This window comes from Cibotium barometz, chromosome 45 (assembly GCF_041138505.1).
Source record: "Cibotium barometz isolate CiBa-2024 chromosome 45, ASM4113850v1, whole genome shotgun sequence".
Taxonomy (NCBI): Eukaryota; Viridiplantae; Streptophyta; class Polypodiopsida; order Cyatheales; family Cibotiaceae; genus Cibotium; species Cibotium barometz.
The window spans coordinates 28,457,345-28,745,702 of NC_141090.1; the positions used below are offsets into that span (position 1 = coordinate 28,457,345).

The 288,358-nt window shown below is 42.2% G+C and overlaps 5 protein-coding genes and 1 long non-coding RNA gene across 6 annotated transcripts; 4 read left to right on the plus strand and 2 right to left on the minus strand.

The window, feature by feature from the left end:
- Nucleotides 1–20,693: 20,693 nt before the first annotated feature.
- Nucleotides 20,694–39,593, plus strand: LOC147612608 (uncharacterized). The gene is made up of 2 exons (XR_015263472.1): nt 20,694–20,907; nt 39,447–39,593. It is a non-coding gene; the product is annotated as an uncharacterized LOC147612608 (long non-coding RNA).
- Nucleotides 39,594–39,681: 88 nt separating this feature from the next.
- On the plus strand, nt 39,682–160,639 carry LOC147612609 (uncharacterized). The gene is made up of 4 exons (XM_086783194.1): nt 39,682–39,797; nt 107,704–108,079; nt 127,336–127,422; nt 160,390–160,639. The coding sequence occupies exons 2-4, from the start codon at nt 107,720–107,722 to the stop codon at nt 160,561–160,563; spliced, it is 621 nt and encodes a 206-aa protein (XP_086639320.1). The 5' UTR covers nt 39,682–39,797; nt 107,704–107,719; the 3' UTR covers nt 160,564–160,639.
- LOC147612610 (uncharacterized) lies at nt 155,796–156,523 on the plus strand. Its single transcript, XM_086783195.1, has one exon. It carries the CDS (start codon nt 155,801–155,803, stop codon nt 156,401–156,403), a length of 603 nt encoding a protein of 200 aa, XP_086639321.1. The 5' UTR covers nt 155,796–155,800; the 3' UTR covers nt 156,404–156,523.
- On the plus strand, nt 156,519–160,367 carry LOC147612611 (uncharacterized; the record flags this gene model as incomplete). Its single annotated transcript, XM_086782869.1, has 1 exon — nt 156,519–160,367. A coding segment is annotated over one exon (426 nt), but the record flags the coding sequence as incomplete, so codon positions are not given.
- A 49,689-nt stretch (nt 160,640–210,328) lies between the features above and the next one.
- Nucleotides 210,329–212,057, minus strand: LOC147612612 (uncharacterized). The gene is made up of 2 exons (XM_086783197.1): nt 211,586–212,057; nt 210,329–210,662 (listed from the first exon to the last, which is right to left on the minus strand). The coding sequence occupies exons 1-2, from the start codon at nt 211,817–211,819 to the stop codon at nt 210,567–210,569; spliced, it is 330 nt and encodes a 109-aa protein (XP_086639323.1). The 5' UTR covers nt 211,820–212,057; the 3' UTR covers nt 210,329–210,566.
- A 44,749-nt stretch (nt 212,058–256,806) lies between these two features.
- On the minus strand, nt 256,807–261,118 carry LOC147612613 (uncharacterized). Its single transcript, XM_086783545.1, has 3 exons — nt 260,175–261,118; nt 258,116–258,541; nt 256,807–256,896 (listed from the first exon to the last, which is right to left on the minus strand). Exons 1-3 carry the CDS (start codon nt 260,598–260,600, stop codon nt 256,807–256,809), a joined length of 942 nt encoding a protein of 313 aa, XP_086639671.1. The 5' UTR covers nt 260,601–261,118.
- Nucleotides 261,119–288,358: the final 27,240 nt, after the last annotated feature.

Genomic DNA, 288,358 nt, shown 5'->3' on the forward strand with positions numbered 1-288,358 from the left:
GCACCTCACAGACCAATCAAGAATATAGAACCCACCCAACACCCCAAATTGAAAATCTTGATCATATGATATATGCGGAACATAAAAAAGCAAGCTTAGGAGAGCATGCTTAACATTGTTGAGTGTTATATAGGATCACCCGTAGTGATTACACCTCATAAATCCAATCCTAAAAAAGCAACCAAAATACAAGAACTTGAGGAGTAGCGCTTTCCCTTTCAAAAGGAAGACATACTCTCTATGGAAGAGTCATTAGTAGAGGCAAATCGCACGAATTATGCAGCTGCAAAAACATGCAAGGAATTCAATGAATCCCTTACAAAATTAAAGCAGTCTCTCAAAATCTCATTCAGAGGAATGCTCTTCTCTCATGGTGGTGAAGCCAGCATAGCATCAGCAATTTCACCTTCAAAGGCTAAACATGAGTTATACCAAGACATAAAGAGCCAAAAAGATGATGAGAGTAAATGGGAATATGAAATCGAAACTGGATCTGAAGCTAAAACACAAACTAAAACATCCATGGTTCCCCTTGAAGATTCTATCATGGTATGGTTAGATTTCCCTATAGGCAATGGTGTTAAGTGCAAATGTGCGTTGATTAGCCCTTGAGCTAGTCATAACATCCAGTGACAATAGACACTTGGGTGTCATTTTGGGACAACCTAAACTCATCTCCCTAAAGACCATGGTCTTGCACAAGAGGAGCCAAAGGACAAAACATTGAAGTTCCAAATTACTTTAGCTATGCTACTCAAACAATCGGTGGAGATGTGGAATTTAGATTCCATATTTTTGGTATAATTCAAATTATGAGTATTTATCAAAAGTGGAATTTTGAGCATTATTGATTTTATTGAGAAATATGGGTATAATTGATTTTTGTAAATCCCATGAATCTTTTACTCAAAAGAAGAATATTGAATATATTTCACTTAAGAAATTTAAGAAAGAATATGAAAATATCCATCGAGAAAAAGTACCTTTAACTAGGCCAAGCAATTGGCAGAAACTTAGAAAAGTCCCATCGATATCGAAAGTCGAAAACAGTAGTAAAAGTGGATGTGACAAGATGTGATGTAGAGCCAAATGAATGTGACGGGATGTAAATGGATGCAATGTGAGTAGATGAGATGTGAATGTGATAAGAGGAGATATAAACATGATGTGATAAGATGTAAATGTGATGTGATAAGATGTGAATGTGATATGATAAGATATGAATGTGATGTGATAAGATGTGAATGCGATGTGATAAGATGTGAGTGGATGTGATAAGATGTGGATGAGATGTGATGTGATGTAAATGGATGTGGCTGTGGATGTGATGAGATGTGGATGAGATGTGATGTGATGTAAATGGATGTGATATGATGTGATGTAAATGGATGTGGATGTGGATGTGGATGTGATGAGATGTGGATGTGGTGTAAGTGGATGTGGATGTGGATGTGGATGTGGATGTAGATGAGATGTGATGTGATGTAAATGGATGTGGATGTGGATGTGGATATGGATGTGGATGTGGATGTGGATGTGGTGAGATGTGGATAAGATGTGATGTGATATAAATGGATGTGGATGTGGATGTGATGAGATGTGAATAAGATGTGATGATATGTGAATGGGTGTGATGTGACGTAAATGGGTGAGAATGAGATGTGAAGTGATAGATGTGCATGTGAATGAATGGATGGATGTGGATAGATGTGAATGTGAATGAATGTGATGAGATGTGAATGGATGTGATGAGATATGGATAGATGTGGATGTGATGTGATATGGATGGAATGAATGTGATGTGATAAAGATAGATGTGGATGGAATGTATGTGATGTGATGTGGATGCAATGAATGTGATGGATGTGAATGGGTGTGATAGATGTGAATGGGTGTTATGGATGTGAATGGGTGTGATGAGATGTGAATGGGTGTGATGACATATGAATGGATATGATGAGATGTGAATGGATGTGATGATATCTGAATGGATATGAATGTGATGTGATGATATCTGAATGGATGCGATGAGATATGAATAGATGTGAATAAGATATGAATGGATATGAATGGATGCGATAAGATATGAATGGATGTGAATGTGATGTGATGATATCTGAATGGATGCGATGAGATGTGAATGGATGTGAATGTGATGTGATGATATCTAAATGGATGTGATGTCATGTGAATGGATAGATGAGATGTAAGGTGGATGAATGTGGATCTAGGTAGATGTGAATGGATGAGATGAGATGTGATGTGATGTGATGTGGATCTAGGTAGATGTAAATGGATGAGATGTGATGTGGATATGGGTAGATGTGAATGGATGAGATGTGATGAGGATGGATGTGACGTGATGTGATGTGATGTGATGTGATGAGGATAGATTTGGATAGATGTGATGAGATGTAATATGATGTGATTGGATGAGAATAAATGAAGATGATGGGAATACATATGACTGGATGTGGAATAAGCAATGTGAATTGATGTAGAAGAATATGGAATAACGAGAAATGATGTGGAACAATGTGGAAAGATGAGAGTTCGTTAGAAACAATATTTATGAAACCTGTTTTTAATTGACTGTTTTATGTCAAGAATGCTGGGAAGCATTTTGACCATCTTGTGAATGAGGTCGTGGTAGAGACCTAAGTGATAAAGTTGCAACAACTGATAGAGAGTCAACGGAGGACGTCTCGCATAGCAAGGTCGGCCGAGATCTTGACCAGCCTCCATTCAATTTAAATGGTGAGCTTCTGGTGTATGGTGGATGAGGGACCAAGGAAGCGGCCTATGAGTGAAGCGCTAGGTGACCTACGAAGGAGCCTAGAGGGTGCTGACTATACGGTGCTCGACGAGCTCTGGGTCGCCGAAGATACCCATGCCTGCGTCGAGGAAGAAAATGAAACAAGGAGTTAGAGTTGTTTTCTGAACTGGGACATGGATTTTGTTGATTGGCCTTGCTGGTCTTCAACGGATAAATCCATGGCTCTTTTATACGGATGAATCCATGGCTCTTTTATATGGATCTGTTAGTTGATCTTGTTGATCTTCAACAATGGAGAGTCCATTGTTGATCTTCAACAATGGAGAGTCCATATGGATCTTTCTTATGTGATTATATTTCCAGGTACTATGAGCTAGAAACTATCAAAAAGGCCCCTGAGTGAATAGGTGGTGAGTGTTCTGTCTACCAATGATGCCATAGGTACACTTGGGAAGAAATGAATGTGATACTTGATTATATTTCCGGGTACTATGAGCTAGGAACTATCGAAAAGGCCCCTGCGTGAGTAGGTGGTGAGCGTTTTGGTGCTAATGATGCCATAGGTACACCGATGAAGGAATGATTGGAAATTAAAATTCAAGCTAGATATTTTGGAGGATTATGATCAGTGATACTATGGTTTCAATAAAAGATTGTTTTAAAGACAACTGAATCTGTGAAAAAGGTAATTTTATATTGGGTGTGTAAGTGGTGTGACTATCTTGAACTTTGCTTGAAACGCCAGCTAGGGGCCTCGGAACTCTTTTCCTTGATACCCAGGGCAAAACATAACCAAATTCCTAAATGGATTCTAACCCATGGGTTGTTGGATGGGATTAGGCTGGACTAACGGATCCCTAAAGTGAGAGTCGATTCTGTTAAATTACGATAGTTGAAGTAAATCCAGGATTCTATGGAAAAGAATCAACGGCTATGCCTCTTGATGAGGAAAAAAGCGTTGGACTCTATGCTCCAAGTGCAAGTCTCTTCCTTGATCTGACCATGAGACTTACAGATTCGGTCAGATTAGTTTGGTTAGTGAAGACCTTGACTAGGTTAGAATAAAATATCCTAAAGGAATTGCCTATATCTATTGGGTGTGGGAAGTTTTTCCGGGTTAAAGGAATCGCCTATGTCTACTGTGCCTCTTGATGAGGAAAAAAGCGTTGGACTCTATGCTCCAAGTGCAAGTCTCTTCCTTGATCTAACCATGAGACTTACAGGTTTGGTCAGATTAGTTTGGTTAGTGAAGACCTTGACTAGGTTAGAATAAAATATCCTAAAGGAATTGCCTATGTTTACTGGGTGTGGGAAGTTTTTCCGGGTTTGGTTTGGAAGAACCGAGGGATTAGTCTCTTGTCCGAATATCTGTGGGCGAGGCCCCGAGTGAGAGGCTCTGCCCGGCGCGTAAGAAGTGCTACTTCCACTGCTAGCACCCCAGAATTTGATGCATGGAGGGGGCATGGATCTTTCAGCTGGTATCAGAGCGACTTGGCTAAAGTGGAACAATCGAAAAGCCAGAAATGTCAAAAATTTATGAAGTACCAGTAAAAGATTGTAATTGTGTGATGAAATTCATACAAATTATTCAGAATGAAGATCCATTAATTGGAAATTGGGTCTTTAGATGGAAGTACTGCAATTGTATGGAATCCCTGACTTGCTTGAGGCCTAGATATGGTGGTATTTACCTTATAACTCTAAGGACAGTGACTACCCATGTATACCATGGGTATAATTGCAACTCTTTACTAGCAATATATACGAGTAAATCTAAGACCGTGAAGTTATAAGTGAAAATGCTATCCAGACGATGAATTCGAATGCTGGTTGATATAATTTTTGAATTCTGGTTGAGAATTGATGAATTGATTTGGATTCTTATTTAAAGATGATGATTTCTGAATTCTGGTTGAAAGAAGATAAGTTGAGCAAAGCCACAATGAGGATGAATGGGGAGAACCCCAGTGATGATGTTAGTAACTGGAAGACAATTATAACCTTCAGTAAATCACTATGAGATTAGTGGATTGCTGACAAATTACTGTTGTTTGACCTTTGACCTAGTGGATCTAATTAAGGAATGACAAATTGAGAACTTACATAACTAAAATTTTCATGGGAAATATTCAGATAGAATTTTCGGTATAATGGACCATTATTGTGTTAAGGATATGAATGTTCTATATGTTCAGAATGAATTGTTCTCTGATAATGAGTTTTGTATGTTCTTATTGTAGAAGGAATCTTTATCCCAGGATTCTGTATGGGTTGACCAGACTATAAGAAGCTCCAAAATCAGTTGGATCTTAAGGTGAAAGAGTTTATCCTCCAGCTGGCCAGATGAGGACATCTCCCGTTTTTTAAGTGGGGTAGGATGTAAGATTCCTCCCTCTAGCTATTGAGGTGTAAAGGTGTAAGAACCTCCCCTTCTATTCTTGAAATTATTCCCCTCTCTGAAAGAGAAGAAAAATCTTGTTTTACCCTATTTTGGCCTAGAGAGAGATAATCCAAAATTGAGATATCTTTGGATAAAAAAGTCCTCCTAGTGTCTAAAATGGATTCCCCTGAAACAGAATTTCAAAATAAACTTTCCAAGGTGCATTAGGAAGTAATTGAAAATGTGTATAAGGGACCTCAGCCTAAGGGTCTACATTTTATGAATTTTTTGGATTATGGTCCAATTAGGGTTCCAATGTGCCAATCAGATTGATCCAAGTGTTGGAATGAGATAAATCTAAAAGAATAAAAGAAAATACCCAAAAATGAGTAAATGCTCACATAAGATGAAGAATTGTCTACAACAACTCTTGGAGTTGCTCTTCTCCTCTTGGTGGACCAATTGATTGGTCGGGGGGCTTCACTGTAATTAGAGATCACCAGTCTTTGCAATTCATTTGTGATCAACCAGACTTGAAAGGTAGAAAGGCCAAATGGGCTGAATTGATACACGACTTTGATTTCATGATTAAATACAGAAAAGGTAGCTTAAATTGCATTGCTGATGCGTTGAGTCAAATTGGTGAAGTTAATGAACTTAGCTTCATGGAAATTACTTCTAGCTTGAATGATTCACTAGAGGGAAAATGGAGTATAGATATTTTCTTTAGAAAATATTAGAATTTGGCAAAATCAGGGTCCACCAACTCTGGGGTAGATCAAAACCTAGTGTGAATGAAGGAAAAGCCAACCAATATTTTATTCAAAATGGTCTTTTATTCCAAAATGATAAGGTATGTGTGCCGGCGGATGTGTCAAAAATTAAACTGAGGATCCTATTTGAGTGCCATGATGCACCATCGATAGGACATCTGAGCATAAAGCGTACCTTGGCTTTGGTTAGAATGACTTTTTATTGGCCAAAAATGAAGGATTTTGTTCAAAATTATGTGGTCAAGTGTCATCAGTGTCAAATTAACAAGGCAAAGCACCTTAAATCTGTTCGGTTATTACATCCTTTGGATATTCTGTCTCAAAAGTGGAAAAGTATTTCCATGGATTTCATTATGGGACTTCCACGTACAAGCAAGGATCACGATGCCATTTAGGTGGTCGTGGATAGATTAATAACGATGGCTAGGTTTGTACCCACAAAGATAACAGTTAAAGCGTCGAAATTGGCTTACCAATTTTTCAAGCAATTGTTTAGACTGTATAGTCTACCTTCTGATATTGTGAGCGATCGGGACTCTACGTTCAGGGCTCATTTTTTTGCAAGAATTTTTCAAGAAATTGGAAACTACTTTGAGTATGAGTTTCTCTGATCACTTGCAGTCTGATGAGAAAACTACTTTGAGTATGAGTTCCTCTGATTACCTGCAGAGTCTGATGAGAAAACATAGCGTGTGAATCAGATTGTAGAGGATATGCTTTGTGCATATGTCTCTGGAAAACCATCGGATTGGGAAAAATATCTTCCAATGATGAAATTTACCTATAATAATTCTAAACATATACGGCTATTGGTTATAGTCCATTCATGCTTATGTATGGGTATCAACCTAGGGCACCTTTTGACGTCGGTCTTAAGGACATTGATCTTGATGCATCGAGGGATTTCTTGCATGATATGCAGGAAATGCTGACCTAAGCTCGGGATTCTATCAAGAGTGCTCAGGATTGAGCACGGTTTTATGCTGATAGGGGATGCTCACCTCGCTCTTTTGAGCTAGGAGCGTTAGTTTATTTTGAAGTTCCTAAAGATTCTCAGACTTTGTCAACAAGAAAGTGCTCTAAATTATCTCCTAGATATTGTATTTCATTCTGAGTTATACGTTGAATTGGCACGGTTGCGTATGAGCTAAAACTACCTCCACATGTCAGAGTTTGTCTAGTCTTTCATGTTAGTAGATTGAAAGAGAATCTAGGAGGTGAGGATAACACAATTACTCCTCAAGAACTCGTTGAAGTCGAAGATTTGTCTTATGTTCCACATGAGCCTAAAAAGGTACTTGAATTCAGGGGAAGGAAACTTTGTAGTCGCATTATCCCTAAGGTTAAAATTAAGTGTAAAGAGAGGGAAACTGAGGATTCGACTTGGGAGTTAGTTGAGAACGTTCAGTGCAGTTTTCCTTCTTTTCATTGCAGGAGTGCAATGTTTTAAGAGAGGGGAAGTATGTTATGTACACATTATATATGCATATATTAGGAGGCTAACCCACTTTAGGCATGTGAGCATGGGAGCATGGGAACATGCTCTAGTGGGGCAATGGTTAGGTCTAACCTTGGGTTGAGGTTAGGGTCAGGCAACGAAGGGTCACACATGGAAATGGACACCCTTAATGACAAAAACCAGTCCATTAAGAGAAATTAGTCGAATTCAAGGGTTTTTTTATGGTGTTGAGAAATTTTTTGAAGGATTAAGCTACTCCTAATGCTTGCCAACACTCTAATGCAAACAATTTCAACAAAAAACACATAAATTAAGCTAAAATTAATGATTTTAGTTATATGTTTAACACTAAAGAGAGCTAACATTCACTAAAAATTGCATTCTATTGCATTGTTTGATGCAATGGATACAAATTAAGCCTAATACAAACTATGTGCAAGCCCTAAGAACATTAAAAAATAAATTAAAAACAACAAAAACAATAAATTAAGCTAAAAATTAAGCAAAATAAAAGATTCTTTACAAAAACAAAAAAGAGAGCTATTCTACACCAAATCACACACAAATCACCATCAAATCCATATTTTTTTCATGGGAAACCATTAATCAAGACAATGGGCAATGGGTAATACGTAGATTAGAGAAAAAACGATGAAAAAAGCCATGGGATGACTCCTCGAAAGCAGCACCAAAAATGTTATGGCTCATCCTACCCCCCCTTTCCAACAAGAGATTACCTAGTGAACTGCAACTATCATGAGGATCTTTCTAATGGCCCAGCTCTTACCCCTTGAGGAATCCAATCTCTACAACTCCTTGAGAAGCAATTCCACCATGAGCATTGTCACACTATCACATTGCACTACGGGTACTCGTCCCTCCTCTCACCTCACTTCATTCACACACACTCACTAGCATGCATTAGGGAGAGAGATTAGCAAGAGGATTAGCAAGAGAAAGACTTAATTGCACAGTGGGAGAGTATGTTGTATTATGAGAGATATTCACTTATATACATGGCCATAAGTGTTCACACTCACTTAAACTATGGCTGACCGGGCACTTTAGGCTCATAAGAGGCCTAATTCTGTTACAATGACTACTCTCATAATATATCCATGAAGCGCATCACTTGGCACTTCATCCTACATGCTACAACATGCTCTTGAAGCGGGAATTGCTATAAATATTCTATCACACCATTACGTGCACTCATCCAAGTTGTAGCTTTGGACGCCATTGCTTCATATCTTGAATATATGATCTTTTGGTGTATCTACCTTGACTCCTTGATGTAAGATAATGGTGGTAGTTCTTGTTAACCCTAGGAATGGGTTAACACCCACCAAAGGTTTCGTCCTTGAAACCATGTAAGAAACAATGTATGGACTATAGAAAACCTTCTTGTCTTCAAGCATGAGTGTGGAAGCACATTCTTTGCAATCCAAAAGGCATCTCACACAAAAGAACTCCACATAGAGTTGTCCACTTATTTTATGTACATATGGACTGCCCTCTATGATACCCATAAGCCCATGGAGTCTTGTTGCACCTTGCTTTAACTGACGAGTGATGAAGTACACTGAGGGTCATGGCTGTTCATAACAATAAATTTACAGCAATGGAACCCTTCATATCATCATCCCAACTCATGCATACAGCTGTCCAAAGACACCATACAGTTGTACCCACTTTATCCCACTATGATGCATTACTTGTAGAAGCTCCGGATGGTCTTTCATCATGAAGCCTTCGGACTGCCAAGAAGTTTCTTCATTAGGCAAGCCTCTCCACTTCACAAGGTACTCAAAAATAGACCTATGAAGGTGTCTTTTCCTCATTCCTATCACCTTCTCCGCCACATATTGAATCATTTCCTCTTCATCCATAGGAGGCAACTCATCAATCACTTCCAATTGAGGTCCCACATACTTCTTTAAATGTGACACATGAAACACACTATGGATCCTTGTGATAGAAGGTAACAACAATTGGTAGGCAACCTCACCAATTCTTCTCAACACCTTGTAAGGTCCATAAAAGCGATGAGCAAGTTTTGTATTGGCATCTCCCTTCAATGAAGCATACCTTGACTTAGGGATTCTTAAGAATACATAATCCCCTTCCTTGAACTCCACATGCTTTCTTGATTCATCGGCATATTGCTTCATTTGGTTTTGTGCCTTAGCCATGTTATCCTTGCTTCTTTGCAATATTGCACACATCTTCTCAATATCCTCTTTGGCTTGAGGATTCACCTTTTTCTCATTAAATGCAATAGAAGATGCATGCACCTTATACCCATACATGGCTTCAAATGGAGACATGCCAATACTCATGTGATAGGTGTTGTTATGGCAAAGTTTAGCTAAGTGCAGCCATTTATCCCATGAAGCTTGGGTGTCATAACAATAGTGTCTCAAATAGATTTCAAGCCACTTGTTCACCCTCTCAGTTTGGCCATCCGTTTGCGGATGATAGGCCGTACTTGGAGTGAGTGTAGTCCCCATGGAATCCAAGAAACTCTTCCAAAAATGGCTTATGAACTTGACATCCCTATCACTCACCACTTGCTTAGGCATTCCATGCAACCTAAACACATGCTCCATAAATTGTTGAGCCACCATAGAAGCTATATATTGCACCTTTGTGGGTATGAAAGAAGCCACTTGTGTTAATCTATCCACTACCACATAGATGCTATTCCACCCTTGGGTATCCCGATAATGAAATCCATGGCTATGTGTGTCCACTTTCCTTTTGGAATAGACAATGGTTGCAACAATCCTCCCGGCATTGATTGGGATCCTTGTTTTATTGGCAAGGCAAACATTTTTGCACATAGTCATGCATATCCTTCAAAAGTCCTTTCCAAAAGAAACTCTTCTGTATCTTATCATAGGTCTTGAACACTCCCAAATGACCCGCCATTGGTGAAGAGTACATCTCTTGTAGGATTTTCAACTTGAAGGATGAGTGAGGGACCAAATAGACCTTTCCCTTGTACCAAAGCAACCTATTGCACACCTCAAAATTGTGGATACTCATCACATAACCCTTGCTATAATTTTTGAAACATTGGACCAGCCATGTCATCCACCAAATACTCCTCTTGTATCTCATGAATCCAATCACAATGCATCTCCGAAATGGCATGTATAGTGTAAGCCCACATCCTAGAAAGTGCATCCACCACAACATTGTCCTTTCCCACCATGTAAGAGATCTCAAAATCATAATTTTTCAAGGTAAGTTAATATTAGATAATTTGGAAAAAATCTCATATTTTGGGAATCAATCACTCTATTTAATTTTGTACGTATCTTAAACATGCCAACTCCAAATTTTTCGAAGATTGAAGATCTAGATTCTACTCTTCAAGATATTTCCAATGATATGTCACATGAGGGGGTTTTGATAAAATTTTGGACAAGTTCACCATGATCCCATTTTTCAAATGGGAATGGGATTTTTTCAAAATTATCTAATATAGTGTTAGGTAGCAAGCCATCTCTTTGCTTTGGCAAAAGGTTTTGTTGGGTGAGGAAAAATTGGCATACTCGATGATCGGTCCTTACTTTGAAATGTCCACCATACAAATAGTGATGCCACTTCTTTATGGTATGCAAAATGGCCAACATTTCTTTATCATAAACATGAAGCTCCCTCTCCTTCTCAGTGAGCTTTCTACTCTCATAAGCAATCACCCCATGCTCTTGATATAGCACGGCACCAATTCCTCTCCCACTTGCATTAGCCCATACAGTGAAAGGCTTGGAAAAATTAGGGCAAGCCAATATTAGAGATGAAATTAGTGCTTGCTTGAGCTCTTAGAAGCTCTTATTGGTCGGTACCCCAAAAAATGCTTCCTTCTTAAGCCTATCAGTAATTGGGGCTGCCATGTGAGCATAATGGCATATGAACCTCCTATAAAAGAATGATAATCCCAAAAATCCCCTTAGTTGAGTAGTGTTGTGGGTGTAGGCCACTCTTTCACACATTGTACCTTCGTGGATCCATCTTAATACCATCATTACTCACATGTGACCCAAGTATTCCACTTCTTGTGACATAAAGATGCACTTGCTTTGCTTAGCGAACAACTTGTGCTCTCTCAATACCTTCAACACTTGCTCCACATGTATCAAGTGCTCTTCTCTTGACTGTCATCAAAGAAGACCAAAACTGATTTGTACAGGAATGGCTTCAAAACTTTGTTTATGAGAGCCTGAAATGTGGTCGGGGCATTTGATAATCCAAAAGGCATAACCATGAATTGAAATAGACCCCGTTCAATCCGGAATGCCATCTTAAACTCATCACCATCTTTCATCCTTATTTGATGATACCCGGACTTGAGATCTATCTTGGAGAAATATTTTTCTCCTTTCAATTCATCAAGTAAATCATCAATCCTTCTTGGAATGGGATATCGATTCTTTAAAGTAATCTTGTTGAGATCCCTAGAATAGATTTAGATTCTGTAAGATCCATCCCTCTTCTTCACCAACAAAACAGGTGAGGCAAAAGGTGATTAGCTTGGTTGTATGAATCCCATTTCCAAAAGCTCTTCCACTTGCTTTGCCACCTCTTCCCGCTCAACTTTTGAAAGCTTATAAGGAGGCTTATTGACTAGTTTTGCATCCTTCTCAAGATCTATGGCATGGTCGACTTCTCTAGTAGGTGGCAAGCATTTAGGTGCTTCAAACACATCTTTGTACTCTTGCACAAGGCATTCTTCCCTTCATCATGTATTTGCAGCCCATTGTCCTCTTCTTGACAAGTGAGTTGTAGCATGTAAACAAGGCATAAACTCTTTAACTCTCTCTTCATTTGCTTCATAGACACTAAGGTTAAATCATGGTTGCAAATTCCATCCAAATATAGCTCTTTGCCTTCGTGCATAAACCACATTTTCATGTGCTTCAAATCCATTGAGAACCTGCCCAAAACGTACAACGAATCGCATCCAAGCACCACATCAATGGGCCTCATGTTAAACACAATCAAATAGGCATCATAGGCATAATCAAAAGACAAAGAAATCCCCAACTCTTACTCAGCTCATGTTGCCCATTTGCAACCTCCACTTTTAGAGGCTTCATCATCTCCATTGGCATAGTTTCAAAGAATTTATTGATTTAGAGTTCACAAAACTATGTGTACTCCCTAAATCAACAAATATGTGAATGGATATGCCCTCAATCTTCCCCACGAGCCTTAAAGTGTTGGAACCTTTGCGTCCTACTTTAGCTTCTTGTGAAATGGCACATAGCATGGCTGTGCTTTCTTTTGTTTCAACTTCTACCCAATCCTCTCCACCCCGATAAAATGAAAACTCTTGCGAAGGATCAAGAGTAGGCTCTTCTGTCACATCATTTACACAATCTTGAAATTTAGCCTCATCCATATAATCCAATGGTGCCTCTTCATCTTCAACCACCTCAAAGATCATGTTAGCCCTTACCTCCTTTGCCTTGAAAATCTTTTTATGCTCGGGACTCCATTTCTCATTGCAAAGGAAGCAAATCTCTTTCTTTCTCTTCTCATTCATCTCCGCTATGGACAATTGCTTAATCACTTTGCCTTGAAGGAAAGAGGATTTAGCATCACTTTTAAGAGAAGGTTTGGCCATAGAACCACTCCATTTCACATTCCTTGGCTATCTATACACACTAGGATATCGTTGTATGGGAGTAAAAGTCAGAGTGCACCTTGCACGAGGTATATAAGGTGTTGAAGAGGTAGAAGTTGGCCATTTTACTGCATTTGGGCTGAAAGTAGATGGCTTAGTTGACCTTGCATTCTATCTATTTGCAACACCCACCTTATACTTAGATTCAAAGACCTCCGCATAATACATGGCATCTTGCAAAGTTTGTCTTTAAGCCTTCACATCAGCTCTAAGTGATGATTGCAATCCATGTATGTATTTCACCATCTTGTTTTACTCATTCATTCCCCCAACAAACATGGAAAGCTTCCTAAATTGGTTACTATACTGCTTGACAGAACTTCCCTTTTTGAAAACGGAATCGTTCTCTAGGATAGCTTGTGGAACACTTGAGAAATTCAACACATAAATTCAACCATGAAAACACATGCTTTGCAGGTTTCAACAAAATCAAATAAATTGAACAAAAGCATAGCAAACATAATACTTAGCTCCAAGACAAACACGCTGGGTGCAATCTTCCCTCCCCTTGTGTGTGGACTTCCCCACACAAGAGTATTTTTATTAGCTTTTAACCAAAAATAGGCCATAGCCCCCAAAAATATACAAAGTGTGCTTTTAGAGAGCACGACACTCTTCCACAACAAAAATAGAGTGTCCCAAAAATTGGAGCTAGGGTAAAGCCTTTAGGCTTTAATAAATTCAACATTATAAATGTATTTTTTCCAATGTATCAAAATGGAAAAATCAACTACTAAGGTTACAAGCTACGCTTGTAAAAATAAATATGATGCACATAAGAAACATTCTCCTCGACATTATTCATCAATCCTCGTAATCTTCATCACCTGAAAATATAAGCCCAATTAATAATTAAATTAATCCCACAAATATTAAACAGGCACAAATATTAAACAGGCACAAACCATCACCAACTCATGACTACCAGGTGTAAGTACCCTAGGAATCACCCTACCATACAAACCTAACTGAAATAATCATAGACGGCCCCATGACATCCGAATTTGAATTTTTGGTTAAAGACCACAAACCCTTCTTTTGCCCACCGGTTAAAAGCCTGCAACTTTCTTGAGAGTTGTGTTGATGAAGACCTTTCCCACCTTTCCACAAATCTCCTAGCCCAAGCTCTGATACCACTAAAAACGGAATCGTTCTCTAGGATAGCTTGTGGAACACTTGAGAAATTCAACACATAAATTCAACCATGAAAACACATGCTTTGCAGGTTTCAACAAAAACAAATAAATTGAACAAAAGCATAGCAAATATAATACTTAGCTCCAAGACAAACACGCTGGGTGCAATCTTCCCCCCCCTTGTGTGTGGCCTTCCCCACACAATAGTATTTTTATGAGCTTTTAACCAAAAATAGGCCATAGCCCCCAAAAATATACAAAGTGTGATTTTAGAGAGCACGACACTCTTCCACAACAAAAATAGAGTATCCCAAAAATTGGGGCTAGGGTAAAGCCTTTAGGCTTTAATAAATTCAACATTATAAATGTATTTTTTCCAATGTATCAAAATGAAAAAATCAACTACTAAGGTTACAAGCTACACTTGTAAAAATAAATATGATGCGCATAAGAAACATTCTCCTCGATATTATTCATCAATCCTCGTAATCTTCATCACCTGAAAATATAAGCCAATTAACAATTAAATTAATCCCATAAATATTAAACAGGCACAAACCATCACCAACTCATGACTACCAGGCGTACCCCAAGAATCACCCTGCCATACAAACCTAGCTGAAATAATCATAGACGGTCCCAAGCATATGTCATATACCGCACGTATTAATATTTATAGTGGTGTCACCCACGATATTAACCTAGCCGGCATGACGCAAGAGTAACCTAGGCATCCCCAAATTACTCAAGTGGGGAAAATAATATTCTTAAAGAGGACTTAAAATATATTCTCATGACACTTTTGCTCCAAATCATACCATTGTCCCACCAATTGAGCTCGTTCCAATGGAGATGTGATGTGAAGTTTTGAAACATGGCCTCCTTCATCAATGCCTCCCAAGTGTCAAAATGCATACACACATGTTAAGTAAACCGCCACCATGAATGGGCATAATCTTCCAAATGTAACATGGCAAATTGTACTTTGTCTTCCTCTTCAACGAGGATACAATGCAAGGTGCGTCTCCATCTTGCTTATCCATTCCTCCAATTCTTCGATGGTTGTGTTCACCCCTTTGAACTTGGGAAGTGTAATCTTGTCCTTCGCATCTTTGACCCGTGGTGACTCCAATGTAGAATGTCCATGGGTAGTGTGTGGTATATCCCATCTCCAGCTCACATTGTACACACCTCTTAAAGATCCCTCCATGGGATGCAAAACTATGGGCTGATTTCCAAGCCTAGAACCTAAAACATGCCCACTTTGATGGTCTCTTGAAGGCATATTTGACTTTCCTTGCATACCACCAAGATTTCCATGTGGATTTGGTGCATGGTCAAACCTATCCACACCCCTTTGTACACCTAAAATCTGATCTTCAAGAGTTGTAAACCTTTCATCCATCTTGTCCACCATTTGATACATCAACTTGGCATTCTCATTACCTTGATGCACAATCTCACTACTAATGTAGAGCACCTCTTTTTGGGCATCTCTTTGTGTATCCTTGATTGCATCGATGAGAGCAATCCTTAACATATCCAAAGTGATGTTCCCCAATGAGATTTGATCATGTCCACTAGTGTGCACTGGTATTACTTCATTTACTATTTGCCCCCACTAATGTCATGTAGAGGTACCCTTTCTTGTTGCATTGCCCTTGAGTTTTCCCATGTTCAAAAATGGAACGCGGTGCCACATTTTGACCATGTTGATCCTCACCCAATGGAGTATCACCCACATGTACCATGTCATCACCATGTCATTGGCATTATCTTGAACTTGGTTCTCTTCCACAGCACTTGTGCTTGAGCTTTCGATGGCCTTCCACGGTTTCCCATGCTACTAAGTAGTTAGTATAGAAAAAGGCATCCAAATTGGGAGTTCTTTAGTTTGCCATGTTTGTCTTGATGAGAGGAACACTCCTATCACCCTGAATCACCACTTTGAGCACCCCTATACCTCTATGTTTTGACTTTTAGCTGAAAGTCAACTATGTGAGGTTGACCACCCAAACGGTAACGGAATTGGAAGCTCGTTGGCTCATTTGGAAGCTCTTAGGCAGTGCTCTTAAGCTATGTAAACACCTTGAATTTTTAGTCTACATTGTTTTTGACTGAATTAGGGTTTTCAATCTGACCAAACTAGCCCCTTTACACCCTAAAATGGTGTCCAAATCAACCACTTGATGGCTTGTTAGATTTGCCTTAAGGTGTCCTTTTAAGGCTTCCTAATCCCTTGAGAGATCTTCAGTGGTTTGGGACTCAATTACACTTTTGTATTCAATGTAGAGTGTAGGAAAATCACAAACATTTGGCCATAATCTCCCCACCACAATACGGACCAAATCTCAATCATAATCCACTAGCATTTGCCCAATGTCCAATCATGACATAATGTCCCAAGTAATCACTACCAAAAGCATACACTTGCCCATGTAACTCTTATGCTTTGATCATCACCAAGTGTCCAGGCATGCTCATTCAAGTAACATTTGGCTTCCATAGCCTCGGCGGCATGCTTGCAATGTAGTTGAGTTGTGTGTTAAAGAAGCACTTTATGCTATCCGATCTCCCAGCCAAGCCTTCCCACTCTAGTACCTAATCCGAATCTAGGCACAAGTTGGGGCCAAGTATTCACATCCAATGTACCTAATCCCCCCTCCTTGTCGCTTTTCCAAAAGCACTCACGAGACAGGGAGAGTTCATGCCATGCTCCCCTCGAGCTCCTCCCAATGCCTGAGGTACCCTCAATAATCATACTAGATAATAAAAATTAAAGTGAGAGTACAAGTGAGGTGTATGTGGATGTAACTTCAAAAGAGAAGGTAGGAGCACTTACAATGTGTTTAGCATGACTCATACTATTTTCATATTATCCATTACAATGAGCATGTACTCATGATTTCCTTCAATCATCCAAAGTAGCTCCGATACACCGAATCACATTAAAAGAACATCCAAATAGCATCCAACACCATGTGAATCACAAGGCATGTGATTTGCAAGGATTAGCTTCAAGTAAGGGTTCCCAAGATCAATACAATCATTGGCTCATATAGGCACATGCATGTGCTTGCTTTGGGCCAAGCTTTGGCACTAATATGAAGCCACAATTCACTGTTTTTTCATGGATGGCACTTTAGCCTTTTTCCTTTACTCCATAGCCATCATTCATGAGCAATACAATCATCCAAATGTCATTGAACACGATACAAAGTCCTCCAAAACCTCATGGGAATACCATCATTGAATGTAGCATGCACATGAGTGGAGCATTGGCAAATCAAAAGCTTCAATCAATGGTATTCAAAGAGTTTGAAGCAAAGTTTTCAAAGAGCTTGAAATGCAACCTTACAATGTTTTAATCAATGGCATTCAAAGGCATCAATGAAGCCCTTATATCACAAGATGTGTGAAGAAGACATAGGCTGATCATTGCCTTTGCTTGTCATGGTGAAGGTGTTGAAGATGTGAGTCGAAATTGCAACTTCACATAGCTGAATCAATGGAGAAAGCGCACAGTTTTTCACGGGCAGCCACGCACAACATTCACCAAAAAAGTTAACATTATTAAGCTTATTAAGTCTCATAAGCTTCTTATACATCTGATTAGGTTCCAAATCGTCCAAAAATTGTGCACAGCTCGTCCGACCAGTAGCGCATAGTTCCTTCACAGAACAGGCAGTAGCATACAGTTGTGAGATATGGCTCGAAACAAAATATCCTACCTCCCCAATCCTAAAGCCAAGCAATGGTAACACATCTCTCTAGTTTGGTCTCCAAAACTAAACAAAAATCAGAGAATGGTGACCAACAAATTTCTCCATCAAAATGAACATAGAAGGGTTCTTTGTGAAGGTCAAGATGATTCCTCAAAAAGCCCTAAGTCAATGCTACAGATCCATTACAAAATGATGAGCTATTTCCCTTCAAGATCAAGCAAGAAAAGAGAAGAGGAAGTAAAACATTTTGACTAACTCCCTAATCAAGATTAATAGATTTCCCCCAATTTTGATTAACTCCCTAATCAAGATTAATAGATTTCCCCCAATTTTGGTCCCAAGATTAAAATTTAGTGGTAGGTCCCTCATAATCTGGTCCTTTGCTATCCATGGCCCTAAAAGCTTAGGGAAAGAAGAATCAAAAGATTAATACCACTCAAGAAAGATCAATTCCCTTCAACAAGATCACACATGTTCCATTTCTTGATCAAGAAAATCAAGAAATTCAAGAAGATCAAGAATTCCTCAATTTTTCTTGAGACTAAGATGAAAATGGATCAAAGACAAAGCTCTGATACCATTGTAATGATGGGGAGAAAGAGAAAGAGAATGCACTTATAATGGAGTACCACATGCACTCAAGGGAGTACCACCATAGCCATGGAAGCTTGGAGCTCCAAGAAGTATGATTTGATTTTAGTAAAAATGATTAGATGTCCCTAATTACAATTTGTTGACTTATATACTTTCCCATCTTTTCACACTTATTAATGTTGGGCCCTCATACTTGCTCGGCCATATCCATGCCCATGGGCTTCCCTTATGTTCAAAATCAAGCCCCCTTAATTACAAGATTGGGAAGGTCACCTGCCCAAACACCAAGACAAAGCTTGCCCCCTACCTAATAGCACTCTTCAAAGCACAACTAGGAGCTGCAAAAGAGGAGGGAGAGACGGAAGGAGGAAGTAAGCAACAAAGAGGACGTAGGGCGCAGGGAGGAGACAAAGGCAAAACCCTAGTAGGAAGGGAGTTCGGGACAGTTAATGTCCGAAAAGAAGAAAATTTTTACGTTCGGGAAAAAGAAGAAAGGCAAGAAGGGAAAGACATGAGAAGAGAAAAGCAGCAAGAAGTTAAAGAAGGACTTCGCTATTATCGACAAGTCAATTCTTACTCAGAAGCTGGAAGAGCAGCAGTAGTAGCAGGAAACATCAGCCTCACAACAGTTGCATCCAGAACATGCATTGTAAGAGACCGCAAACACAGAACACTTGCACGTGGAACATGACCCAGGCCACAACGAAGTTTTAAGAGAAGGTAGGTGATGAGGCCACACTAAGGGCCCAGATTGAAGAACTAGAGGGCCTGGTGGAGGAGTTCAAGGATCAACAACAGCAAGACGGGTTCACAACAATAAAAGCCCTCAAGAAGGAAGTGGAATCCACAACCCCTACTATGGAGAACACAAGAGGAAGAGGAGGTAAAATGACGGTCAATGAGCTAAACGTTGCTCTAACGATAGCCCATGCCGATCTAAAGAACATGCATGATCACCTGGATGCCACAAGAAAAATGCATGCAAAAGAGCTGGAGGCATCTAGGGCAAAGCTCAGAGAAAAGACAAGAGCAGGTGGAGGCATTAAGGAAAGACTCTAACATGCGAAAGCTTTGGGGGAGATCGGTAACTTCAATGCTCAGAAATCAGGGCACTTGCAACAAAATTAACGCATAAAATTGAATGTAGATGTGCAGAAAAATATATATATATATATATAGAGAGAGAGAGAGAGAGAGGGAGGGAGAAGAGGGACACAGCATTGGGTCCCGAATACCCTCTATAGGGCCCCTACCACGAATGGTGTGTTTTTTTATTAGAATGATGCAAAACTGAAATAAAAGACTAAACCTGAACCTTCTTGGCTGAGGAGAATCCTCTGCCCTGCCCTTGACCTTCAATCCTTCACCCCTTCTATGTTAGCTTATCCTTGGCTGTCCTGGCCCTTTGATTAGCTTCAGTACTTGGTGAAATATGAGATGAATGGACTTAATATATGCCATTGGTATTTATACCCCTCCAGGGTGTTGGTCGGCTGTCTAAAACCGAGGCGGCTGACTGAAAATAGTCCAATGACTAGAATATTCAGTATTTAATGATGCAAAAAAGGTGCTTATCACATAATAGGGTGCTGGTCATCATGCGCTTGTGCTTCTAGCTGCTGGGCAACCTGTGTGGGTTGCCCCACACTTGGCCGACAGCCCTCTCAAGGCTGGATACCCTATGGGCTGCCTGTCCAGGGGCCCTAGGGCTAGCCTACAGCGCTTCCAACACATCACATGGCTGGTGGGCATAGTAAGGCCTTCTTGGCCCCTATGGGGGTGGTTCTACACCTCCCCCATGCTCACATATCTGTCCTTGGGGTAGCCCTATGGGCTGGCCCCGTTTCCATGAAGCATTGCCTTTGCCCTAGTTGTGGTTGTTAAAACACTGAGGTAGTACACCACATCGGAACAGACACAAGCTAAGTGTACCTAACCGTTTGGCGGCTACAATTCCCTTCGGTGCCCTTGCATCCTTGTTGTGGTAGGTGGACAAAATGGTGTCCATTTGCACAATGTTCATGAGTACATTTCGTAAAACAAATCAACCTCAAAATTTAAAGGGTTTTCTTAAGAATTTACAAAGATGCTTAAAATGCTGGATATTTTTTAAAATTGAGATTTTTAAATAAGCAAAATCGAGCCACCTCGCAATGGATTGTTTCCTCCCGAGAAGCATGATTCACTTGGCTAGGCCTCAGACATGCAACTATCATCACGGCGAGTTCGACCATGTGAGCAAAAGCACATACAGGAGGGCCGGCGCTCGCTGCTGCAGCACCAGCAGCTCCCCATCGCAGGCAGCCGTCTTCACAGCCACGCGACTCAACTTCGCATCATGGGTCCCGGCAGCAATTTCAATACAGGCGGTATGATAGGCATTTTCATTGCAAACTACATTTCATGAACCTGTTTAGGCTTTATTTTCTCCATTCTAAGCAATTGGGTGCCGCATGCTTGCAAAAAAAACGAGTCTTGAGTTTTCAATGTATGATGGGTGTCTTTGACACCCTTGCACAAGATTGTCAGCTACCTCAAATAGCTCATGTACATGTATGTTAAAGCAAAAGAGTCTGGAATGGCTGCTGGGATATGAGGACCAGCGGCGACCTATTTTCCCGTGGGAAATGGATAGATGATAGGTGGCCATTGCAAGACGTGTTGTGGTTCCCCATTTTATGGTGGGAGGTGGAGGATAGGCCGCCGTCATGTGTCTTGCTGACCAGCCGCAGATGTGCCAAGATCTGGCAAAGATTATTAAAGAAACCTGATTGTAAGGCTTGGATTTGCCTTCAAATGACATATGACCATGACGTTTGTGACATCAATACATACCTTGGTACTGGGAGGTTGATGGTAGTTTGTTACTTCAAAGGCGTCCACATAAATTTGTCCTTCTAGGATAATAACACAAAAGATAATGCTGTTGGGATAGCATGTGAGACCTTATGCAAGGTGAAACTTGGTCCTTATGCAAGGGGATACTAGGATCTCTTTTTCTCTCTCTAAGCCTATGCTCATGATTTTCTTTCTTCCTGTGAAAGTGATGTAAACCTGGTTGAGAGCTGAGGCCTCCTTGTGCTGTCTATACAAGCAAGAGAAGTATCCATGTGCCATCATCAGCGGCGGATTGGCCATGCCTTCACACAAATGTGATGGCATATAATTAAGCCCTATCAATGAAATCTTGTTGATATGTAGTTTATGTCTTGTGCACTTGCCGTACAATGGTGCCACGTGGGCATAATTGGACATTAAGTACAACCATAATTACCTTTTGGATGTGTGATGGGTGGGTTCGGTTTGATTCGGTTTGAAGTCGCTGGCGAGTCGAACTCCACCTGGTAGTAGCCACGCCCCAGAGGGTGAATGTTTGTGATCTTTGCAGGCTCACCTATGAGGCTCCCCTATAAGTGATATCTGAGGAGTTCGTGCGTAGGGCGGCTACCAACAATTTTGAAAACAAGGTGGAGGCCTCTAATACTGCAATAGTTGTGGCGAGGATTTGAAGGTCCGCGGGGGCAGCAATATGGCTAAGGAAGGAGGGTGGGGCAGGCGCAATAGAGGAGGTGGGGTAGGACGGTGGCAACACAGCAGTGAAGGGGGGGGTGTGGGGGGGAAGAAGGCTGAGGTGGGGGGGGGGGGATAAGACAGGGGCGCAGTCAGGCTCGGCAGGGGAGGGGGGCGAAACGGTGAAGGGGGGGAGGGGGCAGGTAGAGGAAGGTGGGTGCAGGGGGGCATACAGAGAAACGTGCTGCGGGGGGGGGGCGGGGGGCACAGGAGAAAACCAGGCGCGGGGGGGGGACTTAGAGCACACGAGAGCTACTTCTTTTCTTTGCTTGAGAAGCCTATTGTAATGTTATGTTTAGCTTGCTCCCCTTCTTTGAGCATTCGGAAGAAGCTTTTGTATTGGAGTTCCGCGAGACTCTCCCTAGCTGGTAGAATGGTGGTGGCGAACTAGGTCCTTGCCACCATGTGGTACATTACTTCTTGTTGGGCCTTCTCTCAAGCATGTATTGGTCAGGTACATCGGTTGATGTGGAATTTCTTATGGGCCGGAGTGTGATGGGAGGCTTGCCAGGGCCAAGGTGGCATGGAGAGTGATCATTCAGCCGCATTGTAGAGGGGGCCTAGGCATCATTGACCCTGCTATTCAGAGCCGCGCCCTGTTAGGCAAGCTGATTGTTAGAGGACGACTTCCCGGTGGTGAGCCTTGGAAAAACTTGCTCTTGGCCCGGATTTCAACCCGCACCCTGAGTCTAGGGGGCCCTTGGCCGTAGAGTACCAGATGGATCTTCACTGAGGTGTGGGCCCGCGGATTTAGCCCTACCTTTGAGGACAGATTTGCAGCGAGTTTACTCCGAGCTTGGGACCACCTCAGGCCGGTCCTCAGGCAGCTAGCTCCGATTGCCGCAAAGGAGCGTCCTAAATAGCCATTGATCTAGAACCCCTTGATCGGCCACATGTTGGGGAACGACCTCATGTATCATGGGACACATTGAGCGTAGCACCTGCCAGGTCCCTTGGAGATGGGCAAGCACACAAGAAGTTACCCCCAAAGGTTTAGGAGCGAGGTCTGGCAGGGATCCGGGGTAGAGACAAGCTTAACATCGACATTGACTCAGCTATTCCTTAGGAGTGGTTGACTCCTATCCCAGACCTGCCTCCTCCGTGTGGCTTGGCGTGTTTACCAGGCATGATATCGTTGTGGCAGTTCACGGAGTGGATGAGGGCAGTGGTTTGCTCACTTTGTCTATTGGATCCCATGGTAGTGATAGCCATTTTTTCGGCTATCCACATTACCATAAGGAGCTACCTCGGCCAAGGAAAATCACAAACTCTTTGTCATAAATACCTTTTCACTCTGTAAATAGGCGTCTGTGCGTTAGGGACTTTACCCATATCCTCTATATATCTTTTTATTATAAAAAAAAAAGTTTTTGCTAGCTACTCATCAAAAATAAATAAAATTATTACGGCCCATTTTGTGTAAATATTTCATTTCGTATAAGGGCCTAAATATGGGGGTCTCTATTTTCTCAAATATGTAAATACTTCATTAGGTGTGTGTATTACAAAACCTAAGTATATTTTATTTATTTATTATTATTATTATTTCTTCATAATACTTTTGGACCATCATTGTACATATGCTTCAACTTCACCATGCATAAGTAACTCCTATGCTCTCACATTTCTACCCACACCATGTAGAAAGCCTACTACCCAAATCACTTTTTCCCTTAGACTATTTTATCTTTTATTCTCTCATCTACCCTAAAATAATGAGGGTCTCCCTCCCTTTTGACTTTCATAGTTTAGTTATTTTGTATATATTTTTTACTATTAAATATTTTATATATTTTCATTAAATATTTTTTTATATTTCAATTATTTTTGTATATTTTATTCACAATTAGATCTCTTTGTTTATTTTATTTTCCTATCATAATAACCATATTGTCATGATATGTTGACTAGTTAAATACTAGCTTGTTTTTTCTTATTATGTAAGTCTTTTATAAAATGAAAAAATCTCCTCCATGCAAGTGTCCACATACACTTGAGTCTCTAAGGTCAGGGTATGATGTATTGGGGGGCTCACTCTTGGAGCTATCAAGAAATTCCACCAATGGGGACCCACACAAAGATTTTAAAAATTCAAAAAATACATGATTCTGCTGAATTTTTTGCGCCCGCCTCCACGCCGAATTTGGACTGGTCATCAAAAGACAAAAGTTAGCTCGGGAGCTCAGGAATATGCTCAATTTTTTTTGAGAATTTTTGGAGCTAATGGTGGTGAGATATGAATTTTTTAATGGATCCCAGTCTGCCCGCTTTTTGGCAAGGTACACCTAGTCTCTTCTCACGTCCCTTACACATTCATCACCTACACACTTACTCATTCCTTTCTCACTCCATCAAACCTGCAAACTATCATGTCCTCTCTCACCCTCTCCACCTTTTTCCTCTCCTTCCATCTCCATTTGCTCTCATATCTACTCTACACCCATACCTCATCTCCATTTCTCTCCCTATTACTCCCATATTACTAAATTATTTTCCCAATCTCAAATAATACATAAAAATTCAGCATGAATGTACCATATTAACCTCTGCAAATATGGGGTTTCCATCTATAAAAACCCCTATGTTCTTCACCTCAATCAACTTTTGTGGCGTCAAATGCAAGAAGGAGACCGGCGGTTAACTTAAAGATCTACACATGGGAGAATCCAAGCTTCTTTGAGCTTTCAACCACACAAAGGATCTTTCCAAATCTTTACTCCTCACACTCATTTTGTACATTGTATTACTAACCTTTTATAGTGATTACTAACTACTAACCACTAACATTTGTAAATAAGCACCCACTCTACTACTTTTGGAGTAGGCATTACTATAAGTTATTTGCTCAAACCTCTACATCACACTCTCCTCTCATCTTCAATAATTCTCTCACCTTGAGCCCACATCCATGTGACTCAAGGGATAAGAAGAGGCCCACTCTCATTTCAAAATAAAAAATCCATAATCTATGATTTTCTATAATAAGATTGATTAGGCTTAATCCTAATTGGGACTTCTCAAACCTATAAATAGAGCCCCCTCCATTCCTTGTAAAGAAGAGATTACACACATTGTACACCACTCCCAACTCTAGTGTGTAAGGAGATAGTGAACTTGTGAGCTCTCTCTATACATCAATACCTTTGATTGCATAGAGAAGCTTGAAGCTAGTCATGTCATTGTGAGGGCTTGAGTGATGCCACACTCCCTATCATAATTGTATCATGCCTTTGTGCATAAATAAGATTAGTAGTTTGGGTGCAATTGTGTACAAAATCTTGGACTCCTACATCTCCAAAGTTGATCTAGCAAAGCGGTCCGATGTTTGATTTAAGGTAAATTCGATCCTTGTATTTTGTGGTGTGATCTTATGCTTGGCAGCTTGAGGGCCTATTTTTGATTTGTTGCCTTTCATTCCATGGTAAGAGGGTTGTATGGTGAGAGGGCTCCCGTAATCTTAAGACCATGTGTATATCGACAACAAAATCAAGTCTATATTGTCTCTCTAAGCTTTCTCCAAGTTTGGTGTGCATATATGTGTGTTATGCTAGTCTCCTCCACACATAATACCATACGTTATGAGTGTTTGTTGAGGGTGTATGTGTCTTTTGATTGATGTATATGGTTAGCTTGGCTACAAGGAAAGATCTTTGGTGTCCTAGTTCACACACATAACTAGGTGGTGCCTCGTTCTTGTTGAGTGTGTGGTTTTGGGGTTCTTATGTTTGTGTTGCGTTGTGTCCCAAGCCCATTGAGCAACACGGGAGCCTTGAGGAGTGCTTATAGGCCGCTCTTCTTGTTGCCCGCCCCGAACTGCCTCAATTTTGGTGTCCCCACTGAGGATTGAGCAGTTTTTAAATGGGTATTTAAGGTACATCGATCTCTCTAACACATAAATTGCCTTGTTTGCTTGTTGGGTATCATATTTTAAGAAGGAAAGTGGTACTTTTGTGTGATCTTTCATGAACAATCCACCTCCTCCTAATCCTCTTGGGATTCAATTCAACCAGTTTCATTGGGTGCACTCCATTAGAGTGAATGTTTGCATTGATAGAAAGATTTTCTACTAACAACGCATGGTTCTTCTTTTTGGTCCAGAAAGACTAAGTGAGATTTTAGCATCACCTAATCCTGTCATACTTCCCATTGTAGATTACACCATTTCCTTTGATGTGCATATTTTCATCTTGTTTTAGCTTAGTTTATGAATGCAGGTGAAGGCACTAGTCAACAACAACCGATGATTTTGCAGAGACCCAATGCAACAAGACCACCTCCACGAGGAGTGGAAGGAATGCCACCCTTGCCGGACCCAAATGTACATGTGGTAGAGGTAACAAAGGCCAAGGAGGTAGACATTGAAGCAAATGGTGTCAAACGAGGGCGTGGAAAAGAGAAGGAAAAGGAGGGTGTGGCATCACAAAATGACCATGGACGAGGAAAGAAAGTGAAGGAAAACAAGGAAGTCAAGAGGAGACGACGTCGTATAAACCTCCAAGATTTTTCCCTTAGACATGGTATGGCTCCATATAACCTTTTGGAAGACATGAGAGGTAAGGGTCCTGATATCTCGTGGCCTCAATTTCTAGCCTTATGTCCACAAGTTAGGAGGGAATTAACAAAGGCCGTGAGCACTAGGAGAAAAACAAAAGAGAATGTGCCTGTTGTAAAAATTTCACAAGCCGAGATGGATGAGGACATTACACCTATATTAGATTGCTACATCAAGGGAAGGCTAGTTAAGAAGGGTCTAGTAGATGGGGGTGCACAAATTTGCATCATGACAGAGGACCTTATGCAAAAACTAGGCATGCATATTCATGAAACACCTGAAATTAAGGTGAAAATGGCAAACAATAGCAAAGCAAAGTGTCTTGGGATTTGTAAGAATGTTTCTGTGGAAGTTTTTGGCATTAAGAAGGTTGTTGATTTTTATGTTATGTCTACCAAGGGAAGTGGTTATCCATTTATCCTAGGTAGACCATGGCTAATGAGAATGCGAGCTTTGCAGGATTGGGAAAATGGAAAGTTAATTTGCATGAATGAAAATCGTAAGAAGATTATCTTTGACATGAAGGAGCAACGACAAGAGGAGATAAATGAAGAATCTTCTCAAGGCGAAATAGAGGAGGATTGGAGCGATGACGCCTCAGAGGAAGAAAGCAGCAGTAGCACTATGGACGAGGAGTCTTCCATTGAAGTCATGGGGGTAAGATTCAGAGCAAAAGACAAAGAGACACCCTGTCAAGGTTTGGAGGAGGTAGGCTCTCAAGAAGACCAAATTGTGCATGATGAAGAAATGTTTGATGCTATGCTCTCAAAAACGCTAACATCGGAGGAAGGAGAGGAGTTTAAATGTGTACTAAGAAAATTTCCCAGGTTTTTTGCTAAAGATTACACAGATGTGCGTGGCGTAGAGGCCATTCAACACAAGATCGAGCTAAAGCCAGAAGCCAAACCTAAGGCACAAAAGCTACGAAGACTAGGAGTCGTCAAGGAGCAAGCACTACTCAAAGAGGTGAGGAAGCTTCTAGCAGCGGGATTCATATATCCTGTAGAAAATTCAGAGTGGGTCTCTCCCGTCGTGGTCACTCCCAAGAAGAACGGCAAATGGAGGGTTTGTGTGGACTATCGTCCACTCAACGAGGCGACAAAAAGAGACCACTTTCCTCTCCCATTTCAAGATGAGATCCTAAATGAGGTAGCAGGTCATGAGAAGTATACAATATGTGATGGCTACTCGGGTAACTTTCAAATTGGGATTGCATTGGAGGATCAATTGAAAACAACCTTCATCACTCCTTGGGGTTGTTATGCTTTCAGAGTCATGCCGTTTGGTTTAACCAATGCTCCAGCGACATTTCAACGTTTCATGAACATGGTGTTTCAAGCATTCTTTGGGAAATCCATTAGAGTGTTCATAGATGATTTTTGCATCTATAGCTCTAAGTCATTGCATGTGCAAGGGGTGGAAGAAGGCTTGAAGAAACTCTACGACATGTGGGGCCAACTCAATCCCGACAAATGTCATATTGGTGAGGATGAAGTAATCTTGCTGGGTCATAAGGTTTCTTCCAAAGGCATTGAGGTGGATCCTATAAAGGCAAAGGCTCTTATCGACCTACCATCTCCAAAGAGTCTCAAGGAGGCCATCTCATTCATTCAAAAGGTGAAGTACATGTCACGCTTCATTCACTTAGCCTCAGAGTTACTTCACCCCTTGCAAAAATTGACTCAACAAGTAGAGTTTGCATGGTCTGATGAGCTTGAGGAGTACTTTTGTAACATTAAAGTCATTTTGTCAGAGCTACCAACACTCATGCCTCCTTGTTGGGAGTACACTTTCTTTGTTAGCTCTAGTGTTGGAAAGGAAACAGTGGGTGCAGTTTTGTTACAGCAAGATCTCCACAGTACTAGGATGCGGCCCATCTACTTTGTTAGTAGGGTCATGAATGTCATGGAGAAAGGCTACACGGAAGCAGAACTCATGATGCTTGCTCTCATCTTTGCGGTGAGAAAATTTAGATCCTACTTGTTACCAAAACCTTTTGTAATTCTCACTATACAGAAAATTTGTTTCCTTGGGTGTCTTCTCAAATGAATATCAGTGCTAGAATCACAAAGTGGGTTATGGAATTGCAAGAATTCCAATACTCTTTCAAGGTAGAAGATAGTGTGCGTGCACAATTGGTAGGGATTCTCACTTATAGAGTGCATGAAAAGGAGATTAAGGTGCTTGAAGTAAAGACCCTACCATTGCCACCACCCAAAACTATACCTAATGCATTCACCTTGTTCTTTGATGGAGCTTTTAGAAAAGCCACAGGTAAAGCAGGGGGAGGGTTGGTGCTGCTTGTTGGGTATGTTTGGCCAAGCTTACATGTGGATGTCCAACATTGGTGTAGGAGCTGTCATAACTGCCAAGTCAATGGTAATAAGAGGTTGCTACATGGTCCACGCCAATTAGTCATTGCAAGTGGTCCATTTGAAAAATGGGGCATTGATGCAATGGGTCCACTACCTAGAACTAAAAATGGAAAATTGTACATCTTAGTGGCCATAGACTACATGACTAGGTGGGTGGAGGCTCAAAGTGTGGCAAGGGTGAATGGAAAGACTGTAAGCAGATTTGTTTATACTCGTATATGTTGCAGATTTGGCACACCCTTGGAGATTGTTTCTGACAATGGTCCAGGTTTTAGAAAAGGTTTGCTCACCGAAGTTTGTGAAGAGCTTCATATTTCACATTGTCATAGCACACCCTACTATCCCCAATCAAATGGGTTAGTAGAGAAGGCTAATGGTGTTATTGCAGGAATCATAAGAAAGATGGTGGAGAACAAGACGAAGCTTTGGGATGAGTTCCTTGATGGAGCACTATGGGCATACCGGACTACCTACCGAGAAGCAACGGGGTTTACGCCCTTTCACTTGGTTTATGGTCAAGAAGCATTGCAGCCTATTGAGCTCAACATTCCAACAATGCGGCTACATGGAAAAGGTGGACTAGGAGATCAAGATGCATGGGTAGATCAACTTCTCACTTTAGTTGAGCTAGAGTGGAAAAGAGAAGCTGCATACGAGTGTTATAGAAGAAAAGCCATGCAAGCAGCAGAGAAGTTCAATGCAACTTTGAAAGACAAGGGCATCAAAGAAGGAGATCTTGTGCTAAGGTATGACAATCGACTTGATAATCGGTTTGATGCCAAGTTTGAAACTAGATGGCAGGGACCATACATTGTCAAGAAGGTTTTCAACTCTAGCTATTATCAGCTCATGGATTTGGATGGCAAAGAACATTCTAAGAAGGTTAATGGCTACAGACTCAAGCCATACTTGAGTCGCATTCTACCGACAGACTTACAGAAGCAACCACAAAAAGGAGATAAAACGGCATGTAAGTTATGTGGTTTGAGTGATGGATGTGGTGCAAAACACAAGGAACAGAAGAAAGATGGACAAGAGAACCACATTACACTACTTGCTTTAGAAGGCCTATATTATGATGGTACATGAATATACCATCATCTAGGGGGAGGGCTAAATGATAGCCATTTTTTCGGCTATCCACATTACCATAAGGAGCTACCTCGGCCAAGGAAAATCACAAACTCTTTGTCATAAATACCTTTTCACTCTGTAAATAGGCGTGTGTGCATTAGGGACTTTACCCATATCCTCTATATATTTTTTTATTATAAAAAAAAAGGTTTTGCTAGCTACTCATCAAAAATAAATAAAATTATTACGGCCCATTTTGTGTAAATATTTCATTTCGTATAAGGGCCTAAATATGGGGGTCTCTATTTTCTCAAATATGTAAATACTTCATTAGGTGTGTGTATTACAAAACCTAAGTATATTTTATTTATTTATTATTATTATTATTTCTTCATAATACTTTTGGACCATCATTGTACATATTCTTCAACTTCACCATGCATAAGTAACTCCTATGCTCTCACATTTCTACCCATACCATGTAGAAAGCCTACTACCCAAATCACTTTTTCCCTTAGACTATTTCATCTTTTATTCTCTCATCTACCCTAAAATAATGAGGGTCTCCCTCCCTTTTGACTTTCATAGTTTAGTTATTTTGTATATATTTTTTACTATTAAATATTTTATATTTTTTCATTAAATATTTTTTTATATTTCAATTATTTTTGTATATTTTATTCACAATTAGATCTCTTTGTTTATTTTATTTTCCTATCATAATAACCATATTGTCATGATATGTTGACTAGTTAAATACTAGCTTGTTTTTTCTTATTATGTAAGTCTTTTATAAAATGAAAAAAATCTCCTCCATGCAAGTGTCCACATACACTTGAGTCTCTAAGGTCAGGGTATGATGTATTGGGGGGCTCACTCTTGGAGCTATCAAGAAATTCCACCAATGGGGACCCACACAAAGATTTTAAAAATTCAGAAAATACATGATTCTGCTGAATTTTTTGCGCCCGCCTCCACGCCGAATTTGGACTGGTCATCAAAAGACAAAAGTTAGCTCGGGAGCTCAGGAATATGCTCAATTTTTTTTGAGAATTTTTGGAGCTAATGGTGGTGACATATGAATTTTTTATTGGACCCCAGTCTGCCCGCTTTTTGGCAAGGTACACCTAGTCTCTTCTCACGTCCCTTACACATTCATCACCTACACACTTACTCATTCCTTTCTCACTCCATCAAACCTGCAAACTATCATGTCCTCTCTCACCCTCTCCACCTTTTTCCTCTCCTTCTATCTCCATTTGCTCTCATATCTACTCTACACCCATACCTCATCTCCATTTCTCTCCCTATTACTCCCATATTACTAAATTATTTTCCCAATCTCAAATAATACATAAAAATTCAACATGAATGTACCATATTAACCTCTGCAAATATGGGGTTTCCATCTATAAAAACCCCCATGTTCTTCACCTCAATCAACTTTTGTGGCGTCAAATGCAAGAAGGAGACCGGCGGTTAACTTAAAGATCTACACATGGGAGAATCCAAGCTTCTTCGAGCTTTCAACCACACAAAGGATCTTTCCAAATCTTTACTCCTCACACTCATTTTGTACATTGTATTACTAACCTTTTATAGTGATTACTAACTACTAACCACTAACATTTGTAAATAAGCACCCACTCTACTACTTTTGGAGTAGGCATTACTACAAGTTATTTGCTCAAACCTCTACATCACACTCTCCTCTCATCTTCAATAATTCTCTCACCTTGAGCCCACATCCATGTAACTCAAGGGATAAGAAGAGGCTCACTCTCATTTCAAAATAAAAAATCCATAATCTATGATTTTCCATAATAAGATTGATTAGGCTTAATCCTAATTGGGGCTTCTCAAACCTATAAATAGAGCCCCCTCCATTCCTTGTAAAGAAGAGATTACACACATTGTACACCACTCCCAACTCTAGTGTGTAAGGAGATAGTGAACTTGTGAGCTCTCTCTATACATCAATACCTTTGATTGCATAGAGAAGCTTGAAGCTAGTCATGTCATTGTGAGGGCTTGAGTGATGCCACACTCCCTATCATAATTGTATCATGCCTTTGTGCATAAATAAGATTAGTAGTTTGGGTGCAATTGTGTACAAAATCTTGGACTCCTACATCTCCAAAGTTGATCTAGCAAAGCGGTCCGATGTTTGATTTAAGGTAAATTCGATCCTTGTATTTTGTGGTGTGATCTTATGCTTGGCAGCTTGAGGGCCTATTTTTGATTTGTTGCCTTTCATTCCATGGTAAGAGGGTTGTATGGTGAGAGGGCTCCCGTAATCTTAAGACCATGTGTATATCGACAACAAAATCAAGTCTATATTGTCTCTCTAAGCTTTCTCCAAGTTTGGTGTGCATATATGTGTGTTATGCTAGTCTCCTCCACACATAATACTATACGTTATGAGTGTTTGTTGAGGGTGTATGTGTCTTTTGATTGATGTATATGGTTAGCTTGGCTACAAGGAAAGATCTTTGGTGTCCTAGTTTACACACATAACTAGGTGGTGCCTCGTTCTTGTTGAGTGTGTGGTTTTGGGGTTCTTATGTTTGTGTTGCGTTGTAACTTGTGTCCCAAGACCATTGAGCAACACGGGAGCCTTGAGGAGTGCTTAGAGGCCGCTCTTCTTGTTGCCCGCCCCGAACTGCCTCAGTAGGTTAGAGAGATCTGAGCCCTCCTTAAAGGATTTCAGTGACTGCACCTTACAGAGGGTGAGGGTGATTGGATTTCATGCACGGGATTGGCACATAGACCCACCACTTGCCAAGGTGGCCAGGGAGAGATCCTGGCGACTATGGAATTGGGAGTGCCGACCCCTCACGCGCCTCCAATGGGACCTGGAAGAGTGGACTTGGCATGATCCCGCTGATCAGGAGACTCTGGGGATGCCTCCCTTTTTGCATATTCAGCGCAGCTAGGTTGCATGATCCAGATGCAAGAGATTGATGGCACCTCGGCTACTGTAGCACATTGGCAGTCATCACAGGGCCTCTCACAACGTTTCCTCTTCGATTTTTGGAGAAGGCTTTGGGACAATTTTTGGTCTAGAAAACTTGGCTGGCGGTTGGAGGTCGGCTAGCAGCTTGCCCGAGGTGCGGCCACTTTCAAGATAGGGCCTCGACCTAGATCATTACATGGGGCACTGTCGCTTGGGCGACAGAGGCTGAGGTGGTCAGGGCTTACAAGGAGGATGGTGGAGGGCTAGCTCTTCAGGTCTCTCACCCACGCATTTCGGCAGTACTAGTTACAGTCCCACCACTACAAGACAATGCTGCCATACACGCGTTTCATACACGCGATAAATTACGAACGCGTGTATGGTCACGCTTGTATTTGAATAGAATCGGGCGCGTGTATTTTAGCATTTAAGTTCGCGTGTATATTTGCATTTATCAACGCATGTATAAACGCGTTTATATACACGCAGTAATACACGCATAAATACACGATAATATTTACGGGATAATACTCGCTATTATACACGAATAAATACACGCCACTGTACACGGATTAATACACGCATGGCAGAGAAAAACTGAAAAAAAAACTGAATTCCTTAACAAAATTAAAAACTATTTTCCTTAAACCATCTCATAGTACATTAAGGTATACATCATTACACAATCCCACTACATGCATTTACAACAATGAAATATATTCAAAAATAAATCATGCATATGAGATGATAGAAATGTCATCAATTTAGAACATACAGTGACGGATTGGTTAGGGTTCGATCTCATCTTCAATAAGATCCATCCTTGTCAAACGATCAACATCAATATCCATTTGATCAATTGGTAAGGCTACGATTAAATTTATTCCACTATCGATATTCTGTACTCCATTGATAATGGTATCGATGTCCTGATCATCCTCATCAACATCACCATCATCCTCAATGGTAGGGTCATTCTCATGATCATGAGAAATGGCATGCTCATCCTCATTATCACGATCATCTCTTATTTCTTGATCATCGATCACAACATCTTCAATGGCATGTTCGACGTCATCTTCATTGCGGCTTGTTACATCCTCCATATGCTCCATATCAGTGAATGTATTATACATCACTTTGGAACGTGGTGCAATAGGGATGACGTACCACCATTTGATGTCATGCACCATTGGTAGATAGATAACCTACTCAAATACACACAGTACAGTAATTAATTAGCATATCAAAAGTCAAGGGGTACGCGAGCTTAGATATATATGTACATGAAACACATTAGTAAAAAAATGCATACCTGCTCACATTGTTGTGGCAATACGAGCCTATCTTTCTTTGTTTGCCAGAACTTTGTAGAGTCAATAGTTACATATCCACTTGCATGGCGTTTTATCGTTGCATCAGGCCCTTTTTCCACCACGTTCATTTGCCATTTGACATCCAAAACATACACAAAGAAGCGACGAAAGTCAAGCCTAAATATGTCTTGGATTATGCCACAATAATCATCCATTTTTCCATTAGCTCCCTCAAAGCTACTAATGACACCGCAATCTTGTGTATTTCTCTTTTCATCAATTCTTTGTGTTCGAAAATGCTTGCCTTCACACCATATAGCATTGAACATAGTGCACTGGACCAAAATAGAAGCAATATTAATATTGTGTAAGCAATGTGAATAAATATTAAAAGCAAATCACTTACAACTAATGCAAAACATTAGTTCTATGTACCTTTGACATGCATCCTCGTGCATACTCCCATTCTTCCGCCGTGATATGCAGCCCCTCGTCGCTCTCTGCTCTCTCCATTTCCTCATGCAACCAATCAACATGGATATCATTCGGAAGTGTTGCTAGATGCTTAGGGTACGCCTTCCGAGAGCCATGTTGCCTCCGAAAGAGAGCTCTTTCTGCTTGCCTTTTTGTCTTTGCATCCTCATATCTTGTAACCCATCTGCTCATCACATCACTATTAAGGATACAAGTGAAATTGAGATCATCAATCAATGTTCTGTCAATTACTTTACTCTGTCCTTTTCCTTGAGGCACAATAGAGGTCATCCTCAAGTCCTCTTCATTGCTCCATAGTCGTGGCAAAGAGCTGTCCACCTGACCAAGAAATTCTGAAATATATACAAGAGACTCTTGTATCAACCAACCCTCGGCCATGCTTCCTTCAGGCCTTGCACTTTGCCTCACAAAGTCTTTTAAGGTCTTCATGAAGCGCTCTAGGAAGAACATCCAGCATGCATGCACAGTACCACATAAAGCAATTTCGTCCACTAAATGCACAATGAGATGTAGTTGACTTGTGAGAATGGTTCGCGGAAAAGTCTCCTCTACCAAACAAACCACCTCCACTACCATAACACGCGCATCATCCAACGTGGCTGGATCAATTGCTTTGGAACTAACATATCTAAAAAATAAATAAATAGTACGTTATACCTCATGCACGTTCATTTTGCAAGGTATAATGAAGGGTGATCTGAGCATGGGTTTTACATACCTCACAAGCTCGCCCATCTTATAAATACATTTTTTCAAACTCTTATTTGCACAATGGTCGATGCTAGTAGGTAGTATGAACTGCGCACATAAGAGCACATTTATGGTTTATGGCATTACAAAATTTAATTTCAACGTACGTACAAGACTTGGAAAACACTTACTTGAATCATCTTGTGCCAATCGTGGGACTTCAACCCATATAGTTGCTCAACGCCTCTTTTCTTAGTGGTTGTAAAGGCTCCCTTCAATGATCTCATGCATCCAGTGGGAGTACGCAAAGTGGTGATGGCCTGCTTTACCTGCTTCTCCTCTTTCTTTGATATAATCCATGGTGCAGGCGGAAGACGAACGTGCCCACCCACCTCTCGTGGCCAAGCTTGACGCATACGTCCTGCGACCCGCAAGTCCTCACGTACGCTAACATTGTCTCGTTTACCAGTAATATGTTCCCAAATACCAGATCCCACATTCTTGAAGATGTGCATGGGATCAAGAAGATGGTTGATCTTAAGATGGGTCCAATATGGCAGCCGGAAAAAAATGGAGTACCTGCACAAGGGATTTCTCTATGTGACCTTTAATCCAATTAGAGACTACACAAAACAAGATTGAAAAAACATCACTATACCTGTTCATGCCATCTGGAGGAAGAATAGTTGTAGACTCCCAAATACGCTTCCAATCTTTTGCACGAAGTGTTTGTGGAGGAATGTTACTCTTACTAGCAACATATTTAGGATGATCTAAGGGGAGAAATCGATGATGATTATCAAATATAGTCTTACACAAACCATCAGCATACTCATGTACTAACGAAGGGCCACAAACAGGACATGCATGTTTACCCGATGTTTTCAAACCTGTTAAAATATAAATAAAAGTTAGAATAATAAAGTCAAACCGTCTAATTAATATATATAGCTAATAGCAATAGAGTAGGGAGGTAATTAGAATTCTTACCAGAACAATCGCTGTATCCTGGAAAGTCATGCATTGTCCACATCAACACTGCTTTTAAGTCGAAGTGTCGAGAGGAGGGAGGCCTACTAATGTCCACCACCGCAACACCTCTCCATAGTTCCTCCAACTCATCAATCAGTGGTTCAAGATAAACATCCATATGCTTGACTTTATGTTTCCCTGGAATTAGAAGGGATAACATAAGATGTCCCTTCTTGATCGCCATTGATGGTGGAAGGTTGTAATTCACCAACACAACTGGCCACACGCTGTATGCGGTGCTTTTGAAACCAAATGGATTCACTCCATCCATACCCAGGCCAAGTCTCAAGTTTCTGGGCTCTGTTTTAAAGCTGGGCCACTCATCTTCAATATGCTTCCAAGCAGGAGTGTCTGCGGGAATTCTCCACATGCCATCATCCGATCGATGTGAGGAATGCCATGACATGAGTTCTGCTATGGATTTGCACTTGAACATGTGTTTGATGCGAGAAATTATAGGAAAGTGTCGCAAGACTTCGTGGGGTGCAGGGCTATTGTCGTCCCTTTCCCACTCATCTCTGACAATAGATCCCGAAGCTCTAGCATCATCTCGTCGACGCTTTACGTGCTCTCGTCACGCGTAGGGTACCATGTTAGGGTGTGGTACTGCATCCTGCTTCAATTTATCAAATTATATGTTACAACTCTATTAATTTAATTTGGATACCATGAGTCATTTGAATACCATCAATTTACATCTACTCACCTCTAAACCTGTTTGATTCCATTCTCCATACATGGAGATGTGATTCAAGGTAATTCGACGTGCTCGTACAATGCATCCTTGACATCGATTGCACATACATTTGATCCGTTGTCCCAACCACACATCGCGATTACGATGACGCATTGTCTCATCTTCCCCAGAACTGCTTGAAGAGGTTGATGACATCCTGTGTACAAACCAGAAAACACAAACTCATTATATATTTTTAATGAAAGCACAATATCGCATGTATTCACGCGGCTATCTCCTAAAACTTGCGTGTATAAACGCGGCTACTTCCTAAAAAACGCGTGTATTCACGCGGCTAATTTCTGCAAAACGCGTGTATAAACGCAGCTAAAATCCTATACACGCGAATATACCTGCGTTCGTAAACGCGAACATAAACGCGGCGGCATATTTAAACTAAAAATAGCCCGCCTTCCCCAAATATAGATTTTGAACTTAGAAATCAACAGTGCATGCGTTTTTGCCTGTTTTCGCCTCTTCCAACAGCAAGGAGGGAGCAGAGAAAGGAGCACACACACGGGAGAAGGAGGGAGCAGAGAAGGAGCAGAGAGGACTCACTTTTTCAGAGGTGAGTCACTTTGTCCTGTGCCTTGTCTCTTTTGTCAGATTTGTTTACTTTGCTCTTTGCTCTTTGGGTTTGTCTTTTTGCACACGATTGGGTTGCTGCATCCTGACAGGGGCGACAATGGCTGGTCCTTTTATAAGGACATTCTGTCTTTGTCGGGGGGTCGGTCTTTTCGAGAAATTTTTTTCGCAGGTCGCGTGTACATACGTGTGTAGAAGCGCGTGTAACCTGTCTGCAGAGTTTTTTCACGCGCATATATACGCGTTTTTGGCCGGGTGTATACACGCGTTTTTTGACGGGTGTATACACGCGTTTCTGCAGACAGAAAACTGCGGCGTTTCAGATTTCATGGTTTGCAGGCAATTGACTTGTGTAATGACAATGTGTGAGTCAAGAGATAGCCCATGATGTACATGATGATATTTGTTGCAGGTTCTTTATGGATATTCCAGGTTCTTCATCCGATCCATTTGCGTACAGCAATTGGTTGATGGAGATGATGAATCACTTTGGGCGCCAACCTGGTCCGGTTGAGCTTACAGAGTATATGTATGCCCATCCCCCTCCTTCCCTGCCTGGTGTCTATACCCCTACCGCGAGTATCCAGGGCACTCCAGTGCCGTCTATTCCTCCGAGTCCGACGAGACGGCATGCAGCTTCTCCTCTTCCACGTCCACCGAGGAGACATACCTCGCCCAGACACACTCACGTACACCCTCACAGCCACCATCACGTGCTCCCTCAGAGCCACCGTCACGTCAGGGCTCACAGCCACCGTCACGTAGACAATCCCCCAGTCGTGACTCCACCCGCAGCAGTAGGAAGAGTGGGAGTGGAGGATGCGGCGGGTGCTTTGGTGGGGGAGGTGGGGGAGGTGGGGGAGGTAGTAGGGCACGGGGTGAGAGAGGAGATAGAGGGAGAAGAGTTAGAGGAGACAGTTCGGAAGAGGAGGAGATGAGAGAGATGGAGAGAGTGGTTTGCTATGATGTGACGGATAGGGGCGGGATAGTGATGGATGCGAGGGGGAGGGAGGTAATGAAGTACATGCGTGGGGTAGTATCAAACTCATATAGAAATTGTTTTATTAAATTTAAAGATCAAAATAGCCGATTAGTTGGGGAGGTGATAGAGGCTATACACAGTCGGTACCCCAATCCCCCACATGCTACATTCTCGGATGTATGGGGAAGGACGCGAATAAGGGAGATCTTAAGTAATAAAAGATCTCACCTTAAAAAACTCGCGTACGATGACCGGCTAAATGTAGCTGCGGGTGGCTATCCTGCCGAGAAACCTGCCACCACTGCGCACAAACACGAGTGGAAGGAGGCAAAGAAACGAGCAGAGGGTGGCGTGAAGAGCAGGCAGCATGTGGAGGCACGACGGATCCAGATGGAGACCGTTGGATCTTTGCATTTCGGATCTGGCGGCGTCGAGTCATGGGAGGCAGAGTTCGTAAGTATCCTGTCACTTTATTTGATTGTTTACTTAATTCATTGATTCTATGAATTGTTTTAATCTTACAAATTGTGTTGATTATGATACAGCGACGGGTTACGGGGAGGAAGCCCACAACCCACGATACTGTGTATGCTCGCCGGCATAGCAGACGTGACACGTGGGCCATCTTCAGAGCCGAGGGACGTATTACGGACGGGCAGTTTGAGTTGGCCATGAGACCATACGGTCGACAGGTACTTGAAAATTCGTAACGAATGGTTTTGGTTTATTGAATTGCATATATATATACTTATATACTATATATTACTTGAACAGGCACAAGCTGCTGATGATCCACCGGCCGCCGCTGCAGAGGGTGGACGTGAGCACTACTCCTCGGACATTCCGACCGATGCGAGCTCATCTGAGCATGGGGGGAGCACCGAGTCATCATCTGGGTCTGAGTAGTACTCAGACTTGTAGTATCACATTCCATATTTAGGATGTGATTGTATATATTTTTTTGTAAACTCAAGCCATGGGCTACTTCGAGATATGGACTCCCTTGTATACATGTATGAAATTTTGATAGTAATATTGAATTGATTGATCGATAGTATTACATTCATGTCTGTCTTGAATCGTGTAATGACAATGTATGCATTCATGTCGTTCTTGTCTTAATCTCCCTCGTGCATATGTTCTTCGTGGATGGTCTAATGGGATGGTCTAATGCACCAAAAACCCTAAACCAGAGAGTGCTATTGGGTGCTGGAATGCTGGAACAGTATTCAGGCACCAAATAGCACTCTCTGGATTTTTTTTTTTGCTCTCTGTTCGCGTGTATAAATGCGTCAAAACTGCTAAAACTTGCGTGTATCGACGCGGATACCCTGGAAATTACGCGTGTATTAACGCGTATAAACTGGCAATAACGCGTGTATGAGCGCATCTAAATTAAAGAAAGGCGTGTATACACGCAAGTACAAACGCGTCTGGGACATGGTAACTGAACAGGATGCGGCTATACACCCGTGTATAAGCGCGTCTAATATAATAAGAAGCGTGTATAGGGGCGTGTATTAATGCGTCTGTGTAAAAAAACGCGGCTATACACCCGTGTATACACGCGTCTGAGAGGTACTTTAGACGCGATTTTACACGCATGTCTCTGGCCGCGATTATACACGCGCTGATACACGGGCCCGCTACTTTTCTTCACAAGTCATTTTTAGCGGCTAAGAGCGCGGGTATGAGCCCAATCCCTTGTAGTGCACCTATAGACCACTGGCGACCAGGCTCATGCCAGAGATGGGAGATTTGCAGTAGCATTGTAGCCTGGCACGTACGGCATGCTAGATGCAGCGAAGCTATTGAGGGTACCCACACTCCACCTACAGAGTCTATCAGGAGCATTTGGCTCGACATCATACATACCCTTTGCGGTCAGTGGGGGAAGTTGCAGGGTGGTTCTGACCGCATGTGGAAGCGGCGAGAAGCTTTCTTGGGGCTTTGGCGGCCTGGCCCTTTTCTTACTGATAGAGGTGGTGACCCCATCTGGCATTACAGACCACCTGTGTGGTTGTCCCCCCCCCCTCTTGGTGGACTATGTCACTTTTGCCTGCAGGCTGCTAGCCTGCTTTATATATTATTTCTTGAGTTTTGAGGAGTTGCCATTATTGATGATGGAATCCGGATCTTGATTCTTGATGTTGCCAGTTTATTTATGCCAATTGGTCGGTTGGGTGCCCACTGTAACTGGTTTACCCAGATTCTTTAGTTTTAAATTGTAAACATGTTTTAATCTATAAATGATGCATGTTTAATAGGGAAGGCAACATATTTTTTACATATTATAAACTTATATATAAATTTTGGGGCCTGTATCCCCCCCTTTGTATGAAACGTTTTTGAAACGTCCGGGAATTGAAACAAATGTTTATGAAATGCGTTTTTTCATGAAACGCCTGGCAACTATGTTGCCAGCACCTGTGAGATGCCTAAGAGATCTATCTAATTTCTACCTTTCCATGACCTTTGATCTCCTTTACATAGGGATATGATGGAAAGTCATGTGCAGGTCGGTTTTGCCTTTTTGACCTAATAATTGTGACATAGCGGAAGCCTTCATGCGGTTAATCACAACTCTTAAGCACCTTGTAGGAACCTTAATGCAAAACGCATGAGAGGAGAGAGAAAGAAAGCTGTATTAACGTCTACTAGAGGCCGAACTTGACCTATGAGACAAATCAATGTACAATTGTCAATGTCTTTTGGATGTCCAAAAAAAAAAAGGACAAAATGAACATGAAATAAACTATGAAAGTATTGAGCTAGTGGGGGGGGTGTGATGGATGGAGCACTACTGCTAGAGGCTTAGTATGCAACCTATATGCGCAGGGTATACAAGAATGCAATGCAGATCTGTCTAGCTCCAACCAGTACCATAATGGGGGTGTAATATGTGATACATAGGCGATGGCGAGGCAAAAATACCTTGGAGCATGATCCCTGGGTGTGAGTGTAAGTGAGAGAGAGAGAGACTGATTTTTAGTATATGTATTATGTACATAGACAAAGGCCATAGGCCTTCCCAAAAGGGCTATTGACTACTTCTATTGTCTATACATGAGCCAACTCCAAGATGGAGAGATGAAATGATGCTACTTCTTGAAAGAATGGGTACTATGCTGTGATAGTAGATACCCACAAAGAAATGCTGCAAGAATTGTACAACATTGTAAGCATAAAGGAGAAAAGAAGATCACTGCTGAATATCACCAGAAAAGGTAGTACATCACGTGGAGCAGCACGAGGGAGGTCTCGTAGATGCTACCTATCACTGCAGAAGCTGAAAAGATAGATGAAAATGAGGCTAAGCCTAGCCACCTTTATATAGGTGGGAGAGGAGCTGGCCGGCCAGTAGCAAATCAGAGGACTTGCCGCAATGCATAAAAAAATCTGAAACGATGCCTAAAAATAGGCAAAAAAATAACAAAAAATATGTAGTGCCTAGATGCACATGCAGGGCTTCAAATGGAGCCAGATACAAACATGAACGTGTATGGGAAAGTCCATTTGGGGATGAAATAATTTCCAACACCTCCGCTTCAGCACCAGATGGGTGGACCAACTCCGGCACGTTGCAAAAAATCCTCCAAAGAGTCTGAAGAAACAACCTCCTCATAAAAGGCACAAAGCTCTCGAAGATATGGTACGTTTGAATACCGAGAACGTCTCCGGAAGAAGCCACGAGAAGATCGAGAAGATATCGAAGACGAAACACCAGGATCAATCTGGAGAGAGAAGCCCTCAGGAGATGGAACCATAGATGGCTTCGAAAAATGTGGCACCTCCTCTGCATTTGCAAGAGGTATTGGGACTGAAGTAGAATCCTCCTCTGATGAAGAAGAAGGAAATGAAACAACCACTAGAACAAACGGATCATCAGTGATAGCTGAATTTGCCAGGTTCGAAGTAGGAACATGTTCCAAGATAGTGGAAGATGCCTCCTTTGAAACATAAGAAGGAGAAGCAACTGCCAGGAGAGAAGCCGCCAAAGTAGGAAGCTCCAGAATATGTGAGGATATCTCAACAAAATCATTCACCTGCTGTGTAGAAGAATCACTATCCTCCTCTGAAAGAGAGGAGAGAAAATCTACAATAATAGCATCAGCATGGAACAACACAAGAGAAAGGAAGATACTCATCCAAAGGGATTAGAGGAACTGATAAGGTCTCTGTTAGAAACTCTTGTAAATAATTCTCTTTTGCAGATAGGGCACTGACTTTTGAATCAGAAGTCTCTTGTGTGACCACCAGGATGAACTCATCCTGCTCTTGTGAAGATGAAAGAACAAGGGGATCATAGACAGCAAGAAAAGCCATCTTAGCATGAGACTTCGTACTCTCCTCTGCTCGCCGGTGAAGTATCTGAGCCATCTGTCGTGGGTGAAGTGTCTGAGCCATTGGAGGAGGACTCTTGCTTGAATGACCAAGTCGGCCACAAAACTCACAAGGATCCTTCATCCTGGAACCCTTGACGATGTTAGAATTGTCAGAATCGTCGTCATCGAAAGATGACCTTGTGGTGACTTTTTGCTTGTTGTTGTTGCCACCACGTCCACCTTGTCAAAGGCGCACGCGCTGAAGCAATAAGAGAGAGCCGAGAGAGTAGACGTTGGCAGATGGAAAACGCAGGTAGGGAGCGAAAGAGAGAGAAAACGCAAGGAGATAGAGAGAGAGAGCTTTCGTATGACCAAAGCAGCACTGAATTATATATTACGTGTCTTTACAATAAGGGGCAAGGGTGCTTAAATAGCCACCCAATGAATTTGCCCGACCCAGTTCACATGTTAAATGAGTAAAAAAATAATACACAAATAACATAAGTAAAGCAGGATCACTTGGGCATTTCACTTGAGGTGCACAAAACTTTAACACCCTCTCTACAGCTCATAGTGAACATAAGTAGGAATACCAAGTCGATGAAGAAGCTACCATGGACACCCCAGCAGTGGCCAACCACTAGGTACACCTCGGATTTGCAACCACCAGCTTGTCACCACCAAAAATGCCATCCTGAGCACCAACTGCCTCAAAGAACATTGAACTGTAGACCACACTATGTCCAAGAATCCCCATTCATGAACAGTGAACACATCATGTTGTGAAGGGAGGCGGAGAGACACGGAACACCTCTATAGCAATGCCTTTCCACAGTTCGGAGTACACACCAACATCAAGAAAAAGGGGCACCAGTCAACTACTCACTGAGCTGACACAACATTTAACATCTCAAGCATGAGACTTGTCTCTACCCTCATTCAATTTTCCAAGCAACTGGGGGAAGCCTACATACATTTGCTCAAGACATGCAAGGGGAGATGGGCACATCAACATCTGCCACCCTTTACTCAATTGATACATATGCATATAGGGGTGCACCCTTATTATGAAATAGGCTCACAGCCATAAGCAAAATGATCACCACAGAGAAATGGTGAGAGAACCACTTGACATAAACAAGGTTACATTCCATCAAGTATGAGCTTTCTGCAAAACTTCAGTTTCCCAAGAAAAGACAACATCAATAAGGAACTTCAATTCTCCCAACCTGGCAAGCAGTGTGTGACTAGGAGGCACAATCACTTTATGGTCTTCAGTCTGTCTGTTGAAGAAGCATACCACCATACATACATATTCTCTCAAGCAAAACCAGAGAGCTGTCTTTCTCATACACATGAGCTTCCCACAAAAATCAGAGAGCTGGTTATCATATACATGGGTTTTCCAAAGCCACAAACTGGTGATTCCTCCTAGGTATATGAGTTATTTCACAAAAAAGGGAACAAAAAAAACTGGCCAGCCGTCACTTACATTGCATGGGCTGTCATCATGACAGAGAGCCGCACTCTTTAGGCGTGGCACCTTCTCTTCACTCATACAAGTAGCGTTGCAGCTTCTCCTCCCCTCCCAAACTGGAGTGCCGTGGGCTGTTCTGAGGGTACTTTTCTTCAAAGAAAACGAGCTCGTCTCCTGTCTCTCTCAAACACAGAGAGCAGCTTCTTACTCATAAGGAAAAAAAAACACACAGCTTTCACACCTTGAAGACGGCGCCTTCTCACACAAAGGCTGCGCTTCTCCCCTTACTCACATGGGCTGCAGCTCTCTGAGAACATTAGAACTACAGCTCCCCTTCACACACTGGAAACTACGAGCTCTCTCACACTCTCATAAACATGGATTGCGCAGCTCTCTGAGAGCATCATCACTACGCAGCTCTCCTTTACACACGTGCTGCAAACTACAGAAGGTTACGTTTCCTCCTCTCTACAAGCATGGGATGCACACGGGTACTGTGCAGCTCTTTGAGAGAATCAGAACACATGCTCTCCCACACAACAGCTGTGCAGACTCTCTGAGCTTTAGAGTAATGAACTCTCCCCACACCCACTCTGCGCTACAGCTACACTTCCTCTTTCCTACACAATGGGCTGCGCACATGTACTGCGCAGCTCTCCTAGGATCTTAGAAAAGCTGAGCTCTCCCTTTCACTCTTTGAAAACTCTGAGAGCCCTTCTACACACCAATAGAGAGTGCAGCGCAGCTCTCTGAAAACCTTAGAGCTGAGCTCTCCCTCACACACTATAAAAACTACAGCTGCGCTCTTCCACGCACATGGGCTGCGCTTAGAGCATTGGAGCTGCGGGTAACATCTCTATTCTCTTGAGCTTGCTCCCCTCCTCTTCTTATACACCAGCGTGCACTGCCCGTTCAACCAAAGAGCATTATATTATTCATAATACTCCAAGGTATGTCAGAGAGCTCGCCCCACCTCCACGCGGCGCCCTTTTGAATTTTGAGGCTAGTTGAGGAATTTTTGAAACAATCCAAGGCCACCTTCTATTTTTAGCAAGCCTTGTATTAAATTCCATGGTGACTCTTGCATTCAAGGAAGACTTTGCACCTTTTTAATAACATCTTGTGGACCACAAATACCTTGTTTCCCATGAAATGCCAAGGACCGGTACTGGAGCTGACCTCCTCTAACGGGTCCCTATCCAGTTTTTTTTAAAAAATAGTGCTTTGCGTGCTCACATTATTTGTCAACATCCTTGTTCACATATGATAGTGCTAAAACTTGCCTTGTGAAACTGATTCTCATCTCATACCCCTTCCATTTCTTATTTATCAAGGTAAACCAATAACTAACTGTACACATTGCATATTTTTGTTAGATCCGTTCACATGTGGCCTTATACCCCCTTTGGCCCTTGGAGATGGACACCCTTTATTTGTAAATGCCATGCATGAGTGTGTACATATGCCAAGAAAATATTACCAAAAAATGCCTAACATAGTTTGCCCATCCCCTAGCCTGCTAGATCATTCATGGTCAGTAGAAAACAGTGTCGTGAGACTCAATGTATCTGATATTGCCATGTTCTCAAAGACACTGTTTTTCACTTCTTCAATTCTTTCATCCTTGTCTACCATCAGCAGTCGTGCATGATATAACTTGAGACGCAAACCATTCACCCTTGATACATGTGGGGTCCCATCAAGGTCAGCCAATTGATATGTGCCATTAGCAAAGCAATTCATTACTCTGAAGGGCCCCTCCCATTTCACTTGGAACTTCTTTTGAAAGGTTTTATCCAGCTTACTATTATAGCGTAGCACCAAATCACCTTCCTCAATACCCTTCTTCTTAATCTTCTCATTTATCTTTGTCAATGCCCTACTTTGCATCTTCTCATAATGTTCCAAGGCACTCATCCTGTCCAGCTGAACCTCTTGTAACTGTAAAAGTCTCTCTTTAAATGTGTTGCTAGATGGCCCTAGCAGCTTTTCTAACATTTTAACTGCAGGCAATTCAACTTCCACAGGTAACAAAGCTTCTTTGCCATACACTAAGTGAAAAGGTGTAAAACCTGTGCTTGTCTTCACCGATGTACGATAAGCCCATAAAGCACTGAACAGCTCCAGATCCCAATTCTTGCCCTGATGTTCTGTTACCTTTGCAAGAATGTGTACAAGTTCACCATTGAATCTTTCATTCAAACCGTTGCACTGCGGGTAATAAGGAGTAGTAAAATTATGCTTAATCCGCATTTTGGCACACAAGTATTCTAGCAAGTCAGCTCTAAAACCAGGCCCTTGATCAGAAAGAAGCTCCAAGGGCACCCCAAATTTACAGCAGATGTCTTCATAAACAAACTTTGTAACATCTCTTGCAGTAATTTGCTTCACTGCTCTAGCTTCTGCCCACCTGGAAAGATAATCCACAGCTGTCAAAATATAACTCTTCCCCCTGCTGGTAATGGGTAAGGGTCCTACTGCATCAATTCCCCACTTCTCAAAAATGTCAAAGGCCAAGATTGTCTTGCGCAACTCTGGTTTTAAAACTCGTTTCCCAAATGCCTGGCACCTTTTGCATGAGCTACACCAGTGATGCACATCTTTTTGTATACTTGGCCATATGTAACCCTCCTGTAAGATTTTGTGCAATGTGATTTTAAATGCAAAGTGGCCACCGCATGCTCCTTCATGATTCTCCTCAAGCACTCTGTACAGCTCTTCCTTCCATGGTACACGCCTTAACACCAAGTCAACCCCTTGCATGTATAAGGTGTCACCAATGAGCTTGTATTTGCAAGCTCTGCGTACAAACCCATATTTCTTTGCCTTCTCAATGTCCTTGGGAATGACTCCTGTCAACAAAAACTCTTCTTCCAGTGTCAGACTTTCACGACCCCGATAAAGTGGCAGATCTGCTTTTAACACATATAGCTCGCCAATCATTCCCTGTACTGCTTCATGTGCTTCTGTATTAAGAGAACGCTCCACATGCCGAATGCCCCATGCTTCAAACTCCTTCAACAAGCTCTTGATTTTAAAACACTTGTTTCTCAATGCAGGGTTTTTGCTCTTCCATACTCCTAGTATTTGCTTTACCACCAGTAGAGAATCACCTCTTATGCATAGTCTCTTTACACCATGCTTAATGCAAATGTTTAGCCCTGCTTCCAATGTAGAATACTCTGCTTCATTGTTAGTATGAGCATCAACTTTGAATCCCTTTTTACAAATCAGCTTACCTTGCTGGTCATAAAGAGCTATACCACCAGAAGCTGCATCATGGCTCTTCCTGTATGAACCATCAAAGAACAAAACATGAGCATTGCTTACTTCTGCCACATTTTCTACCTTTCTAACACTTTCCTCTTTGACAAGCACAGGGTTTTCCTTATAAGTTAACAAGTCTGCCAAAGTAGCTCTGTTACTTTCTTCCACCAAGAAAGAGAACTCAAACTCCTGCAATTCAATCACCCACTTTTTCACTGCCTTAGACATGTTTACACCATTGATGAGCTGAGGCAAGAATGTGTAGCTAGTTAGGAATACAAATGGCTTTGTCAAAAGATATTGGCGAAACCGTCGGCAAGCAAACACCACACTTACCATCACCAACTCTATTTCTGACAGTCCCCTCTCTGCTACTGACTTTACCCTACTAGCACAATAGACGGGGTGCATATATTGGCTCCCCTTCCCTTTTTGCAGCAACATAGCACCAATAGCATCCTCTCCTACTGAAGGATTCACATAAAAAACCTGTTCCCAATTTGGAGCCTGCACCGCTGTCATCTCCCCTAAGACTTCTTTGACTCTCCGAAACTCCTCTTCACATTTGTCATCCCATTGCAAAGGATCGTGCTTTGCCACCTGTTGTAATGGATATAAAAGCTGTGAGGACAATGAAATGAATCTTGCCATGTATTTTACCTTCTGAATGAATGTTGCCAACTGTTTTGTAGACTCTGGAGAAGGAAGAAGCATGATTGCCTTGACCTTGTCTGGATCAGCCTCAATGCCATTTTCTGACACCATATGACCCAACAATTTAACCCTTGGTTTTGCAAAGAAACACTTCTTGGGATTGAGTTGGCCACCACAATCATTATATCGTTCCAGCACCATTTCCAGCTTTTCACAGTGATCCATTCGTGTGCTATAGACACAAAAATCATCAATGAAATCCTGTACACATTTTCCAATGAATGGCAGAAGCGCCCAATTTGCTCTCTTTTGATAGTGAGCTAGACCATTTGTTAGCCCAAATGGTAGCACTGTATAGCAAAAGCAGCCCCATGGTGTAATGAAAGTAGTCTTCTTCTGATCCTCTGGAGCAATCTTCAACTGGAAATAGCCTGAAAACCCATCACACACACTGTATCTTTCATGACCCGCCACTGAATCCAGGATTTGATCAATGAAAGGTAGTGGGTATAGATCCTTCTTTGTGTCTGCATTCAAAGGTTTGAAATCCACACAAACCCTCCATTTTCCGTCCTTTTTTGGAGTGACCACGACTGGGCTCACCCACTCTGTTGTCTCCACAGGGCATATAAAACCAGCCTTTAGTAGTTTGTCCACCTCTTCTCGCAAAGCCTTCATCTGTTCTGGACCCATTCTCCTTAATCTTTGACGTACTGGCTTGGCTCCTTCCTTTAGCTCTATGTGCAAATCTTCCCCTTTGAAGCCCCGAACTTCTTCATAAGATGTGATGAATAAGTCTGGATATGTTGACAACATCTTTAAATACTTCTCCTTCTCCACAACTGAGAGATCTGTGCTAATCATCCTGGCCATCAATTCGTGTTTCTCGTGCAGCTTCACCTGGGGTTGCATTAGCTCTTCAATCACCTCATATGGGCCTTTAGACTCATCTTCAATCCTCTTCATGGATGCGACTATGCTGGTCTGTTCAAAGATCCTGTCCACCATCAGAAATGCCACATTTACCTCTCCCTCACTACTAGTGGTGGTGCCACTGTCTTCATCTGACTCAGTGGAAGACTCCTCACTACTTGGACTCTCCCCTTCTTCATAATCTTCATCTAGTGGCTTCCTGCTACTCATGTCAAATAATCTTTTGCCCCCTGTCTCCCCATATAAGCTGATTGTACCGTGTCTCCAATCTTGAACGGCCCGCACTGCGCGTAGCCATGGTCTTCCAAGGATGATAGGATAAGCCCCTAATCCTGCTGGCATTACATGAAAAAATCTACTACCGTTTTGACTGCATAAGCTTCGATTTCCAAGCTCTTCACTACCCCTAGACACTTGATCTTTTGATGGTTTGCCAGTCGTATGCGGAATCCTGAAACTCCTTCTACTGTCAGGCCCATCTTTTCTACACATGTTTGAGTGATTACACAAATTTGTGCACCACCATCCACGTATCCCTGCCCAAGATTCTTCCTCTTGTGCCAAACATCCACTATGGGACAAATGTCTGAAGACTCATCAATGGCCAACACTCTTACTGACCCTCTGTTGGGTTCCTTCCCCAGCGGGCTGACTAGTTTCTTCCATTGGCGATTCAGCTTCGGTATCATTTCCACTAGTTGTCCAAAGGTCACGTCTGCCTTCCTACTGCTCAGGTCCTGTTTCAAGTCATAGCTATCCTGCCCTTCCCCTAGTGGAAAATCTGAGACGTGAAATTTTCGGCGAGCTCTCCTTTTCCTTTTAGCTTTCACATCTTCACCCTCATGACTCTTCCCTTTCTTCCTACTGGGACCTGCTTCATTTCTTCCTTCTTTATCCTCTGTAGTTCTCTTCCCAATAGGCATTACCAATGTATCTTCCAACATTGCTGCCTTCTCCAAGGTGACCACACTTAACACTTTTGTCTTTCCCTTGTCCTCCTTAGTCAGTCCACTAGGTCCTGCCTCACCCTTAATCTCAATGCCATAATCATTTGACCGGTTCGGCAACTGTGCAGGCAATGGATACATATCTCCACCCATTCTTGGTGGTTTATCACATTGTGGGCTGATGTGACCAAGCTCTCCACAGTTATAGCATGTGGGCAACTGCCTCCAACCCCTGCCGTTATTCTGTCCACCAAAACCATTCTTTGGTTGTCCTTCACCTCCTAGCTGATTTGCAAGTCTCACACGACCTCGATTATTTCCCACATTGCTTAACATATTTAGGCTAAGATTCTTCATCAAACCAACCACTTGCCTCAAGTCCTGCCTCAGTTCATCATCTTGTGCTGCAGTAGTGACCATTGCTTGCACAACTTGAGTAGTTACTGAAACCGCATCTGCCGGATGAACCTCCTCTGGAACCCGACTTTGCATGGAATCCATTTGCTTCATCTCTGACACCATAGGTAGTGAGCTTACTCCCAATTGAGTTAGTCTATTCAACTTCCACTCTTTGTTCCTTGCCACCTCCAATGCATCCTCGTATGTTCTTGGCTTCTTCAATTCTACCCTCCAACGCAGGTTTTCCTTGAGGCCAACCAAGAACCGATCCTTCTTCATCATATCTGGTGGGGGCACTTGTGGCTGCAAGGCTTGACACAAGCTCTCCCATAATATGGAAAACTTCTTGATGTAATCATCAATGGGCTCCGCTTTTCTTTGTCTCAATTCCTGTATTTCATGCCAAACTTTGTCTGGATCTTTCACCTTCACAAACTGTGCTGTTAAAGCTTGTCGGACATTATCCCATGTCAATGGCATAGGTGGATCAGCCCTCTGCAACTCCTCCTCATAACCCTTACACCAGCTCCGTGCATCACCCTTCAAACAGATTTGCAAAAGGCGTAACATTTGAGCGGGTATCTGGATATGGTTGCTTATGCATGCAACTTCCATGTTTTCTAAGAACTCTTCCACATTCTCGTCACTTTTTCCATGAAACTCTGGATACGGGAAAGCCATTGCTACCCAAAAAAAACCCTTTTGACACAGATGCAAAAACAAAACCCTCTACTAAATCAATTCTCAGAAAAAACTTCAAAACACTTCCGATTTAGAAGAGGATGAACACATCCACATCAAACGAATTTGCATAGTTAATCATTGGAATTACCACCGGCAAAGGAGACTCCAATATTTCCCTCAGTCTTTTTGGCCCAAACATATATGCCATACGCTGTTGAAAGAAAATTTTTCTGTCCACATGAACATTTATCTGAATTCTTTGGGTAAAATGGAAAGGAGTAAATTGAAGTCCGTTGTGATTATCCATTGAGAGTGGCCATCCAACTCCCAAGAGGCACGACTGGCTAATTTCCCGATTCTACCAGAATTTTTAGGCAACACATCAACTGTGAAACGGCACCAATCCCAAGAATTTCAGCATGTAAACCATATTTCAATTGGCTGTCAAACCAAGCTAATATAGCACAGATTTAGAAGGCATCTGTCACACCACTGTCCTGGTACAGCAGTCATTCACTGAGATTAATCACATGCACATGTTTTCAGTCTTGTAAACTGAAGGTTCTTGGAATGCTCCTCAGTGGGGGCACCAAAAACTGTGAAGGGAGGCGGAGAGACACGGAACACCTCTATAGCAATGCCTTTCCACAGTTCGGAGTACACACCAACATCAAGAAAAAGGGGCACAAGTCAACTACTCAGTGAGCTGACACAACATTTAACATCTCAAGCATGAGACTTGTCTCTACCCTCATTCAATTTTCCAAGCAACTGGGGGAAGCCTACATACATTTGCTCAAGACATGCAAGGGGAGATGGGCACATCAACATCTGCCACCCTTTACTCAATTGATACATATGCATATAGGGGTGCACCCTTATTATGAAATAGGCTCACAGCCATAAGCAAAATGATCACCACAGAGAAATGGTGAGAGAACCACTTGACATAAACAAGGTTACATTCCATCAAGTATGAGCTTTCTGCAAAACTTCAGTTTCCCAAGAAAAGACAACATCAATAAGGAACTTCAATTCTCCCAACCTGGCAAGCAGTGTGTGACTAGGAGGCACAATCACTTTATGGTCTTCAGTCTGTCTGTTGAAGAAGCATACCACCATACATACATATTCTCTCAAGCAAAACCAGAGAGCTGTCTTTCTCATACACATGAGCTTCCCACAAAAATCAGAGAGCTGGTTATCATATACATGGGTTTTCCAAAGCCACAAACTGGTGATTCCTCCTAGGTATATGAGTTATTTCACAAAAAAGGGAACAAAAAAAACTGGCCAGCCGTCACTTACATTGCATGGGCTGTCATCATGACAGAGAGCCGCACTCTTTAGGCGTGGCACCTTCTCTTCACTCATACAAGTAGCGTTGCAGCTTCTCCTCCCCTCCCAAACTGGAGTGCCGTGGGCTGTTCTGAGGGTACTTTTCTTCAAAGAAAACGAGCTCATCTCCTGTCTCTCTCAAACACAGAGAGCAGCTTCTTACTCATAAGGAAAAAAAAACACACAGCTTTCACACCTTGAAGACGGCGCCTTCTCACACAAAGGCTGCGCTTCTCCCCTTACTCACATGGGCTGCAGCTCTCTGAGAACATTAGAACTACAGCTCCCCTTCACACACTGGAAACTACGAGCTCTCTCACACTCTCATAAACATGGATTGCGCAGCTCTCTGAGAGCCTCATCACTACGCAGCTCTCCTTTACACACGTGCTGCAAACTACAGAAGGTTACGTTTCCTCCTCTCTACAAGCATGGGATGCACACGGGTACTGCGCAGCTCTTTGAGAGAATCAGAACACATGCTCTCCCACACAACAGCTGTGCAGACTCTCTGAGCTTTAGAGTAATGAACTCTCCCCACACCCACTCTGCGCTACAGCTACACTTCCTCTTTCCTACACAATGGGTTGCGCACATGTACTGCGCAGCTCTCCTAGGATCTTAGAAAAGCTGAGCTCTCCCTTTCACTCTTTGAAAACTCTGAGAGCCCTTCTACACACCAATAGAGAGTGCAGCGCAGCTCTCTGAAAACCTTAGAGCTGAGCTCTCCCTCACACACTATAAAAACTACAGCTGCGCTCTTCCACGCACATGGGCTGCACTTAGAGCATTGGAGCTGCGAGTAACATCTCTATTCTCTTGAGCTTGCTCCCCTCCTCTTCTTATACACCAGCGTGCGCTGCCCGTTCAACCAAAGAGCATTATATTATTCATAATACTCCAACGTTTGTCAGAGAGCTCACCCCACCTCCACGCGGCGCCCTTTTGAATTTTGAGGCTAGTTGAGGAATTTTTGAAACAATCCAAGGCCACCTTCTATTTTTAGCAAGCCTTGTATTAAATTCCATGGTGACTCTTGCATTCAAGGAAGACTTTGCACCTTTTTAATAACATCTTGTGGACCACAAATACCTTGTTTCCCATGAAATGCCAAGGACCGGTACTGTAGCTGACCTCCTCTAATGGGTCCCTATCCAGTTTTTTTAAAAAAATAGTGCTTTGCATGCTCACATTATTTGTCAACATCCTTGTTCACATATGATAGTGCTAAAACCTGCCTTGTGAAACTGATTCTCATCTCATACCCCTTCCATTTCTTATTTATCAAGGTAAACCAATAACTAACTGTACACATTGCATATTTTTGTTAGATCCGTTCACATGTGGCCTTATACCCCCTTTGGCCCTTGGAGATGGACACCCTTTATTTGTAAATGCCATGCATGAGTGTGTACATATGCCAAGAAAATATTACCAAAAAATGCCTAACAACGTCCAAAAACTCCACAAGATAATGAACTTTGGTCCATAATCCCGAAAACAACAATGAATGACTGCAGCATATCCATATTGTTTTATACGCCATGTTGGTTCCTTGCCAGATGCCTAGTGCTTTGAATTCTGACACACGAATCCAAACACCCAGAAATTGAACTCCGACACACGGGTCCAAGTCATCAAAACGGGAGCACAGACTGCCCCTCTCTGCCACTCACATGCCTCTCTCTGGCTGAAGCACATGGTAGCATCCATCCACCAAGCTAGAATGCTGGAGCATGTGCCAGTGTAGTCCTCGCCACACCGGCAGACGCCGTAGCATCTCTGGTAGAATCACTGTCACTGTCATCCTCGTCAGCTTTGCCTTTGCCTTTGTCATTCGTCGAGCCTTGAGCTTTAGCTTTGGATTTGCAATCCCGAGCCAAATGCCCTCGCTTTCCGCACTTATAACAACGGCTCCTAGACTTCTTATTGGATTCCGATGCAGCATGTGCCGTTTCTACATCCTTCGGAACTCAAATCTTGCCTTGGGAAATGAGCACTACTTCCTCCTCAATAAGAAAAGAGCTGAGATCATCAAATTCCAGCTTTTCCTTCGTGACTTGTAAGCGTAATGCCCTCGAGACCATCTCGTACTCCTCAGGCAACTTCGTAAGAACCAAGGCAGCTAACTAGTTAACGCACTATTCATAGCCGATAACTGATCATGGATAACCTTTGCCTTCATTAGAAATGACTGCATAGAGGTCCCGGCTTCAAACTTGATGGAAAACAACTGGCCGAGAAGGGTTACTGCTCGCATTGTTGAGTCTCGATCAAACATTCCTGCAAGCTTTGACCACATTTCCTTGGCAGTCTTTAAAGTCTGAATGGCAGGGGAAATTTCCTTGGTGAGAGATTCTGCAATCGCCGACATCGCCTTCGCATTGTGAGCATCCCAATCCACAAGAGATTTGAGAAACTCCTCCTCCTGAAGACGTGTGAACCGATTGCTATCCCTTCGGGGACGTTCCTCCGAGCCATCAACAATGTCCCATAAGCCTTTTCTGCTAATCAATAGCCTCATGATCAAGTTCCAATGCGCATAATTGTCGCCATTTAGTTTGTCGTCCTTGCTCGAACACGGGAGTCCCATCTCGAAAACTCCGTCCATCTCTTCTCAGTCGACCCGGTCTGCCCGCTCCAAAGTTTGCCAAGCACAGAGAGCAGTAGCGTTTTTATGAAACGCTGCCCAAGCCACGTGTGTCGCTTCTTCTCCTCCGCGCTCTCTGCCGCCTTGTAGTGGCCACCTTCAACACCTTGCGCTGCCTGCACCTTGCTGTAGTGCTTGACTTCTGCCTTGTTACAGCCGCCAAGACACTCGCATTGCTGCTTGCTCTGTCTGCAAGGAAACGCAGCTGCCAATACTTGGCTGCCCTGCTTTGCCACCGCAACAAAAAACCGCGTGCTGCTTTTGGTGTGCAAGCTTGTGCCACCCAGAAACGCAGCCTGGTGCTCACTTGCTGTCTGTAATAAAAATGGCTATCTGCTCACGGTTGCTCACAGCACCTTCTCTGCAGTACTGCCCACCTTCGTGCTTTGTGTCCGAGGGTTGAGAGCCTGCTGCTCTGATACCATGTCAAAGACGCACGCGCTGAAGCAATAAGAGAGAGCCGAGAGAGTAGACGTTGGCAGATGGAAAATGCAGGTAGGGAGCGAAAGAGAGAGAAAACGCAAGGAGATAGAGAGAGAGAGCTTTCGTATGACCAAAGCAGCAGTGAATTATATATTACGTGTCTTTACAATAAGGGGCAAGGGTGCTTAAATAGCCACCCAATGAATTTGCCCGACCCAGTTCACATGTCAAATGAGTAAAAAATAATACACAAATAACATAAGTAAAGCAGGATCACTTGGGCATTTCACTTGAGGTGCACAAAACTTTAACACACCTTTGGTCTTGCCCTTGTCCTGGGTAACAAATGCAGATTCCGGCTTCCCTTTGCCTGTCATCAAGCACTTATCATGTAAGTAGCTCAAGACCTCCTCAAAAGAGGGGAGAGGTTCACAAAATTATATGGTATCTTTGAAAGCATCAAAGGAAGAAGGAAGTTTTACCTAGTAACTTGTGGACGGGGTTATTGATAGCGCTCCCAAATTCTTCAAGTTGTCATTTAAGCCGAGAGAACTCCCCAATCTTCTCAGTGACATTGTCGGAATCAGTGATCGTCAACTTCTCAAGCTCTACTTCCAACTTGGCAATCTTTACGGAGGAAACATGACCATACCTCCTCTGAATCTCAAGCCATATCTGTTGTGCATTACTTTCAGAAGAGATGAACTGAGCGTTAATGTTGGGAGTCATGCAGTGTGTGATGATGAGGCGAACACGAGCATCCAACTGTCCTCGGAATGCTGGATCCACTAAAGAAGGTGTAGAGACAAAAGTCCATACACCAGCACTCTCCAGAAGAAGTTTGGTATAATAGGACCATGTATGACTGGTGGATGTCAGCTTCATAGAATCACTGAGTTGGGGAGGAGCATAGGATGGTAGAGAAGAAGGTAGATACAGTGGAAGAGGAGAACGAAGAGAAGTGGTGGGGTGGGTAAATTGTAGTGGATACAAGAGAGAAGAAGTAGTGGGTAAGGGCGCAAGAATCTGGGTAGAGGGAATAGGTATCTGTGTAGAGGACACCTGTGAATTGTGAGTAGGGGAAGAGAAGAGAATCCCCGAGAGGGGAGAATGGTGATCTCCAGAAGCCGTCACTTCCAAGAGAAAAAACAGAGCTCTGTAGGAAGAAAAACACAGCACTTGAGGGAGTCCCGCAGCTCCACAATAAAACACAGGTTACTGATGAAGGAACGCAGCAAGTGAACAGCTCGTATATGCTGTAAACAGTCAACAGCAGCATGGGAAAAGAAACGCAGGTCCCTATAGATGTTTCCCGCTCTGATACCATGAAAGAATGGGTACTATGCTGTGATACCCACAAAGAAATGCTGCAAGAACTTTACAACACTGTGTATGGAGAGCAAGCATAAAGGAGAAAAGAAGATCACTGGTGAATATCACCTGAAAAATCACGTGGAGCAGCATGAGGGAGGTCCCGTAGATGCTGCCTATCACTGTAGAAGCTGAAAAGATAGATGAAAATGAGGCTAAGCCTAGCCACCTTTATATAGGTGGGAGAGGAGCTGGTCGGCCAGTAGCAAATCAGAGGACTAGCTGAAAATGCATAAAAATCTGAAATGCTGCCTAAAAATAGGCAAAAAAATAACAAAAAATATGTAGTGCCTAGATGCATATGCAGGGCTTCAAATGGAGCCATATACAAGCATGAATGTGCATGGGAAAGTCCATCTGGGGATGAAATAATTTCCAACACTTCTATTAATATGATGTTTGGATGCTGGTTGGCCAGCTTCAGTTGTTGTCAGCTAGCTGATTTGTCCTCTATCATGACGTGTGACATAAAATGCCAAACTCTTTACCATAATTACCGATAAATGCTGCCGACTCTCACACAATGCTGTCGATTGATATTCTAATGCTGCCGACTTGATATATGTGTGTTGAACTACTGCCGACTTCATACATGATGATGAAGATGCCCTAAATGCATCTAATATTGCTGCCTAATGAGGGATATGATTAGGGATTAGACATGGCATTGCCTTGTGCACGTGACATCCCCTCCTGTTGAGCTTGATGACGGGAATCCAACTTTTTTTGTCTTTGCTTTGGATGAGTGTCATCATCCCTTGATTGCTTTGGGATTCCAACTCTGTCATACTTCTTTCGTGGCAACTTAACTGAATCTCTTGTTTAGCCTCTAATTCCACTCCATGACTGTGCATCTGTTTCAATGTTGTCCTCTTGCATGCATACCCTTGTCCCTGAACGCACTTACTCCTTGAACGCACTTACTTATGAATGATGACTGAGGTTGAGCTTGTGTTGTTCTCTAGAAGTATAGTTGTTAGGTACGAATGTATGAAAAAATGGTACCGGTACTTTTTATTTCAGAAAAATAAGTTCGAGAGAGGTATGGTCCACTTTAAAAAACACTTGAAAAATAGATATTTGTACACATTTAGCGATGCAAAGTCAAGAGAAGGTGGCAAGGTAGAAATCCCCCATTGCCCAAATTGCCATAAAAAATAGTAAAACAAAACAGGCAGAAAGAAAACGGGCATAATAAAAGTCACCAAAAAAAACGGCCATTAAAAAAAAGAATAGTTTTGCATTAGTTTCACTTGCATAGTTTCGTACTGAACTGTATTTTACATACCTCATGAGCGGGGCAAATTTGGCAGACAACTATGCCGGGAAGCCACTGAGGTACTCCTTTGAGGACCTAACTTCCATGGGCTAAATGCTGAGCATTCACCTAATGCATGCGTGACCTTCCTGATGCTTCTTAACTGTTTGCGTTTACCTTGTTTGGACTTGCACACCCCTTATGACAGTGCTCTTGAGAATTGCGACAATGCCCTTGTGGTGCAAGAATGACATTTGGTGAGCTAGGGATTCCAGAATAGTCCCACTGAGAGTACTCTTTATGTGCAGATAGACGGTTCAGTCATTGTCTTAGCCATCCCATATGTGGATGATGTGATCTTGACAGGGAACAATGAGCTGAAAATTTCAGCTTTCAAAGCTGAATTGAAGAAGGCATTTGAGATGTCAGATCTTGGTCGGTTACATTTCTATTTGGGCATCCATTTTATGCAGCAAGATGGTGGCATTGTTATGTCTCAATCAAAGTACGTTCGGAGGCTTTTGAAAAGGTTATGCATGGAGGATTGCAAGCCTATTGCCATACCAGTCGAGACAAGTATAAAGCAGGTGAGCCTCTTGATGCTACCATGTATAGCTAGGCTGTGGGATACCTTATATATTTGTGTTCGATACGGCCAGATATAGCTCATGGTGTTTCCTTGTTGAGAAAATTTTTGCATAGCCCAAGGGCTAAGCATTGGCAAGCTGTCAACAAGTGCATTTTCAGATAACTCTAGGGTACTTATGGATTGTTCTATGCTAGGGGGGGTGATTTTCAGGTTTGCGCGTACAAGAATTTAGATTGGGATGGTGACTTTGATACACGACAGTTGGCCAGTGGTTTTGGCTTTTTGTTTGGGAATTCTTCCATCTTATGGCTTAGCAAAAAGCAACCCATAGTGGTGACATCTTCATGCGAAGCTAAGTATAGAGCAGTCTTCACCGCCACAGTTGAGTGCATATGGTTGAGGAGGTTACTTGATGACCTTTATGCATTATTGGAAATTATTTCATCCCCAGATGGACTTTCCCATGCACATTCATGCTTGTATCTGGCTCCATATGAAGCCCTGCATATGCATCTACGCACTACATATTTTTTTGCCTATATATTTTTTTGCCTTTTTTTAGGCATCATTTCAGCATTTTTATGCATTGTTGGCGAGTCCTCTGATTTTCTATTGGCCGACCAGCTCCTCTCCCACCTATATAAAGGTGGCTAGGCTTAGCCTCATTCTTAGATCTTGTTTCAGCTTCTGTAGTGATAGGCAACACCTACGGGACCTCCCTCATGCTACTACATGTCATGTACAACCTTTTCTGGTGATATTCAGCAGCAATGATACCCACAAAGAATTGCTGCAAAAATTGAAACACTATGTATGGACAGCAAGCATAAAAAGAGAAAAGAAGATCTGGTAAATGACACATTTGGAGTTATCCTTGAAATATAGTGGTCGAGGGCTGAGTCTCTACCAACAAAAGTTTGTTTACCTCCACCTCGACCGAGGAATCCATCATCTGCTATCTCAACCTGTAAATAATGAAAAAAATTACTTTACAAAAATAAAATCTTAAAAAAATGTTATGAATATATTCTTATAAATACCTTTTTGTTTTCATCGTCAACAAGTCACCAACGATGGATGGCTCAGATACTTCACCAATGACAGAGGAGAGTACGAAGTCTCATGCCAAGATTTCTTTTCTTGCCGCCTATGATCCTCGTGTTCTTTCATCTTCACAGGAGCAGGATGAGTCCATCCTGGTGGTCACACATGAGACTTCTGATTTAGAAGTCAATGCCCTATCCGCAAAAGAGGATTATTTACAGGAGTTTCTGATAGAGACCTTATTAGTTCCTCTCATTCCTTTGGATGAGTATCTTCCTTCCCTTGTGTTGTTACATGCTGATGCTATTATTGCATATTTTCTCTCCTCTCTTTCAAAGGAGAATAGTGGTTCTTCTATAGAGCAGGTGGATGAGATATCCTCACATATTCAGGAGGCATCTTCCACTAGCTTGGAGCTTGTTCCTACTTCGACCTTGGCAAATTCAGCTATCACTGATGATCCTTTTGTTCCGGTGGTTGTTTCATTTCCTTCTTCTTCAAAGGAGGATTCTACTTCGGTCCCGATACTTGTTGTTGTTTTGCAGATGAAGAGGAGGTACCACATTTTTCGGAGTCATCTATGGTTCCATCTCTTGAGGGCATCTCTCTCCAGATTGATCCTGGTGTTTCGTCTTTGATATCTTCTCGATCTTCTTGTAGCTTCTTCTAGAGACCTTCTCGGTATTCAGATGTACCATATCTTTGTGAGATTTGTGCCTTTTATGAGGAGGGTGTTCCTTTAGACTCTTTGGAGGTTTTTTTTGCAGTGTGTCGGAGTTAGTCCACCCATTTGGCGCTGAAGAGGAGGTGTTGGAAATTATTTCATCCTCAGATGGACTTTCCCATGCACATTCATGCTTGTATTTGGCTCCATTTGAAGCCCCGCATATGTATCTAGGCACTACATATTTTTTTCCTATTTTTAGGCATCATTTCAGCATTTTTATGCATTGTTGGCCAGTACTTTGATTTTCTACTGGCCGACCAGCTCCTCTCCCACCTATATAAAGGTGGCTAGGTTTAGCCTCATTCTTAGATCTTGTTTCAGCTTTTATAGTGATAGGCAGCACCTACGGGACCTCCCTCGTGCCGCTCCACGTCATGTACAACTTTTTCTGGTGATATTTAGCAGTGATCTTCTTTTCTCTTTTTATGCTTGCTGTCCATACACAGTGTTTCAGTTTTTGCAACAGTTCTTTGTGGGTATCATTACATAATACCCATTCTTTCATGCATGCCATCAATAGGGTGCTACTCCCCTACTTACAAACAATTAGAGTGTTATGGCTATTGCGCAGAATCCAATTTTCCATGCACGGACTAAGCACATAGAGGTACATTATCATTATGTGTAGGGGAGACTACATGCAGGTGATATTAGCCTCATCTATTGTCCATCACAGGACAACCTGCTGGATCTCTTCACTAAGATGCTTCCTGATGAGAAGTTTGAAGCTTTTTGCAATGCTTTCGGCTTGATTTCTTTTGGGAATTGATCTAGTTTGTACATATAGATTTCCATTACAAGGGGGGTTTGTAGGAGAATGCACATTTGTAGTGGTATTGTATGTAGGAGTTAGGAGGTATTAGTATTGGGCACACTAGGCCTTATAGCATCTTAGTTTGAGTGGTTTTTAAACCTTACGAGTCACTTACACCTTTATAGGACACATGGCACCTTATGGTTGGACCCCTTTGGGCCTTTGATTTAGGGCTTTTACTTTAGTTAATAAGATTTTCTCTCACACATATTGAAATGTAAGTTTCCATCGTGTAACTCGCAGCGGCGGTGCCCGGGGGACTAGGGCCTTTGACACACTTGTTGATACCATCAATGCATATTAAAACATTTAAACATGGCCACAGCCTTAACACATATACATCATCACTTTGCATAAAATATAAAGCTGGACAAAACATCCACAAATGCTGAAAATGGATCTTGCACATGTGACACCACATAGAGGCCGGAATGGGCCGACCCCCCCCTTGGAGTATTTTATTACCCAAGGAGAATAATATCATGTACAAGCTTTGAGGGCCTTACTCTCCCCACGGGAGATGCCGGATTATCCATATACAAATGCCATAACACAGCCCAACACGAGGCAACCAAGCCGGAACATAGGCTGTAGAAATGTCGAGCCAACAATATAATCCATATACCTCCGTGTGGGTACTGATTCTTCCCCAAAAACCACGGGTCTTCATGCAATAGAAAGGGTACAGCAAGTACAACTCTCCATTCAGCCGGTACAGCAGGTACAATGGCTGGTACAGCTGGTACAGTGGCTGGTACAGTAGGTACAGTAAGTATAAATGCTGGTACAGTAGGTACAGTGGCTGGTACAGCAAGTATAGTGGCTGGTACAGTCGGTACGGTGGCTGGTACAGCAGGTACAGCAAGTACAGTGGCTGGTACAGCCAGTACAGTGGTTGGTACAGCAAGTGCATTGGCTGGTACAGCCGATACGGTGGCTGGTACAGCAGGTACAGCAAGTACAAATGCTGGTACAACACATACAATGGCTAGAAATCATAATAAATGATTGAATACCCTTGCCTTTAGTATTTCTTCGCGATGGAAGCCTCCAAAACAGTCCCCAACAGCCGGTATTCTTCATGGGCAGCCTTCAAGAGAGAGAGAAAGAGAGTAGCCATCATTAGAGAAACCTTCAACGGTGGTAGAGGCTAGTGTGCAGCAAGAGAGCCTTCATTAATGAAGAGAGGGGGCTCCAATTTATAGATTTGAGCCTCCCATGAGCTAAAATGGCAAGAGAAGGCTACAATGACAAGTGGAGAGCCACACAATAGCTGAAGTGACAAGTGTGAGGCCACTTGTCTCATTTTGATCCATTTTCTAACAAGTGTCAGGCCACTTGTCTCACTTTGATCCACTTTCTTGCCACATGTCCCAATCTAAGAGATGGATCCTTCCATAAACTTTATCTCTAAAAATATCCCAACTGGTAGACATTCTGTCATAGGCACTTTGCCAACTCTTGGTATGTGCTCAATTCCAAATGTAATGACGCGAACAGAATTTCCATCGGAGTCGGGCCAAAAATAGCAACTCTCCTAAATTTTAGGAGCGTGGTCCTTTGTATTCTAGGATAATCCCCCATTCCCAAAGCTTGTACTTTCCAAATATTTAAACATCCTGGAGTCCACCAGACCCCTTTCAGACTGGGAAGTGTCCAGGCTGGTGACACATCGCCAACTCTAAGCTCTCTCTATGCTTGTCAAGTTCTCTGCTCTATTTGTGGGTGTATTGTGTCCGCTTGCAGCAAGCTCTTCCCGGAAACAAGATCCTTCTATTACTTAACAAAAGATGGTTTTAAAAGGCGAAGTAAAAAATCGCCTCCAAGTATGGAATGAGGATCAAAGAACGAAAAAGGGGAAGGATGCAATTCTGCTCCGGCTGGCCTCTCTATGAGGAGAAGGCTTTCTCATACAATGGGTGGGGGGGATAACCACATAGGTGGTCTGTAGTGCCAAGTTGGTTCACCACCACTATGTGTGATAAAAGGACCAGGTTGCCAAAGCCTCAGGAAGGCTTCTCGACGCTTCGTCATACGGTCAGAACCACCCTGAAGTTTCCCCCACTGGCCGTGGAGGTAAGAATGATGTCGAGCCAGATGCTCCTGATGGACTCCGCTGATAGTGTGGGGGTGCCTTCGTTCACTCCAGCGAGCTCCCTAGCTGTGCCATGCAGCATTGTTGCTACAAATCTCCCATCTTTGGCTCGAACTAGGAGTCTAGTGACCAGTTGATGGGACTGGAACTGGCATTGCCGAGATGCGAAGGTGAGAGACCTGGAGGGCTAGTCCCCCACCTTCCTCCTCTTAAGCTAGGACTATCTCGGCCTCAGTGGCTCAAGCAACTGTGTCCCATGTAAAAGTATGAGAAGAGGTCTTGTCCATAGTGAAGATGCGAAGAATCCGCTCCCAAACCTGCTGAGCCTCTGGGCAATCCCATAGACAATGTTGTTGAAACTTCTGGGGATGCCTGTGCCTCTTGGTCCTTCTTCATCGACAGTAACTCCCCTTCCTCTGCTTCCGGCCGTGGAACCCCGATGATGATGAAATCAGCAAGGTCATATGACTCCAGCACAGACTCCATCATGACCTTCCAGATGCCGTAATTGTCCTCGTCCATCTGCTGACGGTCCACTGGAACGTGGGGAGAGTCGGGATCTTCACGTGCTTCTCAGCCATCTCTAGTAAATCTGCCATCACGGGGATTAAACTGAAAAGGGTGGGTGGGTGCGAAAAAAAAATCTCTAAAACCTGCAAGTGGCTGTCTAGGAACTTTAGCCCGCCTTCCTCTTGCAACTTCTCTTCCCGAACAGTCCAAAACAGTCCACCAATCAGCAATCTAACTATCCCCCTCTTGCTCAGAAAACTCCCAAGATCTATCACGAGCCTAGGGCTCTGATACCATGTTAGAATATGCAGCGGAAATGATAACGAAACTTGGGTTGACAAGAGCAAGTAGAGTGCAGAAAATAGACAGCACAAGAGACAGAGAAATAGGCGTGTAAACTCTTCTCTATATACAAGATCTTGCAAATAACTGAATGAGAAAGTGGTGGGGAGCATGGGGCCTATTTATATGCCCCATGCATGCAGTCGGCCAGCGCTAGTGGCTCTCCACGACTGCATGAAGCAGTCGGCCAGCAGTAAATACCTCCACGACTGCATAAAGCAAGTCGGCCAGTAGAAAAAACTCCACGCTTGCTGATTAGGCAGTCGGCCAGCCACACGACTGCTGAATGGACAGTCGGCCAGCCACCAGAGGCTCCTGCCAACATCTGGCATCCATCCACACCACCGAAAAAATGGGAAAAAATAGGAAAAAAATACGGGGAGTGAGGAAAAATGATAAAACACCTATACAGGGCAGGCACACCCACAACAGAGGCCCTGGTGTATAAAAATAGACAGGAGATGACTTCTAACACCCCCTCTCAGCTCCTGGCTGTGAAATCAACCCAAGGGAGCTGGAGTGCCGCCTGAGCGTAGCCTGAGGTAGAGACTTCGTGAAGAGGTCCGCCGCGTTGTCCTCCGTCGAACAATAAAGTAGCAAGATGTCACCAGCCAAGATCTTCTCACGTACAAAGTGATACTGTATCTCTATGTGATTGGTCCGGGCATGGAAGACCGGGTTCCGAGCAATAGCTATACAACTCTGGTTATCGCGTTGGATGACTGTGGGCTCCTTTTGTGGAAACCCAATCTCGCCTAGCAGCCTCCGCAGCCACACAACCTCACAAGCAGCACCACAAGCAGCCCGGTACTCTGCCTCTGTCGAAGAGAGGGCAATAGTTGGCTGCCTCTTGTTGCTCCAAGACACTGCTCCTGAGCCGAAGGTAAAACTGTATCCTGAAGTAGATCTCCTCGTGTGTGGATCTCCTCCCCAATCTGAGTCACTCCAACCTTGGAGCCTGACTCCATCCCCTCCTGTGTGAGATCCCTGTTCCCCACCGATCAACGGATTCGGGGTACTAGCAGCGGAAGTAGTACATCATGCGTGGGTAGGGGTCTCACACTCGGGGCCTCGCCCACGGATATCCGGACAAGAGACTAATCCGTCGGTTTGTCCAAAACCGAAACTGGAAAAACTTCCTTTACTCGGAAAGCATGGGCGATTCCACCAGGATAACTCTTTACTCTAACGTAGTCAAGATCATTACGGATCAACTGATCTGACTGCACCTTTAACGGTACTTGGTCAAATCAAGGTAGAAACTTGCACTTGGATCATTGGGATCAACGCTTTTTTCCCCATCAAGAGGCACAGCCGTTGATTCCTATCCATAGAACAATTTCTATCCGGGATTTACTTTATCTATCGTAAAAACAAAGTTGAGTCTCGATTTATGGATCCATCAGTCCAGCCTAACCCCATCCGATCCCATGGGTTAGCCAACCGCCCAACCACTGTAGTGATGGGATCCAACTTGGAATTTGGTTAGGTTTTGTCCCGGGTACCAAGGAAAAGAGTTCCAAGGCCCCCTAGCCGGAATTTCATGCAAACATAAAACTAGCCACACCACTTACACACCCAATATGAAAATTGCCTTTTTCTTAGCATCAGCTAACTTTAAAACAATCCTTTAATGAAACCATAGTACCACTGATCACAATCTCCCAATTTATCCAATTGATTCATAATTTCCCATAATTCCTTCATCAGAGTATCTATGGCATCATTGGCAACTAGAACGCTCACCACCTGTCCACACAGAGGCCGTTTCCATAGTTCCTAGCCCATAATACTCGGCAATATAATCACTTATCAAGATGGACTCTCGTTGAAGATCAGCAAGATCAACCAACAGATCCATATAAAAGAGCCATGGACTCATCCGTTGAGGACCAGCAAGGTCAGTCAACCAGATCCATGCCCGGTTTCACAAAACAACTCTTACTCCTTGTTCCAATATCTTCCTCGACGCACGAGTGGGTATCCTGGGCGACCCAGAGCCCGAGCACCGTATGGTCAGCACCCTCTAGGATCCTTCGCAGGTGACCTAGCGCTTCACTCATAGGCCGCTTCCTTGGTCCCTCATCCATCGTACCGGAAGCTCACCATTTTAATCGAACCGAGGCTGGTCAAGACCTCGGCCGACCTTGCTACGCGAGACGTCCTCCATTGACTCTCCGTCAGCAGTTGCAACTTTATCAGTTAGGTCTCCACGACCTTAATCACAAGACGGTCAAAATGCTTTCCCAGCATTCTTGACATAAAACAGCCATTTACAAACAGCATTTACAAACAATTTACAAATACAATTTCTATATTAACTCTCATTTTTCCACATTATCCCTCATACAATCCACATTACTTATTCCACATTTCATTTATATGTGTACTCATCCAATCATATCATTTTCCATCTCTTCACTTCAGATTCCTTCACATCACATATCATATATTCACATCCATATCCACATCCATACATCCACATCCAAACCACATTCACATCCATACATCCACATCTACATGCTTAACTCCATTTTCACATCCTCATTTATACTTCCACATCCCATATCCACATTCATACATACACATCCATATCCACATCCATATCTGCATTCATACATACACATCCATATCCACATCCACATGCATACATTCATTATCACGTCCTCATTCATACATCCACATCCACATACATACATACATACATCCACATCCACATCCACATTCCCATTCACATCTATACATCCATATCTACATGCACATTTCATCCATATATCCACATCTATATCCTCATTCACATCCATACATCCACATTCATGCATCCACATCTACATGCTTATCTCCATTTTCACATCCTCATTTATACATCCACATCGCATATCCACATTCATACATACGCATCCATATCCACATCCACATGCATACATATATCCACATCCACATTCCCATTCACATATATACATCGATATCTACATGCACATTCACATCCATACATCCACATCTATATCCTCATTCACATCCATACATCCACATTCATGCATCCATACATCCACATTCATACATCCACATCCACATCCACATTCACATCCATACATCCACATTCATACATCCACATCCACATCCATACATCCACATTCATACATCCACATCCACATCCACATGCATCTTATCATATCTTATCACTTCCCATATCTTTTATGCATACCTCTATGCATGAAATTCAATTATGCTAAAAGTAACACTTTTATAATAAAATATTCAACTTTTATGCATACCTCTATGCATGAAATCCAATATGATAAAAGTAACACTTTTGATATAAAAAAATTATCCTTTATGCATACTTCTATGCATGAAAATTAAAAATGATAAAAGTAACACTTTTGATATAAAAAATTTTCCTTTATGCATCCTTCTATGCATGAAAATTAAAAATGATAAAAATAACACTTTTAATATAAAAAAATATCCTTTATGCATACTTCTATGCATGAAAATAAAAAAATGATAAAAGTAACACTTTTGATATAAAATTTTTTTCCTTTATGCATACTTCTATGCATGAAAATTAAAAATGATAAAAGTAACACTTTTGATATAAAAATTTTTCCTTTATGCATACTTCTATGCATGAAAATTAAAAATGATAAAAGTAACACTTTTGATATAAAAAAATTATCCTTTATGCATGATATTAAAATTCAATTTCTCCATGATTATAATGAAATTCTTTCAATTAATCTAGGATGATAATTCCTAGAATATGGTAGGAAGTCCTCTTTTTATGCTTTGAATGAAATTATTTTATGCATAATTTTTATAAAAATTTTGCCATAGCTCCGCTGCTATGACTGATAAATCTCAATTTTTTTCTAAGGGATAAAGCTTATCATTAAGGAAATAATTAAAATGATCTCTAATTGGATCATTAATCTATAGTGGATTGAATCATCAATATGCATAAACTAAAAGCATAGAAAAAAGCCATTAAATTGGCCTCAAGCATAGCTTAATCTTGGGTTAAGGAAAAGCTTTATGAAAAGCTTCATGTGGATTGAGAATGGGTCATGAGTATGACCATTTCTTGAGTGAGAGAGAGAAATTACATAAAAACCATTAGAATTTAAACATAAATAAAAATTAACTTCAATAGCATTTATTAAATTATGTAACTCTTCACTACTATTCACCAATTTACTTTAATAGCATTTAAAAAATCATACCAATTAAGCTTCTCAAGCTTGAGAGGGGTTGAGAAGAGAGAAACATTGAGAAATTATAGAAAGATCAATATTCACTAATTACCTTACAAATTGCTTGATTCTTTGTTCACGGTAGAGGCCCCCAACCAATCAATTGGTTAAGTATGTTGATGGAGCCACTAATGGGGATTGAAGAAAGAGGGAAGATCCAAAAACTAGTGAATTATTAAATGAATTCACAGTTCTTGGCTTAGGTGGAGTAGAGTAACGATGCATAAACACTATCTATTTTTCAACAAGGGGGAGGCTTCTATTTATAGGAAAAATTGAGCTCCTAACCAAACAAACTGATTCTAGAATTTTCTAAATCAGTTTGGTCAATATTTGACCATTTTTAGGTCAGTTAAGCTAACTTTTTGGAACTAGACTTGAATGAGAAGAGAGGAGAGATGAAATATCTCAATTTTTATGAGTTTAAAACTCATTCAAGCATGTGAAATATGCACCTCCTTTAAAGAACTCCCCTTCCTTACATATGTGTCATAATGGAATCATTTTAATATTGCTCATAGTTTTTTTTTACTAATAAACCTTGTACATTTTCAACTCTTCATCTTATGTGAAATATGCACCTCCTTTAAAGAATTCCCCTTCCTTACATATGTGTCATAATGGAATCATTTTAATATTGCTCATAGTTTTTTACTAATAAATCTTGTACATTTTCAACTCTTCATCTTATGTGAAATATGCACCTCCTTTAAAGAATTCCCCTTCCTTACATATGTGTCATAATGGCATCATTTTAATATTGCTCATAGTTTTTTACTAATAAACCTTGTACATTTTCAACTCTTCATCTTATGTGAGCATTTACTCATTTTTGGATACCCAAAATATCTCATATTTTTAATATTGCTCATAGTTTTTTACTAATAAACCTTGTACATTTTCAACTCTTCACCTTATGTGAGCATTTACTCATTTTTGGGTATCTTCTTTTTTACAAATTTGGATTTATCTCTTCCCTACACATGGATTGATGCTATTGGCCCATAGGAACCTTAATTGGACCATAGTCTAAAGATTTCTGAAAATCTAGACCCTTAGACTAAGGTTCTTTATACCTATTTCCAATTAATTCCAATTGCACATTGGAAAATTCTTTTTGAATTTCTATTTCAGGGGAACTCATCTGAATTATAAGAGATATTTTTCTATCCAAAAATATTCAAAATCTGAATATTCTCTCTCTAGAATATTTTTCTCTCTCTAGGCTAAAACAGATAGAAACAAGGTCTTTATATTTCTGAAGAGGGTTGATTACAGGGGAAGATACTAGACATCAAAAAGGGGTTGGGGGAGGAATCTTACATTCTACCCCACTTAAAAAACGCGAGATGTCCTCATCTCGCAACTTGTGATAATTTTGCAAGATTCACGAATATGAGACTTAGAGAAAAATTTTAATCAAGATTAACCACCAAGAAACGTCTTAAAGAGAGCAAGATTCAAAATAAGAACAAGATTTAAACTTTATTCATTCTCGGAACTTATACAGTAAAGATAGAAGAACTCTTTACACTTCCATAAGCCCGTCCATCATATGATCACAAAAGCAGTCCTCACAAGCTGCACAAGTATAAGGTAACTCATCTATGGGAATGATTCTGTGGGTTATTGCTGCGCCTATCTCAGTGGTATGAGGTGTTCTAACAAAAGGACCTCTGAGAGGCAAGCCAAAAACGGGGTAAAGGCATATCTTCTCATGAGGAAGAAAACACGCCAGTAAGAAGACCCGCTCAGAAAACCCAGGATGCCTTGATCTCATGACGCAGTAGTATCGGGGACCCAAACCCAAAGCTTCAATAACCATGGCCAAGCGGACATTGTTACGAAAGTGTTGCTGACCCCAGGGTGTTACCCTAGTTATGTCTTGATAGGTCCGCCATTTGGTTTGCGCTACAGAAGTTCCCAAGTGAGGGAAAAGTGAGCGCTCATACTGCTCTATAAAATCCTTCTTCACAGATTCACTTGCGTCTTGAAGGTGAGGAATCATTATGGATAAAACTAGTTCTTGTTGCCAAGCCATGAAGGAGATTAAGAAAGAAAGGAGATCGATGGAAGTAAGATTACTGTGAGCGACAAGTAAAAGTTACGACTTATATAAAGGAAGGAGCTAGCGTAACTTAGAAGCCAACGGTAACTTGCCACTGAAGTTTTACCGTCTTTCCATGATTTGGGTTTGACACATTTTTCTATAGAAGGCATTAAGAATTTTGAGATGAAGAGATAAAAGAAGCTTGTAGGCTAAGTCACCTACTTTCATTGACAGATATAAGGCTCACAATATCTGGGGGATAACTTCATATACTCCCCAAGATATAAAGAACTTCTTTTGGGCCGTACTCGAATGAAGACCAAAACCTTGATATCCAAAACATCGATTCTCACTTCTGAACTCATTGTTCTGAATCCTTAAAATAGGTGGGACTCTTGAGAAGAATTCTAGAAAAATGGTCTTCCTTTGTTAAACAGAACTTTCTTTTATTTTAGAGAGGGAATAATTATAAGCTCAGAAAGGGAGATTCTTACTCCTGTATACCTCGAAGGTTGGGGAGGAATCTTACATTCTTCCCCACTTAAAAAAGTGCGAGATGTCCTCATCTCGCAAGGTAGAGGATAACTCTTTTTCTTAAGATCCAATTTTATTCTGGGGTTCCTTATATTCTGGTCAACCAACAGAATACTGGGATAAATATCCCTTAGAACTCATCAACAATTCATTCAGATCATATTATTCATATCTTTAACATGATAATGGTCCATTAGACCGAAAAATTTCCTTCTGAACATTCCTCCACGGGAATTTTAGTCAAGTAAGTTCTCAGTTTGTCATCCCTTAACTTGATCTATCGGTCAAGTATTAATAGTAGCAATCTGACAGCACAATCCACTAATCTCATAGTGATTTGCTGAAATCATTATCATCATTCCAGTTATGAATATCATCACAGGGACTCGTCCCATTCATCCTCATTGAGGTTTCGCTCAGCTTATTACATTTCAACCAAATTTCAGGGATCATCATTTTTCAGTCAGAATCCAAATCAATTCATCAATTCTCAAACAGAATTAAAAATCATATCAACCACATTCGAAATCATCCTCTGGATAGCATTAACGCTTATAATTTCAAGTCTTAGATTTACTCGTATATACTGTCAGTAAAGAGCTGCAGTATACTCTCGGTATATACGGGTAGTCACGGCCCTTGGAATTATAAGGTAAATACCATGATGTCTAGGCCTCAAACAAGTCAGGGATTCTATATAATTACGGTACCTCCATCTGAAGACCCAATAACCAATTACGAATTTCAGTTTGAATATCAAATTGTATGAATTATATCACACAATTACAACCTTTTTATGCTTCTTGATAAATTTTTGACATATTTGGCTTCTCAGTTGATCTTTATTAACCAATTGGCTCTGATACCAACTGTGAGATCCCTGTTCCCCACCGATCAACGGATTCGGGGTACTAGCAGCGGAAGTAGTACATCATGCGTGGGTAGGGGTCTCACACTCGGGGCCTCGCCCACGGATATCCGGACAAGAGACTAATCCGTCGGTTTGTCCAAAACCGAAACTGGAAAAACTTCCTTTACTCGGAAAGCATGGGCGATTCCACCAGGATAACTCTTTACTCTAACGTAGTCAAGATCATTACGGATCAACTGATCTGACTGCACCTTTAACGGTACTTGGTCAAATCAAGGTAGAAACTTGCACTTGGATCATTGGGATCAACGCTTTTTTCCCCATCAAGAGGCACAGCCGTTGATTCCTATCCATAGAACAATTTCTATCCGGGATTTACTTTATCTATCGTAAAAACAAAGTTGAGTCTCGATTTATGGATCCATCAGTCCAGCCTAACCCCATCCGATCCCATGGGTTAGCCAACCGCCCAACCACTGTAGTGATGGGATCCAACTTGGAATTTGGTTAGGTTTTGTCCCGGGTACCAAGGAAAAGAGTTCCAAGGCCCCCTAGCCGGAATTTCATGCAAACATAAAACTAGCCACACCACTTACACACCCAATATGAAAATTGCCTTTTTCTTAGCATCAGCTAACTTTAAAACAATCCTTTAATGAAACCATAGTACCACTGATCACAATCTCCCAATTTATCCAGTTGATTCATAATTTCCCATAATTCCTTCATCAGAGTATCTATGGCATCATTGGCAACTAGAACGCTCACCACCTGTCCACACAGAGGCCGTTTCCATAGTTCCTAGCCCATAATACTCGGCAATATAATCACTTATCAAGATGGACTCTCGTTGAAGATCAGCAAGATCAACCAACAGATCCATATAAAAGAGCCATGGACTCATCCGTTGAGGACCAGCAAGGTCAGTCAACCAGATCCATGCCCGGTTTCACAAAACAACTCTTACTCCTTGTTCCAATATCTTCCTCGACGCACGAGTGGGTATCCTGGGCGACCCAGAGCCCGAGCACCGTATGGTCAGCACCCTCTAGGATCCTTCGCAGGTGACCTAGCGCTTCACTCATAGGCCGCTTCCTTGGTCCCTCATCCATCGTACCGGAAGCTCACCATTTTAATCGAACCGAGGCTGGTCAAGACCTCGGCCGACCTTGCTACGCGAGACGTCCTCCATTGACTCTCCGTCAGCAGTTGCAACTTTATCAGTTAGGTCTCCACGACCTTAATCACAAGACGGTCAAAATGCTTTCCCAGCATTCTTGACATAAAACAGCCATTTACAAACAGCATTTACAAACAATTTACAAATACAATTTCTATATTAACTCTCATTTTTCCACATTATCCCTCATACAATCCACATTACTTATTCCACATTTCATTTATATGTGTACTCATCCAATCATATCATTTTCCATCTCTTCACTTCAGATTCCTTCACATCACATATCATATATTCACATCCATATCCACATCCATACATCCACATCCAAACCACATTCACATCCATACATCCACATCTACATGCTTAACTCCATTTTCACATCCTCATTTATACTTCCACATCCCATATCCACATTCATACATACACATCCATATCCACATCCATATCTGCATTCATACATACACATCCATATCCACATCCACATGCATACATTCATTATCACGTCCTCATTCATACATCCACATCCACATACATACATACATACATCCACATCCACATCCACATTCCCATTCACATCTATACATCCATATCTACATGCACATTTCATCCATATATCCACATCTATATCCTCATTCACATCCATACATCCACATTCATGCATCCACATCTACATGCTTATCTCCATTTTCACATCCTCATTTATACATCCACATCGCATATCCACATTCATACATACGCATCCATATCCACATCCACATGCATACATATATCCACATCCACATTCCCATTCACATATATACATCGATATCTACATGCACATTCACATCCATACATCCACATCTATATCCTCATTCACATCCATACATCCACATTCATGCATCCATACATCCACATTCATACATCCACATCCACATCCACATTCACATCCATACATCCACATTCATACATCCACATCCACATCCATACATCCACATTCATACATCCACATCCACATCCACATGCATCTTATCATATCTTATCACTTCCCATATCTTTTATGCATACCTCTATGCATGAAATTCAATTATGCTAAAAGTAACACTTTTATAATAAAATATTCAACTTTTATGCATACCTCTATGCATGAAATCCAATATGATAAAAGTAACACTTTTGATATAAAAAAATTATCCTTTATGCATACTTCTATGCATGAAAATTAAAAATGATAAAAGTAACACTTTTGATATAAAAAATTTTCCTTTATGCATCCTTCTATGCATGAAAATTAAAAATGATAAAAATAACACTTTTAATATAAAAAAATATCCTTTATGCATACTTCTATGCATGAAAATAAAAAAATGATAAAAGTAACACTTTTGATATAAAATTTTTTTCCTTTATGCATACTTCTATGCATGAAAATTAAAAATGATAAAAGTAACACTTTTGATATAAAAATTTTTCCTTTATGCATACTTCTATGCATGAAAATTAAAAATGATAAAAGTAACACTTTTGATATAAAAAAATTATCCTTTATGCATGATATTAAAATTCAATTTCTCCATGATTATAATGAAATTCTTTCAATTAATCTAGGATGATAATTCCTAGAATATGGTAGGAAGTCCTCTTTTTATGCTTTGAATGAAATTATTTTATGCATAATTTTTATAAAAATTTTGCCATAGCTCCGCTGCTATGACTGATAAATCTCAATTTTTTTCTAAGGGATAAAGCTTATCATTAAGGAAATAATTAAAATGATCTCTAATTGGATCATTAATCTATAGTGGATTGAATCATCAATATGCATAAACTAAAAGCATAGAAAAAAGCCATTAAATTGGCCTCAAGCATAGCTTAATCTTGGGTTAAGGAAAAGCTTTATGAAAAGCTTCATGTGGATTGAGAATGGGTCATGAGTATGACCATTTCTTGAGTGAGAGAGAGAAATTACATAAAAACCATTAGAATTTAAACATAAATAAAAATTAACTTCAATAGCATTTATTAAATTATGTAACTCTTCACTACTATTCACCAATTTACTTTAATAGCATTTAAAAAATCATACCAATTAAGCTTCTCAAGCTTGAGAGGGGTTGAGAAGAGAGAAACATTGAGAAATTATAGAAAGATCAATATTCACTAATTACCTTACAAATTGCTTGATTCTTTGTTCACGGTAGAGGCCCCCAACCAATCAATTGGTTAAGTATGTTGATGGAGCCACTAATGGGGATTGAAGAAAGAGGGAAGATCCAAAAACTAGTGAATTATTAAATGAATTCACAGTTCTTGGCTTAGGTGGAGTAGAGTAACGATGCATAAACACTATCTATTTTTCAACAAGGGGGAGGCTTCTATTTATAGGAAAAATTGAGCTCCTAACCAAACAAACTGATTCTAGAATTTTCTAAATCAGTTTGGTCAATATTTGACCATTTTTAGGTCAGTTAAGCTAACTTTTTGGAACTAGACTTGAATGAGAAGAGAGGAGAGATGAAATATCTCAATTTTTATGAGTTTAAAACTCATTCAAGCATGTGAAATATGCACCTCCTTTAAAGAACTCCCCTTCCTTACATATGTGTCATAATGGAATCATTTTAATATTGCTCATAGTTTTTTTTTACTAATAAACCTTGTACATTTTCAACTCTTCATCTTATGTGAAATATGCACCTCCTTTAAAGAATTCCCCTTCCTTACATATGTGTCATAATGGAATCATTTTAATATTGCTCATAGTTTTTTACTAATAAATCTTGTACATTTTCAACTCTTCATCTTATGTGAAATATGCACCTCCTTTAAAGAATTCCCCTTCCTTACATATGTGTCATAATGGCATCATTTTAATATTGCTCATAGTTTTTTACTAATAAACCTTGTACATTTTCAACTCTTCATCTTATGTGAGCATTTACTCATTTTTGGATACCCAAAATATCTCATATTTTTAATATTGCTCATAGTTTTTTACTAATAAACCTTGTACATTTTCAACTCTTCACCTTATGTGAGCATTTACTCATTTTTGGGAATCTTCTTTTTTACAAATTTGGATTTATCTCTTCCCTACACATGGATTGATGCTATTGGCCCATAGGAACCTTAATTGGACCATAGTCTAAAGATTTCTGAAAATCTAGACCCTTAGACTAAGGTTCTTTATACCTATTTCCAATTAATTCCAATTGCACATTGGAAAATTCTTTTTGAATTTCTATTTCAGGGGAACTCATCTGAATTATAAGAGATATTTTTCTATCCAAAAATATTCAAAATCTGAATATTCTCTCTCTAGAATATTTTTCTCTCTCTAGGCTAAAACAGATAGAAACAAGGTCTTTATATTTCTGAAGAGGGTTGATTACAGGGGAAGATACTAGACATCAAAAAGGGGTTGGGGGAGGAATCTTACATCCTGTGTAAAAGAGTCCTAGATCCTTCGTACTCTGCAGATACCGCAAGATCCGCAATCCTGCGTCCCAATGAGACTTCAATGGCGTCTGCATGAAAGAGCTCAACAGCCCCACGGAGAAGCTCAAGTCCAATCTGGTGTTCAGCAACCAGATCAATGAACCAACCAACTTCCGGTACTGCGAGGCATCAACTGGCTCACAAGGATCAATAAATAACGGTTAACTTTGTGTTCGGGTCCATCGGCGAAGTAATAGGCTTGCAGTTCTCCATCCCAAAGGCCTCAAGCAACTCATGAACATACCGCTGTGCTGAGAGCTCAGAGACGAAAAACCCCCTCTGGGTCTGCCAGATCTCCAATCCCAAAAAGAAGTGGAGTAAGCCTAAGTCGGTCATCTCAAACTCCTTTGACAAGGCAGCCTTCGTCACTCCAATGTGCTCCACATGACTGCCAGTGAGAATGAGATCATCCACATAAAGGATGATAATCGTGACCATGCTGCGCTCCCGAAAGAGATACAGGTTTGAATCTGCAACCGATCTCTGAAATCCAGTCCGAATAAAGAAGGAATCAATCTTCTGATTCCAAGCCCTGGGTGCCTGCTTAAGACCGTACAAGGCCTTCGTAACCTATAAACCATCCCTTCAGATCCTGGAACAATAAAGCCTAGAGGCTGCTCAACATACACCTCCTCCTGCAAGTCGCCATTAAGGAACGCAGATTTTACATCCATTTGATACACGGGCCACCTCTGAGAAGAAGCAAGGTCAAGAACGGTCCGAATCGTGGACATCCGTGCTGTCGGTGCAAAGGTATCCTCATAGTCGATGCCTAGCTGTTGAGCATAACCTTTAGCCACAAGTCTAGCTTTGTGTTTGTCCACCGACCCATCAGACGCATATTTGGTCTTAAAGACCCATTTGACACCAATGACTGACCGCTTCGACGGCCTCGGTACCAACTCCCAAGTGTTGTTCTTCTCGATGGCATCAAGTTCCACCTGCATGGCTTTCCTCCAAGTATCCTGTAAAAGGGCTTCCTTGACGGAAGTGGGCTCTTTGTCCCCGCATAATATGAGACATCAAAGCATAGTTCACCTGAAGAAGCTCCGTTGTATTGCTTTTATCTCGGACTCTATGTGATCTTCGAGGGCCGTCCTCTGTGGTCCACTCAGAGGGTAGCTCCGTGACACCTGACTCCCGAAGGGTGTCCAACAACCACCTAGGTACTCGAACAGATCGTGGAGCCTCCTGTGGTTGCAGGGGCTATACTCTAGCTGCGGGCTCAACCTCCGGTACTGACTGAGGTTGGTCAACTGGAATAATGGTCTGGGAATCATCATCAGACTCCTTTGGATCTCCAAGAAGTGGCGGCTCCTCGACAGTGGATACTGGAACATGCTCGTCAAAGACCACATCCCTGCTGACAACAATCTCGTTCTTGTCTGGATCATACAACCTGTATCCCTTGGAAAGAGAATTATACCCCACAAATACAAGCTTGCGGGACTTGGAGTCAAGCTTCCCCCTTTGCTTCTTCGAAATATGTACATACGCGTCACTCCCAAAAACACGGAAGTGTGAGACATCAGGTTTCCTGCCAAAGTATGCCTCAAATGGAGTCATATGGGGTACTGAAGTCGTCGGAGATCGGTTGAGGGTATGGACAGCCGTTGCCACAGCCTCTCCCCAAAGTGGACGAGGAAGATCACGATGCTCCAGCATGGTCCTCGCCATCTCCACCACAGTCCTGTTCTTGCGTTCGACAACTCCATTCTCCGAAGGCGATCCTGTATTGGCCAGTTCCCTTTTGATGCCATGATCTGCACAAAATCTGAGAAATACAGTCGAGGAGAATTCACCTCCTTTATTAGCCTTGAGAGTCTTGACCTGAATTTCTGACTCTTTCTCCACCATCACGTGCCAATCCTTGAACCGTGCAAAAGCTTGGTCCTTCTGGGAAAGAAAGTAGACCCACGTGAATCTGGTACAATCATCAACAAGTAGCATAAAGTAGAGAGATCCTCCCAAAGATGGTGTCTGATGAGGTCCACACAGATCAGTGTGAATCAACTCCAATGGTTTCGAAGCCTGCCTGGAAGCCTGCTTCGAAAAGGATTCCCTGTGCTGCTTACCACGTTGTTAGGTTTTTTTTGGGTAACATTTTCTTGGCATATGTACACACTCATGCATGGCATTTACAAATAAAGGATGTCCATCTCCAGGGGCCAAAGGGGGTATAAGGCCACATGTGAACGGATCTAACAAAATATGCAATGTGTACAGTTAGTTATTGGTTTACCTGGATAAATAATAAATGGAAGAAGTGAGAGATAAGAATCAGTTTCACAAGACAGGTTTTAGCACTATCATGTGTGGACAAGGATGTTGACAAATAATGTGAGCATGCAAAGCTCCATTTCTTTTAAAAAATGGATAGGGACCCGATAGAGGAGGTCAGCTACAGTACCGGTCCTTGGCATTTCATGGGAAACAAGGTATTTGTGGTCCACAAGATGTTATTAAAAAGGTGCAAGGTCTTCCTTGAATGCAAGAGTCACCATGGAATTAAATACAAGGCTTGCTAAAAATAGAAGGTGGCCTTGGATGGTTTCAAGAATTCCTCAACTAGCCTCAAAATTCAAAAAGGCGCCGCGTGAAGGTGGGGTGAGCTCTCTGACATACGTTGGAGTATTATGAATAATATGATATTCTTGGGTTGAATGGGCAGCACACGTTGGTGTATAAAGAGGAGGGGAGCGCAGCTGAAAGGCATAGAGAGATGTTACCCGCAGCTTCAATGCTCTAAGCGCAGCCCAAGAGCGTGGAAGAGCGCTGCTATAGTTTTTTATAGTGTGTGAGGGAGAGCTCAGCTCCAAGGTTTTCAGAGAGCTGCGCTGCACTCTCTATTAGTGTGTATAAGGCTCTCAGTGTTTTCAAAGAGTGAAAGGGAGAGCTCAGCTTTTCTAAGACCCTATGGAGAGCTGCGCAGTACATGTGCGCAGCTCATTGAGTAGGAAAGAGGTAGTGTAGCTGTAGCGCCAGAGTGGGTGTGGGGGAGAATCCATTACTCTAAAGCTCAGAGAGGTTGCATAGCAAGTGTGTAAGGGAGAGCATGTGTTCTGGTTTCTCTCGAAGAGCTGCTCAGCACCCGTGTGCATCCCATGCTTGTAGAGAGGAGGAAACGTAACCTTCTGCAGCCCACGAGTGTAAATGAGAGCTGCGTGGTTATGAGGCTCTCAAGGAGCTGCAAAAAATCCAGGATTATAAAAGTGTGAGTGAGCTTGTAGTTTCTAGTGTGTGAAGGGGAGCTGTAATTCTAATGTTCTTTGATGGCAGCCCATTTGAGTAAGGGGAGAAGACGTAGCCTTGTGTGAGAAGGCACCGTCTTCAAGGTGTGAAAGCCAGGTGTTTTTTTTTTCCTTATGAGTAAGAAGCTGCTCTCTGTGTTTGAGAGAGAAAGGAGACGAGCTCGTTTTCTTTGAAGAGAAGTACCCTCAGAACAGCTTACGGCACTCCAGTTTGGGAGGGGAGGAGAAGCTGCAACGCTACTTGTATGAATGAAGAGAAGGTGCCACGCCTTGAGAGTGCGGCTCTCGGTCATGATGACAGCCCATGCAATGTAAGTGACGGCTGTCCAGCTTTTTTGTTCTCTTTTTTGTGAAATAACTCCTATATATATGAGGAATCACCAGTTTGTGGCATTGGAAAACCCATGTATATGATAACCAAATCTCTGATTTTGTGGAAAGCTCATGTGTATGAGGAAAACAGCCCTCTGGTTTTGCTTGAGAGAATATGTATGTATGGTGGTATGCTTCTTCAACGGACAGACTGAAGACCATAAAGTGATTATGCCTCCTAGTCACACACTGCTAGCCAGGTTGGGAGAATTGAAGTTCCTTACTGATGTTGACTTTTCTTGGGGAACTGAAGTCTTGCATAAAGCTCATATTTGATGGAAAGTAACCTTGTTTATGTTAAGTGGTTCTCTCACCATTTCTCTGTGGTGATCATTTTACTTACAGCCGTGAGCCTATTTCATAATAAGGGTGCACCCCTATATGCATATGTATCAATTGAGTAAAGGGTGGCAGATGTGGAATGCCCATCTCCCCTTGCATGTCTTGATCAAATGTATGTAGGCTTCCCCCGGTTGCTTGAAAAATTGAATGAGGGTAGAAACAAAGTCTCATGCTTGAGAGGTTAAATGTTGTGTCAGCTCATTGAGAAGTTGACTGGTGCCCCTTTTTCTTGATGTTGGTGTGTACTCCGAACTGTGGAAAGGCATTGCTATAGAGGTGTTCCGTGTCTCTCTGCCTCCCTTCACAGTTTTTGGTGCCCCCACTGAGGATCGAACTCTGGACCTTCAGTTTACAAGACCGACAACATGTGCATGTGATTAATCTCAGTGAATGATTGCTATGCCAGGACAGTTGTGTGACAGATGCCTTCTAAAATTGTGCTATATTACCTTGATTTGACAGTCAACTGAAGTATGGTTTGCAGGCTGAAATTCTTGGTATTGGTGCTGTTTCACATTTGATTTGTTGCCTAAAAGTTCTGGTAGAATTGGGTAATTAGCCAGTCGTGCCTCTTGGGAGTTGGATGGCCACTCTCAATGGATAATCACAATGGACCTCAATTTACTCCCTTCCATTTTACCCAAAGAATTCAGATAAATGTTCATGTGGATAGAAAAATTTTCTTTCAACAGCGTATGGCATATATGTTTGGGCCAGAAAGACTGAGGGAAATATTGGAGTCTCCTTTGCCGGTGATAATTCCAATGATTAACTATGCAAATTCGTTTGATGTGCATGTGTTCATCCTCTTCTAAACCTGAAGTGTTTTGAAGTTTTCTTCTGAGGATTGAGTTAGTAGAAGGTTTTGTTTTCGCATCTGTGTCAAAAGGGTTTTTTTGGGTAACAATGGCTTTCCCTTATCCAGAGTTTCATGGAAAAAGTGATGAGAATGTGGAAGAGTTCTTAGAAAACATGGAAGTTGCATGTATAAGCAACCATATCCAGATACCCGCTCAAATGTTACGCCTTTTTCAAATCTGTTTGAAGGGTGATGCACGGAGCTGGTGTAAGGGTTATGAGGAGGAGTTGCAGAGGGCTGATCCACCTATGCCATTGACATGGGATAATGTCCGACAAGCTTTAACAGCACAGTTTGTGAAGGTGAAAGATCCAGACAAAGTTTGGCATGAAATACAGGAATTGAGACAAAGAAAAGCGGAGCCCATTGATGATTACATCAAGAAGTTTTCCATATTATGGGAGAGCTTGTGTCAAGCCTTGTAGCCACAGGTGCCCCCACCAGATATGATGAAGAAGGATCGGTTCTTGGTTGGCCTCAAGGAAAACCTGCGTTGGAGGGTAGAATTGAAGAAGCCAAGAACATACGAGGATGCATTGGAGGTGGCAAGGAACAAAGAGTGGAAATTGAATAGACTAACTCAATTGGGAGTAAGCTCACTGCCTATGGTGTCAGAGATGAAGCAAATGGATTCCATGCAAAGTCGGGTTCCAGAGGAGGTGCATCCGGCAGATGCGGTTTCAGTAACTACTCAAGTTGTGCCAGCAATGGTCACTACTGCAGCACAAGATGATGAGCTGAGGCAGGACTTGAGGCAAGTGGTTGATTTGATGAAGAATCTTAGCCTAAATATGTTAAGCAATGTGGGAAATAATCGAGGTCGTATGAGACTTGCAAATCAGCCAGGAGGTGAAGGACAACCAAAGAATGGTTTTGGTGGACAGAATAATGGCAGGGGTTGGAGGCAGTTGCCCACATGCTATAACTGTGGAGAGCTTGGTCACATCAGCCCACAGTGTGATAAACCAACAAGAATGGGTGGAGATATGTATCCATTGCCTGCACAGTTGCCGAACCGGTCAAATGATTATGGCATAGAGATTAAGGGTGAGGCAGGACCTAGTGGACTGACCAAGGAGGACAAGGGAAAGACAAAAGTGTTAAGTGTGGTCACCTTGGAGAAGGCAGCAATGTTGGAAGATACATTAGTAATGCCTATTGGGAAGAGAACCACAGAGGATAAAGAAGGAAGAAATGGAGCAGGTCCTAGTAGGAAGAAAGGGAAGAGTCATGAGGGTGAAGATGTGAAAGCTAAAAGGAAAAGGAGAGCCCGTCGAAAATTTCACGTCTCAGATTTTCCACTAGGGGAAGGGCAGGATAGCTATGACTTGAAGCAGGACCTGAGCAATAGGAAGGCAGACGTGACCTTTGGACAACTAGTGGAAATGATACCGAAGCTGAAGCGCCAATGGAAGAAACTAGTCAGTCCGCTGGGGAAGGAACCCAACAGAGGGTCAGTGAGAGTGTTGGCCATTGATGAGTCTTCAGATATTTGTCCCATAGTAGATGTTTGGCACAAGAGGAAGAATCTTGGGCAGGGATACGTGGATGGTGGTGCACAAATTTGTGTAATCACTCAAACATGTGTAGAAAAGATGGGCCTGACAGTAGAAGGAGTCTCAGGATTCCGCATACGACTGGCAAACCATCAAAAGATCAAGTGTTTAGGGGTAGTGAAGAGCTTGGAAATCGAAGCCTATGCAGTTAAAATGGTAGTGGATTTTCATGTAATGCCAGCAGGATTAGGGCTTATCCTATCATCCTTGGAAGACCATGACTACGCGCAGTGCGGGCCGTTCAAGATTGGAGACACAGTACAATCAGCTTATATGGGGAGACAGGGGGCAAAAGATTATTTGACATGAGTAGCAGGAAGCCACTAGATGAAGATTATGAAGAGGGGGAGAATTCAAGTAGTGAAGAGTCTTCCACTGTGTCAGATGGGGACAGTGGCACCACCACTAGTAGTGAGGGAGAGGTAAATGTAGCATTTCTGATGGTGGACAGGATCCTTGAACAGACCAGCATAGTCGCATCCATGAAAGGGATTGAAGATGAGTCCAAGGGCCCATATGAGGTGATTGAAGAGCTAATGCAACCCTAGGTGAAGCCACACGAGAAACACGAATTGATGGCCAGGATGATTAGCACAGATCTTTCAGTCATGGAGAAGGAGAAGTATTTAAAGATGTTGTCAACATATCCAGATTTATTTATCACATCGTATGAAGAAGTTCGGGGCTTCAAGGGGGAAGATTTGCACATAGAGCTAAAGGAAGGAGCCAAGCCAGTACGTCAAAGATTAAGGAGAATGGGTCCAGAACAGATGAAGGCTTTGCGAGAAGAGGTGGACAAACTACTAAAGGCTGGTTTTATATGCCCTGTGGAGACAACAGAGTGGGTGAGCCCAGTTGTGGTCACTAGAAAAAAGGACGGAAAATGGAGGGTTTGTGTGGATTTCAAACCTTTGAATGCAGCTACAAAGAAGGATCCATACCCACTACCTTTCATTGATCAAATCCTGGATTCAGTGGCGGGTCATGAAAGGTACAGTGTGTGTGATGGGTTTTCAGGCTATTTCCAGTTGAAGATTGCTCCAGAGGATCAGAAGGATGGTGTGTATGATCCCGATCCACCACATGACTCCATTGTAGAGGCTTGAGTTCCTCTCCCCATCGTCGCGGGATCCACGGCCACTCGTGGTGTCCTTCTTGTCGCTTCGACCGCTTCGTAGATGCTAAGCTTGTCAAGAAGTTCCCGTCTCTTCTCGGGCGTGACATTCGTGCAAAACCTCACCTCATGCCCACTCTTATGCAAGAGGTGGGCTCGCACTTTGTCGGCGCCACCCGTTCGCCGGTACGGGCAAAGCTTGCATACCCATGGCCGAGAACCGCCTCCATGAACGGATGGATGTGGTGTAGTTAACCTCCTCCCACCATGTCCATCCCGTTGTCCTTCTACGAGAAGCCCCGGCACGTGAGGAGGATGCCATGGTTGAAGATGGCTTGACTCTTGAGCCTTGAGGAATGAGAGAGAGAGAGAGAGAGAGAGAGAGAGCCTAGAGGCTTGGAAGTTGGAAGAGTCAAGACTCAAGAGGCTTGAGGGAGAGGTGAGAGAGAGAGAGAGAGAGAGAGTCTAGATTCTAGAATCTAGATAGTAGGGCGGTGGCCCGCGGGCCTTGTGTGAGAGCTTAGAGCTTGGAACTTGGAAGTTGGAAGAGAGAAGAAGCTTGTGCCTTGAAAGCTTGAGCCTTGAGAGTTGTGAACTTGTGTGTGCTTGTAGCCTTGTAGAGGCTTGTTCTTATATAGATAGGCAAGAGAGAGAGAGAGGAAAGCCTCAAGGGCAAGAGAGAGAGAGAGAGAGGGCCAAGCCTCAAAGAGCCAACAGCCATAAACGGCTAGAAACGGGCAAGCGTAACGGCCAAAAACGGCAGGCGCAACGGCGAGCAACGGCTCTCTGTTGTCCCCGCACAGTGCCGTCCCCGACCGTCGTCCCCGTCCCTGCGCCGTCCCCTGTAAGAAACGTGACGTGGGGGACGTCCGTCCCCATCCCTGGTCCGTCCCGAATCGCCGTCCCGGCATTCCAAGCTGCCGTCCCCTCCGTCCCTTGTGACTATGGTTGGGCGGCTACCCACAATCTTACATACCAAGGTGGAGGCCTCTAATGATGCGACTGTCGAAGCAAGGAGCAGGAGGTCCGCTTCTGAAAAAGAGGGGCAAGGGACGTGGCCTCGATCGGGGATGATGGAGCGGCTGCCATGCAGTCCACCTGGGGGTTCAAGACTAGAAGAGGCCAAAACTTGCCAACAGATAAAAAAACCCTGAGAGCGAAATACACCTAGATTGGAAAAAAGGAAGCACGGAGGGGAGGCGGAGAATAGGGCAAGGTAGGGGAGATGGACCTCGGGCTGAGGAGGTGAAGGAGGCAACGGGGGCTGAGGGGAGGGTAGGCGGGGGAAGAAAGCCCCGCGAAGAAGGAAGCGAAGGGGAGGGGGCGATTGAGAGGCTAGGGCGGGGGGAAGGATGAGGCTAGGGCTGTAGGCGGAAGAGAGGGAGGCTAGGGCTGCAGACAAAATAGTAGAGGGGAGGGGGAGGCTGAAACTTGTACAGGTTCACACTTCCACTATAGGGGGGATTTGTAGGCATATGCTCACTTATGGTAGTGCTATGTGTGAACAGGGCTTAACCAAGGGCACTTTTTCCCATGTGGTTTTTCCCCTTGGATATCAAGTGTGAAAGGACACTCTCATATAATATTTTGTACTTCTATATTATATGGATGTGGCACACATGCAAGGGTTGACTTGCATTTTGTGGCTACCACACTTTTGGCTCTCTCTCTCTCTCTCTCTCTCTCTCTCTCTCTCTCTCTCTCTCTCTCTCTCTCTCTCATTTCTGTGTGTGAGCTTCTCCATCCTGCACCTAACCCTAATGTGCAGGTTTGTGTGTGTGAGTGTGTGAGTCCAACACCATATATGTTCAGAAATCCCACTTTGTCCTTACCAATCCTGATGGTCACCCACTGAGCTCTCCCATTGACAATGGTGCCTAAGTTGACCATTGCAGGCAATAGCTGCTCAATGTCAGAAATCATACTCCACCCTGTGTTTGGGGGCCGCAAGCATGGGATTAGAAGCTTTGACTCCTGCCTTGAAGGACCTTCCCCGGCCTCTGATAGAAACCAGAGTGCGGTAGACTAGCAGTCACCCGTCCGCTTGTAGTCTAGATATGAAAACAGAATAGATTGGGGCTAGAGTGCCCAAATCTGAAAACAAAGCGACACCTGTTGGCCCCAAAGCTTGGCGCCCCTTGCGGTATTTCTTTATTCAATTTCAAAAGTATGAAAGGCTGAGTACAACAAAAAATCAGCCAAGAGATTACACCTGTATGTCCAATCTGTCAGCCCACAATCCCTCTTAGCACAGAGGATTCACGCACACAGATCTGTGTCTCAAAGCAACACACTGTGCCTCCCTTTGATCAGCCAAGACCACTAAGCAGGGCAGCCATGAGCATAAATCTGGCATATCTCAAGCACATGATTCAACATCTCAGCTCATACATACATGTACTGTCCAACCTCTGTCTCCACCCTTTTCAATCTGCCATACCCCTCCTCTCACAAGGGGCCAGATAGCTCAAATCTGCAACAGACATAAAGCAATAGAGAGAGATAGATGAACAAATGCGGAGCTTACCAAAATCAGCTCGTGGATCTGCACTGAGGAAGTAGCGGTACCAATCTGTACTTGCAGGCACTTGTTTCAACAACCCGGCTTCACACATGTGAGTGTACTTGTCTGTACCTTCCTCTTTGCATCCACCTCAGTGCTGTACTTGACTGTACAGTTCTGAAAATTTTGCACTGTACCAAGGAGAGCGCCGCCTGCAATTGTACGGCTCTATCTGTACCAGAAAGCACGCCGCCTGCAGCTGAAATGATGCGCCTACTGTACCCGACTGTACCTGAAGGTACAATTCTGTACTTGCTGTACGGCCACCTGTCAGCAGTCATACAAGTGACTGTACCTGCTGTACGGCCTCTGTCAGCAGTCGTACAGGTTCTGTACCTCCTCTGGCTGTCTGCGCCGCCTGTACCCACAGAAGACACTGCTGTAGAATACAGCAGCCGTACTGTACTTGCCGTCGTACAGTGCTGTACGGTCTGCACACGTGGACTGTACGACTGAATTCGCAGAGGAAAACAACAGCAGCACAGAATTCAGCACTCGACTTCTTCTCCTTTCTCTTCCACGCTTGAGAATACACGCTTCCCTTCCAAAAAGCAAGAGAGAGGCATACACTCCAAAAGTGGAGTTGCCCCCTCTCCATATTAATCCTAGGGCCCCAACTTTAATTGTTATTAAAGTTCCCTAGGGGCCACTAAGGCCTAGGGGCAACTTTCAATAAAACATTAAAATCTAATGTTCTAGTTCCCCCCTTCACACCTAGGGATGTCCACACATCATTAACTCTGTCCGGGCACCCCCCATGTGAATCATTCAATATTTTGACTCAGCAACCACCATGCCCACACTTGTGCTGTTCCATTTTCACAGGGCCATGACATAACCCCCTCTTGAAAAATGGCAAGCGTCCTCGATTGCATTCTGGTGATACAGCAAAATATCCAAAGTGAAATATACAATATGGCAAGATCAGCGTCCCAATCTCTCTAAGCCATGCACATGTATCAACATCATTCACTGCAAAATAATGGCATAGTAATAGTCCAAGTTGTATACCACTATGAACCATACATATCCAGTGTCCACAAAGTCCCATGTGACTAGTACACATATATCATAGAAGTCCCATAAACAGATGTACTGTCAGCCTCAGTACCTTCGGGTGAGATAAAAACTGCACCAAGCGACCTCTAGATGTCATCTGAGCCTGTCTATATCAAGGGAGTGGAGGTGCTACCCCCCACTTGAGCATCAGGTAATGCTCCAGACCCATGCTCTGCTGAACCTGAATGAGCCACAACAAGAGTTGGCTCTAACTCAAAGGCATCGAGATAAAGTTGCAAAACCTGAGGTGAATCTATTAAGTCACCTTCCTCCATCCACTTCGCATCCATCGGTGAATAGTTCTTGAACTTCACAAGATAGCGACGGGAAACTTTACCTCGTACCTTCCTTTCCTTATGTGCCAGTATCTGCTCTGGAATCAGAACCTCATCAAGTTCCTCAACTTCCAGCTGAGCCTCATCTGATACATCCTCAGGCACATCCCCACGGAAAGGTCTAAGGAGACTCACGTGAAAAGCATTGTGAATCCTCCAGTGATCTGGTAGCTTCAAGCGATAGGCTACCTCACCAATCTTTTCCAATACGTGAAAAGGCCCATAATAACGCATGCTCAATTTAGGGAATAAGCGCTCTTTACTCTTCATCTTCTTGAGTCTAGCCTTTTCAAAGCGCAAAAGAACCCAATCACCCAATGCAAACTGTAAATCACGTCTGTGACGGTCTGCGGCTTTCTTTTGCTTCTGCTGAGTTTTCTGGAGTGCCAACTTAACCCTCCGATAAGCTTCATCCAAACTTTCCACATACTGATCAACCTCAAAGATCTTATCCTTTGTATGCAAAATGGGTGGTACCTTCTTCCCTCCGTCCACAATCTCAAAAGGCGCCTTGCCTGTCGAGGTATGTACAGTGTTGTTATATGCAAACTCCACCAAAGGAAGATACTTTTCCCATTGTTGCTTGTGCTCTGACACATAACACTTAAGAAGATCCAACACTGTAGAGTTAGCCTCTTCTGATTGACCATCTGTTTGTGGATGAAATGACGATGAAAAGTTTAGAGTTGTACCCATGTTGTCAAACAACCCTCTCCAGAACAAACTCGTCATCCGTGGATCACGGTCACTAATGATAGATGTAGGCAAGCCATGATACTTGAAGATGTTTGCCATGAACAACTTCACCATATGATCCACTTTGATCGTCTTACGCACGGGAATGAAATGAGCCTGCTTACTGAACCTGCATATGATAGTCCAGATGCCATCATTTCCCGTTTGTGTCCGTGGAAGATCAAATATAAAATCCATGGCAATGCTCTCCCAAGGTCTATCTGGAATAGGTAAAGGTTGTAATAACCCTGGTGTCTTTTGACGGTCAAACTTTACCTTCTGACATACGATGCATTGCCTCACAAAGGCAGCAACATCTCTTCTCAAGATTGGCCAATAAAAGAAAGTCTCCACTGCTTTGACCATGGCGTCAATACCTCTATGGCCTGCATACGGTGGAGCATGACTTTCAATCATAACCTTGAGTCGCAATGGCCTGGTAACACACAGTCTGCCATGCATCAATAAAAACCCATCTTTGAGAGTATAATGCTCATAGTTGTCACGGTACGGTACGGTACCGTACGGGAATATTCGGTACGATATGAAATTTTGGGATACGGTACGATAAAATACGGTTTTTTTTTTAACACTTACAAGCTATGGAGCTTCAAGCTTGAATGTGAGGGAAGGTTGGGAGGGGAGGAGTCTACAGTGCTTGAGAAACTAGTACATGGATATGTGTCTCTCCCGGTTGGATCTCCCGATTGTCTCCAAAAAAGAACCTGGATGGGTAATGCAATACCAAAGGTCTCCCTGTGTAGCGTTTATGACTAAGGGACCGTCCTTGCACAAATACGAGGAGTGCATCTAGGGAGATAAGTTTAGGGACTCCTCTCTAGATCAAAATGGCCATGTCCAAATGTTCTCCCTTGTGCATAACTTGAGAATCTAATTGTCTAGCCTACCTATACCAGGGATCCCCAAGTGATGTAGCAAGATTCTCTCATCCTACCAATCAAGTGTACACTACCAGTCTACCTCGCCAGATTTTTTAGGTCTCTCCACAACCCCATATGGAAATTGAGTGGACACGAAAGTTGCGAAGTATTGCGAGCATTTGGGATCTTCGTAAAGCAGGGTTTCTATTTTTTTTAAGCATTTGGAAAATTTTTTTCAAGGGAAAAAAAAATTTTTGGGGGGGAAAAAAAAAAACCTAACTCGTACCGTACGATATCGTACGAATTCGTACGGTATCGTACCGTACGACTCGTACGTACAAATAGGTTCGTACGCGTACGAGAAACAACTATGATAATGCTCATGCCGCTGACCCTCAGACATCTGATCATACAACCTTTCAAAGTCCTCATCATGGGCATACTGCTCTTTCATTTCATCAAGCTCATGATGATAAGCAAGTGAAACTGCAGAGACCTGTGGCTTGCGTGACAAAGCATCTGCCACTACATTCTTTTTGCCTTCCACATGCACAATCTGGAAGTGAAACATTGACAAAAAGTTTGCCCAACGCATATGCTTCTCTGAAAGCTTAGTTTGCGTGAGGAAATAACGCAAGGTCTGATGATCTGTCTGTACAGTGAAATCAGCCCCAAGCAAGTAGTGTTTCCATGTAGAAAGAGCGTGAATTACAGCCAACATCTCTTTCTCATAAACCTGTAAATGCTTCTCAGCATCTTGCAATATTCTACTCTCATAGGCTATCACATGTCCCTCTTGCATGAGAATTGCACCAATGCTACTTCCACATGCATCACACTGGACAACAAAAGCCTTTCGGAGCTCCGGTAACACCAATACTGGATCCGAAGTAAGCTTTTCTTTGAGCTTTTTGAATGCTGTAATTTCCCGATCAGCCCATTTAAACGGAGTTGCCTTCTTTGTCAAGGCATGAAGAGGCGAAGCAATGTCAGCAAAGTACCGTATGTACCGCCTGTAATAGGAACATAATCCTAGAAAACTGCGTACATCATGCACGGTCCTCAAAGCTGGCCAATTAAGAATTGCTTCCACCTTTGCTGGATCCATACGGACTCCATGCTTAGACACAATATGTTCCAAGAAATGTATCTCTTGCAAGAAAAACTCACTTTTCTTGCCATTAACAACCAGCCTATGGTTCCTGAGTTCTGCAAACACAATGGCCAAATGCCTTCTATGCTCTTCCTCAGTTTGTGAATGCACAATTATATCATCAAAGAATGTGCCCACAAACTCTCTATGAGGCCTAAAAATCCTGTCCATCATTCTGTTAAATGTGGCAGGTGCATTTGTCAAACCAAAGGGCATAACCAAAAACTCATACAACCCAAATGTAGTTCGGAATGCTGTCTTATGCACATCCTCGGGTCTAATGCGTATCTGATGATACCCGCTTTTCAAGTCAATGCGACTAAAAACTGTGGAGCCCTGTAAGCGATCCAAAATGTCATCGATCCTCGGTATGGGGAATCGATTCTTGATGGTATTCTTGTTCAACGCCCTGTAATCAATACACATGCGCCAAGAACCATCCTTCTTTTGTACTAAGAGCACAGGTGAGCAAAAGGGTGATGAGCTAGGCTGTTTCAACTCTTTATTCAAAAGCTCCTGCCCATAATCTCTTCCTGTTGGGCTGCACTAACATGGTACGGCGGTCTATTCGGTGGAGTACTACCAGGAATCAGATCAATGGCATGATCTTCTGGCCTCTCAGGAGGAAGTTCTCCTGGCAATGACTCGGAAAAACAATCTTGAAACCCACATAAGAAATCAGTCCTGTCCTTATCTAACATAGACAAATTAGACTTAGACTCATCATCTTGTGCATCCTTTACATAAATCAAGTACGCGGAAAGATGCTTTTTCATTACTGATGAAATCGCCGAAGCGGATACAATAGGAACAGATTCCCCTTTGAGTTTTACATCCAATACATGTTCTTTCCCTCTATGAGTCAGAGTGATTTTCCTATTGTAAGTATCCACCACCGCATGTACTCTGTGGCACCATGGCATCCCCAACAAAACATCACAGCCATCCAAAGGCATGATGAAGAACTCTTCGCTGTCCACATAACCCTGCAAATGAAGCCGAAGCTTCCCAATGATAGAAGTAACGGGTTCTGCATACCCTAGACAAGCCATATTAACCTCATGTAACGGCCCCATCTCCTCTGCGCGAATCCCCAATCGGCCAGCCAAATTTGGGGAAATGAAGTTGGCTCTAGCACTTGTGTCAAAGAAGATCAAGGCATTCTGATCTCTCACTTTGCCCCATGTCGTGCACAACTCTGTTGCTTCACCACCTGGCTGTTCCCCCACAAGATCAAGAACTAAGCCTGCAGCAGAAGGTTGTGGTTTCTTTGACTTGGGCTCTCCTTTATTGTCAGAGTCCTTTTGGGACTTTCTTTTGGGACAATTAAATGACATATGTCCCTCTTCAGTACAGTAGAAACATTTATGAGCATCTCTCAAAGCCTGTCTTTCCTCAGAAGTCCTCTTGGGCATTGGCAACATCTTATACTTCGTCTCTGAAGATGCTTTAGCATCACGAGAAGCATGCCCAGATTTTTCAGCTTTCTTGCTCATGTTCTTACTACCTTTAAACCCAGATGAACCTCCAGTGAGTAACGCATTAGCTGTCATAGCATTTTCAATCATCTGTGACATGTTCGTTACTCTTGTCTTGATACAATAATCTCGTACCTCTTTGGGCAGCCCACAACAATGCTTCTCTACCTGCTCAGATAATGGCACTGCACGGTAAGAAGTCACTGGGAGTAAAGCTTCCCAAAACTTCTTATTGTAATCTTCCAAATTCTCACACTTTGAAGCATCCAATTTGTGCCATGCAGTCATAACATCCACCTCAAATGTAGATGTGAGCCATACGGAAGAGAAAACCTGTTTAAATTGTACCCAAGTGGTGGGTGCTATGCCCTGCAAAAGAAGAGTAGACCACCACTGCAAAGCATTGCCCCTGAGAAAAGTGGCAGCTTTCCTCACCTTAGAGGACTCTGTGTAATTCCCACCAGAAAAAGCAGCATCTGCTGTAAAAAGGTAAGTGCTTTCAATTTATCTTTGGCCCCACTGAATGTATCAAACTTCACTGCAGCTCCCCCTTCCTTGTAATCCTTCGCCTTTCCCATGGGCGTTAAATTATCACATGGAAGTGGCTTCGCAAGATTGCTGCCCCCAACATTCATGCCCATCATTGGGTCAACATTTCCCATTCCCACACCAGGCATACCATACATTCCAGCCATGTTTCCAAACATTCCATTATGCATACCTGGCTGCATACCACCAAACATATTGCCTTGCATTCCAGGTTGCATGCCCCCAAACATATTTCCTTGCATACCGGACTGCATACCACCATACATATTCCCCTGCATACCAGGCTGAAAATTAGCTCCAAAAGGCCCGTGCATACCCATGCCTCCCTGAGGGTAACCCCCAGTCATAGATTGGAATACCGAGCCACCACCAAAATAACCTGGATGCATGTTCTGCTGAGGGATTGATGGCTGTCCAAAGAAGGAACTCTGTGAGTTTGCTCCATAAGCATGCTGCATGTTCGGAAACTGACCAAGAGATGGTTCTTGTGGGATAGCACCACTATGACCCTGTGGAAGGTTCTTAGAACGAACCTTCTTCTTCTTTTTCTCGGGCTCTGTGCGGGATCTCATAAATTCAGCAAATCTCTCACTCTGAGTGAGCTGCATAAATACATCCATAACACTAGCCAAACGATCTTTGAACCGAGCATCATCATCCTCTTTACCAAGCACATCTTCTGGCTGTGTTACATCCTCATAAGGCTCATCATCTGCAGCCTGTTCTCCTGCATAAATATCCTCAGATACATCTTTCTCAGGAGAAGTCTCTTGCTCTTCCTCTTCATGATAGAAGTACTCATCCTCTGTATCAAACATGTTTGCTGAATTTTTCAGCGATGGCTTTCTTCGAGGCAACCACGAGCTCACCCCCTTCAGAAAGTTGATGATTGGTCCCGGCAACAACGGAACCTTGAAACTGGCCTCTGATAGAAACCAGAGTGCGGTAGACTAGCAGTCACCCGTCCACTTGTAGTCTAGATATGAAAACAGAATAGATTGGGGCTAGAGTGCCCAAATCTGAAAACAAAGCGACATCTGTTGGCCCCAAAGCTTGGTGCCCCTTGCGGTATTTCTTTATTCAATTTCAAAAGTATGAAAGGCTGAGTACAACAAAAAATCAGCCAAGAGATTACACCTGTATGTCCAATCTAACAGCCCACAATCCCTCTTAGCACAGAGGATTCACGCACACAGATCTGTGTCTCAAAGCAACACACTGTGCCTCCCTCTGATCAGCCAAGACCACTAAGCAGGGCAGCCATGAGCATACATCTGACATATCTCAAGCACATGATTCAACATCTCAGCTCATACATACATGTACTGTCCAACCTCTGTCTCCACCCTTTTCAATCTGCCATACCCCTCCTCTCACAAGGGGCCAGATAGCTCAAATCTGCAACAGACATAAAGCAATAGAGAGAGAGAGATGAACAAATGCGGAGCTTACCAAAATCAGCTCGTGGATCTGCACTTGAGGAAGTAGCGGTACCAATCTGTACTTGCAGGCACTTGTTTCAACAACCCGGCTTCACGCATGTGAGTGTACTTGTCTGTACCTTCCTCTTTGCATCCACCTCAGTGCTGTACTTGACTGTACAGTTCTGAAAATTTTGCACTGTACCAAGGAGAGCGTCGCCTGCAACTGTACGGCTCTATCTGTACCAGAAAGCACGTCGCCTGTAGCTGAAATGATGCGCCTGCTCCTGCTGTACCCGACTGTACCTGAAGGTACAGTTCTGTACCTGCTGTACGGCCTCTGTCAGCAGTCGTACAGGTTCTGTACCTCCTCTGGCTGTCTGCGCCGCCTGTACCCACAGAAGACACTGCTGCAGAATACAGCAGCCGTACTGTACTTGCCGTCGTACAGTGCTGTACGGTCTGCACACGTGGACTGTACGACTGAATTCGCAGAGGAAAACAGCAGCAGCACAGAATTCAGCACTCGACTTCTTCTCCTTTCTCTTCCACGCTTGAGAATACACGCTTCCCTTCCAAAAAGCAAGAGAGAGGCATACACTCCAAAAGTGGAGTTGCCCCCTCTCCATATTAATCCTAGGGCCCCAACTTTAATTGTTATTAAAGTTCCCTAGGGGCCACTAAGGCCTAGGGGCAACTTTCAATAAAACATTAAAATTCTAATGTTCTAGTTCCCCCCTTCACACCTAGGGATGTCCACACATCATTAACTCTGTCTGGGCACCCCCCATGTGTATCATTCAATATTTTGACTCAGCAACCACCATGCCCACACTTGTGCTGTTCCATTTTCACAGGGCCATGACAGAGGCGGAAGTGAGGGAGGCTAGGGCTGTAGGCAAACGGCAGAGAGGGGAGGAAAAGGGGGGGGGTCAAATAGAGCTGTAGGGGAGGGGAATGTGAGGGGGAGTTAGGCGCGCAGGGGGGAGAGCTCCAGCTTCTCTCAACTGTTTCCGTGCACAGCAAGCTCTTCATACCCATACAAGGTAACATTTCTTGTTCCTATAGTCCTTCCTGGGTTCAGCGGGCGTGCCAAGGCATACCCAACAAAACATCGGAGCTACCAAAAAGCTATCGAGGTCTACATACTCCTGTATATAAATACATAGTTTTCCAATTAAAAGTATCACGTTCACCCATATGCCCTAAAAGGTTGCATGCATTTGCATTCCCATGTCTTCTACATTGAGACCAATGGTGGTAGCCATACGTATGGAGATAAAAGTATCTGTTCATGCATCATAAAAAAGGAATAAGGTGGGCTGATCTTGCAATTGCCCCCATGCCTTACATATCATCATGCTATTGGGTAAGTGTCATGTATCAGGTGCCATATTTATGTTAGGCTTTGCCACATTAGCCGTCGCATTCCTGGAATTCTCTGGGCATTTTACATACATATTCTCTTTGCCACCACATTTAAAACATTTTCCCTTTCATTTCTAAGCCTCTAACCGCTGTTTGAACAGCCCAAAGTTAGGGTGATTTTTCTCGGGCTTTATGCAAAATGCTCTTTGCTACCACATTTAAAACAGTCTCTCCTTCATTTCTAAGCCTCTAACCGTTGTTTGGACAGCCCAAAGTTAGGAGGGTGATTTCCCCAGGGCTTAGTAGCAGAGTCATTCTCTGCACCTCGAACACATTTTTAGGTGGTTGTACATCCTTTTTCTGGTCATAACTGGCCCTTTGTTTGCCCTTACTATGACTTGAAAATGGCTTGTTTGTGGGCCATTTCATCTGTAGGTTCTTGGCTACCATGGGTCAACTTCTGCAAGGTGTGATTAGGATACACTTCTAGATCCTGTTGAATAATAGTATGCAGCCTTGACTCAAACTTTCTCTTGTTCTCATCCTCTGAGATCCGCATAAACCCAATACTTTGAAATGTATGAGGAAACCAACTCACCCTCATTCCAGGACATCCAATCCCATTCTTTACGTACATCTTTGCGAAGTTAGGCGGTAGAAACTGGGCATAAAACTGTGTTTTGAATTCAACCCATGTGTGGGCAACAATATCGTCCATGTGTGACAAATTTGTTACTAGAAATGTGTATTAGGTTCTAGGTGATAGTTTGGTGACAATGTCCTAGCAAAACATGTCACTTATGGACTACGGTTTTAGTTTTTTATCATGTAGATTAGATGCCACATGTCATCATGTGATTTCACCTTGGGCTAGTTAGGGTTTCATCATTATAGGCCCTAAGTTTGATGTAAAAAAAAAAAACTACTTGCAATAGAAGATACGCATGGAGTTGTGTTCCTCCTACACGTGTGCTTCTTTACCTCTGTGTACTTGCACATCTTGCCCTTGCAAGCTTCTCCATTCCAACATTGGGGATTAGAGCAGGCTAAGGTTGAGAGGAGTGTTTAGGGTTTCTCTAGCAAGTCTTTTTAGGGTATCTACGCATGGGTGATAATGTCTGAACCTGTTCTAGGGTTTGGACAGCTCGTTTTAGGGTTTCCACATCAGTATGGGCTGTTAGGGCTCCTCTTTGTTGCAGCTATATTTGGCTTGTAAGGGCCCATAGTCAGCCCATGCACAGCCCATGCACAGCCCGTCTTCTCTTTGAGATAAGCAACTTGCTTTGTTTCTATTGGTGGACCTACATGATGAGTTCTGTTGGTACTTTCTGTTCCTACTCTTGCTTGTGGGACCGCATATACATTGTATGTGACCAGTCTTGCTTCAACAAGGCAACTTGAGATTCTGTCTATGGATGAAGATGAGTCTATGACAAATCATCTCACTAAAGTCAAAGATTTAAGAGGACAACTGCGTGGGATTGATGAGGTCATAGATGATAGACAAATGGTGACAACTGTTGGGATTAGGGTTAGGGTTTTGCAGCAATTTTCAACGCACACACATAGTGAAGCAGTTGTGAGCAAGAGAGCGGAGGTGCAATACTCTTATGTAGATTAAGTGTACCACAATGCTTGTACAAAATGATAAGTGAGAGTGACAAAAGTCACTTCACACACACTCCCAAAAGTATCTGAGTGTATTCATATGCATGGGGGAAAAAACCTCCTAGTGAGGGGAAAAGTGTCCCGGATGGTACTAGAGTGTTCACACACCACCACCCATGACATAAATGTCTACAAACCTCCTTGGAGTGATGATGTGAACATGTACAGGGATATGTCAGATCAATCCCTGAAAGGAAATAAGCCCAAAGCTTTGCGAAAGGCTTCGAACTTTTCACACAAATTTGCCACATTGTCATGTGTAGAGATATGCACCAAGCTGATCTCTCCTGCATGGAGCCTCTCCATGACAGAATGGTAATGCACCTCAATGTGCTTCGTGCAAGCATGAAACATTGGGTTCCTTGCAAATTGGCAATTCGCTCTGAGAGTCAGTGTAGATAGGAGCGGAGGATTGCTGTCCAACACTAAGATTTGCCAAAGGCGTATGAGCCATACACACTCAATGGTAGCTGTAAATGCTGCTCTGTACTCAGCTTCACAGCTAGATGTGGCCAATATCAGCTGTTTCTTGCTGAGCCATGATATGCATGAACCAGTAAGAAAGAAACAAAATTAGTTAGTGGCATGCGGGTGTCAAAACAACTGCTGAGTCACTATTGCTGAAAGCATGGAGCTCTATAATCACCCCCTCCTGGCATAGTATAATCCAAGGAATGGAGTGTCTTACAAGTATCTGAACACTCTTTTCACATGCTGCCAATGTTTTGTACTGGGGTTGTGCATGAATTTACTCCTTAAAGAGACCACAAACTGAATATCTAGCTTGGTATTGCACAAGTAGATAAGACGTCCAACAACCTGTGCATTTAATGTGGCATCAAATGGATCACTTGCATCTTGAAGGGTAAACTTAGCACCTATCTCGATAGGTGTAGCAACAGGCTTACAATGTTCAAGACCAAATCTCATAAGCAATCTCTGTATGTATTTAGATTGCATAACAGAAATGGCACTTGCTTGATGTGGTATTGCTGGTATGCAGCTCTTGGAGAGGATTTGCACTTTTCTGGAGGTGCACGGCAAGAAATGAGTAGTCCTTCAAGATATGAAGGCTCTAGGAGAGGCTTAGTTGCATGCACTATGTGAAGTGGAAAGGCTCCAGACAGGGGGCAACACTGAGTTGCAAGGGTGGATGACCTTGTGAAGAGGATTTGTTGGGAGAGGCTCAGCTGCAAAGCATTTGCGGTGGTGGTGGCGGGTCAAAGGTGAGTGGAGTAGAGTGGCAAACGGGCGGGAGCAGAGTGGTGTAACATGCAGCGAAATTATGTGTAGATGAAGGATCCTGTCACACAAAGTCTCACACCGCCTTCTTTATCCTGAATTTCGCGAGTCTTTACTTTATCACTTCACAATTTAAGAGATGAGAGAGAGAGAGAGAGAGAAAGAAAGAAAGAAAGAAAGATATATTAACGTCTGCAAAAGGCCAAAATTGGCCTATGAGACAAACAAGTAGTACAATGATGTTCCTCCAGTCATCAAGAGGAAAATGTGGAGTGAGAATAAAATGTACAAGTATGACAACACGACCATAGGGGACTCAATGGTGGTGTACAAACGAGAGGGTGTGGATGGAGTACTAGGGCTACTAATGCATCTCTATATGCTAAAGGGGTGATACAAGTATGATATGTTATTTACTCCTAACTCCATCCAATCCCATAGTCTGGGTACAATATGTCATACATCCGATCTGAGGATGCCATGAATGCATGGAACATGCGTCTTGGATGAGAGCAAAAATGTGCCAGCTACTCTTGGACCTCCTGTTGGTGTCGAGACCGGATGGCCGCGATCTCTCTGTGTGGTGTAGCCGTGGTGTCTGGTAGTCGGCTAGTTTGGATCGTCGCCTAGCTCGAATCTCCTCCGCTCGCTGAGATGTCACTCCCAATGTGTGTGGCTGGGCTATTTTTCCCAATCTCTGGAAGAAGTCAGTCAACTGGGACTGTCTTCCTCCGCTATGATGTGCGGGTGTCTGAAGTAAGATCTCCCTGTGTCTCTGTAGTGCTAGTAGTAGTTTGCCTAGCTGTCTCTGGTCCGATCTCTCCCAGATTTGTCTAAGTGATGTGGTCCCTCTAAAAACCTTAGGATAGCATGCCCTGATCTCCTGCAAAGCACCACAGTGGCAAACAAAATGCTCCTCTGTCTTTACCCCCGTCTGGCATAATCTGCAAATGCGCTTTGCTCGAGGGATGCATGCTGCTCTCCCAGTCTCGATCTCTAGTTGGTGTGATGAGACCCTTAGTCGACCAATGGCTACTCTGGCTCCATGTGATAAGTGGACCTCCAAGTATCGTGGTCGCTGGATGAAGCCGTTTGTGGAGGTGCTCAAGAAGTGGTCTCTATAGTAGAGCATCTTCGTCGGGAGTGGCTGACTGGAAGATAGCCAAGTCTCCTGTATGTGGCCCTGCCAAATGTTATGTCTCATGACTCTGTTCCTCTCTGTCTGAGAGAGGCGTCTGTGTGGTGCAGCTAGGTCATACTGTAAGGGTGGTAATTTGTTAATATCAATCCTGTGTGATGATAATAGATATCCACTATACCACCTGGGAGTACTATGACGAGGTATGTCCCTCCTCAGCAAGCTGTCTGTATGCCTCAAAAGCAGCCCGAGATACCCGATTTGGTGGGAGCTCCCGCATCCTGTGTATAAAAGATATAGTCTGGAACATGGCCTCTACTAACATAGGTGGTACAGCAAACTCCGCTCGAAGGATATCATGTGGTACTGAAGGTTTGCTCTGCGGATCATCCGTAAGAGCATCAAAATCTGAGGGCGCTCTATCTGTGTCCATGAGGATGTAGCCAAACTTGGTGCCCATACTGCTGGTGCATACATCAATGTTGGAGTAACTAGTGTATCAAATAGCCACCCCTTAGTACGGGGCTCCTGGAAGTGTGCCTAGTGACCTTGGCGTTCCAAAACTGCTAGTGCTGCATACCCTCGTGTCACTCTGTCTCTGGCTGCCTGTGCCATAGAGAATCTCCCTGATGAGCTGGTAAATGTGACCCCAAGGTATACATATGAGCCCACCACCTCAAATAATCCGTCAATAATGCCGGATAGTCTTCGAAAAACTCTTTGTCGAGCCATACCGCTTCATGAGTTCCTCGGTCCTAAAACTTCGTGAGGAACTGTCGTAGTCTTCGGCCTGAGCCATGCTTGAAACGGTGCAGAAGGATTTGTTCTGGAACCATAACTTCTGCTTCATCCACAATGTCTGGTTTCGCTTCGTCTTTGACCTCTGAAGGGGGTGGACTTGCATATGGCTTTAACCAACTGACATGAAATACATCGTGCATAGTCCAACTCGGAGGTAGCCTTAACTGCATAGACACCTCATTAATCTTTTTCTTGATGGGAAAAGGTCCGAAGCTCCTGAAAGACAACTTTGGGCATCGCTTGCCCACTTGCTTCAATCTTTGCTTCATTATCCGAAGATAAACCCAATCCCCTTCCGAGAACTTCATATCCCTTCGGTCTTTATTGGCCTGTCGAGTGTAGGCCTCTTGCGCTTTAGCCAATCTGTCTTTTACTGACTCTAAGATCTCCTGGTAAGACTCCGTCACTCTGTTCGCCTCCGGTACTGAAGACGAAGTCCTGGTTAACAACGACTGGAAAGGTCTTCCAAACACTGCCTCATATGGAGTCCTGCCAATAGCCGAAGAATAAGAATAATTCAAAACAGCTTGAACTAAAGGCAAATACGATTCCCAGTTACCTTGCTGATCGTGGACATAACACTTCAGCATATCAAAGGCCAACTGGTTGTATATCTCTGTCTGGCCATCTGTTTGTGGGTGGAATGCACTGGAAAAATTCAACTTAGTACCAAAATTATCAAACAACGCCCTCCAAAAATGACTGGTAAACTTGGCATCTCGGTCTGACACTATGGTTCTAGGAATCCCGCCAATCGGGTACCAATGTCGAATGAATAGCTAGGCAACATCCTCGATGGTCACATTGGCCCTGCAAGGAAGAAGCATAACAAATTTGCTAAACCTATCAACAATAGTTAAGCACTGCGTATTACGCTTACTCGGACCGGGAGGCAGGTTTGTGACAAAGCCCATCGAAATGTCCTGGAAAGGACCCTCAGGAATTGGTAAGGGCTGTAACAACCCTATCTTCTTTCCACGAGGAGCTTTCACCTTTTGACAAATGTCACAGTGTTGTACATATGTAAACACATCACGCCTCATCTTTGGCCAATAGTATTGCCGTTCTAATTTCTCCAGAGTCAAATTCATGCCCCTATGACCACCTGTAATGGCGTCATGGGCATCATGGAGAAGAGCTGCCTTGAATGACTTCATGCCACATAGTCGGCCTTTGTAGAAAAGCCAACCATCGCGTATCAGAAAATGGCATGGTCCTGTGGCATCCAATGCCTGTTCCCACTGAGTACCGAATTCCTCGGAATCTGCGTACGTGTGCTTCATGTCCTCTATTCCTGTACCAACAAGGTCAAGTCTAGTGGTCTGAATCGTAGACACTTGTCCCTTCCTGCTCAAAGCATTGGCCACTGGATTGGCCTTTCGGAAGGTACTCAATCATACCACCGAACTGCTGGAATATCTGACTCCAGCGGTGTTGTCGATCACTCCACTGTGCACTTGGCATTGTCTGAATCCAGCGTAATGTCTGATGGTCAGTGCGAACCTCGAAGTCACGGCCATACAGGAAATGTTTCCAATGTTTCAAGGCCTGTATCACTGCTAGGAGTTCACGATCATAAACTGAGTAGTTCTTCTCGGCGGGCAGTAACTTACGAGACATGTCAGGTACTGGATGACCATTCTGTTGTAAAACACCTCCAATTGCGATGTTACTCGCATCGGTGATCACCTGAAATGGATCGATCATCGTCCCACGAGGCAAGTGCTAAACAAGGTGCTTCTGATAAAGCCACCTTGAGGTTCGGGAATGCCTCCAACGCTCGTGGAGTCATCCGAATCTTTTGCCTTCTTGTTTTCACCCCCTTTACCAAATCGGTGAGATCTGTCGAGAGGTCAGAAAACTTGTCAATGTGGGTGGAATATGCCTGGCATATACCCACAAATGATCTAATGTCATAGGCTGTCTGAGGTACTTCCCAGTTGACAATCTCAGCCACTTTAGCCGGATCAAGTCGAATGCCTTCAGCACTAGTTATATATCCCAAGTAATGCACCTGGAACAGATAAAATTCGGACTTCTTTTCATTGACGTAGAGCTCGTTGCTTTCTAGCAACTTAAGGACTTTCTCCACATCAACGTCATGCTGCTCAACCGTAGCTGAAAATACTAGTATGTCGTCCAAAAATATGAACACACACTTTTCAATCAAATCGCGGAAAACACGTAGCATCATGCGGTTAAATGTAGCTGGGGCGTTCGTCAAGCCAAATGGCATGACCACAAATTCATAGTAGTGGGCCCGTTCTGTACAGAAGGCTGTCTTGGAGATGTCCCCCTCCACAATCCGCACCTGGTGGCACCCACTCTTTAAATCAAGTTTCGAGAACACCTTTGCTCCATTTAGCCTCTCGAGAATATAGTCAATTCGAGGCATCGGGAATCTGATCTTGATAGTCAGCTTGTTGAGTGCACGATAATCGACACAAATGGGAATCTGATCTTGATAGTTAGCTTGTTGAGTGCACGATAATCGACACAAACGGGAAGACCCATCCTTTTTCTTGACAAATAAGATCGGTTCGGTGCTGCAAATGGCGACACGCTGGGGTGGATGAAGCCAGATTGCAACAATTCTTGGAGTTGGCGGTCCAACTCCGATTCCATTGCCTTGGAAAGGCGATACGGAAACTTGCTCAGGGGTTTCGAGCCTGGGAGGAGGTCAATCCTGTGATCCTCCGGTCTGGACGGGCGGAACTGGGGAGGGAGGCTGTCCCAAAGAAAAATCTTCTGGAACTTTTCATGGAGAACCGAGTACTTATTGGAAGCACTAGCCACCGTCTGGGCTGTCCAGATGTAAATCATCGCACAATGTGCGCCTTTCTTGACTGCTCGCTTAGCCTGCAAGTGGCTTATGAGCGGAAAGTTCAATGGTCACCGGGGCGTTTGACACATTCCGATTGATCTGGAACGTGTGCTTGTCCCACTTGACATCAGGAAGAAACTTGTGAAACCACTGAATACCAAATTATGTCTGCCGCTCCTACAAGAGGGGCAACCATAAAGTCACGCACAAACTCTATGCCCTGAATCACTAACTTAGCACCTAGAGCTTCATACTTGACGCTCGTTGTCATGCCTGTGCTAAAACCCTCAATCTGTTTGTCCACCGAAGTCAGCTCGAAACGGGCATGCCTAGCGGCCTGTTCCGTGACCACATCCTCCGTGCTGTCGCTGTCAAACAAGACAACGACTCTCTGGCCACCTATGTAGCCAAAGGACTTGAGCAATTCATTGCGCTCATACTCCTGGTCATGGGCGCCCTTCTGCTTATCTTCGAGCTCCCGGCTAATAATTGCTCCAACTGAAGCACCGGGGTTTGAAGAACTAGGGGTAGCCGCTGGGGTCTGTGTGGGAGCTGAGCTCACCACGGAAGTTGTGGAGGCAGCGGCGGCCTTTGGAGGCTTCTTCGGACAATCCCGAGAAGTATGTCCTTTTGTACGACAAAAGAAATGTCTACCCTCCTTCTTGTACTGAGAAAGCTCCTCAGCACTCAACTTGCCACCTGTCTTGCCTGCCTCTACTTTCTGGTCTGGAGTAAGCTTTGACGCATTGTTCGAGTTCTTGGAGCCAGAGGCTCCCAGGCTCTGTCCTGGTGGGGAAGACCCCATTTGGTTCTGGCTTTTGCCCCCCGAGGCGTTAGCCCTGGGAGAAGCCGGCTGGGAAGTCTTGGGCTTGCCACTTTTATGTTTTATTTCTGCACTCTGCGCAAGCGAGAGTGCGTCTTCAAAGGTGGCTGGCCTAAACATACGCACCCCATTGGATTTGCGTGTCCAGGCCATACAAAAACTGCCCTTTCTTGTCCGTATCAGATAAGCCTAATTGCAGACAAAAAGTCAAAATTTTATTGGCAAACTGAAGGACTGGTTGCGCGTTCTGACGCGCTCCCCTGAACTCGTCTTCGAGTCGCTCAAGGTAGTGGGGCGGTAGAAACCGTTGCTTAAGGTCGCGGACAAACTCTCTGTAGGGCTCCCACCACGGATGGTGTATTTGCTTTATTAGAATGATGTGAATCTAAAAGAAAATACAGCAATCTTGGACCTTTTCTTGGCTGGGAATACCCTGCCCTTGACCTGAATCCTTCACCCCTTTGCTTAGCACCCTCTTGGCTTTGTCTAGCCTCTTATGCTTGAGCTCTTGGTGGAGAATGAGATAAATGAATGGGATTGTGGCCTCCACTATTTATATTACTTCCCAACAGCAGTCGGCCAGTAGATAAACAGGCGGCCAGCACCAATGTCCCACGACTTGTGTAAATTCAGCAATAAATGTTGGAAAAATCACCTAAAATGCTGCGCATTACTCCCTAGATGGCTGGGCATCATGCGCCTGCTTCTTTGCCCACAATCCAAGGGCTGGGCAGCCTGTATGGGCTGCCCCATATATGCCCTACAGCCATATAAAGGCTGTAAACTCCTGGAAATTGCCTTATCTTTGCCCTAGGGCTGTCCTACAGCCCCTCCATGGCTGGTGGGTTCAGCCTGGGCCTTCCTGGCCCTCATGGGGGTGATGCCACACCATTCCCATGCCCACACTAAGATCTGGGGTAGCCCTATGGGCTGGCCCCTTGTTCTAAACACTAACTACTCAGTGATCTGGTACCATACCAGATACACAGAATCACTGACATCATTCTAGAGGGAGACTCACAGCGCGGATTGGCATTGTTTCATGTGCAGGACAGTGCACACCTGACTTTGGACTCATGTGTAGGACAATGCACACTTGACCTCGGACATCTGAGATGGATCCCTGGCTGACTCGTCCCGAACTGGGCTCACATGGGACCAGTTCACCATCCCAGGTCCTGCACCTTCTGCACATAAATGTCTACGTGGCATCCAAGTGCGGGATGCACGTGACAGTAGCGCCGCCCGGTGGCTGGGCTTATGTGGTGCACCTAGCACTAGCGCCACCTGAAAAAGCTGGCGGCGGATATTTGGGAGGTGGGGTGGGGTGCAGGCGGGTGATGGTTTCACAGGGATAGTAGGAAGAGCACTCTGCTATGAGACCATTTGTGGGTATCTTTAGGGTTAGCCAATAGAAAGTCTAAGCTATGGAGGCTCGAACTGACACATGATGTTGTGTGTAGTAATGAGAGAAGGGTAGAGTGATAAGAAAACAAATATGAAGCTCACAAGCAACAATGCTTTTATATGCAAAATGCCGCATCTTTCTCAACACACAAACCATGGGGCAATGACACATGGCTAAATGATGACATCACCGCTTACACACAAACACTTAGGTGGCTACAAGACGTGGTTCACATGTACTTAGTCACTTCCTACATAAGTGAGTGTTTGCATGCACAAACACACTTACACATATAAGGGTTGTTCACACCTATACACTAACACATTGGTGGACACACACATACGACTCCGACATACAAACAACACACACACACACACACACACACACACACACACACACACACAAAAACAACAACAACAACACAAAAAAGGAGAGATTCTACTATTAGTACAGTGAAAAAGCATTTGGAAAATCCAGATTACAGACTGAGAAGGAAGAGGAGAGGGGGCCTTGGGGGGGTGTGTTGGTCCTCTCATGGTTCATGTTCCTCCTGAGAAAGTTGAAGTGGCTTCTCCACCCTTTTTTTGTTCACTAAAGTTTTGTGCTTGGTATCAAGAATGTCACGCTCTATAGAGCTTGCAATTCTTGTGCTTTTTTCTCAAATTTAGCTTCTTTATGTGCTGCTTTGATCAGCTTCACCTTTGAGTTTAGTAACTTTCTTATGTGCTGCTTAGGTTTAAGTTTAGTAACTTCCTTCACTTCTACATAGAAGATGATACGGTCTCTTTCAAGGAAGTGATTGCACACCATTACTTTGTGGTTAGTATCTTGTACAGAGGGTTTTTCCAATTGTTCAATGTTTAGACTTATTGGTATGCATCTGCATTTTATATGCGAAGGGAGGTAAGAGTCTCCTCTATTTTGTTAATTCATTTTGTGAGGTTGCATTATCTAAGGCTGATCATAAAAGGTAAATGTGTGACGGTGAAAAAGGTGAGAGATTTCTGATGGAAGCAAATGATGAAAGCAAGGTGATGTCATGAGCCACATGGGTTCATTGAGGGATTCTAAGGGATGATTCAGAGAAGCGAGGAGGAAATTGTGCATCTGGATGCTCTTCTCTTTGAGCTATAAAATGATATACTTACGCTCACATTTGTGAGATCGAATGCAATACTAGTTTGATTATTTGTATCCAAACGCTTGCTCCAAGATAATTAAATTTGTGCTCTTCATGAATGGATTTAATCTTGTTTTATGATCCTACGTAGCTCCCATGTTTCTTACTTTCAAGTAGTTATGGTGGCCATCTTGCTTGGGTTTGAAGCCGTGCTAGTCAAGCAGACACAGGCTAGGCTCAAGTAACCAATCTTTGAGTCCCAAATGACAAAAAACATGCAGGAAGCTATGGAAAATTATCAACACATCAGGGTGTGTCAGTTTTTTTGTGTTATTTTAGGAAAATAGAGGTGATTGGACTATCTCTAAGATATCATGTGTGCATATCAGTATATCTTTAAAAAAATTTGTCGTGGTATTCTTATGTAGTTTTGAAAAGGAGCTTATACAGCGAAGTAACAAAGATGACTGTGGAAGCAGTTTTTTTTGCCAGCTTTTGTTAAGTCTCAGTCTGAAGAAACCCCATTGCAGCTTGCAGGACTTGGGAATGTTTTTGCTGTGGATGAGTTTTTTGTGCACCCGCTTCACGAACGATGGGCCTTACGAAGCAGAAGCTTTGACATATTTTTTGGAGGAAAAGCTGGAGGGTAGTAGTACAAATGAAAGAGAAACTGATACTACGAGACATGGTATTCAAGTCTTCTTTCAGACATGCAACAAAGAGGGTGTTGCTGGCTATGCAAATAATCGCTCCACGGAAGCTTTATCTATGGATTCATATGTAAGGGAAGCATTATCTGCTGAAACACTGTTTCTTGAGAGTGGCGATAGCAAGGGAGGTGCAAAAGTGCGAGTTGTTGCTGGGCAATATGAAAACGTGTCCAGTTCACTTCCATTTCAAGGCTTTGTAAGGTTTTTCCCGTATTAAGAGTTTTATTGTTTTTTGATTACTCAGCCGCTGTTTTAATAACTGCCTGCCTGCAGTGACTAAATATACATTCTAACTGATAGAGCTGAGCTGTATATGCTTGCTTGCATGGATGCCGCTGATCACTTGCTATTCAATGTCCTCCATCAACTCGAGTGGAGGAAGGAACTTGACGTTTATCATTTGGAAATGCCTGAAGGCATCAATGAAGATGGGGATAGAGATTGTAAAATCCTCATGTAGGCTGGGACCAATATGCATTTAGAGTACCAAACACATTCACACATACAAAGAGAACACAAGGAAAGCATTTATGGATCTTACCAACCCAACTATGGGACTGACTGCTCTGGATTGTAAGAGAATACGACTTGTGCATTCACATGAACTGTAGAATCGTCCAAGACAAAGAACTGAATGTAAGAGAGATCAAGAACAATACCGAATTACTGTGTGCAAACCAGATTACAAACTAATTGTGACACACCTATGAGTATGCAGGGCAGAACTAGACATCAGATAGCAGCTGACAGCAGCCTGGGTAGGGTCGGACGGCCTTGGTGACACATGGCACTGTCACGTGGTAATGATGATGTGGCGGTGGTGATGTGTCACCGATGATGTGGCATTGATGACATGGCAGTTGGGTACAGGTGGTCAACAAGAATACTACTGGCCGACTAGGAGCATTGGTGCATATATGTACGTGGTAGCCAAATTGTCATATTCATGTGCTGTCCTTAGTTTTGGACTTCACAAAGTGTTTCTTTGTAGGTGGAGTGCTAGCCGAGAGGTCATAGGGTTGTGATTTGACGTCTTCATTCGCAGCCACATCTTGTACTTGAATTTCAATTGTATTACTTCTTTCTTGTACATAATACAGAGTAGTAGTTTAGGACTCGTGTGTGCTGTATGTGTGATTCTGCCACACTCTTCTTTCTATCTCTGGAAAACCCTAGCATATAGGTGCAAGTGCTCTACAGTTGGTATTAGAGCCTAGGGAACTTGCAAATTTTCTCTCTTTTCTGGCTCCTGGGTTCTCTTCATTGCACCTAGGTGAATTGGGGTATACTGGGCTTCCTTGCCCCACCAAACCCTTACCTCATCATGTAGGGTTGAAATCCCTCACCCGGTCCTTGATCACTCATGAAATCACAACTCACTGATTTGCCTCTCCGCATGAAGGCATCCATGGACACGGAGGCGGCTAAAATGGAGGCTATATCTGCTTGTCTCGATAGGATAGAGACTACACCTCGAGCACCTAGTATTCTGGATTTGGAATCTACAAGGGCCCGTGCTATGGAACAAGGGTTGGACGAGTGGCAAAACTTTATGGAGGAGGATTTTTCACTCCTTTGGATGTAGGCGAGGATCTACTGGATGAGCTTCGCTCCCAGTCTGGTAGTCATCATTCTACACCTGCACGTAATCAACAAGAGAGATGCCATTGGCGTCACCAACGGTCCCCTTCACAGAGTCCCTCTCCATGGGATTCTCCGGATAGTTCTTGCTCGCCTTCATCGGCTCGACGTTGGGGGACTACCGGTTTGCCGAGTTCTTCTTCCATGCCTCGAGAGGAATGAGCTCAATTATTGAAGCTTCTGAAGGTCCCCAATCTCAACGTGGAGAAGTTGTCACCAATTGGACCTGTGAGATGGCTGTGATGTTGGTAGTGGTGCGTTTTTTTCAGCTCCATTTGACGCGTACGGCTTTAACGGGTGCCGCTCTCTTTTGGTGGGAAGCACCATCACTGCGAAACGTTTCACCTTGAAACGGGGTAGGAACCGCTGAAATGTTTCACCCCTCGACAAGTGCTTATTGAAACACTCGACTGAAACAGGTATACACACACGCACACACACCCAACATACATACATACACACATAAATATATACATACACATATAAATACACACACATACACACACACGCACATGGATTCATACATCCATACATACATATAAATATAAATATAAATATATGTATATACGTATGTGCATATGTACGCATGTATGTAATAGTCTCTGTGCGCGAGAGAAAGAGAGACTTGAAATTGAGAACATGAAATGGTGTTTCAAGGTTTTATGAAATGCGAAACGCGTTTAAGCGTTTCAAGGTTTCACTCGAGCTGAAACGTGTTTCATGGTAACCATGGCAGGAAGACCACCTTAGGCATTACTCTGTGACTTGTTGGGATGATTTCCGTAAGGCAGTCTTGAAGTAGTTTATTCCCGTAGATTATGAGCGTGAATTGAAGAAACAATGGGAGCGTTTTATGTAGAAACATGGTGAATCGATAACTGACTATCTTGCTTGTTTCCGAAAGCTTTTGTTGATGCTCCCAAGGACCGTTCGACAGTCGGAACATGTCGAGCAATTTGTGGATGGTTTGACACCGTCTTTGCACGCAGACGTTTGTGCACATTGGCCCCGTGATCTTTCAAATGTGGTTCGTCTTGCTACAACCCTCAAGACGTGGAAGAGTTCCAAGTTTGGGACTCAACAACAAGGGCAGCAGAAAGGCAAAGACAAGGGTAGCCAATCCAAGGTCAAGGATGGTAAGGACAATGTAATTGGGGGAGCCTCGGTGACTCGCCTCACCCCTGAAGAGCGTTGTGCGAAGATGGTTGCCGGAAAATGCTTCGATTGTGACTCCACCAAGCACATCGCAAAGGATGTCCCAAGACCTTGGAGGAGCAATCCGAGGAGGAGACTTATTCAAAACTGGAGTAGTCGGAGGAGGCGGCTTCTTCGGCACCAGAGGATGAGTGTGAAGGAGATGCATGTGTGCGCGTCTCAGTTTTTTTAATTTCACGGGTTGAGCACACATTTAGGGTGCTTCATTGCATCAGGCCACAAGTATAGATAGAGGAAGTTTTCAGCCCGGTCTCTAAGGGAGAGTCTTCACAGTTGCCGTTCTCCCTTAGTGGAGAATCTTTGGCTTCAGTGGTGGTCACTATTTGAAATCAAGGTCTTATCTGTGTGTGAACGCACTCTTATGAGTGTGGTAGTGTTTGTGTGTGAACCACCTCTTAGACGGGTTATAATAATATCTAGATATTTGTGTGCTGTGACATAAGCAGTGATGTTAGGAGGAGAACATTTGTAACCTATAAAGCTACTTGTACTTTATTGAAGAAATCAATCAATAGTCACATCATTGAGTTGTGTACTCTCTCTCTCTCTCTCTCTCTCTAAGGGCTTTGTTCTCTCTCTGTAACCCTCTCTCCTTCACTATTTGCTATTTACACACATGGTATTAGAACAGGTTTTTAAGGGTCCCGCTAAGGTGCCACCTTCTGCGTTTTTGCCTTTGGATAGCTAGCTCCTCTCCTCGATTGTGTGGCATTGCTAGCCATCCTTTTGACCTGACTTTTGTGAGTTTCTCAACCGCCTGGCTCATAGCCACAGTAGCAGTTTAATCAGCGCCACCTACAATCAGCACTGCCCAGACGTGATATGCATGAACTACCACGTCTGCGTGCACTGCCCACCCTGATCAGTGCTGCCCGCTACCTCGGCCAGGGCCACCCAGAAGTGTGCCCACTTTCTGCATCGGCCAGCACCCTCTGCATCTACTCACCATCAACACTGAAGTAAGTCAGTTCCACTGCTGTTCAATACTGTTTGCGGCCGCCTGTCTACGCTTCTCAAGCACATCGACCGCTTGTGCCTCCCAATAGTGCTGCCCGACTGCAACGACAGCTTCTCACAACTGCTGCCACATCACAGTCCAATCAGCATCTCCAACAGCTACCCGCCAGGAGCTGCCCAGCAATCAGCTGCACATCTGCATCAAAAAAAGGGGGAAAAAGAGGGAGAAGACACTGTTGTAGTATGCGAGGAGAGCATGCATCAAATCAACAAAATCAACCAGCAGACAAAAGGTATTCATCAGAGAAAACTTGGTGCTTTTCAAAATTTTTGCAAATCTTGCTTAATTAAAGCATTAATCCCAAATCCCCTATCATTTTTTGAAATTGAGAGCATATAGCAAGGATTAAAGTGTTGCTAGAGCCTCCTATAGCATCATTTCCAAAAGCCCTAATTTTTGGAAATCCTAATTTGAGAAAAACCTTGATTTCAGAAAACTCTAATTTTTGGGGCATTCTCTGTAAGGGACTAGAGACTGACATTGGATACATTCCTCTGTGAAGACCTTCCCAAATTCAAAGCATATTATGGCTCCCCGGTTGTTCATGCATAGGAGTGCTGAAAAGAACTCGCTCACAAAAAGGCAGATATCATTGAGGAGACAGAGCTTTCCACAGAGGAAGCAAACTTGTCTGAAGATGTTTGGGCTTTTTAAAGTCCAAAGTTTCTCTATAGGTGGAGTGCTAGCCAAGAGTGTACAGTAGGTCACAAGGCTATGATTTGATTCTTTATTCATAGCCTTGCGTGTTGCTCTTCCGAATCCATGGTGGGCAGCTCAATGAGTCTTGTGGAGCACAATAAGACCCTCCATACTAGGTGTCGTCAAGTGGTGGGCTGTTCTTACAGGTTTGTGCTGGGAGGATGATAAACCATCCACAAGAAGAAATTTCAGCACTGCCTATGTGAGCTGCTCCTACGGGTTCTTGCCCTGAGCATGGTAAATTAACCACAAGGCTTTTGTGGGATGCTCATATTGGTTCTAGCCCCGAGCAAAGTAAACCATCCACAAAAAAAAATTGCAGCATATCTTTCCCCCTCCCGTGCAGCTCGTTGTCTATCTCGCCTCGCCTTCATGTTTCCCCCTTGCCTTCTTGCCTCTAGCTCACACCCCCCCTCCTGCCTCTTGCCACCCCCCCGTCGCCCTCTTGTCTCCAGCCTCCAGCCCCGGCACCACCATGCACCCCCCCTCCTGCCTCTTGCACTCCTCTTGCCGCTTGCACACTCTCACCTGCCTTCCTTTGTCCCTGCTTGCCTCCTCTGGAGGCACCTGCTTGCCCTGTACTTTTCAGCTCACCCCCACCTGCCCTTCGCTTCCCTTTGCCGCCTTACCCGCTGCCCTCTCCGCCTTCACCCAAGCTTTTTCCTCTTCAGCCTCTCCTTCGACAGGTCTTTGTAACCTTGCGGGCAGTTTTCTTTAGTGTTGACGCCTTTTAGTCTTCAACCCAGTAGGAGGACTCCATGATAGCTGCTTTGTCGTCCCCAGCTGAGGCCGCCGACCCTTGCCATTTTTATTTTTATTATTTTTTCAACTGGCCTTTGGTTCAAGATCCTCCCATAGTTACCAATTTTCACTGCCCATAGACGGCTGCTAGGCGCTTATTTATCCATTCGCAGGCGATGCCACCGAGGAAGCACCAAGGGGGGTTTTGAACCTAGGACCTCTTGGTCCTAGGCAAACACCTTCACCACTTGAGCTATCACCTTATTGGCCGCCCCTTGCCATTTTCAGAAGTGGACCTCTAGCTTTTGTCTTCTATAGTATCCTCACTTGTGGGTTCTTTGGTATGTAAGATTGTTTGGAGCTGCTCAACGCACGGACAAATTTAGGATATACTCTATACAGCCCTTATTGGTGAGGCCCAAAAAATCACAGACATTGATTTTCTTGGGTAGGGCTACTTCGAGTGAAGTTTGATTCACTCGAGGCAAGTGATTGTGTGATGCTGCAAAGAGCTATCACAATACGCAACGCTCCGCCTCACATCCGACCGCCTCGCAGGTGAATCCGGCATCCTTGTCATAGTCTTCTTTTCACTACGAGTCCAATTTTGGAGAAAGTTTTTTTTCTATTAGTTATAATCAAATAGCTATAGACTACATGCACAAGCTCAAAACCCTCAAATGAGGTGGAGACAATATGGGGGAGGGTAGTCCCTTCCTGGCTGGCCTCTTTTGGAGAAAAATATCTCATGGGGGGGAAGCCAAACATGCATCCTAAAGTGCCATATGATCCCGCCATCGTGATCAGAAAGAAAGGTTCTGTGGTGTCATGTTTGTAAGAAAGCCTACTGGGGAGAGATGGCGTCCTCCGAATTGCCCAGCCAAAAAGGATTAAGAACTGGCGGCCCTTGTTAGAGCCATAAGCTCGGATCAGGCTTTTCTGTGTGGTTGTAGCCTCACCCTCCTGCGTAGCATCAAGCACCACGGATGGCATGGGATGCAGAGCAGGTAAGATCTGAACCGCATTGGTGGTAGCAGGCGGGTCCGGAGGAGCAGGGGATACTGCGGCAACTGTGGCAGAAGGCTCTTTGGAGGCTTGCTCCGTTTTCCTTTTTGGACAATCCTTCTTACCATGCCCAATGGTATGATAGAAAAAACATCGGTTTTCTGATTGATACTGTCTTTGCTCCTCTAGATGAAGATAGCCTCCATTGATGCTTGCTTTAGCCTTTTCCTCAGGGGTTTTCTTAGGCTTGGGTTCCTTACTCCCTGAACTATAGCTAGGAGTGTTGTCTGCCTTAGTGTCTCTAGAATACGAATTACCCTTTCCTGGTTGGGGTTTGGTACTAGACTGCGTTTGTTTGGACTTGCCTCCGTTCATCCTCATTTCTTCATTTTGAGCAAGAGTCAAAGCCCGGTCATATGTACTGGGTTCAAAGTTGCGAATTGTGAACCGGATGTTGGGATCTAATCCACGAATGAATTGATCCATCTTGGCGTGCTTGGATAACCCGAACTGTTGTGCTAAAGTTATGACTTTTCCAGAAAACTGAAGCACTGGTGACCCGTTCTGTTTGAGTCCATAAAACTCATCTGCCAGGCTGGTCAGATACTGGGGCGGGAGAAATTTGGTCTTTAGGTCATGAACAAATGTATCCCAGCTAAAAGCTGTGACACCTGTGGTCTAGTCTGTATGAAGACTAGACCAATGCTGCCACCAAGTGACTGCCTCACTCGTAAGGTGGGGAGTCACTACGTGGACTCTGTCTGGAGGATCTGTAATCCTAGCTAATGGAAAATGAGTAGTAAATTGATGAATGAATTGATTAACTGCTAAATGATCACACTTACCTTCATACTTACTAAAATTCGGTTGAACCTTCATACTTACTAAAATTCGGTTGACTTCGAATGACGGTAGTCAATGTCGCGGGCTGGTGGCTGGTGGCACCTAAGACTGGGAAAATTGAAGAGAGGTGTTGGTATCTAAGATGCATGGCCTCCTTTTCCCTTTGGTGCTCGAGTAACATACGTTCTCGATCGAGCTCTCGTTGGTGCTCCCGAGTGGCGAATTCAGCCTGACACCGGTCTTCTTCAATCCTGCGTTGGGCTTCCTCATAGTCATGTCGATTTGCTTTTTCTTATTGCTTTCTTGCTTCAGCTTCTGCTTTTTCTTCTCACCGCCGTCGAACCTTGTCTTTTCTTCTTTGTTGTTCCATTTGAAAGAAGAGGGAGATGTAGTCGGGGGTTGCTGGAGGCGGAGGAGGATGTGTTGCTGTTGCCTCCAAGAGTTAGAGATGCTCCATGAGAAGTTGGTTCTGAGCTTTGAGTAGAGCTATGGTGTCTGTAGTAGTCGGAAGAGCAAGGTCTTCTTCGGAGGAGACGTCTTCCGGCTGATGGATACTCTCCTTTGTAGACATGATGCTGAAGTCGGTGGTCGTGCCGGAACGCAATCTGACCATCCAAGGATGCCCTCACGCTAGGATACGGTGTGTGTGGACAAGCTGAATCTGATACCAATGTAACATGCAGCGGAAGTATTCGTAATTAAGGATCCTGTCACACAAACTCTCACACCGTCTTCTGCATCCCGAGTTTCACGAGTTTAGCAATCCACTTTTATGACTTCAAACTTTAAGAGATTGAGAGAGAGAGAGATAGAAACTGTACACCGTATGGGGTGCCGAATTACCCACTGAAGGGCCCCCTATCCCGTTATCGGAATAGTATTTGCTTTATTACTTTGAAGAGATTGACTGTGGACTGACGATAAGCCAAACGCAAGATCTTGGAGGACCAAGAGTCGGGTTGAACTGTACACGGCTGTAGAAGCATTGTTGAAATATGGAAGCAAGAGCTAGAAACTAGAAGACTAGAAGTAAAATAAGAACAAGATAGAAGGACAAAGAGTTACCTTGAGATGAGTGTAGACAAGATACAAGCTAGATAGATTGCAATGATGTGACCCATGAATATATGGGCCAAAGTACAAGACATAGAGCAAGAGTGCTTATGGGATGATTGTAGAGGTGCCACATGGCACACACTCAAGACACAAAGACTCAACTGAGACTAGACAAATGTAGACTAGGGAAATAGTACACCTAGTGTGCACTTATCTCCAACACCCTCCTTAAGTGGACACTAGGAGAAAGACAGAAAGACAAGACTAGAAGACAGACATAAAGATCGATAGACTGAGAGACAAGACAGAAGACATGACAGACAAAGATCCTGAGACACCCCTCCTCAAGTGTGTCATGTGCATCACAGATGCCATGGACATGCTCAGGGCTAGATCCAGAAGAGGCAGCCAGATAACGACTAGGAACCAGATAAAGTCAGGATGATGGAGCACAGAACTCAGAGCACCTCTGCAGTGCAGACTGAAGCAAGGCTTGGAGAAAGAACCAAAGGGATGCTGTCGGCTGACATCAGCATGGTCAAAGAGCTGTCGGCAGCATACTGGAGTGGTCGGCTGAGCCAGCAGATAAGGGCAGCAAGCAGGCGCCAAAGTCAGGACCAGTCGGCTGATTTAATAAGCATTTAATGCTTTTAGAACTGGCCGACCAGCAGTCGGCCAGCTCCTATCTTGTCCAAGAGGGCTATAAAAGGCACCAAGTGCTCCATGTGTTACTCATTCCACCCACTAGGGGTGTGGGTCACTTAGAGGTCCCATAGGGGACAGAAATTAGGGTTAGGAACCTTTTTATGAAGGCAGCCCACGGCTGCAAAGATCTGTACCTTTTTTGTACATAGTATATACTGAAAATTCCAGCACTTCTCACTCTCTCTCTCTCCTCTCTCTCTACCTGCGTTTTTGCATCATGGTGCGTTTTTGCATCAGAAGGTCTTCAAGAGTGTTTAGGGCTGAAAGAAGATTACCCAGAGCTTCCGCGCGTTACATTGGTATCAGAGCATCAGGCTCAGCAAAGCTAAACACTGATTCAGTCCCATATGATGGTGTACAGGTCCAAGGTACAAGAAAGTACACGGATTCGAAGCCCAAGGCGGGAACACAGATCGGGAAGAACTCCCAGGAGGTTTGTTGGTGGTGTTCCACAGTGCCAGATGGGGATGGCAGTTCCGTGAGCCAGATGGGTTCTAAGGGAACGGTCCCAAGGGAGGATGATCCTCCAAGGGTGATGTGAGAGTGCCAGACTCAGTTCCAGGAACGAAGACCAAGATGGTGTTCAGAGTCAGGGCAGGAATGGATTGTGGACTAGAGGAAGACCAGATGCATAGATCTTCATCAGAGACAGAGTGGTTTGGAGAATAGACCGGATTTTCAGAGAGAAAGGTTTGCCAGGGATGGATGATGACAGAGGGACTTCGGAACAGGATTGGGATGATGACAGTCATCCAAGAGCAGGTTGGATTCCCGTCATCAAGTTTAGCAGAGGGGGATGTCATGTGCATCACAGATGCCATGGACATGCTCAGGGCTAGATCCAGAAGAGGCAGCCAGATAACGACTAGGAACCAGATAAAGTCAGGATGATGGAGCACAGAACTCAGAGCACCTCTGCAGTGCAGACTGAAGCAAGGCTTGGAGAAAGAACCAAAGGGATGCTGTCGGCTGACATCAGCATGGTCAAAGAGCTGTCGGCAGCATACTGGAGTGGTCGGCTGAGCCAGCAGATAAGGGCAGCAAGCAGGCGCCAAAGTCAGGACCAGTCGGCTGATTTAATAAGCATTTAATGCTTTTAGAACTGGCCGACCAGCAGTCGGCCAGCTCCTATCTTGTCCAAGAGGGCTATAAAAGGCACCAAGTGCTCCATGTGTTACTCATTCCACCCACTAGGGGTGTGGGTCACTTAGAGGTCCCATAGGGGACAGAAATTAGGGTTAGGAACCTTTTTATGAAGGCAGCCCACGGCTGCAAAGATCTGTACCTTTTTTGTACATAGTATATACTGAAAATTCCAGCACTTCTCACTCTCTCTCTCTCCTCTCTCTCTACCTGCGTTTTTGCATCATGGTGCGTTTTTGCATCAGAAGGTCTTCAAGAGTGTTTAGGGCTGAAAGAAGATTACCCAGAGCTTCCGCGCGTTACAAAGTGATATCCTCATATGGGTCCACAAGGATAGGGACAAGATGGATCTAAAACAAGACACAGTCAGATTGATAGACAAATAGACAGACAGACAAGACTCGATAGACAGAAGACTGACTGTAGACAAACAGATGGACCTTGAAGACATCCCCTCCTCAAGGGCAATCTCTGCCTCTCGGGTAGGGACAAGAGAGAGGTCCTAAAGCAGAATGAGTAAGACATAGAACCCATTGACCTACATCATCGGTGGTCAAAGTGGTAGACAAGAAAGATGAAGTAATCAGAAAGCCCACTCCTCATCATATGAGGAATGAACAGCAAGATCTGCTGATGGAGATGCTGCAGCAACATGGGCTGAGGTAGATGCAGGGGCTGATGTAGAGGGTTTAGAGTAGCAGTCCTTCTCCCGGTGATTATCACGGCCACAAATGGTGCATGGATGAGCCTTGAAGCAGTCCTTCTCCATATGATTAGTTTTGCCACAATGGGTGCAAGGGTTTCTTACCTTAGAACTTCCTTTCTTTGCTAAAAATGCAGTGTCAGTTACCTTTTGTTGTTGAGTTCTTTCCTCTTCTTGGAGAGCATTGATGATACCTTCAAGAGTAGGATTATTGTGATACTTGAAGGTAGTGACAAGAGTAGCATAGGTGTCAGGTAAGCTTCTGAGAAGCACAGCAATAGCAATATCTTCGGAGATGGGGGACTTCACTGATGCAAGCTGAACCATAAGACTGCGAAGATAATTGACATGAGAGGCTATAGTAGCTCCCTCTTGCATATATAGATCAAAGAATGAGATCATAAGTGCAATCTTAGAGTTTTTAGAGCGGGGTCCAAAAAGGGTATCCAAAGTGATCCATGCTCGAGAAGCAGATTGTATGTCGGAGATGTGATGAATGTAATCATCTCCAAGACCGAGCAAGATGATAGCATAGGCTTTGTCATTCTTGGCAGTGGGAACATAAGTGACAACTTGCTCAATGTCGGAATCTTCGGGCGTAGCATGGTGAACAACGTCCCAAAGACTTTCTTTCATAAGATGGCACTTGATTTTGATTTGCCAAGTATGAAAGTTGGACCCATTGAATTTGTCGATAGACATGAGAGAATGAGTAGAAGAGGCCATGTGGGAAGGTCTTACCTCTTGCTAAAATGCAAGGGCAGTGTCTATTCCCTTACAAGATTGCAAAAATGAATGAAAGAAGAGATCCAAAATGTTTTTAGAATCCGGCTCTCTCACCACTTGTCAAGGCCATAGCATGTGACAGCCCATCGAAGTATGAGGAACCAGCAGTTTGCAGATATGAGCATGAACAAAAGGAGACAATGCACAGTACCTTGTAGACTCTTCAAGAGGAAGCGATGGCAGAACTGAATAGTTAGGCGGCCTGAAGGGGAAAAATAGATGGCGGCTGTAATCAGGGCGTGAGCAGACTGTTGTAGAAATAGACAGTTGTAGCAAATGCCCACGAAGGTCCAAGTCGGGCTGCAACGTCAAAAACAGGTCGGCCAGGAGCTGTATGAGCCTGAACACGTACGGGAGTCCGAAGCAGCTGCTGGAAAACAGGCCGGAAGCCTCTGGAATAGGGCGGCAGCAAGAAAGTGGCCGGACAGCAACTGAACAGGCCCGGCCTGAACTGAATGTGACTAGGCTGAGGTAAAAAGAAAGGCCTGCAGCAGCAGCAGGGCAGAACTGAAGTAGAATAGGTGCGGTTGGTCCTAAAAGCTGAGCGCAGCTAGGGAGATGGTGGCCTGAAGCTATGGCGGGCAACACAGGGCAGGAGCAGCCTGCTCTGATACCATGTTGAAATATGGAAGCAAGAGCTAGAAACTAGAAGACTAGAAGTAAAATAAGAACAAGATAGAAGGACAAAGAGTTACCTTGAGATGAGTGTAGACAAGACACAAGCTAGATAGATTACAATGATGTGACCCATGAATATATGGGCCAAAGTACAAGACATAGAGCAAGAGTGCTTATGGGATAATTGTAGAGGTGCCACATGGCACACACTCAAGACACAAAGACTCAACTGAGACTAGACAAATGTAGACTAGGGAAACAGTACACCTAGTGTGCACTTATCTCCAACAAGCACCAATGATGACCAATCTCGAGCCTATGCACTCTTCCCAATGGATGTAGGAAGGCTGTAAATATGAGGCTGAGAGAAGGGACTGATTGGGACTGTTCTAGGCTATGTATGAATGCTGAAAATGAGTATGAATGCTGAGTTTTACCTTCACGAAGTGGCTGAAGCAAAACAATGAGTTGTATGCGGGCTGAATGGTGTTAGATGCAGAAAACGCAAGGATGAAGATGCACAGATGCTGGCCGGCTGCTGTGTATGCTGAAAACGCAAGGCTGATGGAGCTCTGAGGCTGGCCGGCTGCAAGAGATGCTGTGTTTTACTGAATGAAGGCTGAACCTGTCAAGCGATGATGCTTCAGGGCTGTGGACTGCAACACTTGAGCTTTGATGGCTGAATGTTCAATCGTTTATGCTCCTTGTGCTGAAGGCTCACACGCTTGAAGATACGTCAATGAAAAGATGCAATAGCAAGGCTATTTATATGCTCATGTGCTGGTCGGTTGGCTCCCTAGAGCAACACGACTGGATCTTATTAATAAATGATAAGTCAGGCACGAGCTACGTAGGTCATTCCTCAGCCTTAGACAAACAGTCACTCAGTCAGTCCAAGTCCCTTAACCCACTTCAAGAGATGCATTCATGCATGTAGAGTCAGTAGAAGCCTTAGGGTTTGCATTAGAAAGCACTTTGCATATTGCATATCATTCATCCATTGCATATAGACCATTGCAGAAGCCTTCAGATATCATCTAGTATTTATTAGTATTTATTAGTATTTATTAGTATTTATCTGGCATTTCTCCCATATTTTCTAGCATTATTATAGCAAGAAAATACCATCAATCCTGTACTGAGGATTACAATGGGGTCACAACGTACGACAAATATCAACCTAAAGGGTACTAATAATGTGCAATGTTGCACTGATGATGATGAGCCATCTTGTCACCATGCACTACAGTGCAGAGTGCATGTGACAGAAGCCCATCCGTGCCATTGTGCCTTTCAAGAAGTCACAATCCATTCTGTCATAAGCTTTTTCAAAGTCTAGCAAAAGAAGGGCAAGGGGTTATTGGCTAGATTTACCCCACTCCACAGCTTCCCGGAATGAAAAGATGTTATAAAAAATACTCCTTCCTTGGAGGAAACCATTTTGTGTATCATGAATAACTCTCTGAAGAACGGGCTGAAGCTTCATCACAGTCAGGCTTGCAAATGAAGCTTGACCACACATAAGATCCTTCAGCTTCTAGAACTAGCACCCCCCCCCCCCAACTCACAAGAGGAATAACATAGGAATGGAGCGTTTTATAAGGTGTTACAAACATATAAGAGAAAAAACACACACATGGTTTATTTAATTCAGATTTTGGGATACATTCCGGAGAGAGAATACACTCACACATAAATAATCATGAAAAAACAAATATGGGAGGAAATCCTTCAATATGTGGAGCCCGTAGAGGAAGTCAACGGCGGAGGAGCCGCATGCGGGGAAATACTGGGAAGGCTAGGGCTACTCTCGTGGAGCTATCAAGCCCCAAAATGCAAAGGGTGCATGCCCTTCGATTTTGGCTCAAGAGGCCAATTTGAACAAAACCCCTAAATTCCGATCTTTACAGGCTTCAATTTCTGAAGTAGTTCTCTGATGTTGTAGTTTAATTTGATGCATAAATAAAAAAGTTGAAAGAACCCCAAATTTTTACCATTAATTTTGAAAAAAAAGCCCTAATTTTTGATGTAGAGGCTACTGATTTTCCAAATTGAAAAGAAGCCCTAAAATTTGAAGTGTGAATCTGACGATTTCCTCAACTTGAAAACTTTGGTGATTTCTGAGTGAGTGTGCTACTCAGGTGGCAGATCAGAGGTGAATGGGCGGCGCTTCATAAAGGCAACTAGTTAGAGGCGGAAGCAGGGGTGTGTGTCGTCACAGAGGTTGAACGGCGCTGCAGGTGCTGCAAGTCATCGACACCATCATCATTAGCAGTGACGGCAGACAGCAGCAGCAGCAGTAGGCACAAAAGGCTGACGAGCAGCGCACTCAGCAGCGAATGCCCCTTCGCTCTCTCCTTTTTTTTTGATGACACGGATTGGAAACCTTAATTATTAGGTGGTCGATTGACGGGCGACGAATAGTAGAGAAGTGGCGATGTGTCATTTGCTTGGCGACGAGCAGTTCAAAGAAGGCGGACAAGAATTTGCAGCAAAAGGCAGGTCGGCGGCGGATAGGATGGAGCGTCAGTGGTGATACTTTAGGCGAGAAGCTGATGGCGACCAGGTGTAGTGGCAAGCGGCTCCAACAGCACAGGTTTAATGCGAGGAGTAAAGCATGTAGGTGGCAAATATGTGGCAAAAGCGTAACCCTAAATGTGAAGAGCAGCCTAACCAAGCTCTGATACCAGTTGAAGACTCTAGGAATAGGGTTTCAAGAGAAAGCTAAGGAGGATGAAAAATGTCCTTCATGGCTACTGTGTGTGCAGTGATAGAGAGAGAGAGAGAGAGAGAGAAAGAAAGAAAGAAAGATATATTAAGCGTCTACTAAAGACCCAATGGGCCTATGAGACCAAATTGATACCATAATGTCCATGGCATATCTCATCATGGAGTGGAAAATAAAACAAGAAGAAAACATAAACATAGCTATCTCACTGGAGTGATACAGAACTGTCCATGGAAACTCATCTTGGAATATTAAGAACATAAAAACATGAGAGCAACATCAGCTCCGAGTAGATGGTATACCACTCTCCAAGATATCAAGCATGGGGCTGATGAGTATGGCCGAGAGGTCTCCCTCAGCTATGTCACATGGAAAGGTAGCTCGATGGCGGTGGAGCATGTCCTGGATCTAGAGCTGATGAGGTGATCGTGGCCGACGGGGGAGTTGAGGGCATCGGGCACACTGGAGTGTAGAGGCTCAGTCCGAGGTAACTCCTCTCAGGCGAGGTAGGTCCAGAGCTGCTCGTGGAGGGTCCACAAGATCCACTATGTCGGTGTCCTCCACCTCCTGGGTCCGGAAGAAACTGGTGATGGTTGGCTGGCGAGGGAGGGGGCGGGGTGGCTGGAGCCGAGGCTCTATCAAGAAGGTGTCCCTCTGTCTGCAGAGCTCAAGCAAGAAGAGGCCCAGGCAATGCTGGTCTTGGAAGTCAATGATCCCAGAGAGTGGACCGAATCCCTCACGAAATAGATAGTGAAACCTCCCGTGGATCTCATAGTTACTGGGCAGCGGCATATGTAATGCTCCTCCATCTCAACCTGGTGTGGCATAGTCGGCAGATCCTCTCCCCGTATGAGCTTCCCGGCTCTGAAGATGCGCTCAGCTCTACCTGTCTCTGCTCTGAGGCGGTGGGATGAAACCCATATTTGACCAATCGCAATCCGCATGGCATGGGACATGTGAACACTCAAGCAGCCCGCCGGCTGCTGGATGAATCCATCCTCAGTGAGTGCGAGGAAGTGATCTCTGTAGAAGTGCATCTTCGTGGGGAGCTCCAGAGGTGTGATCCATGTGCAATGTATGTAGAGGGTGAGAAGATCTGACCGGATAACCTGGTTGGTATCCTCATGAGACAGCCGGAGAAAAGGGGAGTCCGAACTGTAGTGAAGGGGGAGTAGGCGGTCCATGTAGAGCCCATATACTGAGAATAGTGGAAACTACTGCATACCATACTCCAGAGTGCCCCTCAAGTGCTAGTTGTCTGGAGGACTCCAGGGCAAGCCTCGGGTACCTGTAGGGATCCATGTGACTGATGCGATGGAGGTATGTGATTGTCTGGAAGAGTGCCTTCACTACCATCGGGGCTGCAACAAACTCTGCCTGGATAATCTGGTGTGGAACTGATGGTTTGTTGCGGATCATACGGGAGAACATCATGACTTGCTGGGGCCTCTCAACTCGCTGCCAATCCTCATCGGATAAATCTGGCCCTAGAAAGCCGCTCCATACATCAAGGTTGGTGTGATGAGGGTGTCAAAAAGCCAGCCCTTCGTCCTGGGCTCTTGGAAATGTGACTGGAAGCACTGCTGCTCAAGTAAGCTCAAGGCTGCATATCCCCGCGTCACTTTGGCATGTGCTGCGGGAAGCATGGTAAAGCGTGGGCCACTGAAAGTGACACCATGGTAGACATAGGATGAGACAATCTCCACAGGATCCCCTCTATATGTGAAGCTCAATTTGGATGTGAAGGGAATAGAGGTATTGAAGACCATTGCCTTGGTTTTACCAAGGTTAACAGAGAGGTCCCGTTGAGTGCAAAAGTCATGTAAGGCATCCAACTGTCTCTGAAGCCCTTCGGCTGAGTCTGAGAGGACGACGATGTCATCTGCATAAAGTAGTATGGGGATCAATATACCTGCCAGTGTGGGACCAGCCCCGCCTAATCCATCAATGAAGCTCGAGATCTCATCAATGTAGAGGCCGAAAAGAGTGGGTGATAGAGGGCAGCCCTGTTTCACCCCAATAGTGCTGGAAATCTCCTGTGATGTACCTCCTGGGGCTCTCACTCGTCCGGTGACGGACTCATAGAGGGTGATGATACTCCAAACCATGTCAGATGGGACTCCGATCTCCTGTAGACGGTGTAGGAGGCGGGCTTGGGGTACAGTATCAAAAGCTTTGCGGAAATCCACAAAGCGGCAGTAAATCCTCTGATGTGCTCTACCCTCCTCGATGATGGCACGGAGGGTGAAGATGTGGTCAAGGGTAGAGTAGCTCCTCCGAAAGCCAGCCTGTCGTGAGGCTTTGCATCCCTGGCTCTCTGCAAATGAACTGAGCTCCGCCTCTAGCACTGATCCATCGAGTTTGGCCAATGTGTGGCCAATCAGTAGAGAGAGAGAGAGAGAGAGAGAGAGAGAGAGAGAGAGAGAGAGAGAGAGAGAGAGAGAGAGAGAGAGAGAGAGAGAGAGAGAGAGAGAGAGAGAGATTTTATTAAGGTCTTCCGAAAGACCGAACTTGGCCTATGAGACAAATCAGTGTACCTGTGTGGGGTATCCTCTGTCATCCCAACAAAATGAAAAAGTACTGAACTAAAAAGCTGAATCTGGGTGTGCACCAAGTACAATGAGTGGGGGAGGTGATGGAGCTAGCTAGGTAACCGCACTAGAGAGAATATGTTGCACGACCCGATCTTCTTGTTGATTTGATATATTGAAGCTTACACCAAGTACATGCTTTTATAGGCTGAATGCCTTATCTTTCTCAACACTCTATTCATTGGGCAATGACACTAATAGGGAGCATAGTTTTTTTCATACGCGTATGATTGGCCAAGCATACATTTGCTTGCGTATGAAACGCCGAATGATACTTGTCCCAAAAATTTGGGGGAAAATATCAAGATCATGAGGAAGACGGTGCCCACATCGAGGGTGCTCACAACGATGGCCAACATCCCAAAGCACATGGTATTCTTGATCGGCACAAACGCATCCAGGACAGTCGTCTTAGCGCCTACGAGGTTGAGCTGCAGCTTGAGCCCTTGTGCGATGAGGCTAGACAGCAAGTGGAATGCAAAGGAGAGCACCTCAAACATTACAAGGCTTCTGGCCAGAGTCTAGACTAGCTGGCGCGTAGCACACAAGGGTCCCCTGTCTCAACCATAGTTCATAACATACGTTTAGCAAATGCATACGCATTCAGGTATGCAAGAATGTTTCGAGTATGTTTTAGTCCCAGGCCGAGTAACATACGTGACAAATATAATACCTCATAGAAAGGACGAGATTTAGACAAGTAGATACAAATATACATTGTCAACTCAAGCTCTCCAAGTTCCATTATAAAAACTTACAAAGTTACAACTTACAAGTTACATAAATGCTCATGGTGTGGACTGATTTTCGATTAAAAAAGCGTAGCACCTTTCAAAAAACGTAAAACCTTCGAAAAGCATTAAAAAAAAAAACAAGTATGAAAGACGAGTTTCAAACGCGTATGTTGCAAACGAAGCAAACGCGAATGTTATGAACTATGGTCTCAACTAAGGTTGCTCCACTGTCGAGATTCAGCCCAAGAAACATGACTGTCCTGAGAAGACCGGATTAACGGTCACTAATGTCCTCCATCAAGCACACCTATCAGTTCTACGATCTGGACACGAAGCTCAGAGTCGTGGAGATGTAGGCCGGCCGACATCAAGGCGATCCAGGCAATCATTCAAGCATATCCCGTCGATCCCTTCACCACTCTCGCTCTTCCCAAGTTGAGCTCATTTTCTTATGGCACCCCACGCCTTCCCACATTTGTCCTCCAATGATCGCCAAACTACGGTGGAAACACCGGCGCTCCCTTCTGCGACATCAATGAAGATGGTCTTGCGCACTATTTGAACTAGTCCAAAAAATTTGGGGGAAAGTATTGGGGAAACGATTCTGTGCGTGCCCCACTGCACTGTGCATTGTGTGTGCACTATACATCTTCTTCTCCAACCATCCAGTGTCCAATCAGCAATGTCTGGCTCTGCCGCTTCCGAAGAAGTGATTTTCCCCAAATTTGTTTTGCAGATGGTGCGTCCGAAGGGATCAGAGTGGGAGTATGTGGTAACTTCGAGGAAAATTGGGAGAGGGCAATTTACATCTCAGTGCAAGTACTGCCCACATACATGGAATGGAGGTTCACATATGTTTCAGGCCAGGGGTCCAAAGCATACTTCAAACATACTTTCATACCCGTATTTGTATGCCGTATGGTTGCCGTATGAAAAAACTATGATAGGGAGTGTTCACACACACTTCACACTCATAGGGAGTGTTCACACACACCTTCTAGTCCTGGTTGGGCAAATAGATCTAGACCTGATGTAGCCTTGATCTTCTCACAAGGCGGTAGAGAGGGCATATGCCTCAGAAGGACCATTGAGATTTTTTTTTTCAGTTGTTTATTTATTTATTTTGTGGTTTAAGTATATAATTCAATTTTCTATTTGTTTCAACAGTTTTTTTAAACATAGTATTGGAAAGAAACAAAACTTCAAATTTTGTTTTGTGAGTGTAGGTTTTTCTGGACATTTTGATGCGCCCTGGTTCAGAAGTGAAACTTCCAGTTAATGCGTCACATGGAATGATCATCTACATTTTGGAGGTATGGGTAGAACATAGGTTTTTACCTTTCTTTTGCAAAGCTACATGAGCAAGTTCTGTGGTCAGGATATCATGCAGTCTTTTTCCTACCCTTGACTCGAAGCTACTATGGGTTTCAAGAAAGATTTTGATGTAAAGAACTGAGGCTTAGCTTGGTTTTATTAGTACGTGTGGATCCAACTGCTTCTGTTCAAACAATAATTTTCATGTCTTCTGCTGTTGTGTCATTGTGGTTATGGTAGCAGTGGACATTTCATTAGCTATCTGAAAGGTCGGAGATTAAGAGAGTGAATGCTGTGTGCAAAAGTTGGAAATCTATCTTGCGGAATGGAAAGTGTGAGCATATGGCATGTTAGAAACATGAACACTGGTTTTTCACACTCAAAGCAGGTGTAATAGTCAAGATTCAATAGGGGTGGTGCGTTTTCAGCTGTTTATATTACCACCCCCACCTCCCGCCTCCCACCCACACACACACACTCTCTCTCTCTCACACACACACACACACACACACACACACACAAGCAAAGATTCTTCTATTAGTGAAAGGAGAACATCCGCTCGTGGACGGAATTACATCTTTCCAAAAGGGTAGAGTGTGTTGGGATTCGGAGTCTCATGTGTGTGAGTCCCCTCGTGTGAACCCGTGTTTGTGTGTCTGTATGTGTGTGTGAACAGCCCCTAAAAGGGTTATTGTTCTAGTAGTGTGTGAACACACTATTATAAGTGATAGGGTAAGTTTGCCATGTGGCATACACTTATTAGATTGTGATATTTGTATGGGTGAAAAGATAAGGCTGCAAGCCTACAAAAGCATTATACTTATTGAGTGAACATCACTTCTATCATATCAATTAATCTATCATTGAGTCATGCAATACTCTCTCTCTACAGTTCGGCATTCTCTCTCTCTCTCTCTCTCTCTCTCTCTCTCTCTCCCCATGGATTTGCATCCACCTTAGCTTAGGTTCTCTATACACACCATGTAATTTAACATGGTATTCAGAGCAGGTTACACCATCGTCACAGCTGCCTTCGCCAATCTGTCCGCCCTGATCAGCACATGCTAATGGTGCTGCCTTCGATTACTACCTCCATCGCTGTGCAGCTCCTGTCTGCCCAGATCTGCAGACCTACCATTGAATACAGCTGCCATTGCTGCTCCTCTGTAGCCATTGCCTCAGCCACCGCATGTGTGTCGTCTGTCTGACACCCTGTGCACTGTGTGTGTGCCGCCTCCCCCATCCAGCACCACCACTGTGCCCAACTTGCGCTACTCTCGCCTGTGCAGTCGCCGCCTAGGTCGCCCGCTCCACATTCAGCCGTCAGCAGCAGCCTGTATCAAATATACCCACAGAGTGACACATCAGCAACAATTTGGGGCTTTTCAGAAATCAGGTAAAAATTATCTAATTGATGCTCTTGGACGCAACACAATTTGGGGTTTTCAAAGTTGGGGACAAAATTCCTTAATTAAAGCTTCCACATCAACAATTATTTCCATTTTAGGGAAAATCATAAAATTAAACACCATGTACGTATTCATAAAATTTGGGTTTTTTTTCCCAAATTGGTCTCCTGCATAAAATTGGAGCCATGCCAGCAGCATTGGCATGGATACATCGCTGAAAGAGATTACTCTTCACCAACACATGCTCGAGGGGAAGTTTTCAAACTTCCAAAAATTATCCGGGGTTCTCTGCCTGGGAAGACCCCTAAAAACTGAAGTAAATAACCTCTATGTGTGTTTTCCATTTCCTAATGCCTTACTGTTATGAAAGGTCTCGTTTCCGTGTCATACCCTACTTAGAGCAACGAGGGGTGTCTTGGTAAGCTAATGTAGGTAGCCATGTGTGGTCAAGCTCTCATATCAGGCACTCCGAAGGGGGGTTTGTTGGGATCCGGAGTCTCATGTGTGTGAGTCCCCTGGTGTGTGTGAACCTCTTTTTGTGTGTCTGTGTGTCTGTATGTGTGTGTGTGTGTGTGTGAACAACCCCTTATTGTTCTAGTAGTGTGTGAACACACCCTTATAAGTGATAAGGTAAGTGTGCCATGTGGCATACACTCAAATAGAGTGTGATATTTGTATGGGTCAAAAGATAAGGCTGCAAGCCTACAGAAGCATTGTACTTGTTTGCTGAGTGAACATCACTTCTATCATATCAATCAATCTATCATTGAGTTGTGCAATACTCTCTCTCTATAGTTCAACTCTCTCTCTCTCTTTTCTTTTCCAGACAGTGTATCAAATGTCACATGGTTGTTACTCTGGTCTCATAGGTCACTTTGGCCTTTTGAAGACGTTAATATAACATTTCATTTCTCTCTCTCTCTCTCTCTCTCATAGTGAGAGGAACAGAGTATTGAGACAGGATCTATGGCAGCTCTATACACGAGAGACATGGATATCGCCTACACAGCCTCTTCCACCGAAGATGCTATACTACAGAGATCACTTCATGAGTATCACTGATGATGGATTTATAGAGAGGCCTAGATACATGGAGGGCTTTTTACCACACGGCTCCCGAGTGGCTATTGGTCAGCTCAGAGTTTCATCACACCGATTGGAGATTGAGACTGGCAGAGCAGCACGGATCCCCCGAGAGGAGAGGGTATGCAGATTGTGCAGAGAGGAGGTGGAGAGTGAGGAGCATTATGTATGCAGATGCAGAGCATATACAGCCATCAGAGAGAGATATCCCATTTTATTCAGAGAGCCACATTCCCTACGCCAGATCTTTGAGACAGCAGACCAGCGCATACTGGGGAGATACATTCTAGACATACAGCGCCACAGAGAGACATTATTACAGGCTCAGACAGCTCCAGAGGGGGGGCGACAGACACAGATTACTACATTTTTTCAGAGATCCATACCCCTCCCAGCCCCTACACGGCAGGGAATTACTCTCCAGAGAGCAGAGACACTTAGAGCCCGCAGGAGACAGAGGACACCTGGCTTTCGGACACCACGCCTATACCAGAGAGAGATGACAGAGATCAGAGCTCAGTTTCACAGAAGCTCCTAGGATGATTACCACTCCAGCCGTATACTGTTGTACTCACTGTCACTTTTGTACTCCCCCATATTCATGTATTCATGTATCCATGTACTCATGTACCCCATTTTGACTAGTAGCATTAGCTTCCCACTCTCCCTAGTTGCTGCTTCCGGATGCTCCCTACTGATGTATTGTAGGGCTAGATACTTACCTTCAGTTCTTTCTTTTCTTTTCCAGACAGTGTATCAGATGTCACATGGTTGTAACTTCGGTCTCATAGGTCACTTTGGCCTTTTGAAGACGTTAATATAACATTTCATTTCTACCCATGGATATCTTCCATCCACCTTAGCTTAGGTTCTTTGTACACACACCATGTAATTGAACAGAGTGTACAGTGTAAAAAATGAGATGGGGGGAGCCAAGACTAGGGGCCTATAATGCCAAATGATTCGTGTGTCTATTCGAGTGAGGAAAGATCCCAGATTCCAATTATGTAGGAAGGTGGTGCGACGCATGATCTGTGAGTCACCCACCCGGTGCTCTTAGTTCCCTTGAAGGGTATGGATGAGGTCCATCTAGATAGAGTGAATATTCTCCACTGGTGGGTGCCTTTTCCCTTGATGGCCTCATTGCATCATGCCCGCTAGATACGCCACAGATGTTGGTAATGAGCTCCCACATTGATCACTGTGTGCCCGAGGGGACAAAGGTGCCGCTAGAGCCGAAGTAGTGGTAGTAGTGGAGATCATGAAATGAGAAAGCTTATGTGCAAGATCCTTGCCATTCTCCTCATAGAGCAACACCGGTCCTACCTTCGTGGCCCTCACAATGTCCCCCAAGTGACCACCACCTGCAAGGTCTTCGGGTTCGAAATGACATAGGAGATGGGGTGGCTTGCAATGGCAAGTTAGGCGCCCCTTACTAGACACTTGTTGGCAACTAGGTATGAGAACAGAGTATGCATGATGGAGTTGATGGTGCTCTTACTAGGCCCCTTTTGGGCAGAGTACTTGAAGAAGAAGGCAAAACCTAGGTGTTCCATTGGGGTTGTGGAGTCCCTTCAATGCCACTCACCTGGTTCCAGTGAAGTTGGGCTAGGAGTTGGTTCTCCCAAAGCCACAAATACAACGAGGGGTCATTTGTGACCTTGAGAGGGGAGGGGTTGATGTGCCATCTACGCTTGTGGAAATCGATTACCAGCACCTTGTTTGGGGGCACGAAAGTTTGTCACTAGTTTTGGACTAACTTATCCTTGAGATTATGGGTTTTGATTTAACTCATATTTTCTGATGGATTTTTGCCTAGACACGATTGGAACTTGTGCCCGTATGTGAAATAGGTTGGGTTTTGGTGAGACAGTTGGGACACTTGCTCGTGTGTCTATCCCAACTTTGTGCACTACAAGCTCGGAAGATGGGAGTTTAGGCGAATTCAATGGTGCATTATGTATTACGAATGTTTGTTTGACATGACATTTGATACATGACAATGCATGCGTGACCCAGTTTTTTGTTGTGGACATCACTTGGAGTTATTGGTTGTGAATATCTATGAGGCTAGGGAAGCCTAGGAATCCCTTGGGCGGGTGTGTTTGACCCTGTTTGAGGATTAAAAGGTGGGTTTTGCAGAGATAGTATGTTTCCTAGGTCCATTTATGTTTTTTTTTTTTAAAATTCCCTTTAGAAAAAGATCCTTCTATTTTTAAGAGAAAATGTCCACCAGCACCCATCCGAGTTCATGTAGTGATACCTCCGGCCCGCGGGGAGGAGGCACTTGATTCAGCAGTGGCCTTCTCGTTCCCTCTCTGTGGCCCTTGCGACCGGGAGTGGACTCTAGAGCTCGCTATTAGCACTTTGAAGACTCAGGCAGTTGAGTTTTCTCATCATGTGAGTGACCTAGAGGTGACAGATGTGATAGGCCGGCTCTGGGAGTTGGCTCATTTTTTCTTGGATCCCGGGAGTGTGGATGCCTCAGGGATTCGTCATTTGGTCGTGCGTATAGTGGCAGACTTAGCACGCGACCCTGGATATGTATGTATACACGAGGTTGCTCTGTCAAAGCGGGAGGCAGTCGCCATGGGCCACAGCCACTGGCGCCTGATCCGGGATTCTTGCAGTACACCGGGTGGGCAAATTCGCAGCCGCTCGGATGGGGACTACTCTCCATCCAAGCCGCTTGCGAAGGCCCGCCGCACGGCTGAGACAGCACCTACCTCAGCAGGTCATCCATGAGGATCATCTCATGGAATGTACAGGGCCTGGGCGGAGCACATTTTATACGCTATCGAGGTTGCTTGAGGCAGGAGCTTCAGAGATGCCTGGTTGGTGGCAGCATTGATATTTTAATGACGCAGGAGCACCACTTGGGTGAGAGTAGGATCCGGAGATATGGTTCGGTGATGCCTGGTAGATGGGATACCTTTTGGTCTGTAGGGTTTGGTCCTTTGGGTGGACAGGGAGGAGTTTGCATGGTCATTGCAGATGTATGGCGGCAAACCATTGTGGATCGAGGGATCATTGTGCCTGGTAGAGCACAGTATGTCATTCTGAGGATGCATGATGAGCTATTGGGCGTGCTCAACGTCTATGCGCCTAATCATGCTAGTGCCAGAGCAGAGTTCTGGACCCAGGTTACGGATGCATTGCCAGAGGCCGCACATTGGTGTGTCGGGGGAGACTTCAACATGCTTGAGGACCCGGCCGATAGGGTGGGAGGCAGTCATGTTACAGTGCACGGCACGGAGCTTGTTGCTTGGGACCTGTTTTGCATGACACTGAGGATCACTGATGCATGGCAGCATGGGGCCTTCTCCCGTTCTCAGGACAGTCTTAGTTTCTCTCGGTCGGATCGCCGACAGGGAGGGACTAATCTATCACGGATTGATCGCTTTTATGTGGGCGATTGGTTAGGGGAGCGAGGGGGCTCCGTCGGCATTCTCGCTGGCACCTCATTTTCAGATTATGCGCCAGTTATCCTGACATGGGAGGAGAGGACACGGGACCCCAGCTTGCAGTTGAGGATCCCAGAGAGGGTACTTACAGATCCCAGTCTCGCTGAGGACATTGAGAGGATCTGGCATGATAGTCAGTGCTCTGACCAGGATGCAGCAGGCCAGTGTGCCCAGGGACTCATCGAGCTTAGTTCTTTTTGCACGCTGCAGCTTTGACACGGCTGGGAGAGATTCGCGAGAGGGAGCATCGGTTGAGACGCAGCCTTGCCTCGTTACAGCGCCTCCAGGAGCAGCAGCCGGCATGTGAGTGGTTGGCGTCCCAGCTGAGCCAGGCACGCCAGGAGGTTAGAGAGGCAGAGGAGCAGAGACATGAGTTTTACTATCGTCGTCGTTAGGCCTCTCAATGTGGACGCAGCTTGGTGATAGAGTGACTGGTGAGTTTTTTGAGATCACTGGACCCCGCCATGCTCGGGTAGGAGTCCGTTAGCTTGGTAGACCGGATGGTTCGGTAGCTACTGAGCCCGGGGAGATCAGAGCCATTGCCACTGCATTTTATAGAGACCTGCTTTCAGCGGAGCCAGCCACTGAGGACAGAGATGCTTGCAGACAGACTGTGTGGGCCCATGTGCAGAGGAGGGTCACAGATCGTATGCGTTCAGTTCTTGGTGCACCTCTTTCAGAGATTGAGCTTGCCGAGGCCTTGAGGGTCCTGCCGTGACATAGTTGCCCAGGGGAGGACGGACTGACGCCGGCCTTTTTTATGCGCTATTGGGACCTTTTGGGGCCAGGCCTCCGCAGGGGCTTTCAGCATGTTTTGGACACTGGGGTGATGCCGCAGAGCTTTTCAGAGGGCTTGATCTATCTTATCCCCAAGGGGGAGGGAGTATCAGATGATATTCGGCATTGGAGGCCTATTATGATCCTCAATACTGTCTACAAGGTCTTAGCAAAGGCCTTGAGTTTGAGGATCCAGCCCTTCCTCGGGGAGTTGATTCATGCTACTCAGACAAGATTTGTCAAGGAGCGCAGTATCCTTGACAACATCTTTACTTTCTGGGAGGCGACAGCCAGAGCTAGATTTCTTGGCGAGGACTTGGTCGTGATGCTTCTCGATTTTGAGAAGGCATACGATAGAGTTGATTGGGGTTTCTTAGAGGGCACTATGCTTCGCCTGGGCTTTGAGCCAGGATGGATCAGAGGGGTGGCGGCTCTGTATTCCACAGCTCGCAGCCAGGTGTTGATTGCAGGAGGACGGGGGTCGAGTTTTGAGCTGACCAGATCAGTCCGTCAAGGGTGTCCCCTCGCCCCCTTTCTTTTTCTCTTCTTTGCGGAGGCTATGAGCATGTATTTGACGGCAGAGGAGGTTGGTTTGAGAGGACTTCAGCTCCCAGTCCGGGGGGAGGACTTGCTTGATGCTGAGTTTGCAGACGACACGGGCTTATTTTTGCATGGCCAAGAGGCCAATCTTCTTCGGGCAGAGCAGTCGCTCCAGGTTTTTAGTGCAGCTTCGGGAGCATTGATCAATTGGCACAAGACAGTGGCCTTTTGGATCAGTAGTGCTCCCACTCCGACATGGAGCCCGGACCCCGGTTTTAGATGGATTCCTCCAGGCACAGCAGTGCGGTATTTGGGATGCCAGATTGGCCTAGATTTGTCACCTGAGCAGCAGATTGCCCCGCTTCTTCTGAGCATTCGGAAGAAGCTTTTGTATTGGAGTACAGCTCGACTATCCTTGGCTGGGAGGGTGGTGGTGGCAAATCAGGTGCTGTTAGCGACCATGTGGTACATTACGTCTTGCTGGATCTTCTCGAGCTCTTGCATCAGCCAGGTACAGAGGCTGATCAGGAACTTTCTGTGGTCTGGGCGGGACGGTCAGCCAGCTCGGGCAAAGGTTGCATGGGCAGTTATTACACTTCCGCTGGCTCAGGGAGGTTTGGGCATTATAGATCCAGTCGATCAGAGCAGAGCCTTATTGGGGAAGCTTATTGTTCGGGGGTTGCTTCCAGGCGTTGAGCCTTGGAAAGAGCTCCTCTTGCAGCGGTTGCAGGCTCGGGCGCCCCCAGCAGGGGGCACTTGGGCACCAGAGATTCGCTGGATCTTCATAGAGATCAGGAGGACAGGCCTCAGTAGAGGATGGGAGGACAGATTTGCTTTGAGTATCCTGAGAGCTTGGGAGCTGCTGAGACTGGGGCTCTCTCAGCGACCTCCTTCTTGTGTTGAGGAGCGGGCCAGACAGCCGCTCATCTGGAGCCCAGCGGTTCGCACAGAGCAGGGTCATATGCTGGGTTCTCGGCCTCGTTTAGCCTGGGGGCCTCTAGCGGCAGGCCCAGCTCGTAGCTTTGGAGACTGGCAGGCCTTCTGCAGTCTCCCAGAGGAGATCCAGGTGGAGAGGTTGAGTCACTTCAGAGGGGGGTTGATTATGAGAGATGATATTCAGGAGGCACTCACAGAGGAGTGGTTCACGCCTCTCGAGCCAGTGACCCCACGGTGGATGGGAGCCTTTACACAGTTGGAGATCCTGATTGCTGTCAGAGCTTGCACTGAGGATGGCAGTTGCCTCTACTGTGAGATTCAGGATGAGGGCAGACTCCAGCGAGTGGAGGTGGAGTCGCCTTTGGTTGCAGAGTGCACCTTTCAGAGGATTCGGGTAGTGGCCGCCGCTTCTCGAAAGTGGCATATAGACCCCGATCTTGCTGATGTGCTCCCGGATTGGTGCATATGGGCATATGCAGCGCGCCCCTTGGTCCGGCTACAATGGGACCCCGGGGAGTACGAGTGGCACGATCCTTATGCATCCCTTGAGGCCACAGAGATTACCTTTTTCCAATATACTGTTCGGCTGGGGCGGCATATTTTGACGGCGAGGAGGACGGTCTCTCCAGCGGCAGCGGAGCATTGGCGGCTACAGGGACTCTCACAGGAGTTCCTGGAGGATTTTTGGGCTCGGCTCTGGGCTAGTCGACAGGCCCGCAGGATCTCGACTTTTCAGTGGCTGGTCGCCCACAGGGACTCAGCAGTTGGCACTTGGCTTGTTTACAGCGGTCTTCCAGCGGCCTGCGTCCAATGCGGCCACCCTATGGAGACACAGAGACACTGCCTTTGGGATTGCCCTCAGGTGCAGCAGATTTGGCTGCGGATGTTGCGTATTCTGGCTCCCCTCTCTCCAGAGGGTATGTTTACGTGGGGTGCCGCTGCTTGGTCGACTTCGTCAGGGCCTGCTATGGGCTATGAGATGGAGCAGGGCAGTCAGGCCATCAGATTTATTAGGGGCCAGCCTCGCCTGGTTCCGGCACCGGATTTCTCGTCCGCCAGCTGGACACAGGAGCGGGATTTACGATGGGAGCTCCTCAGCAGCCTCACCATTTGGTTCACCTGGAGGGCCCGGTGCTTTACGGCCTTTGAGGGGAGATTGGAGCCACCAGCAGAGACTGTACGGGGGATTTGGCAGGAGTTGATCCACACCCTGCGAGGACAGTACGACCGCATCCGGGGAGACTCGGATGAGGCGATCTTGCGGCGCCAGGCCTTTCACACCACTTGGCGTTGTGGCCCCTTCTACACCTTACACACGGGATCCCCCCGTTGGCACTACAGGCCACCTGTTTGGCTCTTCCCCCCTCCCTATTGTATGATTTAGCCTCTGAGTCTTTTGTACTGATGCTTGTATTTTGCAGCACCTAGGGAGAGTCTCCCGGGCTGCCATGCTGTATTCATTGCTCTGTTTCTCTTATGAGTAGGAGAGATCTTTTGTAGCCCTACGGGCGTTTTTTTATATATATAACTAATGAAAGGATCTTTTCTCGGAAAAAGAAAAAAAAGAAAAAAAAGGGAAAATGTCCACCCATGGGGGACTACAATCCTCTATAGATGTACAACCCTCCATAGAGGAAAAATGCTGAAAAAAGATGAGGGTGCTTCCTCTATGGTCTGGCTGCTCTTGGAGGTAAACTACATCCTTTTTGTAAAGCCCCCAGGCTAACATAGCTTGCAATTAAGCATAAACATAAAAAGGAAACACACACATTTTTTATTAATAAGGCACTGACGATCTGCGCCTGCGAGCTCCGCCTCTCCCCCTCCCGCTGCTTCTCGCCGTCGCGCCCCCCTCTCCCCCCCGCCTGTCCCCCGCCTTCTCCTCCGTCCTCTCCCCCGCCTCCTTCCTTGCACCCTTCCTCGCCATCTCCCCCACGCCTTCTGCCTCGCATCCTCCCCCGCCTCCTTCCTCGTTTCCTCCCCCGCCTTCTTTCCCCCCCCCGCCTTCTCCTCCTCCGCCTCCTTCCACGTTTCCTCCCCCGCCATTTCCCCCCCCCCCCCCCGCTTTCTTCCTCGCTTCCTTCCCCCGCCTCTCTACCCCCCACGCCTCCTTCTCCTCCGCCTCGCTTCTCTCCCCCCGCCACCTCTACCCCCTCCGCATTCTCCTCCGCTGCGCGACTCTTCCCCTCCGCCTTCTCCCTTTCCTCCCCTTCCGTCTCGCCCCTCCCCCCACCGCTAGCTCCCCCGCCTCAGCTCCCCCTCCCCCCCCCCCGCCCCGCCCCCGCTATCCTGTAACCCTCCGCCTCTCCTTTTCCTCGCAGGGCTGTGTCCCTCCCGTTGGTGACCCCGGTTTCTGGCCTTTTCCCTCTGGAGGACTCCATGGAAGCCGCTCCGACTACCCCTGTCGATTCCGGTCTCCGTCTGGAGTTCACAGCTGAAGATCATCAGTTGTTTGTTTCCACAGTATCTGCTCTTGAGGCCTCCTCCTTGGTCTGCAAGATAGTGGGTAGCCGTCCGATGCGGAGAGAGCTTCGCGACCTTCTGCAAGGCAGCCTTGTTGGCGTGCCCGCCAAGATCGTCAGCGTGGATTTTTTGGGACGTGGCTACTACCAGGTGGATTTCGAGTCCCCCCAGGCAGCTCAGATGGTGCTGGCTCGGAGCCCCATTGCCCTCTGCTCATCCCGGGCGTTCCTGGCGCGATGGACTCATGGTTTCGACCCCGCTTCTGACCCGCTAGCAGGCGCGACAGGTTTTCCCGTAACTATGTGCTTTCCTGGACTCCGTAGGGAGTACTTGCCCCTCTTGTCATCCATTGGCAAGGCGTTCGGGCAGGTGGTGGAGACACCTCAGACAGCGGCTTCAGTGATAGCTCGGGCAGCAGGACTCCCGGCCATTCGTGTTGTGGTTCCGTCACCGGAGTCCCTCCCGAAGACGATCCTCCTCCCTTGTCTTTCTGGAGGACATCTGATACAGCGCGTGGAGTATTCGGGCCTCCCCGGCCAGTGTTACACATGTCGGGAGATGGGCCATCTCGCACGCGCCTGTCCCCACAAGGGGGTTCATCCTTCACGCTATGCCGCCTCTCTGGACCCCCTGCAGGAGACCCGAGGGGTGGCCATCCACCTCAGAGACCGGACATCCCTGGCTCGCCACAGCAGGCACGATCATCTGACGAGCAGGCCTCGGCGGAGGATGCCGCGCAGACCCAGGAGGCTGGCGGATGGCAGGAGGTTCACCGGTGGAAACGCCCGGCCCGCAGGGACCGTCGCAGACACCAGCAGGCAGCACAGGCTGGCGGATAGGCGACTCCGGCTGGCGTACAGGCACCTACCCGCACTTATGCTCCAGTCAGGGATAGGCGGCCAGCAGGTCCCACCCCGATGGACGAGGATTCAGACTCAGTGCCCGTTGAGGCCACTGGTGGAGCCTCCCACGTGGAGACCTTGCTCCCGCCTCCCCCCGCGGGGGGCCCCGCCCCCTCCTTGGAGCAGATTCCTGAGGATCTCGGGCCGCACTCTGCGACCCCCGGCTCCTCTTCCCCTCACCCGGAGAGCACTCCTTCCACCCCCCCTCTCCCCCCCCAGCCCCCCCCCTCCCGCCTCCCCCGGCGGCCCCCCCTGACACCTATCCTCTGGCAGATGCCTCTCCATCCTCTCCTCGCTCTCCCCCCTCCTCTCCGCGAGCCCCCATCCCTCCCTCGGCCTCTCCAGGATACTTCGCCAGACCACCCACTGCCCCGGGGCAGCGCAGTTGGGTAGGCCAGAGTTCAGTCCAGCGGCTGTTCCACTGCCACTCCGGGCCGGTGGAGATGGCGATCCTAGCTTTGCCCGCCACAGAGTTCTCTCTAGCCTCCCCTGGGGGGCCCCCGCGAGTGATGGGGCTACCAGTGGATTACGGTTTTTTCAGGTGCCTCCAGCTGGATGCTGGCCTGTTCGAGACACTGGTCGCGCCCTTGCGAGTTTGCGTGGTGTGCCATCCCTCTCGTTCTCCTTCAGTGGTGAGCAGTATGGTGGCCTTCTCCTTTCCTCTCAGTGTTGCCCCAGACACAGCATGGGATTGCAACTCTGTAGAGGAAGTTTTGCGTGATCAGATACTGGAGTTTTCTCACCACTTCAGTGACTTGGGGCTCACGGACCTATTGCAGACCCGATTACACTCAGCCCGCATAAGCTTGTTTGGTATAGGAGATTGGCGGATGGATCCGGTCCACACCTCAGTTGAGGCGGTGCTAGTGATTCTCCTCCATGCCGCCCCGAGGGTGCAGCCTACCTTTAGATACATATATGCAGAGGATTGGTCTCACGCCTATGCCCTGGACAGGGCGAAGGCGGAGTGGGGCTGGACACAGAGACAGGTCACCCTCTTTTTGGAGAGACTCCGCACCCGGACAGACAGTGACTATTCTCCCTCCAAGCCGGCGCCCAAGACTCACAGAGTGGAGGGCAGATCATCCGGGCCGGCTGAGAGGGGTGAGCCAGTGGCGGCTGCTTCACTTGCCATAGCTCATCCATGAGGATCCTCTCATGGAACATCAGGGTCTCGGTGGACATCGCTGCTACAATGGTCGGGGCAGACTTCGCCAGGAGATCCAGAGGGCTCTCGTTGGAGGACCCATAGATATCCTTTTCATCCAGGAGCACCACCTTTCTGCCGGGCGTACCCGCACCTGCGGGAAGATCTTGCCAGGCAGGAGTCACACTTTTTGGTCACCGGCATATGGCTCCCAGGGGAACCAGGGTGGAGTATGCATCTCAGTCAGCAAGCAGCTTCTATCTGAGGTTGTGGACTCTGGCACTCTGGTCCAGGGTCGAGCGCAGTGGATCATCCTTCGGGTTGGGGAAGACCGCATTGGCTTCCTCAACTTCTACGCCCCTAATGGGGCGATCGGGAGAGCCGAGTTCTGGAGCACCATTAGGCAGTCCCTCCCCTTGGCAGACCACTGGTGCCTAGGGGGGGATTGCAACATGCTGGAGGATGCAGAGGACAGGATGGGGGGCAGCCAGGAGACCATTCATGGGCCGGAGCTCGCTGCCTGGGAGGAACTAGTGCTGCAGGTGAGGCCATGATCCGTGGACTCTCCCGGAGTTTGGCAGGTTGCAGGGGAGTTTATCTTTCTCGCGCTCGGATAGACGGGCCACAAGAGTTAACCTTTCCCGCATCGACAGGTTTTACATTGATGAGTGGGCTTGTGATAGAGGTGGCACTGTGGGCATACTTGCAGGCTCCTTGTTTTCAGACCACTTTCCAGTGCTTCTCCAGATCGAGGACCCTACGAGAGGAGAGCGGGGCCAGAGCGTCCGGATTCCAGATTGTCTCATAGAGGAGCCCGATATTGCGACCAAAGTTGAGCAGGTCTGGCAGGAGCTGCAGTTCAGGAGAGGATCGGCAGCCAGCGATCTTGCCAGGGGCTTGCAGGAGATCAGTCGGATGCTCAGACAGGCTGCCTTGGACCATCTGGAGGCCTTCAGAGAGTAGGAGAGGAGCCTGCGGAGGAGTCTAGTGTCCCTTCAGAGACTCCAGGAGAGGGATCCTACGAGCCCTTGGATCTCAGAGCAGATGGAGTCAGCTCGCACTGAGATCAGATCCATCGAGGAGAGGAGGGTGGAGTTCCGATTCCATGCTCGGGCTTCTTTTTGGACACAGGCTGGAGACAGTGTGACTCGAGATTTCTTTGAGGTGACAGGGCCTCGCTTCAGACGAGAGGGTCTCAGGCGTCTTCGGCAGGCTGATGGCCAGGTTGTGGTGGATCCCCCCAGGGTTCGGGCGATAGCCACAGATTTTTACAGGGATCTTCTCTCTGCTGAGCCAGCAGATGACAGGGTGAGAGAGGCTCGGGAGGCAGTCTGGAGCTTCACGAGACCGGTTGTGCCGGCCCATTTGCAGCACTCCCTTCTCTCTCCCTTCTCGGATACGGAACTGGAGGAGGCTCTTCAGGCACTACCTCGGGGCAAATGCCTTCTTAGGGACTTCCGGCAGCGCCTTTGGGCCAGCTTCCGGCCCCGGAAGGTGACGCTTTTTCTCTGGCTCACAGCGCATAGAGGACTGGCTGTGGGGGCCTGGCTAGCTTTTGGCAGACACCCAGCGTCCTGCCCTCGGTGCGGCCATGCACAGGAGTCTCAGCGGCACTGCTTATGGGATTGCCCACAGGCACAGCAGGTCTGGCAGCGCGCTCTCAGGATGGTTTTTGCAGGCTCGCCAGGTGAGATGCTGGTGACGTGGGGTGCGGTGGCTTGGGCCACGGACAGTGGCCCGGCCCTTGGATATGAGGACGTCCCTGGCAGTGTGACCATCCAGGTCTCTGACAGGGCGATGGTGGTGGTTCCGACGCCAGACTTCTCTTCGGCAGTCCCTCAGGAGGGGGTCGGGCACAGATGGGAGATGATCAGCAGCATGACGGCTTGGCACATATGGAGAGCCCGATGCAGGGAGGCCATTGACCGCCAGGCGACTCCACCGGCGGAGGTCATACAGGCCCTCTGGGTGGACATCATTCACACCTTGAGAGGACACTGGGGGAAACTTCAGGGCGACTCGGATCGCATGAGAGGTCGCCGCAAGGCTTTCCTCCGCACTTGGCAGCCTGGCCCTTTCCTCATCGTGAGGGGCGAGGATGTCACTTGGCACTATAGGCCTCCAGTTTGGCTTTTCTCACCTCCCACATGTACTACTAGGTAGCCCCCCCCCCAGAGAGCGGCCAGCCACGGGGGTGGAGCTCGGGTGTTCACTGTGTGTTTTTTATCCCTCCTTGCGAGGTGAGCTTTGTAGCCTTATGGCGTTTTCTCATTAACTAATAGAAGGATCGTTTTTCCAAAAAAAAAAAAAAAGGAAACACACACAGACACTGGCATCTAGCGCACCGCGCAACCATAGAGCCGTTCAGGCTCGTCCCCGAGCACAGGGGATAGTAGTATCTGAGACATGGCTCCACGTGCAGTCCTTGGCCTCCCATACCACACATAGACACTGGCATCTAGCGCACCGCGCAACCATAGAGCCGTTCAGGCTCGTCCCCGAGCACAGGGGATAGTAGTATCTGAGACATGGCTCCACGTGCAGTCCTTGGCCTCCCATACCACTAGTACACACCCTCAGATGTAAGTAGGGAGTAGTCTCAGGGCCTCAAGTCTAGGTCTGAGGAGCTCTCCCCCAAACCGACTCATAAAGTCACGTATATAAGCCTCCTATAAACTAGGAGCCAAATTTAATATGTCTCATAAAAGCTACTAACTCCCACTTAAGATGCCTAACCCCTAGGCTATCGTTAGCGTAATCTGAAAGTCTTAACCTTGATTAGCCTTGAGATGTATTATACTTCCCCCCTTAAAAACCATTGATGTCCTCAGCAATGAATCCGGGGAAGTGACTCTTCGGATTATGGGTTGACTCCCGCCCATCGGATGTAATCAGGGAGTAGTCTCAATGCCTCGAGTCTAGGTCTAAGGAGCTCTCCCCCCAAATCAACTCATAAAGTCACGTATATAAGCCTCCTATAAACCAGGAGCCAAATATAGCATCTCATAAAAGCTACTAACCCCCATAAGGACCACAACATCAAAGATAACTTGTAATGCTTGATAGCCCTCATCGTCTTAGAGTCCTTTGGGACTTTAAGATACAAACACATGCCCTCTCGTAAAGCTCTTGGGGTCTGTTGTTGGTTAGCGGAATACTGAGCGCGATCTTGAGCACTCTTTACGCTTTCCTTTGCATTTTTCAGCATATCTTGCATATCTTGCAAGTAATCTACGACTTATTGCAACTTGACACCCCCTAGCCCTACGACAATGGGTGACTTTGGCTGACAACCGTACGTAAGCATAAATGGGCGAAAACCAGTAGCCCCATGCTTACTACTATTCATAGTTGTCATGGTACGAAAATACGATACCATACTGAAACCGGCCTCTGATAGAAACCAAAGTACAGTAGACTAGCAGTCACCCGTCCACTTGTAGTCTAGATGTGAAAACAAAACAGATTGGAGCTAGAGTGCCCAAATCTGAAAACAAAGTGACACCTGTTGGCCCCAAAGCTTGGCGCCCCTTGCGGTATTTCTTTATTCAATTTCAAAAGTATGAAAGGCTGAGTACAACAAAATCAGCCAAGAGATTACACCCTAGGTTGCAGGAAACGTTTCTGTTCAGGAAACGGCAAGCCTAAGTAAACGCAAGGAAACGTGAAACCCATTTACTAGGAAACGTCGAGGGTAGGCTAAGATTTGAAAAGAACACAGACATTTAGAAAAAATATAGCACATGTTTACATATAGTTTTTGAAGGGAGGAAACATGTAAAAGCATGTAACAAAGTAGATGAAAAGAAGACCATAAGGGCTGAAATTCATTAATCAATGATTGTGCAAGATACAACTTGTTTACATGGGAAGTAGGAGTCCATAAGGGCTGAATTTCAGCCATCAATGACAATGCAAGATACAAATTTATTACATGGGAAGTACACCCTCATCCTCAACTAGATCCTCAAGGCACTCATTGAGGTTGCATGGACCCATGGAGGATGAAGGCGAGTAGAGTGAACACTCGAACAAGACTGAGAAATCGTTTTTCTTAAAAAAAAAGCTGGCGAGTCTTTTTTTTAATGGACCTTAGAAAAAAAGCCAAAAAGTATATATATATATATATATATATATATATATATATATATATATATATATATATATATGTTGGCCCTTTTTTTAATGCTTTTAATAAACTGCAACAAAACGGACCACTTTATAAGTGGCCCCGTTTTTCTTTTAATGGGCTGGGCCACTTATACCGTTTTTCTTTTAATGTGCTGCGGACCAGACCCAAGGTCAAAAATCGTTTTTTTTTTTGGGGTAAAAACTCGCCGTTTCCTAAGCGTTTCCCATGGTGAGAAACGTGGCCCTTCTACAGAAACGCCGAAACGGCGTTTCCTACTCTTCCACACACGTTTCCTGCAAGCTAGATTACACCTGTATGTCCAATCTGACAGCCCACAATACCTCTTAGCACAGAGGATTCACGCACACAGATCTGTGTCTCAAAGCAACACACTGTGCCTCCCTCTGATCAGCCAAGACCACTAAGCAGGGCAGCCATGAGCATACATCTGGCATATCTCAAGCACATGATTCAACATCTCAGCTCATACATACATGTACTGTTCAACCTCTGTCTCCACCCTTTTCAATCTGCCATACCTCTCCTCTCACAAGGGGCCAGATAGCTCAAATCTGCAACAGACATAAAGCAATAGAAAGAGAGATAGATGAACAGATGCAGAGCTTACCAAAATCAGCTCGTGGATCTACACCGGAGGAAGTAATGGTACCAATCTGTACTTGCAGGCACTTGTTTCAACAACCTTGCTTCACACGTGTGAGTGTACTTGTCTGTACCTTCCTCTTTGCATCCACCTCAGTGCTGTACTTGACTGTACAGTTCTGAAAATTTGTACTGCACCAATCCGTACAGGCCACGTATCACTGTACTTGCATACGCCGCCTGCAGCCAGTATCTGTACCGGACTGTGCTTGCGCAGCCAGCCTGTACCAGATCTGTCCAGCTCCGCCAACAGCTGTACTGTCCAGTGCAGCTGTACCTGAACTGTCCGTACACTGTACCTACAGTGGTACAGTACTGTACCTACAGTTGTACTTGTCTGCACAGCCTGTACCAGCAACTGCAGCCGCCTGTAACAGCCGCCGCCCACTCTCTTGGTGCAGAATTCAGTCAGCGCAGCCTGTACCTGCAATCGTACAGTTGTACCTGCAGTCGTACAGATGAGTACGGGTGCTGTACGGCCTATTCTAGCACACAGAAATCAGCAACCAGAAATCTGCAGCAGCCGACTTGCTCTCTTGCTTTTCCACGCTTCCCCACAACACGTTTGCTCCACGATTTCCAAAAAGAAGAGAGAGAGAGAGTGTAGAGAGAGAGGCATGCACTCCAAAAGTGGAGTTGCCTCCTCCCCAAAATAATCCTAGGGCCCCAACTTTAATAAATATTAAAGTTCCCTAGGGGCCACTAAGGCCTAGGGGCAACCTTCAATAAAACATTAGAATTCTAATGTTCTAGTTCCCCCCTTCACACCTAGGGATGTCCACACATCATTAACTCTGTCCGAGCACCCCTCATGTGAATCATTCAATATTTTGACTCAGCAACCACCATGCCCACACTTGTGCTGTTCCATTTTCACAGGGCCATGACATACCCCCCTCTTGAAAAATGGCAAGCGTCCTCGATTGCATTCTGGTGATACAACAAAATATCCAAAGTGAAATATACAATATGGCAAGATCAGCGTCCCAATCTCTCTAAGCCATGCACATGTATCAACATTCACTGCAAACCAATGGCGTAGTAATAGTCCAAGTTGTATACCACTGTGAACCATACATATCCACAAAATCCCATGTGACTAGTACACATATATCATAGAAGTCCCATGAACAGATGTACTGTCAGCCTCAGTACCTTCGGGTGAGATAAAAACTGCACCAAGCGACCTCTAGATGTCATCTGAGCCTGTCTATATCAAGGGAGTGGAGGTGCTACCCCCCTCTTGAGCATCAGGTAATGCTCCAGACCCATGCTCTGCTGAACCTGAATGAGCCACAACAAGAGTCGGCTCTAACTCAAAGGCATCAAGATAAAGCTGCAAAACTTGAGGTGAATCTGTTAAGTCACCTTCCTCCATCCACTTCGCATCCATCGGTGAATAGTTCTTGAACTTCACAAGATAGCGACGGGAAACTTTACCTCGTACCTTCCTTTCTTTATGTGCCAGTATCTGCTCTGGAATCAGAACCTCATCAAGTTCCTCAACTTCCGGCTGAGCCTCATCTGATACATCCTTAGGCACATCCCCACGGAAAGGTCTAAGGAGACTCACGTGAAAAGCATTGTGAATCCTCCAGTGATCTGGTAGCTTCAAGCGATAGGCTACCTCACCAATCTTTTCCAATACCTGAAAAGGTCCATAATAACGCATGCTCAGTTTAGGGAATAAGCGCTCTTTACCCTTCATCTTCTTGAGTCTAGCCTTTTCAAAGCGCAAAAGAACCCAATCACCCAATGCAAACTGTAAATCACGTCTGTGACGGTCTGCGGCTTTCTTTTGCTTCTGCTAAGTTTTTTGGAGTGCCAACTTAACCCTCCGATAAGCTTCATCCAAACTCTCCACATACTGATCAGCCTCAAAGATCTTATCCTTTGTATGCAAAATGGGTGCTACCTTCTTCCCTCCTTCCACAATCTCAAAAGACGCCTTGCCTGTCGAGGTATGTACAGTGTTGTTATATGCAAACTCCACGAAAGGAAGATACTTTTCCCATTGTTGCTTGTGCTCTGACACATAACACTTGAGAAGATCCAACACTGTCGAGTTAGCCTCTTCTGACTGACCATCTGTTTGTGGATGAAATGATGATGAAAACTTGAGAGTTGTACCCATGTTGTCAAACAACCCTCTCCAGAACAAACTCGTCATCCGTGGATCACGGTCACTAATGATAGACGTAGGCAAGCCATGATACTTGAAGATGTTCGCCATGAACAACTTCACCATATGATCCACTTTGATCGTCTTACGCACGGGAATGAAATGAGCCTGCTTACTGAACCTGCATATGATAGTCTAGATGCCATCATTTCCCGTTTGTGTCCGTGGAAGATCAAATATAAAATCCATGGCAATGCTCTCCCAAGGTCTATCTGGAATAGGTAAAGGCTGTAATAACCCTGGTGTCTTTTGACGGTCAAACTTTACCTTTCGACATACGATGCATTGCCTCACAAAGGCATCAACATCTCTTCTCAAGGTTGGCCAATAAAAGAAAGTCTCCACTACTTTGACCGTGGCGTCAATACCTCTATGACCTGCATATGGTGGAGCATGACTTTCAATCATAACCTTGAGTCGCAATGGCCTGGTAACACACAGTCTGCCATGCATCAATAAAAACCCATCTCTGAGAGTATAGTGCTCATGCCGCTGACCCTCAGACATCTGATCATACAACTTTTCAAAGTCCTCATCATGGGCATACTGCTCTTTCATTTCATCAAGCTCATGATGATAAGCAAGTGAAACTGCAGAGACCTGTGGCTTGCGTGACAAAGCATCTGCCACTACATTCTTTTTGCCTTCCACATGCACAATCTAGAAGTGAAACATTGACAAAAAGTTTGCCCAATGCATATGCTTCTCTGAAAGCTTAGTTTGCGTGAGGAAATAACGCAAGGTCTGATGATCTGTCTGCACAGTGAAATCAGCCCCAAGCAAGTAGTGTTTCCATGTAGAAAGAGCGTGAATTACAGCCAACATCTCTTTCTCATAAACTTGTAAATGCTTCTCGGCATCTTGCAATATTCTACTCTCATAAGCTATCACATGTCCCTCTTGCATGAGAACTGCACCAATGCTACTTCCGCATGCATCACACTGGACAACAAAAGCCTTTCGGAGGTCCGGTAACACCAATACTGGGTCCGAAGTAAGCTTTTTTTTGAGCTTTTTGAATGCTGTAATTTCCCGATCAGCCCATCTAAACGGAGTTGCCTTCTTAGTCAAGGCATGAAGAGGCGAAGCAATTTCAGCAAAGTACTGTATGTAACGCCTGTAGTAGGAACACAATCCTAGAAAGTTGCGTACATCATGCACGGTCCTCAAAGCTGGCCAATTAAGAATTGCTTCCACCTTTGCTGGATCCATACGGACTCCATGCTTAGACACAATATGCCCCAAGAAATGTATCTCCTGCAAAAAGAACTCACTCTTCTTGCCATTAACAACCAGCCTATGGTTTCTGAGTTCTGAAAACACAATGGCCAAATGCCTTCTATGCTCTTCCTCAGTTTGTGAATGCACAATCATATCATCAAAGAATGTGCCCACAAACGCTCTATGAGGTCTGAAAATCCTGTCCATCATTCTGTTAAATGTGGCAGGCGCATTTGTCAAACCAAAGGGCATAACCAAGAACTCATACAACCCAAACATGGTTCGGAATGCTGTCTTATGCACATCCTCGGGTCTAATGCGTATCTGATGATACCCGCTTTTCAAGTCAATACGACTAAAGACTGTGGAGCCCTGTAAGCGATCCGAAATGTCATCGATCCTCGGTATGGGGAATCGATTCTTGATGGTATTCTTGTTCAGCGCCATGTAATCAATACACATGCGCCAAGAACCATCCTTCTTTTGCACTAAGAGCACAGGTGAGCAAAAGGGTGATGAACTAGGCTGTATCAACCCTTTATTCAAAAGCTCCTGCACCTGACTCATAATCTCTTCCTGTTGGGCTGCACTAACACGGTACGGCGGTCTATTCGGTGGAGTACTACCAGGAATCAGATCAATGGCATGATCCTCTGGCCTCTCAGGAGGAAGTGCTCCTGGCAATGACTCGGAAAAACAATCTTGAAACCCACATAAGAAATCAGTCCTGTCCTTATCTAACATTGACAAATTAGACTTAGACTCATCATCTTGTGCATCCTTTACATAAATCGAGTACGCAGAAAGATGCTTTTTCATTACTGATGAAATTGCCAAAGCGGATACAATAGGGACAGATTCCCCTTTGAGTTTTACATCCAAAACATGTTCTTTCCCTCTATGAGTCAGAGTGATTTTCCTATTGTATGTATCCACCACCGCATGTACTCTGTGGCACCATGGAATCCCCAACAAAACATCACAGCCATCAAGTGGCATGATAAAGAACTCTTCGCTGTCCACATAACCCTGCAAATGAAGCCGAAGCTTCCCAATGATAGGAGTAACGGGTTCTGCATACCCTGGACAAGCCATATTAGCTTCATGTAACGGCCCCATCTCCTCTGCGCGAATCCCCAATCGGCCAGCCAAATCTGGTGAAATGAAGTTGGCTCTAGCACCTGTGTCAAAGAATATCAAGGCATTCTGATCTCTCACTTTGCCCCATGCCCTGCACAACTCTGTCTCTTCACCACCTGGCTGTTCCCCCACAAGATCAGGAACTAACCCCGCAGAAGGTTTTGGTTTCTTTGACTTGGGCTCTCCTTTATTGTCAGAGTCCTTTTGGGACTTTCTTTTGGGACAATTAAATGACATATGTCCCTCTTCAGTACAGTAGAAACATTTACGAGCATCTCTCAAAGCCTGTCTTTCCTCATAAGTCCTCTTGGGCATTGGCAACTTCTTATACTTCGTCTCTGAAGACGCTTTAGCATCACGAGAAGCATGCCCAGATTTTTCAGCTTTCTTGCTCATGTTCTTACTGCCTTTAATAAACCCAGATGATCCTCCAGTGAGTAACGCATTAGCTGTCATAGCATTTTCAATCATCTGTGACATGTTCGTTATTCTTGTCTTGATACAATAATCTCGCACCTCCTTGGGCAGCCCACAACAATACTTCTCTACCTGCTCAGACAATGGCACTGCACGGTAAGAAGTCACTGGGAGTAAAGCTTCCCAAAACTTCTTGTTATAATCCTCCAAATTCTCACACTTTGAAGCATCCAACTTGTGCCATGCAGTTATAACATCCACCTCAAATATAGATGTGAGCCATACGGAAGAGAAAACCTGTTTGAATTGTACCCAAGTAGTGGGTGCTATGCCCTGCAAAAGAAGAGTAGACCACCACTGCAAAGCATTGCCCTTGAGAAAAGTGGCAGCTTTCCTCACCTTAGAGGACTCTGTGTAATTCCCACTAGAAAAAGCAGCATCAAACTGCTGTAAAAAGGTAAGTGCTTTCAATTTATCTTTGGCCCCACTGAATGTATCAAACTTCACTGCAGCTCCCCCTTCCTTGTAATCCTTCGCCTTTCCCATAGGCGTTAGATTATCATATGGAAGTGGTTTCGCAAGATTGCTGCCCCCAACATTCATGCCCATCATTGGGTCAACATTTCCCATTCCCACACCAGGCATACCATACATTCCAGCCATGTTTCCAAACATTCCATTATGCATACCTGGCTGCATACCACCAAACATATTGCCTTGCATTCCAGGTTACATGCCCCCAAACATATTTCCTTGCATACCGGACTGCATACCACCATACATATTCCCCTGCATACCAGGCTGAAAATTAGCTCCAAAAGGCCCGTGCATACCCATGCCTCCCTGAGGGTAACCCCCAGTCATGCATTGGAACACCGAACTACCACCAAAATAACGTGGATGCATATTCTGCTGAGGAATTGATGGCTGTCCAAAGAAGGAACTCTGTGAGTTTGCTCCATAAGCATGCTGCATGTTCGGAAACTGGCCAAGAGATGGATCCTGTGGGATGGCACCACTATGACCCTGAGGAAGATTCTTAGAACGAACCTTCTTCTTCTTTTTCTCGGGCTCTGTGCGGGATCTCATAAATTCAGCAAATCTCTCACTCTGAGTGAGCTGCATAAATACATCCATAACACTAGCCAAACGATCTTTGAACCGAGCATCATCATCCTCTTTACCATGTACATCCTCTGGCTGTGTTACATCCTCATAAGGCTCAGCATCTGCAGCCTGTTCTCCTGCATGAATATCCTCAGAAACATCTCTCAGGAGAAATCTCTTGCTCTTTCTCTTCATGATAGAAGTACTCATCCTCTGTATCAGACATGTTTGCTGAATTTTTCAGCGATGGCTTTCTTCGAGGCAACCACGAGCTCACCCCCTTCAGAAAGTTGATGATTGGTCCCGGCAACGGAACCTTGAAACCGGCCTCTGATAGAAACCAGAGTGCGGTAGACTAGCAGTCACCCGTCCACTTGTAGTCTAGATGTGAAAACAAAACAGATTGGAGCTAGAGTGCCCAAATCTGAAAACAAAGTGACACCTGTTGGCCCCAAAGCTTGGCGCCCCTTGCGGTATTTCTTTATTCAATTTCAAAAGTATGAAAGGCTGAGTACAACAAAATCAGCCAAGAGATTACACCTGTATGTCCAATCTGACAGCCCACAATACCTCTTAGCACAGAGGATTCACGCACACAGATCTGTGTCTCAAAGCAAAACACTGTGCCTCCCTCTGATCAGCCAAGACCACTAAGCAGGGCAGCCATGAGCATACATCTGGCATATCTCAAGCACATGATTCAACATCTCAGCTCATACATACATGTACTGTTCAACCTCTGTCTCCACCCTTTTCAATCTGCCATACCCCTCCTCTCACAAGGGGCGAGATAGCTCAAATCTGCAACAACAGACATAAAGCAATAGAAAGAGAGATAGATGAACAGATGCAGAGCTTACCAAAATCAGCTCGTGGATCTACACCGGAGGAAGTAATGGTACCAATCTGTACTTGCAGGCACTTGTTTCAACAACCCTGCTTCACACGTGTGAGTGTACTTGTCTGTACCTTCCTCTTTGCATCCACCTCAGTGCTGTACTTGACTGTATAGTTCTGAAAATTTGTACTGCACCAATCCGTACAGGCCACGTGTCACTGTACTTGCATACGCCGCCTGCAGCCAGTATCTGTACCCGACTGTGCCTGCGCAGCCAGCCTATACCAAATCTGTCCAGCGCCGCCAACAGCTATACTGTCCAGTGCAGTTGTACCTGAACTGTCCGTACACTGTACCTGCAGTTGTACTTGTCTGCACAGCCTGTACCAGCAACTGCAGCTACCTGTAACAGCCACCGCCCACTCTCTTGGTGCAGAATTCAGTCAGCGCAGCCTATACCTGCAGTCGTACAGATGAGTACGGGTGCTGTACGGCCTATTCTAGCACACAGAAATCAGCAACCAGAAATCTGCAGCAGCCGACTTGCTCTCTTGCTTTTCCACGCTTCCCCACAACACGTTTGCTCCACGATTTCCAAAAAGGAGAGAGAGAGAGAGTGTAGAGAGAGAGGCATGCACTCCAAAAGTGGAGTTGCCTCCTCCCCAAAATAATCCTAGGGCCCCAACTTTAATAAATATTAAAGTTCCCTAGGGGCCACTAAGGCCTAGGGGCAACCTTCAATAAAACATTAGAATTCTAATGTTCTAGTTCCCCCCTTCACACCTAGGGATGTCCACACATCATTAACTCTGTCCGGGCACCCCTCATGTGAATCATTCAATATTTTGACTCAGCAACCACCATGCCCACACTTGTGCTGTTCCATTTTCACAGGGCCATGACAATACGGTACGATACCGTATGAGAATTTTCGGTACAATATGAAATTTTGGGATACCGTATGATAAAATACGGTTTTTTTAATTAAAAGAACACCCACAAACATAGACATTTTCAATTTGGAAGGGTAGAGTCTAGAGAAGTTGTTTCAAACCAAAATATCATTAAAAACAAGTTTGAAGTGACAAACAAAAGTAGAGGTGCGATGCGATCATGCGCGCTAGGCGCGAGTACATAAACCATAGAGGTGCGATGCGATCATGCGCGTAGGCGCGAGTACATAAAGCATAGAGGTGCGATGCGATCATGCACGCTAGGCGCGAGTACAAAAAGAGAGGCTAGAGCCAAGGCCCAAGGAGAGACTAGACAAAGGCATCACTATCAGAGCTCTCGCTGAAATCATCCTCATGAGAAGAGGACACATCAGTGGCCTCGCCGAAGTCGCCATCGCTAAGAAGATTGCCCTCATCATCGAACTCGGGCTCTCAAAGCTCATGTGAGAAGCCAAAGGGAGCATCCTCATCTGCAAGAGCGAGTGGAGCTACCCGAACCACGCCGCACATAGGTATGCACTATGTCCTTGGAAGCACCACGAACCGTGCATCCACGACTTCCTACTTGCACTCCTCTGCCACTACCTCCACGCCCATGACGAGTGCGAGTAGGTCGTCGATCAAACGACTCGAGCTCTCGATAGATCTCTGCATAGATCCTCTCCTCCTCCTCATCTTGCACTTTGTTTACGCTCTCAAGAGTGCCCCCTGTGAGCTTGAATGCATCCACATTCACTTACATTGTACAATGATCAAGTGACAAGCAATGTATTAGAATTTAGTTTCAAATTTCAATAAACATTGAAGTTTGAAATTTGAATACTTATAACTTATAACTTATAAGTTGTAACTTATACCTGTCTCGCCGATTCCATCTTTTGCATTGCGCGCACCATGTGCAAGTTAGCGCGGCAATACACTAGCCGCTCTAACTGTTGCGTGCTCAAGCGATTGCGTAACTTCGTGTGTACAAGTGAGTAGGAACTCTAGTTCCTCTCACATGCACCCGAAGAGCAATCCTGAGCTAGGATTCTCAAAGCCACCTTTTGGAGGCTTGAGAGCGCATACCCAAATGTCTCCCACCAAAAGAGGGGCTTCACAAGGGATTCCCTCTTCCAACAGGTAGTAGATGCAAACGCGGCTTCTCCCCTTTGGTCATTGTAGCTTATGAGCTTCTCAAGGAACTTCCCATGGCGATCCTCCGGCAATGCTTTGGACAAGTAAGCATCTCGGGCTTCAAGTAGCTCCACGTTGGTGAAGAGGGCGGGTGATTTGTAAGTCGGATGCAATAAAGCGGCAAGACCATGGATAGGTTTTCGCATCCACTTCCATCTCTTCTCCACAATGGCCAACATACCATCGTGCTTCTCCTCGTCGATGGAAGGAGAAGCGCGCAACTCTGCTATGGCCTCTCTCATGAAGTGAACGAGAAGGCCCATGGTGGCTCCCTCCATGTCGGTCATCCGCAATATCCTATAGAAGGGCATGACCGCAATGACAATAGTGTGGACCTACTGCCAAAACTCCTCCTTTAGGCAAAGCCATTGGCCTCCGCCGATTCTCGCTCATCCCACTCATTCCACATTGTGGAGACCACTGTTTGGCGAAGGGAGGATTTCACATCGTGGAGGCGCTCCAAGAGGAGCCATATGTAGGTGAAGCGTGTAGAGGAGGTGGAGGCGGCACCAATGGAGGCGGGAGGGGAGGATGTATCACAAGGCGGGGAAATGACCTCATCATCCGCCCTTGAGCTTCTACCACTATCACGGTGAGCACCCAATCCACCCTTGATCTTGTTGAAGATCTCATCGGATATAGCAAGGGGGACTTCCTTGCATGGTGCAACTTGCCCCCCCACCTTTCCAAGATGTTGGAGAAGCCTAGTAACTCCACTTGTGTATTGTTTGCCACAATACTTGAAGTCCACCTATATGACTTGGACTTTCCATCGGCTTTCTCTACATGGATAGCATGCACATTGAAGGCTTCATTCTTCTCCCTCGTCATTGTAATAGCGAGAGAGAAGCTAGAAGATTCAAGAGATGGATAGGCTTGAGAGAGAGAGAGAGAGAGAGAGAGAGAGAGAGAGAGAGAGAGAGGCTTGAGAAAATGAGAGAGTGAGGCTTGAGTCTTGATCTTGAGAGAGAGAGAGCCTAAAGGCTTGAGAGAGAGAGAGGCTTGAGAGATGGCCTATGGGGGAGAGAGTGGCTTGAAAGTTGAGAGTTGAGAGAAAGAGCGAGAGAGAGAGAGAGAGGGGGGCTTGATGGTCACTTGAGCAAGACTCAAGAGAGAGGGGGGGGGGGGGGGGGGGGCTTGATGGTCACTTGAGTCTTGACTCTTGAGTAATCAAAGCCTTGAGAGAAGCTTAGGGGGTGGGCATTTTATAGGAATGTTCAATGGGCCATGGCCCATGGCCCATGGCAATGGGCCAAGCAAAGGCCTAAACACATGTGACATGTGACATGTCACATGGGCCACAAAGCAAGCCAAAAACGGCCCTTAAAAGGGTCATAAAACGGCTACAAAACGGCGCAAGAAACGGGTAGCGCAACGGCTATAAACGGCTAATTGTACCGTACGATATGTACCGTACGACTCGTACCGTACGAACCAGTTCGTACCTGTACGAGAAACAACTATGCTACTATTATAAGCAAGCTCAATCTGTGGAAGATACCTTTCCCACTCAGAACGTCTCTTGGAGACATACGACCTTGTCTTCCATACATAGTTGTTTCTCGTACCGGTACGAACTGGTACGGCACGATACCGTATGGTACGATTAGCCGTTTATAGATGTGGCTCCTATTGGAGCGCCTCCACGATGTGAGATCCTCCCTTCGCCAAACAGTTGTCTCCACAATGTGGAATGTGTGGGATGAGCGAGAATTGGCGGAGGCCAAAGCCATGCAGCGGCTTTGCCTTAAGGAGGAGTTTTGGCAGTCGGTCCACACTATTGTCATTGCGGTCACGTCCTTCTATAGAGTATTGCGGATGACGGACATGGAGGGAGCCACCATGGGCCTTCTCGTTCACTTCATGAGAGAGGCCATAGCAAAGTTGCGCGCTTCTCCTTCCATCGACGAGGAGAAGCGCGATGGTATGTTGGCCATTGTGGAGAAGAGATGGAAGTGGATGCGAAGACCTATCCATGGTCTTGCCGCTTTATTGCATCCGGTTTACAAATCACCCGGCCTCTTCACCAACGTGGAGCTACTTGAAGCCCGAGATGCTTACTTGCCCAAAGCATTGCCAGAGGATCGCCATGGGAAGTTCCTTGAGAAGCTCATAAGTTACAATGACCAAAGGGGAGGAGCCGCGTTTGCATCTACTACCTGTTGGAAGAGGGAATCCCTTGTGAAGCCCCTCTTTTGGTGGGAGACATTTGGGTATGCGCTCTCAAGCCTCCAAAAGGTGGCTTTGAGAATCCTAGCTCAGGATTGCTCTTCGGGTGCATGTGAGAGGAACTGGAGTTCCTACTCACTTGTACACACGAAGTTACGCAATCGCTTGAGCACGCAACAGTTAGAGCGGCTAGTGTATTGCCGGGCTAACTTGCGCATGGTGCGCGCAATGCAAAAGATGGAATCGGCAAGACAGGTATAAGTTACAACTTATAAGTTATAAGTTATAAGTATTCAAATTTCAAACTTCAATGTTTATTGAAATTTGAAACTAAATTCTAATACATTGCTTGTCACTTGATCATTGTACAATGTAGGTGAATGTGGATGCATTCAAGCTCACAGGGGGCACTCTTGAGAGTGTAAACAAAGTGCAAGATGAGGAGGAGAGGATCTATGTAGAGATCTATCGAGAGCTCGAGTCGTTTGATCGACGACCTACTCGCACTCGTCGTGGGCGTGGAGGTAGTGACAGAGGAGTGCAAGTAGGAAGCCGTGGATGCACGGTTCGTGGTGCTTCCAGGGACATAGTGCATACCTATGTGCGGTGTGGTTCGGGTAGCTCCACACTCGCTCTTGCAGATGAGGATGCTCCCTTTGGCTTCTCACATGAGCTTAGAGAGCCCGAGTTCGATGATGAGGGCAACCTTCTTAGCGATGGCGACTTCGGCGAGGCCACTGATGTGTCCTCTTCTCATGAGGATGATTTCAGCGAGAGCTCTGATAGTGATGCCTTTGTCTAGTCTCTCCTTGGGCCTTGGCTCTAGCCTCTCTTTTTGTACTCGCGCCTAGCGCGCATGATCGCATCGCACCTCTATGCTTTATGTACTTTTGTTTGTCACTTCAAACTTGTTTTTAATGATATTTTGGTTTGAAACAACTTCTCTAGACTCTACCCTTCCAAATTGAAATGTCTATGTTTGTAGGTATTCTTTAATAAAAAAAAACCGTATTTTATCGTACGGTATCCCAAAATTTCATATTGTACCGAAAATTCCCGTACTGTATCGTACCATACGGTATCGTACCGTGACAACTATGCTTCCATAGTCTAGTCTTCTCTGTTTGACTACCCAACACAGGATGATCTGAAGATGACATGCTCAAACGTGTTTCCAATTTGGAGAACATTGATTGCTAGAATTGTGCAATGAATTTGGGACGCTTGTCACTGACAATCTACTCGCGTAGTTCATAGAGCTTATAGAATTGCTCCACGAAGAGTTGAGCCAACTTGTGACTCTTTATCCACGACTTGGTAGGAATAAAAGGGATATATCCTTTGCTACCACTGTTGTACCAAACAAAAATTTATTTGTTGCCTTGTCATCAAGCTTGCTTCTCATCTGTTGAGGCACATGGGCATATGCAAGACAACCAGAAACCCTGAAGTAATCAACTTTAGGCTTTTTATCATACCAAGCCTCATATGGAGTGATGGTTTTCAATGCTTTTGTAGGGCATCTGCACAAAACATACGTAACACACATGATTGCCTCCATCCAGAATTTATGAAGCAAACCCTTGCCCTTGACCATACATCTTGCATAGCATATAGTGGCCAGCCCTTATAGAGCATAAGGCCTAGTTGGCCAGCCCTAGGGCATGGACAGGCTGTCGGCCAGGATGTGTTGCAGCCAAATAGACATCATGTGGATGCTGAAATTCAGCAAAATCAATAGCATGTTATGCATGATGATGTAGAAGAGGTTGTGAGAGAAGAGCAGACAGCTCTACAAGAGGCCAGATCAGTCCCTCGTCCGAACTTTGCAAGAGAGCAAACTCTTAGCTCCTCTGGTGCTCGTTTGAAGAAGCTCAAGAACTTGAGCATTGGATGGAAGCTATGTAGGATGAGATGAATCCATACATAAAAATGGCACTTTGGATTTGGTGGATTTGCCTTCTGGCAAGAAGGCAATTGGCACTAAGTGGGTGTACAAAAAATGAAGAGGAAAGCTGATGTTACTGTTGATAGGTACAAGGCAAGGCTTGTGACCAAAGGATATGCATAGCAAAAGGGCATAGACTATGATGAAACTTTTGCACCTACTTCGAGAATGACCACCATTAGATGCATGATTGCATTGGCTGCTTATCATGGTTGGAAAGTACATCAGTTGGATATTAAGATGGCCTTTCTTAATGGGGATTTGCAGGAAGAAGTGTATGTAACTCAACTCATTTGCCTCCTGGCAAGAAGGCAATTGACACTAAGTGGGTGTACAAAATGAAGAGGAAAGCTGATGGTACTGTTGATAGGCACAAGGCAAGGCTTGTGAACAAAGGATATGCACAGCAAAAGGGTGTACACTATGATGAAATTTTTGCATCTACTTCTAGAATGGCCACCATTAGATGCGTGATTGCATTGGCTGTCCATCATGGTTGGAAAGTACATCAATTGGATATTAAGACGGCCTTTCTTAATGGGGATTTGTAGGCAAAAGTGTATGTATCTCAGCCCATTGGATTTGGGTCAAAGGGTGAGGAACGGAAAGTATGTAGATTGAAAAAGGCATTGTATGGCCTTAAAACAAGCTCCCCAGGCTTGGTATGAGAAGGTACATGCTAATTTGACCAGCCAAGGCTATCAAAACAGTCCGAGTGAAAGTACCCTCTATGTCAAGGTGGACGAAGAGGATTTGATTGTGGTCATCCTCTACGTGGATGACATGATTCTCACTGGGACAAATGAGGATAAAACACAATATTCAAGGATGATTTGGAGGTCTCATTTGAGATGTCAGATCTTGACCTATTGCAATTTTTTTGGGCATTCAGTTTATGTAGACACATAGGGCATTGTGCTACTTCAGTCCAAGTACATAAAGGGGTTGTTGGAAAGATTTGAATTTAAGGATTGCAAGCCTCTTTCTACTCTAGTAGAACCCGAACTTAGGTTGAGCATGTATGATGCCTGCAAGAGAGCCTTTTGATAGCACATATTACAGCCAAGTTGTGGGCAAGACCAAACATACTGTGTCTCATTTGAGTAAGTTTATGCACAGTGCAGGGTCAAAGCATTGGCAAGCTGTGAAGCGAGTGTTTCGGTGCTTACACAAGGCACCAAGGATCTTGGATTGTTTTATCCCCGCGCGGGGCTTGCCGCAGAGGGGGGAGGGGGGGGTGAGATATTTACTTGCTTATAGTGATTCAGATTGGGCTGGTGACTATGACACCAGAGTGTCCACAAGTGGGAATTGCTTTTTTCTTGGTAGCTCATGTGTATCTTGGTTGAACAAAAAGCAACCAACTGTGGCCACATCATCTTGTGAAGCTAAGTACAGGGCAGCTTTCACTACTATAGTTAAGTGTGTATGGTTGGGGAGATTGATGGGAGATCTTCATGGGTGTTAGCAAACACCCACTCCCATTCTCATTGACAGTCAAAGTGCTATGACTGTGGCAAGGAATCCAACTTTCCATGCTTGCACGAAGAATATGAGATTCATTATCACTATGTCAAAGAGGTTGCATGCAGGGGAGATCAGCTTGATCTATCGTCCTACACATGACAACATTGTAGATCTGTTTATGAAGGCGTTGCCTCGAGAGAAGTTTAAAGCTTTCCGCAAAGCTTTAGGCGTACTCCAATTTGGAGAGTGATCTACTACCCTATACACGTTCACACTATCACCATAGGGGAGATGTGTAGGATTACACGTGTGGTAGTGACCGTGTGAAAGGGGGCTTACTAGGGGTAACTTTTTCCCTCTACACATTATAGAGGTTTTTTCCCCTTGGACATTTTGTGTCTGGACACCTATACTTTTACATTTCGGGTTTGTACCTAGGGTACTTGTGGTTGTACACATCTTATCACTTCATTCTTGTATATCCACTCATCCCAGCGCTCTATTGCTCCCTACGCTGTGTTCTTACTGTTTTCTGTGTATTTCTGCTGAACATTAGGGATTCTCAGAACCCAACACCTCCCATGCCACCAGCCGTGGTCCACTGAAGTTGGGACACGGTGCGGCTCCCCCGAAGCCACAGATGCATCGAGGGCTTGTTTGCGTCCTCGAGAGAGTAGGGTCAATGGTGGAGTCGGCATGTGCATGTGCATGTGCATGTGTGTGTGTGTGTGTGTGTGTGTGTGTGTGTGTGTGTGTGAGAGAGAGAGAGAGAGAGAGAGAGAGAGAGAGGCATCATGCCAAAAGGCAGTTTATGACGATTTTTTAATGGCAGGGTGTCGGCATTTTTAATCGGAATGGAACGGTTCGCCCATTTTATGAGAATGAAGGGCATGGAATCTGGTTTCCACCCTCGGTCAGTGACAAAGTTGGTGGTAGTTTATTGCATGTTTCGTGTCATTTGTGGTCAAGTTTAAGGTTTTTGGTGTTAGAATCACCAGTAGGATGAGGTTGTTGCATGTAATATACTTCACAGCCATGAATGAAAAACCCTGGATTGAGTAATAATTTTAAAGATTCTACAATTTTATTACCCTTTTTTAAAAGCTGGACAAGATATTGATATGCGACTAAAGATGCCCATAGAATTGCGCATGCATGCCATCATGAAGAATTTCTATTATCCACGTAGCTTCCAACTCTAACATCAAGCAAAGACAAATCTACAATCCACCTAGGAGCTTGCAGCTCTCAACAATTACATTTCTTCCATTGGATAAAGGATTCAATTTAAGCCTACAAGAAGAATGACAAAAGCACCATCGATGCAAAGTAATAGACATACAAACTCACAAAATATCAAAGCTCATTTGTGCAATAGTAAAGTGGCTTGGAGTGGTAAATCTGCAAGCAGTCTTACAATGCCAATATGGAGTCAATTGAAGGATGCAAGGAGATTGGTTGAAGTGAGAATCTCGACCAATCCACGCTTGATACATTAGTGGACTTGCATAAAATGTGGCTGAAAATTGATTGCGAAGATTACACCCATGCAAACTAGGTGGCTTGTGGTTACTGGACCAGGCCCATACCGTAGTTGTGCTGCTTCAACTAGGACAATTCCCCTAAGCTGGAGGCTCTCAACTATAGTTGTATAGCTTCGACTAGGTTTGCAGCACTTCAAAACTCACAGCCGAAGCGAAGCATCATGCGACTCTGAAATGCATAAGCAGCACCTCCTCCGTGGATAAGCATTTTAGTGCTCAATGAATTCCTACCTCATGGAATGTACTACCATGTGCTTTTATTGTTTTATTTACCTTGAGCATAACTAGCATTCGCTTTGGACTCTTTTATGTTGTGTTCCGAAGTATGCTATGGAGATCACTATTAAGGTTTTTGAGAAGTCAAAATTGTGAATGGTGGCTTGGTAAGAGCTTTGCCATTGCTAGTAGTGCCATCAAAAGAATTTGGATGTTCCTTATGGTGCTTCTTCATCCAGCATTAAAGGTGCAGCAGTAGTAGTACGACAACATCCAAGGTCTACAAAGCTTGCAATATAAGTTTTGTGAGTCTTATTAAACCATTTTTATAACCGTTCTCTAATACAAAAATGTGATTGGATCTTTTGCCATAGATTGTTCTCGACTGTTGAGACTCTTATTAGATCTTCCGTCATAGCATGGTGCATCCAAATTCTTGTTGGTGGAGGCCAACATAGTATCTCCATAACAAATGTAAAGTTTACCATAGGCTTGCTTTTGTTGCAGGTAGTACAAAGCAATTGTTTGCATTTTAGCCTAGAAAAATACTACCCCCTTGCCTTCTCTCTCTCTCTCTCTCTCTCTCTCTCTCTCTCTCTCCAACAAAGGGGCTCTCTCTCTATCTCTCCCTCTCTCTCCAACAAAGGGGAACATCTTACAAAGTAATTATTGTCTTCTTCTCCCCCCTCCTCTCTCTCCAACAAAGGCTATCAAATAAATTTGTCTTTCTTTTATTATACGTGTATTTATGTGTGTGCGCAAAGAATCTAGGACCTAGATGTTAAATGCTTCACGTGTCCATCTACGATCTTCATCTACTCTCGCTAGGTACTTGATGCTTCTTTAGACTATCTGTGATTGGGCTTATAGATATGACTTCATGTGTAACATGCTTCGTCTCTCAAGAAGTATAGTACCATCTATGAATTGATGCAAGATTTAGGATGTCTTCAAGCTTTTGGTTAGTCAAAGAAAGATCAGTACATCCTCCACACACATACACACATCCTTTTTGCAATTTCAATGGCTAAGATTGTTTTACAAGATGCCTAATATCATGGATTTAATAAATGTAATTTGATTATTTTCATCTTTTTTTGAATTGATGGCTAAATGATTGCAAGTCACTTTGTGTAAGTGTGTATAATCAAAACACTGGATTATAGAGTGTGCACAATTAAAACACCATCTTTGTGGTCGTGGGTTTGATTGTCATTGGAGTTACTAGTTTGGAGTGTCAGTGTACTAAGGGTGAGGCCATTGTTGAATGGGGCCCCTGCCTTGTTGTATGCGAGCGTATTTGAGAGAAGGGCTGGAAGCAACACTTGTCTTGGTGCAGGAGGGGATGAGGCACTTATGTTAAGGTGTGATTACGCTAATTCAAGCACTGATTAAAGGGTGTTTATGAGATATGGGGTCAATTCAACATTGGATTCAAATTGAACCAAGAGCTAGATTAGGGCTGTGAATTCAATGGGCGATTATTATTTGCTGGATCGAAGAGTGACTAAGCGCTTCATTGGCTTGTTTAGGGAGCTGGAGCTATATAGAAAGATTAAGTTCTCAATTCAAGTGAATTAAATTGTTGATTATGGCTTGAATTAGGGTTTAAGTAGGGCCTTGTGGCACAATTTAAGCTTGAATTAGGGTGCTTCGTGGGGGTGATTAAGGGGCTTTATGAAGGGCTCAATATCCTTGTCTGCACTTGATCCGTCCCTTCTTGAAAGCTCTTTGGTGCCAGTTTTTCATCCTCTCACGTGTTTCATATTGTCACCTCTAGTTTTCCCTTTTTCTAGGCGAGAGCGAAAATGCTAGGATGGTCTCTCTTTGTGGCTGTGGGTTTGCGTTGGGTTTTGAAATTCTTTAATGAGGGCGATAGACTGTCAACTTTTCTTCTTTACGGGCTACTCAAACTTTGTCTAATTCTATAGGCTTCCGTTTGAGTTTTGCATTGGGGCTAGTTCTTCTGCAATCCATATATTGATACCTTTGAGTATCTTGGACTGTTCGAGAAGCTCAATCTTCTTCAAAGCTTAGAATTTATTGCATAATTGCCTTGTGCATTTTACAGTAGATCGCATAATTGGCATGGCTTTAGCTAATTGTTCTCTAAGAACCCCTCCTTGTCTCCATCCATGTACCATTTTTCACATAAATCGCCCATGTGGACCTGGATGGGTTTTTGATTGCCTCAATTCCTTGTCCGTCACTTCAAGACTGGCAAATCGTCATGAACCACTGTCTTGATGTTGTGCAGGTCTTCCGTGTTCCAAAACAGCACATGAAGTGTGCTGCAAGAAATGCAGAGCTGGGTGATGGAAAAATGAAGTAGACAGAGGAAAAGAGTGTGAGAGAGAGAGAGGGGACATCATGGAGAAATGTAGACAGAGGAAAAGAGAGAGACAGCCTGAAGAGGTCACACCCCTCCTCCCCCTTCAGTCTCATCTCCTCCTAGTCTCGATCCTTCATGCTGAGCATCAAAGATACATGAAATGGGAGAGAGCATTAGTCCTTTTCTCATTCTTGCATTGCCTTCTCTTCGTCGGTATGTAGGTTTCAACATGCACAAACGGTTAGCTCACGTATAAAAGGGGGATGGGGCTAGATGTAGCAATATAAGGGAGAGAGACAGAAGAGAGTAGAGCCTAATCTCCTTGGAAGAGAGAGGCTCAATCTTGCTTAGCCACAATTGGGAGAGAGAGAGAGAGAGAGAGAGAGAGAGAGAGAGAGAGAGAGAGAGAGAAGAAGAAGAAGAAGAAGAAGAAGAAGTAGGAGCCCTTTTTAACATCTTAGGAACAATCCCAAGAGACTAAATATGATGTATCCAATGGGAGTGAGATTCGAATACAAGACGTGTTGAGAGAGAGAGAGAGAGAGAGAGAGAGAGAGAGAGTGGAGGCTTGGTCCTACTTAACCAAAGTCGGAACTAGAATCAGCCTCTATGTGAGGAGGAAAAGAGTTTAGACAAATATGCATTCTATCTTAGAAGCCATTGAAACACTTGAAACAATAGAGTGAAACAGCTTGGAAAGATAATGCGTGAAGACTCGAAATTACTTGCTTGCTTGGTTTCTTCATAAAAGGGTTATGTATTTATAGCTTTAAAGAAGGCACTCAAATCCAAAATCCAAAATCTTATCCTCAAATTGCTACCTACAATTGAGTTCTAAAATCTCTCCAATTCCTCTAACTTCTCCACTTCTTCTACTCACACCAACTACTTAACTAATTATTCCACTTACTTTCACCTCACATGCTTGAGGGCATACCATGCCAAGTGGTTGACTCTCTTGCCACATGATCGACCCTAGTATAAATTCAAGTGCTTGAGAACATACCATGTGAAGTTCCTGCCATATGATCTAACCTAAGCATCAATGTATGGAACTCCATGACCTTCATAGGTTAGAAAACACCATCTTTCTCTTCACATACAAGTTCTTTACAATACTATCTGCAACATCATCAAAGGCAAGCCACCTCAACTTATGTCTCTATGTGGCCATTACTGGCTCAAATACACCATCTTTCTCTTCATTTCTCTAAAACACTATTTGCAACATTATCAGAGGTAACCCACCTCAACCTCTAAAAATTTTAAGGCATCTTTTAGCCAGGATAGACAACTTAAACATAATAACATGTGTCAATACACATGGATACCCAACAAATTTTTTTTATCTCTATAAAGTGGAGAGCACTTCCTTTTAGACAACATTGTCTCGACAAAGCACATATGTATGCCTCATAGTGTGTCCCATTTAAACAGGTCCCAAATTAGAAGCTCAAGATCACAATTATTGACCAATGATGGCCAACAATATAGAAGAAAATTTCCAAAGAAGTAAGTGATTAAGCCACCTTTCCAATGAAGTTTTTGATGAAGCTGTCTTTCTTCTTCTTCTCTTCCATGAGTCTTGGGTATAACATTGATTGAAAAATGTATACCAATAGAAGGATGAAGTAGTCCACCTAAGAGACAAGAATGAGAAATTTATACCAGCTCTTATATAAATGAGAATCCATCCATCAAATAAATTTTGGGAAAGAAATTTTCCCATTAAAGTGCAAGTGCTTCCACATTTTTATAAATGTTCCTATAAAAGCAAGAATTGATTGATCCATGATAAAATGAATGTAAGAATGTATGTAATTAAGCTCCATCAATCATGTAAATCTCATTAAAATAATTAATTTGCATCTCCCCAATTTCTTCTAGAAAGCTCAATTTTTACAAAAGTGCACCTTATAGCAAAGTTGATTTCTCCACTTCCAAGCTCAAACTTTATAAATAGATCTCAATATCCTCTACAACTTTCAAAAAAAAAAAAACGAGTGAAACTTCTCATTGTTTTTAGAGCAACAAGCCCTTCTTTGGTCACCTATTTTGTGCTACTACTCGAAAGTTATAGTAGCCACTATTAAGCTCGATTCTCACTAATCATTAGAAATTTAGAGCTAAACATTTGTGAGAATATTAGCCATAGCGTGAATAATACCCACTTAAAGTAGTTTTAAAATATCTATCCCAAATCAAGAAAATTTACAGTTTTCATACTAAACATTTGGTGAGCTACACTAGGAAAGAAAATAACACATATCTATCCCAGACCAAGAGACTTTACAGTTTTCATACTAAACATTTGGTGAGCTACACTAGGAAAGAAAATAACACATATCTATCCCAGACCAAGAGACTTTATAGTTTTAATATTGAACATTTTGTGAGCTACACTAGGAAAGAAAGTAACACATGTAGCTTTTCTAAAGCCTAAGCACTAACCTAACTTCCAATACCATGATAAAGTTCTTTGTGGGTGGAGGTGTGAGAGATATCGAATCAAATTAGAAGCATTAAAAAACTTGAAACAATAGAGTCAAACAAGTTGGAAAGATACTATTTGAAGACTCTAAGTTACTTACATGCATAATTTCTTCATAAAAAGCTTACATATTTATTGCCTGAGGAGAGAAGGCGATCAAATCCAAAATCTTCTACTCAAATTGTTATGTATAAGAAAGTCTTAAAATCTCTCCAATTCCTCTAACTTCTCCTACTCACATGAGCCACTCACAAGACTGCTATCAATGACAAGCACTGCAAAGCAATTTAAAGGAATCAAAAGCATTGCAAAGTAGTTTAAAGTACCAAAAGCACATAAAAGCAGCCAACTGCTTTAAAGCAGTGACAAGCCTTGGAAAACAATTCAAGTACCAAAACACATGAAAGCAGCAAACTGCTTTAAATCCTTGTAAAATTACAAAATGGCACCAAAAAGCACATGAAAGTAGCCATCTGCTTTAAAGTAGTGGTAAGCAATGCAAAGCTATTCAAAGCACACGAAAGTAGGAAACTAAAGCACTTCAATGAAAAGCACTTTAAAGCAGCCAACTGCTTTAAAGTAGTGACAAGCATTGTAAAACAATTAAAAAGCACTTGAAAGTAGCCAATTGCTATAATGCAGTTAAAAAAGCACAACTACTTTAATGCAATTAAAAGCACTACAAAGCAAGCAACAGCTTTCAGCAATTTAAAGCACTACAAAGTAGTTAAAAGCACATGAAAAGCACTTAAAAGCAGCCAACTAGTAAAACTGCAAAGAAGTTAAAATCACATGAAAGTAGACAACCACTTTAAAGTAGTTTAAATGATTCAAAGCAGTTAAAAGCACTTGAAAGTAGCCAACTAGTAAGCATTGCAAAGCAGTTAAAAGCACATAAAAGTAGGCAACCACTTTAAAGTAGTTTGAAGCACTTCAAAGCAGTTAAAATCACATGAAAAGCACTTAAAAGCAGCCAACTGCTTTGAAGTAGGACAAGCATTGCAAAGCCGTTAAATGCACATGAAGGTAGCCAACTGCTTTAAAGAAGTTTAAAGAACTTAGCATATGAAAAGCACTTAAAAACAGCCAACTGCTTTGAAGAAATGACAAGCATTGCAAAGCAGTTCAATCCACATAAAAGTAGCCAATTTGAAGTAGGACAAGCATTGCAAAGCCGTTAAATGCACATGAAGGTATCCAACTGCTTTAAAGAAGTTTAAAGAACTTAGCACATGAAAAGCACTTAAAAACAACCAACTGCTTTGAAGAAATGACAAGCATTGCAAAGCAGTTCCACATAAAAGCAGTTTCAACTGCTTTGAAGAAATGACAAGCATTGCAAGCAGTTCCACATAAAAGTAGCCAATTGCTTTAAAGTAGTTTAAAGTACATGAAAAGCACTTGAAGGAAGCCAAGTGTGGTGAAGCAGTGTGTTAAGCATTGCAAAGCAATTAAAAGCACATGAAAGTAGCCAACTTCTTTGAAGTAGTTTAAAGCACTTCAAAGCAGAATTCAAATTTAGGAGTTTTGGGAGATTTTCAAATTTTTGGCACAATTTTGAGAATGGGTCGAGTTTACTTTGAAGAAGGAAATCTAAGAGTTTAGGCCCTCAAAATGACAAGCTAGAGCATAGTGTTACATACTAGTGCACAATATCCATACTTGAAGATGCGCTCTTAATAGTTGAGCTATATGTCCACTACTAGTGTTTCATAGAACCACTCCGTAGAGATCAACAAAATGTTGCAACAATGTAACCTATTTTTCCAAATAAAAAACCAAAAAACTATGAGGCAAGCAATAGCTTCAAGTTCTATAGCTTAAGTATAGGAGAGTCACAATGGGCCTAATAAAACTCTTTGCGAGAGGACTCACCAGTTATTCGTTGGATACAAAAGAGTTTACAAGATTTACAGGATATTTCCAACAAGTGAGGAAAACAATAGCTTCAAGTTCCTTAGCATAAAGTGAGAAAATATCATGATTGGCTAGCTACTAAAACTTTTGGCCAAAGGGCTCATTTGTTATTCAAGAAACATGAAAGAAAGGTGTGCCAAAGAATAAAAGAATGAAAACATGAAGCGGGGTTCAAGCTTGAGGTTGAGGGAAAAGCCAAACTTGAGGTTGGGTTGAGCTTTTCAAAGGCTCAAGTTGAATGGGCGGGCTCTTCTTACAAAGAAATTGTCAAATATGGCGGCCAAATTTGAAATTCGACGACCCATTTAAAAACAACCATCAACCTCAAATCAACCTACATCATTCACCGCCTACATTAGTCCTGATTCACAAGTCAAAGTCAAATTTTCCTGAATCAAGCCTTCATTCAATATTCAAGCTCAAATTTGCATGCATCAATCCCTGATTCACGCTAAGGTGCTCCTATGGAGGAAGCATAAACAGTCAATAGCTCTCTATACCTCTATAAACTGAAAGAGTTATCTCTCTCTCTCTCTCTCTCACACACACACACACACACACACACACACACACACACACATTTCCACACACTACCGTGCATGCACACACACACTTACATATACCTCTATTATCAATAGATCTCTCTCTCTCTCTCTCTCTCTCTCTCTCTCTCTCTCTCTCTCTCTCTCTCTCTCTCTCTCCCTCTTCCACACATGCATTCTATGACAAGACACACTTATCGATCTATACAATGCACAACTTTTGCACAAACCTTCCTACTCAAAGAGAGAAATTAGTGAAGTTGATGGTGGTCATACATCCAATCAGGCTGGTGTTGATTTGGATTGGGATTCCACACTTCATGTGAAGATAACTATCCAAGGAGGTGGTGGGCTACGCGTGCACACACACACACACACACACACACACACACACACACACACGTAGAGAGAGAGAGAGAGAGAGAGAGAGAGAGAGAGAGAGAGAGAGAGAGAGAGAGAGAGAGAGAGAGAGAGAGAAATGATTGTAGAGAGAAAGACACACACAAAGAGAGAGGGAGAGGTGATTATAGAGAGAAAGGCTTGTGGAGGGTGGGAGAGAGAGAAATAGTGAGGGAGTGAAAGTGAAAGTCAATCACACTCATTTCGACCATTGTCATTCTAATAATGACAATGTGACAGATCACGATCACATCATAATGAAACATGACAATAGTTACATATCACACCATAATGACAAACTATAGTGATATCATGATACAATAAAATTATAAATTGTAAGGATGTTTCAAAGTGCTCCCAAAAGCAATGTCCTTGACACCACTTTTGGGTCCACCTTACTTTGCTTTCAATAAAGAGGAGTAGATCTTGAGGGAAAATATAGATCTATTTTATCACTATTTTAGTGAAAATGATTATTAAAAAATATCACCATGAAATATTGACCATCCATCAAGTGGAACAAGAAGATGAAATAAACATAGAGTTAGAGATTTAAAAAGAGAAGCCCAAAGACCCATTATTAGAAGAAGAAGAAGCCAGATTGGTTGTCTAGAAATAAGAAAAAGAAGGTAAGAAGCATCGATTGGGAGTTCAAGAGGATGAACTTATTGAGATCAATCTAGGTAATGATGATGTGGCCCAAGACTAGCAAGGTGAGTGCAAATCCTGAGTAGGAGCTGAAGGATTATAGCAAGAAAAATCTGACACAATTGCACTTTCTTCCACAAAGGATAATACAATGTAACATGCTTTGCTTCATGTGAAGCAGAGCAACATGGTCAGGCTCATCACTCCTACCACATCTCCAAAAGCCCGCTGGATTGGAGTCTCAAGGAATTTTATCATACAATTGGATTTGGAGACAAGAAGATAGAAGGCAAAGACATGATCCAATAATGAATATTAACACTGATGCTACCATTACCCTAGAAATTGCAGCACCTCATGCCTCGCTATGCATGAATCGCATGGACGCCATGCATAGGCCTAGGAGTCAACACCTCAAGGCAAGGGTCATCAAGGTGGATTTCCAAAAAGCCAAAAGAGAGAGAAGGGCTCAAATATGGCAACCTCAATAAAAGACAAAAGGCCTATAACTTAAGGTATACCCCAGCTAGAAAAATTCAATGTGTGCCTAGAGGCAACACACACGAAGATCCTAGCCACCTTGGTCGAGACATGCCATGACAGATCTAGATAGGAGTCTACTAGGAACAGACATGCTAGGTGTTAGTAAGTGAGCTAGCTCTAAGGGTTCCTAGCTAATGGCTTGCCATTTTAGCGCTAACAGCCTGCCAAAGCCACATCATGATCAACGAGCTCCAACCGGATAAAAGTATTTTACTCTTATAACTATCTTGGGGGCCTATACATAGTACCCAATTGAGTGTGTGTTATATATGAGGACAGAAGTAGTAGTGGTAAGAGAGAGTGTTTTGGATAGAATGTGCAACCCATGGCTTACAAGCATGTAAGCTTGAGAGTAGAAGTCTTGTCTGGATGATGTAAAATCTTGTACATTGTATTACTTCTTGTATTGTGCATCTTCTTGCACCCTTGTGAAATACTAATTCTTATGGACTCTCTTTATTTTTACTATGCATCTTTTGTGTCCTTCTAGAGTACTAATTCTTATGGATTCTCTTTCTTTGTGCTTAAGAAATGTGAAATTTTTATGTGTATTTTTGGTACATCTATTGTTATGGCTCACCCAATCTTGAAACTCATCCAACAAGAGATTACCTAGTGAACCACAATTGTTGTATCTTTCCAATGGCCGAGCTCGTAACCCTTGAATTCTCCAAGATCTATAACTCCTTGAGAAGCAATTCCATTGCGTCTCCCACGAGCATTGTCACATTGCCGCATTGCACTACGTGTTCTCGTCCCTCCTCTCACCTCACCTCACTTCACTTAAACACACTCACTAGCATTCATTAGAGAGAGACTAGCAAGAGCAAGTCTCTATTGCACAATGGGAGATTTCTTTGTATTATGAGAGATATTCACTTATATACTTGGCCATCAGTGTTCACACTCACTTAAATTGTGGCCAGCAAGGCAATTCAGGCTCATAAGAGGCGTAATGCTATTACAATGACTACTGGCTCCAACAGTTGAACCTCCCTCTCATCATCCTCTGAGTTGTCCTCTGCTTTTGAGTCCTCTATGAAATTGGTTTCTTCATCTTCATCTTCTCTGAAGTACTCTCTGGAATCAATTCTCTCCCCTTGGCCATGTCATATCTGACTTGTTTCCTAGCAGGTTGATCTAGCCCCAAGATAAGGTGTCCTCTCCACCAATCTTGACTTGCTCTCATTGCTATCAACCATGGTCTCCCCAAAATCAATGGGTATGCTTTTTTCCTTGCTGGCATCACATGAACATCAAGCTAAGCTTCCTATCCAAGAATTGTCAACTACAACTTCTTTACCACTCCTAAACATCTGACTTTTGCATTATTTGCCATTTTTAGTCTAAACTCAGAAGGTGCACTTACCTTTAGCCTTAAAGCCTCCATAGTCTATTGGATCATCACACAAAACTAGGCACCACCATCAATATATACTTTGGGAACTTTAGATTTGTTCACCCATGCATATATGACAAGTAGACAGTCCTTATCTCCTTTTACACGCACTACATTAAACTGACCCCCTTCCTTCTCTTTCCTGGAAACCCTTGTGCTAACTAGCTTACTCCATGTTCTTCTGAGTTTAGGAAACAACTGCTCCAGACTTGGTCCCTTCTGTTGGAGATCTCACATCAAATCATATTCTTCCTCTTGAGCTCCTAAAGGAAAATCTTGCATTCCAATACGCCTTTTAGGATTTCTCTTCTTCTTACCCTCTTTGAACTGGTCCTCCACTTCCTTTCCCTTCTTCCTCTTGGATGGTCTTGCTTCATCTTCAACCTCTACACCCCTAGTTCTTTTGTTGGCTAACATGCCAACTTCTTCATCCATACCAATTAGGTTAACTTCACCTTGTCTAGGTCCATTCATTGGCTGTGTGGCTGAACTTGAGGTCCCGGTGGATTTGGAATCTCCTCTTCCCTTTTGAAATCTTGCCTTTCCTCTCTCCTAGGTGCTAGAGCATACACATCTCCTCCCATTCTCCTAGGGTAAGGACACTAAGAGATATGACCCCTTTCCATACAATTGAAGCACTAGACATTCATGTTGGGTCCTCCTCTTCCTTTGCCTCTCATTCCTTCTCTATCTCCTGCCCTAGAGGCATTTCTGCCTCGTTGAAACAAACTCAGATTCAAACTCAGTCAGCTGATTAATATCTTGCATCAATTGATTAGTAGCCCCACTGGAACTGGAGCAGTCCTCCCTTGTTATGTCCTCTCCCCAATCATAGCACGTCTGGCCTCAACTGGAACCTCCCTTAGTTTTTGAGCCAACCTTTAAGCTTTCATTCCTTATCTCTTACAATCCTTAAGGCTTCATCAAAGGTTCTTGGTCTTTTTAACTCCACTCTCTCTTTCAAATCAACATGAAGCGATTGAATGAACATATCCTTTTTTTAAGGAGGATAGGTGGGTGCTGTGCTCCCAAGGAATCATCCCATCTTCCCCAAAGATCCTCAAAACGATCTACAAATCTACCGAACACATCAGGTAAACTATGCTTTAATTTTTGAATGTCCTGCCATATAGCATCTGGGGATTCACCCTTCTTGTAGTGCTGCAGCACTATAGCTCCTTTGACATCTTCGTATGCCTGTCCCTGATGTGGCTGACCTCTCTAAGTCTAGAACCACCTTTTGGCATCTCATTTCAACATGGACAAAAATGTCAATTTTTCCTCATGTCTATCCTTCCCAAAGGTGAAAGCTACTAGCTCCATCCTGGCCAAAACGTCCTCTGGGTCCTCATTAGCATGACCATGGAACACGTGATAAGACAACAGCTGGCCCTTCTCAGCTCTACCAACAGTCTAAAGGGTTTCTTGAAAGCCCTCCTCAGTGGGGGCACCAAAAATAATGATGTGTCTTAAAAGCCCTCCTCAGTGGGGGCACCAAAACGATGATGTGTCTGGGAGAACTTGCCTTTATAGACCCATTCGAAGCACACTAGCGTGAGGAGGAAACTATCACCATCACCACAACCCAACACAAACACCAATATAGAGCACCCACACTCCAGCTGACGTCCTCTAATCCTCAGCCGGCATAGTTGAACACTTCAACACCATCCCAACCTCCCCTACTAAGTCCAGATGCCTACTCAAACTATCCTCTTAGGTCTAATCTCACCTCAAGAACATCTGATTTTCTAACTAAGAGCCCCACTTGACCTCAGCTGACTCCGAGTTGACCAAAATAGCTTTTAGCCTGCTATAAAAGTAGCCATAAAAAACTGCCTCCAAAGTCCCCTACTTGTTTCCAGTCAGAAATCTGACCTCCAAGCTCCCAAAATGTCCTTCTATGTCAGCTAGCCTCAAAACCTTGTATACGAACCTCTCAGAATTAGGCAGCCCTTAGCTGACCAATAGTTGACAGCAAATTGTCTTGGCTTTCACAAACACATTAGATACTAATTGTCCACCTACCTTCGAATTCTGATGAATTTTCCCAGTCCAAAATGGGTCCTCCAGTATCCTCTATAATCCTCCAGCATTAGTGGACCTTATTTCCATAATCCCTAGATCTACCTAGATGACCTATTGACCCTCCTTTGAGCTTTCTTTGAACTTCACCTACTGAGTTTTGCCTTAGAAATCTAGCACAAAACCGTCTACCTCAGAAGCTTAAAGTGAATCAAAATCTTCCCCAAATGTCCTCAAACATCCACAAATCTCCCAGGTATCTCTCAATTTGAAGGAATATCACACAATTAGCTCTTTGCTAACTATAGCTACTACTAGCACCTAGTTGCCTCAAAAGTCACTATCCTCAACCAACCAAAACTAAATTGATACAGTGAATGCAAGTATCCTCTCCACTGCATCAGCTAGCATTTATAGAGGCTCAAAACACTTAAACCAAGCTAGATCCCAACCTTAGAATCACTCAACTGACAACAAGTGTCTCATTACTGCCACATAAACCCTATCAGACCATAAAGTCTTCTGACTGCTGTGACAGCAAACCTTTGAAAAATCTCTAACCATCAGTTGTGACTCGGGATCACCTTCCCTCAACTTAAATAGGTTAAATCAAGGTCTCTACACCACCTGCTCATTATCCTGATGTACAACTGATTATGGTTGACCCTTACACTGACCCAACATAGACTCAACTAAGGTTAGTTCTTCCAAACAGCATTTTCCTTCAATAGAATTCTATCCAAACAACAGTGAGAGATTCAAAACAAACAAGATAACTCTTCAATTCCACATAACTTGACCTTCTGTGAATTTAAGAAAATTACATAGCTCACAACAAACCTTGAGAATTAGGAATTGAGCAGATGAGAGAAAACATCAAGAGATCAAGGGAACTCTCACGCAAATAACCTCAACATAAACTAGACTTATATTCTCATCCCTATCAAGATCAACAATAACAATAAGATCTATAGCAACTGCTTTGCAGGCTTTAACCATCCAATATAACTGGGAATTGTTTTGAGAAATCCTTGATCTAATCCAAGTTCTAACAGTGATGCAACCTTAGAGGTTCTGGGACACCACTTTCCACATAGAACCCTCTATCACCTCTGCAATCCTTGCTTTGGAAAGATCTAAGTCTCCTCTAGCAGTCCCCACGTCGCTCTCTTATGAGAACAAGCCAACTGGTGTCTCACAAGCTTTACAACAAACTTCCCAGCATAAAACTAACTCCTCTCGCCACTCTCTTCAACACAAAGCTCTCACACCTTCTCAAATGTACTCTCCCTCTCACCACTTCACGCAATGCGCTCTATCTCCATGCATACCTCAACTACTCTACCCAATCTTATCGGCTATGCTCCATGTAATAGTCCTCTCTCTATTGAATAGCAGCGACTAGTCTACCAATACGCAGATGACCATGCAACTATCTTCTATATCCTAAGGTTCCTAATCATACCCAATTTGTTATTTTTTCCTCTTGGGGTTGGGGTGGACACCTCCATTGTTGAGCACATCCCTTGGGCCACAAAAAATCCTATCAACGTCATCTGTGGGTCTGGTGTTCTTGATGCCAAGTCATTAAAGATGCAATGAATTTGCATCTGAACATTGTTTGAATATGTGGAATGATGGGGAAGTGTTGTAAGACTTTAGAAGGGACCCTTTGTCCTTGGAAATCTTGCCTATATCTCGATGAATGGGGGATCTTTTTTGGCGAGCAATTGTGTGCGAGCAATTTCCAAAAAATGGCGAGCGGTTTTAAAATAATCGGGGGTTTTTTTTGCTACATATCTGTCTCTCTCTCTCTCTCTCTCTCTCTCTCTCTCACACACACACACACACACACACACACACACACAAATGCAAAATATAATTATTCCAATAAAATGATACTTCATAACATTCTTGCCCATCCCATAATCTCTGAAGTTAAATTTGGAATATGAGTTGTCCACTACACTAATCCAAGATAAGTCTATTCTTTGTGTAGACATTCGATTACCTCCCTTTCTATCAAAATTGGTTGGTGGATAAACATATTTATATTCTAGCTCATTCCCATGACTCACATATACACAAAGTACAAGTGCTTGCATACTAAGTATGGTTTTTCCTTTCTGATCCTATGTGTGGGGTTTTTTGCTCTCTCTCTCTCTCTCTCTCTCTCTCTCGGGTTTCTAACACATGTAATGGCCATCAAGAGGCATAGCCGTTGATTCTTTTCCATAGAACAAGGGTTATCTAGGATTTACTTCAACTATCGTAATTTAACAGAATTGAGTAATTTTAGGGATCCATCAGTCCAACCCAACCTAACCCCATTCAATCCCATGGGTTAGCCAACCGCCTGCAGTGATAGGATCCATTTAGGAATTTGGCTATGTTTTGCCCCGGGTTCCAGGGAAAAGAGTTTCCAGGCCCCCTAGCTGGTGCTTCAAGCAAAGTTCAAGATAGTCACACCACTTACACACCCAATATGAAATTGCCTTTTTCACAGATTCAGTTGTCTTTAAAACAATCTTTTAATGAAACCATAGTATCACTGATCATAATCCTCCAAAATATCTAGCTTGAATTCTAATTTCTAATCATTCCTTCATCGATGTACCTATGGCATCATTGGCACCAGAACGCTCACCACCTGTTCACTCAGGGGCCTTTTTCGATCGTGCCTAGCTCATAGTACCTGGAAATATAATCAAGTATTACATTCATTTCTTCCCCAGCGAACCTATGGCATCATTGGAAACCATAACGCTCACCACCTGTTCACTCAGGGGCCTTTTCGATAGTTCCTAGCTCATAGTACCTAGAAATATATTCACATAAGAAAGATCCATATGGACTCCCTGTTAAAGATTAGCAAGATCAACCAACAGATTCATATAAAAGAGCCATGGTCTCATCCATTGAAGACCAGCAAGGCCAATCAACCAGATCCATGCCCGAGTTTAGAAAACAACTCTAATTCCTTGTTCCATTTTCTTACTCGATGCACGCGTGGGTATCTTCGTGACCCAGAGCCCGAGCACCATATGGTCAGCACCCTCTAGGCTCCTTTGCAGGTCACCTAGCGCTTCACTCTTGCTACGCGAGATGTCCTTCATTTACTCTTCATCAGCTGTTGCAACTTTATCACTTAGGTCTCCACCACGACCTCATTCACAAGATGGTCGAAATGCTTCCCCAGCATTCTTGACATAAAACAGTCATTTAAAAACAAGTTTCATAAATATTGTTTCTTACAAACTCTCATCTTTCCACATTGTTCCACATCGTTTCTCGTTATTCCATATTCTTCTACATCAAATCACATTTCTTATTCCACATCCAGTCATATGTATTTCCATCTTCTTCATCCATTCTCATCCAGTCATCATATGTATTTCCATCTTCTTCATCCATTCTCATCCAATCACATCATATTACATCTCATCACATCTATCCTCATCACATCACGTCACATCCATCCTCATCACACCTCATCCATTCACATCTAATCACATCATATTCCACATCCAGTCATATGTATTTCCATCGTCTTCATCCATTCTCATCCAATCACATCATATTACATCTCATCACATCTATCCTGATCACATCACGTCTATCCTGATCACATCATATTACATCTCATCACATCTATCCTGATCACATCACGTCACATCCATCCTCATCACACCTCATCCATTCACATCTACCCATATCCACATCACATCACATCACATCCAATTACATCACATCTCATCCATTCACATCTACCTAGATCCACATCACATCACATCACATCTATCCACATCACGTCTCATCCATTCACATCTACCTAGATCCACATTCATCCACCTTACATCTCATCCATCCATTCACATTACATCACAAGATATCATCATATCACATTCACATCCATTCACATCTCATCATATCCATTCAGATATCATCACATCATATTCACATCCATTCACATCTCATCGCATCCATTCAGATATAATCACATCATATTCACATCATATTCACATCCATTCAGATATAATCACATCATATTCACATCCATTCAGATATCATCACATCATATTCACATCCATTCAGATATCATCACATCATATTCACATCCATTCACATCTCATCACATCCATTCAGATATAATCACATCATATTCACATCCATTCAGATATTATCACATCACATTCACATCCATTCACATCTCAACGCATCCATTCACATCTCATCACACCCATTCACATCGATCACACCCATTCACATTCATCACATTCATTGCATCCACATCATATCACATACATTCCATCCACATATATCCTTAGCACATCACATTCATTCCATCCATATCACATCACATCAAATCCACATCTATCCATATCTCATCACATCCATTCACATCTTATCACATTCATCCACATTCATCCATTCATTCACATCCACATCTATCCACATCCATCCACTCATTCACATTCACATCTATGCACATCCATCCATTCATTCACATGCACATCTATCACTTCACAACTCATTCTCATCCATTTATGTGACATCACACCCATTCACATATCATCACATCTCATCACATCCACATCCACATTCATTTACATCACATCACATCCACATCCACATCCATTTACATCACATAACATCTCATCACATCCACATCCATTTACATCACATCACATCTCATCGACATCTTATCACATTCACATCCACAACCATTTACATCACATCACATCTCATCCACATCTCATCACATCCACTCACATCTTATCACATCCACTCACATCTTATCACATCGCATTCACATCTTATCACATCGTATTCACATCTTATCGCATCACATTCATATCTTATCATATCACATTCACATCTTATCACATCACATTTACATCTTATCACATCACGTTTACATCTCCTCTTATAACATTCACATCTCATCTACTCACATCGCATCCATTTACATCCTGTCACATTCATTCAGCTCTACATCACATCTTATTACATCCACTTTTACTACTCTTTTCTACTTTCGATATCGATGGGACTTTTCTAAGTTTCTGCCAATTGCTTGGCCTAGTTAAAGGTACTTTTTCTCGATGGATATTTTCATATTCTTTCTCAAATTTCTCAAGTGAAATATATTTAATATTTTTCTTTTGAGCAAAAGATTCATGGGATTTACAAAAATCAATTGTACCCATATTTTCTAATAAAATTAATAATGCTCAAAATTTCACTTTTGATAAATACTCATAATTTGAATTATGCCAAAAATCCCTCTTTTACCATTTAATTACTTGGATCTCAATTATCATGGGAATTCCTCTTTTTGCATAAAAATAAATTTACCAAAATTTACTCTTTTCTCATAATCAATTAATTATGCATAATTACAAAAAAAATTATTTCTCATGATTATGATGAAAATCATTCTTTTTGCATAGGATGTCCAATCCTAGAATATGGTAGGAAGTTCTCTTTTATCATTATGCATAAAAATAAGATACGTATTATTTTTTGAAACTTTTGCCATAGCTGCGCTGCTACTATTACTGATAATTCTCAAATTTTTTTGTAAAGAATAAAAGCTTGTAAATGAAAATATGATAGTAGTTTCTCTTTTATGCATAAAATTAAACTATGAATTTAAATCATAATTTTAACCATAATCATAAATTAATTATGATTATCCCACTAGATTAAGATAATTCCATTATTTCTCTTTTCCCAAATTGATAGGATAATCTATTTCTCATTTAGAATCAATCAAAGTAGTTTTTAACTACTTATAAATAATCTAAAAGAAATAACCATTATTTTGTTGACACAGTCATAAAAATATCATTTTCTTAATCGCTAGCTTATCAAGCCTAGAGTTTAGCTCTGAATTAAGAGACTATCATTGAGAAGCATCCTTTTTTAAGGGATTTAGCCATAAAGATGGCTATTCTTTTAGAGAGAGAGATTTACTTAAAGAAAGCATTATAATTTAAGCATAAAGGTTAACTTAATGTTAATTAAGTTAACATTAAACATGTTAAGAAACCTAGGGAAAGCTTGATTTGAATTAAAACAATTATTTAGAAATCTTCTCAAGCTTGAGAGGGGTTGAGAAGAAGAAAGTCATTGAGATAAATTGGGAAAAACCATAAAAATTGATTTTACCTCCAAGTTTGGCTTGATTCTCTACTAATTACAGTGAAGCCCCCCGACCAATCAATTGGTCCACCAAGAGGAGAAGAGCAACTCCAAGAGTTGTTGTAGCAATTCTTCATCTTATGTGAGCATTTACTCATTTTTGGGTATTTTCTTTTATTCTTTTGGATTTATCTCATTCCAACACTTGGATCAATCTAATTGCCACATTGGAACCCTAATTGGACCATAATCCAAAAAATTCCTAAAATGTAGACCCTTAGGCTAAGGTCCCTTATACACATTTTCAATTACTTCCTAATGCACCTTGGAAAGTTCATTTTGAAATTCTATTTTAGGGGAATCCATTTTAGACACTAGGAGGACTTTTTTATCCAAAGATATCTCAATTTTGGATTATCTCTCTCTTAGTAGGCCAAAACAGGGTAAAACAAGATTTTTCTTCTCTTTCAGAGAGGGGAATAATTTCAAGAACATAAGGGGAGGTTCTTACACCTTTACACCTCAATAGCTAGAGGGTGGAATCTTACATCCTACCCCGCTTAAAAAACGGGAGATGTCCTCATCTGGCTAGCTGGAGAATAAACTCTTTCACCTTAAGATCCAATTGATTCTGGAGCTTCTTATAGTGTGGTCAACCCATACAGAATCCTCGGATAAAGATTCCTTCTATAATAAGAACATACAAAACTCATTATCAGAGAAACATTCATTCTGAACATATAGAACATTCATATCCTTAACACAATAATGGTCCATCATATCGAAAATTCTATCTGAATATTCCCCATGAAAATTTCAGTTATGTAAGTTCTCAATTTGTCATTCCTTAATTAAATCCATTAGGTCAAAGGTCAAACAATAGGAATTTGTCAGCACAATCCACTAATCTCATAGTGATTTACTGAAGGTTATAATTGTCTTCCAGTTTTACTAACATCATCACTGGGGTTCTCTCCATTCATCCTCATTGTGGCTTTGTTCAACTTCTCTTCTTTCAACCAGAATTCAAAAATCATCATCTTTAAATAAGAATCCAAATCAATTCATCAATTCTCAACCAGAATTCAAAAATCATATCAACCAGTATTCGAATTCATTGTCTGGATAGCATTTTCGCTTATAACTTCACGGTCTTAGATTTACTTGTATATATTGCCAGTAAAGAGTTGCAGTTATACCCACGGTATATACGGGTAGTCACTGTCCTTAGAGTTATAAGGTAAATACCACCATATCTAGGCCTCAAGCAAGTCAGGGATTCCATACAATTGCGGTACTTCTATCTAAAGACTCAATTTCCAATTAATGGATCTTTATTTTGAATAGCAATTTGTATGAATTTCATCACACAATTACAATCTTTTACTGGTACTTCATAAATTTTTGACATTTTTGGCTTTTCGATTGTTCCACTTTAGCCAAGTCGCTCTGATACCAGCTGAAAGATCCGTGCCCCCTCCGCGCATCGAATTCTGGGGTGCTAGCAATGGAAGTAGCACTTCTTATGCTGGGCAGAGCCTCTCACTCGGGGTCTCGCCCAACAGATATTTGGACAAGAGACTAATCCCTCGGTTCTTCCAAACCAAACCCGGAAAAACTTCCCACACCCAGTAGACATAGGCAATTCCTTTAGGATATTTTATTCTAACCTAGTCAAGGTCTTCACTAACCAAACTAATCTAACCTAGTCAAGGTCTTCACTAACCAAACTAATCTAACCTAGTCAAGGTCTTCACTAACCCAGTAGACATAGGCAATTCCTTTAGGATATTTTATTCTAACCTAGTCAAGGTCTTCACTAACCAAACTAATCTAACCGAACCTGTAAGTCTTATGGTCAGATCAAGGAAGAGACTTGCACTTGGAGCATAGAGTCCAACGCTTTTTTCCTCATCAAGAGGCACAGTAGACATAGGCGATTCCTTTAACCCGGAAAAACTTCCCACACCCAATAGACATAGGCGATTCCTTTAGGATATTTTATTCTAACCTAGTCAAGGTATTCACTAACCAAACTAATCTGACCAGACCTGTAAGTCTCATGGTCAGATCAAGGAAGAGACTTGCACTTGGAGCATAGAGTCCAATGCTTTTTTCCTCATCAAGAGGCACAGTCGTTGATTCTTTTCCATAGAATAAGGGTTATCCTAGATTTACTTCAACTATCGTAATTTAACAGAATTGACTCTCACTTTAGGGATCCATCAGTCCAGCCTAACCCCATCCAACAACCTATGGGTTAGAATCCATTTAGGAATTCGGTTATGTTTTGCCCTAGGTACCAAGGAAAAGAGTTTCGGGGCCCCCTAGCCGGCGTTTCAAGCAAAGTTCAAGATAGTCACACCACTTACACACCCAATATAAAATTGCCTTTTTTATAGATTCAGTTGTCTTTAAAATAATCTTTTAATGAAACCATAGTATCACTGATCATAATCCTCCAAAATATCTAGCTTGAATTCTAATTTCCAATCATTCCTTCATCGGTGTACCTATGGCATCATTAGCACCAAAACGCTCACCACCTACTCACTCAGGGGCCTTTTCGATAGTTCCTAGCTCATAGTACCTGGAAATATAATCAAGTATTACGTTCATTTCTTCCCAAGTGTACCTATGGCATCATTGGCAGCCAGAACACTCACCACTTGTTCACTCAGGGGCCTTTTTGATAGTTCCTAGCTCATAGTACCTGGAAATATAATCACATAAGAAAGATCCATATGGACTCTCCATTGTTGAAGATCAACAAGATCAACCAACAGATCCATATAAAAGAGCCATGGATTCATCCCTTGAAGACCAGAAAGGCCAATCAACAAAATCCATGCCCGAGTTCAGAAAACAACTCTAACTCCTTGTTCCATTTTCTTCCTCGATGTAGGCATGGGTATCTTCGGCGACGCAGAGCCCGTCGAGCACCGTATGGTCATCACCCTCTAGGCTCCTTCGTAGGTCACCTCTAGCACTTCACTCATAGGCCGCTTCCTTGGTCCCTCATCCACCGTACACCAGCCACCGTACACCAGAAGCTCACCATTTAAATTGAACCGAGGCTGGTCAAGATCGACCGACCTTGCTACTCGAGACGTCCTCCGTTGACTCTCTATCAGTTGTTGCAACTTTATCACTTAGGTCTCCACCACGACCTCATTCACAAGATGGTCAAAATGCTTCCCCAGCATTCTTGACATAAAACAGTCAATTAAAAATAGGTTTCATAATACTATTTCTAACGAACAGTCAATTAAAAACAGGTTTCATAAATACTATTTCTAACGAACTCTCATCTTTCCACATTGTTCCACATCATTTCTTGTTATTCCACATTCTTCTACATCAATTCACATTGCTTATTCCACATCCAGTCATATGTATTCCCATCATCTTCATTTATTCTCATCCAATCACATCATATTACATCTCATCACATCTATCCAAATCTATCCTCATCACATCACATCACGTCACATCCATTCTCATCACATCTCATCCATTCACATCTACCCATATCCACATCACATCCATTCACATCACATCTCATCCATTTACATCTACCTAGATCCACATCACATCACATCACATCTCATCCATTCACATCTACCTAGATCCACATTCATCCACCTTACATCTCATCTATTCATTCATATGACATCACATCCATTCAGATATCATCACATCACATTCACATCCATTCACATCTCATCGCATCCATTCAGATATCATCACATCAGATTCACATCACATTCACATCCATTCATATCTCATTGCATCCATTTAGATATCATCACATCACATTGACATCCATTCACATCCATCGCATCCATTCACATCTCATCACATCCATTCATATGTCATCACACCCATTCACATCTCATCACACCCATTCACATCCATAACACCCATTCACATCTATCACACCCATTCACATCCATCACATTCATTGTATCCACATCACATCACATACATTCCATCCACATCTATCCTTATCACATCACATTCATTCCATCCATATCACATCACATCCACATCACATCCATATCTCATCACATCCATTCACATCTCATCACATTCATCCACATCCATCCATTCATTCACATTCACATTCACATCTATCCCCACATCCATCCATTCATTCACTTTCACATCTATCCACATCCATCCATTCATTCACATGCACATCTATCACTTCACATCTCATTCTTACCCATTTACGTCACATCACACCCATTCACATATCATCACATCTCATTCACATCTCATCACATCCACATCCACATCCATTTACATCACATCACATCACATCCACATCCACATCCACATCCACATCCACATCCACATCCACATCCATTTACATCACATCACATCACATCTCATCACATCCACATCCACATCCAAATCCACATCCATTTACATCACATCACATCTCATCTGAATCTCATCACATCCACATCTACATCCATTTACATCACATCCATTTACATCACATCACATCTCATCACCTCCACAGCCACATCCATTTACATCACATCGCATCTCATCCACATCTCATCACATCGCATCTCATCCACATCTCATCACATCCCATTCACATCTTATCACATCGCATTCACATCTTATCACATCGCATTCACATCTTATTCACATCTTATCACATCACATTCATATCTTATCATATCACATTCACATCTTATCACATCACATTTACATCTTATCACATCATGTTTACATCTCCTCTTATCACATTCAAATCTCATCTACTCACATTGCATCCATTTACATCCTGTCACATTCATTTGGCTCTACATCACATCTTGTCACATCCACGTTTATTACTGTTTTCTACTTTCGATATCGATGGGACTTTTCTAAGTTTATGCCAATTGCTTGGCCTAGTTAAAGGTACTTTTTCTCGATGGATATTTTCATATTCTTTCTTAAATTTCTCAAGTGAAATATATTCAATATTCTTCTTTTGATGAGTAAAAGATTCATGGGATTTACAAAAATCAATTGTACCCATATTTTCCAATAAAATTAATAATGCTCAAAATTTCACTTTTGATAAATACTCATAATTTGAATTATGCCAAAAATTTCTCTTTTACCATTTAATTACTTGGATCTCAATTATCATGGAAATTCCTCTTTTTGCATAAAAATAAATTTACCAAAATTTACTCTTTTCTCATAATCAATTAACTATGCATAATTACAAAAAAATTATTTCTCATCATGAATATGATGAAAATCATTCTTTTAGCATAGGATATCCAATCCTAGAATATGGTAGGAAGTCCTCTTTTATTATTATGCATAAAAATAAGATATGTATTATTTTCTGAAACTTTTGCCGTAGCTTCACTGGCTGCTATTACTGATAATTCTCAATTTTTTTTGTAACGAATAAAAGCTAATGAAAATATGATAGTAGTTCCTCTTTTATGCATAAAATCAAACTATGAATTTAAATCATAATTTTAACCATAATCATAAATTAATTATGATTATCCCACTAGATTAAGCTAATTCCACTATTTCTCTTTTTCCAAATTGATAGGATAATCTTTTTCTCATTTAGAATCAATGGCTATTCTTTTAGAGAGAGAGATTTACTTAAAGAAAGCATTATAAATTAAGCATAAAGGTTAACTTAATGTTGATTAAACATTAAGATACCTAGGAAAAGTTTGATTTGAATTAAAAAAATTATTTTAGAAAGCTTCTCAAGCTTGAGAGGGGTTGAGAAGAAGAAAGTCATTGAGATAAATTGGAAAAAACCATAAAAATTAATTTTACCTCCAAGTTCAGCTTGATTCTCTAATTGCAGTGAAGCCCTCGACCAATCAATTGGTCCACCAAGAGGAGAAGAGCAACTCCAAGAGTTGTTGTAGAGAGAGAGAGCTCCAAGCTCTCAAGAGAGAGGAAAATTTAAGGGATAATAGAATGTGTACCTAAGTACCCTCATCCTTTCCTTCCAATGACTCTCTCGTGGCTTGTTGGAAAACCTACTCAACACACTAACTGTGAAGCTGATATTCATGTCTAGTGTTAGTGAGAAAAATCAAACTCCCCACCACCAACTTCCTGTACTTATTGAAACTTAACCCTAACCCTAGCTTCAATATAAAAACCCTAATAAAGAGATTTAATGGGAGAGCTCTTTATTAGGATTTCTATATAGAATCTATGATTAGGGTTAAGCTTTCCCTGCCTGTCTTTTCTTATTGCTTATAGCATGTCTATTTTTCTTTTCTTCCGGTCAACTTTTAGATGTAGAAAACATAGGAAAGTTCAAGGTGAATGGGCATCTTGGGGGAGATTTGAAGACAATAAAATGCATGATGGGTTATGCTCAAGGTGCGACATCAAGATGGCCTTTTCTATACTGCAATGCTCAAATTGATATTCCTAGGTAGAAAAAGACAAATGGAAAAGGCATGTTGAAGGTTGGTTCTGTTGGGAAGGATGCCTCGAAAGGTCCCAAGAAAGGGAAGAAGCAATAGGAAGATGCAGTAGATCCAACCGAGTCAACTGATGATGAAGATGACGAACAACCAAATGCAAGATAGGTGGAAGGTGTCATGTCTCTCCTGATATGCTAGGAGAACCAAACAGGAATTCAAATTGGAGCCCCATCATTAATTTTTCCCTAAAAAATATTCACTTTTGTAAACATCATGCATTCATGAGAATCTTCGATCGATTGCTTAAGTGCCATATCGATTATGCATTCACAATGCCTACACATTCACAATGCCTACACAAGAGAGGAAAGTTGCAGCCCTTGGTAAATTAGAGCATCTTTTGAATTCTTTGGGCTACCATGGCAAAAACGTGAAAATTTAAGTGAATAAGCAGGCCTCTGGTATGTCATACGAGGTTGCTCAAAAGGTCTCCATGAGACTAGAGCAAAGGCAAGGAGATTTTTGGAGAAGCCAACAAACATAGAGAATTCAAAGAAGACTTGGGGACTCTAGAGAGACCTATGTGCAATCACCACAAATGTAGATTGTCTAATGCGAGCTCTTGTAAATATGCGCAAACAGCTTTGGATAAATTTTAATAACATGGTTTGCATTATGAATCAAAGTAGCATAACTCCCCCCAAGAACGAGCATCATTCCAACAACATATCGTAGAATTCACCAAAAGTGTGCTAGGTACTTGGGGAGGAGTAAAGTAAGATACTATATGGTAAGTTATACAATAAAAAATAAAATAGTGTTTTAACCTAGACGTTTTCTAATTAAATTCTGTAAGATTCCTCTCCCAACCCCTCATGATGTCTAGTATCTTCCCCTGTAATCAATTTCCTCTTCAGAAATATAAAAGATCTTGTTTCTATCAGTTTTGGCCTAGAGAGAGAAAATCTTCTAGAGAGTGGTTATTCAGATTTTAAATATTTTTGGACAAAAAAATACCTCATCTTATTAAAATAAGTTTCCCTGAAACAGAAGTTCAAAAATATTTTCAGAAGGTGCATTAGAAATTAAGTATAATCTGTTCAAGAGGCATATCTTGGGGGTGAAGATTTTTTTTAAAATTTTAAATTAAGGTTCCTATGGAACAATAAGATTCATCCAAATGTAGGGAGGAGATAAATGAATAAATAAAAGAAAAATCCCCCAAAAATGAGTAAATACTCACATAAGATGAAGAGTTGACAAGGTTAATAGTTAAAAAAGGGAGATATTTAGAAGTAATGATGCATTTTTGACACCTCTACATGGGGGAATTCCCCTCATGAAGAGGGCGCCTATTTCACATGTTTGAATGAGTTTTAAACTCCCAAATAATGAGATATTTTCATCTCTCCTCTCTCCTATTTCAACTAGATCCAAAAAGTGACCAAAACTGACCCAAAAATGGTAAGAAATTGACCAAATTGATCTGGAAAATTCTAGAATCAATTGGCTTGGTTAGAGGCTCACTTTTTCCTATAAATAGAAGCCCTTCCCTTTGTTAAAACTTAATAGTGTTTTATGCACTGTTACTCTGCTCCTCCCAAGCCAAGAACTGTGAATTTATTAATAATTCACTAGTTTTTGACATTTCCCTCTTCCAAAGATTGGTGGCCACTCTTGTTACAAACAAGAGTTGAGCCCTCAAACCATCAAGCCAAAGGAAAGCTCCAAGAAATTATGTAAGTAGAGATTCTTGTATTTTTCTTTATTAATTTTATGCTTTTCTAATGTTTATGATTGTTTGAAGTGATAAATGGATGTTATGCCTTGATCGAAAGGTTTTTCCCCTCTCTCTTCTTAGAATCAACCCTTCTTTATCCTAGTTAAGTGAAAATTACTGGAATTAAACTTTTTATAATGTTTTCTCTTTTATAAGTGAATTTTGATTAGTTCGATTACTCTAAATCAATTAGAGTTAATTTTAAAGATAAAATTAAGTAGAAAAAATTAAAAAATGGTCAACCATACAAAGGAGGTTATGGCAAAATTTTTGGAAATAAGAATTATCTTTTATTATGCTAAGTAATTCTATACTCTAAAAGTGTCATTTTCATACATAGAAGATGCATATTGATTATTATTATTCTTATGCATAAAGGAATAATTTTGTTTTATTATGAAAGTGTTACTTTCATCAAAATAGATTTTTATGCATAAAGGAATAATTTTCTTTTATTATGGAAGTGTTACTTTCATCAAAATAGATTTTTATGCATAAAAGAATAATTTTATTTTATTATGAAAGTGTTACTTTCATCAAAATAGATTTTTATGCATAAAGGAATAATTTTCTTTTATTATGAAAGTGTTACTTTCATCAAAATAGATTTTTATGGATAAAGGAATAATTTTCTTTTATTATGAAAGTGTTACTTTCATCAAAATTGATTTCTAGGCATAAAAGATTATTATTTTATTATAAAAGTGTTACTTTTATCATAATTGATTTTCATGCATAAAGGTATGCATAAAAGATTATTATTTTATTATAAAAGTGTTACTTTTTTCATAATTAATTTTCATGCATAGAGGTATGCATAAAAGATTATTATTTTATTGTAAAAGTGTTACTTTTATCATATTTGATTTTGATGCATAAAGGTATGCATAAAAGATTATTATTTTATTATAAAAGTATTTCTTTTATCATAATTGATTTTCATGCATAGAGGTATGCATGAAAGATTATTATTTTATTGTGAAAGTGTTACTTTTATCATATTTGATTTTCATGCATAAAGGTATGCATAAAAGATTATTATTTTATTATAAAAGTGTTGCTTTTATCATAATTGTATTTCATGCATAGAGGTATGCATAAAAGATTATTATTTTATTGTAAAAGTGTTACTTTTATCATATTTGATTTTCATGCATAAAGGTATGCATAAAAGATTATTATTTTATTATAAAAGTGTTACTTTTATCATATTTGATTTTCATGCATAGAAGTATGCATAAAAGATTATTTTTTTATAAAAGTGTTACTTTCATCATAAATGATTTTATGCATAAATTAGATGCATAAAAAAATTCTTTTATATTAAAAGAGTGATTTTCATCATCATAAATGATTGTATGCATAATCATATGCATAAAAGATATTTTTTATATTAAAAGAGTGATTTTCATCATAAATAATTTTATGCATAAATAGGATGCATAAGAAAAATTCTTTTATTCTAAAAGTGTAATTCCTACTAAATTGGATTTATGCATGGAAAGATGCATAAAGAAATCTATTTTTAGTTCAAAAGAGTTATTTTGTTAATTTTGATTTTATGCATATAGGAAGATGCATTAAAGAATTGATTTTCTATTCAAAAGTGTCATTCTAGGAAGATGCATAAAAGATTGATTTTTATTTCGAAAGTGCTAGTCTCCTTAAAGTGGAATTTATGCATAAATAAATGCGTAAAAAAATCTTATATCGAAAATAAAAATTCTCTTGTATTCTATAAATAGATATGAGAATGTGAAACGAATCAATTAGATGAAATTGAACGAGGAATAGATGGAGATGTATGTATGTGAAAGAATAGATGTAGTTATATGTATGTGAAAGAAATGATGTAGATGTGGAATGTGGATATGGATGTATGGATGAGAATGTGAATGTGAATGTGGATGTATGTGAATGTGAATGTGGATATGGATGTAGATATGGAATGTGGATGTGGATGTATGTAAATGTGAATAAGGATGTGGAATGTGGATATGGATGTCTGGATGTGAATGTGAATGTGAATGTGGATGTATGTGAATGTGAATGTGGATGTGTGAATGGGGATATGGAATGTGGATGTGGATGTATGTGAATATGAATGTGGATGTGTGAATGGGGATATGGATATAGAATGTGGATGTGTGAATGGAGATATAGATATGGAATGTGGATGTGGATGTATGTGAATATGAATGTGGATGTGTGAATGGAGATATGGATGTAGATATGGAATGTGGATGTGGATGTATGTGAATGTGAATGGGGATGTGAATGTGAATGGGGATATGGATGTAGATATGGAATGTGGATGTGGATGTATGTGAATGTGAATGAGGATGTGGAATGTGGATATGGATGTATGGATGTGAATGTGGATGTATGAATGTAGATGTAGATGTGGATGTATGAATGTGGATTTGGATGTGGATTTATGAATGTGGATGTGAAAATGGATGTATGAATGTAGATGTGAATGTGGATATGTGTGTGGAATAATGAATGCAAATATGAATGTGAATGGATATGAAGTCGATATGAGCGAATGGATGAGATGAGATGTCATGTGAATCTGAATGTGAATGAATAATATAAGATCTGAGAGAATGAGATATAATGAGAAATGGATGTGAGGAGACGTAATGTAAATTAAGAAAGATAAGAATGGATGTTATGTGAAGCGAATGAATCTTATGTGATGGGATAGAAAATGATGTAACTGGTCAAGAATGGATACACATATGAATTGGAATTGGATTAAATAATATGGATTAATGTGGAATAATGTGGAAAGACGAGAGTTCAATATAGAAACTGTATTTGTGACCTGTTTGTAAACAAGAATGCAGGGGAAGCATTTTGACCATCTTGTGATTAAGGTCGTGGAGACCTACCTGATAAAGTTGCAACTACTGACGGAGAGTCAATGGAGGACGTCTCGCGTAGCAAGGTAGGCCGAGGTCTTGACCAGCCTCGGTTCGATTTAAATGGTGAGCTTCCGGTACGGTGGATGAGGGACCAAGGAAGCGGCCTATGAGTGAAGCGCTAGGTGACCTGCGAAGGATCCTAGAGGGTGCTGACCATACGTTGCTCAGGCTCTAGGTCACCGAAGATACCCATACGTGCGTCGTGGAAGATATTGGAACAAGGAGTAAGAGTTGTTTTTTGAAACCGGGCATGGATCTGGTTGATTGATCTTGCTGGTCCTCAACGGATGAGTCCATGGCTCTCTTATATGGATCTGTTGATTGATCTTGCTGATCTTCAACGAGGATTCCATCTTGATTTTTATATGTGAAAATATTATCGGGTACTATGAGCTAGGAACTATTGAAAAGGCCCCTGAGTGAACAGGTGGTGAGCGTTCTGGTTGCTAATGATGCCATAAGTGCATCGATGAATGTATGATTGGAAATATGGATTCAACCAGAGATTTTGAGGATTGTCATCAGTGACATAATGGTTTCATTAAAGGATTGTTTTAAAGTTAGCTGATGCTAAGAAAAAGACAATTTCATATTGGGTGTGTAAGTGGTGTGACTAGTTTTATGTTTGCATGAACTTTCGACTAGGGGGCCTGGGAACTCTTTTCCCTGGTATCCGAGACAAAACCTAACCAAATTCCCATCACTACAGTGGTTGGGAGGTTGGCTAACCCATGGGACTGGATGGGGTTAGGCTGGATTGATGGATCCTTAAATCGAGACTCAATTTCTGTTTAGTTCGATAGATGAAGTAAATCCCGGACAAAAATTATTCTATGGAAAAAGGATCGACGGCTGTGCCTCTCGATGAGGAAAAAAGTGTTGGTCTCTATGATCCAAGTGCAATCTATCCCTTGATCTGACTATGAAACTTACGAGTTTGGTCAGATCAGTTCAGTTAGTTAAGGCTTTTGACTACGTTAGGAAAAAGTTATCCTAGTGGAATCGCCTGTGCTTTCCGGACAAAGGAAGTTTTTTGCGTTCGGTTTTGGAAAAACCGATGGATTAGTCTCTAGTCCGGATATCCGTGGGCGAGGCTCCGAGTATGGGACCCTACCCCACGCAAGAAGTGCTACTTCCACTGCTAGCACCCTCGAATCCGTTGCACGGTGGAGACAGGGATCTCACAGTTGGTATCAGAGCTATTTGGCTAATGAGGATCAACCGAGAAGCCAAATATGTCAAAAATTTATCAAGAGACACTAAAAGGTTGTAATTGTATGATAAAATTCATACAATTTGATATTCAAACTGAAATTTGTAAATTGGTAATTGGGTCTTCAGATGGAAGTACCGCAATTGTACGGAATCCCTGACTTGCTTGAGGCGGCCTTAGACATGACGGTATTTACCTTATAGTTCCAAGAACCATGACTACCCGTATATACCGAGGGTATTTACCTTATAGTTCCAAGAACCATGACTACCCGTATATACCGAGGGTATAACTGCAGCCATTACTGGCAGTATATACATTAGGAACTCAATGGAGTCTTCTTGGGCCCTTTAATTTGGACGTTTAGTGAAATGCTTAAAATGCTAATCCATCTTTGACCAAGCCTAGAGGCCTAGTCCTAAAAGCATATATTTGATTTTTCACAAAAATAAAAAAAAATAAAAAAAGGAGACATTCTTAGATCTGGCCACCTAGGTGACTTTAAAGCTTTGTAATGGGCTGTCAGTCAGTTATCATAGCCTGCAAAGCAACCTTTTCGAACTCCAAACATTCCAAAAATTCGTCACTTTCTTCCCCCCCTTTTTTGTGTGTACACCAGATCTCTTTCTCTCTCTAAATCTTCTCTCTAAAACGCCCTGCACTCCTTCTCCATGGAAAGAAGCGTCTTTCTCTACTCCAAAAGCCATAGCTAGTAGATCTATACTCCTAAATGAGCCTTCTCTCTCCAAACCCACAGTAGTAGCCATGGCTTGCACGGAAGAAGCTTACCATGAGCATTCTCTCTACAGTACTTGGTCCTCTCTCCATAGCTAGCAGGTCTGTACTCCTAAATGAGCCTTCTCTCTCCAAACCCACAGTAGTAGCCATGGCTTGCAAGGAAGAAGCTTACCAGGAGCATTCTTTCTACAATACTTGGTTCTCTCTCCAAACCCACAGTAGTAGCTATGACTTGCACAGAAGAATCTTTTCATGATGTATTCTCTCTCTATATTGCTTAGCAGCCATAGTTTGCACTAAAGAAGCTTCCCATGATGCATTGTCTCCTTTGCATTTTTGTCTCACCATTGCCAACCCTCTCTATGTTTCTTTGGCTCCCTTTCTGGCTTCTTTCTCTATCCACAATGCAGCTCTAGAGAAGCAACCCTCATCTCCATTCTTCCCATTATTTTTTGATACCATATCCTGTTCCTTCCACTCCTATTCAACCCAAGCTTACAAGCCTACTTTCTTGTAGATGGCACTACAAGACATCACCAATAAGCCTTCTAAGATCCGCCTTTAGGTTGATTTGGAGACAGAATACGTAACCCTACGCAGTAGGCATGTTGCACCCAATATTTCATACGATCAGCTTCAAATGCAAGGAGCAAAGGCCATTGATCTTTGAATTGATGGAAATATTTATCCATCAGATCCAATATCTGGTGCCCCTCCACCATTCAAAAGCATTACAAGTTTTTCTTAAGTTTATTGGTGATGGTTTCAATGGGCTTCTTGGCTATTGTAGGAGATTACACATGTTGTGGCTAGATGAGGCAGCTGAAAAGAGGCAAACACAATTTGCCTTCGACCAGCTTCAAGCGGCATCGACTAAGCAGATCAATAGTTTGATGCAGAGGATTAAAGAGCTCTCAGAGGAGCTTGAGGTGCAGAAGAATAATCTAGCGGATCGTGTGCACACAATAAATCAATTTACCGATAATTATGTTCGTCTTCAACACTCCACTCGTAATCTTCGGCGTCGTGTTCACCATTTCACTCACCTTCCCATTGGATATCACGCAAGGCAAAGAAAACGTAAAGCTGTTGGGTTACTTTCTAAGATAGCAGGCGCATGCAAGAGGCGTAAACAAACAACCAGGTAAAAGAGCTCTCAGAGGAGCTTGAGGTGCAGAAGAATAATCTAGCGGATCGTGTGCGCACAATAAATCAATTTACCGATAATTATGTTCGTCTTCAACACTCCACTCGTAATCTTCGGCGTCGTGTTCACCATTTCACTCACCTTCCCATTGGATATCACGCAAGGCAAAGAAAACGTAAAGCTGTTGGGTTACTTTCTAAGATAGCAGGCGCATGCAAGAGGCGTAAACAAACAATCATGTAAATTTTTTTGTAGAAATTATAGCAGCTTTGAGAAGCAATTAATGAATAAAGCATCTCTCATGGGTGACTCTTGCGATTGTAGGGCTTGTGCAACAGCTATACTAGGATGTAACAACGCTGAGGACAATGTTAATGCCTCCCTTCTTCAGCATGTCCTTCAGGAGAAGGATATCATGGAAATGATAACAGGTTCTGGTAATGATAAGCTGCGGGAGACCCTTCGTCAACATTTCTTGCAGGAAATCAAAGAAATTGTCACACCCAAAGAGATGCTTGATATATGTGACTCAGCAGGTATTAGCCAGAAAGGTTACAGAGCAATGTACAGGTCAATCACTTTAGGGTTGCGAGCAAAGGGAGTTATGCAATCCTTGCTTCCAACACTTTATAGCTTACAGATGGCAAAGAAGTGTGCTAATGGTGATATTGCATCCATGTTCGAGGGTGGGTACAAGTGGGTGGAGGATATTATGCCAATGCCAACAATCAAACCCTTTGAATACAATGCATATAACAATGTGTACATTGACATGGAAGTGCTACAAAAAGCAATGATTCAGTACTATGGCCTCACACTTGAAGAGACAGGTGGAAATGCCGTGTTTGTCTTGAAGCTGGATGAATGTCAAGTGGTTAAAGGTCAAAGACTGGAGCGTGTTAGTTTAACCTTGATGAGCCGAGCACTTAGAGGAAAGCCTTTAGAGACCCAAGAGTTGGATGCAACTGAAGACAGCAACAATAGGGGTCAAGGGCATAAGCAAAACTACTACGGCATTCAATCAGAGAAGAACATCTGGTGGCAAGCAGCATGGATTCTCCCAAAAGAGAACCATGATACCTTGAGGTGGTATTTTGAACGGTCTGGCATTCAACATGTCGTCTCTTGTCAGGTCAATGGTCAAAAGCTTGATGTTCTCGGAATAGGCTGCTTTAACGTTGAATGGCACTTGGGTGGCGATCTAAAAACCTTAAAGTGTATGTTGGGTTGTAAAACAGGTGCGAATACTATATTCTCATGTGTTTACTGTTGTCATTCCAAGACAGCAGTAGACTCAAGAGTACAAGGGAAACAACCTAGCAAAGGCAAAAGTCAAAAACAGGTGGGTGCAAAAAAAGCAATCATTTTTTATGCTGAACAGAGGAAAGGATCAAAGGTATGGCATAATGGCATATTAAGTTGTGACCAGAGCAAGCCACCTAGTCGTGACTAGGAGGACAATGCTTGGAACCCAATCTTGGAAATTCCACTATGTCAAGTGCATGTGTGCACATTACATGCAAGACTCAGGATTTTGGATAAGCTATTGATGCTCCACATAAACTATGTCTGGAACATGGAGCCCGAAGATCGACGAGAAGAGTCAATACGTGCACTAGAGGGTGTACTTTCCTCTATGGGATTACATGCTGGAGCAGTGCTCTTGACAAAGGACAAAAAATCAAACCCTACACAAGACAACCCTAATAAAATTTGCATGGGTGGATCAAAGGCAAGACACTTGCTATCAAACCACTTGGGTTCTCATAGCCACACTGACTTTGAAATTTGGAAGAAGATATGTGATTTCACAACATATCGAGGAAATGATGCCAGGCTTGGCCTAAAACGTGCACATGTATGGGAGGTGTGTAATAAAATGGTCGATCTTCTAGAGCGACCTCACCTGGATGACCATGGTATTGAGGCACTTAAACAAGCCACTTGTAGATTTATACAAGAAATGGTCGAGGCATGGGGAGAAACACACATTACTCACTACATGGTAATGTTGTATTTCTTGTGTCCTTGTAGTATGTTCTTCATACTGTTTGTTGACTTTTTGTAATTTTCTATGCAGCATATATTGTATGCACATGGGCCATACTTTCTCGATAGATATGGCTCTTTAGCACTTTGGAGCAATCAAGGCATGGAGAAATCACATTACCAAGCAAAGGCCGTGTATTTTAAGGGCACTCGCCATGGTGGTGGCAAAGTCAAGAGTAATGCACTCCATGAAATGTTCAACTGGTTCTATCGCGTTCTGGTTGGCAAAAAAAGGCAAAAAACTCGCGGTAATTTGTCTCTTAGGCGTCAAATAATGAAAACTATTAATGCAAGAAGAACTGAAGGATACAACAGATCAAATGCTAGGGAGAGACTACGGCAATGGGTAGCAAGCAAGCGTCGGTGTGGTTCCTCATGGGCTTAAACTCTCTGATTATGATCTTTTTGTGTTTTTAAATTTTCTAAAAGTTTTAAAAAATTATATGTATAGACATATTTAAGTCATTTTTCATTTATAGCCACCACATTTCAATTTCTTCTTTGTCTCCCACTATCTCTTGCACTCGTACATACCTAGGCCATGCCAGAAGAACAGGAGCAAGACTTGCGGTTTTTCGATCAACTCGGCCCACTACCTGCTACAGCAAAAAGGACAAGTCTACCTATCGTAACAGAGCAAGAGGCAAAGGAGATGAGAGAAGAAGAGCGCAGGAAGGAGGCCGAAGAAGCGCAAAGCAGGAAGGAAGCTGAAGAAGCAGAGCCTAGTAGAGAAGCAGAAGAAGAGCGGCGTCGAAAAGAAGCCAAGGAAGGTCAAGGGCAACCACCGGAGATTGTTATTGAGACCGACACCCTAGAACAGCTAGAGGTTATCTTACAGAATAGGGAGGTCGAGCTCTTGTCCTATGGCATCACGAAAGATACCATTGACAAAGAGTTTGCTCTTGTGAGGGCAGCTTGGGAGACAGAAATGCAAAAGAGACAGCAGCCCAAAGAGGACGCAAGGAGGGCAAGCCAAGCACAGCCACAAGCAGCCACAACATCCAGACGTCCAGTCAAGAAGTGTGGTAAAAGAATGGAGGACAAGTTTCGGGACCAACAAGAAGAGGAAGAGCGTGCACAAAAGAAAAAGAAGTTCAGGTCTAAACGACCACCGTGGGAGAATCAAAGACCACCATCGCCTCCACCAGTTACAAAGAAGAAGAGAAAATGGAGGCCAGGGATAGTCGCGCTACGAGAGATTAGGAAATATTAGAAAAGCACAGATCTTCTCATCCCCAAGGCACCATTCTCTCGACTGGTGAGAGAAACAATGGAAAAATATTCTGACAGGGTTGACCGCATACAGAGCACAGCTCTTGAAGCTCTTCAAGAAGCTGCTGAAGATATTGTAGTTTCTGTTTTTGAAGACTCAGTGCTGGCTATGGTACATGCCAAGAGTGTTACTTTGAAGCCTGTAGATATGTCCCTAGCCCTACGTCTAAGTTTTGAGCGTAGCCTTCTACCTCAATAGGCTAACCCACTTTGTAATTCTCCCTACAAAATTTTGTAATGTTCCCAAATTCCTTTGTAGCATTTTCACACATTAATGAAAGCTTTTTGAGTTGTGTTACATTCTTTGTTGAGTCCATTTTTTTTTGTATGCTCAGTGCCAATGAACATTTCATTTAAAAAATATAAAAGCACTATACACACAGGAAAAAACACACACAAACACACACAACACACACACACACACACACACATATATATATATACACACACAAACATATATACACACACATATATATACATATACAAATATATATACATATACACATATATATATATATATGCACACACACACACATATATATATATTTTTATATATACAAAAAAGGTAGATCCTATAAAGTCACCTAGAGACCCTTATAGAGTGCCTTATGAGCCTCAAGGCCAAAAAAATAAAAAAAATAAAAAAAAAATGCCATGTGCGCTACAGCGCGTTAATCGCTAGTTTGACCAGGTCAAAATGTCGATTTACGCGTCGTAGCGCACATGGCATTTTTTTAATTTTTTTTTGATATCTTTGGTCTAGTGAGGCTCATAAGACCCTTTAGGTGCCCTAACAGCCCCAAAATCTTATATATTTATATAAGATATTATATATATTTATATATATCTTACAATAGCCTTAAAATCTTATAATATCTTATGTCTTATATATATATATATATCCTATATATCTTTTATATATATATATATATTATATATATATATATCTTTCAATAGCCCCAGAATCTTATATATATATATAGGTACACACACACACACACACACATATATATATATATGTATATATATACATATATGTACATATATATATACATATATGTGAGTGTGTATACATCTATAAATACAACATTTTTTCATACCGCTCTAACCCAATCTCGATTACTTTTTTTAATCACGATCTCATTTAAAATGAATCCTAAACAATATTTTCTATGAACACATGAACAAAATCTTAAAATTGCGAGGCTTGAAATGGTATATCACAAGTACGCCAGGAAAAATCACAACTTACAATGCACAACAAAAAAAATTTATTAAACTTGGAAGAGAAGTTTGCATTATATCTTTTTAATAAGCTCTTGGAAGAGCTCAGGAGAGAGAGTTCTAGAGGCTGGTTTCTGGCCTAAGCTTTGGAATATATCACTCGGCTCATTGATTCCTTGAGCCTGAGAAAGGGCACAATGGCCTAAAACTGAGCCGGGATGCTTGCCCGTAAAGCAATACAAGGCAGCTTCCCTAGCTACCAAAATACATTTATTTATGTTCGAGGCTAAGGGGTTCTCCGATAAGACTGCACTAAGTGCTTTACATTTTAGGAGCTTGGCATAGGCGATCTCTGCATAGTCTAAATGAAAAACCCGCACTATGTCGGCTCTGAGGGCAGGTATGTAGTGCCAAAGAGATGCATCTCGACCCTCTGACTTTGGCCGCGTTCCTCCTATGCGCATAGCAAACTTGTCCACTTCAAAAGCAGTCTGTCAACATGTCAATATAGAAGTTAGGAAGCGTGAAATGATACAACTAAAAATAATTTGCTTTACAACTAAGAAGTTAGGACATACCTCAGTTGCATCATCACTTGCAACTAGTTGCTCATTTGTCAAGTTTATGCTTCCTTGGTCTTGAGCATCGCCAGCAACCAAGGGCATGTGTGGTTCAAAGGCAGCTACGCTCTCATAGAATTGCACATCTTGCTTTATTTCAACGAGCGCTTTGGCCACTACAACTTCCAAGGTACTGCTACCAATATCGTATGCAAGCGCTTTAGTGAGGTTGTCATCTTCAAAAGAGATTTTCACTTTTCCTGTCTTGACCCCCAGCATTCACGGCAATAATAGACAGTGCCTCATCCTCGCGAAACCCGAGTGTCTTGGCAATGTCATCCAAAAACAAAAACTCTTTCCCATCAATAATGATTGGATGCAAAGACATGATAACAAGGTCCGGGACCTCCTCAAGTACTTCATCGCCCTCTAGAACTAGGTCCGGAACCTCCTCGGGGACATTCTCTTGTAGAGCCACCAATGCCATGGAGGCCTCTTGGACCTCCTCGGGGACATTCTCTTGTAGAGCCACCAATGCCATTGAGGCCTCCCATTGTTTTGTAACATTCTCTTCCTCAGCATGGGCCTCTTGGACCTGCTCCATTAGCTTTACTTTGCCCTTTTCTTTTTCCTTGCCACTTTCTTTCGCCACACCCTCTTGTAACAGAAGGACCAAAACCATGTCCCAGCTCAGGAAAGAAGTGCCGATGTTGCCCATTTGTAGATCCAAGAGTAAGTCTTCCTCCTCATTTCTGTAGTCCTTTTCTATGAGGGATTTTAAAAACCTAGATAGGCGAAATCTAAAATTCTTGTCTTCCCTACTTGTTGATGAGGTCAACTGGAACCCATAGGCCCTCATCACCCTCAAACATGATGGAGTACGTGCTGATGTGTTCATCCATATACTGAATGACATCTGTAAAAGCATCCGCGTGTAGATGCATTGTTGCACGCACATCAATTGCTCCCTCAAACTTAGGGACGATCTCATCAACCCTATGAAGTAACTCAAGCTTTCCTAGCCGTGCAATAAGTGTGTCAAGTAGAGGTGCCATGACTATGAGTGATTGCAAGAAATAGAGAGTGTGTGATACAGAAAGGTGTGCGAAATTGAGAGCAAGTGTTAGGAGAGAACTGTCAATTGATGAAAATGAGTAAAGTATCGTTTATAAATGGGCGACCTTGTTATAAAATTTTTAAAAACTTTTAAAATTTTTAAGTACCAAAAAATTTTAAAAAAATGGTATGCGAAAGCAAGAACGTATCCTTCCATCGCAAGGTCATTTCTAATTTACTAGTGACTCAAGCCACAGATGCTTGTGTGACCTACCTTACACTATCACAAAAAAATAAAACTTGCACAAGACAATTGAAAAACCTTAATAAGACAGTGAGGCAAAAAAATTGAAATTGTATTTACTTCAATTCAAGATTACATATCCAATGGTTATCTGATAGCTACACAGCCAAGGAAAGTAATTTCTCTACAAAGAAAAGATCGTTCCTGCCTTTTGCGCACTACTCTACCATTGATTATCAAAGCAAAATCACCACTCAGTGAGAATCGAAGAACTAAGTAGTCACGTAAGTTGGCAAGGGACCAGTCATCATTCACAGTAACATCTTCTACATCCCCACCTTGCATGGATATATGTAGCACACCCTGTTCTGTAGAGGTTGTGTCGGAGTCTAACGCCTCCCATTCTCCATTTGTAAGCTTCCATCGCCTGTAAGGAAACGCAATGGACAACTGTTGCTTGGCAATATGATAGCGCATCACAACCTTCTCAACTATTACTCCGCATCTGATGGTGTCTCCATTGTGTTGAATAACTTTTTTATCCCATGCAGGTGATAAGAAACAAGTCAGAGCTCTCTCCCCCTTTGCAATCCATAAAGTTGGAGTACGATGTGTGTCACTTGTACGGAACAGGTACACAAAGAGGTGTAGAGGTATGAAGCAGGTTATGGTTGCTTTGTGAGATCCATATGTGCACTTCATAGCATTTTGCACCTTGCTTTTGATCTGCAAACAAGCCATGGCCACTGAAGCATTGTCTGGAATTGGCCATTCAATAGATGTGAGAGTTGGCGTAGGTTTTGGAACTAATTTTTGAGTACCATTTGCTATCGTGGGAACCACATATGTATCCTCATAGAAGAAGATGTTTTGTGCAAGAAGTTGTGCAGCTGGACACCCTCTAAAGATTAAACTACCAAGCTCCACATGGTATGCTTCAAAGGTTCCTGAAATTGCCTCCATAGGCTCCCACTCACTATAGTTTGAGGGAAAAATATCTACGCACAGGAACCCAAGAACAATCAAAGTAGTGCTCAGTATACCATTATTAGCACACAATTGATTTAAAAACAAGAATATAAAGTGGTGAAATAACTTACAAATTGCAGGAAATCCTTGACGTTGGTCATGGTCTGCTAGTTTCAGCTTTGTTGCCTTGTAAACATGTTGGACCTTGGCTAGCTTTTTTCCATCACGATCTTGTTTGAGCTCCAATATCCGCCCTTTCCAATGGTGACTTTGTATATCAACGTATCGCTTTGACACCTTGTGGGTTCCTCTTGTACTAGGCTACATCGTAATCCAATTCCACTTCTCGTACTGTTTGATGTTCCAGTGCCCATCCTCCTCTTGACCACTGCTACAAGAGAGAGATTGAATACTGATCGGAGGCCTTCGAGCTCTAGAAGAAGACATCAGATGTATATATTAGAGATATTATAAACCTTGATGGCAAAGGAAAATAGAATGGTGAGAAAAAAACTTAGACTAGGGAGATGTACAAAAGAGAAGGAGTTGTAGAGCAAGTTCCAAGGGCTTGGCTATGCTATTATTGCACTTTGAAAGAGGATATTAGAGGGGGTGAGAGGAGACAATGAGTAAGATTATGAGAGCCAAAGCATTTGCAACTCAAGCTTCCATAGCTTGGCTCCACTGTTACACTCTGTAAAAGGAGGTTGGACAAGGTAGAAGGATGAAGTAAGGAAATGTAAGTGAGGATCAAACTTTCATAGCTTCTGAGAGGAGGTTGCAGATCAAGCTTCCATAGCTAAGCTCTGCTGTTACACTCTGTAAAAGGAGGTTGGACAAGGAAGAAGGATGAAGTAAGGAAATGTAAGTGAGGATCAAACTTCCATAGCTTCTGAGAGGAGGTTGCAGATCAAGCTTCCATAGCTAAGCTCTGCTGTTACACTCTGTAAAAGGAGGTTGGACAAGGAAGAAGGATGAAGGAAGGAAATGTAAGTGAGGATCAAACTTCCATAGCTTCTAAGAGGAGGTTGCAGATCAAGCTTCCATAGTTATAGATCTAGGTTTCTGAGTGAAGAGAGAGGTAGATAGCTAAAAGAAGTAGTCTAGAGAGTGAAAAACGCCCTGCTATGAGAAAGGGGGAAGAGAGAGCGTTTTGGAGGGAACGTGGGAGAGAGGGATAGTGGAAAGTGAAGGGGAATGTGCATTGAATGCATGGGAACTCGTTTTTGGGCCTCTATCACTTTAGAGACCTTACTTAATGATGGCTGCAGGCTGCAGCTATCCTTTTCTATAAAAAATAGGAGAAAAATTCATATACGTATAAAATTTTTGAGTTTTAGTTGATTTTGAAAATTTAAAAAGAGCCTATTTAGCCTATTATTCTAAGTTTGACCACTACCTTCTAGGCTCTTACTATTGGTTTCAGTCCACATGTAATCTCCCTATTTGTCTATTTCTTAATCACCTCCATTAGGCAATGGCAAATTAAAGGGCCCAAAAAGACTCCATTGAGTTCCTAATGACTTGGCAGTATATACGAGTAAATCTAAGACTTGAAATTATAAGCATTAATGCTATCTAGTTGATGAATTTGAATGTGATTGATATGATTTTTAAATTCTGGTTGAGAAATGATGAGTTGATTTGGATTCTGATTAAAAAATGATGATCCCTGAAAATTGGTTGAAATGTAATAAGCTGAGCGAAACCGCAATGAGGATGAATGGGACGAGTCCCTATGATAATGTTCGTAGCTAGAATGAAGTTAATGACTTCAGCCAATCACTATCAGATTAGTGGATTGTGCTGCCAGATTACTACTGTTAACTTTTGATCAGTGGATCAAGTTAAGGGATGATAAATTAAAAATCTAAAAAATTAAAATCCCCATGGAGGACTGTTTAGATGGAAAAATTTAGTCTAATGGACCATTACTGTGTTAAAGATATGAATGAGATATTTTGAATGAATTATTAATTGATAATGCGTTCTATATGAGTATCTTTATCCCTTGATTATGTGGGGAGCCGACCTATTTAGAGAACCCCGGAATCAGTTGAATCAAAAATCGGATTGAATCTTAAATAAAGAGACTTAACAAGAGTTTTCGTATTGATAGGAACATGGATCGAGGTCGTTGTGGTAGAAATGTTAACCCCCAACTCGATGAAGAAGAGCTCGACCTGGATGTTCGTAAAACTCTTCATAGTTCACAGCCTAGACCTTTCAAGGGTGAAGGGAAAAACTTGGGCGAGACTGTGGAGAAGTGGGTCGAATCAATGGAAGAATACTTCGATGTCACACCGAGTACAATGAGAAGAGCAAAATGGCTCTTGCAAGGCTAAAGATAGTGGAGACAGCTAGAGTGGCATGGAGAAACCACTGCGAGACAAACCGTCTTGATTGAAATACCCAAACCTGGACCGATCTCAAGGCTTACCTCAGAAAGAGATTTTGTCTCCCAGGCTTTCTTGAAACTAAGATGAATGAGTTCTTGGAACTAAAGCAGGAAAGCCGGACAATTGAAGAGTACCATCAGGCTTTTTTCCTTCTCCTTAAATACTCCCCTCAATTGGATGAAGAGCAGCTGATGGCTAGGTTCATTCGGGGAATGAACGAGCCATTGGATACTTTAGTCAAGAATGCCAAACCTATCTCAATGGCCGAAGCAGTAAGAATGGCGAAGGATTTCGCCAAAGCCTTTGATGTCAAAGTCCCGCACCAAAGCCAGCACCATCATCTTTCAAAAGGTTTTTATTCCCAGAAGGTGATTCCATCCTTCCTCCGCCGCCGCCTAAGAGATATCAGGGTCAAACCCAGGATATGGGAAGTTCCAAAATGGAAGAAATGTCCTTTTCCTGAAACTCAATTCCCTGGAATAAGTGAATTTTGATTAGTATAGATTACTCTAAATCTATTAGAGTTAATCTTTAAGACAAAATTAAGTAAGAAAAATTAAAAAATGGTCAGCCATACAAAGGAGGTTATGGCGAAATTTTTAGAAATAAGAATTATCTTTTATTATGTTAAAAGGGTAATTCCTATCAATTCTATACTCTAAAGTGTCATTTTCATACATAGAAGATGCATATTGATTATTATTATTCTTATGCATAAAGGAATAATTTTCTTTTATTATGAAAGTGTTACTTTCATCAAAATAGATTTTTATGCATAAAGGAATAATTTTCTTTTATTATGAAAGTGTTACTTTCATTAAAATAGATTTTTATGCATAAAGGAATAATTTTCTTTTATTATGAAAGTGTTACTTTCATCAAAATAGATTTTTATGCATAAAGGAATAATTTTCTTTTATTATAAAAGTGTTACTTTCATCAAAATTAATTTTTAGGCATAAAAGATTATTATTTTATTATAAAAGTGTTACTTTTATCATAATTGATTTTCATGCATAAAGGTATGCATAAAAGATTATTATTTTATTATAAAAATATTACTTTTATCATAATTGATTTTCATGCAAAGAGGTATACATAAAAGATTATTATTTTATTGTAAAAGTGTTACTTTTATCATATTTAATTTTGATGCATAAAGGTATGCATAAAAGATTATTATTTTATTATAAAAGTGTTACTTTTATCATAATTGATTTTCATGCATAGAGGTATCATGAAAGATTATAATTTTATTGTGAAAGTGTTACTTTTGTCATATTTGATTTTCATGCATAAAGGTATACATAAAAGATTATTATTTTATTATAAAAGTGTTGCGTTTATTATAATTGTATTTCATGCAGAGGTATGCATAAAAGATTATTATTTTATTGTAAAAGTGTTACTTTTATCATATTTGATTTTCATGCATAAAGGTATGCATAAAAGATTATTATTTTATTATAAAAGTGTTACTTTTATCATATTTGATTTTCATGCATAGAAGTATGCATAAAAGATTATTTTTTTATAAAAGTATTACTTTCATCATAAATGATTTTATGCATAAATTAGATTCATAAAAGAAATTCTTTTATATTAAAAGAGTGATTTTCATCATAAATGATTGTATGCATAATCATATGCATAAAAGATATTTTTTATATTAAAAGAGTGATTTTCATCATAAATGATTTTACGCATAAATAGGATGCATAAGAAAAATTCTTTTATTCTAAAAGTGTAATTCCTACTAAATTGGATTTATGCATGGAAAGTGCATAAAGAAATCTATTTTTAGTTCAAAAGAGTTATTTTCATCAATTTTGATTTTATGCATAGGAAGATGCATTAAAGAATTGATTTTCTATTCAAAAGTGTCATTCTCATTTAAAATGAATTTATGCGTAGGAAGATGCATAAAAGATTGATTTTTATTTCGAAAGTGTTATCCTTAAAATGGAATTTATGCATAAATAAATGCGTAAAGAAATCTTATATCGAAAATAGGAATTCTCTTGTATTCTATAAATAGATATGAGGATGTGAAACGAATCAATTAGATGAAAATGAACGAGGAATAGATGGAGATGTATGTATGTGAAAGAATAGATGTAGTTATATGTATGTGAAAGAAATGATGTAGATGTGGAATGTGGATATGGATGTATGGATGAGAATGTGAATGTGAATGTGGATGTATGTGAATGTGAATATGGAAGTGTGAATGTGGATATGGATGTAGATATGGAATGTGGATGTGGATGTATGTAAATGTGAATAAGGATGTGGAATGTGGATATGGATGTCTGGATGTGAATGTGAATGTGAATGTGAATGTGAATGTGGATGTATGTGAATGTGAATGTGGATGTGTAAATGGGGATATGGAATGTGGATGTGGATGTATGTGAATGGGGATATGGATTTAGATATGAATGTGGATGTGTGAATGGAGATATGGATTTAGATATGTGAATATGAATGTGGATGTGTGAATGGGGATATGGATTTAGATATGGAATGTGGATGTGGATGTATGTGAATATGAATGTGGATGTGTGAATGGGGATATGGATGTAGATATGGAATGTGGATGTAGATGTATGTGAATGTGAATGAGGATGTGGAATGTGGATATGGATGTATGGATGTGAATGTGAATGTGGATGTATGAATGTAGATGTAGATGTGGATGTATGAATGTGGATTTGGATGTGGATTTATGAATGTGGATGTGAAAATGGATGTATGAATGTAGATGTGAATGTGGATGTGTGTGTGGAATAATGAATGCAAATATAAATGTGAATGGATATGAAGTCGATATGAGCAAATGGATGAGATGAGATGTCATGCGAATCAGAATGTGAATGAATAATATAAGATTTGAACGAATGAGATATAATGAGAAATGGATGTGAGGAGACATAATGTAAATTAAGAAAGATAAGAATGGATGTTATGTGAAGCGAATGAATCCTATGTGATGGGATAGAAAATGATGTAACTGGTCAAGAATGGATACACATATGAATCGGAATTGGATTAAATAATATGGATTAATGTGGAATAATGTGGAAAGACGAGAGTTCAATATAGAAACTATATTTGTGACCTGTTTGTAAATGACTGTTTTATGTCAAGAATGCTGGGGAAGCATTTTGACCAGTCGTGGGGACCTACCTGATAAAGTTGCAACTGCTGACGGAGAGTCAATGGAGGACGTCTCACGTAGCAAGGTCGACCGAGGTCTTGACCAGCCTCGGTTCGATTTAAATGGTGAGCTTTCGGTACGGTGGATGAGGGACCAAGGAAGTGGCCTATGAGTGAAGCGCTAGGTGACGTGCGAAGGATCCTAGAGGGTGCTGACCATACAGTGCTCGGGCTCTGGGTCGTCTAAGATACCCATATGTGCGTCGTGGAAGATACTGGAACAAGGAGTAAGAGTTCTTTTCTGAAACCGGGCATGGATCTGGTTGATTGACCTTGCTGGTCCTCAACAACGGATGAGTCCATGGCTCTCTTATATGGATCTGTTGATTGATCTTGCTGATCTTCAACGAGGATTCCATCTTGATTTTTATATGTGAAAATATTGTCGGGTACTATGAGCTAGGAACTATTTAAAAGGCCCCTGAGTGAACAGGTGGTGAGCGTTCTGGTTGCCAATGATGCCATAAGTGAAATAGGGCACATAATGATATAATGGAATGAATAAGGGAGAACCTCTTATATACTTTTGCATGAAGCAGTCGGCTCTAGGAAATAGGCCGACAGCTCCACGACAGCATGAGAGATGCAATATTTTAACAGCCCCTCTGCATCTTGAAGTGTGCAAAAAAGTCAAAAGAAAACTAATGACGACAGACAACTCAGCATGGCCAGTACTGAGTACACCTCGAAAAATGCACATGTCAGCTTGTTGTCTTCAGAGAACATAATGCCACTATAAAGAGCAAAAGAAAATTTGCTTGGCTCCAAACTCAAAGTAGAACTGTGAACGCATCACATCCAATAACCTCGAACAAATGAACATGGAACACATCCTGTCCATAGTCTCTGCTAGCCAATAGTTCTGGAACTCATCTAAACCATGAAGGAAACTTGGTTGATCCTGGAACTCATCCGGACCATCAAGTGAACTTGCCTGTCTTTATACTTGGAACTCCGACACACGGGTCCCATGCTCCAGATTTAATATAAGAGAGCTTTTGAAAGCCCCCACCTGCCCACAAGCCATTTCTAGAAGACAGCACGCGAGGGGATGCCCTTAGGATCAGAGCAAGACACCAGTCATGTTCTTTCCAGACTCTAAGGCCTTGGGAGAGCTGGGGTTGTCACTAGATGAGTCTGTGTCAGTGTCATGTGACTTGTCTTTGCCCTTCTTTGAAGACTTGCCCTTGTCCTTGCCTTTGCCTTTGTCCTTTGACTGACAATCCTTTGATAGGTGGCCTTTCTTCCCATACTTGTAACACCGACTTCGAACTTTCTTTTGCATCGTCGAGAGAGTGCCTGATCAGGTCCAATAGACGATGAAACTTCCAATTTCCCTTGAGAAACTAGGATGGATTCCTCGTCCAAGAGGAGAGTACACAGATTATCAAACTCAAGGGAACGTGTTGTGATCTGAACCCGCAAAGCTCGAGAAACCATGTCATAATCTGCAGGAAGCCTGATGAGGAGGAGAGTAGCTAACTGAGAAGAGGTCACGGCAGTACCCATTGCCACTAATTGGTCGTGAATTACCTTAACCTTCATCACAAACGACTGCATGGAAGTCCCTGCTGAAAACTCCAGAGAAAAGTGCTAACCCAATAGGTTGATAGACCGCATTGTAGAGTCCCGTGCATATAGGTTTGTACACTTTCTCCAAACAGAAGCAACACAATCCAATGTTTGCACGACGGGGGAGACCTCTGGTGAGATGGCTCGTACAAGTGCAGAGTGAGCTTTTGAGTCTTGATTCTCCCAAGCTGAAAGCTCAATGAGAAACGCATCCTCTTGGTCCTAAGTCCACTTCCTAGAGCTGGTAGGGCTTTCGGGCTTTCGTTCGTGGCCATGAACAATCTCCCAGAGACCCTTGTGTGTGAACTAGACCTTCATTTGTAGCTTCCAGTGATCATAGTTTGTACCACTAAGCTTGTCCTCCTTATTCATGCAAGGGGGACCCATGTCTGCCTCAAAGAAGCTACGTCTCAAACAACCTCCGTAGCTAAGCAATCCACGTGCTCTCTCAAGCACCTTTCCACAGGATCCAACTAGGGACTAATAGCCCCCTTGAAAGATGCAGGCTGGACAGCAACAAAAGAAACGCAAAAAACACACCACCAAGAAACTCCTACCGGAAGAGGGAGGGGATCTTGGAGGGACAGGAGCTGATGTGCCACTTGTCTGATGCACTTGCTGAATCTGCAGCTAGAACTTCTCCACTTGCCTCTGTAGAAGAAAATGCAGCCTGCGCGGACTGGCCGACAACAGTTGGAGAGCTTGTAGAGCAAAAATGCAACTAAAAAAGAGAAACGCAGCCATTGTTTTGAAGGATCTTCAGCCTGGAGAATCTAGGGAAGTAGAAAACGTAGAGGAACAGATTGTGCAACAGCCAGAGCCTAGGCGAATGATACCATGAAAGAATGTGCACAAGCGGAAGCAATGAACATGAGAGAGAAAGATTCCAAGTAAGAACTGAGCTTTATTAGCTTGAGGTTCCAGAGTACAAGAGCCAACAAATAGGGCACATAATGATATAATGGAATGAATAAGGGAGCAACTCTTATATACTTGTGCATGAAGTAGTCGGCTGTAAGAAACAAGCTGACAGCTCCACGATAGTATCAGAGATGCAATATTTTAACATGGTCAACCTCAATCCAATTTAATTAAATATATCGTGTTGATAGTTTTTTATGCCTCTGGCAATATAGCTTCGATTTGTCAAGCTAGCATGGTAGCTTACTAACTTCACTATTTTATGAATTTCATGAATGGGAGGAAAACAATCCATCCCAAATAAAGGGTTATCTTTCAACCTTTAGAAGGAAGATTTTTTTCCCCCGAATTGACACCTTCAAAGAAAAACCTCGCTAACTCCCATGAAAATAGGAGTAAGCTCTAGTGATTACACACATATACTTCTTAAAATTTCATAGACCACCACCACAAGAATTGTTCCAACACTTAATAAAATTTCCTAAATCAAAGCCAAATTACCTAGATCCAAAAGGAACAACTATATAGAGTATGCAATTTTCCATATAAAAAGAATTACTATACAGAAAAAACTTTATTGTATCACTTAGACAATGTATTTTACTATGTAAAAGTTTTAAGGTCGATGAATTGGCTAATTTAAAGAGTCAAAATCATCCATTTCCATCTAGGAACTTACTATCTAGAGTGTAATTTTCTATAAGAGTAATGGATTTAAAACTCCTTGTGCATAGAAACCCAACTTTAAAACCAAATTTCTACATGCCTTTGAAAACTGAGCAATGTTTGCTAACTCTATCCAAAAAAAAGAGAGATGCTAACACGAGCTCACTTTGGACCAACTGTGTAACTGCATTAATTCACCTCGGAGCAGGCAAGGGGTGTGCTTAATTAGAAGCTAATGTTTTGCTCTCCATGCTGTTTATGAGTTGCACTAGCAAAATGGTTTTTAGTGTCTTTTTGAAAGGTACATACATGTGTTTAGTGTACATGAAAATTGGCTGATCTCTGAAAGGTAATGTATCGTGAAAATTTTACTTCCTTCAAGACCACGATGTTCGATGGAGATGTGAATGGCTTCTATGTCATGCTCTGCATGCCTGGATTCCAATCTCCTCCAGAATCAAAGCCTCAAACATCATCTGCAATTCATCACTATCAATGTTGGTGTCGTCGGGGATCTGCAGAAACAAAAAACTTACACCATATCAAACAGCCAACCCAGACAAGATCCAAAATAGCTAAAACACAAGGGCTAGTGCTAAAAACATAAAGAGCTTGGATAGACCAGTAAAAGGAATACAAACAGATCTGTCATGATTTGCCCATTGTTCATAAGAAAAGTGCAAAATTTGAAGAAAGTCCTCAAAAACATAAAATAAGGTAGACTTGCAGTAGAATGAAGGCACCATCAGAGGGGAAAACAGAAAATTCAATTAAACAAATACTTACAGATATACCACTGTATTAATTCAAGAGACAAAAGACCCTTAACACTTACTAGTAGATGCGATCAAGCTACATCTTTCTTTCCCATGTACATGCAACTGAGAGCAACAAAGCCATGGCATTGAAAGAAAAAAAAAACTTGAACAAAAAGCACAGATAAAACATGGCCACAACAGGTAAAGCAAGCTTTAAGCACTGGAACAGTTCTGATTTATCTTAATAAGCATATCAACTGACATTATACACATAAACACTATGTGCATGTATGCAGAACAAAAAACCATAGCATCAATGTAGATTAGCGGAACGAAAACCCACGCATGTATGTATGTACATAAATTTGCAGAACAAAAACCCATGTACGTATGTATGTATATAATATAGCAAAACAAAAACCCCTGTGTGTATGTATGTAAATAAATTAGCAGAACAAAAACCCATACATGAATGTATGTATGTATGTAAGTTAGCAGAACCCATGTGTGTATGTATGTATATAAACTAGCAGAATGAAAAGCCCATGTATGATAGTGGTAAGGAGAATCATGCTTTGTGCATATGGTGCGCGTATGGATGTACAAAAAAAAAAAAACACATGAACGTATACTGATAAGGAAAACCTTGTTTTGTGTACCTGGGACAGCGAAATGCTTACCTGTGCGTGTATGCAGTGGAAATCTGCATCCGAGCTGGTGGAGAGGGTAGCGTTGAGAACCTGGAAACCGCTCTGTTGCAGGAGGAGCATGATAGCAGGCCACATGCCTCTGCGCTTGGGGACGCTCATGGTTATGAACGCATCTGAGTTGCAGAACCTCACAGATATGGTGGCAGACAGGGTGCTGAGCTCGTTATGGGCGTTGAAAGGGTTAAGCTTGCGGCTGTTTCCCATTGTAATGAAGGTCGGCGAGGCGTCTGGCTATGGAGGGGAGGTGTCCGAGGTCTGTGTTTGTGAAGGCAGCTAAAAACGAGATGAGAGGCCGGCTATGGGGATTGCGCGTTCAGAGCGATGGCATGTAGGGGATTAGGGTTTGTGGAGATTTAGGGTTTTGCCGGTGCACAGGGAGCGGGATATGGCGTGTAGCGTGGTGGATTGTAGGTGATGGGGAGAGACTCCGAGGTGCACGAGGGGAGAAACACGAGGCCCCACAAGCGCCGACATTCCTTTATTCTGTCCACAAAACTCCCCCTATAAACTTTGTTTTTTTTTTAAAGCTCAAAATTCAAGGTTATCTAATTTTAAATTCACACGTTGGATTAACCGCCCACTGGCCACTAAGGTACCCAATTCACTAGGCCGTGCAAGGCCATCCTTGTAGCTTCACGTTCTCACATTGCAATGCTTGCATCAGCCTTCACAAAATGGCCAAGTTTCCACAGGAAAAGCTACCTCTTCCTTTTCCAGCCCACTGCTAAGGATTCGAACCGTCAGGTTCCGAAAAGTTCTCGAACACAATTGCTTTTTGACGGGTGCATCATGCCCATTCTTTAGCATTTCGACCGTAAAGTAGTTGCAAATTTTTAAAATGCCCATCAAAAATTACACCAAAATACAAGAAAACTTGCTATATTTCACCAAACCCGTCCATTTTGAAGGGCAAGGGCAAGGGTGCCCGTCTCAAGAATCAAGCATGTTCTCAAACATTGTGTTGCCTTTTTATATTCCCGTTAAATTACAACATCGGAAAGCCCTATTAGAAATTAGAACTAAGCTAGCAGTAGCCCACCTATACAAACTTTCAAAAAATCCCACTAAGATTGATTTTTGTAATAGCACGGGGTGCACGTTCTCAAAAATGGAATTAATTACTTTCACCACACGCACTCAGTGGGGCTAGCCATCATGCTTTTAGGAATGCTTTAGCAAGATAATGGGCAATTGCCATAGCCACCTCCAGCATTTTATTAGAGTTTGTGTCATTGGTTATATCAAACCACTCTCCTCGCTCAAAATGAGAGTAGTTGAATAAAAAATATGTTCATCATGTCCCATTTGGGGGGGGACATTGATTTTGATTAATCTAAAAAGTCATGAACATTTTTTTAACCTTGTTTGACTAGTTGGAAGACAAACATACTGAAAATCCTCAATTTTTATCATCGGTTGATAAACATTTGCTCTTGGTAATTTGCATTCTCTTTGTTGTGGTAGGTTTGGAATCCAATACTCTATTTCACAGATAATGATTGTCAACAAATCTATTATCACAAAATGATTTATGTCATTAAAATATTTGAGCCTCCACAGAGGTAAAAAGAGTAAACTTGCACACACAACTACCTTTGAATTCATTAAAAAAGTCCAAATATGGGGAATCGCAATGCGCATCATGAAAAGCTTAGAAACAAAGAAAATTTCCTTTAGAAAATAAAACACGCATTTTTTATTTAAAAATAGTCTATTAGTGAGAGATTGACTTGCATCTTCAAAATGTCCCTCTCCTAGAGATCTTAATACATGTGTGATAGAAAAAAAAAAAAACAAACTTGTTTTAACATAAAAGAGTTACTAGACCTATGTTTTTCTAATATGGGAAGCATTCCATGTAAATGAACATTTTTAACAATCACAATTCATTTGTAGATTTATGTTTTGTTAATATGGGAAGCATCCCATGTAAATGAACATTTTCAACAACCATCATTGATTGAAGAGTACAAAATACTCCTCTAAAGAAAAAAGAAGAAGCATGTCTATCCTTGTTGATTTGTTACTCATACAAATATCATGATACATGTGGGATTCTTTGAAACAATCTATGACTTGTGTGATGTTTCATTTTTATGCATTATGTTAAATTAGAAGTTTTTATATATTAACCATAGAGAACACAAAAAGGTCAAATGTGATCAAACTTGATGCATATCTTTTATCGTGGAACATTGTAAGCATAACTTTTATCATTGAATATTGTATGTATTTATGTCAAATGGTACACCAACTAGCATTTGTGTATAAGAAGCATGGTAATAATGGAAGGAATATACAAAGTCTAGACAAAAAAGTATTAACGGGGATGTGAAGTGGCTTGATTTGACCCTTCATTATTGATATACTAGTTAAAGGTCATGAAAAGTTTCCTATCACTCAAGTAGTGTAATGATGTCAAACCTATAATGCTTACAAAGGAATGAAGCACTACCGCATATAATGCAATGAAGGCCTTCGTTCCTTTATTATTGATCCATGAGTATCAACATATAACATGTCAAGCAATGAATGGTCGATTTTGGGGGAAGTTGGAATCAACATTTGCATATTTGGTCCATTTGAATGAGTTTCGAGAAATTTTGGAATACTTTGGGGAGTAAAATGTTAAGAGATAAAGGTTATAGGGGTTTTGGGGGAAGTCAAAATCAACATTTGCATACCTTGTCCATTAAAACGAGTTTCCAAAAAAAATAGAATAAAAGATAAAGTTTATAGTGGTTTGTGATTTGAATATACATACATGCATGTTTGATGTTGGTAAGTTCAACAACCTTTCTATATAAAGAAGTATATAAGAAGGAATATATCATGTAGATAGGAGTATATTTATAATAGTAAGGATGAAGGGCGGCAAAGTACGTGGTAGGGTAATTAGGCTTAGGGGATACAATAATAGCTTGAGCCATGGGAAATAAGTATAATCAACAGTACTAATAATAATATAGTACATATAATGCATAACTCTATATCATAGTATACATATAAGTATAATCAATAATAATAATAATAATAATATAGTACATATAATATCATAACTCTATATTGTAGTAACATATGATATAAAATATACTATGAAGGGAAATATGCATAAACATGGAATTTCCAATAGGCATGCCTTGATTTTTTTAGAATTAGCTTAATCATTTTATATAATGTGTGTATATGTGTGCACGCACATGCGTGCATGTGTGTGCGTGCGTGCATGCATGTGTGTGTGTGTGTGTGTGTGAGAGAGAGAGAGAGAGAGAGAGAGTTAAAGAGTTCACTTTGTAATAAAGGATTGAAGAGTTTAGTTTAGAAAGGATAGAAAATTGTATGAAAGAAAAATATTTATTGTTTTCAAGTTACATTCTTCATTATTATAGGGGACCCCTTAAAAAATGTGTTAGTGTTCTTGTTAAGTATCTTTCAATATTGAATCCCATCAGTAAATTTTTTGGTTGTTTCAAGACACCTTCACAGTTTTAAAATTGGAATATCCCCCTTTAAAGTTCCTTTCTCAAAGGAAGGTAAATCATTATTTTGCTATTTTTTTGTTAGATTTTTTTAAAAAAAAATACAAGAAGCCATGTGTTGGTGTTTTAAAAAAAGACAAGAAGCCATGTGTTGGCGTACTCCTCTCTTTGTTTTTTTAAATGGATGTTGAAAGAACATATAGCCATGTGTAGGGGATGGATAGGTGAGGTTGGCATGATGGCCGAGATAGGGGTTATCTATTGGCATTAAATAGAAAATGGATGTTAAAAGAACATATAGCCGTGTGTTGGGGATGGATAGGCGAGGTTGGCATGATGGTAGAGATGGGGATTATCAATTGGCGTTCGAAGGAAATTTTTTGTTTTGTAGGGAGGAACCCTAAGTTCAAATGGGGTAAAAAGCTAAGGCGGAAGGGTGTGGTGAAGGAAACAATGGTGATATTGAACCGGTGTCAAAGGGTAGGTCCCATCATAGGTTGGCTACCTAGTTTCACATGGCATCATCTTTGCTTAAGTTGAGTAAGGATCCAAGAAACCACATGCAGCGATGCTAAATGAAAACGTATGGAAACCACTAAAAGCATGTGGGTCTTTGTGGAGTAATGACTCACCAACTTCTTGAAAGCATGTGGAGCTTTAATACATAGTACATTATAAATGATGAAGTGATGGAACTTTAATAAATAGTACATTGTAAATCATGAAGTGATGGGAAATAAAAAATAGTTTGTCTCTCTTTAGTGATGGGAAATCAAAATTAGTTTAGCTTTCTTTAATAAATAGTACATTGTAAATCATGAAGGGATGGGCAATCAAATAGTTTGTCTCTATTTCTCTCCCTCGGACCTCCCCCCCTCTCTCTCTCACCTTTGTCCTTGATAGATTTGCTAGATTACCTCAACTTTATCAAAAAGCTAGACTCTTGTCTCCTTATGGATTCTATGATCCTTAGTTCATAATGCTACTTGATGGGTCTAATCACACACAATATAATCCTACCTTTGATCTTGGTTTTTTACACTACTTTGGTAACATAACATAAAAGTGTTATGGGATAATTTTATGTATGCTAACTGGCTATCTTTGGGGAATTTTACAAGAGCCATCTATGATAAATCTTCACATGCTATCTTTTTCATCTTCCTTATAATGATTTAAAATTCATCATAAAATTATAGTGTAGTTTGATCTAATTTCTTATAAGATAAATACTAGAAATTCTACCATCTACACTCTTGATAATAAAAGTACGACCCTAAAGAGGAAGAAAGAAGGTGTGGAGAAAAGTCCTTATAAGAGAAATACTAGAAATTCTACACTCTTGGTAATAAAAGTAAGACCCTAAAGAGGAAGAAAGAACGTGTAGAGAAAAGTCATGTGTAGAGGAAATAGTTCACTTCGATCAAAATCATGATTCCTTTATGTGATTTAAAATTCATCATAAAATAATAGTGTAGTTTGATCTGATTTCTTATAAGAGAAATACTAGAAATTCTACATTCTTGGTAATAAAATTAAGACCTAAATACGAAGAAAGAAGATGTGGGGAAAAGTCATGTGTAGAGGAAATAGTTCACTTCAATCAAAATCGTGATTCCTTTATTGATTTAAGGCCTCTCTTTTGCCCTAAAATTTAGAGGATTTGGTGATGTGATGATCTACAAAAACCCAACGTTGGTTGATGGTAGAATAGTGAACTACATTGTAAGAATTGTTTCTTGCTACCAACACTCACAATCCAAATTCTATCTATATAAATAGATTCTTATCTTCAGGTTGAGTGTGGTAGTAGTTTTTTTATAGTCCTAAGTGGAAAAAATAAATAGGTTTCAAAATCCTTTTGGACTTACATGAGAAGAGCAAGAGCATGGAAGCTTCAAGCAAATTGTCTAGTTTATAGATATCATTGTGGAGTTTTTCCCATGCTTCATAAAGTTCTTGATTTAGTTTCAAGGTAATGCAAAGTTATACAAGGTTTTTAAATATAATTTTAGTTATATCTATGTGCAAAGCATGGAAAATCCTCATCCAACTTCACTTCAAAGAATTGGAATGTAATTTAGGTTTTCTCTTTCCAATATGGATGTGGTTTTTTACTATTTCTACTATTTTAAATGTTTCTGTGTAGCAACCTAATTTAAAGGAGGTGAAATTGGAATATATAAGAGCCTTGAGTGGTGGACCTTATATACATGGTATCATCCCTCAAGTTGTAATATGATCATTCGATTGCAATATCTCCATTTCTTGGATCATTGGATTGTAATATCTCCATTTCATGTTGTCGTTATTATTGTCTATTCTCTTTTGATTTATAAATAGTTGATTTTATATATAGAGGCTCCTTTTTTATTTCAAATTTCTTTGGAGATTGAAATCCATTATCCATTAGATATGCTATGAATCTTTTTATTGGTACTTAGTTATGTTTTTGGCTTGTTTGATATTATCTTTTGGAGTCTTATCATGGTTCGTTAATGCAAAAATATTTAAATATGGAAAGAATGATTTAAGACTTTTAGATGTATGAAATGTAGACTTAGTAGAAGAATGGGAGAATTATGACATCAAATATTAGGTATGCAACCATACATCATGACTATGAGGAGGACGATGTGCCCTCACCATGTAGGTGGAGGGTTCGTGTAGAGGAGAAAAGGGTGATGAGAGAGGGTCTTATCAATAAAAGAAGAGATATTCCCACAATGATTGAGGAAAAATGTATAACTAGACTTAAAGAGAGCTTATAATAGAAGTAGCTTACACTAGTATTTTGTTAGTAGAGTGATGTCCCCAATTTGGATTCTGTTTTCTTTACTCCCAGTATTTATATGAATATGTATATATATATATACATATACATGTATATGCATGTATACATACATATACATATTTCTTCTGCTTTGGGGCGCCTTGGGGGGGTTTGTTGAGATGTCAAGCTCAACATGAGCTGACACTCATGAGGCGCCTGCATTACCATTTGACATTTACATCACTGGGCGGGTTTGGTAGGTGGCACCAACATATCTTCGCCAGAGATTCTACAACTAGACTACACCGACTAGTCCACACCTACCCACTCCTCTTCGCGTGTTCACATTATGGACCGCTTGTATATACTCTATTATGTTTGTTAGTCACTTTATCTTCTTTTGTAGACCTCTTTTGTTGTGTGAAGAAGAAGAAGAATTTTCAGCCTCTCACCTTGTGTGTTCTCTTCTAGGATTTGTGGGAGTGTGCTGTGCTTGCAAGAGCTCAAGCTCTCTTCTCCCCTGCATCTTTTCATGGTATTAGAGCCTGGTTCATGCTAAGGGCTGAGCGGCAAACAAGAGAACCATAGGAAGTGGTATGAGGGTAAGAGCTTCATCTACTCTTCCCCTTTTGTGTTAGCAACTACACCCTTGTCGGGAGCTCTTCAGGAGGAACTGGCAAACGAACTCCGATTATTGAGGAGTTTTCTTCATGACGAGAGCAGAGCTACAGGGAAACTATACTGTCCATTGTATCTAGACCTCTGTTTTTTAGTTCGTAGGCGTTCACGAGAACTACGGGTAAGTTTCGATTCTCTACAAAACTCTATTTTTGGAACTACAAGAAGGGCGATTGGTTGTGCAGACACTATGTGTACTGGTGGAAAGAGGTCTTAAAGTTTCCATTGGGTGTATGTATGCAAATTGAGATCACTGGTTGTGATAGTTTGGGTGTAGTATAGTACCACTGTGCAGAGAATACAACAGTTTGTGCAGGTCAAACAAGATTGTTGTTTTTGGTAAATTTGTGTTGCAGACAAGATGTCAAATGATGGAATAAACCAGATTGTTAAAGAAGCTTGATAAGAACAACTTGCATGCTTGGAAGTTTAGATTGACAAATTTCCTAATGGGAAAAGGTTACTAGGACTACATTGAAGGCGCACATGAGGAGGCACTAGAGATACCGGAGATTAATCCAACTTCTCTGCAGATGTAAAAGAATTCAAGGATTGGAATCAAGGAGCCAAGAAAGTCATGTATTGTCTTTCTATCAGTATACAAGACACCAGGATTGGGCATATACAGGATGCCAAGACACCTAAGGAGGCATAGGACACCTTGGTGAAGTTGTATGAAACCAACACCAAGGCATGAAAGATTCAGTTAAAGAATGAGCTTTATATTGTGGAGAAGAAAAATATGTCTATGAATGATTATGCCTTGAAGATCAGGGGCATTGTGGAATCCCTTGCATTAATTGGTGTTTCTGTTAATGATGATGATAAAGTGGAAGTGTGTCTACGTGGTCTCGAGCCACAATACAAGGCGTGCAAAATGTCTATTCAAACTTGGGAGAACATTCCCAATTTCACAAATTTGGTGTCAATGTTGATCATTAAAGAGAAGAATTTGGGTGAAGATTAATAGTATTCACAAAACAAAAATAGTTCAGAGTAGTAGGCCTTCTACACAAGTTCAGGTAGAGGAAGAGGTAGAGTTCATGGACGTGGCCAAGGTGGTGGCCGAACAGGTAATAAAAATCATGGTCAGCAACAGCAACAACAGTTCTAGGATTCGAAACAATAACACATAGGTGGAAGAGGCATGGGGAGTCGAAGAGGTCGTGGTAATTGGCAAAGGTAGCATAATGATACACGAGGTTGGTTACTGTGGTAAGCTTGGACATGAATGAGGATAATGAGAGGTTGTTTGTCATGCAACATGTGGTTAATGTTTTGTCTAAAAATGATATAGTAGCATGTAAGGATGATGTATGGTATGTTGATTTAGGTGCCTCAAACCACATGACAAGTCATGGTGAGTGGTTCAAGGAAATGAAGAGTCTTGACAGCCCAGGTTTTGTTGAAACAGGGGATGACACCGCTCATCCGATTGCCCAAGTTGGAGATGTGCCATTGTCTATGTAGGATGGTAAGGTGAAGTACCTTGTTGATGTACTTCATGTTCCGAATATTACAAAGAATTTGGTTTCTATTGGCCAGATGATTGAGTAGGGTTTGCAAGTCCGATTTAACCCTTATGGCTGTTATGTAGAAGACTTTAAAGATAAGTGTGCACGTTGGTTGCAAAAGGCAACAGAGTGGGAAGAATGTTTACATTGAGAATGTAAATATGCCTGAAGTGAGTGCTGCAAATGGTTCAAGAGTTGTTGTAGATACAAACATTTGGCATAAGAGAATTGGGCATGTAAATATACAAATAATGAAGTCTATGCAGACTAAAGGAATAATGACATGGTTGCCTAAGTTTAAAGTTGAAGGTATGTAGAAAGTATGTAAAGTATGTCAATTTGGAAAGCAAACAAAGCATGTGTTTCCACATGACAGAAATGTGAGCAGGAATGTACTAGATGTTGTGCATTCAGATGTATGGGGTCCTGCGAAGACTATGTCTATGGGTGGTTGCAGGTACTATGTAATATTCATTGATAACCACACAAGGAAAGTGTGGGTGTATGTCATGAAGGAGAAGAGTGAAGTGTTCACTCATTTTCAGAATTTTAGAGTGATGGTGGCTGAAAAACAGACAGGAAAGCATGTGAAGTGCCTAAGGTCAGACGGAGGGGGATAATACTTCTCCAATGAGTTCTCTAAATTCTTGCGAAAGAATGGCATTCACAGACAATTTACATGTAGATACACTCCACAACAAAATGGAGTTGCTGAGAGAAAAAATAGGCACATTGTAGAGATAGCACGAGCATTGATGGTAGAGAAGAATATGCCGCATAGCATTTGGCTGAGACTGTGTCTATAGCAGTTTTTATCATGACAGGACTCCTACTCAGCCATACATGATGTAACGCGCCAGAGGTGAAGTTTATTGGCAAGAAACTTGATTTGTCTCACTTGAAATTTTTTAAATGTGTTGCCTATGTGTATGTGCCAAATGAGTTACGTACCAAGCTAGATCCAAAGGCAGAAAAATGTGTGTTTATTGGGTATTCCCATTATACAGATGCTATAATCCTGCTACACGTGAATTGAGGGTAAGCAAGGATGTTGTATTTGATGAGATTAGTAGCTGGTATGCCACTAAAAAAGATTTTGTTGGGGATAATGTAAGTGGAAACGTGGTTGCACAGAATGTAAGTCAACAATCACAGTCATTGAGTGGACCAGGAGAGTGGACCAGGAGAGTCCTCATCCAATGGTTCTGTTGATAGACCATGGAGTGGTAGGCTGCATCATAATACGAGTCTTGGAAATGTTGTTGGTACATCACATAAAGGCAAAGAGAAAGTGGTTGAGCCCCTTGGTATGCCTGATATTTTTGCAGGGCATTCTCTCATCGATGGAGAGTCTAGTGGCTTGGAGATGAGCCTTGATGAGGAGCTCAAGATTCCAGCAATGAGGACACCTGGTGTGAAGAAGGCTATGGAATCCATGAATGTAAAACTACGAAGATCAAGAAGAGTCAAAAACCTTGTGTGCAGATGTTGCCTTATGATGGTTATGGCACATCACTATGCTTATATGGCAAAAGTTGTGCAAGTTGTAGAACCCACATGTTTTGATGAGGCTATTGGAAATGTGTGTCGGGAGAAAGCTATGGATGACGAGATGGATGCATTGTATAGAAACGAGACTTGGGATTTGGTGCCATTGCCTGAAGGCAAGAACACTATTAGCTATAAGTGGGTGTATAAGGTGAAACATAACAGTGACTGTAGCATAAGCAGTTACAAGGCTAGATTTGTAGCCTAAGTATATGCACAGACACATGGGATTGATTATGAGGAGACATTTTTCTTAGTTGCAAAGATGGCAATGGTGGGTGGCTACAACTAAAGGCTAGTTTTTACATCAGTTTTTACATCAGATGGATGTAAAAAAATACGTTCTTGCATGGTGACTTCTAAGAAGAAGTATATATGGATCAGCCACCAGGTTTTGAGGATACAGGTCACCGAGAGTATGTATGTAAGCTTTGTAAGGCTTTGTATGGGCTGAAGCAAGCTCCACAAGCATGGCATATCAAGATTGCTGAGTATCTTGTCACTATTGGTTTCCATATGATAGATGCAAATCACTCTTTGTATGTGCGCAAGAGTGATAAGGGTATTCTGATCATGACCATATATATAGATGATCTTATTATTGGGGGTGACAACTTGGATGAGATTGAGCATGTGAAAAGTCTTCTCAAAAGAAAGTTTGAGATGAAGGATTTGGGAGACCTGCGTTACTTTTTGGGAATTGAGGTCATTCGCACATCGGGTATTTGTCTGTCTCACAGAGACAGTATATATTGGACATGTTGTCCAATATATACTCTCTGTGAGACAATATATATTGTCTCACAGAGACAGTATATATTGGATATGTTGTCCAAGTATGGGATGGTTGATTGTAAGTCAATCTCGGTGCCATTAGATCAAAATGGCAAGCTTATTGCGGATGTAGGTTGTGTTGGAGGATCCCACTATGTACAAGAAGATTGTGGGAAGTTTGATCTATATCACGATCAATAGGCTAGATTTGAGTTACACTGTTAGCTTTGATTAATCAAGGATTAGTGAGACATTCTCTATTTTGTGTACATAAATTTGAGGAAATTTGGAGCATTGATTTGAAGTGGTTATGCTATGAATGAGTTCAAGCACACTTAGGGCTATTAATAACATAATCTAGATGAGTTTTAGGCCCATAAAGAAAACATTAAGCTCAATAATCAAATCTTAATCTCTACTTTTCCAAAAAAGTGTCTAAATGCACAAAACTTGAATCCAATTGATACTAGCATGTTTAGCACTGCTGAAAACCCCTAAAGCCAACTCTAATGCCTTCGATTTGCTCGAATGAAGCCAAATTCACATTTTCATCAGAAAATGAAGTGCTAGATGTGCATAAATTTTTTTGCCTTCTTCTATTGGTGGTTTGAAGTATTGAGGCACCTAGGTTGGGCACTCTTTAGTACGCAACAAGCTCAAGAAACGATTTGAGAAATTTTTAGCTATAGAAGGAGCAATCACGACTCCATTAAGCTTGGGTGATGGAGAAGAGAACATAAATGCTAAATAAGCTTATAAAGAGGATTAGTGATTAATTAGATATTAGAAGAATAATTAAAGGTTTAAACCTATCCTAACCAAGCTTTGATAATCGATTGTTAGAATGAAGGTGGCTCATACTGATCAAGAAAAGATATGATTAAGAATTAGTAACATGTTAACATATTTAAGCAATGGGATTAATCACTAAGTGACTTAATTAGAGTTAATGACCCCATAAGTGGGAGAATGGGAGTCTCATTCACCAAAAGTGTCACCTGGATTCTCGAGAGTAAGCCTGGGACATGTCTCTACTAGGGCGGCAATAGGCTTATAGTATTCAAGATTAAACCTCTTCAACAGCTTGTATATACTTAAATTATTGCACAACAAATGACGATGACATCATCATGCTAGAAAAATAGAATGCCCAAATAATAATGCAAGGGCCCAAATCTATCATCTCAAATGACACATGTAATTCACCCTTGAAGCCTGAAATCTTCTTATCATTAGGGATTGTGAGTAGCATGCCATCAATATATAGAATGATGACTAAAAAATCTTCTTTACTCTTCTTAGCATATAGAGGGTACTTTCAATTGTACTATTGCAAAAAACATGTGCAACCAAGTATGCATTAATCTTCTCATAACATGCTGTTAAGGCTATACAAAGTATTTTGTAGACTGCATACTTTCTTCTCTTTCCCCTTCTGGACAAAACCACAAGGTTGAGATACATATACCTCTTCACATAAATAAGTGTTCAAAAAGATAGTCTACTAATGTACATGCCAACTATGGTGTGGGTCCCAATGTGATGATATGCCTAATGGTGGCAGTCATACGTGATGTGGGAGCAAAGGTTTTATCATAGTCAATTCCCTTCTAATGAGCATAACCCTTTGCAAAACAAGCCTAGCCTTGTAGTGGTCAACACTACTATTTGTCTTTCTCTTTAGCTTCTAAACCCATTTCGTACCAATGGCTCTCTTATTAGCCAAATACCAAGTTTCAATCTTAAGTATCAAGTCATAGTCATTGTGCAAGGCACACATGATTATCTTTATGTGCTTCCTCAAAAGAAACAGGTTTACATGAACTAGCAATGAGAGCATGATCCACAATATAAGTAGATGTAAAATGATAACCTACACGTGTCTTGCTCTAGGCAAAAGAGTTGTCATTAGCTATCACGTAATCTTAGCACACCTATGAACTCTTCAATGGCAAAAGAGTTGTCATTCTTCCATCCCATAATGTATCTGAAAACCATCTCAACACCCCTATGGACTCCTGAATTGAAAAGGAGTTATTAAGTATTGAGTCATAGTCATCGTGTAAGGCACACATGATTATCTTTATGTGCTTCCTCAAAAGAAACAAGTTTACATGAACTAGCAATGGGAGCATGATCCACAATATAAGTAGATGCATAATGAGAGCCTACACGTGTCTTGATCTAGGAAAAAGAGTTGCCATTATGCTATCATGTAATCTTAGCACCCCTATGAACTCCTGAATGGCAAAAGAGTTATCATTGTAATGTATTTGTTGAAAACCATCTCAATACCCCTATGGACTCCTGAATTGAAAAAGAATTATTATTTTGCTATCACATAATGTATCTAAAAACCATCTTAGCACCCCTATAGACTCTTGAGTGGCAAAAGAGTCATCATTCTACTATCATGTAATGTATCTAAAAACCAACTCAAGACCCCTATGGCCACTCCTGAGTGGCAAAAGAGTTATTATTTTGCTATCACATAATGTATCTAAAAACCATCTTAGCACCCCTATAGACTCTTGAGTGGCAAAAGAGTCATCATTCTACTATCATGTAATGTATCTAAAAACCAACTCAAGACCCCTATGGCCACTCCTGTGATGGTGAAAGAGTTCTCATTCCACTATCACATAATGTATCTAAAAACCATCTCAGTACCCCTGATGGCAAAAGAGTCATCAATCTACTATCTAAAAACCATCTCAGTACCCCTAATGGCAAAAGAGTCATCAATCTACTATCACATAATTTATCTAAAAATCATCTTAGCATGCAATCTCCAATATGGGACATGATGTTCTTCCTCTTTGTCACACCATTTTTGCTAAGGTGTGTAGTGGTCGTACATTGACGCTTTATGCCTCTTTCAAGCATGTATGTAGAAAGTCCCTTCGGTATATATGTTGGTGGCTAATCCATGGCAAGATAATCCAATATGGAATTTTGGGCTCTGGTAGTGCTTGTGTGTAGATAAGGAATATCAGAGACTTAAAAGAACTAAATGATCAATATGATAAAGAGAATAAGTCAAAACACAAGAGATATTTATAGAAGAAGATTATAGACATATGAATTAACTAACAAGGACCATCAGACAAAGTTTTATGTAAAGTTTTACTACTAGAATGTCAACTTAGTTCTCTAACACTCCTACTCTTGCTTAATCTACTAAATGGATTTTCCCTCATATTCTTATGGGTCTGAATTTTATAACATCAATAAAATAGTCTCCTAGCAATGGCCCTACCCTTAAACACCATATTGGGGAATATGGGAATTTCCCATAAGTTTGGGACACGTGGTCAAATCTTTGGATTAATCATAACTTGAACACCGTTACTCCAAATTGAGCGCTCTATAGCTCACTAGATTCCATTTTCCAAGCGCTTTCCAACAATAGGTCACATGATATGGTGTTGAAAAACTTATAGGCATGTTATCTAGGTCCCACCTTTTTAGTATTCAAAAAATGGGAGTTGGAAAATTCCCAAACTCACGAATATCATTATAATTCAGATATCAATGGCACATAGACCTAACATTACCACCATGAATAGTTTTCATGGGTTGGATGTTCGGCACATTCATTAAAGGCCTTATTGACCCCATTAACTGTTGTCAAACCCACAAACACCTAGCAATGTAGCACACATAGTGGTGGATATCTTTGAAGCATTCTGCTATTGTAGAGCGACATCTAAATATCTTAATAAAATGTCCACGTGGAAGCTCAGTTCCTAATTTGGAAGCCATGATTTATTGCTTCTCATAGTCATCCCACTCATTAGTTATAGTCCCTAATGTTGCTTTCTTGTTAGGGTTTCCTCCACAGTGATGTGGGAAGAAATGTACCTAAATACTCACATTATGTTACATACATGTGTATCAATTCCAATGAGAGTGGAGACATGTGAGATTGGATGTCAACAAACATTGTTGGATAGGATCCGACGTCATAACACTATCATTTGGTTTGTGAGGTGATTTTTCTTCCTCCATCTTACCATATGAACTCAACAAGGGTTCTAAAGCAGAGAACAATGGGCAGTAGGGGAAAGTTTTTTTCGATTGTGTACTTGCAAATCTCCTCAAGGACTTTTGTTGCTCTTATGAATAATTTCTCTAACAAATTTTGATATTTGAGAGTTTTGAATCTCCAGCTTATGCCTCTTATCTTTCTTGCTTGATTTTTTTCTTTCAATTTACATTTTATTTTTGTAGTGAAAAGAGGTCTTTAATATTCTTTGCCTACTCCACTTCTCCTTTATCTACTATTTAATTCTCTAGCTGCACAGCTTTTTGTTTGCATAGTTCCAATGTTTATGCCTTGGCTTCCTTGGTCTATTGAGTGCTTCTATTTGCCCAGTCCTAGACATATAGCAACTATGACGTGTTAATTTTTTCATTTTTTAGATTTTGGTCTTACTTTGCAGGGTCTCCTTGACTTTTTCGAGTTCTTATTGTAGCTTTTGGACATTTGTGGATTCTGTTGGAGTATGGTTGTGATAATTTCTTCTTGGTTAAGATCCCTTCTTATTACTCTACAAGTTTGCTCTTCTTCTTCTTCTTCCTTATTTTTCCAAATTAGAGATCTAATTTTTACTTCACGGATCTCTTCCTCCTACTTTTTAAATATTTGGTATAGTTCATCATTCCATTGGCTAAAGATGTGCCATTAGCAAGTACTTTGGATAAATTTCATTCTCAAAAATTTTGGCTTTGGTAGATCATCAGGCAATGTGCTCCTTTAGCTGCTCGATGTCCATGTTTTTGATGTCATCATTTGTTGGCAACCTAATGGTCCTCTTCTTTGGTGTCTATTCAACCATCTTGGTTTTCCATTTGGTAATTGTAGCTACCTATTGCTTTGTCTATTTGACCACTTTGGTTTTCCTTTTGTCACCATAGCTCCAGTTGCTTTGTCTCCTTGAGCTATCTCACCATGTTATGAGACTTAGCTAGTGCCTCCTACAAAGTAGGCCTTCAGCTCATCCTTCTCCTTTTGGTGTTGTGTGCCTGACCCTCGAGCACTTCCACATGGATATGGCTTCTGTCCTCTTGCAATTACTCCAAATATCTGAGCTTGTAATGTTACTCCAAATATCTGAGCTTGTAATGTTACTTTTTAGGCTGAATCTAAACCATTGTCATGGTCTGCATCATTTGGTTTGTCTTGAGGGGGTGGACGTGCTCGTTGGCATGAAGGGTTTAGGTACGGAATGAAATCCAAGTTTTTCTTGAAGCTCATATAGGTTTATTATCCAAGCCTCCCTCATGTTTCACATAGAAAATCTTTCCACCTTTCCAACATCTCCTTTGGTAGTTGGAGCTTTTCCAAACTCCATCAATGCATCTTGGCCTTTGTTTTAACCAGTTACACTTTATCAAACGATGTTTCCTTCTCCACATTCTTAAGAGATTGTTGACGTGATGCTACCACTTTCTTTTCCCATTCTTCAATTGTTTGCACTCGTTGTTTTGGCAATTTTAATGAATTATACAACATCTTATCAAGATCTTATCCAACTTGATTGAATTATGTTTCCTTCTCCACATTCCAAAGAGATTGTTGAAGTGATTCTACCACTTTATTTTCCGTTTCTTCAACCATTTTCACTCACTATTATGAAGATTTTAATGAATCGAACAGCTTCATCTTATCCAACCTCAATAGGTTGGCTTCATCTTATCCAACCTCAATAGGTTGGCTTCTCCCTCTAGCTCTTAGAATTTATGTTGCAGTGTTTTATTTTGGAATCATGCTTCTTTAAAAGCTAGAGTTACAAGTTTGTTATTCAAGCTATAATGGCTTTTTGCTCCTCCACTTCTTTGCAAAGTGTGACGATGTTTGACTTCACTTTTTCTAGCTCAGCCTCTTTTTTTATGACATCCCCTTCTTATTCTTTGCTTGCTAGTGGTATTCATTAACAAAGCTTTGTATTACTTGGACTACTACTAGAGCATCAAAAGGATTAACTTGTGCTATTGATTCAAAACTCATTATTAGATAGGATGACATCTTAGGGTGGAGTATAAGGGCTTTTCACACCCATTTAAATCATAGGTGGTGCTGCCTCCCAATCTGGTTCTTCTTGATTTGAAGACTCTTGTGCATGTTGACTTTTTTGGTTTGCTTTATAGTCAGGTTTCCTAGTATGTCCTTTACAGTAAATCTTCTTTCTTTATCAAGGATAGCTTTCTAAGCTTGACTTATCTTTGGCTTCTTTGTTGTTGGGTCCCATTTCCTCACCTCCACTTGTCTAAAATTAAAAGTTCTTTTTATGGATGATTGTGCTCTACCTCTTGTGCGTTTTGGTGTGCTCTAGAGAATCTAGTGTGGCTATGGTTGCTTACAACATGAAGCATAACTGGATGATGTTGGGAACTGTTGTTCTTACTTTCACATTATTTTTTGTCTTGGCTACCCATTAGCTGAGCCACGTGCACCCCAATCTTCAGATTGCCTCCCTTTGTATCTAACTTTTTTATAATCTTCTCTAGGTTTTTTTAACGGACATTCTCCCATGCCACTAGTGTGCCCTTTTCTACTCCTTTGATTATAGTATTGTTTACTTTGCTCATGTTGTAGCTCTTCTTCAACAGATGTGTGTTTTCATAGTACCATCGATATTAATGTTTTGTTAGACTCCATCTATGAAAGCACCTATGTTGTGTTCATTACTAAGATTTCTATTTTGAAAACCTTCTACATGTCCACATTGGTGGATGATAACTAGATTCTTTGTAATGTTTGGAACATGAAATACATCTGCCAGGTACTTCACTTTACCATCCTGCATAGACAATGGCACATTTCCAACATGGGCGATCGGATGAGCAGTGTCATCCCCTGTTTCAACAAAACCTAGTCTTTCAAGACTCTTCATTTCCTTGAACCACTCACCATGACTTGTCATCTGGTTCGACGCACCTGAATCAACATACCATACATCATCCTTACATGCTGCTACATCGTTTCAAGATATAGCATTAATCGCATGTTGCATAACAAACAACCTCTCATTATCCTCATTATTTCTGCTAGAGGATGCATAGTTGTTTTACTACACTTTTCCATTTCGCATGTCACTCTACTTTCTTATAGCAATCTGCTTGCACATGCCCCCAGGCTTACCACAGTAAAAATAGCCTTGTGTATCATTATGTTGCCTTTGCCAATTACCACAATCTCATTGACTCCCCCTACCTCTAAACTGGCCTCTTCCACCTATATGTTGTTGTTGTGAATCCTGGGACTGTTGTGCTGATGCTAACCATAATTCTGATTACCTGTTCGGTCACCACCTTGGCCACGTCCACGACCTCTACCTCGTCCTCTACCTGCACTTGTGTGGAAGGCCTTCTACTATGAACTGTTTCTATTTTGTAAAGACTGTTGATCTTCACCCAAGTTCTTCTCTTTAATGATCAGCATTGACACCAAATCTGTGAAGTTGGGTGTCTTGAACGCCTTGTATTATGGCCCGAGACCACGCAGACACACTTCCACCTTATCATCATCATCAATAGAAACACCAATTTATGCAAGGGATTCCACAATGCTCTTGATGTTCAAGGCATAATCATTCATAGACATATTCTTCTTCTCCACAGTATGAAGCTAATTCTTCAACTGAATTTTTCGTGCCTTGGTGTTGGTTTCATACAGCTTCACCAAGGTGTCCCATGCCTCCTTAGGTGACTTAGCATCCTGTATATGCCCAATCATAGTGTCCTGTATGCTGATAGAAAGCCAATACATGACTTTCCTTGCTCCTTGATTCCAATCCTTGAACTCTTTTATATCTCCAGCAGTAGGATTAATCTCTCGTATCTCCGATGCCTCCTCATGTTCACCTTTAATGTAGTCCCAGTAACCTTTTCCCATCAGAAAATTTGTCAATCTAGACCTCCAAGCATGGAAGCTGTTCTTGTCAAGACTCTCTTCAACAATTTGGTTTATTCCATCATTTGATATCTTTTTTGCAACACAAATTTACCAACAACAACACTCTTGCTTGACATGCACAAAGTGTTGTATTCTCTGCAACACAGCAGCGATACTATACTACACCCAAATTGTTACAACTAGTGACCTTACTTTGCATACATACACCCAATAGCAACTTGAGACCTTTTTGTAGCGCACATAGTGTCTGCACAACCAATCTCCCTTCCTGCAGTTCCAAAAACAAAGTTTCGCAAGAGAATCGAAACTTACTCGCAATGCTTGTGATGCCCTATGAACAATAAAACGGAGGTCGAGAAGTTCCCGAAACGTGATTTCGGCCCAAAAACTTTCGTCCAATAGGACATTATAGCTACCCTGTAGATTTCCTCCCACAAAGAAATCTCCTCAATTAGAGTTCATTTGTTGGTGCCTCCTGAAGAGCTCCCGAGACAAGGGTGTAGTAGCAAACACAAAGGGGGAAGAGTAGATGAAGCTCTTACCCTTGTACCGCTTCCTCTACTTCTCTTGCTTGCTGCTCAACCCTTAGCATGAACCATTCTCTAATACCATGAAAAGATGCAAGGGAGAAGAGAGCTTGAGTTCTTGTAAGCACACACACACTCACAAAAACCCTAGAAGAGAGCACACAAGATGAGAGGCTGAAAATTCTTCTTCTTGCTCTTCACACAACAAAAAATGTCTAGAAAGAAGATAAAATGACTAACACACATAATAGAGTATATACAAGCGGTCCATAATGTGAACACACTAAGAGGAGTGGGTAGATGTGGACTAGTCAGTGTAGTCCAACTAAAGAATCTCTGGCAAAGATATGTCTATGAAAGCTACCAAACCCGCTAGTGATATAAATGTCGAACGGTTATTCAAGAGCCTCATGAGTGTCAACTCATGTTGAGTTTGACATCTCAACATAATGTGCTTTGACTATCAATGAAAATGGTGGTAGAAAATGGCTATCTAAGACCAAGATCTGCCAATAGATGGCAGAGCCATACACACTCCACCGTAGTTGTAAATGGCAGCATGGAACCGTTCTAAGAGTTCTTGAATGTTATGGGCTACCACACCTCCCAAGAAGGAACTCTAAACATTCACCATTGGAAGGAGCAATAGATCACAACCGTCGTAGGGTACTTACCAATGCTTTGCACTCATGTCCCTTGAGGTCTCCAAGCTCACTTCGAGAAGCTCCAATCCTCCAAGCTCCACCTCCACGCTATCACCGTAGAGTTGCTCGCACCACCACACAAGGTAATCTCTCTCTCTCACTCCTGCATACAAGCATAGAGAAGGCACATGCACTAGAGTACACTCTCACACTCTCTCTCAAGACAAAGCAAGAGCTCTCATAGCACAAAGGGGGATTGTGTCCATTCATTATGAGAAAATACCTTATATACAACTGGCTCTTATTCACACATGGGTGGCAAAAACTTACTAATTAAGGCCTTGGGTGGCCAGTATCTCATAATGTACAACTTTTATAATGCCTTTGCATGACACTTGTTAATGTCCTCAAATGGAGGAGCATATTTATTAATCCAACATGGGATTAGCATCCCCCCTACCTAATGTAGGTTATGTCCTAAGAACCTATTACCAAGGTCTAAAGGCCTAGTCACCAAACTCATGTCGATAGAAGTTTCGGCGAGACTAAAGCTTTTTTAGGGTTCTTTGGAATGCATAGTGGGAAGTCCAGAACTTGGTCTCCACCATATCTTCAAATATGACATGCATGTAAGATGGTAGACACCCCGAGGCAATGTTAGTATAGCATCATGCCTCGCTCATTGGGTCATTGGTTCATGTCGAAGAGGAGTTGAGCTGATTCAAATCCATCATATCTTTCTTTTGGTTGGTCAATGAGCACTATGATCAACTTCAGGAATCTGACACTCTCCACATGATAGTTGGATCTAGGATACAGTGCCAGGAATGTATCCATGTTAGCATGTGTTGTCTTTGTTGCTCTATATTTGAAAAAGCTATTGGGACAAATAATGGAAAGTTGTAGAAAACATGTGAATCCTACTTCTTTGCATAATGGAACTCGAGTGGCATCATCTTTCTTTTGATGGGCATATACAGTGGATCCACTCTCTCTATGGGCAGTGCACACGAGTATGTTGACTATATTCTGGAATGGTTAAGTACTCCCTCCGCCATGCTGGTTATACACCAAAATCTTCTATTCTAGGATTTGCATCATCCGTGACAATTTTGGTATGCCCCCTTGTGTATATATAGGATGTGCTTTCTGCCCACCGACAGAAATAGTAGCTGATCACATAAAGGTAACAATTCTGATCTCTAGTAGAGATCTACTAGAGATCATTTGGCAGATCTATAAGGGTTGGTATGCTTTGCCAAATGAGAAAACCAAAGCATAGAGAAGGAACTTTATGGGAGAATGTGGCAAAGCATACTAAATGAGGGTTGGCCAGTTTGGTATGCTTTGCCACATTCTCCCATAAAGTTCCTTCTCCTGCCACCACTGGCAATAATTCCACTAGTTCTGGCATTGGTGCATAGAGAGGATATGGTGTGCATATGGCTGTCGTGCAGATGTGACTTCAGAGTAAGCTTGCGGCATTATGCGTCTGGTGGGTTCAAATGGTTTGATTTGCATCAACACCTTGAACATCCGCTTTGGCTTTAGCAATGGATTTCTAGCTCTGATTAATCCTTCATACTCTGCACCAAATAAAGACTCAAGAACATGATCACTAGTAAATGGATGTATATCATGTTTAGGGGGAATTGGACATACCTCTTGAATTGGCCTTGGTGGAGACGGGTGGGGTGCCAGCAACTCCTCGGGGGCAAGTGTCAGTGGGAAATTTTTAAGGGATAGAAGGAAGACGAGAGAATATACAATCTTCCTTAGACTTGTTAGTAGGAATAACACTAGGGTATGGATGTATTAGTTTACTTGCTGTAGAGGAAAACACAAGATAAGTGGTAAGATTTGAAGAACTTGGTGTTTCCTCTTGATCCTCTAGGGGTGGGTGTGTGGTCTTGTTAACTTTCATAAACTCCTAGAGTTCTATGATTTCTTCAGGAGTTATATCGATGTGTACTTTATCAAAGTTATAGATTATGATAGTCATCATGGCTTCTAGATGTTTATGTATATAACAATAAAGTTTGAGAATGCCATAAGGGTGATAGAGGGCAGATTCACTGATATTTAAGTGTTGATATGTGTTATAGACCTCTAGCCACCCATGACTAATTATCCATTGATAACTCCAAGCTACAACCTCGTAATTGACCAATGTATTTAGAATATCATTTGGCACTTGTTAAACATGTCAAGTTTGTCAATATTGTTGTCCAAGATGTTTGAATTTTGCAACACCTGACACCAACTACATAGGTTTAGCACAATGGGATGCAATGGGTAGAAGAATATATCTTTTGGGTCAGTTAGTATTGAATATCCCTGAAAAATACCCATAATTATGGTTGGGTCTGCATCCCTTTCTGTATTTTGCTTAATAAGTGTTAAATCTCCAAGGCTTAGGTCTTTAGACAAGTTAATTTCATATTGAAGTAATGAGAGCATTAGTTTAGACAAAAATAGAGTAAGAATTTGGGGGGGGGGCCCGAGGGGTCACTGGGGCAACAACGACGAACCTATCTCTAAGTCTCGTTCAAGAAGTAGTTGCAATTTGTCTGTCAGCTCTCCTATCTTTCGCTTCTTTCTCATACAACCAATTGGCTCTCTTCTTCCTATACTCGCGAGTCTCTAGCTAATAGAAGATATGATATTGTTGTTTCTCAAACCATTCTAGCTGCATCCAAGCCCTCAAACCTACGTGTGGTAGCTTCTTGTGCTCTTCTTGCTGATGCTTCCAAACCTTGAGCCTCTTCAATCCTCTTACGCCTTTCTGCTCTCCTTAAGTTGGTGGGTGATTTGTTCCACTTTGTGTTTGTGGCTTTTGGAAAGTTGTTGCATCTCCATGGACTTGGCCTCGAGCATCTCATTTAATGTTTTAAATTTTTCTGCATGTTCTTTGTTTTCCTGTTCCCTTTCACCTTGATGATGAAGTACCTTTTGGTCAGCAGATGTGAGGGATTCATTAATTGTAGCTATGGTCTTTGTGAATTCCTCTTCCTTTTTGTTAGCCTCTTGAAGCTATTGAGCATGTTGATGTGCTTGCTCCTTTGTGTGTGTGACTTCTCTTTGAAGTTGTTCCTTGGCTTGCTCCACTTGCGCCTTTAGTTCTGTTTCTCCTTAATCCTCTGCACAATTATTTGGCTGAGGACTTGATTGTTGCTTTCTAAGACCTGGTATCTTGCTTCTAGCTCTTCTGTTAACCTTTAAGCCTTTGAGGATGACATCTTTATGTGTAGCTACAGCTGCCACCATTTGTTCTTGGATAATTTTCACCTAGTCACTTGATTCTTTGACTTGTCTCCACAATGTAGCATTTCGATCACTAAGAATGTGAGTGCTTAATAAGTGGCAGTGCCATACCCTTTGTTCTTGTTTGTAAGATTCCTCCTCAGCCTGAATAATGAATAAGCTTTTACCTCAATCCTCTATTTCTCAATGCAAGAAAATATTATATTTTCTTGTTTTTGCCTAGAGAGAAGAAAAATTCTAGAGAGAGATAATTCAATATTGAGATATTTTTGGATATAAAATTTCTCCTAATGTCTAAAATATAATTCCCTAAAACAAAAATTCAAAATAAATTCTTTAATGTGCATCAGGAATCAATTTAAAATATGTAATAAAGACCTTAGCCTAAGGGTCTATTTTTTTTAGAAATTCTTGGATTATGGTCTAATTAAGGTTCCTATGGGCCAACAAATTAATTCAAGTGTTAGGATGAGATAAATCCAAAGAATAAAAGAAAATACCCAAAAATGAGTAAATTCTCACATAAGATGAAAAGTTGACTGAGTACAAGATTTATTAGTTAAAAATTAAGAGATATTAGTAAAAAATTGTGATATTTAGAGGGAATGATGCATTTTTGACACCTTAATAATAAGGAGAGAATGCCACATCAAGGAGGTTTCTTTTTCTTCATGATTACTTGAGTTTTTTAATCCAAAAAAATGTGATATTTTTCTCTCTCGTCTCTCGTGGAACAAACCAGATCAAAGAGGGAGCCAAACTAGTCTAAATCTTGTCCAAATTGAGTCAAACTGAAGTTGGAAAGCTCTAGAACCCAGTCCCACTTAGTTAGAGGCCTCCCTCACCTATAAATAAACCCTTATTCCTTTTTATTCTCATCTGTGTGCTATACCATGCCAGTATTATATTAAAATAATCATATTTTTTATTATCCCTTAATTTTCCTCTTCTTGTGGGGAGCTTGGAGCTTCTCTCTCTCTTCAACAACTCTTGGAGTTCTCTTCTTGTCTTGCTAACGAATTGATTGGTTTGGGGCTTCACTACTACTAAAGAAAGAATCAAGCCAATCTTAGAGGAGGTAAGATGGCTTTTATGATTTGTTTTTAATTTCCTCAAATGACTTTCTTCTTCTCAACCCCTCTCAAGCTTGAGAAGCTTTCTAAATGATTGTTTTAATTCAAATGAAGCTTTCCCTAAGAGTCTTAATGTTTAATTAAGAGAGTTAAACTTTATGCTTATTTGTAATGCTTTCTTTAAGTAAATCTTTCTCTCAAAAAGAATAATCATCTCTATGGCTAATTCTTTAACCAAAGAATTTTTCTCAAAGATAATCTCTTATTTCAAAACTAAACTCTAGGCTTGATAAGCTAGAGATTAAGAAAATGATATTTTCATGATTTTGTGCTATTAAAATAATGGTTATTTCTTTTAGATTATTTATGAGTAGTTAAAAAACTACTTTCACTCATTCTAAATGAGAAATAGATTATCCTAACAAATTGGAAAAAGAGGAATGTTAAAATTAGCTTAATATAGTGGGATAATCATAATTATGTTTATAACTATGGTTTAAATTATGATTTAAATTCATAATTTAAATTTAAGCTTAAAAGTAGAACTTCTATCATATTTTCATTACAAGCTTTTATTGTTTTAGGAAATTTAAAAATTATCAGTAATAGCTATAGTAAATTTTTCTTAAAAAATATATATATCTTATTTTTATGTATAATACTAAAAGAGGAACTCCTACCATATTGTAGGTTTAGAAATTTTAAGTAAAAAGAATGATTTTGACCATATTCATGAAAGAATACTTTTTGTATTTATGCATAATTATATAATTAAGAAAAAAATTATGATAAATTTATTTTATGCATAGGAATTTTTAAATGATAAAAGAGGAATTCCCATGACGTTCGGAATTCAATTATTTAAATGCGAAAAGAGGAATTTTTGTATATTCAAAATAATGGATATTTTTATTTAATTTAAAAAGAGAAATTTATGATAAATTTATTTTATGCATAAGAATTTTCAAATGATAAAAGAGGAATTCCCATGACATTCAAAACTCAATCACTTAAATGCAAAAAGAGGAATTTCTGGCATATTCAAAAGATGGATAATTGTATTTAATTAAAAAGAGGAATTTTCATGGTATTTTAAGTAGAAAAAGGTTTAAATTAATTTTGATGAGGAATTTTCACCATAATTCCACCTAAAAAATTAGGGTATAAATGATAATTAAATCAGTGGAAAGAATATTCCTAGACATTTATGTAGACAAATCAACAAATTGTTATATACCCAAAATTAGATTAGTGGAAGAAGAGTATTTTCATAAAATCCCAATATTCTCATATAGAACTATTTCTTAATCTATTGTGGTTAGGAAGAAATAAAATTCATAAAGTTAGAATTTTTCGTATGGTTAAAAGTTCATTAGATTTTTATCTGAAGAAAATCCTTAGGAATCAAAGTTAGAAGTAAACCGAATAATTTTGGTTAGACCACGACTGGGAGAATGGTGGCCAGTAAACTACTTGCCCATCTCTTGAATCTAAATCAAGCAAAAACCTGGTGACCAATTCCAAATCTTGACACAAAGAATAGAATACCGTTGAATTAGCATAGTTTTTCCTTAACCGAAATCACCAAGAATCTAGTTGGAAATTCAGTCAAATGATGGGTAGATTACCCTGATGAGAGATCTCAATGATTCTCATTCAGAAAATCTGGACTGTGGGAAAAAGGGTTTTGTGAATCAAACTCAAACCGAGAATTCTACTTGCATAGAACCTCTGTTTTCTTTTAAAGGACTGTTTTATGCCAGAATGCTAGAGGAAGCATTTGGTATGTGTTTAACTAAGAAGAGACTCATCAATAGTTGGCGGGGAGTCATCGAGGGACGTAACTCGTGGCAAAGCTTGCCAAGGTCTTGACCAGCCTCAGTAAGGTTAAAATGGTGCGCTTTTTCGACGATGGGCGAGGACTGACGAAGCGGATCCTGAGTGAAGTGCTAGGACACCTATAAGATCCCTGTCCCCACCGCACAACGGATTTGGGGTGCTAGCAGAGGAAGTAGCACATCTTGCACGGGGCAGGGTCCCACACTCGGGGCCTCATCAACGGATATTTGGACAGGTGACTAATTCCTCGATTCTTCCAAACCGAGCTCGAAAAAACTTCTCTTGCCCGGAAAGCACGGGCAATTCCACCAGGATATCTTTTCCCTAACGTAGTCAAAAGCCTTAACTAACTGAGCTCATCTGACCGAACCCGTTTGAACTTCTGTTTCAGGGGAACTTATATTAATAGGATGAGAAATTTTTCTATCAAAAAATATTCAAAATCTAAATAATCTCTCTCTAGAATATTTTCTCTCTCTAGGTCAAAACAAGTAGAAACAAGATCTTTGATATTTCTGAAGAGGGATTTGACTACAGGGGAAGATACTAGACATCCTGAGAGGCTAGGGAGGAATCTTACATTCTACCCCACTTAAAAAACGCGAGATGTCCTCATCTCACAAAACTAGAGGAGAATTCTTTTTCTTAAGATCCAACCGATTATGGGTTTCTTATATTTTGGTGAACCCAAATAGAATCCTGGGATAAAGATCCCTTATATAAAACTCATTATTAAATAACAATTCACTCAAATCATAACATTCAATTCCTTATCACAATAATGGTCCATTAGACCGAAATTTCTAGAACAATCCATGGAAATTTTTCATTTATGGAGATTTTAATTTGACCTCCTTTAACTTGATCCACTGGGTCAAGTGTTAACGGCAGCAATCTGCCAGCACAATCCACTAATATCATAGTGATTTGCTGGAGTTATTAACGTCATTCCAGTTATGAACATCATCACAGGGACTCGTCCCATTCATCCTCATTGTGGTTTTACTCAGCTTATTACATTTCAACCAAATTTCAAGAATCATCATTTTTCAATCAGAATCCAAATCAACTCATCAGTTCACAACCAGAATTTAAAAATCATATCAACCGCATTCGAATTCATCATTTGAATAGCATTAATGCTTATAATTTCAAGACTTAGATTTACTCGTATATACTGCAAGTAAAGAGCTACAGTTATACCCTCGGTATATACGGGTAGTCATGGTTCTTGGAACTATAAGGTAAATACCATCATGTCTAGGCCTCAAGCAAGTTAGGGATTCTATATAATTGCGGTACTTCCATCTGAATACCCAATTACCAATTTACGAATTTCAGTTTGAATATCAAATTGTATGAATTTTATCACACAATTACAACCTTTTAGTGCTTCTTGATAAATTTTTGACATATTTGGCTTCTCGGTTGATCCTCATTAGCCAAATTGGCTCTGATACCAACTGTAAGATCCCTGTACCCACCGCGCAACGGATTTGGGGTGCTAGCAACAGAAGTAGCACATCTTGCGCGGGGCAGGGTCCCACACTCGGGGCCTCGTCCCCCACGGATATCCGGACATGTGACTAATTCCTCGATTCTTCCAAACCAAACTCGAAAAAACTTCTCTTGCCCAAAAAGCACGAGCGATTCCACCAATATAACTTTTCCCTAACGTAGTCAAAAGCCTTAACTAACTGAGCTCATCTGACCGAACCCGTAAGTCCCATAGTCAGATCAGGGAAGAAGACTGTACTTGGATCATAGAGACCAACGCTTTTTTCCTCATTGAGAGGCACAGCCGTTGATTCTTTTCCATAGAACAATTTTTGTCCGGGATTTACTTCATCTATCGAACTAAACAGAAATTGAGTCTCGATTTACGGATCCATCAGTCCAGCCATCGAGTCCCATGGGTTAGCCAACCGCCCAACCACTGTAGTGATGGGATCCAATTAGGAATTTGGTTAGGTTTTGTCTCAGGTACCAGGGAAAAGAGTTCCGAGGCTCCCTAGCCAGATTTTCAAGCAAATTTAACTCCAGTCACACCACTTACACACCCAATATGAAATTGCATTTTTCCTAGATTCAAATGTATTTAATTCAGTCATTTAATGAAATCATAGTGTTACTGATCATAAACTTCCAAGTATCCGGTTGAATCTTAATTTCCAATCATTCCTTCATCGGAGTATCTATGGCATCATTGGCAACCAGAGCGCTCACCACCTGTTCACTCAGGGGCCTTTTCTATAGTTCCTAGCTCATAGTACCCGGCAGCAGATAATCACTTCTAAAAGTCAAGATGGAATCCTCGTTGAAGATCAGCAAGATCAACCAACAGATCCATATAACAGAGCTTTGGACTCATCTGTTGAGGACCAGCAAGGTTAATCAACTAGATCCATACTCGGTTTCGAAAAACAACTCTTACTCCTTGTTCCAATATCTTCCACGACGCACGTGTGGGTATCTTTGGCGACCTAGAGCCCGAGCACCGTATGGTCAGCACCCTCTAGGATCCTTCGCAGGTCACCTAGCGCTTCACTCATAGGCCGCTTCCTTGGTCCCTCATCCACCGTATCGGAAGCTCACCATTTAAATTGAATCGAGGCTGGTCAAGACCTCGACCAACGTTGCTACGCGAGACGTTCTCCATTGACTCTCCGTCAGCAGTTGCAACTTTATCATTTAGGTCTCCACGAATCACAAGACGGTCAAAATGCTTCCCCAGCATTCTTGACATAAAACAGTCATTTACAAACAGGTCATAAATACAGTTTCTATAATGAACTCACGTCTTTCCAGATTGTTCCACATCAATCCATATTACTTAACCCAATTCCAATTCATATGTGTATCCATTCTTGACCAAATACATCATTTTCCATCCCATCACATCAGATTCATTCACTTCACATAACATCCATTCCTACCTTTCTTAATTTACATTACGTCTCATCACATCCATTTCTCATTACATCTCTCATTACATCTCATTCGTTCACATCTTATATTATTCATTTCACATTCTGATTCACATGACATCTCATCTCATCCATTCGCTCATATCGACTTCATATCCATTCACATACATTTTTGCATTCATTATTCCACATACACATCCACATTCGTACATCCACATTCACATCTACATCCATACATCCATTTTCACATCCACATTCATACATCCATATCCACATCCACATTCATACTTCCACATTCACATCTACATCCATACATCCATTTTCACACCCACATTCATACATCCACATCGATACATCCATTTCCACATCCATATTCATACATCCACCTCCACATCCATACATCCACATTCACATCTACATCCACATTCACACATCCATCTCCACATCCATACATCCACATTCACATCTACATCTATACATCCATTTTCACATCTACATCAACATTCTTACATCCACATTCACATCTACATTCATACATACACATCCATACATCCACATCTATATTCATACATCCACATCCATACATCCACATCCACATCTACATCCATACATCCATTTTCTTATCTACATCCACATTCACATCTACATCCATACATCCACATCCATATCCACATCCATACATCTATATCATACATTCACATCCACGTTCACATTCATACATCCACATCCATACATCCATATCCACATCCATAAATCCATATCATACATTCACATCCCTGTTCACATTCATACATCCACATCCATGCATCCATATCCACATTCACATTCACATTCACATTCACATACATGCACATTCTTACATCCATATCCACATCCATACCCTTATCCACATTCCATATCTACATTCATACATCCACATCTACATTCATACATCCACTTTCATACATACACATACACATCCATATTCATACATCCATATCCACATCCACATCCATACATCCACATCCACATCTACATCCATACATCCATTTTCACATCTACATCCACATCCATACATTTATATCATACATTCACATCCGTGTTCACATTCATACATCCAGCCATCATGCTTGCAGGAAGCAATGAATAGACCGGACAGCAAGAAGTGTATGCATAAGAATTTTTAAATGATAAAAGAGGAATTCCCATGACATTCAAAATTCAATCATTTAAATGCAAAAAGAGAAATTTTTGGCATATTCAAAAAAATGAATAATTGTATTTAATTAGAAAGAGAAATTTTCATGGTATTTTAAGTAGAAAAAGGTTTAAATTAATTTTGATGAGGAATTTTCATAATTAAATTGGTGGGAAGAATATTCTTAGACATTTATGTGGACAAATCAACAAATTGTTATATACCCAAAATTGGATTAGTGGAAGAAGAGTATTTTTATAAAATCCCAATATTCTCATATAGAACTATTTCTTAATCTATTGTGGTTAGGAAGGAATGAAATTCATAAAGTTAGAATTTTCCTTACGGTTAGAAGTTCATTAGATTTTTATCTAAAGAAAATTCTTAGGAATCAAAGCTAGAAGTAAACCGAATAATTTTGGTTAGACCAAGACTGTGAGAATGGCGGCGGCTAGTAAAATACTTGCCCATCTCTCGAATCTGAATCAAGCAAAAACCTCATGACCAATTCTAAATCTTGACACAAAGAATAGACCACCATTAAATTAGCGTAGTTTTTCCTTAACCGAGATCACTAAGAATCTAGTTGAAAATTCAGTCAAATGATGGGTAGATTACCTTGATGAGAGATCAATGATTCTCATTAAGAAAATCCGGATTGTGGAAAAAAGGGTGTTGTGAATCAAACTCAAACCAGGAATTCTAGTAGAACCTCTATTTTCTTTTAAAGGATTGTTTTACGCCACAATACTAGAGGAAGCATTTGGTATGTGTTTAACTAAGGAGAGACTCGTTGCAAGCTGGTGGGAGTCGTCGAGGGGGGACATCGCTCGCGACAAAGCCTATCAAGGTCTTGACTAGCCTCGATATGGTTAGAATGGTGCGCTTCCAGTATGATGGGCGAGGACCGACGAACTGGTTACTGAGTAAAGTGCTAGGACACCTAAGTAGGATCCTAGAGGGTTTTGACCAAGTGATGCATGGGCTCGCCAGCAGTTGCTAGGACACCCATGCGTACGTCGTTGAGGAAGATATGGATGAACTGGAAGGGAATTATTTTTGTGAACTGAATTTTGATATTGGATCTCGTTGGTTGACCAGTTAGTCTTCAATGGAGAGTCCTGATGATAATTTTTGTAAAACAATGGACTGGATATTTTGGAGGATCATGATCAGTAAAACTATGGTTTCATTGAAAGACTGTTTTAAAGACAACCAAATCTGTTAAAATGGCAATTTTATATTGGGTGTGTAAGTAGTGTGACTACTTGAATTTTGCTTGAAGCACCGGCTAGGGAGCGTGGGAACTCTTTTCCTCGGTACCCGAGCAAAACATAACCAAATTTTTATAAAGGAATACCACCAATACAGTGATTAGGCAATTGGTTAAGCCATGGGCTGGTTAGGTTGGATCGTGGGATTCCTGCGATACAAATAGTTACGATTAAGTTACGTTAATTAGATTAAGTCCTAGGAAGACCTTGTTCTGTGGGAGGGAATCAGCGACTGTGCCTCACAAAAAGTGAAAAAAAAGCGGTGATTCTATGGACCAAGTACAAGTCTCTTGCTTGATCTGACCATGTGACTTTCGGGTTCAGTCGGATCAGTTTGGTAAGCTAAGACTTTGACTTGTTAGATCAATTCTCTCGTTAGATAATTTTTCCTGGCAGAATCGCCCATGCCTTCTAAGCGAGGGAATGTTTTTCGATTTCGGTTTCGGAGGAACCGCCAGGCTAGTCTCTTGTCCACACATCCGTGTGGGCGAGGCCCCGAGTGTGGATCCCTGCCCCGCATAAGAGGCTGATGCTACTTCCACCGCCAGCACCCCCTTGGAGGGGGTGGGGATCTCACATTGTTCCTAGATGGAAGTACTTGTTGCATCTGCACCTTCTAATTCATAAAGTGGTAATCGTAGCAAACTATCAAGGCCCTCAACAGTCTCTTTGAGGAAGCATTCGTAATCCAGATTATGTAAGAAAGAATTGATCAAGATTTGGTCTGCATCATCCAACCTTTGTTGCTTGCTTGGGCTTCTTGCTTCTTCGGTTCTCTTTCTTTTGTATGCTTCTTGTCTTTCGTCAGAGACCTCTAGAGGTGCTGAAGTTGCCTCTTCATTTTTGTGGTGCATATCCTCTTGTAACACCTCGTTTTCTAGGGCCTTCTCTACACCAACAATCTCTGCTTATGCATTTTGATTAGAATTATGAAGTGGTGATAGGTTTTTGAAAATGATATGAGCTGGGGCTAGGAGGAGGTTTTTGATGAGATTCTTCATAGGTTATGCATACGGGTATTTCTAAAAGGAAAATCCCTTGTGTTTCTTAGTGCTCCACAACTTGCTGGAAAGGGGCGATGTCTTGAGCCAGCTCGGCTTCTAGGCATTCGGATTTGTTAGCGACTCCTAGAACAATCCCCCTCATCTTCTTATCTACTTTGTTTCTTTTGCTGTTCTTCAATTCCTTCATAATCTCTTTTGTGTCTTTTAACAATGCTTTCCCTTCTTGCATCTCTCTAGAGGTAAGTATGAGTGGCTCTAGCTGCATTGTTTATTGTTTCTATTCTTCTGGCATGTTTTGTGGAACCGAAATATTTGCTGTACGACTTAGCACCTTTGTAAGAAAGTAGGGATTGCATACTTTGGACTAGTGCACCTTCAGGTAGTTCTCCATTTCTCTGTGGATGTACCAGGCCCAATCTTCCTCTTTCTCCTCATGCACCTTGGTTGAGAGGGACCCTGTTGTATCAGTCCACTAGCTTTTCCTGCATAGTGAAAGACATGGCATGACATGCTTTCTCTGACACCTCATCCCATATGTTCTTGTATTCATCCCCGTTTGAATTGTATGATCTTCTCTTAAGCATGGCATTTAAGGGCATCTTTTCGAAGTTGTGAGAATGGATCTTCATTGGCGGTGGCAAGGACTCATGGATTAAATCTTTGGAGAGGAGGACCTATTCAGTGGTACCATGTGTCTTGGTTACTTGTCCTTTCTTAGTGGTCATGTCATAAGTCTTTAAATACTTAGCACATAACTCTTTGTTGATTCACGGGGAAGGCATTTAGCTGTTTGTCCTAGCCCTACCTCTCTAGCTTGTTCTTGACTTCTGCATCTTCTAAAATCTGTAAACATTTTTGCTATGGTACTACAGGGCTATCTTCCCATGCATAGTTTGTACATCCTTGCTAATTATTGAGCCATGGAGCATATGTGCATATTGTCCCAAATAGCTAAGCTTTGGACCACATGGTGGTATCTTTTTTCTATCCATTGGTGACCTTGAAGCACTTGCTTGTGTGATGGCCAGAGTTTTTGTGACTTCCAGTTCACGGGTTTCGGATGTCGACATCTATAACATTGATTAGAGAGTTAGTCATAATGACTGGTGTGAGAGCATGTTGTCTTCTCTCCTTTTTCTTCATTTTTATATATATAGTGTGTGTGTGTGTGTGTGTGTGTGTGTTATATTGATGAGAAGGATGTTAGTGGGGTGAGCAATAACCAGGTGAAAAATTTGTGAAGATGGATATAGGCGGGAAGGCTTAAGCTGTGAAGATGCAAGTTTTTAGTCCATGAGATAGCAGGTTGCTTAGCTCGTGAAACAGTTAAGCCTTATTGGGTTAAGTCATGATATGGCTTAGCCTGTGAGACTTGTTAGTGCGTGAGAGGGTTAAGCCATGAGAGTGCGGGTACTTACAAATGAGATAGCAGGGTCTTAATTCGTCATGAGATAGTAGGTTGCTTGGCCTGTGAAACAGTTAGGCCGTGAGATGGCTTAGCCTGTGAGACTTGTTAGCACATGAGAGGGTTAAGCGATGAGAGTGCAGGTACTTAACCATGAGATATTAGGGTCTTAATTTGTGCTTGGCCTCCATAATGGCACGGTAATGATATCCTTGCCCTCATTGAGTTGTGCAGCCATCTTTTCCCACTGGACATTACAATTACTAGTGCAAATCTAGGATTGTCCAAGGATCATTTATTCCTCCATAGATCATACAGGCACAACAACCACCTTCCTAACCAAGGGATTATTTCTGAAGGAAATATTAACACTTAAGAATCCTGAAGCTTTGGTAGTTGACAAATGCACACTTTGTACTCGTACATTGGTGGCCTCAAGGTGAGGTTTGCCTAGAGCTTCCCATGTTTCATAAGAGATCAGGTTATGACTTGATCCCATATCGATTAATACAATGCGTGTTGCATGACTTTTAGTCATAGAGACTTTCACACTGAGATGTGCTGGATCAATGTCCAGGTCATCCTCATCAAGGAGGGTTAGTGAAGCCATGTTCATATGTAATATTCTCTCCTTGAGTCTCTGTTTGACCTTGGCTTCCCTTGCCTTGGCCTCTTACTAAGTTTGCTTTATTTTTCCCTACTAAGTTTGCTTTATTTTTCCCTCGGCTAGGTCTTTCTTTTATTTTAGTAGATGCTCTTGCATGAGCATCTCTTGGGTCAATGGTCCGTAATACTTTTTAAACTTGCTTCCATTGATGTAACCCTCCATTTGCACACCCTCAATAGTTTCAATTCGAACCAACCCTTGAGGTGTGATTTTGGACACTCGAAATGTCGAATATCTAGTGTTAGTCTGACCAGCACCTCTAGATACTTGTTGCTGTAAGTTTGCAATTGAACATGAGGACAATATGCTTGAGTTGTCACAACATCAGAAGATGCCAATGCAGCCTCAGTAGTGGCAACATCGTGAGTCTCCAGTCATCAGGAAATAGGAACCAAGAACAAGCAAGTTGGCAACATGACAGTGGAAGAACTCTCTGTGTAATGCCATCTTGGAGAATTTAAAAGTCAAGGATGGGAGAGAAGTATCAAGAAATGCTCATCTCTACCCCTGGAGAGAACTTATTTGGTGCTCAATTTGCAGACAAAATCATATGAGCACCGGATGTCGTCACACTGCCCAGAGATTGAGAAACCATTTCGACATTGCTATGTCAGATATCCGAGGGTCCAGCCCTTAGCACAATACCCAGCGAGTACCACCAATACAAACCAATGTGGTTGCAGGGCAGCCAAATACCTACCTACCTGGAGGGATGTTTCGAATGCAGGACATGTCACCTTTTCTTCCACACCTGTTCAACCCCCACAGCCACCAGAGGCTAAAATCAACCAAGTGTTGATTGAGGAGCCCTTGGATGAGGGAGAAATAATGCTCGAGGTAGAAGTCAATAATGACTACTACGAGGAGCCCATGGAGATCACACTAGAGTATTATGTCGTACAAAACAACATGCCAGTACTAGTGTTTCAAACCACGCTACAATGGAAAGGAAAAAACATAAACTCAACTATGCGAAGGGGACCCATAGAATGTTTTCATTATAATGGACCTCATCGAGTAGCGGAGTGTCCTCTTAAGAATGTGGCTAATGCTGGTCAGCTCAAACCAACGTGATGCCTACACTTTCATGTGAGAAGTGTGGTGTGGATCATTTGATCAAAGACTTCCCATATCATGCCAATAAAGGGTGTACCACCATGGTCCAACACACTTTCCCGATCATGGAAGGAAAGACCATCTAGGAGAGAACTGTATTAGATGAATCCGAAATATATGACAATTGTAAAGGAAGAAATTGATAAACTCATTGCTTGTGGATTTTATCTATGAAATCGAGCACATAGATTGGCTTTCACCAATCATGATTTTGCAAAAAAAAAGGAAAATTAAGGGTCTATGTTGAACTCCAAAAGGTCAATGCAGCCACTAGGAAGAAGGACCACTACCCAGTGCCATATATAGAACATGTATTAGAAAGGGTAGTAGGTGAAGAAGCCTATAGCTCCTTAGACGAGTTTTCAGGCTATAATCAGGTGTCCATGGCACCAGAAGACCAGCACAAGACAGTCTTTAATACGATGTAGGAGACATATGCTTATAAGATTATGCCATTTGGCCTCACCAATGTCCCAAAAACTTTCCAAAAACGGCTGATGTGCACTGCCTTCAAGCACTACTTGCAAAAGTGGTTGGAGGTATTCATTGATGATCTATGTACACACTCATGCTGGACTGAGCACTTTGATTGCTTATTAAGGAAGGTGTTTGAGAGATGTCAATTATATCGTATATCCCTAAACCCTTTAAAGTCTCAAATCCAGGTTAAGCACAGTGTAACCTTAGGGCACATTGTGTCAAAAAATGGCATTTCCACTAATGAGAGCAAGGTAAAATTGATCTTGGAATTAGCCCCACCAACTAACTACAAAGGTGTACAATGGTTTATGGGCCATGTTGGGTATTATCGATGCTTCATCATATTCTATGCTGAAATTGCCAGGCCATTGTATAAACTACTCACTGTCTTTGAATGGGCCGAGGAATGCCAAGAGGCCTATCACAAGTTGAAGAATGCACTGGCTCGTGCACCAATCTTGAGACCACCCAACTGGGATCTTGTATTCCACGTGTACATTGTTGCATCAAACGTCGCTATAGAATGTGGATTGGCACAACTCTGGGGAATTCAAATTGGATTACCCAATTTGTTTTGCTAGTCGTCACAATTGAATGATGCAGAGATAAACTACACCACCATGGAGCGTGAAGGGTTGGCCATGCTTTATGTTGTTAAGAAATACAGACATAACCTGTTGGCCAACAAATTTATATTCTTTGTGGACCATTAGGCCCTGTTATATTTGGTGAACAAGCCTTGAACCATAGGAAGAATCACACGATGGTTGCTTCTCATCCTAGAATTCGATTTTATGGTCATGGTTAGAAAAGGAACCTAACATGTTTTGGTGGACCATATGTCTAGAATTCCTAACAAAGAACCAACAACATGCATCGATGATGATCTTCTAGATGCTTGCCTATTCAAACTTGACATGGTACTTGAGTGGAGTGAGGAAATATTCGACTATCTAGCTCATGGTTTTTGATAAGATTGACCTTTGAACAAAGATAAAATGTGTCAGCTTATTAAGCTAGCCACACCTTATTAAGCTAGATAGAATGTGTCAGCTTATTAAGCTAGCCACACCTTATCAATTTATTGATGGAGAATTATATAAGATAGGCAAGAACGATATCCTCAGGAGAGATGTGTGCGATAAGTTGAGTTTGTCACTGTCTTAGAAGAAGCACACGCAGAAATACCCAGAGGCCATTTTGCGGGAGAAGTTACAGCTCACAAGGTTCTCCAAGCACGATTGTGGTGGTCCTCACTGTCTTAGAATAAGCACACGCAGAAATACCCAGAGGCCATTTTGCGGGAGAAGTTACAGCTCACAAGGTTCTCCAAGCACGATTGTGGTGGCTTACATTATTCGGGGATGCCATAGAATTTGTAAAGAGATTCAAGGAGTTCCAACAATTTTCTATTCCACACAACAAAAGGACAGGATGCCACTCACCCCTGTGATTGTGCGACAACCCTTTGAAAAATGAGGTATCAATTTTGTTGGACCCATTAGTCTAATAGTGCATCCGTCCCCCAAACACATTATGTGATCGTGGGGCCACATAATATTTCACTAAGTGGGAGGAGGAGAGAGTCTCTAAATGAGCTGATGCTCAATCTACGGCCAAGTTTCTATATGAACAAATCATTTCCAGATTTGGCTACCCACTTGAAGTAGTCAGTGAACTGGGGTTCACATTTCATCAATAAGGTGATTGAACACTTACTTACATGATTCCTTGTAGTACACCGCAAATCATGACCTTATTACCCAGAGGAAAATGGCCAAGCAGAGAGCACAAACAAGATCTTGTGTGCTGTCTTGACTAAAACTTTAGAAGCCAGCAACATAGATTGAGAACACAAGTTGACGGCAACACTATGAGCATATTGTACATCATATAAGGTAGCAACAGGATACATTCCCTTTTGCCTAGCTTTTGGCACTAATGCAGTAATTCCTATGGAGTTTTTATTCCTAGCCTGTGAATCACCGTAAAAGAAAGGCTCATTGAAAATGCATTAGCCGAAAGGTTACTTGACTTGGAAAAACTCGACGAAACCCGACTGATTGCCTCGCATGGGCTTATGGTCGAAAAACTATGGAGGAAACACTGGTTTGACCATAACTTGAAATAAAAAGAAGTGGAAATGGGGACCTCTTCCTCATGCATGGTGTGGAAAGAACCAATAAAAATAAACTAAAATACAAAGGCTTAGGACCTTTTAGAGTGTCCGAAATCACCCCTCAATGGTCAATCCGCATTGAAACTATTGAAGGGGTAGAAATGGAAGGGTCCATCAATGGGAGTAAACTCAAGAAATATTATGGATCCTTGATCTAGGAAATGCTCACACAAGAGAACCTTCTAAAACAAAAAAAAGAGCTAGTCAAGGAAAAGATCAAACAAGCTCAAGAGGAAGCCAAAGAAAAATAAATACTCCAAGGGAGAATGCTACGCATAAATATGGCTTCACTCACTTTTCTTCATAAGGATGACTTTTCTTCTTAAGGATGACTTGGATATTGAACTTGCAAGACTTAGTGTACATGTCTCTACAAAGGAGGGGCCATGCAACAAGCATCACACTCATTGATACGGGGTCACGTCATACCTTGATTTCCTATGAGACATGGGCAGCTTTTAACAAACCCCCCTAGAGACAACAAGTGCTGAAAATTCGAAGTGTGCATCCATCTGTCACACATGCAATGGGACTTTTGAATGTAAACATCTCTGTCAGAAATAATCCCTTGGTCGAGAATGTGTTTGTTGTGCCTATAGGGACAATGGAAGAGGAAATGCTTATTGGATGAAAATAGATTTGTGCCAGCAACTACCACATCCAATGGGAAAAATGAGAGGTATAACTCAATGATGGAAAAGACACCGTCATCGTGCCATTATGGAGTCCATTGAATAAAGGGAAACATGCAGTGACATGCAAGATGGAATCTCCAATGCCACAAAAAACAGAATTCCTAACAGAACAAGCATCCTCATTTTAAGGTCTTCCCTCTTCAACAGAATCAAAGCAAAGGCAGCAAAAGTCTCCAGGCAAAAAACAATGGGTTCCCAGGCCCAGCTTCAAGCACAAGGATACTATGAAACATACAAAAAAGCCTCATGGGAATAAAAGAAAAACAGACATGCTACAAGCAAGAGATAAGAAAAGACAGGCAGGGACAGGAAGCTGTATATCACGCAAGCCCGCACACAACCTAGCATTCAATAACGGTGGGTCCAAAAGGACTTACTAGAAAAACAATGCTATTATCAAGGAAATAAAACAGTATGGGTACAAAAAACGAATTCAAAAACCATTTCCGCAACTGCCTCCAGAATAACAGAAGAGTACCATAAGCACATATAAGACAAGGCTCTAGCTAAATAAGGTACTAAGGAAGCACCAAAGTTGATCTAGAAAAAGAAGCAAGTTCAACCAAGTAATAAAGTAAGAGCAACACCTCCAATGTCACCCACCAAGAAGGAGAAGCTGAACCAAGCTGTGGACCAAAGTAAGAAAGACTTGCACTCACATGCACAAGAAGCAAAACAGGTTCACCAGGATATTTGGTGGATGTACTCATCACTTGATGGAGGGAAAAATCAAAAGTTCTCACTTAGAACTTATGCGGTTGCAAAAACAATATTGGAAACTGTCATGGAGCGGTGATCTCGGGTCACGTTCTAGGCACGAGTTCTTGCTTGGGACTAGAAAATCCAATACAAAAGTGAAAACAGAGAGTACTTGCTGAATGCTGCACACCAAGACCTATAGCTCCTCTCGAAGAGGACGACAAGCCGATCGTTTTGAGTACTAGAACTTTGAAATCGGACTCCGTATGAAGGAGTTATGACCAAAAACGTACAAACGGCAATGGAAAACGGTGTCACCCAAATGCGGGCTTCCAACCCAAAACTTGTATTGATAAAATGCCGACACGCGACGAGATTACAATGGGATCACAAGAGTGATGAGAAAAAATGACTTGCAGGTATCTGAGGCGCGAGATCCCTTGCCCACTAGCCGTCTTGTATCTAAACGAAGGTAGGAGAGGTCGGGCTAGGCCACATTACTCCACCTCAAGGTACTCCCATATAGATGCAAAGAATTCGAGGCATCCAAGCATACCTCGAGAGCACCATGTGAGGCCGGATAGAAATCCCAAAAATCCCATGCCTCACATACACCCCCCTTTTGAAGAGCTTGAAGTCCCTTTCAAGCCATTATTCTAGGTGTACATCATCCTCAATGGGCACTATGTTGTAAAACTGCAGAACCAACGGATGTGCCATTCGAATCATTTTCCCTTCTAGCACCCATGTGCAATCTGTCGTCATGGGGCGATGTTTCCATTTCACTTAGAATTCTGGCGTTCCCCGTCGGAACCGTGATTTCAATATCAGTTTTGGTTCAAAAGGCATAGCGGCGGGTGTTGCACCATCAGCAAGCATCGATACATGGCGACCAAACCTGGTATGGGGGATAAAACTCTTGAGTAGGCTTATATGAAATGCATTATGTATGTGTACTGTTGCGGACTGATCTATTTTGTAGGTGACTCCATTGTAAGATTTGAGCACTTTGTACAGGCCATAGAAGTGATGGTTGAATTTTGGTGTGAGGTTGGCAGGTAGTGCAATGTTTTGGGCACTAACCAGGACCAAGTCTCCCTCACAAAATTCGTCATCACGTCTCTTCTTGTTGGCATGTTTGACATATTTGACTTTGCTTTGTTCTAGATTCTGCTGTGCAACCCGCATTCTCTTCTGCCATTTCTGCAAAAATTCCTCTGCATGTGCATCTTCGGCATGCACATCTCCTGTGGCAATGGCGAGAGGTGTAATGACCTCTTTACTGGTGGCCAACTCAAATGGCGTGTACCCGGTATCACTGTGCACGGAGTTGTTATAATGGAATTCTAGAATTTCTAGGTAGTTCACCCAATCCTTCTAATTGGCACGAACGTAATTGCGAATGTAGTCTTCTATGCCTTGATTGATTCGCCCCGTTTGACCATCTGTTTGTGGGTGATATGCTAAAGACATGCGCAACTGTGTGTCTATTAACTTGAACAGTTCTCTCCACATGTTGCTCATGAATCTGTTGTCCCTGTCTAACACAATAGCCATTGGTAGTCCACGGTATTTGAACACTTGACTAAAATAGAGCTTTGCAGTCTGATACGTTGTGAGAGGTGGTTTTGATGGAATGAAGTGTGCCTGCTTCGAAAACTAATCCACTACCACAAATATGGTGTTGTATCCATGGGACTCCGGGAGATCCACAATAAAGTCCATACTAACAATGTCCCATAGCCTTGACGGGATGGGCATGGTTTGCAGTAAACCAGTCGGTTTGACTTGCTGTGCCTTCACGAGTTGACAAGTTGGGCATGTACGAACATATTCAATGACATCCTCAGTCATGCGTGGCTAGAAGAAACGACGACGAAGTTGCTCGAGAGCGAGCACTTCTGCCCACCATGCCCGGCCAGCTTATAGTCGTGGGTTTCCCAAAGTAGCATGGCTTTGAGGTCCGGGTCATTGGGCACATACACCTTTTGGTGGGCATAGAATATTCCATCTTTGAATTCAAATAAACCCACGGCTGAGGTACCATTGTGCAACTCTGTGGCCATGCAAATGACTATTGCATCTAACTTCTGAGCATCTCTGATCTTGTTTAATAGTGCCCCATTTGCAACACTCACTGCATTCAACTGTGGCATATAGCTTAGAGCATGTGGCATCAAGTTCTGTTTTCTCGGCTTGTGAATAATGTCTATGTCAAATTTTGCAATGAAATCCTGCGATCTGCCTTATTTTGGTGACAACTTGGGTTACATCTGAAAGTACTTGAGAGATATGTTATCTGTAAGAACTTTCGTGTGCTTGTCTTGCACATAATGACACCACTTCCTAAGGCAATGAACCACTGCATGCATTTCCTTTTCATGTGTGGTCCATTGGCATTCTACATCGCTGAACTTGCGAGACTCATATGCGACACGGTGCCCATCTTGTAATAAAACTCCTCCAAGGGCCCCGTCCGATGCGTCCGTGTGGATCTCAACTCCTTGTCGAACTCTGGGAGCTTAAGCACGGGGGTACTACACATTGCAACTTTCATCTTTTTGAAAGCGTTCTTTTCTATATCTGTCCACTTAAAAGGCTTGATGCCTTTAGTTATATCAGTGAGTGGGGTGGCGATTTTGCTAAAATCTTTGATAACCTTTCGACAGAATTGTGTGAAACCTATGAACTCGCGAACTTCACGCATAGTTCGGGGTGCATTCCATTTCACCACTACCTTGATCTTCTTGGGGTCTACTTGTACCCCTTTTTGATTGACCACGAAGCCAAGAAACTCCACTTCAGTACAAATTCACATTTCTCTGGCTTGGCATACAGTTTGTGATGTCGTAACATTTGGAAGACCTTTCTTAAGTGTTCTTTATGCTCACTCAAAGTCTTGCTGTATATGAGCAGATCATCTATATATATGATCAAAAACTCATCTAGATAATCTTTAAAGATATCATTCATCATCGTGCAAAAGGTGGCTGGGGCATTGGTTAGCCCAAACGGCAACACCAACCATTCGTTAGCTTCCATACCTTGTGCAAAACGTCGTTTTCTCAATGTCGTCTTCAGCGATTCGTATCTGTTGATATCCGAATCGTAAGTCGATCCGATTGAAGTACTTTGCTCCTGCTAGTTGGTCTAAGATTTCCTCCATTATTGGTATGGGGTAGCAGTTCTTGATGGTGATTCTATTGAGGGCTCTGTAATCGGTGCATAACCTAGCTAACCCATCCTTCTTTGTGGCAAACAGCACAGGTGCATCATACGGTGACTTGCTGGAGCGCACCATTCGTTTGTTCAACTGTACCTTGAGCTCCTTGAGCTTTGTAGCATCCATCCTATATGGAGCTTTAGTTCGAGGACTATGCCCTGGCAAGAATTTGATTTTGTGATCCACAGATCGTTTTGGCAGTAACCCAGTTGGCAATTTTTCGGGCAAGATATCTTGGAACTCATGTAGCACTTCGTGTATTTTTGCTTCACCAATTTTGCACTTCGTCTGATGTGCATCCTTGACCTTCATTATGCATAAATGTATTTGGCAGCCCTGCTTAGCTGCCCTCTCTGCCTGCTTGGCACTGTACCATTTCGGCATCTTGCCGCGGAAATCTGTTACTGTTTGAGCCTTACTTGATCCTGTTGCATAGATTGGGGTGTTTTGGATTTTGCTTCCAATGTCCTTGTTGACTGTTTTATCCCCCGAGTGAGGACGGATGCATGGCACACTGACTCCTGTACCCTGCATATCTAGTATCATGTTATTTACACCTTTTTTCATAAAGGGGCGATGAGATATTTGTCGACCCAAGTGAGCCCGACAATCACTTTGAAAGTATCCATGGGCACAACTATGAAATCCAGTCGCGCTTTCCATGTGCCTGCACTTGCACAACTATGAAATCCAGTCGCACCTACCTGCACCACCTGCACATTGTATGCCATCTTGTCCTTGTGCAAACCACACTGACAGTTTACTGGAGTCACACACCTTTACTCCCAGCTTCTTTAGCACATTTTGGGGTGATGAATTTATGGGTGGCTCCCGTATCCAACATGATGTTTTGCTTTAGGCCATTCACATGAGCCTCAAAATACACAATTTGCACTGTCGATAACTGTGCTACCATGCATTTTGGTATTGCCTACATGGCACCTACCCTTGGTGGGCTATCGCCTCGTCGAGAGACGAGGTTTTTGCATCCTCAATCTTGGTGATCCTCAGTCGATCCATCTGTTCATAATTATCTTCTTGCCCTTGGGCCTGAATGGTGGTAACCCACTGGCTTTGTGCGGGTCAACGAGGGCATTCATTGTCATAATGATTGCCCGTGCAACTTCTCCACGGGCGTGTCGGGGGAGGAAGAGGACGCCTTGCAGTATTGGAAAATCTCCCTGTATTGGTTGATTGGGGTGTCCCCCTCCCCGCACAAAGTTTCTATTCTCAGAATTGCTCCCATAGGTTCGGGGTATGAAAGATCCACTCGACCTTGCCTCGCTTGTACTTGTCCCCAGAATTTTCTCCCCGGGTTTCATTGGAGGAGTTATCATTCCTGTTTTAAGGTTTGGCACTATTCCATCTCCCTGTTCCTGTTGCATTGTTTTTACTTTGCCACTTTCTGCTCTCAGTGTCGGATAGCCGTTCCGCCATTGTGAGTGCCGGCCCATAATTTTTAGGCTCCTGCTTCTCGATCTCTCTGCGGGTCCATTCACGCAATCCGAATAGGAACCTGTGAAATCTATCTGTAGAATGCATATCCATAATTTGCAGCATAAGTCGCCTATATTTGTTGATATAATCTCGCAGTTTTCCATCTGCGTGTTTGAGGTTACGCCATTCATCACATACCCTGAAGACTTCATTCCGTGGTACAAAATACTCGACCATGTCCTTGGTAAAATCATCCCACCTTGTCCACGGCCTTTTTGCCTCACCTGCCAGAAACCATAAGTATGCATCCCCTGATAGCAGTCGCGACGCCACACTGATCCAGTGTTTATAAGACACTTTGTTCATGGTGAGATAATCCTCTGTCTCACGGATCCACCTTGTCACCTCAAGCAAATCTCTTTGCCTAGTATACTTGTCTGGGGGTAATGGTTTGTACTTCCCGTATCCCTCATCTGATGACTCTGAGTCCCTCCTGTCATTCCGTCTTTTGTGTTGACATTTGGGAGGGGACCTTGACCTCATCTGTCTTGGACGAAGGTCGGCTGCCATCCTTCTTGTATAGTTGCTCGACTAAGGAGGCCAATATGCCTTCTAGCCGGTTCAGTCTATCATCTTGGTGATCCTGCCAACTCGGCCCTGGATCCCTTGGGTCATCTATTTGGTGTTGTCGAGTATCTATTTCTCTTGACTCAAGACGTCTCTTGTGCCTTTCACGCCGAATCCAAGCTGTTACTTCGGCGTCAAGCTCTGCCTCTCTTTCTTGCCTTGCTTTCTCCTCAATTCTCGCGGCTTCTTCTACGTCCAGGTAGCCACCTTCCGTGGTCTTTCCCTTCTGCATAAGTCTTGATCAAACTCACCGCGACGCGACGTTTCCTACTCTGATACCAAGTGTCACGGAGCGGTGATCTCGGGTCACGTTGTGGGTGTGAGTTCCCGCTTGGGACTAGAAAATCCAGTACAAAAATGAAAACAGAGAGTATTTGCTGAATGGTGCACACCAAGACCTATAGTTCATCTCGAAGAGGACGTCGAGCCAGTCATTTTGAGTACTAGAACTTCGAAATCGGACTCTGTATGAAGGAGTTATGACCAAAAATGTACGAACGGCAATGGAAAACGGTGTCACCCAAATGCGGGCTTCCAACCCAAAACTTGTATTGATAAAATGCTGACATGCGAGGAGATTACAATGGGATCACAAGAGTGATGAGAGAAAATGACTTGCGGGTATCCGAGGCACGGGATTCCTTGCCTACAAGCCGTCTTGTAATCTAAACAACGAAGGTAGGAGAGGTCGGGCTAGGCCACATTACTCCACCTCAAGGTACTCCCATATAGATGCAAAGAATTCGGGGCGTCCAAGCATACCTCGAGAGCACCATGTGATGCCGGATAGAAATCCCAAAAATCCCACGCCTCACAGAAACCCATGCTTAGAGTACTAGCTCCATTTTTTTGACAGAAGATCACATGTTTTGACGACATGAAATGTAAGGATGCTACATGAGATGAGGTAACTATACAATAGCAAACACCATATATAATATTACACCATTCGATTGGGTTAATCAATAAACCAGTCTAGATATCATTAGCTCGATTACTAAACCAATCTAGATATCATGATCTGGGTCTCCTGCTCAATTCCTTGGCAATTAGCTCCTCTAGCTTCTCCTGCAGATCCACGCATCCAACCTCGGAGATGTTTTCAACCTGCTTGACAATCGAAAGGCATGTGAACAGCCTTCACCGATGTGATAATCGTGGAAATTATTAGAATAACTTATGAATTAAGAAATTAACCTGCGGATTAAGCTAGCTTCATACATTAGCACATTCAAACGTGACATTAGTCCATGCAATTAAAGTTAAGAAGTCACGTATGGATAAGCTATTTGCATGCATAACACAGTTAAGTGAGGCACTAATCCATGCATTTAAGCAACGAGTTAGACGTTGATTGCATTCAGTAGCACATGATTCCAGTGAAAAACTAAAGCACACGTGAAGTAAACAATTAATCCACAGGTTGGGTTGGCAATCAATCCATGGATTAGCTACATGCATAGGATATCAGCACACTTGAGTGAGGTTATACGAAACCATGGATTAAGGTAACTGAGTACAATGGCATAATTAAGGGAGGGTTAATGACTAATTACCTTGCCACGGATGCAATGGAAATTGTTATCGCCACTGGTGGCGGCCAATGTGGCATTGACAACTTCAATGCTGTGTCGTTGGAGCAAAAGCAAGACCTTAGACCAAACACCTTTCTGCTTAGGAGCATAATTAAGACTGACAAAGACGTCAACTCCAGAAATGCGAACAGTAACCTCTGCATGGCAATCCAATGATTGGATTTTATCAATACTACTGTAGGGCTTTCTCTTCGCCCTTCGATCGGATAAATTCATGAAGCCCCTCTGCATGTGTTCAGCTTGCAGGCTCGTGTAATAATAATCCTCTTCCGACAAGCCCAATATCGTGAGCAAATCAACCTTCTTCTGTTCCAACTCTTTCAACGTTCCTTGCAGAGATTCAATGTAGGCGACTACCTCTGTCAAGATCGTGATCCGGTCTGTATGCTGCACATCCATAATCTCAGTACGTAGTTCAGTTCACCCACTCATTAATCACCATATTATCAATTAATCGCACGTTGATCATCTCGCCCACTCACTAATCACCATATTCTCAATTAATAAGCTTGTATACTGCCTTCAGCAAACAACTATCACATTCACGTGAATAAATTAACTGCATACATTATCTCATTTTTGTGACACACTAATCCATGCATTGCAGCAAGGCATGTAATTAATACCTTTCATCAATAAGCATACACTTTGATTACATCATATATTTCTCATCCCATTAGCACTCTGAACAATCATTAATATTCACACCACAGTCCCTCATTCTCAACCTTAACACATCCATAAATCACCATGTTAGATGATTAGGCTCAAACATGAATACTGCCCCTCATCTTCATTAAGCTCAGAAAACAGCATGTCGTGAGTCATGATTAAGCTCAAACAGTTATACTTCCCCTCATCCTTAATCTCAGTCAGTATATGATCATTCATGATCTGCAAGCTCAATCTCTCGACATATAATTAATTATTTACGATTAAGCTCATTAAGCATTTTGAATTCCGTCCTGACACTTCCAGCCTCAACAATCATGATCATCATATGATGATTTACGATAATTACTCTTGATTAAGCTCAAACACGAATAACAGTCCCTCATTATTAAGTTCAAAAAAAGAAAAGCTACCATACAATCATTCATGGCCAAGCTCAAACAATCTCAAACTTACACTCAGAATTTCATAAATCAGAACATTATCATGATTAAGGTGACGCATTAATGCATTTACTCATCCTTAAGCTCTAAAATTACACATTATTAAAGACTATAAGAAGTCTCTAGCTGCACAACAAGATAACACTATACAGGTCAATGTACTTACAGGCAGATCACACGGCCAAATGGCATGCAGAAATGGCCCATTTTTGCTCGCTATCAGTGGCTGTGGCCCATTTTTGCTCTCTATCAGTGGCTGTGGGTGTGAGAAAAAATCAACCTGGAATCATCAAAAGTAGTGCAATTTTTTTTGAAAAATGGGAAAACTATATAAGAAAAATTGTGAAAGCTGCCTGTGTGTGGGGAAACCAGCTGGTGGGAATCCAAAAGCTTTAAATATTCTAAAATATCCTGGTAAGGTCGGCCATGTGTGGCCCGAATACTTGACCACTGGTGGTCAGAAATGTGCACATTTTGGCCTCTGTGATCTGCCTCTAAGTACTCCAACAAAATCCTATTGTAGATTAGGTATCAAATCATTACTAAGGATATGATTACATCAAACCACGAATATGAACACACACCCAGGCGAGAGTATGACATTATAATATCAAAGTGTACGACCCATGTTCATTGCCAACGAGAAGGTTGACTGTACTAGTAAGATTAATTAGAGTATATTAACTTACTTTTTTCATGTGATCAGCCTACAAGAAGCTTATTAAAGTAGATTAACACACGGCTAAAATAAATTTTAGAACACTTAGAGCTGATATAAATTAAGCTGGGTTAACTTACTGAATCTGCTGATTATTATAAGGCCAAGAGAAGCTGATTAAACCAGATTAACTTACTGCTATAATAAGTTCAAGTAGATTATAACTTAATTGGCTCGTTTAACTTACTTTAAACTTGAGTCTAGGCACCAAAGACTGCAATATAGTGAAGTAATCTGACATACTCTTCCTTCTGAGCCTCTCAGATTGAATGTGGGCTTCTCGCTGGGACAGGCCTTCTCTGTTGACAGGTTTTCTACCCACATCAAGAATATCAGCCCTCAAAGCAGTGTTAATGTCTAATCCGAACTTAGAGCTTTGAGAGATCTTGGGCCTTTTCTCAGGGCTACAGCTTTGCGTGCAGGGAAATGGAAAACATAGAGGAAAGGAATTAGAAGCTATAGGTAATTCAGGCTTAACATCTTCACTGATCTCATTATTATCATGGTCGTCCACCACCACCTGCACAAGATTGCGTTTCTCACTGATAATCTGGCTATGGGCATGGGCATGGCCATTGCCGGTGGGCGGCTTCTTACTGTGGCTACCGGCCATGGGCACGTCCAGCTCACGGCCGGCCGCAGCAGTAGAGTTTAAAGACTCCGAGCATAGAGAAGGCTTTGAGAAGTTCCCAAGGGCGCAGGCTATGTCGGAAATCTTGAGCACAGATGTGAAGGAAGTGCCGATACTACTGGTCACAGATTTCTCTAGGGGCTCAAATCCATAGCTGGCGGTTTAGTACCAATATTCCTTTCACAAACGTTGTGGGTAGAGAGAGAAGGATCACTAGATTGTGCGCCTGCACTGTACCAGTTATCAAACTCATCAAAATCAGTAGAAAGGAGGTTCAAGAAGGAGTCAGGATCCATGGCGATGATGAAAGAATGCTCAGAATAAGAAGCAATTTGGATATCAATGGACCAATATACACTACAGAACAAGGAGTTCTTGTGATCAAGGCCCACGCTCTCCCTGTAATTGAAACTCGTAATACCTTTCCGCTTAAGAAGCTAATAAACAAGGGGAGTAGCCATACCTACTGTAATACTTAATCTAGCTGTGCCAGCCCATTGATCACCTGAAGGCTAGGAAAGTGAAGTGGTAAAAGCTACTAAATAGGCAAGCGTGTTTTTTTTTGTTTTTTGCTTTTCTGCTTTTTTTTGGGAGGGGGCCATAAATGCAAAGATGTTGTCTTTAGGAGCACGAGACTCTCATACACATCCCCTCTTCCCATGCACACTCCACGCTCCCACTATCGTTCTCAAGTACGTAAACGTGTCACACCAGCTTTGAGTTCGATAAGTTTGGGAAAAGCAGTAAGACCACATCAATGTGTTTTGGCACTTGGTGTCATCATGTTCAATTTGGGAGATTTGTCTTCAAAGGTGATGATCAAGTGCTCGAAAAAAATAGCTTTTTTAACCCTTCAAAAATTAAAGGCTATGCTTAGGCTTAATTGGGATTTAGAATTGAATTTAATCATTAAAAATCATGCAATTGATGGGGTTTAGTCTTGCAAATGACTAGAAATTGTACAATTGAGGGGATTTATAACTAAAATGTATAAATTTCAACCCTTAAAATTAAAGACAATATCAAATGCCAACCATGATTTCTAAATTTCGATTGAAAAAATTACACTCAGGGGATTAAGAACTATAATGTACAAATTTATACCCATAAAATTAAAGACAATATCAAATTCCAACCAAGATTTCTAAATTTTAGCCAAAAAAATTACACTACAAACCGGGTTATGTGAGCACTGGTGGTGATCATCCACATGCTTCTGGCCTTTGATTGGGATTTTTTTTTTTTTTTGTAACCATACACATTTCCAAGGTGCGTTAGTGAGTTGGGATAAGTTGGTATAGCCTGGTGGCTCTCAAGCAAAGACTCAAGAGCCTGTGCTTGAAACTTGACCTTGAATATAAATTCCTTCATGTTCAAAATCAAACCTCGAACACAAATTCCTTCATTACCCATCTTTGGCCAAAAAAAAAACCATACACATTTTTTCTTAAGAGAAAAGAGGTTTTTTTATTAATAGTAAGAAAGAATTTATATCACATTAGGCGTAGTGCCTCTATAGGAGCTCGACTCATAAACTCTAGCTTAAGTTAGCAATTGCTACTAACAAGCTTCTAGAAGCCCTTGCAATAGTGTTATTCTTGAGAAATATACACACTTCCTTTTGCTTCACTCTTGGTGAAACCGAAAAATTCAAGAGAATAGCCATACTTTTTGAAAATATTACACTACTATTGCATTATCTACAATTGGCTCAATGCCTTTAAAGAGAATCCCTGAACTGGCTATTGTGAATTTTCATCTAGCATTTTTCTCAAGATAAGGAACACCTATTTCCAAAAAATTGTATCTCACACACATGACATGAAAAGGCGCATATTATAATTTTATAAAATTACTTTATTATTGCCATTTTCACTAATGGTTATATTCTTCTTTGAGTTAAGATTAGTTGTTAACCACTCTGGTTATTAACATTATTTTTAAAGCATGGCCATGCTTTCTTGTAACTGATTTCTTTGTAATCACGCAAAGCGCTGAATGATAAAAGAGATATGGGATGAGTGAGCTTACAGCTCGTGTAATGCCGGTCATAGGAATACGATGTACATAGAGCTAGGAAGCTAGTTTGGGCCCCCAATTGTAAATGGGTAGCCAGCCATTGTAAAATGAGAGCTCTTGTATATAAGACATTTTATGGAATATGAATAGGGACAATCCCATTAGTCTCAATTAAGTTTTGCTCTCTCTCTCTCTCTCTCTCTCTCTCTCTCTCTCTCACTCTCTTGAGCTTGTGGATGCTTGCTTGTGTTGTAAATGTTTGCATGCTTGATTGTTGTTGTGTGTGCATGTTAGGGATGGTAATGATCTAGCTTCTCTTCTCCTCTCCCCTCTATTATCTGTCTACCAAGATCCCTTGGAGCGAAGGTTGAGCTTTCCATAGCTCCCTTCTTCTTTGCTCCTCACCTAGCTTGTGAATCTCCACTTGGGTGACACAAGTGGTGGTGGAGTGAGCCCCTAGCGGCCTCACAAAGGGGAGGTAACCCTCATTAGGGTTGGCTTCGAAGTGAATGCTCACACCATTTACAACATACACCCATACCATTCAAAGCGCACAATTGTTCCTTTCTAAAGCATATACCCGTTCCCTTCAACTTGCCATGCGTGTGTCACTTTGACCATGCCCGTGTCATTTTATTTTTCCCTAGCTACAACAAGTGTACGTACGTCTTATTTTTTCCACACTTGTACCATCTCTCCTTTCTAAAGCGTACACCCGTGGCAACCTTGCCATGCCCATGTCATTTTTGCCATGCCCGTACCTTCATCATTCAAAAGCGTACGCTCCTTCCTGAAGTCAAGTCCATGTCTTCCAGGAAGCATATGCTCAGGTCATCTTCTTTCTGAGAAGCATATGCTTGTGTCTTCAACAAAGTGTATGCTCATACCATCTTAAAGCGTACGGCCATACTATTTCCCAAAGAAAAAGATTGTTCATCACAAGGGGGTCCTATACAGTAATTCCACATGTGTAGGACTCCCATGTTCATAGGGGGTCCTACACAATAATTCAACACATTTATACACCTACGTTAAGGAAATTGGTGTGAAACAACCCTCTCTTTGATGATATAAATTCTCTTGAAGCTCCCTCGCTCATAAGGTCAGACCCATCGGTCAATACAGCTTGGAGCCAAATGGTGCTAGTCTTTGACAACACGAGTGAGACCAAAGATCATCCCTGCATGGGATGAGATACGCCTACCCTCAACACACCAGAACTTGAAGCTCAGTGTATAGAGAGACCACCTATCCAAGAGAAAGACTCTAGCTCCCCACACATTCACAGAGAAGCCTTACTTTGAGGCTCCACAACTTTATCCTGGGAAACGAACAGTCGGAAGAGCCACATCCCAAGGCGAGAGGTATGAAACACTAATCGGAAAGAGAACCCATGCCGCCTCTAGATCCTAGAGCAGATATAGGGCAAAGAGAGAGCCATCAAACCCAGACTCGTCCATGAGTCTGGAGAGCCATGCCCGTCTCGAGGGTGGCTAATTCATTTCGGGCCTAGAGACCCATACCAAACCTGGGTCCAGATCTAGCTTCCCAAGGGCCTAAAAAGTCGTATCAAAGAGAAAGGGCCTACCCACAATATCAACCTTAGGGAGTATACCCAGGATACCGCATGGGGCCACATGAGGCACAACCCAATCCACCCATAAGACAAGTACCTCCTATGGTCTATTATCTTCCTGGGGCCCAGCTCCTCCACCCATCATTCCTCAACCAGCACTCGCTCCCGGGCTAACACTAGAAATGTTGAGAATAGCCATGGAATTAGGGAGGGGGTGGCTACTGGCATCACGCCCCCAGTGCCAGCTTAACCAATACCAAGACACAGACTAGATTAAAACAAACCCGCAAACATCTCGAGGCTAATTACTAAGTTTGATGGGACTGGAGAACCCATTCCGCACTTAGAGATGTTCACCCAGATTTGTGACGGTTTTAGCCATGTGGACGATCAATTTAAGGTGAGTTCCTTTGGCCTCACCCTAGATGATAAAGTTAGTCAATGGTTTAGGTCCTTGAAAACATAAGATAAGGCCACCTTCAAAGCCTTGAAAGAGGACTTCAAGGTTGGATATTCTCGTCAAGGGAACTAGATGGAGTCCTATTGAGCAACTACACAATGTTAGGCCAACCCCATCTCTATCTGAAGAGGGAGATAGTATGGTGCTCGATTTGTTGAGCTAACCATACCATCACGGAGTGTCCACATCTATGACAACGTTCCACCCTCTATTGCACATATCTCCAAACATGGGGAAAGCACAAAGTCACAAACTCCTATGAGAAAGGGCTGATTAAGCCCGCGTTCTACCTCAAGCCCTACATGCAAACCAAAGGCAACTATTGATCTTTCCAGCACCTGCTATTCACAACGTACCTCAACTAGGCCAAGAAGTGGCCTAAAGAGGAATTCTGAGGGTCCTTGGAAATACCCTTACCACCCCTAGTTCTCCCACCTCAACCCCCATTGCCACGAATCACACCTGTTCATTAGCTAACCATGACATAAATCTTTGAAGAAGGGGATGAGGGGGAAGTTTGTGAAGGTCCCACCTATCACCCCTCGAGCCAACTAGTCCACCCTCCCAAATTCTAAGCAACTACATGATTGAGGACGACCAAATGTTCCCAGTATACTTAGCCACACCCCAATCCCACGAGGCGAGGACATGAATACAATGGCTAAACGACCACCCATGCAATGCTACAAGTGCGCAGGACCTCCCCGAGTGGTTGAGTGTCCAATCGAGAAAGGAATGGCAAGTACCTCTATAGGTGCTTCTCATTAAGCCCTTTATGCATTGGGTGTGGGATAGACCATATGTATAAGGATTGTCCGTTGAGACCATAAACAATAGAAAAAGCTCATGAAGCTAATGCCAGCACTAGCATTAATGTGTTGAGTGTAAGAGACGACTTCATCCATACAATCCCTCTTAACACCCTGACCAGATTGCAGAACAGACAAAGTGTCATAGCTCATGCTGCAGTAGAGGCATTGACCTCATGAGACGAGGGACACGAAAGGGTCTTCACTTCAAAGAATGTCCTTGAAAACAAGCATGAGCAGCTAGATGCTCGAGAAAGAAAACCATGAAGATCGGCAAAGGGGTAGCTGGGTAGTTATTAAGTGTGGTTCAAAAGATGGCATGACCACACATGCACCAACCTATTCGTCAGAAGAAGAACATCTGCTACATTCAGCCACCCAATCTAGGGAACCGATTGACACTAACTAGCTTCCTAAAAAGCTTGCCGAATACCCTAATGCCATCGAGGAGAAGGAAAGACTCTTGGTGGCCCAAGAATTGGTCAGGGACTGCCAAACTCATATAGAAGATGAGTCTCCAACTGCTTACCTTGAGCCATGCTCTTTGGTCTCCAACATGAGACCCACTGAAGAGGCTCGGGTATATAATAGAGAGCTCCCAAACCAATCACCCCCTCATAGGCCAACACAACTATCATCACCCAGCTACCCCCCCACTAGGAAAACCGGGTAGGTGAACATCTCAAAAACCTCGGGGATGACCATCTTAAAAGAATGGACATAGAGGTCCCCATCCAAATACCTTATACAAAGAAGAACTTGAGAATAAGTCAAGATGACCTTCCTCAAGGAACCACCTTTACTCGTAGAGACATTGCAGGTTTCTCTTCCTTCCTCTCTTCTCAGATCCAAATCCCCATTAGCACCTTGATTCAGGGTAGCCCAAGCTTATGGAAGGATTTGAAGGATTGGATGGAGGGACACCTCGGGGCAGGCATGCAAGAGTCCATAGAGCTAGACAATTCTAATGAGTCAGAAGAAGACAAACTCATTGAACCAGGCGACTTGGGTAGGTGCATAGGGTGTACACAATTTTAATATGTGGCTATGCATACAGCTATAACCATGTGGAACTAAGACACGGCTATAGTTGCATAAATAGCCACACTTATATCCACATACTGGGAAAAAATCCAAACATTCGAGAGACTATTTATAGATCTCGGGCTATCCCAATATCACAAAAGAAGAAGCACCAAATGTATTGTAATACAATCAAATATGGACTAAATCAAGGCTCATAAATTGAGAAATTATTTAATGAATTAGGGTGACTTGGCCCAACATCTATCGTATATTCCATCAAAGCCATACATGAATTGGTCTATATGAAGATCCATGTCCCATTGAAAGATCAACAAAAAGATCTATCCCACTACTAGTGGACTCAACATCTTATCATCATCATAATTATGCTCGGATTAAATTTCTTCCTCATTATCTTGGATAGGTACACCTTCATCTTGAGTAGTTGGTGGTATCTCACATTCTTCATCTTGTACTTGACCCTCCACCATGTTCATTTTTGAGTGCCACTTCATCTATGAGCTCTTCACATCCCTATCTTAAAAAATACTCCTTGAACGAGGAGTGTTGGTGTCCTGTCAAGACCCGGCACTTACGGGGTTCCGGACCACGTAGTTGTCTCTAGAAGAGCAGTGATGAGACTAATGCAACTATGCTCAATGCAATAAGCCAATACTAGGACATTGAGCTACTCGTCTGCCTAAGCTGAGGGAGTTAATCACAACTACAAGTAGGTTAGTTCTTGGGTCTGCCATGAATCTGGATAGCAGTCCACATCCAGGCAGGAATATACTTAACACATAGTGAATGAAGAATAAAAAACGCTATGTAGAGTGGAACAGAAATAAGACAAACACAAACCCATGTGTCATTCTTGAGTAATAGCTTGAATAACATAGTACAATTCCCTTTTGTTCTACTTACATCCATCTAGGTACTACCCATTGCCAAGAAACAGTTACAAGTTTGTTACAAAACAAGAAGATTCACACTCAAAGAGTTTGTTGCTCGACGGATGAGTATAGGAAGCGATCTGGGTGGCGGCCAACTAACTAGATGGTTGCCAACACTTGGTGATCACGGTGGATGCTGCGCCAGTAGCGAAGCCCACATTTGTTGTTGTTATAAAAAATTTGTGTATGCAGGGGATGCCTTTGAGTCCGGAGCCTCCAATCCAGATCCTTTATCGCCTCTTCCAGCCACCTTCTTCTAGTTCCTCTTCTATTGCGATTTTGTTCTAGCTCTTTTGGCCTTCTTCTCCCACCCCCACTCCATTTCCACCCATAGGGTGGTATACCTATTAGTTTGAACTTTTGTACTCCCCTTCCTCTTTCTAACGAGGTGACTCCATTGGCGAGGGGCACTAATAGAATCGCTCTTTGAGTGAGCTATTGCCTCCTCACCTAGATTCGGGAATCATAAGAGCCTATTGCTTCCACGTCGCACTGCTCTCTATCCAGGGAGGACTCCTTTTTCCCTATCTAGTTGCCCTTGCATGAGATCTTCTTTGGCCTTGTCTTGCTACCTTAGGTGCTTCTAACTGGTTCATGAATTTTACAAATTTGTCCCAATTGGAAGGCCTCATGGAACCTACCTGCTGTTGAGCCATCTAGATTAGATTTTGCATGCCCTTCAGTGCAATCTCCTTCGAGATGCCCATGCTCTTCTAGCCCATTTCCTCTTAGATATTCTTTTGCAAGTCCTCATTTTCCATTTTCTATCTTTTAGGCAAGCCTCGAACATCCTGTAGCATTTTGTCTTTTGACAGACCTTCCTCCACATGTGCCTTTTTCATGGCCTCTATTTGATCTATTCTCTTCCTAAGGTCAGTTTATTTGCTGTCGTCGTCGTCAAAGGGACATTTAACTTGTTTATTATCATTTTTCCCCCTTTCCCTCTTGTCACTCTTATAGGTGTAGCTGCCTCCACCTCCTTTTTTAGGGCCTTTGTTGTTTTTCCATCCTGTTTCTGTTGTTCTTTGAATTCTTTGACAAGTGCCTATAGCCCTTCAATCTGGACTTTAAGTGCAGCCTCATTGTTTTTGTTTTCCGCTAGCTTCTTTCTATCTGCCAATGCATGTTCTTTTAGTTCATCGTTGGGGATTAGGTCCATTGATGAACCTTTCCATAGCACAATCTCGTTCCCCTTACCTTCTAATTGTGTGGCTGGATACTTTCTATCTCCCTTCAAGACCATGAATTTATGTTTCTAGGCTTCTATTTTGCTGCAGCTGCTCATTTTCCATTTGCAACTCTTCCTCTTTGCTAGCTCCCCCGCTGCTCTGCTAGCTTCCTAGCTCACTTGGCAGGTTGTAGATGCTTCCAAGGACTTTGTTGCCTTAAGGCCTACTCTTTCGGGGCTGGATTTAGATTTCTATATCTCTCATCCAAATTTCCACCCTATGAGATCGTGGGGAACCAATTGTTTGCAAGAAAATGTGGGGGATTGCATTACAACTATTAATTTCTCAAAATATTCTCCTCTTCATGGTGTTTTGAGGTACATATTCATCCTCTTTTCTACACCTTTACCGGTTGAAAATTCCACTTACACACTTTGTGTTTGCATTTTTGCGAACAATCAACTCCTCCATACTCCTTCTACCTAGGGCTATATTCTCAGCCCTCTTTTGGTGGTTTCTACGGAGTCTATTGGTTCATATATCGGCTGCATTTTTGCACTATCTTTGTGCATATTTTTGAGATACTTTCTTGGTGGACAGCCCATATATTGGCTGTGTTTTTGGAGGTACAACACTTCTTCCCTTGTGTTTTCCCACCCTCCTCTCCCAATGGGATCTCGAAAGTCCTCTACTCCAAAAGACAGGCAAACTTGAAGATACTATGGATCCTACATCTCCTACGAGACGGTTGGACCGGCAACTGCTACAATGGAAGTTGGTGCAATTCCTTCTTCGGTAGGTGCTTCTACTTTCTCTTTTCCATCATATCCATTACCTTCTACGGATCCTTTCTCTCTTTCTTCTTTGTCCTTTATGCCTTCCTATCCACATACTTCTATGCCCTCTATGGTATATCCCCCTACATCATCTATGCCTTTTATGGCAACTTCATCTACTATGATTCCTCCTACTACTTCCACTACTACTCCTCTCCCCACTCAATCATATCAGCCCTTTAACCCATTTCCGCAATCTTTGAGCCTTCCAAGTCTTTCCAATTCACAAAAGCTTATCCCAAACAACTACCACACTTGGTCCCTATTTATGGAACTTCTTTTGGAAAGCGTCGATTAGGATCCATGGGACAAGTGAGTGATGCACAATCATGCATGCCATATTTCTCAAGCAACCTTAAAGTATACTTCTTTTAACAAAGAAAGATGCCAGAAGCAAATTGCCACACTTCTAAACCAAGAAAATAGTGGAGTAGTCCAAGATCAGTCATGGCAAATGATGTTGTGAGTTGTGTTTGAACCCATTTGAGTAGGTCCAAATTAGAGCCAGTGAGTGTCAAATCATCCACATAAAGCACAAGAATGCATATATCATCATCCACAATAAGCACATAAAGATTAGGATCTGCATGAGTCCTCTCAAAATGTAGAGAAAGGAGAAAACTGTCAATCTTCTGATACCAAGCTTGAGGAGCTTGCTTAAGACCATAAAGAGCTTTCTGTAATAAATACACATCATGTTCATGACCCTGTGCAATAAAACCTTCAGGTTGTGCCACATAAACTTCCTCCTCTAAATCTCCATTCAAGAAGGCAGATTTAACATCCATTTGATATATGGGCCACGCATAGTGTGAAGCAAGAGCAAAAACAACACGAATAGTAGAATATATGGCAGTAGGAGCAAAAGTTTCATCAAAGTCTTCACCTTCTTTTTTAGCATAACCTTTAGCAACAAGTCGTGCCTTGTACTTATCAAGAGTACCATCAGAATGAAACTTGACTTTGAAAATCCACTTAACACCAATGACCTTTTTATGTGAAGGTCGTGGAACTAACTGCCATGTGTTATTAGATTCAGCTACCTATCTTGGTTCTGCTATCATAGTTATAGCTTTGAACAAAATGATGATGAAGTTATAGTACGTGGTGTTTCCAATATTTATGGTAATAGAATTACCATAGTGCATACCTTGCCATTTTTTGGATTCTATAATTGCAATGGCGAGGTGTGAAGTATGGTAATTATAGTTATAACTTGTAAGGGAGGCTATAACTTATATGACCCCACTTGTAAGAGAAGTTATATAACAAGACAAGAAGATCTAAATAAAAATAAAAAATCAAACAACTAATTTATCAGAACTGTTGGATTCCAATAAACTCAAATAAATTCAATGGATGGGATTTGGTCAAGTTGAACAAACACTCAAAATTCAAAAATTTCCCCCATCCTCACTATACCCTACTGCTTCTTAGAGCAAGACTAATAAAGAGACTTCCTTCAACATTGAATTTATCTTCAAATTAAAGAAAATGTAAAACAACGATCTTCATTTAAATGTGATCAATAACTTCCCAATAGTAAAATTTAAATAACACAAATTAAAACTATGATAAGCTAACAAAAACCTTGGAACTTCAAGCACATCGCACACATCTGAAAATCAAGAAGTATCATAATATATAATAGGGGTTAATTAGCTTCTTGATACTCTTTAATAATAATAATAGTTAATATTATACTTAAAGGAAAATAATTATGGATATAGTAATGATGAAAGCAACCTATGGTGACTTTGTGTCAATCATGATCAGATCCAACAGTTTAGGATGAAATCTAATAATGTTTAAACATAAAAAATCAAATAATTGCTTCTCTAGCACTTGATTAACATGGCAAATGTGCAAGAGGTGAAGACGGCGAGGTGTTTCCAACATATTTGCATTATTCCTACCATATTGTGAAGCCTTCCATTGGAAATATAGAGTCTTGTCCCAAAATGTTTTGTAGTTACTCAAAAAATCTTGCAAAATCCTAAAAATGGCAAAAAAGCTCACTAGGAAATGCTCACAAAAAAATAATCCCCATTGTGAAGTACCAATTCGAGTTTATGACAATCTACTTGATGCTACACTATTCAAGGTTGAAGCTATACTAGAGTTGAGTGAGAGAATTATTAATTTTCTCGCTAATGGATTCCCAATAATAAAAACATCAAGACATGATCTAGCAAGGAAATTGGTGAAAGAAGCAAAGCCCTTTTTAGGAGAGGTAAAGATGATATACTGAGTCTCTTCCGAAGAGAGCATGTACACTTTTACATCTTGGAACAAGCACACTAAGGGATGGTAGGTGCACATTTTGCAGCAATAGAAATCACAACTAAGAAAATACTCCAATTGAGGTATTGGTAGCCAATGCTCTTCAATACTTCACTCTTTGTCAAAGGTTTTGATGAGTGCCGACGCTATGTCAAACCACAAAGGAAGGACGCGATGCCCTTGCATCGTGTTTGAGTAGACCAACCTTTTGAAAAATGGGGTCAAGATTATGTTGGCCCTGTTAGTCCTGCTACACGTGGCACACAAGTACGCTTCATCATTGTTGTCACAAATTATTTAGCTGAATGGGATAAAGCAAGAGCTTCACAAAAAGTGGATGCCATGGTGACTGCTAAGTTTCTCTATGAGAATATCATTACCTGATTTGGATGTCCATTTGAGCTAGTAAGTGATCAAGATAAGCATTTCATCAATGATGTCATGAAATATGTCACTAGCACTCTCATGATCTCACAGCGCAAGTTGATGGCCTATTACCCAAAGCCCAATGGTCAAGCACAAAGCACAAAAATGTCTTAATATCTATACTTACTAAGACAGTAGAAGCTCAACACAATGACTAAGAGCTTAAACTCACAACAACTTTATAGGCCTATCGCACTACATACAGGGGTTGCAATTGGGTGCACACCCTTTAAGATGGTTTATGGATTTGAGGCAGTGATGCCTTGGGAGTTCATAGTAACTAACTTAAGAGTCATTGTAAGTAAAATGCCTAGTGGTAATGAGTTAGTCAAACATTTACTCACTTTGGAACAACTTGAGGAGGAGAGACAACTAGTAGTGCAAACTATGCTAGTTGAGAAAAACAAAAGGACAAAGTGGTTCGACAAACATGTCAAAGATAAGGAACTTCACGTTGGAGATCTTGTATTTATATATAGGGTCTAAAATGAAACGAAAAGGCTTAAATATATGGGAAAAGGACCATTTAGGGCATGTGAGATTACGTCCCAAGAGACCATACATAAGAAAACTCTAGATGGAGTTGAAACCATTGGATACTTAAATGGGAGTAAATTCAAAAAGTTCTATGGTCCTCTCATTCAATAAGTATTATATGTTGTGCATGATAAGCAAGATGCAAAAGAATAGGCTACTCAAAAGAAAATTAAAGCTTAAGAGGAAGCTCAAGGTAGACAAATCAAGCTTCGGCAACAATGGGAAGAAAGATTGAAAACAACACAAGCTTATATAGGAGAGGTTGGAGAAACAGAAGATCACATTTCACCTCTCAAAATGTAAATTAAATAACCTAGAATGCATTTCTTGATACTAGTGCAAGTCGTATTTTACTCTTTTTTAATATATGGAACCAATTGGGAAAGCCTCAATTGTTCACTTCTCCTTTGAGAGTAAAAGGCATAAATAACAAGAATACAAAAGTGCTAGGCACTCTAAAAACTATCATCTACGGTGCAAACAAGCCTTGGGTGAGTGATCAAAAGCCTTAACTAACTGAACTGATCTCACCAAACCTGTAGTATCAAAGTCAGATCAAGGAAAAGATTGCACTAGGATCATAGAGACCAACGCTTTTTTCCTCATTGAGAGGCATAGAACAATTTTTATCTGGATTTACTTCATCTATCATACCATAACAGAATTCAGTCTCATTTTATGGATCCATGAGTCCCCAGTCCCATGGGTTAGCCAACCGCCCAACCACTATAGTGATGGGATCCAATTAGGAATTTGGTTAGGTTTTGTCCCGGGCACCAGGAAAAAGAGTTCCCAGGCCCCCTAGCCAGATATTCATACAAACTTAAAGCTAGTCACACCACTTACACACCCAATATGAAATTGCCTTTTTTCACAAAATCAGCTATCTTTAAAAACAATCATTTAATGAAACCATTGTGTCATTGATCATAATCCTCAAAATCTCTGATTAAATCTTTATTTCTAATCAATCCTTCATCGGTGTACCTATGGCATCATTGGCAACCAGAACGCTCACCACCTGTCCACTCAGGGGCCTTTTCGATAGTTCCTAGCTCATAGTAACCAGCAATATATTCACATATCAAAATAGAATCTCCATTGAAGATCAGCAAGATCAACTAACGGATCCATATAAAAGAGCCATGGACTCATCCGTTGAGGACAGCAAGGTCAATCAACGAGATCCATGCCCGAATTCAGAAAACAACTCTTACTCCTTATTCAATATCTTCCTCAACGTACTTGTGGGTATCTTTGGCGACCCAAAGCCGGAGCACCGTATGGTCAGCACCCTCTAGGATCCTTCGTAGGTTACCTAGCGCTTAGGGATTGAGGGTTCTACTCTTGCTTGGATCAAAAGTGGCCACCAATTCTTTGTAGAGAAAATAGTAAAAAACAAGTGAATTATCAATGAATTCAATGTTTTTGGCTCTGGGGAGGGGTAGAGTAACAATGCATAAAACACTATTAACCTTTACAAAGGGGTAGGCTTCTATTTATAGGAAAACGTGAGCCTCTAACCAAGCAAACTGATTCTAGAATTTTCCAGATCAAATTGGTCACTTTTTGACCATTTTTTGGTTAGTTTAGCTTACTTTTTGGTTAGTTTAGCTTACTTTTTGGTTCTAGTTGAAACTGGAGAGATGAAAATATCTCATTATTTGTGAGTTTAAAACTCATCCACACATGTGAAATAGGCGCCTCCTTCATGAGGGGAATTCCCCACACTGAGGTGTCAAAAATGCATCATTTCTTCTAAATATCTCTTCTTTTTTAACTAATAACCTTGTGCTTAGTCAACTCTTCATCTTATGTGAGTATTTACTCATTTTTGAGAGATTTTTCTTTTATTCTTCAATTTATCTCCTCCCCTACATTTGGATTAATCTTATTGGTCCATAGGAACCGTAATCCAAAATTTTCAGAAAATTGGGACCCTCAGGCTAAGGTCCTTTTTACCTATTTTCAATTTATTCCAATTGTACACTGGAAAGTTCTTTCTGAATTTCTATTTCAGGGAAAATCATTTTAATAAGAAGGGATATTTTCCATCCAAAGATATCTCGAAACTGAATTATCTCTCTCTAGAATATTATCTCTCTCTAGGCTAAAACAGATAGAAGCAAGATCTGTTATTATTCTGAAAAGGGGATTGATTACAGGGGGACAAACTGGACATGTTGAGGGGATGGGGGAGGAATCTTACATCCTACCCCACTTAAAAAACGTGAGATGTCCTCATCTCGCACGTGGAGTATGATCTCTTTCATCATCTTCTTCTTCTTCAATCACTTCCAGTGTTACTGCCTTGGAAGTGGACGGCCGATTTGGAAAAAAATCTCTTTGACTTCCCCTATTCTAAGGTAGAGGTCTTGCATTACTTTGGTCTTAAACTGCGGGTTAGTTAGAGGGTCTACCCCTGGGATTTCCCTGATTTTGGCGGATAGAAACCTGATTACTCTCGAAGGAAGGAGCTAGAGTCTGGAATCTTGATCCCTGATTTCCCTGCCCAGAAAACCTTGATCCAAAAGGAGTTGGACAATCCGACAGTTATAGCATTTCACTCCACTGTTCAAGGATGGAACTTTTGTAGTTGAATTCCAAGGGATTGAGTTTCGGGAAAAGGATATTTCTTCCATTCTGAAACTTCCCATATCCTGGGCTTGACCTTGATATCTCTTAGGTGGTGGAAGGTTGGAATCACCTTCTGGAACTAAAAACCTTTTGAAAGGTGATGGTGCTGGCTTTGGTGGGACCTTGACATCAAAGGCCTTGGAGAAATCCTTCGCCATCCGCACTGCTTCAGCCATGGAAACTGGCTTGGCGTTGTTCACCAAAATATTCAAAGGTTCGTTTAGTCCCCAAATGAACCTAGCCATCAGCTGTGTCTTCATTCGGTGGTGGCGAGTATTGAGGAGGAGAGCGAACGCTTGGTGATATACTTCAATAGTTCTACTCCCCTGGGTTAACTCTAAGAATGCGTTCATCTTTGTTTCCAAAAAGCTAGGAGGACAGAACCTCGTCCTTAGGTAAATTTTGAGATCATTCCATGTCTGTGTATTCCGATCCAGACGGTTTGTCTTGCAGTGGTTTCTCCATGCCACTTTGGCTGTTTCTACTATCTTCAACCTTGAAGGAGCCATTTTTCTCTTCTCATTGTACCTGGTGACATCAAAGTACTCGTCCATTGCTTCGATCCACTTCTCCATAGCCTCGCCCAAGTTTTCCCCTTCACCCTTGAAAGGTCCAAGCTGCGAACTATGAAGAGTTTTACGAACATCTAAGTCGAGCTCTTCCTCATGGAGTTGGGGGTTATCATTTCTACCACGACGACCTCGATCCATGTTCCTATCAATACGAAACATCTTGTTAAGTCCCTTTATTTATGATTCAAATCCGATTTTTGATTCATGTGATTATGGGGTTCTTTAGATAGGTCGATTCCCCACAAAATCGTGGGATAAAGATACTCGCATTATCAGATAACAATTCATTCACAACATATCATTCATATGTTTGACACAATAATGGTCTATTAGACCGAAATTTCCATCTGAACAGTACTCCATGGGGGATTTCAATTTTATAGATTTTTAATTTACCATCCCTTAACTTGATCCATTGGGTCAAGAGTTAATAGTAGCAATCTGTCAGCATAATCCACTTATCTCATAGTGATTTGCGGAAGTCATTATCGTCATTCCAGTTACAAACATCAACACAGGGACTCATCCCATTCATCCTCATTGTGGTTTTGCTCAGTTTATCGTCGCTTTTCAACCAAAAATTCGGGAATCATCATTTAAAAAAAAAATCGGAATCCAATTCAACTCATCACTTCTCAATCAAAATCATATCAACCACATTTGAATTCATCATCTGGATGGTATTTTAGCTTATAATATCAAGATCTTAGATTTACTCGTATATACTACTAGTAAAGAGCTGCAGTTATACCCTCAGTATATACGGGTAGTCACGGTCCTTGGAACTATAAGATCATGTCTAGGCCTCAAGCAAGTTCGGGATTCCATATAATTGCAGTACTTCCATGTGAAGACCCAATTATCAATTTAGGAATTTCATTCCTAAATATCAACTTATATGAGTTTCATCACACAATTCCAACCTTTTACTGCTTCTTCATAAATTTATGACATTCTTGGCTTCTCGGTTGATCCACTTTAGCCAAATCGCTCTGATACCAGCTATAAGATCCCTGTCCCCATCGCACAATAAATTCAGGGGTGCTAGCAGCGGAAGTAGCACTTCTTACACGGGGTAGGGTCCCACACTCGGGGCCTCACCCACGGATATCCAGACAAGAGAATAATCCATCGGTTCTTCCAGAACCCGAAAAAACTTCCCTTGTCCGAAAAGCACAGGCGAATCCTCCAGGATAACTTTTCTCTAACGTAGTCAAAAGCCTTAACTAACTGGATTGATCTCACTAGTATCAAAGTCAAATCAAGGAAAAGATTGCACTTGGATCATAGAGACCAACGCTTTTTTTCTCATTGAGAGGCATAGCCGTTGATTCTTTTCCATAGAACAATTTTTATCTGGGATTTACTTCATCTAATGTACCATAACAGAATTGAGTCTCATTTTAGGGATCCATCAATCCAGCCTAATCCCATGGGTTAGGCAACTGCCCAACCACTGTAGTGATGGGATCCAATTAGAAATTTGGTTAGGTTTTGTCCCGGGTATACTAGGGAAATGAGTTCCTAGGCCCCTTAGCCGGATATTCATGCAAACTTAAAATTAGTCACACCACTTATACACCCAATATAAAATTGCCTTTTTCACAGAATCAGCTATCTTTAAAAACAATCATTTAATGAAACCATTGTGTCACTGATCATAATCCTAAAAATCTCTAGTTAAATCTTTATTTCCAATCATTCCTTCATCGGTGTACCTATGGGATCATTGGCAACCAGAACGCTCACCACCTGTCCACTCAGGGGCCTTTTCGATAGTTCCTAGCTCATAGGTAACTAGCAATATATTCACATATCAAAATGGAATCTCCGTTGAAGATACGCAAACCAGCAAGGTCAATCAACTAGATCCATGCCCGAATTCAAAAAACAACTCTTACTCCTTATTCAATATCTTCCCCGACATTGATGACACGGAAGCGGTATAGCTGTATATGCCTTTATAGAGTGTCACACTTCCACACACGCATACAAACACACCCAGAACACCAAACCCAAGAGCATAAACAAAACTTTATTTCAACACAATGCTTCATCTTTACAAAGTTGGTCTTCCATTACATCCTCAGAACCATCCTCACCTAGCACACCCATTCACAATCAGCCCACTCTAGCTCCAAATCACAATAAAACAGGCCACTTCTCTTCTTGGCTTCTCCTGGCAACAAATACAACACGCACACACTGGCATTCTACACTCAATACAAACAAGTATGACCACCTCTCTCCTTTGCACTTGCAGTAGCAACCCAACAAAACAACTTTCACTCACACCTCTGCAGCTTGCTCTCAAGATCCCTTGGAAACGTGCCATCCCCAGTTGTACTTGGCATCATCTTCCACCTCACATACACAATCACCATCACTACCTCAACAAACCACCTCCAGCTTCACACCATGATGATCGCTTCTCTCTTGCGAACAGAGAGAAAGAGAGATAAGAGAGGAGAAGCCCACAACGACCTACTCCCACTACCCGTCCTTGCTCCTGGCCTGCAAATCGCTGCCCTTCTTTAGCTTTGCTCAACTTGTCTCTACAGTCGATGCCTTCTTCCCTACATTGCTGTGCTCTCCCTTGGCTTCATTCCAATCGACACCAGCCTTCTCTAATGGAGCTATGGCAACATACAAGGCGACACCCCCAACAACTAACTTTCTCGTCGTCGCCCACCACAGTCGGCCTTCTCTTTTTTCATGTCCCCAGTCCCTGCCACCTCTTCTTATTTTTTGTTGACGCTCTCTATCTCTCCCTCACTCCCATGGACGCCTCCACCTTTTTGGTTTCGCTGCAGTCGACACCAACCTCTCCCCTTCTCCACTGTCCCGGCCTGCAGAGTCGACGCCCTTCTTTTTAGCTTCGCTCCCCTTGTCTGCAGTCGACCCCCTTTGTTCTGGAAGAATCCACCACCCAAGGCCCAATTTGGCATCTTCTCTTTTCATCAAATTTCCCTTACGCCACCTCTCTCCTGCCACGCACACGTCCATGATCACCTTCCTTTTATTCTTCTTTTTAATCTTGGATATTCTTCACTCCTCATACACATATCATATTTCCCCTCCAACAATTAATTGCCCCCATGCTTCCATGCACACTTTCGAATACAACCTACTAGTGCCCATTTTCATTTTTTTTGGGACACGCACACATACAGAGAGACCGAATGGCTGATACCATCTCTAGTAGACCACACTCCGGACAAGCCTGTGCTTCCAAAATCTGATCATTTTCCCTGCATATACACTTCCATCACAGCCTAAAGCTTGATTGCCAGATATAACCACACATCCATGATGCCCACGTTGAGTTAATGGGTGCTCCCATGACTTTACCACAATACGAACATCACTCATGTATACATGTACCAATTGAGTTTGGGGTTTTCAAAAAACTTCACACATATTTAGCAACCCCCTTTTTCTGCTGAGACTTTCATGTCCAGCAGCTGCACAAACAGAGACCATTTATCCTCCTGGATCAAATAGAAACCTTGGTGCATACACCTTCCAACTCTTCAAGCATTTGCCTCTGTCAAATAACCATTGATATATCCTATCATGATCTTCCATTTTCAGCAACCCCTTGGGCTCTTTATATATGGCATCATCAATATATTCTACTGCATTTCCTCCTCCATACCAGCTCACATAATCTTGTGATGGAAATAACCATTCTTCACCTCTACTCCTCTCTGACACATCTGAATCCCACTCATAATCATATACTGAATTAACAAACATCTGATGATCAACTTCCATCTCATGGTCATCCAATTTGCAACCTACATCATTGGCTTCCAACTCTTCCTCTGGACAAATTGCCAAACTAAGACTATAGCCAAACCACTCATCCATATGTTGAGCCATCAACATGAGGTGTGTCCACCATAAACCCATTTCCCTTCAGCCCATCAACACCAAACATAGCAACTTCATGCACTGTAGACTCATCATTGTCACTTCCCTATAGTTTCTCCAGCTTCAAGACCATTGGTGATCCTTCAAGATTCTCCACATCTTGCACATGCATCTCCACCAAGTCTAAGCTTCCCAAACTGCCAAGCAAAGCATCTTGGTCCCCTTGACCAACAACAATAGCCTCACATGCATTCTCACTACTGACAACCGACTCATTCTCTTGGGCATGACAAGAAACACACACCTTATGATCAGCAACCACACATGCAAAATCTATCACGTCATCATCCAGAATAGCATCTAACTCCTTATCAGTCACACCATCACTCCTCTCCTGCACAACTGGTATGCAAGTATTTGTTATCTTCTCCAAGGAAGCCAATTCCAATAGATCATCCAATGCATTATCAAGAATACAGTCCAGCTCATCATCCACATTCTCACAAGTTGCAATATCCAACTCATCACCCGGATTATCCATATGTGCTTCATCCATAGTATCTCCATTAGTAACATTTTGATCATCACACTCACCTTGACTGGCTGAAGTACAGGCACATGCAAGTCATTACTCATTTCTGAATCAAAAAGATCATCCAAGTCATTTCCATAATCAAACACATCAGGTTCCTCAGCATTAACATCACTTTCACAATATGGTAGATAGCACACTGGAGTCTTCATCACTTCCCCAATCATAGGCTGAAACATAACTGGGTGCACATCATCAATACTTCCATCCTCCTCCTCTTCATCTTCTGAAAACTCTTCAGGGCTAATTCCAAAAACCTTACCCTTCTCCATTTCCAACAGGTTAATCTATCCCATATCCTACTCTGTTAATGTGTCCTTATGGACTTCATGAACATTGGGCTAAATTGCATCCTTCATCTGCATATTAGGATCAATCACCCTATCATTCATTCCTGTAGACAATTGATACACACCACCATTAGCTTTGGTTGGTTTCTCACATTGCGGACTGATATGACCCCACTCGCCACAATTCGGGCATTGCACATCACTCGAATACCCTCTCCCTCTTCCAATATCTGCTGAACTTCCTTCAGAACCAGATGATGCATCACTCTTCCTTCTCATAACACCTATGCCTCTTCCTCTTCCTGCTCTGCAGACTCTATCCAATTCAAGCTTAAAGACTTCATGAGCTCCACTGCTTCATGGACCTCTCTCTTCAATGAATCCTCTTGTTTAGGAACAACAGCAGCTTCTCTTTTAGGATGCATACTCTCAATCTCTGGCATCTTCACAAACTTCTTCGGCTCTTGCTGTATTCCCATCTGCCTCAGACGCTTCACCTTCCACTCCTCTGGAGCAACTCTGACAGCCTCCTCAAAGCTATCCAGATTCTTCAACTCCACCTTTAGACGGAGGGTTGGCTCCAGACCAGCCACAAACCGATCTATCTTTATCATATACGGGGGTACTTCAGGAATCAAAGCCTCACACCATAGACTCCACAGTCTACCAAACTCTACCAGATACTAATCCACATCTTGACCATTCTTTTGCTGAATTTTACACAACTCCTTTCATACTTCATTCGGACTCCTCACGGACAAACTGTGCCATAAATGCAGCTCTAACTACACTGTACTCAGGATCCTGTTGATGAACATTCCTGTGTGTAGTCACAAACATCTGTAGCCATGCAATAAGTCAAAATTTGAGAAAGGATTTCTGGGGTTGCCCTATCTTTCATCAAGGCTATAAACTCTATCTTCTCCAGAAACCTGATTGCACTCTCCTGTGGCAATCCCCAATACTTTGGAAAATCTTGAGCCATCTCCCCAATCTTTCTTCACACAAACCCCTGTCTTCTTTCACAAACCGAAGGAAATTTCTTCCTCTGTGGAGGCACCAAAAAGTGATGACACAGAAGCGGTATAGCTATATATGCCTTTATAGAGTGTCACACTTCCACACACGCATACAAACACACCCAAAACACCAGACCCAAGAGCATAAACAAAACTTTATTTCAACACAATGCTTCATCTTTACAAAGTTGGTCGTCCATTACATCCTCAGAACCATCCTCACCTAGCACCCATTCACAATCAGCCCACTCCAGCTCCAAATCACAATAAAACAGGCCACTTCTCTTCCTAGCTTCTCCTGGCAACAAATACAACACGCACACACTGGCATTCTACACTCAGTGACATATAATACAAACAAGTACGACCACCTCTCTCCTTTGCAGTTGCAGCAGCAGACCAACAAAACAACTTTCACTCACACCTCTGCACCTTGCTCTCCGGATCCCTTGGAAACGTGCCATCCCCAGTTGTACTTGGCATCATCTTCCACCTCACATACACAATCACCATCACTACCTCAACAAACCACCTCGAGCTTCACACCATGACGATCGCTTCTCTCTTGCAAACTGAGAGAAAGAGAGATAAGCGAGGGGAAGCCCACAGCAACCTACTCCCACTACCCGTCCTTGCTCCTGGCCTGCAATCACCGCCCTTCTTTAGCTTTGCTCAGCTTGTCTCTTCAATCGACGCCTTCTTCCCTACATTGTTGTGCTCTCCCTTGGCTTCATTCCAGTCGACACCAGCCTTCTCTACTACAGCTATGGCAGCATACAAGGTGACACCCCCAACAGCTACCTTTCTCTTCGTCGCCCACAGTCGGCCTTCTCTTTTTTCACGTACCCATTCACCTCTTCTTCTTTTTTGTTGACGCTCTCTGCCATGGATGCCTCCACCTTTTTGGTTTCGCTGCAGTCGACACCAACCTCTCCCCTTCTCCACTGTCCCGGCCTGCAACAGTCGACACCCTTCTTTTTAGCTTCGCTCCCCTTTTCTGCAGTCGACTCCCTTTGTTCTGGAAGAATCCGCCACCCAAGGCCCAATTCAGCATCTTCTCTTTTCATCGAATTTCCCTTGCGCCACCTCTCTCCTGCCACGCACACGTCCATCATCACCTTCCTTTTATGCTTCTTTTAAATCTTGGATATTCTTCACTCCTCGTACACATATCATATTGCCCCTCCAACAATTAATTGCCCCCATGCTTCCATGCACACTTTCAAATACAACCTACTAGTGCCCATTTTCATTTTTTTTGGGACACGCACACATACAGAGCAACCAAATGGCTGATACCATCTCCAGCAGACCATGCTCCGGACAAGCCTGTGCTTCCAAGATCTGATCATTTTCCCTGCGTATACACTTCCATCAAAGCCTAAAGCTTGATTGCTAGATATAACCACACATCCATGACGCCCACGACGCTGAGTCAATGGGTGCTCCCATGACTTTAACATGTACACATGTACAAGTTGAGTTTGGGGTTTTCAAAAAACTTCACACAACGTACTTGTGAGTATCTTTGGTGATTGAGAGCCCGAGCACCGCATGGTCAGCACCCTCTAGGATCCTTCGCAAGTCACCTAGCACTTCACTCATAAGCCGCTTCCTTGGTCCCTCATCCACCGTATCGGAAGATCACCATTTAAACCAAACCGAGGTTGGTCAAGACCTCGGCAGACCTTGCTACGCGAGACGTCCTCCGTTGACTCTCCGCCGTCAGCTATTGCAACTTTATCAGTTAGGTCTCCACCACCTCATTCACAAGATGGTCAAAATGCTTCCCCAGCATTCTTGAAATAAAACAGTCATTTAAAAACAGGTCATAAATATACAACTTCTATAACAAACTCTCATCTTTCCACATTCATCAACATTACTTAATCCATATTCATTTCATATAAATTTCCATTCTCATTCAATCACATCATTTTTCATCTCATCACTTCTTTCCTCAAATATCCTCATCAAATCTCATCCACTCGCATTTACCCATCCACATCTCATCACATCACATTCATTCACATCTCATCCACTCGCATTTGCCCATCCACATCTCATCACATCACATTCATTCACATCTCATCCATTCAGACCACATCACATTCACTCACATCACATCACATTCAGACTACATCACATTCACTCATGTCACATCTCATTCAAACCACATCACATTCAGTCACGGCACATCTCATTCAGACCACATCACATTCACTCACATCACATCTTATTTAGACCACATCACATTCATTCACATCTATCCCGATTCACATCTATTCACATCCCATATCATTCATTCACATCCGATTCACATGACATCACATCCATTCACATCCCTTATCATTCATTCACATCCCGATTCATAGGCTATCACATTCATTCACATCCCTTATCCTTCATTCACATCCTGACTCACATGCCATCACATTCATTCACATCCCTTATCATTCATTCACATCCCAATTCACAGGCTATCACATTCATTCACATCCCTTATCATTCATTCATATCCTGACTCACATGCCATCACATTCATTCACATCCCTTATCATTCATATCTATCCAATTTACATCACATCTCATCGCCTCTATTCTCGTTCATATTCATCACATTCACATCCACATATATTCTTCCACATACATCCACATCCATACTTATCACATACACATCCACATCTATCCTTTCACCTACATCTACATCCATCCTTCCACATACATACATCCACATCCAGTCTTTCTTATACATCCACTTCCATTCTTCACATACATCCACATCCATCCTTTCACATACATCCACATCCATCCTTTCACATACATCCACATCCATCCTTTATCATTCATTTACATCCTGACTCACATGACATCTCATCCATTCACTCATTCTTTTATAAAAATCAACTTTAGTGGGAATAACACTTTAATAAAATTAAATTCTTTTATGCATTTTTCTATGCATAAAATCAAAAATAAATGAAAACAACACTTTTATAGTAAAAAGAATTTCCAATATGCATATTTCTATGCGAAGAAATTAATTCTAATAAAAATAACGCTTTTACAACAATAAAAATATTTCCAATATGCATCTTTCTATGCATAGAAATTAATTCTAATGAAAATAATGCTTTTACAATAAAAATACTTCCAATATGCATCTTTCTATGCATAGAAATTAATTCTAATGAAAATAATGCTTTTACAATAAAAATCATTTCCAATATGCATCTTTCTATGCATAGAATGAAAATAACACTTTTAGAATACACAAACGGAGGGGATCACTCTTTTTGAATAACATAAAGATAAAACTTATTTTCCAATATGCATCTTTCTATGCATAGAATGAAAATAACACTTTTAGAATACACAAACGGAGGGGATCACTCTTTTTGAATAACATAAAGATAAAACTTATTTCCACAAAATTTAAGAGAATTTTGCCATAACCTCTTTTTGTATGGCTGACCATTTTTCAATATTTACACTTTAAATCTACTTAGAATTCACCCCAAGATGAATTTAGCACTCTAATTTAATCAATTCCTATTTTTTTAAGAGAAAACAATACGAAAGTGTAACTCTATTTATTTGATTACACATCTTGGATAAAGAAGGACTGAATGCAATGAAGAGAAGTGGGAAGCCTTTCCATCAAGGCATAACATCCAATTTCAATTTAAAAGAAGCAAGAAATCATAAAACCATAGAATAGAATTAGAAAAAAGTAGAATTTCTAACTTACATGGAGTTTTGTGAGCTATCCTTTGGCTTGAGGGATTGAGGGTTCTACTCTTGCTTGGATCCAGAGTGGCCACCAATTCTTTGTAGAGGAAATAGTAAAAAACAAGTGAATTATCAATGAATTCAATGTTTTTGGCTCTGGGGAGGAGTAGAGTAACAGTGCATAAAACACTATTAACCTTTACAAAGGGGGAGGCTTCTATTTATAGGAAAAAGTGAGCCTCTAACCAAGCAAACTGATTCTAGAATTTTTGAGATCAGTTTGGTCACTTTTTGACCATTTTTAGGTCAGTTTAGCTTACTTTTTGGTTCTAGTTGAAATAGGAGAGAGGAGAGATGAAAATATCTCATTATTTGTGAGTTTAAAACTCATCCACACATGTGAAATAGGTGCCTCCTTCATGAAGGGAATTCCCCACACAGAGGTGTCAAAAATGCATCATTTCCTCTAAATATCTCTTCTTTTTTAACTAATAACCTTATCCTTAGTCAACTCTTCATCTTATGTGAGTATTTACTCATTTTTGGGAGATTTTTCTTTTATTCTTCAATTTATCTCCTCCCTACATTTAGATTAATCTTGTTGGTTCATAGGAACCTTAATCCAAAATTTTGAGAAATTCTGGACTCTCAGTCTAAGGTCCTTTTTACCTATTTTCAATTTATTCCAATTGTACACTGGAAAGTTCTTTTTGAATTTTTGTTTCACGGGAAATCATTTTAATAAGAAGAGATATTTTTTCATCCAAAGATATCTAGAAATTGAATTATCTCTCTCTAGAATATTTTCTCTCTCTAGGCCAAAACAGATAGAAATAAGTTTTGTTATTATTCTGAAAAGGGGATTGATTATAGGGGGAGAAACTGGACATCTTGAGGGGCTAGGGGGGGAATCTTACACAAAGAGAAGCTAGTTAATACACAAGCCTCACCAACAACTCGTAAATCAATCCACCCAAACTCAGAAAAGGGAAATAAGATCATGTTAAACCCTTACCATCCATCTCTCAAAAATCTTGGATTCCCAAATGCATTTAAACATTGGAATCTACCTTGGGAAGGGGGAAGCAAAGGATGATTCCACTTCAGTAGAACTTGTTCTTCACTAAGAGAGGCCTCACATGTAGCTTCTTCATCAAGTTGACCCTTATCTCCATAGGTTTTGTATGATGAACCCACATCCCCTCCAAAAGAAGAACCCATAGTCCTAATTAGGTCTTATGAGAGTCCTTTGCCACCATTACAACTAGATGTCAACTACTATGGTGCCAACCTACATGAAGGAAGATGGACAAATTTACTTCAAAAGGCTTACATCACCCTTCGAGAAGTCCATGGATGATGAGAAGCAGAAAGGGGAGTATACAACCAACTTCTATATTTGTATCCCTAAATAAAAATTTTCTCCATGATGACAACTTATGTTCATGCAAAGTGGGAGCCTATTGGGAAAATATTACTCCCACAAAAATAGTAAATATTAAAACCATACTAACACATACAACGAATGCATACCATATATTTCACAAAGAAAACCCTAAAAAAGATGAAGAGTTGAGCACACAATAATACAAAGAGAATGCATGAAAGCACAAGGTTTTTAGAACTCCTTTGTCTAATGTACAAGCCTTGTGCAATGGATCTCACTTGACGTGACACCAACGCACCAATTCTGGATCCCAACTGTCAAGAATGGTATTATCAAAGAGTGTCTAGCATACTACCTTTCTAAACACACTTGCATTACTTTTTTGCACCCTTAGGAGAGGATTCCATCCCATGCCTCCATGCCATACCTGTAAAAAACATATGCTTCTTGCCATGTCCCACCTTTTTTAGCAATGTAGAACGTATTTTTAATTTTATGGGACAACTTTACTCTAGTCCATGTAGGGAGTAACACCAGAAAGGCATGATGACCTAAGTGTTCTTTACGTGATGGACCTAACCAAGTAAGAACACCCCAAGAGGAGGTAATGGAGGCAAGAGTGTTTCCTTGCGCTTATCCCCCTACTTCATGAAATGTTCTTACCCACACCATGTCTGTTCAGGGTAGCAACAGTAGGCAAGTTTATGGATGATTTCCAAGGCATAAGATGCTTGACCAACTTACTTGTAGTACCTATGCCCTTTCATAGACAAAATGCACAAAGACCATTGTTTTCCCATCTAGTCAAAGTTTATGTTTGAGGAAACCCAAGCAAGGGGGAAAATCAACCTAGTGACGAATAAGAGCATGCTTATGAGATATGGCTATCTAACAATGAGCTTGCTAGATGAGTTTTATTTATGGACTATTGAGGTGTGCAATTGTGTGGACTAGATCCATATTTATAACTTGCACGATGTGCAACCTCGATATGGACTAGATTGTTTCACTTGCTTAGGTGTATCCTAACTTACTCTCAACTCTGAAATTGTTCTTGAAATCATTACATGTATTAATAAAACTAAAAGACCTTATGATTGGGTAAAATTTTAATTCTAATTTTCGCTAAAAAAAAAAATTTAAGGCCATATTCATTTTTAGACTTAGTAATGCCCCTACCTATCCATGATTGACCTTAAAATATGCCAATGGAGTATATGCCAAGGAATCTAACTCAGCTTTTTTAGTGACCTTTATCTTAGTTATAAGTGAGAAAAAAAATGCATTAGGAAGGGAGGAGGCATGTTAACTCTCATTGGAGGCCTTGCCACCCCCAGCGTCGATGCCATCCATTGGCAAAACTGTCACTTCATTTGGCCATTGTGGCATTAGAAATGCTAATATTGTATATTTTGCATGTGTGATAATCTCGTGTATGAAAGGCACACCACGAGATTAATTATTAAGATTGCATGCTTAGATTAAGTGTTTTCACCAGCCTAGGCAACCTTGGATAGCCAGGGACCTATATGTTGAGATTT

Excerpts from the sequence above, each read along its gene's own strand:
- LOC147612609 (XM_086783194.1), top strand. The coding sequence starts at position 107,720 with ATGTTTTTGCTGTGGATGAGTTTTTTGTGCACCCGCTTCACGAACGAT. Across the intron at positions 108,080-127,335 it reads CACTTCCATTTCAAGGCTTT|GTTTTTCTGGACATTTTGAT; the intron begins GTAAGGTTTTTC and ends TTGTGAGTGTAG. Across the intron at positions 127,423-160,389 it reads TGATCATCTACATTTTGGAG|GGTGTCGGCATTTTTAATCG; the intron begins GTATGGGTAGAA and ends TTTTAATGGCAG.
- LOC147612610 (XM_086783195.1), top strand. The coding sequence starts at position 155,801 with ATGGAGGGAGCCACCATGGGCCTTCTCGTTCACTTCATGAGAGAGGCC.
- LOC147612612 (XM_086783197.1), bottom strand. The coding sequence starts at position 211,819 with ATGGGAAACAGCCGCAAGCTTAACCCTTTCAACGCCCATAACGAGCTC. Across the intron at positions 210,663-211,585 it reads TCCACTGCATACACGCACAG|ATCCCCGACGACACCAACAT; the intron begins GTAAGCATTTCG and ends TTGTTTCTGCAG.
- LOC147612613 (XM_086783545.1), bottom strand. The coding sequence starts at position 260,600 with ATGGCCGGTAGCCACAGTAAGAAGCCGCCCACCGGCAATGGCCATGCC. Across the intron at positions 258,542-260,174 it reads TGCCTAGACTCAAGTTTAAA|CATACAGACCGGATCACGAT; the intron begins GTAAGTTAAACG and ends ATGGATGTGCAG. Across the intron at positions 256,897-258,115 it reads TCCATTGCATCCGTGGCAAG|TCCCAAGCGGGAACTCACAC; the intron begins GTAATTAGTCAT and ends TGGATTTTCTAG.